Source organism: Platalea leucorodia (genome assembly GCF_965183815.1).
Source record: "Platalea leucorodia genome assembly, chromosome: 4".
Lineage (NCBI taxonomy): Eukaryota > Metazoa > Chordata > Aves > Pelecaniformes > Threskiornithidae > Platalea > Platalea leucorodia.
The window spans coordinates 79,753,597-80,041,954 of NC_138826.1; the positions used below are offsets into that span (position 1 = coordinate 79,753,597).

Sequence of the window (288,358 nt, forward strand, 5' to 3'; positions counted from 1 at the left end):
AGCCCCAGCTGGTATTACTGGAGTTGTCATAATCAGAAACAACCTATTACTTCTCATTTTGTAGCTATGTGGTCAAGACAATATAGTAAGTTTAGGAAGTTGCTTTTTGAATTTATATAAGTTATTGCAAAACCACTCTGGGAATGTTCTTCAGTGACAATGGTCCTGTGAAAGGGCTTCAAGTTATCATCCCTGCTTCCCAACAGACATAGTGTACTTTGATATGAGATAAAAACAGTGTTTTAGAAAGCTGGTTAAAGAGCTTGTAAGATTAGGACACACATGACACCTGCATGTATGTTTTTTTTAAAAAACAAAATAATTTTCGTTTAGATCAAACAGGAAAGACAAGCAAAGACTGGCTTGGAACACCTATCCAGCAAAGAAATAATCACACAGCAAAGACCTCCATCCCTAATCTGAAGAAATTTGTCCCAAATGTAACTTTTTAAAAGGACTTACGAAGTACTGTGGCTGAAAAAACAGATGCCACAAGTGTCACAAAAAAGAACTACTTATTTTAAGAGTCAATGCAATAAATAAATTTAAATAAATACATGCAAAAAGAACATCTTCAAATTTAAAACTTGATTAAAAAAGTTTAATGTAAAATTTTTATATCATCCTTGCTATTAATCCCAGACAATGTAAAAACATCCTAAATACAGATAACTAGATAGCTCTGAAGCAAATATCCACCCTCCTTCACATTAAAGTGCTTCCAATGCTAGCATAAGACAGCGTTTGTAATCGTGAAATAACATAGCTTTCATGTGACATATTTAGTTACTTTCTCAAGTGAACAACCAAAAGTATACCAAAAAAAAGAAGTCTGAAAGAAGGTTTTACACTTTACCCAATGTGCAGAATTACATGTCCCTCCCCCAGCATGTCCACACCTGAGCTGCTCTGTTTGACCACTACCATGAGCTGCTGCTCCTTCCCTGCAATGCAGCAGACCTGAAGGCTCCCTCTGGCTTGCTATGGTGTTGCTCTCCCCATGCTTTCCTTGGGGCTTCTATGAGTATGGCAGCATCCAGCACTCATCCCAGACCCTCCCGCATGTGTGTGCACCATGCATACCTCGTAATCCTCCACGCCCTCCCAAAACAGCTCTGTTTTCTCGTTCTGACACAGTTTTTCCTTTCCCTTCTCTGCCTTGTTTGCTTACAGAGGCTTTCCCTCTGTTGCCATTGCAAATTTTTAAGGTTGCTCAGCCTACACAGGTCTCCCCTGTTCTGTTTTATCAAAAAACATCTCTTGTTTGTAAGTAAGCAACTAAAATATAGCATCCCACCTACTTCTGAATTTTTTACTATTTGGTTGCCATGGTACTGAAGGCTTGTGGGGGCTGGCTAGCCTTCTGTCCCTTGGTGCTCACTGCCCAGGCTCACATATCTCTGCAATATCCTTGTTCTCCTAAGTACATGACTTGAGGGTCATATGAAATGCTCCCCAGATGCAGCAGAGCTCCTCCTTGCCCAGATCAAGGCACAAGTCAGTGGCTCTTGCAATCCATCAAGAGTGGGAAGGAGAGGTGGAAAGTATGGAGCTAAAAGCTCTCTGAATTCAAGAGAACAGTCACAATGTTTTAAAGAGCAAAAATATTTTCTTATTGCCAAATATGAAAATATTTTTCTTTTGGCAAGTAAGAGCTGTGTTGGCCCTGAAAACCAGTCCATACTTAAGAAAACTTCAAGGACTGACTGCCCTCTTGGAAAACTAACAGAAAACAACAGAGAGAATATTTACATCTAGGCCAGGCCTTCTTGCTGGCCAGGACACATTAGTCAAAGTGCAATGACAACACATCAAGAAAAGCCACCCTTTCCTATTGAGGCCATCTGGACTCTCTCAAAGCCTTTGAGATTTACGTGCCCAGAGGCCCTCTTCAGGCTATGGGCTGAGGAGATTGTTCAGAGAAAGTCATGGTATACACATAGACACAATGCTCCTGCTTGGCCTTTCAAGGCAGCTAAGGAATAAAGTTTCACCTACAACAGTAGCTTGTGGCCAAAGAGCAGTTAATAAAAATAAGGGTTATTTGTCCTCTGCCTTCATAACAATGAATTATAATTATGAGTTTTAATAAGTGGGAAGTAGAGTCTCTATGAAAGCCATCAAGAAAGATTGTCCATTGGGAGAAGACAGAAAAACCGAATGGACCTTTACTGTAATGTAGACCCATCCTGCCAGGCACCATTCCCAAACACACCCTTGTCTCTTCCTGCCTGTTATAAGAGACATTTCTTTAGGTCAGGAATCCTCTGCCAGCATCACTGCCATTCTGACTGTAAACCAAGGCCCACACAGGCATGGGCATGGGCATCTATAGAATTGCCCATTTAGTGGATCTGTGAGAATGCCTCCTGTAGATTAGAACTAGGGAGAAGAACTGCTCTGGTCTGGCTAGATTGCCAAATGTTTGGAACCTATGCAGTCCTGAAGCCCTCTAAATCCCAGTCTTAGTGCCCTTTGACAATGTGAGACAAGGTTGTCATTCTTTCACCAAGTCCTCTGGCATGATTTTTTCCATGCCCTAGTCATAAGAAATGCTGCTGGGACAATGCCAAGTTACATGCCTTTGGAAGGAGGCATCTTGCTGTTATAAGATAATGCTCCTACTCAGACTAGTGGATGTTCCAGTTGGTTTGGTGTCACAAAAATATGAGGCCTATGCCTATTGTGCTTTTCCACATCAGAGTCAGAACCTTAAGTGTTCTCCTCTTGCTTCATCCTTTCTTTGCAATAGGACAGACTTTCTTTTATCTTCCTAAACTTCTAGGAGCATAAATGCATTGCCAGAGACCTAACTTCTACGGAACTTTTACCCTCAGGACTCCTGCTATAGGTCTACCTGACCTTGTCCTGCTTGAGACAGAAGAGTTCCTTCTCTGTTCTTCCTCCACCTCTGCTCTCTCTCACCTCCAAACAGTTGTTCCCATCTTCGATCTTGCCGCAAAAGTGCTTTCACCTTCATCCACCACTGATCTCCTACCCTCATATAACACAGCTCACCATCTGATCAGAGATATAAATAGCTGTAAAGAGCCTTTCATCCATTTATGTCCTTCCTCTTCCATGGAAAGAAACATATGTGCCTCCTTGAAGATGCAGAACACATAATGTGTCCGTTTGAGACAAGTGATATTAGATTTAAGTGGGGTCATTCAAAACTGTGTATCCACCATCCAAACTGTTTCTAAAAATACTGTGGAGAGCACAATAGCTAAGTGGTCTTAATATTTTACCCTTAGTGATATTTTAGCCCTCAACATTTTACAAAAGGTATTCCAAGAGCTAGGAAGTGGGAATGGTCAAGGAGTTTAGCCTTTAGGATGACCATGCTGCCATTATATAAAACAGTGTAGCACAAGCCACTTGTGTCTGGCTGATTTTGTAAAATGAAGTATATAAATATGATGCTAATGTCAAGGGTTTAGAAGTCTGCAGCCTTCCTGTTTGTGCTACTTATTAATCTGACAACATTCATGCTGTGGCACCATTCTCAGTCTGGTAGCATGTATCTCCCTCTCTTTCACATTTGCAGCTACTCTGACACTTCCGTGAGCCAGACAGTTTGATCTGCAGGACTATGATACACAGGAGAAATCAAAGCCTTGCACTTCAGCTGAGGAATGTATCACATAGTGAATTTCTGAGCTTATAACAGCCCTGCTAGAAGATACCTGAGCAAAGCTCAGTGCCAGATCCTTCCTTCATTACATACACTAATCCAGCACATACTCCTGACAGAGTGGAGAAGTGGCAGTTCCCTATTTATGTTGCAACAGCAGCTGGTACTGCAATATATACTGTAGGTAATGGCAGACTTCTTGAATAATACATTACAAAAAGCTGCATATAGATTCTGCATGCAATCCAGTGCTTTATGTCTAACTATTGAAATCAAGGGAGGTAAATAAGATGACTGTGTTGTTTTAATTTGAAGATTAAAGATATTGTTTATAGATAAGGTCAATCCATATACTTTTAATAGGGTAAGACATTGTGAAGAGAAGTTGAAAGACCTATATGTCTTTCAGTGCATCAGTATGTCTAAACAGGAGCACTGTTTATACTGAAGGGTTATGTCTGTGCTGTTATCAGATGCATAGAAGCGAGGATTTAAAAGACTGACTTAGTAATAAGCTTAACTCCAAATGAATATAACTAATCTTCTAAAACACCATTAAAGTATGTTCCTTTCCAAAATGTGTTAGAGAAAAAATCATCTACTTTGCTTCTGTATAGAGCAGCCAACTCATTAAAATATCATATAGCACTTTATTCCACAATAGACTGGGTATGCAAATAATCTTAGGGATAACTGACAGCTTGAGTGTGTCAGGTCATATCCAGAACAATACATAATACAACTATCAGATGTCCTGTTGAGAAAGACTGGTTATAAGGGGAAGTAACTGTTATGTAGCTAATATTTACAAAAGCTATCCAAAATAATAAAATACACACTTACAGTATATGGTAAAATGTCATCTAAATGTATTTCGAGACTTTCCAGTACCTGATTAGCTGGGCTAGAAGACAAAACACTTGCTTACATTTCTGGTGATGTTAGGTACGAACCAAACAGTTGTGAATGGTAATTATGGATAATATATCAGCCAACATGTGAAATTCACAGTAGTTAGACTGATCAGAAGAGTTAGAAAGAATTTCCAGTGACTTAAATTGAAACTGAAGATAAAAGTGAGTGAAATTTTGGGTCAAAGGGGTTTAACTGAGAATGATAATGATAGTAATTAATTTTTTTAATGGGCTGCTTAGAGTAAAGAAGATAACAGTAGGACTTTTAATCTGATTAGAGTAAGTATCTTGTTAATAATCTTGTCTGATTACTCTTTGGTTAGTTAGAAACGTAAGAGTTAAAACTTTTACTAGAAATGTTGGTAAGATTATCTCCTTGTAGTGCATATGATTCACCTAGATAGAAGACTCTTTGTGTAAAACCAGAAATATTCACCTAAATTCCCTGGCAAACGTGCTATCTTTTTAGGCACAGACCTGTGACTAGATCGAACAATGAACTTATGCTCAGAGAGTGGAGGAAAATGCTTCTCCTGGAAACTGAGAGAAGTGACCTTCATCAAGTGGAAGAAAGAATTAAACCTTGACTACTCGTTTCCTCTGCAAGTATTTTAATCACATCAGAAACAAACTCTTTCCTATGATTGTATTTCTACAGGGGAAAAAAAAAAATCAATAAACTCATTTTGAGAAGAATCCAAGATTAGCAAAGCACATTAGTCACACACACCTACTACTCTGGCCCATCACTGTATTCCTTCTAACCAGTTTTTGGAAAGCCATTCTAGAAGGCATCTGCTCAGTTGCTTTAGTAAGGACCATACAATATGTTCACAACACAATTCTGTTAAATATGCCTAGGGAATTGTCAGGTCAAAATGGGAGAGAGAGCACCTATTTAGCTACTTTCATGGTTGGGTTGTTGCTGAGCATTTCAGATGATAATTTGGGACTTCGGCACCTATGGCCTTTAGTTGATCTGCCTCATGATTTTGCTACTTCCTGAAATGCTACAGTACTGAAATGGTGTGTCAATACTCTGGGTAATTTTAAAATATAATAGTAAAGGTACATGGGGAATAAACTTGATGAGACAGGCATGAATGTCCCATCCATTTGAAAAGCAGCAAGTGGGAGGAACACACCTTTAGCTGTGAGAGAAAAGCCAAATGGCCTTTATGCTTGGCGATTCCTTTGGCACACTCTCTTAACTGGGCTGTGAATCAGATTAACACCAGACAAGCCAAATTGTTACATTTCTGCCAAATCCGGTGGGGAATTCTCAGAATCCTAAGGTGCCTTGCTCTTAACAAGTGAGTTTTGTAAATGTCTTTATGAAGTGAAGGGCCTGATTCTTTGTTGCTATAACATGGCACAGTTCTACAGATTTCGAAAGAGTATAGCTGATTTACACCAGATGAGAGTGTGGACCAATGAACAATGCCACAAATATGAGACCATCTTAAAAAAAAACAGGCTTGAGTCCACAACTAGGACAGCTATTATCCCCATTATTTCTTTGACACACCTGCACTCAGGGCTTCCATAATATTTTGAAAGACCTCAGAGTGCCTGAAGCCTTCCTGCTATTTTGAGTCCTGAGAAGGATACCTCCCAGGAGCTCAAAAAGAAGACGACTACTGAAGCCAAGACTGTTGAAATTGGGAGGGACTGTATTTTAGGCTTAGCCCAGCACTGAAGGCTAGCGCAGATTGAGTGGAGGCTGTGTCCAATTGATGTAATAGGTCAACCAGTCTCAAGTCATAGCATCCTACTTATGGCTGAGACTACCTAGATGCTGTATTTGGAGAAGGGATGTGGTGCTGGGCTTCAGCCTTAAGCAACTGGATGAGATTTGTCTGCTGGGTTGTATTCTGTAGGAATACAACTTTGTCTTCTCAGATACTGCTACCTCGACATGCCAGGCTTTCAACTGGATATTCTTCCTAAATTAAGAGGAGGAGATAATAGCAGTGCATCAATGATAACCCCATTCATCCCCATAATGTGACAAAGAATAGATGTTATGTTATGCTATGCTACCAGGGATGTTATATTTCCACTAGCACTTCATTGATAAATCTGTTTTTGCTGGCTCAATAGGTGAAAACATTAAACCAAGGAACCATACCTTCACTTCAGCAACCATGAGCTAAGCCCAGAAGGAAAAGTATTGCCAGAGGGAGACATTTACCTGCCAGCTTCCCACGTCAGCCCACTAGTTTCTGCTCAGTTGCTCCCTACAGAGCTCCAACAGAAAGGCTGCAAAACTGTGCATGTTTCCCACATGGGATCCTATAGCAGGCTGAAAGTGCACTTGCAATTTTGGCAATCTGTAAGCAACTCTGATTATATTTTGGAAGGGCAGTATTGTTTGAAGGAGAATCTGAATATTTCTCTAAAATACTTTTTTTTCTGATGTTTTTGGCCTAGAAAGTGAATATAAAGTAAATCCCATCTTCTTCCTATAAAAACTTGGATCATTTTGAATGTGTCATGGGTTCCAGAAGTGAGAGAGACTGTGTACAAATGTGTTCATTACTGCACCACACAGCAGTGCTGGGTGACTGTACGCAGAGGTTAGTTTCAGACAAGTCTCACTACATTTTTTCTCTAGTTAATGGAAAGAGATGAGCTACTCCAGGGGGCAATTCAAATCATCTTAGAGTTTCTGAACTGTCATCTGAAATAACCTCTTCCTATTAACCTCTTCCTATTCTTGTTTCTAAGAGCCTCCTATATGCTGTAGGGAGAAACCACAAAAATATAATTAGTCTTTGGGTCTGTTCCCTTTCTCCCTCAAAAAAAACCCATCCACATGTAGATTCTTCCCTAGTCACCCCACTTAGGAAACAAAATTTCAGCTTTCTGAAATTCTTCCTTCCTTTCTTCCTTTCTTCCTTCCTTGTCTTAGACTGTCACGTAACTTTGCCCAAACTTGCATAAACATCTTGTAGCTTATTATCCTACAGATAATCAGGGGCAGAATTTGAAACTCTACCAAACATATTGACTTATTTCACTTAGTCAACCAAAAAAGTATCATATCTTAGCAGACTTAATCTGTCATAAATAAAATTGATACAGGAATTTTCCTGTGAAATAACTTTTGTTGAAAGAAGCTGATCAACTGAAGCCAAAATTTTTATTACTCAGTTACTCAGTTCTGGGATGAGATAGCTGATGACAACTAGTCCAACAAGGATGGATCAGGCCTGTAGCAGCCCTATAGGGACTATAGCAGCTCAGCATATATCTATGAAACTGTATAGTCTCTAGCAGCTCCTACATTCAGTCATTTGTTCTATCTGCATTTTCTACAAATTAAAACTGATAATTAGATCTGCTCTACTTTCATGACTGGTTGTTTCATATACACAAAATAAAAAGTTTCATTAGCTAGTGGCAAGGCTAGTGGGAGTCTGTGGGAGACTTCAGTCTGTGGGAGACCCAGCTTCAAGTTCTACCTCTAAATTAGACGGAGACGGGAATTAAACTTGGCCATAACACAGTTTATATGAATGGTCTGGCTACCTAGTTTTTTCCCTTCTTGCAGAGGTGTGAGAAATTTCAGAAACATCTGTCTCAGCTATACAGAATACAACCAAATTCCCTTAAGCCACATTTAAATATGACACAGCCTGACTTTCACCAAGTGACTTAAAATTGTAGGTTCCGATGCTCCAAAACCTCTACTGCATTTTCTCTTATGGAAAACAAGGATCATATGTGCTTCCAGTCCTTACTGGCCCTTTTCCCAAAGTAGGTGATGAGAGGCAGGCCTACAAGGAAAGAGAGATTGGGGCAAATTATTTCACATTGCTCCTATTTCTAAATTGTTATAAGCAAAAATTGTTGCCAACTGGCCCTCAAGTTAATAAGAAACTTTTGCACCTTTATTTTTTTACATGTACTTTCACTTTATAACATAAGTGTTTTGGAGACAAAAAAGAAGTTTCTTTATGGAGTAACGGTGTGTGTCTTATCAAAGCTATGCAAAATATTATGGTTCCTAATGATATTCAGTATGATCAGCACATGTCAGAACACAACTGTGTCAAAGCAAGTGATGTGTCCCTTTTTGGTATAACAATAATTTTTTTTTGAAAGATTTTCAAGTTTCTGAATTTTCTACCCTGTAATTATAACAACAAAATAATTATGTAACAAGCTGGATATGTTTCTTGTTTTCATTGTACTTTTGTCTTACAAATGGTTTAATTAAATGCCATTTATCAAAAGCCTTCACAAGCAGGGTGTTTCAAAGCAGTTCACATTTGGTGCTCCTCTTGAAAATATGTTACAGACAGAGCTGTTGGTTCTCATGAGCTGAAGCAAAGGAAAACACACTTACAGCATAGCCCCAGGATTATATCCACAAAAGATGTAAATGGCAAAAGTTGGAAGTAAACACTCAGGTCAAACCCTCTAAATCACTTTTCAGTTATTGCCCAATTCTCAAGGCACTAAAATATGGAGGACACTTAGTTTTTGCAAATAAGAAACCTGAAGTTCAGCCTCTGGATATCACCAGGAGTGATTTATCTTACCTTCTGCTAGACGTCTGTCTCGTGTCTAAGCCTAGTCAGAATTCAGAGACTGGACATTTGTCTTCTCCCTTGTGCATCCTATGGGCAGTCTCCCTACACCCCAAGAGTTCCAATGGGAGAAAGTACATCCAGTAGCTTCAGTATTGCTTGGAATGCAAGAGATTAAAAGTCTGCTCCTTTCTCTGTTACATGTCAATCACTATCTCCCAGAGACATCACCAAACATGTAATTCTCAAGCCTTTTATAGCCAAGCATCACATGAGAAAACTGGTGTTGCTCTATGTTCCATGCACTATCATCCCAGAGTGACTATCTCTGCTTCCTTACTTTCTTGTACCCTGCCCAGGGCTGCATCCTACTCCTTTCCCTCACTGCTCTGTAGATTTAACTATTAAAATTTACATTTTCATCTTCTGCACTTTCAGAACACCCATTTCTGAGAGAACTCATTTGCTTGAATTGTGTCTATCATCTTGGGTGAAAATCGTGGTTATTATATGTTCAGGAATTAGATTTCTCATTATCAACCATTTAAGCTGCTCCACTGTACATAGTAGAATTAAATATTCATGAGACAAGAGAATGTAAGAAAGAGTGAGATCCTGAGGGCCTTCATCTGGGAAGGAGAAGAACTGGACTCCAACATCTGCTCCAATTAATATTTTAATTTTTTTTTCTTAAATTTTCTCTGGTTCAATGAATATTTCCCTGCAAAGCTGAACAGCTCCCTCAAATGTGTTTGAGAAAATCACAGCCAAGAGTACTTCCTAGCAAAGATGAGAAACCATTCAGCCAAGGTGTGCCATGTCATTTCCTATGTAGGAAATGAACAGCTGTTTCTGTTGCCCTACCCCTCTTCCCTTTTGTGACTGTGAGTGCACATGCCACAAGGCCAAAACCCACATAACAGTAAAAGAGACTATACAGAGGGAATAGACAGTAGGTCAAAAGAATTTCTCTCTCACCTTTGGTTTCCAAGGTATCCTGATTGCAGGATATCCTGGGTTTTGATGATACTGTCAAATAAAATCCCCAACTATTTTTATTTTCAGGAAACAGAACATAGGGATTGATCAAAAATATTAGCATGAAAAACAAGATGAAGAGATAGAACAGAACAGAAAAGTAAGGTATGAGATGTTATAAGGCTGTTTGTGTTAGTGATTTTGACTACTCTCAGTGAAACAGGTCAGGAAGCCTTTGCTTCCCAATCTGTGACTGTAGTGGCATGCTAAAGCCACTCATACTCTTCCTAACTTCTGCTGCAAAATGAATTATTTCAAAATTGTATCAGACATGGGAACATAACTAAGGCCTAAGACTTGTCTCCACAAAGAATATTTGCTTTCCAGTGGAAACAAAAGGGTAATTGTCTCTACTGGGAATCCAGTATGATGAATGCCTAGTAATATATTATTATTTAACAATCCCCAAGTGTGCTTTTAAGTAGAAGAATGGTACATAGATTGCTTCGTAAGCAGTGTTCTTTTATTGCTTCCCTGATGTTACAAGAAGCTGTTCTATAAAATTTATGTTAAATATCACTTTTTCAGTTCTTATTGCACCTTAGAGAAGTTAAAGTTTAATCATTAATACACAAGGGAATTTTTAGAATGAAACTGAATCTTGTTTTTAGGGAAAGATGAGATCAAAAGATATTCACTAGAGACATGTATGATATAATTAGCAATAAAAAAGTGATACTTGTGTCATATTGGCTTAATTAATTATATTCTCCAGTAAAATTATTTACAAAAATAAATATTAATAACAAATTACTAGGCTGTGAAGGGCTTCAATGTGATATTATAAAGTGGGAAACTTTCTGGAATATGAGTCACTGTTCAACAGAAAATATTTTTTATTACAAAGGTATTTATTAGCATGGCCAAAACTCATAAATGGAAGACAGCAGAACCAGGCCTGAATGTATGACCAATAACAGTACATCCTTGATTCCCCCTGTTATGTTAAAAGCCTTGTTTTCTAAAATCCAGTCTTCTCCATATATGTTCATTATTTTCCCCCTATAAAATTATTATATCCTTGTCCTGGTTGCAGCTAGGATAGAGTTAATTTTCTTCCTAGTAGCTGATATAGCGCCGCAGTTTCGATTTAGTATGAGAATAATGTTGTTAACACACTGATGTTTTAACTGCTGCTAATCAGTGCCTACACTAGTCAAGGATTTTTCAGCTCCTCATGCCCTACCAGTGAGAAGCTGGGAGGGGGCACAGCCGAGACAGCTGACCCAAATTGGCCAAAGGGATATTCCATACCATATGATGTCATGCTCACTATATAAACTAGGAGGAGTTTGCTGGGGGGTGGCGACCACTGCTTGCGAACTGGTTGGGCATCGGTTGGCAGGTGGTGAGCAATTGCATTGTGCATCACTTACTTTGTCTATTCTTTCTTCATTATTATTATTTTCCCTTCTATTTCTGTCCTATTAAACCATCTTTATCTCAACCCACAAATTTTACTTTTTTTTTTCCCCCAATTCTCTCCCTCATCCAACTGTCAGGGGGAGTGAGCAAATGGCCATGTAGTGTTTAGTTGCCTGCTGGGTTAAATCACAGCAACTCTTTTCATTGCTAGATATTTTTTTGTTCTGCTTTAGCTGGCTTACAGCACATGAGATTTTGAATAAAATCAAAAATAGTAACTTGCATTTTTTGGTTGACCAGTTCCAGCTGATCTAGCTGTTTGGAAATCTGCTTATCAAGTTAATTTAATTAACTGCATCTAATTTATGTTTAGGGCAACTGGGGTTATAACAGCCAAAAGTGGTTAGCCTGGAGCCCAGCGACTTCAGAAAGTCTCCTTTGAGACTGACTTCCCATTTATTCCATTTTTATCTAGAAACATCCTTTAAGTAGTCTAATCAGAGCTCTGAGATCAAGTATCAATTATCACAAATTTGTAATTAGACATTATAATCTATTCTGTATATAAATCCTTCCAGATAGTAGGTGATACTTTGTACTTAGAGAACTGCTTCTTCTTTCAATCTTCAAATCACCTGCAGAGTATTTCAACATAAGTTCTCAGGGGCAGAGGGAGACCTGAAATATTATTGCAGAAAATGGATTCAATTAGTAAGAAGCCACGTGTCGAGGTTTAACCCCAGCCAGCAACTCAGCACCACGCAGCCGCTCGCTCACTCCCCACCAGCGGGATGGGGGGAGAATCAGAAGGGTAAAAGGGAGAAAACTCGTGGGTTGAGATAAGAACCGTTTAATAATTGAAGTAAAATAAATTAGAACAGTTAAACAGGCAAAGCAAAAACCGTGCACACAAACAAAACAGAACAAGGAATTCATTCACTACTTCCCATCGGCAGGCAGGTGTTCAGCCAGCTCCAGGAAAGCAGGGCTCCATCACGCATAACGGTTACTCAGGAAGACAAACGCCATCATGCCCAATGTCCCCCTTCCTTCTTCTTCCCCCAGCTTATATACTGAGCATGACGTCATATGGTATGGAATAGCCCTTTGGCCAGTCTGGGCCAGCACTCCCCCTGGCTGTGCTCCCTCCCAGCTTCTTGTGCCCCCGGCAGAGCAGGGGAAGCTGAAAAGTCCTTGACCAGTGTGAGCGCCACTTAGCACCTATTTAGAGACAGCTTAGCCCTACTTAGCAAGAACTAAAGCATCAGTGTATCATCGACATTGTTCTCATCCTAAACCCAAAACACAGCCCCATACCGGCTACCAAGACGAAAATTAACTCTATCCCAGCTGAAACCAGGACACCACGATATTTACAAACGTTCTTCCAACCCAACTTTTTATTGACGGAGTGGGTGCGAAAAGAAAAAAGTGCAGTTCTCCAATTATTCCTCACCTTCATGTAAGTCTTCTTCCCCAGCCAAAGATAAAATCAACTATGTTAAACACTTGGCCAACCTTTCTTTAGTATCTTCCAGCCATGGAAAACTAACAGCCCGAGATGAACTTTCCAGCACCTCACTCTATTTTTTTTTTAATTGGAGACTTTTTCTTGGTGTCTACTCTTATTGTAGTTTACATTAAAAGAACAATTCTTTTTATTTTATTTATTTTTTACTGCTTCCTTCTACATATTTTTCTCTGGATTAAATACACCGTTTTCTTTCAAGAATTCACTGCAGATCATTTCAAAATTTCAATCATACAGCACCAGATAGCACAGACCTGCTTCATGCATTTCACAGAAAATACTTTGGTTAATTTATTAATATATGACTTTTGTCTTTTTTATAACAATATGAGAGATTTACCTCATTTTCAGCATGCGATTTACTATAACTGTACATGCTGCTCTGAAGTATTTGTGCATCCTCCCTCAAGCTATATTTGTACAACAAAATATTTCTATGTAAAGATATATTTTTGCATTTATCCTACTGAATTGCAGCATGTTTTTATCAGACCATTTCTTTGATTTGTCAAGATGATCTTGAATTCTAAATTTTCCTCAAAAAATGCATGGCAGCCATTCATCCAAGGCACTAACAGAAGTGTTGAACAGTCATAGATGCAGGAGAGATTCCCATAGAAACCTACTTTATTTAGCTGCTAGTCTGACAGCAAAACATGAATGACTGTTCCTCTGGATATATGTTTCCAATCAGTTGTGCAACTGCTTCATCCAGTCATCATTGCCCTAGCTTCCTCATGAGAATGCCTTCTAAGTAGTACTGGACAAGACAGATAATATCTGCCAATTCCCCGCTTCCAAAAAAGTTTGCTGCCTAGTCAAAGTACAGGAGTACTTTTTTTTAAAAAGTAGCATATTTGGATAAGTCCATCTTGATTGTTACTTATCTCCTTGTTATGTTCTATTTGGTTAGAAAATATTTGCGGTTTTTTGTTTAAGCAGGTTTGTTTGCTTGTTTTGGAACTGAAATTAAATGGACTGGCCTAGAGATCACTAGTTCCTTGCTTTTATTAGACACATTTTGGATGACTCTGTTAGGCCTTCAAAGTATTTGCAATTCATCCAGGCAACCCATTCTTCCCTTACTGAAGCAGTACAAACACTTTTTTCTCTGCTGCACCTGTACCAATTGGCTGACTACAGTTGACTTTTTAAGTGAAAAAAAGAGAACATGAAGCACATGGTCAAATCAAGTTAACAGCTCTCTGTCCTGCCTCAGAAACAGTGTTTCTTCTCTAAGTCAATATTAACCCTTGTCTCTTGTTTATTTTGCACCTTGGACTTTTTGACCGTGTCCCTTTTTGTCTGTGCTCCCATTTTATATTAATCTTTAGCAATATCAGTTAGAATTTACTTTCTGTGCTCTCCCTTCTTGTTTTCAGGGTAACTGAAACCTGATCCAACCACGATGATCTTTCAGCCTGTGTGTGACAACTGATGCAACCCTGTACCACACACACGCAAATTGTGTGTTTTGTAACAAGACTGTGGCTGGGCAACAGAGAGAGAGGCTCCTTGACCTGGCTGCCATGCTTTTGGTGCCACCTCCTCTAGAAAGGAAGAGGGAAAAGGAGTTTGTTCTTCCCCTGAGAGCAGCTGAGAATATGCAAGTGCAGAGAAGCATAGGGCAAGCAGCCAAGGACAGAGAGTAGAATGGGAACATGAAGCATTGAGATAAACAGTTTTGCTCCTGAAAGGAGCAAGGGGCCTTTCTGAAGCAAGAAGTAAGTCCAAAGCTAAGACTCAGAAGCAAAGAAAGCAGGGGACCCAGAGGGAACTGTGTGGAGTTTGTGGAAACCCAGGAAGCTACTGAAAGTTGCTGGAATGGACACCAAGGCTGAAGAAAAGGTTGTGTCCTTACAAGGGCACGACTGGCAGGGTACTGGTTTGTTTCAAACTTTTAATTTCAGTCTCCTTTGCCCAGGAGATTCGAGGTTCTCCTTTGTAAATAACTACCTTGTGGAGGTTTCATATTTTGTGTTATAATAAAACCAAACTTAAGACACTGCTTATATTTTTTTTCTGTTCTTGTGTAAGAAAAAGGGCTAGGCAACTCTACCTCAAAGTTTTGTCAAATTTAGGATTTTCTCATACCATATGTAGGTACCAAGTCCAAAAAAGAAAAGCATAAGGATTCATCATCTGAATTCTTGCAGAATCCTAGAGCTGATTAAAACCACAAGACAGTAACTTCTCTTAAACAAGTTCTTTTTACTGCAAGAGGGAAGGAAAGGGAGGAATCATCAAAGACTTGAGACATGTTTTGGTGCCCTACTTGCACCAAAAGGAAAATAGAAAACCTCCAGGTACAACTTAGGAGTCAGACAGACACAAAACAACATTGGAGTCTAAGTGCTGCTGAGTCAGTCCCTTAGTTCCCACAGATGAAGTACAATCATAACTGTCTCTAAACCAATGACCTGCCAAGCAAATAAACTCTGGAACAATGAAACAAAGAACTGCAGGGAGAAGAACTGGCTATCAAGCAAGTTCCTTCATTTATTGTCTGTGACTCTGCATTAAGTGGTGTTTCTCTGGAACAAAGAGGGGAAGGCTAGATTGGGCATCATTATGAAATTCTTTGGCTTGTCTCCATTAATGATGCCATACATTAGAATAAATACTATATGAAATTATCTAAGTCTAAAGGTCAACTTGAAAGAAAAAGTCAATAAAATTTTTCTGGACTTCCCCCTACTCTCTCCACCAGATGAAACGTAAAAAGCAGAAAGCGCTGGAGATGAGCCAGCAGTTTCATCATTGGTGAGAAAGAAGTTTCCTGTTAGGTGGAACACTGAGCCATATGTCTACAGAATCATAGAATTGTTTAGGTTGGAAAAGACCCTTAAGATCATCGAGTCCAACCGTTAACCTAGCACTGCCAAGTCCACCACTAAACCATGTCCCTAAGCACTACATCTACCCATCTTTTAAATACCTCCAGGGATGGAAAATCAACCACTTCCCTAGGAAGCCTGTTCCAGTGCCTGACTACCCTTTTGGTGAAGAAGTTTTTCCTCATATCCAACCTAAACCTTCCCTGGCACAACTTGAGGCCATTTTCTCTCGTCCTATCACTTGTTACTTGGGAGAAGAGACCAACCCCCACCTCGCTACAACCTCCTTTCAGGTAGTTGTAGAGAGCAATAAGGTCTCCCCTCAGCCTCCTCTTCTCCAGACTAAACAACCCCAGTTCCCTCAGCCGCTCCTCATAAGACTTGTTCTCTAGACCCTTCACCAGCTTCGTTGCCCTTCTTTGGACATGCTCTAGTACCTCAATGTCTTCCTTGTAGTGAGGGGCCCAAAACTGAACACAGTATTCAAGGTGTGGCCTCACCAGTGCCGAGTACAGGGAGGCCATCACTTCCCTAGTCCTGCTGGCCACACTATTTCTGATGCAACCCAGGATGCTATTGGCCTTTTGGCCACCTGGGCACACTGCTGGCTCATATTCAGCTGGCTGTCGATCAACAGCTCCAGGTCCTTTTCTGCCAGGGAGCTTTCCAGCCACTCTTCCCCAAGACTGTAGCGTTGCATGGGGTTGCTGTGACCCAAGTGCAGTACCCGGCACTTAGCCTTGTTGAACCTCATACACCTGGCCTCAGCCCATTAATCCAGCCGTCCAGATAAACCTTATGGGATGGGTTGGGATGCTACATAAACAGCTTTGCCTGCATTTGTAGGTTCTGAGAAACAATGTTTGGGGATGGGGTGATGGGTGAGTTGATAGTTGATACACCTGTGACAGGTTTAGACTTAGAAAAAGCTACATATTACAGTAATCTTTTCTGTTGCCTGGAAAAACAGATTCAAATAACTATTGGATCTTTTCTAAAAAAAATCAGCCAAAGTATCACAGTTACTTTTCCAACTATAAGCTTAAGATTAATCAGAGCTGTTCTAGGTGATGCACTTGCTAGTCTCAATTGTATCTGTTCCTCTTGGAAACATAGCTTCCTGAAAACTTGTGAATCTCATTTTCAAGATTTTTTGTTTTCACTGGTCGTTTCAGGTCTGTTGATGGTCAAGAAAATCTCTTTCTGTTGAGAGTCCCCCTTCCCCAGCCAATTCCATCCAGATATCAAAGCCTCAGGGTTCTACAGCATTCCCTGTGAGCTTTAGCTCTGTAAGAACTCTATTGTTACACCTCCTGTCTCAGTCCCAACAGTTATCTTTTCTGGTCCTCGCTTTTTTCTCCAATTGTCATTTTTCATACTGTACAGCATTCAGGTTACCTACTTATAGGTTTATTAACATTGAATTTTGGAAAAAAGGTGGAGACTATGTAACAGAAGTGATTATTCTGCCAAGTCTTTCTGTGTGACAGACAGGCTTTGCCTGATTATTGCTGCTCATCTCTGAAAGACACTGTTACATCCTTCACACTGTTATGAACTCCTTGTGATGGTTAAAGACTAATTCTTGAACTGCGGCTTGTGCTGTAAGAAAAAAGTCATCATGAATTGACTTGCCTTCAATATAGCAAAACAGAAGCATCTCAACAAGTAATGCATACACTTAGTTCTTCAAAAAGGTTAATTCCCCAAAGGTAAGAGAATTTGCAGATTAAATTGTCTTGAAGAAAAATTAAACAACAAGTTGTGAATTCTTTAGAGGTACTTTAGTAGTAGACAAACCCAGAGTTCATGTGATAGCAGTAATGAAACAGGATATACCAGAGCAGATTTGGGATTATAGCAATTATATTCTGCCCTCTAATTCCTGAAAGTCAGTCAGTACACTTTCACGGAAAATATGTCTTTATCATGCATTCCACCATAGCACAAATAAAGTGCATTTTACATCTGTATATATCCTTATTGAGGTGCTGAGATACTCTTTCTAGTTTTAGTCTGTACTTTTTTAAGAGTTGTTAAAACACCTCTTTTAGGGAAGATGCAGACATAAAAACAATCCAAGTACTGAAAAAAAGTATAATGGGAAGGGTAATAAAAAGATCAGTCTGTCCAGTTTTTCAAAAGAAGGTTAAGAGGTAACTGTGTACAAATACCTTTAGGGAGAGGGAAACAACTGCTGGTGTTTTGTATTTTAATGAAGAAGACATAACAAAAGACAGTGTTTGAAAGCCCAAGTCAGAAATCCAAATGAGAAACAAGACACACTTTCAGCAGTTTCAGTAAAACTTATACAAGAAGTGTCTTCAAATCAACATTGCATGACTTTCTGAAAAATCACTTTTACTGTATACTGGTATGGCTTAGTGAAATACAATTTACTGCATCAAAAGGGGGATAACTAAGTAAAATGTAACTTCATATGACATTCAAGTTAGATTAAGAATGTTTTTCTTTTAGCCTTTAATTCAGTGAACTATAAAGGGGTTATTTGTTGAAAGCTATGTAGTTGAGCATCTTCTCTACTATTTGCATGTTCTTACAGAAATGTGTGAAAATAGATGATAATAGAAAGAAAGACCCATTGGAAAATCTCTACCCAAAAATCGATCAACTTTGGAAGCAGTTGGGACTTCAGCTACAGTTTACCCATCAAGGTAAAGTGTCTTACAAACCAATGATTCATATTATCACATTTTACAAAAATAAACTTAATTAAAGCATCAAAAAATATCTCCCACTTCTGAATGGCTTTGCATCTTTTCTGTGGTAACAGTCTAGACTCTCCCATTCCACAGTATTCTACCGAGGGAGAAGCTTAGAATGGTGTTAGTAGACTAAAATTATTGGTAGAGCACATATGCTATTGCTCCTTTGAAGAAATTGCCGTTTTAATGTATATAAGTAATAGGACCTTTTTGCTCTCCAGCAAAAACCTACTTTAATTATTTGGCAGTGGTATTACTGTAGGTTTTTTGCCATTGATTGCAAGATTATTTAATGATTTTTTTTCTTCCTGTGCACCAAACAGCAAAAATCGCTAATCATGCTATTTGTTTTTATAGTTATGTTACACAATTCCCGTAGTAATGACTTATCAGCTTGTTGGTATCATGCAGATATCTGTAGGTTGCTCAAACCATAAACTAACCTTTCAAGTACTGCTATCATCATATTTTCCCCTGTATCTTAGTTTTATTTTTTATTGTCTGAAAAGAGTCATATTTCAACTTTCTCACTGCTGCTTTTAAACAAAAAGATAAACCTCCCCTCATCACTGGCCTAGATGCAACTTCCTGTTGTGTTGCAAAATGTAACCTTAACTATTTATAAATATTTATAGGCATTAAAATACACATGATATTCAGTTTCTCATTTTTTGTTATGAAGCATATACATGCACACACAGATAGATATATACAGATATGTAAATAGACTTTATTTTTGGCCTTTCAGTACTTAAAGGGGGCTTATAAGAAAGATGGGGACAGACTTTTTAGCAGGGCCAGTAGCAATAGGACAAGGGGTAATGGTTTTAAACTAAAAGAGGGTAGATTCAGGCTAGATATAAGGAAGAAATTTTTTACAATGAGGGTAGTGAAACACTGGAACGGGTTGCCCAGAGAGGTGGTAGATGCCCCATCCTTGGAAACATTCAAGGACAGGATGGATGGGGCTCTGAGCAATTTGATCTAGTTGTAGATGTCCCTGCCCATTGCAGGGGGGATGGACTAGATGACCTTTAAAGGTCCCCTCCATCCCAAAGCATTCTATGATTCTGTGATTCTATGATTCATTTTTCAACTCTCTATACTTGAATTCACCATACATCCAGAGAACATGCTGATACATGGTTTGAATAAATGTCGTGCATATCCAAAATCTTTCTAGCACAAATTGAACAAATCCTCCCTGGAAAACTAGAAATCATAAGCAACTTTAGATAAAGATATGCGTATATATTTAGCATTTAAAACCTATTCATGTAGTCCTCATAGATGTATTTTAACCACTTTTTCCAATATTCCTATAGGCATACTGGGGTCAAAGGAGAACTTAGTAAACATTTGCAATCTAAATACACCAAATTGCAATTTTTTTTGTCTCCCAAGCTAGAAATTATAAAGAAAGGGAGAAAATAAACAAAATACTAGCTAGTATAAACAAACAAATGAAGGCTGCTGCCAGAACATTTTTCCTGTTTTAAACTTCCTACCACGCCAGTCATAATGCCAGAAGGCATTTTACAAAGAATTTTAAACACTGTTGAAAAAAACTCAAAGATTAAGATAGTTTTGACATATAGGATCAGAGAATCACAGAATGACAGAATAGCTGAGGTTGGAAAGGACCTCTGGAGATCATCTAGTCCAATCCCCCTGCTCAAGCAGGGTCAGCTAGAGCAGGTTGCCCAGGACCATGCCCAGTCCAGTTTTGAGTATCACCAAGGATGGAGATTCCTCTGGGACACCTGGTCCAACATTCGACCACCTGCACGGTAAAAAAGTGTTTTCTTGTGTTCAGATGGAATTTCATGTATCTTAGCCTGTGCCTATATGTCAGATGCTCTAATCCCTTGGTCATCTTCCTGGCCCTGCACCAGCCTCACTCTAGTAAGTCCATATCTTTCTTGTACTGGGGAACCCAGCACTGGACCCAGGTCTCCAGATGTGGCCTTGCCAGTGCTGAGTAGAGGGGAAGGATCACCTCCCTTGACCTGCTGGCAACACTCATCCTAATGCAGCCCAGGAGGCTTTTGGCATTCTTTCCTGCAAGCTTGCATTGCTGGCTCATGGTTTGCTTGTTTTCCACAAAGACACAAAATTCCTTCTCTGTAGAGCTGCCTTCTGGCTCATCAGTCCCAGTTTGTACTGGTGGCTGGGGTTATTCCTCCCAAGGTGCAGGACTTTGCACTTGCCCTTATTGAACTGCATGGGTTTCCTGTTGGCCCATTTCTCCAGCCTGTCCAGGTCCTGCTGCATGGCAACATGACCCGCTGGTGTATTAGCCACTGCTCCCAGTTCTGTGCCGTCTGCAAATCTGCTGAGGGTGCACTCTATTCCATCATCCAGGTCATCATGAATGAAGCTGTTAAACACAATTTGTCCCAGTATTGATCCCTGGGTTACACCCTAAATGACTGTCTTCCAACTGTACTTTGTGCTGCTGATAAAAATCCTATAATCCCAGCAGTTCAGCCAGTTTTCAGCCCACCTCACCGACCATTTCTCTAGCCTGTATTTTATCAGTTTTTCTATAAGGATACTAATGGAAATAGTGTCAAAAGCCTTGCTAAAGTTGAGATAAACAACATCCACTTCCTTTGCCTCATCCACCAAGCCAGTCATCTCATCACAAAAGTCTGTCATCAGATTGGTCAGGCATGATTTCCCCTTCATAACTGTATGATGGCTAGTCCCTATTACCTTTCTGTCCTTCAGGTTTGGAAATGGTTTCCAGGAGGATTTAGCTCCATTACCTTCCTGGGTAGGTATTGAGGTGAGGCTGACCAGCTTATGGTTCCCTGAATCTTCCTTCTTGCCCTTTCTAAAGATCAAAGTGATCTAAATTGATCAAGAACAACATCACAGTGACGTTGGCCATATCCCTTAGAACTTATGGGTACATGTCATCAGGTGCCACAGGCTTGTGTATGTCTAGTTTGTTTTATGTTCCCTAATCCGAACCTCCTCTAGGAAGAGTATGTCTTCCTTGCTCCAGGTTTTCCTATCAGTCTCAGAGACCCAGGATTGCTGAAGACAAGTCTAACCAGTGAAGACGGAGGCAAAGAAGACATTGTGTACATCAGCTTTTTCCATGTCTTTTGCCACCAGGTCCCCTACCCCCATGTAGCAGTGGGTGCACATTCTCCTTACTTTTAATTCTTTTTGTCTTCTGTATACTTTAAGTACATATAACCCCTATCTTCTTCCTAATGGAGACATTAAAGCTATTATTTGTTTAGAACAACTTAGAACAATGAAACTTGACTTATTATACCAAGATCTAGTATCCAACCAGTGTCAAAGCCTTAGAATTTGGTTGAATTGGGCTGTTTTTATCCTGAATTCTACAAAATCACACTTTCATTCTGTTCAATTTAGCCAAAAGTTGAAATGAGTTTTTATATGATTAATTGATTTGTAAAGCAATCTAGCTATTGTTTTCAGCTGAAAAGAAACATTAGGGAAAAATGAAGTATCAGGGAAAAAGTACTTAAATTTGGCCACTGTGGCAGCTAGCAGTACTAAATGAAGCTCAGAGTTAAACTACTGTCTTCTGGGAGTTTCCCTTTTTTGCTTTAAGGGTGTGTGGAAAAAAGTGCAAGAAGGCTTTCAATTTCATAACAAGATACAAGAAAAGATGTGCTAACTGAAATTTGCACACAGATTTCAACCAAATTATTATCCTTACAAAAATTTAATATTTACCAGTCATTCTTTTTCATATTCAGTCTTCATAGTACTTCGTAGGGTTAAATTTCTGTCAGCATTCAAGCTCTGATGAAATGACATTATATAACAAAGAAATAATGTTTTTTAAATTAATCTGTCAAATGAGTCTCATTAACACAGGGTCTCATCATAATAATTGCTTTAGAACCAGGCATTAGAACATCTAACAGCTTTAACAGAGTTCACTGTATTCAAGTTGATGTTGCATAAGTGTCTTTGAGTATCATTTTTATCTCCATATTTATTTCTGACAAGGTAGAAATAGTAGAAGTAGAACACAGTATAGAATAAAGATCAACAAGAAAATAGTGGAAATACAAAATTAACAAATGGGATTTCTAGCATTTAATTATCTTTCTCAGCAGAAGGTTCTAATACCAAATGTAAATCACCTGATTGTTAGATTTTGTCCTTTTGAAATGCCTTGAAGAATTATAATTATGTGGACCAGACTGATGGATATCTCTTGCAATATCCCTGTGGTGACATCTGATAATAGAATGCCTCTGATCATGTCCTTGTCATGTGCATACACTTGTTGCAGTAGGTCCATGTAAGTTGTGCCAGAAAAATTGTGCCAGCTGTGCCTTTCAAAAAATGAAAGAAGCAAATAGACAATGAATGGAAAATATATTAAAGCTATTTTACAACCTGCAACTCCATTGATGTCAGAATAGGCTACAAATATTTATAAGGATGCAAACCAAGTCTGGGGGAAATCCAGACACCTGTTGATCAGACTAAAAAGTGGACTTCCTAATATCAAGAAAATGTAATGTAAATTCTCTTGTTAACAAAACTAGTTAGTTACAATATAGAAAACAACTGATTTGGCTAAATATGAGATTTATTATTTAAAGCAGTCATCAATACTGGTAGTATATGTCAATACAAACCACTCTTCAGATGAGCTGATGTATATGATAAAGGTTTTTTTAATAGCAATGCCCGTCATGACTGTGTTTATGCCATTAGTCACTCCTATCCTGTAGTAAAAATTATGAGGTGATGCTGAGATTTCTCTTAGTCCTTTTCCAAAGTAGAGCTGGAAGTAAGTTACAGGATGCACCTCAATTCATTCAGCTAGGTATGGAAAAATAACTGTTCTTCATTCTTCATTGACTGTGGGAAGGTGGCTTTTCAGAAGCACCAGTCAAATGGAAACTGAAGTTTCTCTTTCCCAGTGTCAGCATTTGAAACACATGCCTACTGTTTAAGTAAATTCAATGGATTACTTCAAGTCACACACAACATATGTCTAGAGGAAAGACAAAATATTGCTTCAACCTGTAAGATCCTGCTGCTGGCTGGAAAATTACCCAGTGAGATACAGGCTATTGTGAATTATGATACTTTTAGCAGGTGGATGAATTGACTTTTACTATATTTGAGAGATGTAGTGTTCTTAACATTCATACTGAAAAAACATGGTTCAGAAAATGGTTTGCAGAAGATGCCCCACATGACATCCTATTTACTTAGGAAGTCTTCCCCATAGAACAAAATAAAATTCAAAAAACATTGACTGCTCCCACTAACAACATGAAGCTGTTAGGAAGACAGGAAGGCTAACTGACTGAGTTATGGAAAAAAGTGAAATTAGTGACTAATGTGAGGAGATGTCTCTGTAATATTTGATGACAAAACAAAATATTTGATATACAAAATAAAATGTTTGGTATACAAAATGTATTGCGTGTCTCAACTGGGACTGGGAAACTAAGAATACTGCTACAAAGATCCTGTTGTTAAAGCCACTGGGATGTAAGTTTGTAGGTAGAAGCAGAAGTTTCTACTTAAGAAGTCTCATATTTTGTATGACATTCTGTTTTCAGGATAGCTTGATGAAAGCATCGTCATTATTGTTTAAAAAACTGAGGTATGAAAGTGCTTTTTATCTTTCCTATATTTTTATATCTACTAAGACAGAGATAGGGAGAGAGAGAAATACTTGTATATGCTGCCTAAAGTAAGAAGTTATATTTAAAATCTTTTAAAACTATCAATTTCCTTTTACATTCATATGCCTTTGTAGGGTTAATCCTGTGATCAGATGGTTTACTTAACAGGATGTCTAGAAGAAGTGTGATTAAGCTAACACTGTCCTAGAGAGACCCTTTTTTTGAGAAGGAGTATCAGACAGAGTATTTCCAGAGATGTTAGTAGGAACTTAGCAAATGACCCAAAGAAATTCAGGGACATACACTAAGGATACACTTGGGTGAAGAATGCCATTTTTAGTCATCTCAATGGCCTGTTCTTTGTCCATGACAAGCACAGTCTTGTGTTGCTCAAAAGGAAAGAAGCAAAATGCTGATTCAAAGATAATTTTCTTAGTCTGTTTCTCTGTTCTTTTCACATCTGTTTGTATCCTTCTACCTGCTCCCTCTCCTTTTTCTCATGAAAGGTAGCTATTTATATAACAATATAAAAACTTATGTCAAGACCATGATTGCCTATACCCTTCCTCTTATCTTGTCTCATAGAATCATAGAATACCAGGTTGGAAGGGACCTCAGGGATCAGCTGGTCCAACCTTTCTAGCACAATCTAGACGAGATAGCCCAGCACCATGTCCAGCTGAGTCTTAAACATGTTCAGCATAGCGGAGTCAACCACTTCCCTGGGGAGATTATTCCAATGATTGACTGTTCTCATTGTGAAAAATTTTCCTCTCGTGTCCCATCGGAATCTCCCTGGGAGTAACTTGTACCCGTTACCCCTTGTCCTCACCATGTGACTCCTTGTAAAAAGGGAGTCTCCATCTTCTTCGTAGCTCCCCTTTAAGTATTGGTACATGGTGATGAGATCACCTCTAAGCCTCCTTTTCTCAAGGCTAAACTAGCCCAGCTCTCTCAGCCTATCCCCATACGGCAGGCTTCCCAGACCCTTGATCATCTTGATGGCCCTTCTCTGGACCCCCTCCAGCCTGTCCACATCTTTTTTGTATAACAGGGACCAGAACTGTACACAGTATTCCAGGTGTGGCCTGACAAGCGCGGAGTAGAGAGGGATAATGACTTCTTTATCTCTGCTGGTGATGCCCTTTTTGATGGAACCCAGCATCCTATTGGCCTTCTTGGCCGCAGCAGCACACTGTTCACTCATATTGAGCTTCCTGTCCACTAGGACCCCCAAGTCCCTTTCCATGAAGCTGCTCTCTGGCGAGGTAGATCCCAGTCTGAGCTGCACTCCTGGATTATGATTTCCCAGGTGCAAGACCTTACACTTGTCTTTGTTAAACTTCATAAGGTTCCTGTTAGCCCACTCTTCCAGCCTATCCAGGTCTTCCTGCAGGGTGGCTCTCCCTTCCAGAGTGTCTACTTCCCCACTCAGTTTCGTGTCATCTGCAAACTTCATCAGGCTACACTTGACCCTGTTATTCACATCACTTACGAAGATATTGAATAGCATTGGGCCCAATATTGATCCCTGGGGGACCCCACTTGTGACGGGTTGCCAGTTTGGAAAAGAGCTATTTACCACCACCCTTTGGGTGCAGCCACCAGCCAATTCCTCACCCACTGCACAGACCACTTGTCTAGGCCATAACGCATCAATTTCCCCAGGAGGAGGCCATGGGGAACCGTATCGAAGGCCTCGGAGAAGTCCAAGTAGACAACGTCCACCACTCACCCCTTCTCAACTGATCACATCACTTCATCATAGAAGGCCACCAGATTTGTCAGGCACAGTCTGGCTTTTGTGAAGCCGTGTTGGCTTTTCCCAATCATGTGCTTCATCTGACATGTGATGGCCCCCAGGAGGATTCGTTCCATGACTTTCCCGGGGATTGATGTAAGACTGATGGGCCTATAATTACTCGGATTCTTCCTTGAGCCCTTCTTGTAGATAGGGGTAACATTTGCCTTCCTCCAGTCCTCTGGGACATCCCCCCGATCTCCACGACTTCTCAAAGATTATGGAGAGTGGCCCCAGAATGACATCAGCCAGCTCTCTCAACACCCTTGTGTGGATGGCGTCAGGGCCCATCGACTTGTGGAGGTCAAGCTCCTGTAATAATTCACCTACTAACTCCTTCTTCACTGATGGTGGGTCTATGTTTGGATCATCCTGGATTTTCGTTCTCAGTGCTTGGGATCCAACAATGTTGGTAAAGACAGAGGTGAAGAAACTGTTGAGAACCTCTGCCTTTTCAGCATTGTTGGTGACTGATTTACCTCTACTGTTTAACAGTGGGCCTATGTTTTCCCTCTGTTTCTGCTTGCAATTTACATACCTGAAGAACCCTTTCTTGTTTTTTTTTAACATCTCTGGCCTGTTCCAATTCAAGCTGAGCTTTTGCTTTTCTAACTGCATCTCTGCACACTCTGGCAATGCCCTTGTAGTTCTTAGTGGATAATCTTCCACTTCTCCACCTCTGGTATGCATCTCTTTTTGTTTTAAGCAGACCCAGGAGCTCGTGGTTGAGCCAAGGGGGCCTCTTGCTCCACTTACTTCCCTTTCTTTTATAGGGGATAAACTGGTTTTGTGCTTCCAAGAGAGCATTCTTGAAGAACTCCCAGCACTCACTGGCTCCTTTATCCTCCATGGAAGCTTCCCACAGAATCCTTTCCAACTGAGCTCTGAGCGAGCTGAAGTTTGCTCTTCTAAAATCTAGAACCCTTGTCTTGGTGCTAACCTTCAGCACGCTCAGCCGGATCCTGAACTCCACAATATTGTAATCACTGCAGCCAAGGTTGTTACTGACAGAGATATTACAAAGCAGGTTTTCTTGGTTTGTGAATAGCAGGTCCAGCAGTGCCTCTTTCCTGGTTGGCACATCTCACATTTGTAAGAGGAAGCAGTCCTCTACGCATTCCAGGAAATTGATGGATGACATGCGAGCTGCTGTATTGTTCTTCCAGCAAATGTCTGGGTAGTTGAAGTCACCCATGAGAACCAGGTTCTGTTGACCAGATGCTTGCCTTAGTGTCCCGAATATTGCTTCATCGGCTTTATCATCATGGTTTGGATCTTCGTCTCCTTTAATCTTAGAAGATAATTCTTATCTTCATTCAGCACACTAAGGCCAGCTTGGGATCTCTGTAAACACGCACAAAACTACTCTCTTGTTCCCCTTTAAATTTCTCTTTAAAACTCTCCTTTGCATTGATGCCAACATCACCACTCATTTGTCAATGTTGATCTCACATCTCTACTTCTGTGTTTAGAGGCACTGCCTTCAGAAGTTGCCAATATTTTTTTCTCTATTTATACAGTATTTAAACAGTCAGTACTGATCAGTTACTAGTGTTCCTCAGCTGTATGCTATGAAAGTAATCAGTAATAAATTTCTTAGTGTAGTTCCAGAAGTTTGGAGAAGGGTCAGCATTTGACAGGATTTGAGGATTTGAGCAGGCTGATGATGCACAGCTGAGAGAAGACCACCTGAACTTGATGTGTTATAATATCCAGCAGAGAGAACAGCAAATATGGCTGAAGAGGTTGGTGACAATCAGAAATTGCTAGAAGAGAGCTATTGCCTTCTAGCCTATTATTTCTGTTATTTATGAGTGCCATTATCTAAGACAGTAAGGGGCAGAGCCTGCCAAAATAGAGTGGCATACAAGCAGTCCCAACATCAAATATCTTAGTTAGTTATGTTAAAATACACCAAAAAAGGAAAACAATTATGTTCATGCAATCAAAATGTCCCTTTCATATGCACTTAGAATTGTTTTATTTCTCAATTATTAGAAAACAAAAGTAAATAGAAAGAAATGACAGCAACTTACTTACAGGTTAATTTATCATCTAATGATTGCTGGGCACATCCTCATGTTATGCTCCAGATGGGTTTTGTCTTAAGTGAGAGCTCAGAAGATAAACACAGAAAAGTACACTTAACACGAAGAATATTTAGCTGTGGTTGTGTATCTGACCCACAGCATTTGCCATTCCAGGCAATGAAATTTTATGGATCAGATTCTCATAAAGCTGTTTTAAATACCTTGTTCACTTTTGATGACAATCAATTTATTCTTTCAAAGACAAAGTCTTGATATACTAATGAACAACATGTGACTTTAATAAAATACTGAATTTTTCTTATCACAGCTAATTAGGTTGGCAGAACCTTGCACTGATGTGTCCAAGCAGTTTTGAACTTCATCCCACTGCAATGGAACATCTGTTTGCATTTGACCATGTCAGGTTGCCAGAAGTGCAATCAAGCTAACTGTGGAACCAGGAACCAGTGTCAGACCCTTTAAGATGCTGTAAGCAGCAGATTTTTTCTAATTGCTAAGAAATGTAGAATACATATGCTAGAAATAACCCAAACTTACATCTTTAGAGGGGATTCATATTTATTTGAAAAACTGAAAACAATCTCAGATTAATACCACCTTCACTTGGTTCTCCTATGGCTCAGCACTATACAATTTTACATGTCTTTCAAGTGTTATTTGTCTGTGATCATGCTAACCCAGCACTGAAACATTTTTTTTTCCTAATTAATTCCCTTCCTATTGAAAAAAATCCTCCCTCTAGGCTTGATATCAGTAATACAGGTGATTATCCACCATTATTACCAAGATATATTGCTGTCCAATACAGTCCGAGACAGAATATGATCATATCCTGACAGCTAAACAATTTTAGGCAGGCAAAAAGTAAAAATAAAAAAGTTTCTTCCTAGGAATAGGAGATATTTAATTAGCATATTGCCTGTTTATCATTTAACTTTTTACCATTACTTCTGAAAATGACGATAAAATTATTCCTTTTCATTAATCAAATAATTTAGTTATAATTAAGTTCAACAATTCAAGTTAATCTGTCTATGCTTTTGTACTCAAATTTTCTACATGACCAGCAGGTGAAGTGGGCATATTCAAAACTAGGAACAATCGTTTAACCAGGGTCTACTGATACAAATATTATTTTGGATATATTAGACAGAATTTCTGGCCACAATATCCCAGCTGACAACTAACTGTAACTAATGAATTAGGGACATCCGCTAAAGAAGAGAAAATAATCCAGTTTTGTTGATATTGTTAAATTTAAAAATTGCTTACCACAAGAAGTGCGGGAGTGATAATCAGAAGACTTCTTAAATACCGTAAGGCATTCCAAATTCATTTAACAGAACTTGTTATATATCCTTTAAAAAGGACAGAAGAGGAAGAGTGGGCCTTTAAGTATGTACACATATCTGCTCTGAACATTCATCTTGGTGCTGCAACAAGCAGTCATGCTTGTATGCCACGTTCAAGGCATACCAAGTAAGAACCCATTATGGGAAATACACAAACGCTATTGTGACTTGCTTGTGTTGCACCGTCACTTCTTGTAGTGAGATCTGAGAGGTCTCTGCAATGAGTCAGTAACCTAAGGGTGTGAAATCCATGCCATTGGAAGCAGTGAATTAGCTCGCTTCAACACAGAAGAGTTTACAAAACAAGTAAAGCTTTGCTCCCTTTCAGATCCAGATCCTGTGTCCTCTGCTTCCAGAGACAGGATGTTAGATATTGGTTTTAATTTAATATCCTCCAAAAATTGTTCTTAAATCAGTGTGATTTTAAATCTTAAATCTTCTGTGCTCCTGAAATCTATTACGTAAATGTTTTTGCAATAATTTTTCTTTCTTTCAGTAGAGTAGGGATCCTGTAAATCTTATTTCACATCTAATTCTTAAGAATAAAATCTTGGCAATATAAACCATAAGTTCCCTTTTAATGTATTCTCACTTTTACAGGGAAGTTTCATCTTTTTAAATGTTGCCTTTGTGTATAAATACAGGTCTATTTTACTAAATACGTCCATTTAGTAGAACCCTGCATTGACATGTTCTTTCTTTTTACAATAAAATATTTTGGATTACCTCTTTGCATTTATAAATTTTGAGTACTCTGCAAAGGAACATGGGAACTTTTAGAGGGAGAATCTACTGAATAGCTCACTAGGGTAATTTGCAGTTGACAGATGTCTGATGTTTTACAATAAAGTGCAATATTATTCCTTACCTTCTGAGAAATACAGCCCTGCTTTGGGCAGACCACTATTTTCATGTTGTAAAGATCTAGGCCTTTACTGGGAGCATGGGATTTGTTATTCAGAGTTTTCTGTGACCACTCTGGTTAATCTCATTCTCTAAACACAACAGCTTCCCTATATAAACACTAAAATGAACATTTAATTTATGACTACTTGCAGATTTGGAATTTATTGGATTTACAGAAGAGAAGAATAAAGCCTGTTGTCATCTCTGTGGATCAAAACATTTCTTTGTTAGTAGGATGTGCACAAAGACCACTGCTAGTGACAAAATGGTAACTTCAGAGCAAGCCCGGTAAAGATTTAAGGCTGGAGTAGTATTCAGAGGTGATGAAAAAGGACATGGCAGACATAAAAACCAATAAAGTGGTTTAACTTTTTAAGTATAGAATACAATGAATTAGAAGAGATTCTGTTTTCTTTTATAGCATTTTCATACTGACAGCTGTACTTGTTTTCTTGTTTCCTGAATATACAGTCCATGTTGCCAAGAGGTCTATGATATCCAAAACAAATTAAAGGTGAGATATTTCTGTATTAGATTTTGCTCAAGACACACATATGAGTGCAATAAAATAATACATACAGCAGGTATTGAGGTTTCATTTATTTCAATGGGATTTGTACCTGGACCTCAGTGAAATTAGTTCTTTAATATCTGTTTCTACTTTTTTTGGTATGCAGTGCAACTCACTGCAAAATAGCTAGTGGACTCTAAAATACCACGAATATGCAGCTGTTGTGCAACATGTAAATACAGTGTCTAAATGTGACACTGTCACTCTTGCCTAGAGGACTAATTTTGGTGGGATTTTCTTTAAAATCTACCCCTATCTTTTCAAAGTAACAGGAGAATTCAGGGCTCTGCTTTTCAAGGTATTATTAGTACTAATAGTACTAAAGGTATTTTCAAAAGAATAACTGAAAATCACAAGAATATCAAGAAAAGAGTTGCAAGTTTTTTCTCCTCATGAAAACCTTACTACAGCATGTTCCCTGTATACTTATGCAACCCCGACAAATGTCTACATTTTATAATTATGGTGGGTTGACCTAGGCTGGATACTAGGTGCCCACCAAAGCTGCTCTATCACTCCCCTCCTCAGCTGGACAGGGGAGAGAAAATATAACAAAAAGCTTGTGGGTCGAGATAAGGACAGGGAGAGATCATTCACCATTTACCGTCATGGGCAAAACAGACTCAACTTGGGGAAATTAGCTTAATTTATTACCAATAAAATCAGAGTAAGGTAATGAGAAAATAAAAAATAAATCTTAAAACACCCTCCACCCATCCCTCCCTTCTTTCTGGGCTTAACTTTGCTCCCTGTTTTTCTGCCTCCTCCCTCTGAGTGGCAGGAGGACAGGGAATGGGAGTTGCAGTCAGTTCATCACACGTGGTCTATGCCACTCCTTCCTCCTCAGGGGGAGGACTCCTCACACTCTTCTCCTGCACTCCTGTGGGTCCCTCCCACAGGAGACAGCTCTCCACCAACTTCTCCAATGTGAGTCCTTCCTACAAGCTACAATTCTTCACAAACTGCTCCAGCGTGCGTCCCTTCCACAGGGTGCAGTTCCTCAGGAACAGACTGCTCTAGTGTGGGTCCCCCACGAGGTCACAAGTCCTGCCAGAAAACCTGCTCTAGTGTGGGCTCCTCGGTCTCCATGGGTCCAAGGGTCCTGCCAGGAGCCTGCTCCAGCGCAGGCTCTCCATAAGGTCACAGCCTCCTTTTGGCATCCACCTGCTCTGGCATGGGGTCCTCCACGGTGGAGGTGGATATCTGCTCCACCATGGACCTCCATGGGCTGCAGGGGGACAGCCTGCCTCACCATGGTCTTCAACATGGATTGCAGGGTAATCTCTGCTCTGGCGCCTGGACCATCTCTTCCCCCTCCTTCACTGACCTTGGTGTCTGCAGAGCTGTTCCTCTCACATATTCTCACTCCTCTCTCCAGCTGCTGTTGCCCAGCAGCCTTTTCCCCTTCTTACATACGTTATCACAGAGGCGCTACCACCGTCACTGACGGGCTCAGCCTTGGCCAGTGGTGGGTCTGTCTTGGAGCTGGCTGGCATTAGCTCTATGGGACATGGGGGAAGCTTCTAGCAGCTTCTCACAGAAACCACACCTATAGCTCACCCTCTACCAAAACCTTGTCATGCAAACCCAATACAATAATACAGAGATATTTTTAGCCAATCCATCATCCGTGCCTTACTGCAAAGTAGCTCGACACAGGCTACCACTTGCATGAAACCTTTAAGAAATCTAACATCTCAGTCATTAATGTTTACATTCACAATCTCGTTTGCCTTCAGGGCTTTGTAGCTGCAACTGCTAAAATGTAGGATAGCCAAAGATGACACATTAGCACCTGAAAAATAGTTACACAAAGCAAAGACACTATTTGTGAAGTTATTTATTAGAGGATATGTTTAAGTACTGCAAGATGGAACTTCATGAAGACATCTAAGCTAACTCTAAAAACACATTGCCATTAAGAGGAAATGGCATAGTCATTCTAATGTGATACTCTGCCTTGGCCATGGCACTTTATTTCTCAGCCAAACTAATATCCTTGGATGCAATTCCATACAGATGTGCACAACTCTCTAGCACTGACTGAATGACACTGCTCTGCACTAGTCTGGATATCTCTGTGATGTTCTGCTTTGCTGTGTAGACTGACACACAAGACGAATTTTGAAGGTTTGGTCCACTGTTCGTCTTTTCATGGGACATGACAATTCACAGCTCTTCCATGAACTAGCAAGGACTCTAATTATGCAACTCTGAAAATTAAGAACTTGACAGCCCTAAGGTCACAAAGAGGATGAGAATGCCAGAGGGGTTTTGTGGTAACATTTTTCAGATCCTTTCTGAACCGCCCTGAGTGTATGATGAATACTAAATTTATATATTTCTGAGGAACTAAACAGAACCAGGCAGATTAATTTGAGAGCCTCTGTCATGGGATTAAGAGATGATTCATATGCCAAGCTGAAAAGCTGAGTGAAGGTTTTATTTCATTTCCTTTAATTGGTCTAGCTGCATTTGAACAGAGGAGAAATTAGACGCTTACATGATTCAAAGGTGGATGACAAATGCTAATCCTTACCAAACAGTTGATCTGTCATGGATTTGTTTTACATAAGGGCTCTCCTCCCTGTAAAGGATGCTTAGTGAACTACTCAGATATCTAGGGAGGGTGAAAATTGTCCTAGAATTACTACAAGGGTCAATTTTTATATGAGGCTTGTGGTATGCTAAAAGAGTCACTGCAGTTTTCTTTCTTTACTAAAAGTATATGAATGCAAAACCAGATGAGAGAGATCATTTCTAACAGCTTTTAAACCCAAAGTTTATGTAGGGATATGGCTTAGACCCATTTCCTCTTAGCAGTGATTTAAAGGACTTAAAAATGCACAAGATGTGCAGACACCCTAAAGAACTGCAAAGATTGAGGTGTGGATAAAGAGGATCCCACAAGAAAATCTAGGACTGGGGAGAAGTTAATTTATCCTATCTAACCAAGCTGCTAAAAGAGAAAATGTGTTTTGGCCTGAGATTCTGCCTTAGGGGCGGGGAGGAGAAGTTATGTTTTAGGAAATAGTTTTGGCTAGTAGGTAACTTGAAAAATATAAGGTTCTGCTTCTGTGATTCCCAAAAGGAAATAAGGAGTTTTGGAGGGCCAAGAAAGGAAGACAGTGTCCTCTTTTCAGTTCACTTTCTCTAATATCCCGATCATGATGAGATATGATGTTGAGGACATAATTTTCTGTCTTTTCAGCCTGCACTTACTAGATCCTCCTTTAACCCTTGTGATGGGTTGACCTTGGCTGGCCACCAGGTGATCACCAAGCTGCTCTGTAACTCCCTCTCCTCAGCAGGACAGGGGGAGAGAAAGTAAGATGAAAAAGAACTTGTGGGTTGAGATAAAGGCAGTTTAATAAAGAAAAAGCAAAGGCCGTGCATGGAAGCAAAATAAAACAAAAAGATTTTATTCTCTACTTCCCATTAGCAGGCCATGTCCAGCCACTTCCTAGGAACTAGGGCAGTTTTTATTGCTGAACATGAAGTCATATGGTATGGAATATCCCTTTGGTCAGTTTGAGTGAGCTCTTCTGGCTATGTCCCCCTCCCAACCTCTTGCTCATCCCCAGCCTACTGGCCTTTGGAGGGGGCGTGGTTTGGAGAGACAGCCTCGATGTTGTGCAAGCACTGCTCAGCAGTAACCGAAACACTGGTGTATTATCAACACCTTTCTAGCTACCAATACAAACCACAGCACTATGAGGGCTGTTATGGGGAAAGTTAACTCTATCCCAACCAGAACCAGTACACCCGTGCATAATTTGAAGGGTGTTCAAAATTTACTTCCAGAAGACTATCTTAGCCATAAATCCTTAAAAGTGAAGGAAGCAACATGCCACTGTCTTCTGGAGGGGGGGGGGGGAGGCGGTCCTAGCTCTGAGAAGTATTTATTTGAGTGTTGCTTGTCCGAATGTAAAAACAAATCTGACATGGTTCAAATTTGCTGTATTTTGCAACAGATCTCTGATTTCTTTAGAGGGTTGTAAAAGCTAATTTCCATGCATGAGAACCAACACATATATGTGCAAACATGTTCAAGTGCACAGAATGAAAAATGAAGTATAATATCACCTCAAGCAAAATGCCAGTTCCTTCTTCTCCAGATTAGGTAAATTTTTAATTTCAGCTACTATTTCAGCTATTCACTTTTTATTTCTTCATTTTTTTAAGGCTAAGAGACATCAAAATTTTCTCAGATGCAAAATGGTTCGATAAATCTGCTGATGAATCTGTGGCAACTGCTATTCCCAAATACACATCCAGCCCTCAAGAGGGCCCTATAATCCCCAACAGAAGTGCATTTCTTCAGTCCTGACAGCTGAAACCAGGGTCTAAAATCATCATCCTTTTGGAGGACTAGAAGAGAACAGTGGATTAATCTCTTCCATAATTCTTAAAAGGGCTGGGGATAAAATGCATGTATCCTTTCTTGCTGGCAATCCCAGTAAAATAAATTCTCAAGTTTTTCAAACTGTGAATGCTTATGGGGAGCCTATTAGTATATAAAGCCCGTGTAATTTAATGCATGCCATGTCTATGGTGTTTAACTGCATATTATCCACGTAGACAAGCTATTAAACAAGTATGAGTGTATCCACAAAAGCTTATCATCCCAAAGTTGGACTAGTTACACAGGCAACAGGATAAATAATGTACCTTTTTCTAATATGGTTTTAGGAAATATTAATCTGCCTGAACAAACACAAAAGGCAGATTTATGATGAAATCCTTAAAATATCGGTCAGAATTCAGGCTTCTGGAAGAGTCACATATCCTGCCATAGAAAACAAAAGAAAATGTTGATGAACACAAAGAGTGTCTCATTACAAACTAATGTACATATATAAATATGAAACAAAACTTATATTGCATTACTTAAACTATCTTAAACTACTAAACATTTGCATCGGATTGCAAAAGTACTCTGGAATGACACGACAATGGATGGTGAATACAACTCAAGGAAACTGCACAGTGCAAACCTTCCTGCATTTTTTACATTTGTTGCACAGCCTGTTGAAATGCATGCTACCACATCCATCAGCCATTATCAAACCACAGCCACCACATGTTCCCTAACCTCTGGCAGTGGGCATCATTCCCTGCACATCTTTCCTTCACAGTCTGTCCCTTCTGACCCACAAGTTCCACAAACTCAGGTTTTCTTTGTCTGCTCTGATTTTATCAGGCTTAACTGCTGTTATGGCAAATGTGGGCAATTTTCTTCTCATTAGCCATATCTAAGACATGGGTAACATGCGGTAGTCTCTCACAATATTCCAGTGTGAAAACAATGGCTTCTTAATATCTCAGCTTTTTCAATATGCAAGTTTCACAAGCAAACAGTAAAACATTTCACATGGAAGTAAAACATTCATTGTTTACACTATTCAGAAGTCTAATTGCTGATTAAATTGCTGAGTTGAATGAAAGTTAAATTATTCTGTGTAATATTTTACCCACTGACTTCAATTCTCAGTTGTCTCTTTGGGCTAGGACAGAAATGGCAAGAAAATGTTCTGGTATTTTAGATGTCAGAAACAACTTTTGACATTGTGTGGCTTTAGACCTAACTTGTTTGTTTTTCCTGCTGTTCTTCCTCAAGTTCTCCACATCTTGTTGCAATAACCCAAAACATTCAATACCTCAAAGTATATATCTCTATTTTTTTTGGCTCTCCCTATGCAAATTCCATCCCATAGGTTTCTATTAGTGCTGGTTTTTGTGAGGTCTTCTAGGCTACAAATAAAAAGGATTTGGTAATACTACAGGACTCTGTCTAATCCCTGTCTTCAGGTCAAAACAATTAATCTTATTTTAGCCTTATATGATTTTGACCAACTCTTAAATAAGGCATGAATAGTAAATACTTGTTTTTATAAACTTTTCTGGAACTAAATAGAGCTGCTTCATCAGCCAGAGGTTTTCTGCCTTGGATGCAACGCTCAAAAAGACAATCCATACAAATATTTTGCAAGGGTGTTGATAATGTGTTTACACAGTAATTTTTACAGGGAACAAAGCAATCATCAGGGACCATGGACGTGTATCTTGTCTTTGGCCATTTTCCAGACTTCCTAGTCACATTAGAAACTTACGAAATATCTGGATGACTGCCCTTTAATTTTATTTCATTTGTATGTTATTCATTTAGACTTATGATTTATCTCCTCACTTTATCTTCAGCTAGATCTCTTATGCTTTCCTTATTTCCCACAAAAAGTTTTGCAATTACTGGAACACAGCCAGGTTTCACCTTTCTTTATGGATAGTTGAAGGATGCTCTAAGTGTAAATTCTGTATGATATCCTTTTATCCTTACTTTGATAGAATAAAAAAAGATCATGTTTTCACAGATGTTCCCACAGTTTCTCTCAGGCTAAATGAATTGACAAAAATAAGTAGGAATTAGCAATGCTGATCTTTGCTGCAAGTAACGTTTGTACTCAGTTCAAATACAACAGTTTGTCCTTTAGTTGTACATATCCAAAAATGCTGTATTTCAGAATATGGGAAAACATCTAAGTCTTCAAGTTTCCATTTTTGTGTTTCAGCCTGGCTGCATAATGATTTAGGGAAGTCATGTTCAACAGTTCTCGAAAATATTCTGTATTTGACAGTATCTCTCCATATTGTTAAGTGGGAAAGAAATGTTTGATTGAATAGCATAACAAGTCTGTATCTCAGATGAAAATTCTTCATTTTGTTCTATGATAGCTCTCAAAAAACAGACATCCTTGAGTTCAAGCATTTTTCACTGGGCTGCTCTGTTAGTACATCACTAAGCCATAATATAGTCTTCTCATCAGACAGAGGCTTATTAAAGGTCTGCTGCATATCTTTTTCTACTGACAGAAGAAGATCCCAGCAGGGAGGAGGCTATAGTCAAATGCTTAATTTGGTTATAAATAAAGGATTCAAAAACCAGTTCTCCATTCTTGACAGATCCATTGATTTCCTGAATTTTTGGCAGGTTTGCTATGGCAGATGTGCTCAGTAGAACTGTAGGGTATGCTTATAGCTATTTGCAGATTTTTGGAAGCTGCTGTTTCTGCTAAGTTATTCAGTTTAGAACTGGAAACTCACATTTTATAATAAAACTTGATGACATCTGTCACAGCTTGATTACTTATGTTGAGGTAGTACCTTAAGTCCCTTAGTATGAATAAATAATGGTGTGATAGGTTATGTGTAATGCTGCCACCTATCCAAAGGCCAAAATCAGTTTTCTATCAAATCTTGAAACATAAAAGGCTCCAAATAGGTATAAGGACAAATCTTTTCACCATAAAGACAGTCAAGCATTGGAACAGGTTTCCCAGAGAAGTTTGTGCAGTCTCATTATTGGAGATTTTCAACCTAGACTGGATAAAGACATGAACAATGTGGTATGACCCTGCTTTGAGAAGGACCTCTTGAGGTCCCTTCCAACCTGAATTTTCCTATGATTCTGTAAGAACTATTTTATTCCTGATTTAGAAGAACTGATGTGTTATTTTTGTTCCATGCAAGTTCTAAGTTAACTGCACACCATCTTAATTAGATATTAGTTAATATGGCATAACCAATGAACATTTCTATAATTGTAACTATCAAAGTCCTATTTTTTAGATTTAATATCAGAAGAAATTTAAAAATTCAAATAAAAAATTGGGATTACTTTCCCTCCTAATCTGTAATTCTTGAAATTTGGCAATAGATACACCAGCAAAACCTAAATTGCTTGAGATATGATGAGGAAACACACTGAAATACCAGAGTTTTACTGATAATCTAGTTTCAGTCTACAATTTTATGGATTTTCCAATGCTAATCCAAAAGGAACAATTACTTGTTATTCTCTTTATCATAGTTAGTAATACAATGTACTAAGAAGATACATTAATCACAGAAAGACAAGATCAAAGTGTAAGAGCAGCCATGACTACAAAACACCATCACGTGACTTGAGATGTTTCCAGAAAAAAGACTGATATGCAGACACAGTGGAATAACAGAGAAGGGAGACGAAATTTTGTTTTTCTTGAATAACATTTTTAGTAGCAGCAGTGGTAGAAAAGCACTACTGAAATTCCAAAACATATTGCATTATTGTGTAATCTAAAGGGAAGGGGATAAAAATACATTTGTGGCAGTTCTTCAGAGAGCGAAACTGCAGAGCACTACATATGCCATAATTTGTAACAGTTCTGCCTTCATCTACCAGCTCTACCTTTAAATTGCCCAAAGCTGTTATCTACCTGAGAATAAAATAGGATATTTATATAACTGGCACTGAAGACCTAGGACTTAGGGTGGATTGTAGTTCAAAAGACTTTGTAGTGTCAGGGAATCAAATATTGGGTTTGTATTCACCATGTGACCAAAAGTTCTCTCTAGAGACTGAATTTCTCAAATAATGATGGAGTCTGTTAAAACTTACTGGAATATGAAAAGACTAGACTAGGGCTTTAGGAGGAAGTTACTTCAGTCCATGTGAAAAGTAAATTGGACTTATCCAAGGTTTTTGTTTCTAATTAAGACAGAAAAAAAAAGACATAAAAACCAAGCATTCACAATGTTAATCTGTTTCATTTTCATAGTTTAACTATGAAATAAAGAGGAATAAGGCAGTGATCATTATCTTTGGCTAGCTTGAGGTGAATTGTCTTTGTAATCCTAAAATTGGTTAACTTCTGAGTACCTAATGTAGAACTAAAATTGTTCTGCTGAGTTAAAAAATGATACTTTTAACGACAGTAGTAATTTAGGATCTATTTTATGGAAGCTATGTCATGTGGCCAATGCAGATAACTATCTAGTAGATTTTATAGGAGTCCTCAGGCACCTAATGTTCATTGCAAACTCCATCTGTGGGTACCTCTTTGTTGTACTTAGCTGCCAGCAGATGCATCTAACATTAACATCTAACAGTAACTTTCAGAAGTGCCTCCACACAAAAAATAAAGACAAAAAGAAAAAGAAGAGAATGTCCAGATTATATCAAATATACATCCAGGTACACTAGGCTTGAACATTTCAGTATAACACAACTAAATAAACTACTAATTCTTCTCCTGAAAGGTGGTTAGCTGAGATGGAGCTGGAAACAAGGGCTAAAGCTTTCAACAGCCAAAGTCCCTACAAACTGCTTCATGCAACAGATGTATTCTAAATGTGTAGGTGCGAAAAGTTTATTTCTGGTATCCTTTAAAAGAAAGCAGACAGCTTAACACAAACACCCCATATAGGAATGATTCAAATGAGAAGTCTTGCTTCTCTTAAAGCCCATAATGATCTTTGAGGGGCAACAGCCAGTAAGGTAATGGATGCTATGAACATAATTGCCTACAATCACTCTGAGAGAAATTGTAAGATGGGGCAAAGACATTGACTACAGTGTGCAGGTGAACTAATCCATTTGCACTTCATCACCCCAACTGTACATTCATAAAGGACAGGTCATATTTTAAACTCTTCTTTTGTCTTAGGGAATGCTATACACCAACAAGTCAATGATTGTTGTATGGAAGTAGGTCATTTCCAGAGAGTATAAAAGGTGTTCTTAGTCTGTGGGTTTATGATGACTGCCTGCACTGTGGGCTGCTGTGCCTCATGCTGCACTCTCAGTGCTGATGTCAGGGGGTCCTCTTGGAGTACACTGTGACTCCTCCCCTGCCAGATACAGGGGCACTAGAACTACCAGGTTCTATACCTCAACCTGCATGTCTCTATAGACTTGCTGTGAATTCAACTGGTACCAAGGCAGAAGGAAACATATCAGTCTGCAGCAAGAATGACAGAATAAAACATCCTGTGAGGGCATGGCTGGTTAGAAAACTAACTAGCTTCTCAGTAGGGTGGGCCTGAATTTATGTGGTTTTAGGGAAACTGATGCTTGTCCCCTGGTTCTTCCCCTCTCTTTCCCCAGCAAGCTGGCTTTCTCTTTCTGGTGCAGGACTGGCCTCTGTTCTGCTTAGACAAGTCAGAATGCTGAGGCTGCTCTAAAAACATTCCTGATGCTAGTACTCCAACAAGAGAAAGCTATGAGTGGACCCCTTTTCCTAAGTCATTGGATGAGTTGTATATGAACTGGGCTAGACTGTGCTTCCCTACTGCTGCCTTTGGAGCTGCTGGATCTGTGCCAAGTGTACTGTTCCCCCACTGGGAAAGGTCAGGTGGAGTAAAAGATTCAGTGCAGAACCTAGACCACAGGCATCACTGTATCCGCTGGATCCAGGGATCATATTTGACACTCTCATTCGCTGGAGGTAGATGTGCAGGGTAGGATTCAGCGTAGAGGTTAAGACATCTACATTTATGTGTATATGTACGTGACGTAGGATTCTACTGATCTGAGCTCTTCTTGCCAGTGCAGAGCTACTCACCCCAAAGGAAACACGAAGCAACTATCAGCTGTTTCACTGTATAAGCTTCACTGGCTGTATGCCAAGATCTCCAGTCACTGTAATTGGAATTTAGAAGAGTAGTGTACATCTGGATGTGTATATGTAAGTGTCTCAAATCTGGACAGAATCCCACACTCAGTTCTTGCAGATGAGCTTTTCTTCCAAAGCTGTTAAAGGTATAAAGGACATTTTCTAAAGAAATCACGCAAGCCCAACAAATTATTGAACTATCCTGCACAACATCCTACAAGATGGCCTGGTAGGTTTCTTTGTTCATTAGACGGCAATCATAAAATAGATTCATCTAGTATGAAGATTTATACACGGAACAGAAATCAGAAGTGCTGCACTTCTGCTGGTATTTTAACAACGTACTTTCTGTACAGAAAAGTTGCTGTTACAGCCAATCCCTGTTGAAGATGCTGTTGTTCTGAATGGACCAGAGCTCCATGTTTTTTCATGTGAGGTAGGTTAGAATGTCTCTAAGGGAAAAGGATCAAAAAACTAGCACAATGGTGGCCAACAAGGAAAGTCTATGACAGGCAGGTAAACAACAAGTTGTTTCCTATTCACTGTGTCTACTATTTTTAAAATGTGGGGGTTTTTTTATAGTAAAGGTCAAAGAACTATGGTCAGGTTCAATATGTAGGGGCTTTCATAATTTTTCTCCAGATCTAATACAAGGCAGAGAGGAAGCAATCCTCTTTTAAACAGAAAAAGAGATCTCACAATCTCACAATGACTTGAAAATTTCGAGATCTCTGTATAACTGTTGGAGATGATCCCACTATGAAAATAACTACATCAATGTAGAAATCTTCCTTGAGGAAGATCATAAGGGGGTTATCTAAATTCTCTGGCACTCCATATGTCATCATCACCCATGATGTATCAGAAGTAGCAGGTTTGAGACTATGCTTATCAGGACAAACAATTCTAGTATGCTTATAATTAAAAGAGCTGTCATCAGGGAAGAAAAACTTGAGACTAACTTGCTGTTACTACTCCCAGATGATTCAGTTCAAAGTTGCTGTCAGCGAGCCCAGAATCTGTATGTCAGCTCTAACAGAGTCATCAACTCCCGGGTCCCAGCAGAGGCTCTTAGGTTACATCTGTATCACAACATCAAATAGCACCAAGCCATGGGCTTTAGCCCAGGTGGAAATCACTCATGCAGCACATCTCCTGGCATACTTTTCCCCATGCTAACTAGCACTCCATAGTTCAGGTACTGTTCTCAGCTGGCAGCACAGATGAGGGCAAACTATTTTGCAGGAGGAGATGGGTATGAACCCTTTCATGATACTTATTCCCCAGGAAAAAGAAAACACCCTGTCAGGGCCCTGAGGGCGCTAATGGCTCTGACCAACCTCACCTGAGGCCTCCACCCACAGTCATGGGCCCAGAAGTTCTATTTAAGCTCAGACCTGGGCCTGAGTTAGAGGAATGCTGGTCTCTAGTTCAGCCACAGTTATGGCTGGTGGTGGACCTTGTTGATCCAGATACCAATCTGCAGGCTGACTTCGTGGTTTTACCTTGGCCTTGCCTCATCACCATGGGTCTGCCAAGTGATTGCTGGACCTGATCCTGACCTGCAAGTTGACTCCCAGGTTTGACTTTGGAACCACCTCATTGCTGTGCTACAGATCTGGACTGATGGTTGGACCTGGCTGCCACCTATGAGTCTGATCTGCTCCCTGTCTGCCCCACAGGAGCCCCTGCTGCTCCCAGCCCTCATCTCAGAGGGAGCAGCTGGTCTGTGCTGCTTCCTAACAGCCCAGGCATATTTTATTTGCTAGTGTGTTACTTACCAGTACTGCTAGTAGGTCTGCAGTGCCTGTGCTGCCAGGGTGTCAGATGCCCAACTCTAGCGCTGCTGTTCAGAGGGGTTCCTCAGGGGAGTGTTCCCTGAGGAGGGATCCTTGGGCAGTTCCTGTGGAGTGCCATTAAACCACATGGGGACATCAGCAGTTCTGATTCTGGGCCAGCAATGATTTGGGAAAAGTATTTTCAGAAATAGTTTAACAGATTAGGTTTTTTTGTGAGGACTTCTGTCAACCTGTTCTGGATCAAAACTAAATTTTAAAAAAAGAGCTCATGACACTTCTGATGGATTTGGCCAATGTCAAGGCTGGATATGCAGTCTTCCCTTGACCAGACTGTTTTTGACTCAATGCTACAAGGGTTTAGTATACCTTATTCCTATAGTCACGTTTAAGAAAATACTTCTGTGGCATAAGCAGAAACGTGGGTAAAAAAAGGTACACTACAGTATAGAGGCATCAGCTGGAGCTTGCAGTAGGTATGAATATGTGCTCTCAGCCACTGCCACTATGTTTGACTAAAACTTTAACAGGTGATTTTTTATTACATTTCTGTAAAACAGTGCAAGTTTGTTTGCCTGACAGTTGCATTAAAAAATAAGCTTACAAATGCAAGTGTTGGCATGAATATGCAGTGTTAATTTATCTTCATTATGTAACCCTACCATATATAACTTGCAGATGTGTCCAGACAAAACTTTTCTTTGTATAATAGGACTCTGCTTCAAGACTGGCCCATGACAAAGCCCTCTGGGATTACTTGGTAATTACACTAAAGGCTTCAGCATTAAACACATCCTAAAATGCCAAGCAAGATTTTGTATCACTTAAGGTACTCTCTTCTAGTAACTACTTTTGCAATTCATAAGCAAATAACTTCTTTGATAATTCATCTGTAAACCTTTAGTGTAACTGGCTATTTGAAAAGTGATGGATTTTACTGGAGGCTGTAATTTGTGGAGTTAAGCAGCCTGATTTCGTGTGCCAAATTATGAAAATTGCAAACTTAATGTCTGGTGCCTGTAAGATGAACTATTGTCTCTCCAGGAAACCAGAGGACTGCAAATCCTCATGCTGTGGGGAAGCCAGTATGGGTTAATCTATTTATGTTCTGTTGTCCTTTTCCCCTTAAACAAAGTGCTGTCTTTTAAGCCAATTTGTATTCCTGAGCGAGATGCGTTAATTCAATGGGTGTTAGGCTACCTCCTTTCTTTTTCCCTGATGACTAGATAGGACTTGAGATTGTTTATTAGTGACCCTAAAATTTGAACTCAGTCCTTGTTCCTATGAAACAAAGCCTAGCAGCAGGTCTTCCATGATGAAGTGAAAGCCAAAGAAGTATTAATATGACTAGGGAGCCCTTTACTACCTTCAAAACAGTCGTACATTAAAAAAAGGTAATCTTTTGTCACCAAGGGCTTTTATTTGGTAGGCCTGGACACCTCTGCCCTTTGGGTACTTAATTATCTTCACGTTGCTCTCCTAATTAAGAATGCAGAAAGAAAGTGGCATTCCTTACTAGACTTGCTCTGTAGTGTGAAAATGGATTTTTTCCATAGTGCTCACACTTTTGAGGTCAAGGAGTGAGTTTAAAATTTTTTTAAGATATTTATAAATGAAAACACAATTGTGATGGTATTGTCTTAACAGCAGTGATTTTAGAGAAGTATCTTCTAAATTATTAGCTTTTGTTCCCAGTTTGAGAATCTTAATGAAAACCACTGTAAATATGCATAGTATAAGTGCTTTAGGGGTATTGTAGGAGGCCACCTGTGTACTGGGCAAGGAAGATGTTAAAAAAAAATTAATAAGATTCAAGTATTAAGCCTCAGTCTCTTGCTGCAGATGGTAAATGGTATCACCTGGAGCTTTGTGTCCTTTTCTTTTTACCTCTGCTTTTTCCACACTAGGTTTATTAAGACCATTTTTTGCCTAGCGTTTTAGTATCTAACAATAACTTATACATCATGTTATTTACTAGTCAATAAGTAGTTCCATTTGAATCACTGACCAGCCATATAAATGTCTGTTTTGAGCTTTGGTCAATATAAAAATACAAGAAAATACCCTCCATAGCAGTTTTTCTTGCAAACAAATAAAAAGATATTGTAGACATAGCCTTAGGTTGCAAATTCTTCAAAGCAAGGATTATGGGTTACTTTGTTTGCATACCTCCTACAGCCCAATAATATATCTAAACACTAAGAGGTTTTGAAAAAGTTGGAAACTAGTGCTAAGAGACACCTGCAGAAAGCCATGGTAAAAAAAGAGGGCTATTGTTCTGTAACTAAGTAATAACAAAATGATCTTCATCTGTTTAAGTAGATAGCGCAAGTTTAATTTCTAGTGAATGTTACAAAAAATTCTGACAAGCATATTTTCATTTTCTTTTTTAGTACTTCTCTCGTGGAGGCAAAAAATAGTGTCTATCATCTGGAAAATAAAAGAAATGAGTCTTCATGTGATGAGATGTAATTATGCAAAATAGAGAGGGACACCTTAGATAAATTCCAATATTGTAAATACTGAGAAACAAGAAAAAAAAATACTGTTTATTACAACATAAATAGTAGTTACAGCATGTGAGCATCGAATCCCTTCTTCTTTTTGATCCCATTACTCCCAGGGTATTTAGCCACTATTGTACATGGGGTCATAAAATACTGTTGCAAAACCCTGTTAGAATGTGTTAATGAAACATACACACTAAGTGCTGGGTCCAGTTCTGGGTTCCCCAGTACAAGAAAGATATGGACTTACTAGAGTGAGGCTGGTGCAGGACCAGGAAGATGACCAAGGGATTGGAGCATCTGACATATGAGGAGAGGCTGATATTGCTGGGAGTAGTCAGCCTCGGGAAGAGAAGGCTCAGGGGGGTCTTATCCATGTGTACAAATATGAGAGGAGGGAATGAAGAAGAGGGAACCACTGACTTCTCTCAGTGGTGCCCACGGACAGGGCAAGAGGCAATGGGCCCAGATTAAAATACACAAAATTCCATCCAAAGACAGGAAAATGCTTTTTTTACTGTGCAGGTGGTCAAATGCTGGACCAGGTGTCCCAGAGAGGTTACAGAGTCTCCATCCCTGGAGATACTCAAAACTGGACTAGGCATGGTCCTGGGCAACCTGCTCTAGCTGACGCTGCTTGAGCAGGGGGATTGAACTAGATGATCTCCAGACGTCCTTTCCAACCTCAGCCACTCTGTGATTTCCAAAGCTAAACAATGTATGAGGATGAGCAAAGGCAAGTACCTAAGTAATGTCCTACTAGTGTTTTGTAGGACCAGTTCCCACCAGGGCCTGCTTTAAGCCACCAAAGTCCTCACCATACTCTAGTGGAACTCTAACTGCAGCATGGTGTTTCAATGCATAACTACCCTTGCACTGAGAGTTCAGTTCCTGGAACCATAACAATAAGAACGAAGAAAATTTAAATTTAAGTCTCATCCTTGTGCCTTTTCCTCATCTTTGTACCTCTCCCTTAAATTCACACACACACATGCATGTCTTTGTGTCCTGTTTCTTCCCCGTTGCATCTGCCAAGGTCATTATTCCCACATGCAGTACATTGAGGAAGGTGGTAGCAGCCACTTCTCCTCTAGTGAGTCAGGAGGAGACAGCTGGCAGGTCCTTGGAGAGCTTCAGTGCCTGAGAACAAGACACCGCATTTTTCATGACCATGGTATGCTATGTGTGTGCTATTCAGCTGCTGAACCCAAAGAAATAAAACAACATGGCAGTTGACTGAACACAACATTGGCTTTGGGAAATTACAGCTCAAGTACAGTGGAAACTCTGATACTCCCCTACGGCAAATACTCTTGAAAAATTGAGAGAGTGAAAACAGTCCTTGAAAGCATTTAACAGCTGCAGACAGGCTCAGAGCACAATAGCTTTTTGATCTTGTGTATGATGGGAAGAGTGCCACTGGGAGCTTAATGCCATCATCTTATGCAGATGTCATGGAAGGAGACTCCATGTAGTTAAATTGTTCTGTCTCAAGTACAACATTTATGAAAATCATCACTTCTTCGTTATCATCCAGATGGATACAATAGTTCATTATATAATAGAAATTAAGTCTAAATGTTATCTTTGAGTTCGGAGAACTAGAAGACAGTTTGACGAGAGAGAACTGCTTGTGATATTTATAAGCCTGTTTGCAAAAAGCTACAGTTGAGAAACACCAACTGTAACTGATAATGCAAACCCTACCATATCATAAGCAAAACCCCATATAAACTGGCAACTGAAAATGTAGAAAGACAAAAACTAGTCATTTTAACAAAAAGAAAAATCTGGGATACAATTTCCATTTTCTTTGTGCAATCCTATTGTGACTGAGATTTTTTTCAAAAATGGGCTCTGCAAAGAAAAGATCTTTGAAAATATGGTTAGCAATCTTTTCAGACATTGCCTTTAAATTAAAGAATAGGATTTCTCCTACCTTATCCTGAAAAAAAAAAAAAAATTGAAGTACTGACTTCTGACTCTGCTGTAAATTCAGTCATTTTCTCAGGGGCTTCAAGGATGTTTTTATCTTATTTATCTAAATAAAAAGGTGTTTGTTTGATTTTAACTTTCTGGTCTTTCATGGGGTGAGTTGATTTTAAAACCCCATGAAACCAAACATGATCATCTGTGAATACTCTGCATATTTAACTTGCAGCAAATGTTTCTAAAGTACAGCTGAATGGTTTTTTTACCGCACAAGAAAAAAGTATAGGAACAATATGCAGAACCTTTAATGAAAAGAATGCATCCAAAAATCACAGAACTAAGTGATACATTTCTGTATAAACTATTTATTCAAAAGAATTCCAAGTCAGAAGGAAAAATTGAAATTAACTAGAGAGAAAGACGGATATGCTATAAATTGCATCATGAGAAATTCTAGGAGAAAAGTTTAGAGGAAATTTACTCTAAATTGTTTGCTAGTAAAAATAAATAAATAAAGCAAATCAACTTCTGCATAAGACCTCTTGGTTAAAAACAACTGAGATCATAACATTTCTGATTCAGTGTAACACAGCCAAAAAACAAAGCCAATTAAAATATAAAAGTTAAGGGTCAATCCTTATCCTGGACTCAAGAAGGTTACTAGATTTTTTTTTTCTCTTGCTCTCATTGTTACAAGTTACTGGCTTTGACTTAAATTTAAAAAGTAAAGTGCATATCATTGAAATGTAAGATTTCCATTTTAAATGTAAGGATTTGGCAGTTATAGATGGTAACTAACAGTTACTTCCAATATGGATTGATCCTGCAGTTTTAATGACAGGCAGCATAGCGAATACAGGCAATTCAAAGAGTAGGATCCACTTGTTACAGTAACAGCAGAGCTTTAGATCATATTGCAGTTAACTAGTATTACCACTTCAGAAATAAAGTATCATTAGATTTGTTATGCTGCTTTCTGTGGGGAGTCTACAGTTTTTATTTATTTACTCACTTATTTTTGTAGTAGCAGTAGTAGAATTAGCAGTAGTAGTAAATTTTCCCTTTTGCGGTTATCTTACATTAACAAATATAGAAATGAGGAACTGAAGTAGGAAACAAGAATTTGTAAACTGAACTCTGCTCCAGTGGGTCTATTAATGACCTACAAAGCCTTATTCCTATATGAGTTATGATATATACATCAGTGTTCCCCCCACCACAAGAAGTAACCAGCTCTACACATGAGCCATTCTGCAGGACGGCTCCTTTGCTGTGTTTCCCTCTTATGCTTTGAATCACCGCATGCTATTACTGGTGACACACATCCAGTTAGGCTGGTTGCTGTATGAACGCTGGTGTGCTGCAGTGATCTCTTGTCTCATGTGCCAGAGCACATCAGAGCACAGTAAAACCATTCCTTGGCTCTCCTTCAGAAACCTTTCCTAAAAAGGACAGAAAAATAAATCTCTCATCTACCCAGCTTTAAATTTTTACAAAGCTTATAGGAACCTGGTATAATTTTGATACCTCTGTCCCTTTGACAAATTTAGTTGCAGTTAGACAGCAAGTTCAAGAACTACTGAGAAAGTATTAGTAAGAAAAAAATGTGCCATTTCCATAATTTTTAGCCCCATGTTCTGTGGGCTTTTTTTGGCTTTTTTAAAATTACTTTGATTTCATGAATATTAATTGAAATTATGTCGGCCAAATTGAATGTATTGGGGAAAAAATAGGCTGTATTGGGGGGAAAAAATCATTGAATCATTTTTCAGTTTTTAAAAATTTGTACTAGGAAACATAATTGTTTAATCAATAATAGCAAGATTAAAAAAGATAGATGAAAGACCAAGCAGGCTTCTCATAGAATAAGTAACAGGCAGCACACCTTTTTAATATTTACTACCTACTATTAGAAATGTTTGTAAAAAACGTATGATTGTTTTTGCAGGAATATCTACTTAGGAGAAAGTTTTTTTCAATTTTTCCCAATATAAAAGACTTATCTATTACAGAAAGACTGACACGATTCCCTTTTTACATAATGCTGACAAGCACAGTATGTTTGCTAAGGTAGTGCCTAATAAAAATTCAGTTTGAGAGCCAATCCCTGGCAATGCTGGCACACTGCTACAGCAGATGTTTCTTAGTTTAAGATAGCTGAAATGGCTCTTAACTATATCCTAGAACTGAAGAACACAAGGGGCAGAACTTGGCAAGAATAAGGTATTGTGATTCATAAAAATTGGGCTTCATATAAAGACTCCCGAGAAAATGGAATTCTCTCTTTAGCTCAGGGAAGTCTATTGTCATGGACTGACTTTGTTCTCTTGCTCTCATGTGAAAAAGCATTGTAGTGGGATTTATAGTAATTTTTCCTGCATCTTCTTTTAAATATTTAATCTTAATGTTATTTCATAAACCAAGAATCTCTATTTCATGTTCTGCTGTCAAAACCATACAACTTGGTATCATTTTTGACCCTGAACCCTGCTCCAACAATAGGTTGAAACATTCACTGAGCCATAGATCAAGATTCAGATTTTTGCCGTAGGTAATCCTGCTATCCATAGGTGCAGCTTCTATCACTGTTGAGGCTTGAGCTAGTAGTTCTGCATAGTGCCTCCCTTTATCAGGAGGACATATCCTACAGCTTTGTGCAGCTCTAAGGTCTGATCTGGTGCTCCATTCAGCCCTGTACAGTTTTAGCTATCCCCTCTGAATCCCCATCTTTGAGGAATTCCTGGCATCCCTGTCAGTGCAGATGATGTCAGTTACTCCCTTTCTATACTGCTTAGCACAATGAAGCGCTGTTCTTGGATGTCCCCAGGATGCCACCCTAATACAAACAATAGTATCCTTTTCTGCTCTCTGACTATCTGAATTTCTCTTAGAAATCCAGCAGAGCAGGATACCAATGGCCTTACAGACAGAAAAGTCAAAACTTTCTTTGTATTTTACTTCTTGACATCCTTCTCAAAATTAAATTACTATCTTAAATGGCATGGGCCATGTCTACAAGTCATGCATCGTATTGATTTTCACAGGTTTTTTTCGCAGATCCACCAAGAATGAAAGTATAGAGAAGATTGATTATAGCTTGCACTTTGTTTCTCTTTCAGTAAAGGGAGTCATATGAGTAACTGCTGGTAAATACTAGCTTACCTTTCTCACATTAAAATACTTTTCACCTACATCCTGAACAAGGTATGTCAAATTGCTGCATAGTAAATAATCGTTTTCCACTCAGCCCTCAAAGTGATGCTTCCTCTATTAGTCAATTATTTTCCTCCTAAAATGAATAATTAACTGCCCAAGATGAAATACAGAGGCTATTGCAAGTTCTGAGCCATTGCAAGTTCTGAGCTTTATGTGAACTCAGTGTGTCCTCAAAACTCAGTAGGATTTCCTCTGTTTTTCCTCTTAATTTTCCTAACTTGAGTAGAAGTCCCTGCCACATGTTCTTTCAAAAAAAAAAAGCCATAGAATCAAAGGAAGGTGACTGCTGTGGACATAAGGTATGGCTGGATGTGACCGTGCCAATCTGCTGTATCTACAAAGTGGAAAGAAGCAAGAAACTGCCACTGGGCCAAGAGGCCTGAGATGCTTAACCTTTCACAGAAAAAAAGTAGCTTGGGAAATAAAAAGCATGAATTAGAAATTAATTCTAGTTTTCTGTATCCACAGCAGAATTCATAGCTCTATTTATCCTCATGAACCAAGAATTTTATGCAGTGTTCCATCTGCTTAACAGAATTGATAACACCCACTGCTGCGGGAGGAGATGGCCATCTCTAATTGCAAAAGCACCTGCCAGGTAGAATTGCACTGGCAGAGAAAGCTCAGGAGGTTTCAGGCAGAAAGTAAATTGTAGGCAAGATGCTTGCTCATGGTCTCTTCAGCCGCACCATACTCATCAGAGTCCTGACACGTTTCTGTTGGTGCTCTCTGAGCACTGGGACAGACAAGTGCTACAGGAGCTTCAGGAGATAAGTCCTGAGGTGGTAGCCAATCTTCTAGTCCCTATGAGGTCATCAACAACATTTTCCCAGGGATGACCATCTGAAGACGTGCACTGCATGCTGTGTGGAGCCCAGAATGATCAAGAGCTTCCTGAGCTGGAGAGACCTGGGGGGAGAAGCTATGAGCGAGGTAGAGCTGTTTTAGTCCAGTAAGCATGTTTTTTTTTTTACCATTATGACTAAAAGTCCACAGGCTTGGTGTTAACCTGGCAGTGTAGGAGCTCCAGACTTTACTGGCCTAGCCTATGGCCTAAGCTGATTTTAGCTTGTTTTAGCTACAATAGCTATTACCTAGTAGTCAGGTTTGGTTTAAGTTAGCTTTAGTTTATAGTGAGAAAAAGTAATTATTTCTTGTATATTGAACTATCTATGATCATAAAATAAAATATGGCTTGCAAGAGCATAAACACAGAGTGGTACCAGAGATCCTGAACTAAACAAAAATCAAAATGATCAGTCAGCGATCACTACAGGAATACAATCTTGTTAAACAAATTTAGATGTACAAAGAGAACAGAAAACTAAGAAACTGAAATAATATGAAAATAACTGAGAACAAATTAGGAAAATGTTCATATACACATTAAGAAAATGGATAAACATAAACACAAGTGGACCCCAAGGCAAGGAGGAGGAAACCCTTTTGCTTTTCCCCCGAAGCATCAAACTCCTGCTGGTATAGAAGTGGGGATATAGACAACTCGCTGGCACTCTTTCCTGTCTCTTCTGCTTGAAAAAGACTGGTGAACAACCTTAAGAACCTGGAGGGACACTGGAAAGTGAGCATAACACCAGAGAAAACAAGTAGAGACTTAGAAATTTCTTCTGTGTAATTAGCTGTATTACAGAGACTTTCCCATATTAATTTGGACTGTGAATGGTAGTATTATTATTAAATGGTAGTATCGTGTTAGTATTATTATAACTCTTTGCTTTATTTTGATTAGACTACCAAATTAGACTTAGAAAAAAATCATAGCTCCACATAGATAGAATGAGTTTCCTTCTGGCAAAAATAAGATTTGGAGTGTTACACTGTGCATGCAGTTTCCAAGTTCATGCATTACTAATAGCTATCTCCTTTCTATTCACTCGGAATTTAGAAAACCTCCACACCAGCAGAGCCCCACCACCAATCACCAGGAAAGCGGAATATTATGTGCCCGCATAGCAGCTTGAGCCAACACAAGAGGGGAAGAGGGAGCATGCAGCCAAGGGCAGAGAGAGGTAAACCGTTGTTATTTTCCAGTCCTTTATCATATTTTACCCTCATTGAACTTTTGCTTTCCTAAAGTATGGTACAATACACGCATTCAAGTAATTTTCTGTAATTGTGAAAAACGTTTACATCTGCCATTGCACAAATTTTTAATTCCTTAACAAATGTTGTAGGCCTATGATTATTATATCTAAAAGTCATATCTCCTCTCAGTTTACCTGATTCATCAGACAGACAACCCAGAAAAACATAAAAATTCAGTGGAAGAAACCTTGACTACACCTAAAATCGAACAGATCAGAAAACAATAAAGGTTACTTATCATATGTAGTGCTCGAATGAGACCTTTTTATGTTCAATTGAATTATGGTAGCTTGATGTGTCCAAGTCTTGAATGTGAATGCAATGTGTCTCATAGTCAGAGAGTTTCTCAAATAACAGAAAAAGTATCATATTTACTGAAAAAAGATGCGCTGCAAGTTCTACCTCTCAGTTCCTCTCCCTTAAAATCTATTAGTGGCTCCAAAAGCCACTGATGCTTAGCTTCAAACCCACCTCTCCATGACCTAATGTAAAGCACTCTAGCACACCAGCTTTTCCACTTCACATGCTGTACCTCATCTCTCTTCCTTGGTGATCAAATTGCCAACACAGCATCAATGGCATTTGGTCAGATCACAGATATTGCACCTGCCTAATGAGAATTCTGGATTTAGGTTCTTTCTACATCTGCTGTGCTGGCACACCTCAGGGCTTTAATGAAACAAAATAATGAATACCTATAACCACTAATTACATGCACACATTAAAAAAATAGTCTTTTGAAGCAGATCCTTGCCTTTGTTTATTGTTTTGGAATCTCCAAGGGGTCTGGCTTCTTCCTTTCAGGCTCTATCACCAGTTCACATATCTAAAACACTATTTAGAGCTTAAATTAGGCTTGTTAAGGAAGCAGTAAGGTTAGTATGACTTCTGTGCTAGAACAAACTCTATAGTCTCTCAGCACTTTTGTTGAGCATGTGGCAGGCTCTTGCCTCACAACAAGACAATTTTCTTAATTATTTATCCCTTGACACTAGAAAGTAATTTTGGGTTTTTTGTTTTCTTTTTATAATAGACAAAATAAAGATGGCAGTTATAGATGTTTATAAAAGACCCATGTGAATATAAAAAGTAATGTCATATTCATCTAGTTCCAACCCTGCTGCCACGGGCAGGGACACCTTCCGCTAGACAGGGTTGCTCAAAGCCCCATCCAACCTGGCCTTGAATTCTGAATACAGAAGTGCTATAATCATTTGTTATGAACTAAAACAGCTCTCAGACACATATAGCTGTTGTTGCAAATATAGTCTGTGACTCTTCCACTTTTTAGGCAAGGTTTAAATGCCCATGTAGTTAAATACCCACAGCTGACTTACGGTGTTTGTAAACCCTGGCAGTTAAAGCAGTTTGTCAGTCTGTTTTCTCTGCTATTCAGTCAGGTCTATTAGCTAATCTGGTATCCCTCTAAATATGTGCTCTTGCCGTTCTATTATGTGCGTTCTCTAGACTAAAGAAGCATTCAGTATGTTGGCCATAGTCAAACATGCCTCAGTTACTCCTTTCCAAAGATAACAGCACACAGTATGGACAGGAGATAAAAGATTTACAGAAAAAACAAGTGCAGTACGCTGTCAGGTAAAGTACACAGTATAGAACCAAACACACTGCCACAAGCTGCGTAAGGCACCAAGCTCCTACCATTTACACTCAGAGAGATATGCTGAAATACGAAGTATTGAACTGCAGACTGCAAAAGATATTACCATGAATATCAGTGGACTTTTCCAGGAGTCTGAAACACGGGTAATAGCTGTGTTTTTGTTAGTCTTCATTCTTGCTTACATGGTCAGGAATCTATGGTGATATGAAACTGTGATTTCTGGAGACAGTAGACCCTTAACATGTATGAAAAGTCAGCCAGGTATGAGTAGCACATTGATATTCATGATCTACCTCATTTCTTGGACAATGGCTTTTCCTCAGTTAAGTACAAAGCAGATTAGAGGCTTAGGAGGTAGAAGAGGAATTGAACTGTGCTGCAGGAGCAGAAATAAATGGCCTAAGATAGGGAGAGGAAGGAACTCCATAACCTGGAGTTACTATTGGCACTGGTGTACTAGGGAAGCACCCTGTTGCTTTCATTTCCCTTACCTTCCACACCTCCCAAGTGATCTACAACTCACTGAGTTCCTGTGGCTCTGCACACATCCAATTATTTTCAAATAACATCTTCATTTTTAGCCAAAAGTGGAAATGCTTTTGGATTTACTTATTTCAAAAGAATCAATTCTTTATATATTTATTTATATGTATGTATGTATGCATGTATGTATACATTTATATATATTTATATAGTCAATATCCAGTCAATGCATTATGGGTGTTGCATATATATTTGTGTGTGTGTGTGTAGGAATACTATAAATGCACACATATACATAATATATACATATATAAAAATGTTATAGTTTTTTTGTATATATAGATATGTAATGTCTATAGTGCGTTGTCTTTTCCTTTTTTCACTTTGCCAGGAATCTTGCAAATAAAATAATCTACCCTTTCTGCCACAGGTTCCCTTGATTTATTGAAAAGTACTAGAATTTCTAGCTGAAGGACTAGCTAGTCTACAAACTTTCAAGCTAAATAAAAAACTAGTAGCACTTATTTAGCACTGCCTTTCTTTCCTGCCAGAAATAAATGCTTATAACTTTCAGATTTATTAGTTTAATTCTGAAACAGCTCAGAGGGGATGGGGGGTAGTGAACTCCTTTCATAAGCTAGAATTACTATGGAAAAGCTCATTACTGCTAATGTTTTCTAAACCACACACTATTAAAGTCTTTTGAAACCACTGTGAGATGCTGAATTTGACAAGATGTTGCCTAGGTACATCTAGACAATCTAGATTGACTGAAAACTGTGTTGTCAATATAACATTTACACTTACATACCCTGTCAAACAAGAGTGTTTATTCAACAAAATTTACAAATATTTCAAAGAAACCAAACAAATTCAAAGTGAATGCCAAAAGTATAAATTTAAGACAATCAATGAAATAATATTCCACTATCAGAATTCGTATATCCTCTATCTTTGGAAGAGTTTTTCTATTTACTACTTAAAAATATTTGTCACAAGTTTTGCTAACTAAATTTTAGCATCCATTATTTCAAAGTAGCTACTCGGTCACTTTGACATTTCAGATCCCCAGTCTGCAATTTATCCACGTGTTCTCTAACACAGAAGGAGAAGAGCTCATGTGGACAGAAAATATTATTATGGGAAATGAAAATAGTTAGTTCTGCCTAAAAAAGTAAGCCAGAGTGAGTAGTCACTCTGACAGATGATCCCTGAGGGCATACACAGAAAGAAAAATATTATGTAGTTAGAAATACTTTCTGGAATGTCATATACGTGCATATCTTACTGTCATGGCTGACTTTTCTGCCCTAAAATAAACCTGTTAATGAACACTTCCTTTATCCATAGTTTCCCGATGTGAATGCACCAGAAGCTTTTTCCTGCTTCTGTGCAAATGAAGAGATAAGAGAAGCAGCATCATACCAAAACCAGTTTGCAATGAACATTTATAAAAGCATTCTTCATTGCTCTCCTTTGCAAAATTACATAATTACAGTCTTTTTCCTATAATGTTTTCTCTACAGATTAATGAGAGACAAATTCAGGTGACTGTGTAAGTAGTTTTAGCGGGGCTGGGGACGGGGGACATGGTACTTCTAATGTGTAAGCCCTAGTGATGTGCCTGAAATGTCCAAGGAGTTTAAATGTTTCTAGTTTATGCATTATGTACATACATAATTTAAGCCAAAAGACAAAAGAATATTATATAAAGATCTAACAGTATAAAAGTTGGCCTCTTCCCTCCAAGTAACCATGTAAAACACTACTTATTTGAATTTTTCAAGTAATAGGCAATATATGACCAAAAAGCAACATATGACCGAGAGCAATCTATGCTCAGATTGTGCAGTCACTATATTCTTGTGACATTTTCTTTACATTATGGATCACCTACTTAGAAGAAACAATTGTCAGGCAAAAAATCTTCTTCCTAATGAATAATACAACATACACCATTAATTTTTCATAGCAGGAATTCAATTTTAACACAGACAATATGGAAGCACATATTTATCCACAAAAACACATTGCTGAAGTCTCACAGTGCTCGTACCAGCGATTCTTTGAATGGCAGGGCTGGCCCGCTGTAAAACACCTGCAACCAAGCCCAAAGATCTATCACATGGGAAGGAGGAGCTGTCTGGCTTAGTTAAATTTGATAAAGTTCTGCTTCATTTACTCTCTGACAATTGCAACTTTTTAACAAAAAACTAATGTCTGCAACCCTGTCCTTGACATCCTGTCTCCAAAGCTAAGTTGCTTTAAAGATAGATTCCAATAGTATATCTTTGCTTGCCAGGCTAGCGTAGCACCAATAACAGTGAGCAGTTCAGTAATACAGAGCTTTAAATACTTCTAAACTTCTTCAGTTAGCCTCCGAGATACCTTATTCTGCCATTTGGACTTGAAAAACTCCCTCGGTTATGAGTATTGCTGAGAGACGGCAAGGTCATTCGTTCTAACAGTACCATGTCCTGGGCCTTACATGTCTTAAATTGATGTTTCTTCCCAGGAAAAAGTGCAGAATAAATGTTCCTTGTCCTCACCAACTGAACACACAAAACATGTCAATGACTCCTTTTCATTATGTGTCCAACTAGGGTGGATGTATAACAGCTCCCTTAACGTTTCACAGTGTCTGGCAATCACTGAGTCGTACCATATGTATCACCTGCACCATTCTTCTGAAATACAATACTTACATAGGTTTTTTTGAAGTTTTATCTGTCCATTTCTATTTTTTCAAATTCCCACTTCTTCTTGAATAACATGTCAGCGGTTGATAGCATGTTAATCTGTGCTATTCCATAGCAACCATGCTAAATATGGATCAGTGTCGGACTGCACTCCTTTCCAGTATGCACTTTATTAGGCCGATTATTTTTTTTTCCCACCAGCCAATGTCACAGGGTTATAAGGACTAACAGTTACATATCTAAATCCATATTTCACTGTAAACTGCCTAAATCATGTCCAGATTTCTCAACAAATAGACCCCTGTGGATATACTGTGGCTGAAAAAAAAACAGAACTGAAACACATTATCTGCTGTTTATCCAATAGAAGGAAAATCATCAAATGTAAACGAGTAATTTGTCTGGTGAACACAAACCTGTTTATATATATTTGCTTTATTTACTCACAGTTTGGTGTATACATAAAGCACAAAGTTTCCTCAACATTGCTGGTTTTAGGGATGAATATAGTACGGGGGGGTGGGTGGGATAGGAATATGAACATGGCATGCAGAGAGACTGTACAAGCTTGCAACCTCTCTCCACCACTAACGAAGAAGGCTTAGCGCTGTATGGTATTAACTGGGGTGCAGGGAAAGCCAGTTTTTCTCAAATAATTTAGGGATTGCTATCTGGAGGCTGTCAAGCGAACCACTCCAGAGAACTTTTGCATTCTTCTGGCCTGCACAGGGATCTGCTTGGAAGACTCCTATGGGACACGGTCTTGCAGAGAAGAGGGTTCCAGAAGAGGGAGGTGATTTTCAAGGATCACCTCCTACAAGCTCCAGAACGGTTCATCTTGATGAGTAAGAAATCAAGCAAGGGTGGCAGGAGGGCCTCATAGATAAGCAAGGAGGTCCTGAAAAAATCCAAACTTGAAAAGGAAACACACAAGAAGTGGAAGCAAGGTCAGGTCACACAGAAGGAATATGAAGACACTGTCCAATGGTGCATGGATGGTGTTAGGAAATGCCCACCAGCAGCTGAACCTGATAAGGGGCATGAAGAACAACATGAAAGGCTTCTACAGATAGATAAGCAGCCAAAGTAAGGGGAAACACAGGCCCGCTGCTGAAAGGAGTGGGAGACCCAGTGACAGAGGACATAGAAAAGGCTGTTATGCAATGTCTTCTTTGGCTCAGTCTTTACTGCTTAGAGCAGCCTTTGGTAATCCCAGCTCCCTGAGACAAGGGAGAAAATCAGGAGCAAAGATGACTTCCCCTTGGTGGAGGAACAACAGTTTAGGGAGCACTTAAACAAACTGCACATACTTAAGTCAATGGGGCCTGATGGGATGCACCCATGAGTCCTGTAGGAGCAGGCAGATGTCACTCTCCATTATCTTCAAAAAGTCATGGCAACTGGGAGAGGTTCCTGAAGACTGGAAAAAAACAAATGTTACTTCAGGAAGGGCAAGAAGGGAGACTCAGGGATCTGTAGGCTGGTCAGCCTACCTCAATGCCTAGGAGCATGATGGAGGTAAATCATCCTGGAAACCATTTCCAGGCACATGAAGGACAAGAGGATGGGGAGTATTCAGTACAGATTTATGAACCAGAAATCGTGCCTTACCTACCTGGTAGCCTTCTACAATGAGATGACTGACTTGGTAGATGTGGAGAGAGCAGCTGATGTTGTTTATCATGACTTCAGTAAGGCTTCTGGCACTCTCCTATAGTATCATTAATGACAAACTGATGAAGTATGGGCTAGGTAAATGTACAGTGAAGTGGACTGAAAACTAGCTGAACTGCTGGGCTCAAAGCTTTGGGATCAGCAACATGAAGTGCAGTTGGAGGTAAGTCACTAGTGGTTCACCCCAGGGGCCAATACTGGGACAAATTCTGTTTAACATCTTGATTAATGTCCTGGACAATGAGACAGCGTGTACCCTCAGCAAGTTTGCTGATGATACAAATCTGAGAGCAGTGGCTGATTCACCAGAATGTTGTGCTGTCATCCAGAGGGACCTGGACAGGCTGGAGAAATGGGCCCACAGGAACCTTGTGAAGTTCAACAAAAGCAAATACCAAATCCTGCACCTTGGGAGGAATAATGCCAGACACCAGTACAAGCCGGGGGACAGCTAGCTAGAAAGTAGCTTTGCAGAGAAGACTAAGGGTGTCCTGATGGACAAGAAATTGAACATGACCCAGCAATGCACCTTTGCAGGAAAAGATGCCAAAAGCCTCCTGTGCTGCATTAAGCAAAGCATTGCCAGAGGGTCAAGGGAGGTGATCCTTCCCCTCTACTCAACACTGGTGAGGCCATACCTGGAGTGTTGTGTCCAGTTCTGGGTTCCCCAGTACAAGAGACATGGACTTGTTGGAGTGTCTTGTGCAGGGCCGTGAAGGTAATCAAGGGATTGGAGCATCTGACATATGAAGAGAGTCTGAGAAAGCTGTGACTCTTCAGCCTGGGGAAGAGAAGGCTCAGGTGGATCTTACCAATGTGTACAAATGTCTGATGGCAGGGAGTGGACAATGAAGTCATACTTTTAGCCATGGTGCTCAGTTAAAGCGCACAAAGTGAGATACTGGAATTTCCACTTCAACAGAAGGAGAAATTTGTCCACTGTGAGGGTGGCCAAACACTGGACCAGGTTACCCAGGCAGGTTGTGGAGTCCATCCTTGGAGATGTTCAAAACCCAACTGGACACAACCCTGAGCAACCTGCTTTAGCTGACCTTTCTTTGAACCAGTGTGGCTGTACTGGATGATCTCAAGAGGTCCTTTCCAACCTCAACCATTCTGTGATTTTGTGATTATTTGGTGTTAGGCGCTGGAAGCATGCCATCCTATTCAAACTGTTCTGGTAGTTTTGGTCATTCCCCAGAGTATCTTAAATTGAGCAGTAGATCGGGCAGTTAATGTCCTATTTCATCTGATACTGGCTATATTTTTTGTTTGGTTTGGGTTAAAACATGCTGCTGTAAAAATTAACTTTGTATTTTGCTTAATTCCACTTTTTGTAAATTTTCTAAAGGTTGTGTCTGCAACCTACATTCATAATGGACAAAAAAAAGCAACTCTTGTAAATGGAGAGATTTCTAGGCTATTTTAAACAACAGCAGCAAGTGGTTTATAACCAGTTTCATCCAGCCTTAGTTAAAGACATGAAACTTTCTTATATGCATCATTATCTGTTCAAATTGATTATATACACCTTGCTGTATTTGGAGGTACTGAAACAGTATAGGAGTAATATGACCAAATCAAATAGAGGTATCCTAACAAGCAAAAAGTAAAGCAAAGCAGATGAATCAGGCCTGTTCTCCATTTTCTCAGAGGCCAGATTGTCCAACATAGATACAGCCATTTTCAGTGTAAATGTCAAAGTAGATATCTTGGGATGAATTATACTTCCAATTTTCATTATTGTTCAAAATACCTAAATCTCTAAATTTGATCTTACTTCTTTAGAATAGAACTGTATGCCTCCCTGGAAGTACCTGTGGAGAATTAAATTTTGTACTTCAGTCTGACTGAGAACTTTTGTAAGTAAGTTCTCATTTTCTCAGGGTCTTTATCTGCATTGCACGTCCATAGGGAAACACTGCTCAACAGCATTCACAAAATGCTGGGTTAAGGAACAAAACTGAGTAAAAATTTCCAAGCATAATCCGTTGTTCCCATAGACACTCTCCTTGCCAGTTAGGGCAGACACCTTGGTGTGATCTCAGCTGTGCTGTGATCTACATATACATATCCTGTGTTAATTTCTTCTGGCTCCCTTTTGTTCTCTATTAAGGGTTTCTCTGTTCTCTGGAAGACATTTTTAAACTGCTTAATTGTTCTGGACCTCTGAACCATTAAAGAGGATATCCTCCTGACAATAGCACAAACCTTGGTGCATGGCCAGTCCAGTAACAGCAGCTCTTTTCCTTTGCATTAAAATATATCACGTTAAATTTATTATTCACCAATGTATGTCTTTCACATGGTCCTTTAGGAGGAATGTGCATCCTCCAGCTTCTTTTGTTTTAATTTTTGAATATATCAAGAGATCAAGCCGCTGTCTCTCCTGTATTCATTCACTCATTATGCTTTCCATAGTTTGAAAACTTCTAATTTTTTTTTTTTTATTTTAGGGATTAATTCTGAATCTTCCAGTAATCCACCCCTCTTTAAACTTGTCTACAGTACCAGGTGTCAAGAATAACAAAACCAGAAGAAAGGAAGCCTCTCTGAGAGAGACCGTGTATATAAAGGTGTGGTGGGTTGATATCTGCTCCACCGTGGACCTCCATGGGCTGCAGGGGGACAACCTGCGTCACCATGGTCTTCTCAATGGGCTGCAGGGAAATCTCTGCTCCAGTGCCTGGAGCACGTCCTCCCCCTCCTTCTTCACTGACCTTGGTGTCTGCAGAGTTGTTTCCCTGACATATTCTCACTCCTCTGTCCAGCTGCAGCTGTGTGGGTTTTTTTTCCCCCTTCTTAAATATGTTATCACAGAGGCACTACCACTGTTGCTGATGGGCTTGGCCTTGGCCAGCAGTGGGTCTGTCTTGGAGCCGGCTGGCATTGTTTCTGTCCGACACGGGAGCAGCTCCTACTGTCCTCACAGAAGCAACACTTGCAGCTCCTCCCGGCTACCACAACCTTGCCATGTAAACTCAACAGATTTCTGCACAATCCAACACCTACATGTCTAGACAGTCACTTCAGACTTCAGCTAGCACGTGCCCTGTTAATTCACAAATAGAGGGTTCTACTTTGAAAATGTCTGTACTTGGTCAGATCCAAGTGACAATTTTTTCTTCTGTAAGCCTTGGCCATTACTCCTTGTGTTTGCCAAACCTATCATATTCAAACACATTAGTCTTTGCCTGAGTTAAGTGAAACATTGTGAACTCAGTGAGTGTTTCAAGATATATGACAGTCAAAAATAAGTCTGCTTTTTTCCCCTTAATTGGCCAGCCATGACCTTAAAGCCATCTCTTAAAACTTCCAATAAAACCAGTGCCGGTTTAAGTCAGGTCTTAGTGTGCCATGATTCATATAAACTGCTCCCCTCTTTGTTCTTAAAAAAGTTTCTATATCTATTTTTGCAGTTCACAAACACACACATACACACACACACACATAAATATGCACACATACATATTTATATATAACCGGATTATGCTTCATGAGGAGAAAAGCTTTTACTCAGAGAATTATATATACTCAAGAGAATTATATAGGCTTTCTTTCTTGAATTAGTCCTTTTTTAGCCTCAAGGTCTTTAGAAATGGAATAATGTTCTAGAGGAATAGTTAAAGTATATGGTTAAAGTATGAAATGTGTGTGAGTTAACGTGAACATTCCAGACAAATTCTAACTCAGTCAATTACACCTTCTACTACACCTTCTGTTTTAGCTCCATCTTTTTTTTTGCTTGAGTGAATGATTATGGAAAGTGTAAAGAAATATTTGTAAAGTTAATTTTAAGTACATCTTTGGATTAAAAGTTAAAAATGTAACTAAAAACTGAAAAGTACACAAGGGGGCTGGCATAACATTGCAGAGGCAAGTTTATTTCTGCTATTTCCTAAATTTTAAGAGCATTCCTTTGCAATCTAATAATGATATATGAACAGAGGTGCATATTTGATGGAGTCAGACATGAAAGTCCTACTTGTCCTAGAATTCAAAATATTTTAATTCTCAGACCAGCTAAAATTGAAATTGGAAGTGACAACAGGGACATGTTTTGTGTTTAAACAACAAAGGCAATGTTAACTTTTAGAACAGAGAACAAGGTACAGACTAAACTAACTGTGTCTTTAAAGATGCCAGATACAATTCTAGGAAGTTTATCAAAAGTATTCATTTTTTAAAACAATTAGGTATAGAATATCAAAGAAAAAAATCTTGCCAAGGTTTTAATTAACTTCTGCAAATAATGAAACCTGTATTTCATTTAGGCATTTTTATTTTTCCTATTGCCATGCTATTACACCCAACAAATATATTCACATACATATACTCATTTATGTAACCTGCTTTGTGCATAAGCAATGTAGCTGTGGCATGTCTATGTATTTTCAAAATATAAGTTATAGCATCTAAATGATTTGGATTGATTTCCACATGAAAACTATACTTTCATTTCAGTTCTCCATGTACTGCTACTACGTTCCTCATGTAGTCCCATATGAAGAAATTTGTTCTTTAAAGAGGAAACCATTAGACATTCTTCAATTTCTGCAGTGACTCCATTCTCCATTCGCTAAAAATATCTGTCTTCTCACATTGACATGGGACCATGCTAAGACAGCTTCTAGACAACTTTCTGAAAGGAAATTACTGTTATATTTGAAATAATAGCACTACTACTTACTACTGGTATCGTTATACTAAAAATGGCTAGGCTGTTAAGTTCTTTTATTTTTTCTGAGTGAAACACAGCCTTAGTTCCATTTACAGCCAGTCCAAATAACCAAATTATAAACCAGTATAACAACTAACTACAGGTTAATTAAAAAAATATTAAATTATTCAATATTTAATTAAATATTCAATTTAATTAAGTAAGAGGCAGCTCAAATTGTAATGCTTAGGTAAGGGTCATTAAATGAAATATTTTTTGAAAGAGAAAAGATAAAGCATTCATTAACACAGAAACAGGGCTTTGCAATCTACCTTTGACTCAGCACTGGCTACGTGACTTCATCCATCTGTTCTTCTGTATGATCTCTCACAATAACACATAAATGAAAAAACAAAGAAGAATCTTTCAGCTTAAAAATTCTTTGTTTCCTATAATCATATTGCCTTTGGTCTTCAATAATCCTTTTTTAAAAAAAAATCTTAATTAAATATTCTTCTCCTAGAAAACAGACCAACAACAACAAAAAAAAAACCAAAACCAAAACTGTGATGTTTCTTCATTCTGAAACATTTATTATTGTAAAGAAAATGTCATGTTTTGCCACAGAGCTTAATAAAGACCAGTAAGTGCAATAGATAAGAATTAAGCAATGTCAAGAATAATAATTAGTGTCCTTCCTTACAAAATTAACCAATAATAAATAAAGTGGGTTTGGATTTTTAAATGATTTGGTTTTGATAATAATCAGCCAAAATCCTGAAAATAATTGTCCTCATATCTCTTCCTTCGTATTTCCATCCCAACTTCTTTTATTCTGTTCTCATAATATTCAGTAAGCCAGCATTTGAATGTGAAAAGATGATTTAAAGTCTTTCTCTTCCCCTCATCTGCGCTGGTATCTATGATTCTTTTTGTGTCATTTTGCTAACTAAAAACGATTATGTCAGTGTATCTCTCCTTGTAAACATCATATAGCATATATGTCCAAGAGAATGGAGTCCATGCTATATGCAGTTCTAGCATTTTATTTAGATTAAAATACTTTTCATAAAAACATATATTCTCAGCTTTTAAAAAAAAGTATTATTGATTTACAGCACAGGATTTTTTTGAACAAGATCTTCAGACACAATTCTTGTGAAATCCCTCCTATTTCATGTGATTACTTCTTTTCCCAACACATCCAGTCATCAACATTTACAAGTTGGAGCATCAGGTAAGAAGAAGATGAAATACATAGAAAATAAAAGGAAAAATAAAATCCCAGCGTCCCAAAACAAGAATTTTTGTAGATGTATTTAGTAAAGTACAATGTTTAAGACCAGAAATTTGAAATTCATTTTTGTTCCAAAACTTGGACAAGAAAAATTTATTTTTCATTCACTAAAAACAAAAAAACAGAAACCGCCATCTACAGCATAATTAAAATGTAATGCAAAACAGCCTCAGCTCTGTTGCCAATCTGCTCATCTCTGGAAGGTCATTGTCTGCAAACACAATACAGTCCCCTGTAAGAATTTAGAGACTCAACATACTGGAAGTATTGAAGTCCCCACATTTTCTTAGTAAAGGAAATTATTAATCTTAAGTATCATTATGCAGCCACAGTGCCAGCCATTGGCCTAGGTGGCTTGCACTGTAGTTGTGGCTATATCCCTAGAGGAGCTGAGACCCGGCTGCCATTTCAAACGACACCGAGCTCAGCGCTTGGCTGTCTGGCACCAGCCAGGGAGCCTGGGGCTCAGGTCCTCACCTCCAGCCTCCCACAGGTGCGCTCGTAACAGTCATCTGCTTCCCGCCTGGAGGCACCCTCCTTCTTTCCTTCAGACACCAAGAAAATGTAGGAGACTCAGCTGCTCGCTCTGTCCACTCCAAACTACTCTGAAGTGGAGCAATAAGCTAAACTGCTGCAAGATCGGCAGGCAGCTTTCCTTATGATTGACCTGTCTGCAAAGGCAATTAAGCGCCACAATGGATAACCAAGAGAGGCTCTATAACCCAACTACTGTGCATTTTTAAGCATGAATTGGAAAAACTGCTGTCAACAGTTTAGATATTATTCGTTCTGCCTTTGGAAAAAGGACTAGACTAGTTATTGTCTCAGAAGTCTTAAATTTTCTATAACTCTGTGTAACTCACCTATCCTTAATGATTTCGAATGTGGCTATTTAAGTATTCCTGAAAACTCTTGTTCATTTGAGAAGTCACACTGAATAAAGAGTTCTAACCAAATTTTTTGTTCTTCTTTTTTTTTTAATTATGATATACCTAAGATATGCAAAAATATGTAATCAAGTATGTAAAAGTATATGTGGAAATCTGGTTTTTCAGTAATTTTAATCATTAAATTCCTAGAGATGATCAACTGTGTTCAGAAAAAATAAAAGGCAGCACTGATGTAGTGATGTAATTGGAATTGACATTCTTTTGGTTGGCAAGCTATAGATTATGTTTGCAGAGTGCTAGATATTATTTTGAGACAATCAAAAAGCTTTTGACAAACAAAGTTAATAGAATTCAAATTATACTGAAGTGAATGTCATCTGACACTTCCTTCTACAGTTCCAGTAAATGTTTTGGAATTTCAGAGAGTTTCACTTTAAAATTTCAATAAAAACATAGAAAGCAAATTGGAATCTTAGAAACACGAACTTGAAATTATAATTTGCAGCCTGCCTGCAATTTTGTATCGTATTTGTCAGATGTCCCGAGCTCAGTATGTTCCCTGTATTGAGCATATTTGTAAACTTCCTGAAGTTAATATAACTGTTTACATGCTTAGTTAATGAGGGTTCCTACATACCTTCCTAAATTGTAGCCTACAAGAAGTAGCTCTCATTAGAAGTATTTGCAGTCTCCTATTTTTGTATTTATTGCAGGCCTAATTCATCATTCACTAAAATACACACTCCCCAATGACCCTTCTAAGAATCAGATAAAGTCCTGAGTCCTTTAGAATATAAAGTTTAAGAAATTAGGTAGTATTTGTAATACCATTTTCCCTTGAAAGTTCTTAGAAACTAATTTATCCTACCAGTGTTAACACAATTTGGTATTAATGCACTGCATTAATGGATTCCTCATTGAGAGGTATGAGTCAAATGTCATTTCTAACCCCTGGTCCAATGATTGCTTAATATGAAATACTGAAGCATTCCTTAGAAGCAAACATTGGCCTAATTTGTGGTAAGTGAATGTACTAACCAACTGACTCACCATGATTCAACAAATACTTTCTTGCAGGACAAGTAGAACAATGCTGGCAAGAAAGGTAGACATTTTTTTCCTCTCTCTTCTGTTCCCTCTGTTTGCAGCTCCTAATGTTTTAAATCCTGCAGGGATGAAATTTAAGTTTGGTGAAAGGGAAAAAGGCCATGACAGGTTAGAGAATAGCTTGAGTGAGGATGTCCACAGGTTGGCCATGGCACTAGAGCAGAGCAAGTCATCAAAAGAGCCTGGCTCTGTACCCAGCTGAGACTGGGGGAAATTAGAGATTTGCTCCTCTTTATAGCTTGTAGACAGACACAATCCTTGGAACATGACCTCAAAGTTAGTGTCTCAAACTAGTGTCTGAGCAATATTTAACATCGTCTGGTACTCGATAGAGGATGTGTTTGTATGCTTCACACCAGATGAATGTGGAACACTGAATCCCTCAACCCATTTAAACTTTTTTGTTTTGGGCGTTATCTTCTTACATCAGAAAATTATGCCTGCTGGCTTCTCTTCATTTATTAAGATTTTTACAAAGAATGTATTTAATTTCCCCAAGAAAAATACCTTGTATAGAATACTTGTCCTGCTTAAAAGCATGACAGAACAATGCCACGAAGAAATCAGGCAGTTTAGTTTTGTAGTAAGACTAAGTGCACAGTGGATGGCATTGAGAATGTTGCCTAAAGTCTATCTGCACTTTTTAGATCACTAAGACAGTCTTGACATATGTACATTCCACAAAAACTAAGCAGATGAAATGCACAGTTACTGTTACCAGTATTAATTTCAGGGTTGCTTTTCAGTTAAATATTCTGATCAATATTTCAGTCAGTGCACAGATTCTGTTAGCAGAACATCAGGATATGTTTTATAATAAATGTAAATACTACGTTCTGATTCCATTTAACATCAATATCCAGTACGTTGCTTGATTTCACGGTCTGTGCAGGAAGTTCACTTTATCTCAAAAGTCTACCAAATTCACTGTCTATTTTAAGCAGAAATTATTAGCTTGAGTCAACAATAGTCAATGGGCTTTAGACCTTGATGCAGAAATTTTAAAACTGTACAGAATACAGAGAACAGAGTACAAATTCAGCTGGATGACTTTTGGTGTTTGGTATATTTAATTTTTCAGTGCCCAACAACCAAATATTTTATAATAAATCAGAGTTCAAAAATTTTGAAAAGTACTTCTGGAAGAAAAATCAGACAAGAACATTTAAAACGAGGCAGAACTAAATGAAGGATACCCCATGCAGAATCCGTAGAAAAAACAACATCTGAAAACAGTGGTGTATTTGCTCAAGTAAGGTCTGGATCCACTTACAAAAAATGTTAAGAAATTATAGTTAGTTAAAAGAAAAGGTTGCTCTATCCAAAAGTTGAAATAGGATAAAAACAGCCAAAGAAATGGATATTTTTCAAATTCACATAGCATAACCCTTTGAAAAATGAAACTAATGTTCTATCATTTCTGAATTTCTACTGAGAGGGTAGATATACCTGGTCCATAGTGACTCCGAAGATAAATATTTATAAAAAAAGAGCCTCATCTACAAAACTTGGAATTTCACATCCGTTGGGAACTGAATCAAAACAAATCCTGTCATGCAATGAGTGTTTCCTGTAAAAGTACAGTATGAGCCAGGTTCTCTCTTACAAATGTCATCTATATGCACTACATATGGTTCCACCCTGCTGTCAGGGTCCGTTGTTATCAGACAGTGGCATAGAAAGAGGCATTTTGATGGTAAGTACCAGGTAATTTTGTCCCCCAAAATTAGTACAAATATATAGCCCAAAGAAAAAAAGATAAAAAAAAGACAAGCCATGCCAGAAAAAGGCAGTGCCAGCTGGTTGGCTGAAAATATTTCTGGCAAATAGTTTTGGAGTTGAGACTACTGGGAGCAGGGCAGGGAGCATTCACTCCTTACCCACACAGCTTTAAGGGCTGTAACACAAAGACAAAGTTTATTTCTCCATCACCTAAAGCAAGTCTTGCCTAACTGTAGCAATTTAAAAGCTTGCAGCATTAAAAGCTAACTTCAGTCTCATTTAAAAATTATTAATACAAAAATTAAAGTTATAGACCCTTAGCAGCAATTAGCTGAACTCTGTATCACTAATAAGTAAGACTCAGTAAAATTAGTATGTTCCAGATGCTCCATTAAACTAAAGGTTGATTTTTGGTACTGTTCATGGCTTCTTTCTTCCTTCCTTTCAGTTGTTTTGCTATGGCTTATAGCTTGCTAATGAGAGAAGGAAGAGAGGGATAATTAAATACTGGTAAATGCCACTATCTTTCTCTCTGACTCACTGCTTCGAAAGTATCACAGGATATCACGGGTTTACCTCAGAAGAAACTGAGCCATGATTTCATGTGACTACTAAAATCAAAAGAGCATAAGCACAGAACAGAACAAAAAGAGAAGTGATGCATCAGTCTGTTACCTATATTCACAGATAGGAACTTGTTTATCCGCTTAACCCTAGTTGCTGAAATGGAAATTCTTTCCAAACATTTCTTAACTCTTACCAGTTACACAATTGACTCTTGTTTGTTTTTCAGATTTGCATAATAATGCATTACTGTATTTTAATGCATATATATTTTCATAGCATACTTAAAATTGATTACTAAATAAATCTTGTCAATGGCCCAAATCAGTGTAACTTCAAGACTCCAACTTTCCACTTTGGGGTTTCTTCAGGACTAACAGGCTTTAGAAGAAGAATGTAACCCAAACTACTGAACCTGTTACAAAGACAACAAATATTTTCACCTGCAAGCAGAAGATGGGCTTGACATTACCAAGATATGTGAAATATTGTGATCGTGTTTTACTGAATAGCACTGAGAACCTAGCATGTGTGCCTTTAAACTATGCTTCAGTTAAAGTACCTCTAGATTCGGATTTATGACTAAATGCTATCTTTCAGTGAAGGTAAAAGATATTTTCTCATGATATTTCTCAAGAAGATATGAAAACCCATCTGACAAAGTCAGGATTCTGCTTTGACAGAATTGTTTACTTTTTGAAAGTACTTTCCAGTAAATTGGAGGATTTTGGCCCTGACTCTCCTCATCGAATGTTCTTGGCTAATTCACTGCTAAGAGAGTTAGCAAATCTCCCAAGAAGATCACATTTACAAGGTCATTTACAATGTTATTCACAAGGTCAATGACCAGGTCATTACAAGATTGGTGGCCACACTGCTTCCAGCAATGCAGCTTTTTTGAACCTACTGTGCATCCACCAAAATCCCTGGCAGATTTTCCCTATCCCAGTGAGACTCCTGTGTTGACATCCCCAAAAATTATTTGAATCATCAAAAGTTCATTTGAACAAAACAATAAAGCTCTATAAATTGGCTTTTCCAACAATTATTTACTTAAGAATATTTATTACCCATTCTACTGTCAAATCACTCTAAATGTGACTCTTAGGAATATCATAAATAATTTTCTTATGTCCCTTGATACAATTAACTTTCCTTTTAAACATAAATTTTCTGAAGCATGGGAGTCATTTTTAAACTATATACAACTTTGTCTTGTACAATGGGAATATTCGTTACAATTGAGATGACTTATTTTTATTCAGTGATTTCCCTAAGTGTATCACCTACCACTTGTATGACAGCAGTTCTCCAGTAAGAATGTCCGTGCCTTGGGTTCCAAACAGAATATTTTACAATCTGCCTCTAGAGGACATGCACAGCTCCTGTTCTCTGTGATATACACCTATGTCACTACCAGCAAAAAAGAAAATGTGCTGACCTGATAAGGTCAGTGAAGAAATTAAAAACATTGGTCTAAAACTGGACTAACTTGCAATAAAGAAGCAACATAGTTCGCAAAGGAAATAATTTTGAAAGGTTCCCATTGCCATTTTAATATGTTTTGGTTAACAGTGCAGTCCCATTCTCACAAATCAGACAGGTCCACAAAGACAGCAAAATGCACATGCAAGCTCAGACTTGAGCGTGCCCATGGATACATGAAGGGACTCGTGTGCCTGAACATGCCCAACAGTTCAATACCTGATGGCATGACTGGATGGATTACAAGCATGGCAGCTGCGCAGGTAGGTGTATGCCCCTTCTTTGTACAGAAGGTTGAGGAAAAAGAACTATCTTAAAGAGAAGTTTAGACAACTGTTGGCACTAAATCTCAAACAGAGTCACTGGCAATAATGTTTAGCCACCTAATTTAGCCTCAGTCAGGTGGACTGCAGGCTTTGATCACTTCTCAAATGACACCTGTCTAATACAGTTAGACTAGAAAATTTCATTGCTTAGACACATCTCACCAGCACATTCTTCACCAGTTCAACACAGATCAGATCTACCATCTACCTCCCACGGCAGCTTCCCATTAAAAAAAAAAAAAAAAAAAAAAAAACAAACAAAAAAACCCAACAAAAACCCAAACAAAAAAACCCCAAACTTCTGCAACATTCAGGGGTTCATCATTCTTTTTCTATAGCCTATAGGGGCAGAACATCTAACACCACCTAACATCCAGGACAAGTAACTCTGCTCCTGTGGCACAAGGGAATTTTCATATGGCAAGATATGTTCTCAGTCTACTCAAATAAAGGAATATACTTGTCAGCCGACCTGAAATCCTGGGACAAAGTCCTCTAGTAGGTAGGAGCTGATCTGAAGACAAGACTCACTTATACAATCACAATTCTTTTTCTTCTCTTTTTTTTTTTTTTTTTAAATACCATGTTGTTTGACATTAAAAATGAAGAGCAGTATTTCCATAGCAAGCTTCTTGACTGTGTTCTTTGTCCTGAAAAGGAAAGGGTAAGTGGCATAACTACTGTTGTCAGATTGTTTAAAGCAATACTAGCAGGCAGTAAGATACTATGAGTATATCAGAGCTCTTGTCTATAAGTAGACAAGAATACATACCCTTTTCTAAACTTAACAGAAAAGAATTATTGAATATGGGGAAATGAAAGAAAAAAATAAACCACAGATGTAGCCAAAATATTTGACGGCTTAGAAATGTCACAAGCTAACCTTTGACCCTAACACCATTAGAGAGAAAGCAGAGATTTCTAAGTCCCCTGTGAGTAGAAAAATTCTATCTCCTAAAATTCATTGAAGGCAAAATGAACAGCTTCAATTTTTGTATAAGTATTAAAGTCTTCAGTGCAAGTTACATAGGCAATATGTACATGGAATTCAGTTTTGCTAAGCATAAAAAGATAATATGGGCTTCATATAGTTCACTAGTCAGTATATCAAGGATAAGTCTACTGGAAAAGATTCCACCAAAAATTTTCTTGGAGTGCAGTATTTCATACTAACTTTTTAACATATTTGACCTTAAAAGCTAGGAATTTTTATTTTGGTCATGTAAAAGTGCAATAAGGAAGAAAACCAAAGGCCACATCTTCAGTGTTTGCTTCTGATCATCCAAAAGAAGTCTAGTGTTTATTTTAACAACGTGAGATCTTATAGGCCTACTATAAAAATGGTCTGGTATACAATCAGAAGTGCTGACCTCTACAAATGCAGAATAAAAGTTGAATCTCCAGCAGGGTCAAATAAACAGTGATTATAAAGATACTCTGAAGAGTTTAACTTTTTGCATACTGATCTAAAATATATATTATCAGCAGCATTAATTATTAACAGGCTAACTGTAACAAATTATGAATCAACATATTTTCAGGAGTTATCTTTCAGGCCTCTTTGGAAAGTATTCCCCAGATTCTCAGTATATTAGATGAATTCATTTCTGAGATGTACCTCTACATACACAGAAAACTATGTATAGTAGTATGAAAAGTTTTACAAATATCCTCCTTTTTATGTATTGCTGTCATCAAAGTTCCCATCTGCTGAAGCTTAGGTCTACAGAATTTGTGATTAGGCTTGTCAAAATTATATTCCCTCCATCACTTTATCTTCCATATATATTAAAAATACAAATATTTTTAAAATCTCGTGCCAAATTTAATCTTCAAGCAGGATTTTATTTCAAAGTTAAATTAATTCATTGCTGGCTCTAACTTACAAGTATTTGTATAGTCAGATTGTTATAAACACACATGAGCTTCTCTGGGAATAATGTGTTTTCATGTGTATGACTCATTAGAGAATAAAAAATCCAAACAAACACTGTGTTTTAACAGCAGAACAGTTTACATGCATGTGATGTAAAAAAATGTAATGGTTTACATGCATATGAGTAAAAAATGAGGTATCTATGAGAATAGCTGTGATTATGGCTTAAGAAATCTTTTTTGGAAATGCTGTTTGAATAGGGAATACAGTGAAAAATCTACATTAGCTGTACAAAAATCCACTTAATCAAAGTCACCACTTACTCTACTCAAATATTACAATGACTTTTTTGTGGTTTATTTTATTACTAATTAGAGTAACGTGGCAGGTTGAGAAATACTGCAACAAAACTTAGGACAGGTTACCCGGCTCTCATTCTCTCATTGTGAGAAAAAGGTAAGTTATGAATCTGCAATGCAGTATTTGACTGGAAACTGCCACCTTCAGCACAGTGTTAGATTCTTTTCGTTTTCTATGGAATGAAAACATGACCACAAACAATTATTGGGGTGCAGCTAGTACATTGCAAAAAAAAAAAAAAAAATCCATAACTTTCCTCACACTTAATTTCCTACTTTAGTCATACACTAGCTTATCCATGTGGCCACTAGAAATCTTTCTGAAAATTTCAAAAACCTCCTCCTACAGGATCTGTTCCAATATGTTTTTTGCCTTAAGAGAAAAGAATGCAGAAAAGGGAGAAAAAGATAATTTAACAGTGCTATGAAAAAATAACACACAGAGGCAGAGACTCTCCTGTGAAACTCATTAAAACGTATGAATAACAATGTGGTAAAACAGCCAGAAAACTTTTATATACGTATACATTATATAATATATATCTAATATCTACTAGACAATTGTATATATTATTATATAATAATATATGTGTGTGCATACAAATATTGCGTATACACATACAATATACATGTATATATATGTATAATTTCCCCTCCTCCTTATCCTCCATGGTTTTTTTTATCATGTTAATTTTGAATTTCAATCCAACAACATTTTGAGAGTGATAATGACTCAATAGATTTATGAAAAATGCTTTTGCCTGTTATTTATTTGCCCTATCATCATCATTTTATGCTGTATTACCTTTAAGTTACATTGCTGCTAAGATCTTAATAAAATATTTTCCATGACTATGGCTGCCCATATCCAATTTATGTCATACTTTTTTTATATAATTATAGAAGAATGTAAAATGTTTTTCATAAATCTGATTAATCTTCTCCTGGATTAATTTTTTGAGTGTGCATGTCTTCTACATTAAGAGATAACTTACAAGCATTTATTTGAACAGACATTTTTCCCTAAAAGAAAATTAAAGCGAAACAGCTTTCTTCACTAGATTCATATTACAGTACAAAGAAACAAAAAACCTACTCTGGAATACTAGTGACAAGAGGATGAGTAAAACATTTTTTCCACATCTAGCCTCATCTATCCCACACTTGGAATAAATCTAATCAAGATCCTTTCCTCATATGAGACATATCTGGGGTCTGAGTTCAAAACAGAATAATTAAGCACTTAGCTGTTGTAGGTCAGAACTCTGAGATATTTAAAAAGCAAAATCCTTATAGTCATCTGTTAGATTGTTTAAAAATTAATTTTTTTCTTTACCAAATAAATCAGTCCAGCCAGAAAAAAAAAAAAAAAAAAAAAGAACGTTCCACACAAACAAGCTCTTCTCTGTGAATACAGGAGAGAATTAAATAAAACCAACAAAACTGTCATTTTCAATAAAGATGAAATAAAGCAGCATGAAAGATGATGCAAGTTCTCAGATGTAATGTGAATGGGTCCAGTGTCAGGGAATTCCCCTGACTCCTAACAGCTTGGGTCCTAATGAAGATCTAAACTAAATCCCTATTGCTCTCAACAGAATATTCTCAAGAAGAGTGTATGAGAAACATGCCTTAAAATGTAGCCCCTGTGCAGTCTGAGGGCATTCTCAAATCAAGAGGCGAGCTTTAGACTCAAAACTTCTGCATACAAAGCAAACCTGTAATAACAGATTCTTAGACAAGGAAAAAAATAAAAAACAGAACACCAAAAAAGATTAAGTATCTTTTTCTTGATTTATGTTTTGTGCAAGGCTGGATCTTCCCAATGCATTTTAAGAATGAGAAAGGGAGTAAGCCTTCATAGGAACACAAGCTCAAGCGTGCCCATCTCCTGAAGGCCTGAGTACTTCGGTGCCTTAATGACTTGGGACGGCACATGCGTGTAGAGATAGAAACTTAAGTCCCATGAGATCTCGACAAGCAGAAGCTTAGGGTGCTGTGGAAATGAGTCCTGCGTATGCGAGGAAAGCCTCAGTTGAGACGACAGCTGAGCAGGGTTACTGAGGACCTGCATTTCAGCCTTGCATCCCTCACACGGCAGCCAGACATTTAAAAACCTCACAGGTCTAGCACATACGGTTCAGAAATAGGTGAAACCATACATCTTCTAGGACGCAAAAGTTTTGAAGGCAGTCAAGTCTTTCTGGAAAGACTGCAGGTGAGAGAACAAATCTCATGCTCTTTAGGCGGGGAGGGGGAGGAAAAAAGTGGGAAAAGCTATATCGTAGAAAATAGAAAAAAGTTTTGTTCTGCTTTGATTTTTAAATTAACCATCTGGTAAACTGCCTTTGTTTAAGGTAAATCTGAGATAGAGATAGATCTACTTTTAACAGATTGTTGAACAGGGATGGATGACAAACTGCCTGTATCCTTTCTTTCAAAAACAGAAGGCGAGGGCTGGGCTACCAGCACAGTGGGTAGAGGCACAGGGTGTCTGCCTGTGGCCAGTGGGAAGTAAACTCTGGAAAAGAGGTGTTTCAACACTGGGAAAGCATCGAGGGATGAGGATTAGGACACTCTCCGAGGTTTTGGATTAAACCTCTACTGCTCAGAAAGAATTATGATGTCTTAAATTAGGCACAACCCTGCAACGATTTATCCTGTTTCGGGATCATGGTTATCGTATTCAGCCACCTCAGAGCAGTAGTAGAAGTAGTCAGGGCTGCCTGCACCTATCTTCTTGTATATGTGCCAAGGCATGCTTGCGAGCAAAGTCTTTAGCATTGCAGTGTCAAACCTTTACTACAATACAAACAGGAAACACTTCAAAATACAAATTCTTACCACCAAAATTTTAATAAAGATGATAAAATATTGATTTGCTATAAATATAAAAATGTGTTTATGCCTCTTGGGTGTCGAAAATTTCAAGCTAGACCCTTACCTGGTATTTCAAATATTTGACTTCGGCTGGAAGGACCTCTTAATCGATGGGAAATAAAATGATAAATTATAATAATTAGGTTCACATTTGGATCTTTTCTGAATTACAAAATTATTATTCATTTTAACATAGTGCAAGTACATTCCTTAGATCCTTCTGCTCACAGAAACAAAAGGGAGACACACAGAAAGTTTGGATGACGATCAGACCACATTTCCCAATACGTGTTCAATAATTTTAAAAAACAAAACCGGGAAACTCCAGGACCTCATTTTATTTTTAAGTGTACATTCTCTCTGTTCTTTGGTACTGTCATTGCTTCATTGTGATCTTAGAACTTCTTTCACTGCTCTTTTTTATTTTTTAACACATAAAAGATGACTCTGAAATAATTTTTCTTTTGCTTTAAATTTAACAAATTATTTCAGCAACCAATTTTTCCATATTTCCTGAATAAAAGAATAAAGTAGGTTCTCCTTTTGTTCTGTGTTTCTTTATTACCTTAACCGGTTAAAATGTTTCTAGGAGACAATCCTGCACCTATGATTTACTTTTCACATACATATAAAGTCAGAACTATAAATCATATTCAAAACCAAGAATATAATCCAGTACAAAATAATGTATTTTCCATTTTTTTGATTTATAACCAGTTTTTCATTTTGATGGTTATTATAATGTATAACAAAATACATTTTATTATACATATGGTTGTAGCAAACTGTGTCGTCTTGGCCTACAAGCCAGAGGGCATGGAAACAAGAAAAGAAAGGGAGAGATCTGCATATTCTTCCTTAACTTCATATTACCCACAATACTGACTCACTCCAATGTTTTGTAAGGCTTTCACTACGATCTCCAATAGATATAAAAAGGCCATATTTGCATCTTCATAAAAATTGAATTCTACTGCAAACTTTCAGTTGCTTCATGTACTCCCCCATGAATTGCACCAGGAACTCAGCACATGCAACTACATGATATTTTGTACATCAAGGGATTTTACTTAACATCGAGTTGGCTCTTTAAAAGTTTCACTATTCTTTCATTTAACCTATAGTGGGAGTTTCTTAATTCAAAGGACTAAGACGGCAAAATATTTCAGGAAAAAAATAAATGCACAAGTTTAGACAACTTATATTCACTGTTGCATTAAGATTGCAGTAAGATTACAACCACTGAAAACAGGCAATTTAAATATGATCTGATTTTGCATTGTTGTGTGCAGAAAGATTTCATATGCAAAATACATCAGTTTGCAATAGGCATTGTTACTTTCACAAGAGTACCTCCAATTTAAACATACACTGTAAAATAAACAGAAGATGGGATGGAAATTCCTATAATTTCTTAGCTCAGAGTGCTTTAAGGAAACACAAAATTAGAATGAACCTCCTGGACCACAAAGTTTAGTCCTTTATGATTACAGGTAGCATTTAATGCACTCGCTTTCAAAAATGTTCATGGCCTTTGCTTAAAATAACCTTTCCCCCCACCTCCCCCCCACCGTTCTCCTTGAAAGATAGTCCCAAAATACATTGTTCCAGTAGTCTGGGCCTTTTGCCTCATTTCCAGCCCGAGTTTATTTATAATTGTTTTCTCCCTTTTTGTTCTTGTACAAACATTGGCTTTTAGCCTAAATGGTAATTTTTCTTCCAGTTTTCATCCTCCTACTGAATATCTTGATAACCGCATGCCTTTTGACTTGTTTAGCCTCAGATAACAAGCTCTAGCTCTTTGCAGAAGGTAAGCCCTCTGCTTTCCTTATTCACCCAGCAGAGATTTTGTGTATTTATTTTAGTTTGAATTTATTGATCTTGAACATAGGTAATCAAATCTGAGTATTCCAAATCAGCATCACCAGTGTCTTGTAGTAGAAACATCTCTATTTCTACTGGAGTTACCTTTTCAACAGTCACATCATTTTCTGGCTAAACTACTTCAGTAATTTATAATCCTGCTGTTATGTAGGACAGCCAAGTGCATTTCCACCTTTCTTTGCAGTTCTTTGCAGACTTCTCGCTTTCAACAGAAGTTTGATACCAGTACCAGGGTGCATCTATTATTGAATTTCATCCCATTTCTACTAATCCAGTCCTAACAAGTGATTCTTATGCAATAACCTACCCTGTATTGACAATGCTTACAGATTAATATTGTCAACAGATACAATCCACATTTTTACTGTATTTCTACCAGGACCATTAATGACAATATTACAGAAGTTCAGTGCCAAGTTCTTTTAGGAATATTGCTAGTAACTACCATGCTACTGGATATTGCAGGGCTGCCTATTGGATAGCTCCTTCCCTTTTGGATTGCTTTCATCTCTCCAATAACTCCATTAATTCTTGTCACCTGGAGTTTAACTATTAGTTTCTCCAGAGTTGAATTTCAGAAAGATGGTATCAAGTATTCTCTTCATCTGCTAAACCAACTATAAAATAGCCTCTCAATCTACACAGAGAACTTAATGGTATTTTATTTCCACCTTTCTCTATATTTAATTTATCCTTTTACTTGCCTTAGTACATCTGTGTATAAAAATCCAGCCTTTGCAAAACCAGACTTGAATAAACAGGACTACTTATTTTTTCCATTTAATTTAAAATAAATTAGTTTGTACCTTTTTTTCTGCAAAGCTGGTTTTTTACAGCTAGATTCTCTCACATACTCTTCTTCTTAACAAAACTAATTTTAATTAATGTCACCTTTTGCAGGTTCACAGCCTATCTAACTAACAATTTGCTGGCCAGCATGCACACAATATCTGGGCCTTACCATATTCTTAGTATTTGTTGTCTAGTCTGTATCTGCAGAGTTGAAGATCCCATAACATTTATCCGTCTAAAAACATTACAGACAAGATCTTCATCTATATTTGTATATCCAAAACTCGGCTTAAAATATATAATTGTTTATTCTATGTTACTTCAGTCAAAACTTTTCTACTTTTTTCTCTGATAACTTTGAAGTTAATATTTCTTTTGGTGTGGATCAGACCAAGAGTCCATTTACCTTGCTACAGAGTCTCTGTGTCTACTGCCAAATGCCTAGGGGAAAAGTTTAGGAACAAGTTTAGGAATAGGGCAAGTAAAAGGTGTTTTTTTCCCTTGATATGTTCTATCAGGTTTTGACATTTTGCAGATAAGGGTCTCTCTAAATCAGAAGTTGCATCTATTTCCTTGCGTCTAACAGTATTTCTTAGATCTTCACTTTCATCAATATAGCTGTTCGGTTCTTGGTACCTTTTATACCTCAGCAGCCACAACATGATAGAACCCGAGGGAAAGGCAGGAAGGTATGCCAGGGGAGGTTTAGGTTGGACATTAGGAAAAGGTTCTTCACCCAGAGGGTGGTGGAGCACTGGAACAGGCTCCACCAGGAGGTAGTCATGGTGCCAAGCCTGACAACATTTAAGAAGCATTTGGACAACACCCTCAGACATGTGGTGTGAATTTTGGGGTTGTCCTATGCAGGGACAGAAGCTGGACTCGATGATCTTTGTGGGTCCCTTCCCAACTCAGGACATTCTATCTTGCAACGAACAATAAAATTTAATTAGGTATTCTGTGAAGACATTCTTTTTACCAGCAAAGTCTTCATTCATTTAAGTCTCCCAGCCTGGCATTAAGAGAACTAAAGAAAAGTAATTTCCTGTTCATCTTTTCTGTAAATTGCATAATTCTTCTCTGGATCTCTTCTACCCTGGGAAACCCTTGCATAAGTAATGCGTGACCTTTGCGATGCCTTTGCATCGATTTAGTTGCTGTTATCCTTCTCTGTACCTTTTTGAATTCTACTGTGTATGCCTGGAGTCAGCCCAGATGGTATCTGGCATGGCAAAATGACTCGCTCCAGCTTTGCTGAAGTGGTTGGCCAGTACAGTCCCGTTCTCACAAGGATGTGACTGCTGAAGAGCCTGAAGCAGGCAATATGTCAAAGGGGTGATGTGCCTCTGAATAGCATAATCATCTGCAAATGGGAATGCTGAGAAGAATTATTTTCTTGCATTTAATTAGAATTTCCCCTGCTACAACTTGTGTTCATTACCTTTCGCCATGCATCACCAAGGAGAATCTGACTTCAGATTCTGTGCAAATGCCTACAGGGAGTTGAAGATCGCAGTAAGAATCTGCGATATAGTCTTTTCTTAGTCTTATAGTCTTTTCTTCAGGCAAAACAAAATCAGCTTCTTCTTCTCTTCACACATCATATGCTACAGCCCCCGACCACCTTGAGTACACAGCAGAATTCCTTCTAAGAGTGGCCACGCCAAATTAGACCATAGTCTATGTAACCCACTTTCAGTCTCTGAAAGCGAACGCTTAGAAACAGAGAAGTGAAAAGCAAGTTGGAAGTGAAATTTCGCTAGTGTGTACTCAAGCACGCAGTAATCTGTGGAGTAAACACGTCCTGACACAGTAGTTGTATCTTTGAGTTCAAAAATCTTTGATGATTTTTTTGTTTCCCCTCTTAACCCTTTCCAGTCATGTTGTACCTGCAATATTCCAAAAGTGACCTTCGCAGCACTTTCACTGTTCAGTGCAATTCTACATACAGGCTCTTCAGGATGACAGCTGTCACCCTGAATTCAAATTAAAAATTTGTGAGTATAGGATTTGACAGTAATGTTTAAAAGCAGATTACTATTTTTCCTCTAATTATGCAGTCATAGAAAAGCAATAAATTCTTGAGAAAAAACTACAGGTCTGGAGGGATATTAACAAGCAATATCATGAAGATCATCATATTTCAGTAGAATTAAGAAGCTTGGTAAGACCCTAGATCTTTTATTGCTAGTCCCCAATATATAATGGAAATGCCATTTTTATTTATTTCCTAGTTTAGATCATCACATACTTCCCTGATGATAAGCTTCTCAGGTCAGAGGCCACATCTTCCAGTGGTGTTATGCAGAGCACTGTAATTTATCCTGTCACATAGAGAACATAGGTTGGATTGCTGCTTAAGATTTATATTGTTGGCCTAAACTGTACCAAAGTTAGTATGAGGACTACAACAAAAACTATCTGCAAATAGCTAAATGCAGGACAGAAATATAGAATAATGCTAGCTAATTTCATCCTTATCCGTAGATCAGCTGGTTTTGATATAATCATGATCTGTTTGAAATCTTGTTCTAGTTTAGCTTGTTGACTCTACCCGTCTGCTCCTCCTTTTAACAAGATACTTACCAAGAGGTCAAGTACAAAGATAACAAACAGCCTTCACCTCTGAAGTGATAATGGAAAGCAGATGAACAACTGTCTGAACAGTTGCTGCCCGTGGAAGCAGAAACTACTACCTTCTCAAAACCCTGTCAGATCCCAAGCAGTAAATAAACCCAATCACAAGATAAAACAGCAAAATTCAGTTACACGGTGTTATGCGCTACATATTATACAACTCTAAAGATTTATTTATGTAAGTCTCTGCACTTAGCAGATCATTACTGTGATTTATGCAACTGCTCCATACTAGGTAATAACCTGAAGCAGTAACTTGGACGTCGCTACCTGTAGGCATTTTTCTGCATTGCTGTTCCAAATAGCAATAATAATAGTTTTCGATAATAAAGCAAAATGAGCACTGTCCCTAGCAAATGTTGAAATAATTATGTTTCAGTTCTTTAGCAAAGACATATGTGATTTATATACATATATGTTATAAATATGTATTTAAATCAGAAGAAGGGGGGGTGGACTAGATGACCCTTAAAGGTCCCTTCCAACCCAAACTACTCTATGTTTCTATGATTCTAAAAAGCAGAACACTGAAGATGCTTATTAGTAATACATATATAAAGACTTAAAAACCTTCAGTTAGCTCTTCTGCTTTTTGTTTTCCTTCTTTACAACCCTCTGTCCTGGAACACTGGCAGTGTGAGAAAGCACCACTGCCACAGAAACAAAAGAACACAAGAGAACAAAGGAAAGAGAACCCAAAAGTATTCCAGGAATACAGAGACTGTGCTACTGAAATTCAATCTCACCTTCAAGCCCTTTATACCATTTCATCTAGAGCTGAAGAAGGAACAGTATACTAATAAAAACAATCATATGAAATGGTTCTTAAACTCTGATGTTGAGATGGTCAGTAATTGACGAGTTAAAGTTTCCTGCATTTCCTCATCAGCCAGAAGGCTCTTAAGATATCCAGACACTAGACAGCCTAAGATAACAGCATTTGTTATTTTGTTATTAATTTTTAAAACAAAAAAACCCTAGATGTCTTCTTGCATTTCAGTTGCTTTCTGGTTTATGTTTTTTTCTTTTTCTACAGTCACAATATGTTTTGTGTTTGTAAGCCGAAGGATCCTCTGCTAATTTTGTACTCATAATTAAAAAAAAAAAAAAAAAGCTGTTCTTTAGGGGAGAAGGTCTTGCAGACAGTAAGATAATTAAAAGGTAAAGGAAGTCAATGGAAAGAGGGTTCCTTTTGTTATTTTTATCACAAGATAAACCAGTGCAAGTAATTGGAAAATCCGTATGCATCATTTTAGTTTCTTAATCTTTGCAGTTTCAGTGTTGCTTTTATCCTTGAGCAATGTATATATTTTTGTTCAAATACATACTTTTTCATGTATATTGATCAGAAGGAAATTAGTCCCAGAACCTAATTCTTATTTTTGCTTTTCATGAATATTCTAGTAAATTAGTTCTTTTGCAATATCTGTAAAAACAGCTGAAGCAATATCCCTTGAAAGGTAAATTTAAACCTAAATATTTGCACTAAAACCTTGACGATATTCACCGAAGTAATGGGCAGAAATATAGTATGACTCATCCAAATAATACTCATCAATAAAGCTCATACTTCAGCTTCATGCAAACCCACTCATATAGATGCATCTAAAGAAATATTACCCATTCAGCTTCTTTTATGTTTCTGCAAAGTATTTGAATTTCAAGAGTTTCAAGCTTTCACGTACCTTTCATTGTCTCTATTTATTTGTTTGTAGCTATTTATACTGGAAAAGTGATAAATGTGTATGCATAGAGCTGAAGAAAACCCAGCATTCCAGACCTGTTTAAAACTTGTTCAAGAGGGTAGAAAGGGTGTTCAGAAGCTCCTTTTAAACTTCTTTTTATCAATTGTTGTCTTTGTTTTTTTAACTGAATAAGACTTATCATATTTTTGCATAACTTCAGAGCACAGCAGTTATTGCATACCTTTTATCTTACTGATTTCAATAACATTTCTTATAATTTGGCTTCCCTCACCTGTACCCTCTACAGCTTTTAGGTGTGCCCAATATCATCATGCTATCTTTGCCCGCTAATGAGAAGGCACACATTTACAGAGAAATTACTATATCTTGCAAACTAAGATAGTCATCCATAATGTCTGATATTCCTGTAGATGAAACGAGCAGTGTGCCCAAACAAACAAGCAAGCCTCAATTATTCAGCTTCAGGCTGAGGAGAGATAACAACTAATCCCCCATTCTGTAAGCCCCAGTTGTCACAATCTCGTTTGAGCTCTCAGTCCTGGGGAATTAGCGCTACAGCATCACGCTCTAATGACAATCACGTACAACAGAAGCGTAGGACTGGGTTAACAATTGCAAATGAAATAAAGGTGAGTGCACGCTCAAGATGGTATTTTAAAAATCAAGATTTATGACTTGTACTTTTGGTAAGACATCCTGTAATTGTTGTATTTTCCTCCTCCACCTACTCTCATTGTGCATGGATGAATACACATATAATTAAAAATACCTTGCTATGTGTATTTAAAAAGACAATAGCCTGATAATTACACATAAGGAACAAACATATATGCTGAATAGGTGTAGGAAATCTGAACAACTTGCTGTATTTTAATGCTTACTTCTATTCTACCTGGAATCTTTCAGGCTTCACATTCATAACAGTTGCAGTGTAGAAAAGACACAGAGAATTCATAACCTCCTATAAAGCTTCTAAGTCATATCACCTCCAAAACTATATCAAATGCACCAATTTGTCTGCTATGTTGACCTACCAGTAACTAAAATGTTGGCAAGGATATATACGTTTTTCCACAATGCCAAGGCGTAGTCTGGAATGCAAAGCCCCGCAAACCCAAGCATTTCATTGCTTTCTCTGTTTCTGTCCACATCTGAAAAAGGCTGAGCTCACCCAAACAAGCATGTAACCTCTAAACTCACTGTAAAGCATGTTAGTGCCTCTGTATGGACATTTAACAAAACACATTTACAGTTCTGTAAGCATCAGTGAAGACACCAGCTGAACAGAGACTTTCTACTCACTTTTTTTTGATAGCGTATTTCTTATACTGGTAAAGATGTAGCACCTAATGGTTGTTTGCGTTATGCTGGAGCCTATTAACATTATATTAATATTTTGTTTTAAACAGAATTTCTTAGTTCAGAGTATATGATATCTATGAAGTCCAATTCTCTTTCTAGCAATCTTTGAAAGTATGACACTGTGCCGGGGAAGGTTAAACGTGTTTTTCTGGAACTGTTTCCTAGCCCAACAAAGTTATACAGCTTATTATGTTGTTCCCATCCCAGGATAATTATGCAGAACATTCTGCAGTGGGTTTGGTTTGGTTTGGGGGTGTTTTGGGTTGGGTTTGATTTTTTTCTTTTGCATCATTGCTTTTTGTTTGAGAGAGACTGATGTGTGTATACAAAATTTCTTCTGGCTGTTTGCAAAAGAGACATATATCCCACATGCAGGACCACTGGCTTGTAAACAGGCACTAAATAATTAGACTGCAGAAAGCAGTTTTTAAGTTTTCAAAGAATACTAGCTGCACTACCACTCACTGAATGCTATAAAAATAACTTATCTATCTAGGATTATTTTTTTAAAAAAGAATTTGTAGCATAGTAATGTATGTAAGCTATATTATTTTGATCCCAGGCAGGAATGTCTTACCTTTTTGTAAGCTATGTTGGAAGTTTGGGGGACAGATTCTTCTTGATCAGTTGAAACACTATACAAAGAGTGTTGCAGTTTTGTACAGGGAGAAAGTGAGGTGAAGGACGCGTGGAAGGAAAGGTGTCTTCCAGCCTTTCCATTCTCAAGCTTTCTGTCTAAGCAAAGCAGGATCCCTAGGCTGAAAGTCAGAGAAGCATAATTTTGGTTACAGGGCAGTGGCTGAAGCAGGGCTTTACAGGAGTAGCAGGTTCTGCTGCGGTTCCAGACATTTTGCCAGGCAGAGGTGGATTAGAGCCTCTGCAAGGAAAAGCCCAGCCACATACACTCACCCAAACTGGGACTCCTCCTGGTGCTTTTGTGGAATTAAAAGTTTGCAAGAGCCTGAGGTGGGCTGCTAACTTCCCAGAGTTGTTTTGATCTTCACTGAGTCTTTCCAAAGAAAAATTCAGGAAGGAACAAATGCCTGCATGTTCAGCCCAAAGCTCCATACCCTAGAAGGAGAGTGCTTTCTCCTCTATCAGAAAATCAACATTTTTCAGAAATCAGTGCTTTGCTCAGAAGTCCCATTAAACATGAGGCTGCCTATCCCACAGGCCTGTGGTTCAGCTAGCCTGATGTTGATGGTGATTTAAGTCTACTTAGGGGGAACTCAGTAACCATACTGTCATACCTCCTGGAAAATGAAGAACATAGACATCTTTTGCATCCCATGGGCACAGAACAAACCCGCGTCCCCTTTAGAGTCGGGGGATCTTCTGAGCCTGTCTGCTTCGTGCCAGAGAGCCAGCGGGGAATGAGGAGCTGGACAAGAACTCCCTGTAGGTTTTATAGCTACACAGCCATTATTTCACAGGTTGAAGCCAAAACACACTTACCTTTCAGCATGTAGTTTTCCTTTTAAATATACTGAAATTTCTGTTATGTTGCAAAATAAGGCACAGTTCAGTAAGTCTCCACAACTGAGCAGGATCTAAAGCTTCCTATTTCCATCAGTTAAAGGCTCTGGCAGTACAGGTGTTGCATGTTTTCTTGCTTTTGTTTATATGAAACCCTCCATTCACAGCAATCTTCCTGTATGTTTACTCCCAGCTTCACTTTACCTCTTCCAGTATTGCCTAATCAAGGTGCAAACTGCACTGCACATTGAAAAGAATTTCTGTCCCACTTACTCCTTTGTGACTCCAATCTCTGACACTTTGTACACGCCTGTTTGTAGGAAAGGGTTTCCTGTTCTTCACAATACCTGACTATTTCCCTGACAGAGCTGATAAAAAACAATACACTAAAAAAAAAAGAAATCAGATCTGGTCGATTGTGTTAACTGCAATGCAAAGAATACTACTTGGAAAATAAAGAATACTTGCAATACTTAGAAAATTAAGTCCTAGGATATTTCATGTGCAGAACAGACAAAAAAAATTTCTACAAAGATTAACCTACAATTGCACGTTGTCTTTCTGTAACTGCACTACCCATAAGCATCTAGTTGTCTCAACTATATGCATACATATCCAATTAATCCTTACGTTTACATTTATTCACCTCTGACTTTTTATGCATATATTCACCTCCAAAAGACAAAAAAATTCATCTGATAAATGCAGAATTTTGCACTGGAATTATATGCACAAATGTGTATAATACTTAATATGCTTATTGCAGCTGTACATGGAAGTTTGAACAATTTGTGTATGCATGAAAAGATGATATAAGACATCTCTTCAGGTTTCTTCAGCAACCACAGCAATTACATTGTATGAGAAAAGGGCTACAAATTATTTTAGTATGCCTGTCCCATCCTTGGAAATTCCCAGTTCTTGCGTATTAGTGAAACTGGGAGTTCTGAAAAGGGATATTTATGGCATTCTTGCACATGAGGACAGCAGGCAGAGGAGGAAAGATAGATTGAATTGAAAGGGGGAAAACACCTGTTGATTATTCTATCTGCAAGCAGACAAAGCCAAAATTATTCTCTCTTTGACAGTTTTCCTATGAGCAAATGTTATTTTGATTATTTTTCCGAAGTTATGCCACTTCAATTTACTGAATCATTTTTCTCATGAGTCTAATTTTAAAATGGTTGACACATTCTAACAGGCTAACTCGGAGCACTGACATTAGTCAAAATACTTGTTTTTATTAAAATGTCTTTAAAAGAGACAAAGGGGGCATAGTACCTGCTAACAGACTGAAAGACCTACCTTCAGCATCCTTCAGTTGACATTAGTCTGATGATTTTAGTTAGTTAAACCTGATGGCACCTCTTAGCATCAATAAATAACAATTCTTGCTAGTCCCTAAAGAACAGCTACTTGGATGGTCAAGATGAGAGCAGCATGACAGAGGCTCAATGGCAGAAATAGAGAATGTGCCTTTCCTCCCCTCTTCAATTTACAAACCAAATGAAAGCAGTGTGGCAACGGGATTCTGGGAGCTCTTGACATAAGAGAGGAAAACCCTGGCCTGCTCCATCAGAGAGAAAGTACCTTTTCTTACTACCTAGTTCCTTCCATTTTCAAATTAATGTTCCTTTGTATCACCCAGAAAAATGACTAATTCTTTAGTAGAACAAAGGTTTGGAAGGAAGACTTAATATGTAAGTTAGTGTTTCTATAAAGGTCAACATATCAGCTATTTTAGCTGCAAGTAACAGACATTCACAGACAAGATAAAACAGCAATTTTCAAGGTGTGGTCAATAGATTCCTGGGAGCACTTCGCTACACTGCACTACAGGCAGCACTTAAAACTTTTGTATGAAGAACAGCTGCACACCCCATACCTGTTCCTGTCTGCAGCTTTTAAATCATGTTTTTAAAACCCCCCTTTTTTTTCCCCTAGTTATTACCTTGCAACCAATTGCTGTGGTAACATTAAAAATGATACATAATACAGAAAAGGTCCGTGCAAGGCCTTCAACCATTTAAGATCCCCTCCCACAAAGATAAATATGACATCTTCCAGCTGGATTACTGCCCCGGGGCAGAAAGTTGAGCAGTTACAGAAAGGATTAAGTTTAAACAGTAGTGTCGCTAAGGAATACTTATACATCATGAAATAAGACAAAACATGAAGAGTAAGAGTTAGATTTAATGATTAATTAAATTATTACTGAACCCAGCTCTTACACTTCTTTTCTTTCTCATAATTAAGGAAAACATCGGCTTTAGGTAAGTGGTAGTATATTTAAACAAAATATATGCATTGCACAAGGATAAAAGCAACACTGAAATTGCAAAGATTGTCATTTCACGTAAGAAATTAAAATGATGCATTGGTGGAAAAGTGTAAATGGGAATATTTTAGTAGTAAAAATAAATATTTAATAAAAACCACACACCCATGACAAAGCATCAAAACAACAGAACTTAGTATTTGGAAGGATATCATCTACATTTCCTTGTGTTAAACATTGCTAAATTCAGTGGCTTTATTATTACACTGTCTTCAGCAATCATTGTTTGTATTAGTGTTGTAAACAGTCATGAGAATAGAAATACTGTTCCAATGACAGAAATAGTAAAGCCAGTTTGCAATAAACAAGGAAGAATTCACTACACCAAGGAGTCAACCCACAGCCATCGATAGAAAGTCAACAAGGACGACTGCATAGCATACTGGTTGCTGTACCAAAAGGGCATTTATCAGCATTCAGTGAACTGGGGAAAAGGTGAGAAAACCAGCCTTTTTTTATATAATTTTTAAAAACAACCAGATTATTGACAGTTAAAGAAGAAACCCACACATTTCCTTTAGAAGTAAAAGCATAGTCTAAAGATTCTAAGAGCACCGTAAGATTTCTACCAGGTAAAACAGTACAAACCATTAGCATTGTAAGTAAAGAACAATTAAAAGGTTATTATATCATTCCATATTTAGAACACAACTGAAAATTTTAGTGTGTTGTTGCATCCTCCTATACTACAACCAGTGGCATTTTGATGACTTTTTGTTAAGTTCTGGAAACAAATAATGCAAAGAAAAACACTTTTTCATGTATAGCAGAGGTCTAGAAAGATTTAAACTGATGATGTGTAAACTGGAATGTAGATAATGTTAATACAAACAGATTTATATGGAGGAAAGCAGCAGTGTCTCGCTTATCCCATTAATTCTCCATTCAGATCTTTCACTGATTCTTTGAAAGTAGCATTACCGAATATCCCTGACTACCAAAGATTTTTATGACTGCTATTTTCTCACTATTAGGATTCTGCATTTAAGATTATTCTCAACCCTTTATCCTTCCATTCCCACCCATCCCCCACATCATATTTAGAAGCTGCAGTCTTCTCACATAAAGCATTGTAATGCCTTCTGCTGCTTGCTAAGTAATATGCAGTCAACATTCTTTCTATTTTCAAATCACTGAGACCACTTTCCAGTTGGATCATGTATTAAACAATAATTAAAAATAGTATTCTCCCCTTATTCTATTGAGACATGGTAAAGACTATTCACCATTTAATATACGTTCAATCTCTTCTAGTCTTTTCAAAGCAGCAACTCTCTTTTTCTCAATGTCTTTGATTTCTTTTGTAGATTTTTTGGGAGTGTCTTTGTCCATATTGTTTTTCTCTGTTCGTTTCTTATTTTCTGAGTGCCCTTTATTGTTATCAACTGTTGTTTGGGTGGTTTTCTGCTCATTTTTTACTTCTTTCAAATTTTGAAATGAATTTTGTTTTTCTTCTGCAGCTGCAGTCCCATCTGCTGGAAGTGATGACTGTTCCATAGTACTGAGTGATGCAATTTTACTTCTAACTATGTTTAGATGACGCTGAATATACTCTTCATGAGGTGCCAGTGCTAGTGTTTCAACCAAACATTTTTCTGCTTTTATTAAGTCTCGTTCTTCAAAGTAAACCACACAAAGATTATGTTTTCCTTGTACATTGTTGGGATCCAGTTCCAAAATTTTTTCAAAACACATTTTTGCTCCAACAATATCCTTCTTTTGGTTCATAAGGATATCTCCTTTCAAAATCAGACCTTTGGTATGATCAGGGTAGTATCTCAGTAGATCTTCCAGGACAGGCAAAGCCATCAATTCTTTTCCTGTCTGAGAATAAAGCAGTGCCAAATTGAACAAAGCACTTCGGAAGTTTGGCTGTAACCTTATGGCTTTCTTCATCCATGCCTCTGCTTCCATATCTTTTTTGTCATCCATTGCCAGCATACCCAAATTGAAGTACCCATTTGCATCCTGTGGTTCTTCTTTCACATAATGTAACAGTCTTTGTTTAGCTTCAGGTCTAAGCCTAGCATCACCTAAATGACAGAAAATGCATTTAATTCCAAATTTATTCTGATGGATTTTTAGACCAGGCCTGTAAAATGCTAATTTTTATACAAATTAAAATGTAATTTCTTTAACACAACTGTTTAAAGGGAAAGGGTTTAAAAATGCTAGTTTTTATCATTGCTGTGTAACAGCAAAAGTAAATCACATGTACCTTCTTTATAGAATGAAACTACTTACAGTTGACTTGTAGCCAAAGTCAGCATCATTACTCTATTATCTGTTGAATTATATTTAGGTTTGGTGTAACAGATACAAAAGGTGTCTCTACAAGTTTAAGAGAAGTTATTTTCATGTATGGTTGAGTAACTGGAATGCAGAGAAGATGTCAGTTCTGACAAACTGGCTCGTACAGAGGCGAACTTGCAGTGGAAGATCTCATTTTGTTAAAGACAGATTGAAAGAGTTTAAAGACAGAAATCACATAGGGTGACTTCAATGTAGCCAGGCTAAAATATCTTCTAACACCTAAACAATACCATCTATAACTCCCATATTTTAATTTGCATCAAAGTTTGAAAAAGATATAGTAGAATTCTCTTATCTGACAATACCATGATTAGCTAGACTAGCATGTAGTCTGTACTATTTTTCTGAATACTCCAGTGAACATATTTTAGTAAGGAATAAAAAGCACAGACTTACTGAAGGATGGGGGAGCAGGGAGCTGATTTTAGCTGCTTTCTTTCACCTCCTGAAACAGTGCTGCACCTTCCAGCATGAATAATTGAATACTAGATAGCTAATGCTTCTGCTTGTTTGAAGCCCCTTGTGCTTCTACAGACAATAAACACGGTATTTCTTATACTACCTAACTTACTATGTGAGAAGAGATGGAGAATAATCCATTTGCATCAGTGCCAATCAAGTCTGTATTATCTCTTTCTTAGGGGTAGTTTACTATCCCAACAAAAGGGAAACAAACCTTATAGTCACTTGCCAAATACTCTTTGCAACAGCCTGAATTCACAAAAGACTTACACTTACCCACACAGCTAGAAGCTACACATATGAAAAAAATAAACTCATGAAAATCCAACTTCATTCATACTAATTAGCAGTATAATAGAGGAACCTATGAAAACATTCACATTTCCTAGGGCTAGATTTAAAGGTGACAGAAGTCAGCTGTATTTTTTAGTCAATGAAGAATGAAAGCAATCAATATAAATGCAAAACATAAGATATCACACATATTTTACTAAAGATAATTTTTTTTTTTAAGATTATATAGGCACAATTTTGAAGATGTTTGTGTAACTTCTTTCTATATATAAGATGTTATATTGTAAAACAGCACTTGTATTGTACACTTTGCACAAATTCCAATACACTACCAATAAATTACAGAGCTATTACAATAAACAGTTTCTTCTTTGATGATGCTACGAACTTCTGTTTTCCAAAAATAAAAGTTCATTAAAAAAACTTTAAATAGCATGGATCCTATAAATGCAAATATACAATATTTATATAAGGGACGACTAACATACCAGATTCCTGCATTAGCAGCGCCGAGTTGAATAATGCCAGTTTATGTGTTGGGTTGAGTTCTAGCGCTCGGTTGAAATTCTTCAGGGCTTCTGGTGGATCCTTCAGTTCAATGTAAACAATTGCCAAGTTGTACCACAGGTCTGCATTGGTTCTGTCTAGTTCTAGAGCTCTAAGATAAGCTTCCTTAGCTTTCAGAGGTTTGTTCATTTTTAAAAGTAATTCTCCCCTGTTGAAGAATCAGATTTAACCTTCAACTTTTATTCATACTAATATGAGAATAATTGACAGTTTTTTTAAAAGTTTGCCTTCCTATAGAGAGTAGATGTGAGATAACAGCGTCTTTTCTTTTTTGTTTGTTTGTTTGAAACACAAAACTGTACAGGACCTTCTTTACATTCCTTTCCCAAAGCTTTCAGCTCTCGAAAGTCTGTACACTACAAATGCATATGCAGGACAAAAACCAAAAAAGAAGTGGTCAAGGTTTCCTGATATTGGCTTTATAATTACACTGCAACAGCTATAGTTCAGCCATCTTTGCACCTGCTTAAGTCCCAATGGGAGTCACAACTAACAAAATAGTGAACAGAAGCGTCAATACCCACAGCAACATTACTCTTACCTATTTAGCTGACATTTATGTGCTTTTTAGTTAAGTCTTGCATCTTCTGGACCACCTTTAACTAAGTTTGAATACACAGTCTATGTGGAAACACACCATTTGAAGCAGGAATTTAAAAGAATAGGGCTTTTAATGAGTAATTGATTATTGCCCCAAATCTTCATCTTCTCATTTAGAAATGAATTAATTCCAGCAGCTAATTCAACTATATGAACTAAATACTGTTCATAGCACTGCAAATACATAAATGTTTATTCAAGAATATGTCTCTCTAAAATTAGAAAAGATACCTGCTGATGTAAGCCTGCTTGAAATCTGGCCTCATACTAATTGCTTGTCGATATAATTGATCCGCTTCTTCAAGGCGAGATTCATTCGCTCGAATTAAGTTTGCAAGATTGATATAAACATTGAGATGGTTAGGAGCAACTCTTGCTGCATACTTTTTACCTGGAATAATCTGTCAAAAAGAATGTATGTACCAAACACAGATGAGTAAAAATATGAAAGAAAATCAGTATAGGTCTCCTCTTCACTCTGCCACATTTGTTTTAGGGCATCACTGGACATTAGTGTGCAGGCTCTTAGTGACTACAAATAGCAATTCTTCTTTCCCAGAAAATTATACCAAAACATAAACAGAATTTTTTTCTTCTTTAATTCTATGAATACATAGATGACTTTAATATAATATTTAAGATATTCATTAATTAAGCTCTGCTACTACCTAATTGGGGTCAAGCAGATAGCCATTAGAAACCAACCAGACCTTGCAAAATTTTCCCCATTCAGACAAAGAATATTTCCTAAAGCCTAAACTAACATTCTATCAGAAATTTTCATTTCTTTTTTTAACCTTCCAGCCTAAGATAAGTGTAAATAGGATTTTACCAGCCACTGATATAGCAGATGAAAAGTAGTCATGAAAAATGAAAATGCTATGACATTGCAACTGTTGTACTGTTTATACTTTATCCGTCTAGAATCTTCATACTGTTTCACAATACAAACTTTTTAATGCCATACTTCTACTCAAAGGACTGCTGATTTTTATTGTCAGTCTCATTTTACCCACAGCTTTTGTTACCTTCATATGTTCTCCAAAATATTCCTCTTTTTTTCGCCTAAAGAGCTAGAATACGTAATATTTGCTAGGTATAAATATAGCTTAACAAATGATAAAGGTAACAAAGCACATGTTTTCAAATTTATGTTCAATAAAGGACTTTGTTGCTGCTGCTGCGGCTACCTTCTCCCACCTCCAATGATGCATTTAAGCCTTCTCTTGAGGGCTCAGTAACTCAGTCATCAATGTACTAGCTGTAAGTGAAAATAAACCCACCGTGACCAGAAACTGTAGGTGGACGTTTTTAACCACTGCTTTCTTTTATATCCTCAATTTCAGGGAAAAAAAAAAAAAAAAAAAAAAAAACAAAAACCAAACCCACAGCAGTATAAAAAGTACCTTAAAATAGTTTTAACAAAGAAGTTCCAAGTTAGCATTTACCAGCCATGATTGTATACAACCTACTCTTTTAACAGATAGGTTTTTAAAAAAACCTAACAACTTTAAAATATACAGCAACACAAAGCTTCAAGAAAAATATGGAAAACTTCTCATGACTATAGGTTTGAAAGAGTTCCCTCCTGTGGTGGTAGATAAAATAAAGTTACTAATTACCTGTGGCATCAATGATTTAGCAATCATATATGATTCTTCAGCTTCTTTAGTTTTGTTTAGGTTTTTGTAAGTTCTTCCTACATTCATGTGGGCACCAATATCATCTTAATAAAGAAAAGAATTAAATTTCAAATACTTTCATGCACTGAGTATCATGAAAATAAACACCTATGCCTTCAAAGTAGCGTGAAGTATAGGTACTGCATAAAGACCACCACCACCAACAAAAAAAGCAATTCTATATTATTTTTCATCTTAATTATGAAGCTAATAATTTAACCATGAACCAAAGTTGAATTATAAAGTTACTTGGGAAATGGTAAAAAATTTGAGGTCATACTCCCACGTATCTGTCTTTCATCTATTGCTACAGTAAAGACACATAAATTGAAGGTTATTTATTGGGCTTTTAAAAGGAAAAAGGAAAGGTTGTCCAGTACTACCTAGAACTTCTTTTGCAACGATATGTAAAATAGAGTAAATGTGCACTATCTTGATTTTTTAATTGTTTTATACACCTCCTTAGTTTTAAATAAGAAAAACAATAATTATGTTTCATAAGAAACTACAGTTTAAGGTAATTCAGAAAAGAATATAATCCAAATAATAGTTTTAAATTGAAAGTCTTTGCATCTTTTTATAGATAGAAACTTTTCTGGAGGACTTTTTTTCTGAAAACTATAGATCAATTAACTTAGTCTATGACAACGTTTGATGTTCAGTTGGAGAAAAACAGATCATTGAGAAGATTTTGTTAAGTAGGCTAAGCATACTGAAATACTAGGAGTATGGAGACACCATTCAATGGCAACTAGTCAAAGCTCTTACCTGGTTGCACTTGAGTGGCTTGTATGAAGAACTGCAGAGCTCTTTCAAAATTCTTTTCATTTTCTAATGCATGCCCCACGTTGTTCCATAGTTTTGCATTGTTCTTATTTACCTAAAAACAGAAAAAAAGATACCAATGCATAAGGTATTAAGTTGAAATTACATAACAACTGATCTTCTTTTAACTGTGTCTTAAAAATGTAAAAATGCATAGCAAATGACAGATTTCATCAAGCTGCTATATATGAAGAGTAACAAAACGCTACGTACAGAATGATTACATTGAACTTGTTGCTCAACATCTATTTATTCTAGTTATTTTCCCCTAGAAATACCAAATGTTGTAAAATTAATTATAATTGTTATGGGATGTTGTACAAACTATCCTATCATGCCATATGCACATTGAAGAAATTATTCTACGCATCAAACTTTCTGTAGATTTTTGTACTGAAACATATCACGCTTTCATCCAGATAAGAGAATACGTTTAACTGCTTTAACACAAGAAAAAAATTATCATCTGTTTCTTGCACATGAATTCCCATGTGTGCATCACACCGCTTTTAAAGTATTCCCAAAAGCAACTAATTAGATGTTAATACTGTCAACGTAGAAATAAAATTGGCAAAATAAGCATTGTTTCTCTCCATTTTTATCACGCTCTACTGCAGCTTTTTGAGAACAGCAGCACAAACTTTCCATTATCCTTTTCAAATAGAATACAGTACCTTTAAAGCTGACATAAACAATGTGTACTCTGACTCCCAATCCCAGTTTCTGTGCAGTGTTTTTAAGGCATGAGTGAATAGTACCGCAGCCAAACAAACCCAAGAGATTTTTCTTAGCACACTATTAAATAAAACAAAGATTTGTTATAAGCAAACAAACAATTCTAATTTATACTAGAATAAGTATCTCATATGCTAGGAGCAAATAAACTGAGGATCATATTTGTGAATGGTATATTCCAATTTATTTGCCTCATCACCAAATGGCACGCCAAAATTTGAAAGGAAATAATAACAAAATTAACTTGAAATTGGACATTTACCTGATTATTTCGTTATCGCTATGTAATTCACTTAATAAGAACAAATGCAATCCACATAATATAAACAAAAAAATATATGAGAATTATACTTCTGTTAGAGCTTATCTGTAATTTAAGGCAATGAACATGAGCATAATGTCAAACAGGTTCTTCAAAACACTGTACAAAATGTTAAAAAATGAAGAAGGCAAGTGAAACATCATCCCATCCTTTTGTTTCATATCAGACATTTCCACACAAATACTTTACCGCACACATCACTAATCTTTCCCACACTATAGAACACATCTTAATAAGAGGTCTGCTGTAGAGACTACTCAATCTTCCATAAGCAAATAAAATCCTAGTGCTACTGTAATATCTAAATAGGAGTAAGGTTTAGTGTCTTTGTAGCAATTTTATTTTTAAAGCTGCCAACTGGGGCAGAAGTCACTCTCTGTGATAAGCTTGTCAGGAACAATCTTCTAGATTTCACACAGTTTATTTTTCTGGAGTTTAAACACGACTGACTTTAACCACAACAGATATAAGACATACGCTTTAACATGCTGGTCATTTGGTCTCTGAATTCTAATTTAATTATGAAAAAACATGTTAAACACCCAGTTGCCTTCCTACAATTATAGATATCATTTAGTTTTAAAAATCTCATTCTTGAGCAGACATACGGCTGTTCACCATTGCCAGCTATTTCTTATACTTGATTTATGGAACAGCTGTTCACACCACTATGTACTTCACAGGAGTCTGCTAAAAACTGAAAGGTTTTTTTTTTTTCCCCCTCCATTTTTAAGATATACAAAATGGTGTGCAGACTTAAACTATTGTGATTGGTTTTAAAAAATATTAAAAAATAAAAAGTAGAACAGCAGAATTAAGAGAGAAATTCTAAAACATTAGTAAAGCAATCAGCGAGAACTGGCATATACAGTAATCTATATCCTCACCAGCCTCATGAGAAAGTTTTTTCTTTCCATACATTTCTAAAGCAAGGAGCCTCTTTCTCTCCTAAGACTTTTTAGAGTGCTGATTCCCAATATTTTTGTAGTAAACAACACTGCTGCCTAATTTTTCTCCCCAGCCATCCTTTCCTGGTTCCTTGCTTTCTTTCACATCGCTTCTATTTTTACTGCCTCGTAGTGGGATTTGTGGTAATACTTTCTCCTCACTCCCACAAAGTATCACTAATTTCTCATTATCCAGTGTTGTCAGCTTTGGCAGCACCAGTTTGCATAAATTATACTGCAAGGCCTCACCTCTAATGATAGCAGACATCATAGTCTGGGAATTGCTGCCTTTCCATTTGTCTGAACTAGCATTAGGATGCCATTGGGGTAACAAGGGTCAGAGGAAGGCATATGCAAATCAATGGAAAAGATAGCAGAAAAAAGAAAGGTGCGTACAAAACGTGCTTTTAGAGCAGAATTTACTAAGGAGAAATTGTTACCAAAAAAATTCTTTAGTTTAACAACTACTGAATGGCTCTGATGTCCATTCCTAGCATGGCATGTCTGAAAATGTAACCAGTAAAAGATATTTTAATATGCTACAGACTAATATACACGCATTATATAAACTTCAGTCAGTAATCACTTTTGAATAAAGTACAAATCAAATCTGGCCAAGAATTTTTTTTGCCTAATCCTTAAAAACATCTAGGATTTAAACAGGAAATATTTGTGTTTCTTTACAGAAAAGAGATGGGTGATACTACTAGGCTCATAGGTAAAGTCCATTTTGTAGCAATGTGCAATGTAAGTTACACCACATTCTAAAAAATGTTTGGTGCAGTCTCAGGCTTTTTTTATATAAACATGTATGCTTATATATATATTAAAAAAATTAAAAATATATATGTATATATGTGTGTGTGTGTGTATATATATATTTTAAATAAACATTATAATACCATCAGAATAATCCACTAGTCTCCTAAGAAATTCCTTGTTGTCATGTGTTCACATGAGTGCCAAATGGTTTCTTGGTCATTATTCTGTGTTCATTAAGAACTTGAAACAGAATAAGGGCTATAATGTAAAAAATTCATACTGGTAAAAGCTCTACTGGGAAAGCTTGCAGTTATAAATATGGTTTCCTTTTAAGAAATTAAGAGAGATGAGTTAAACCAGTCACAGGTAACACTACCTTACCTTTTATTTGACAATTTCTTCCATCCATGCGCTACTAAAATGCAGAATCCCATGCTAGGAACATACAACACTCGTTCTGCTACTACGAATCCAACAGGAAAAAAGAGGTTTGATGCAGGAATGAATGGTAGCACTATTAAGCAGAGTGCCTAGAAAAGAGATGCAAATGAATTAGTAATCAAGATTAGGCAGGGACAAACTGTACCCAAGAAACAAATTACGAAGCAATTACAAAAAAAAAAATCCCAGTAAACCAGACATACATAGTAAATCTTTGGGGTTTGGTTTATTCTTTTAAACATAAAGATCTGTTTTACATTGAGGCCACTCTGAACATGGCAAGTTTTAACCTGCAAATGACATTATTCCTTCCTTAAGGGCCTATAAGTGTATTTGTTTTTCTATATTACAGAAAAGAGAAGCTGTATGAAAAAACACTAGGATCAAAGGATGAAATTCAAAACAATGTTTTAACAGGAGTTCCACACACAAAAACATGACAGTCTGAGAACCTTGGACATTATCTTTTATAACAATTAAAAATTTATACCAGCTTATATGATGCATAAAGCAGTTATTTTTACAATACAATAAAGTCCATTTTTAGTTTCTGTAAAAAATATGAAGAAATAACATAAAAATCAGAATCAACCACTGAATAAACATCAGTGTTTAGACAACGCGCTAAGGGCACCCTGCAATTTCTAACATGACAATAAACTTAACTGTGTAATTGCAGCTCTTAGGTTGGTGACAGACATCTTAACAAAAGGTGTGTTTATTAAAAGACAAAGAAATCCATCTGCTGCAAAGGAAGTGGACATGACCATTTGCTTTAAGTCCTGGGTGATTGTTAAATAGCAGCTTTACAATCTCTGGTACTAGAACAGGCTCAAATAATTATTTCAAAAGTATCTGACCTCCAAGTTACAAAACCCAAAATCCCTAGAGAAATGGAATGTTTCTTTGAATAAAGAAAGTAAGAGAAATTTTCTAGAAGTTTTCAATACAACTGGCTGTCACCTTCTGTCTGGATTTAAGCATAACTTTAACTGCCTTTGCCATGCTAAAATAGTTAACACATCCAGTTTGAAAGTCAGTGTAGGATTTCCCATATAAAAAGGCAACACTGATTTAAGACTTCAAGTAAGGTTTTAGCTCATATTTCAAGGGGCCAAGAATATGCACATGGATCATTAACACAGCTCAGCTGATTCATTAATTTCAATTCATTAAGCTACAGGAAAATAAATACATAACCGAGCTTTGAAGAAATCACAAGCACAATATAGAGAATATATTGATTACTTGGGGATAAAATTTAATTTAATGCCATTTCACATTCCTCTCCCTTTCTCCTTTACATTTTTATAGTACATGCTCCTTATAGAGGGCCAAGAATATGCACATGGATCATTAACACAGCTCAGCTGATTCATTAATTTCAATTCATTAAGCTACAGGAAAATAAATACATAACCGAGCTTTGAAGAAATCACAAGCACAATATAGAGAATATATTGATTACTTGGAGATAAAATTTAATTTAATGCCATTTCACATTCCTCTCCCTTTCTCCTTTACATTTTTATAGTACATGCTCCTTATAGAGCACTTACCAATCTCTAAAAGTAAAACCCTCAACACAGAACTCTGTAATAGGTTTTTGTAATCCACTTTCAAATGCAGGATTCATCACACTATCCCCAAGCCAGTCCTCTGTATCAGTTTTTAATTTAGTTATAGCAAACGCCTTCACACTTCTGGGGGTGGATTATGGGAAGTGAGGGTATCATTCTGTATTTCATTCTGTTTTGAACAGTCAAATGCATTGGTGAGTACAAAAGCACGTTTGAAGTGTGCTTTAGCAAACAATGCGCTGTTTTATACATGTTTTTACTGCAATGTGAATAACCTGTATTTAGCTTTAAAATGTATGTAAGGCTTGTACATAGGCTTAAATGAATTAACTTATTTTATGAAATCTTCTGATAAAATGATTTGAAGAAATCACCTCTTAAGATTTTAAAAAATTATTGTTTTACATTATTGCTCAAGAAATGCATGTTTTTTTTGTTTGGTTTTTGTAATATAGTAAGGACATTGGTCCCACAGCCCCATGAGGTCAACACAAAAGTGAATGGTCAAGAGTGAAAGCCAATTCTTTCCAATGGGTTTGAGTGAAAAGGATGCTGCAGCTGATACAGCAAGTGTTTCGTCTCCACTGAGTGCTTATGATCTAGGCATCTAATAAAAAGGTCTTTGTATGTTCTGCTATGTGCAATTCCTCTGATGACAAACATTCCACAATGTTTTGCCGAACTTCTCTTTAGATTCTTTTGCCTCTCCTTAGTACACTGTCCTTCAAATATAATTTATTGGGTAATAGACTCAAAGCCTTAGTGCAAATAAAAATGCATTCTCTTCTGTTCATTTATTCTTTCTTTTTATCATAGTCTTTCAGCAGATGCAGAGGCTCTGTTCAAAAAATATCGTGGTCAAGGTAACTAAAAAAAAAAAAAAAACAACAAAAACACACCACCAAAAACATCCCCCCCAAAAGAAACCATTAAAGTATGCAGGAAGAAAAAAGCATATGACAAAATTCTAAAATATGACCATAAGCTATAAAGAGTATCTGAACTGCTAAGTAAACAGTCAAAAGTTCACGAGGAAACATTTCAAAGCTTGAATGATGTGTAAGCATAGGGAGTAGAGAAATAGATATTGTTAAATATAGAAGTACTGATGTCTTGGCACAACACCTAAAAGTGTGAAAAACTTACTCCAAGAAGCCTAAGGATACCTGTCTGTTCCTGACATTTGCATAGCAACAAGCCACCAAAGTTTGCGGTTGAGTAGCATGGAGTGCTGTCTTATCAGAAGGGAGGTAAAGCACCCTTGTTTGGGACACTTAGCAAATATCAAAAGAAACTAAAAAGCTTTTATTAAATTTCACCAGCCAAAAAAGGAATGTCTATACCCAAGAAATTCCATGAACAAACAAGGGCCACGATCATACTGAAAAGCCACCAAAGCAATTCTGCATCAGTACTATTCTTAGTACGCAACATTTTCAATATTTAGAGTGTAACCTGTTTATAATGGCCACTTAGTCTGACAGTTATCTCACTGTTTACAGGGATGAAGTAAACAGAAAATATAAGAGAATTTAACTGCTCATACATTGTCTCCAGGGCATGTCCTTTACTAATGTAAGAAAAATTGATTACTTCAAGCAGCATAATGACATCAACCTGCCAAAGCATGCGTTCCAATTTATAATATACAGTCCCGTTTTTTGTTAATTTAATATTGTCAGTTGGTAAAAAAAAGACAATTTATCTGTTTTGTCCTCTCCTAGTTCTGTTATTTTGAAATGACAATTTTAGAACTCATGACAAAAATTAAAATAAGACAAAATGAAACACAATGTATGCACTTACTGGAGTTATTTTTCCTGAAGATGACTGGTATCAAACAGAAGAAAACTGACTGAAAATGAGTCCTTCAACTTTTGCATCTCCCAGTAATGAGATCATCCTGTGATACTGTACTTGGGGAGAACTGTGGAATGTCCACTGGCACTTGAGGAAATGGGAGAAGGAACCCCTTCTTCTGTCTTGTCCCTCAAGCAAATCCATTTCCACATCAGCAAATACAGAAAGACATGTGCAGACATACTTGTGACCTCGCTTCTCTTTTGCATTTTAGATCCCTGTCTTTTGCATTTCTTTTTTCAAAGTCCAGATAAACATCTTTAAATCTGCAGCAGGTCTAAAGTTGTACCTTTTCTTATCTCAAACAAAAGTATCTTGAGACTTTTCCCCTAGATCAGGCTTCAGCATGACACCTCAGATTCTCATTGAGTTAGTGGAAGCGCCAAAACATGCTAGAGATTTGTAATGGCAGAAGCTCTTTACAAAGTCCTTTATTTCTGCTTTAGTGACACTCATTAGAGTGTGAAACATCAAACAGCGCAGTCAATCATGGTAACAACTGTGATGAAGCCACCATTATACTAATACCATGTGGCATCCATATGGATAGCACATACGATTCATACTTGCCAGGGCAGTAGTTTATTTTGACCAGCACAAATTCAGGCTTTTATTGGCAGAACTGAGAACCAAGCGTGGAAAAAAGTTTTTTAAAACTAGCAATTCAACATAATTATCTGGAACGTTGTCATAATCTGTGTAAATTGGTATCACTAAATAAAGATTAACTTTCTTCACTTTAAAGATGGTGCTATGATTTCTCTAGTAAGTCAGGTTGAGAAGCCATCAGAAAGAAATTGTTCTCTCCCTTGGCAGACTACCCAGTCCACATCAGGACATTAATGGCTCACTGGAAGGCAGAAATAGGCTTTGGCCTACAATGTTGTTGCATGTTATAGTACATAACCATTTTTAATATAAAATATTGCATTCTCATTTCCTAAGAAATTAGCTTCCAGGCACTTAGATATTATGTCTGAAAAAAACCCATCATCATACTGAAGGTTATATACACAACACAGGTATATATTACAAGAAAATGACTTTCATTAAACAGGTATTATAATGTGTTAAGCAACATTAAGGCTCGCATGCTGGAGTGAGTGATCTCAGAAGACCCTTCCTATAAAAAAGACTTGGAATAATAAAAACAAATATAAAACAACCACCCTTAAACAAAAACTGACTTACAACAATGTATGCTGACAATTCCATTAACCCTTTCCTCTTCTGAGCTTTACTGGGTAGGGAGTAAACAGAAATGTAGGGAAATGAAGAGCCTTAAAGTTCAAGAGCTGTCCTATGAAAAAAGTGAACCACTCCCCACACACATTTCTACTGCTATCAGTGCACTGGAAAAAAATTATTTCAGCTTATATAAGAAGGAAGATTAAACTACTCCTTTCCATTTTTTAAGTGCTGTAAAACCATAACATTTTTCTCTGGGTATGTCACTGCACATTTATTACATCAATAAGCTATCTAAGTTTTGTTTCTTCATACATGGTTTCCAAATTCAGGACAAGAGGCTTCATCAGCAATTCTACAGATCATTTTCACAGATTTTCTGGTGAAACAAATTGCCTCGCCCCAGTGACAAGATAAGAAAATCCATATGAGTCAAAACTATAATGTTAGGTCTCTTTGAAGTGAATCAAAGTTTGTCAGCTGATTAGCAAAGAAATCCTTAGTCTTAAATTGTGCATAAATATTCCCACCAATCTGAAACTTTTGTTGGCTGAGTTACATATTAAAAAAGTACATTATTGCTGAAGCAGACCAAGATCTATGCATACAGGTTTGTTGTACACACAACTGCACCACTGATTTAATAAAAAACATGGTATTGGGTAATCATTGATCTTGTGAAAATTTGCAATGGAAGCAATCAAAAAGATGACTAGGTTTGGATGAAAAAAAACTAGTTCATTTGCTCCTTTCAATTTCCTCCAAAATATTCTTTCCTGTTAATCCATTTCCATTTTAAGGTCATATAATACTGAAAACCAGGAACTGATCTTACAGGTTGACAAAATTAGTTTCTCCTTAGAATACGGAAAAAACTACAAAAGAGTGCCTTTGTTAAAAGAACAACAACAAAAGAGGAAAACTTATACTCCTAAATGCCAAAATATGTCCTTTTCTTTTGTACCTAAGAGAAAGAAAATCAAGTCAACTTGCTAAATATGCAGCATGACTACTGACATTTAAATAAGGTAGACAGTTTGCAGGATGGAAATGCATTCCGATCCTTAAAATATATTTAGTTCTACTGAAAGCTCCCATTTACTAGTTGAGTTCTGAATACCTGAGAAAGGCCGCAATACAGTTTGCAAATACATAACAAGGAGCATATTTATTCTCATCTCTTGTCTATACTTCTCCATCTCACTTCTGACAGAGTCACATACTTAATCGCAATTTAACTGTTTTGTTGCTACAACAACTTTCCTCTTTTCTTATGTGTTCATTCTAGCCCAAAAGGAGATGCATGTAATATGTCCAGATCACAGAAGATTAGACATGTGACCAAACAACCTGAGCCACTTACACTCTTAAAAAAAGGACAAAAACAATGCATCATTCATACCATCAATACAGTCTTGGAGGAATCCCCAGGATATCGGAGACTGAAGACAAGCAAAGATCCCAGAAAGCAAAAGAAGGTAAGGGTGGCAACGTTTCTAACATCTAACAAAGACTCCACGAGAGGAATAGTTCCCATTGTCCAGTCACAGCATAATTCTGAGGGGTTGAGAAGCAGCCAAGCATTTACAGGGAGGAGGTAGTTGAAAGTCAGCTGTCTTGCTGGGGAGGGACTCACAGCAGCTGGATTATCAAACCTAAAGCAAAAGAAAGGAGAAAAAGAAGCTTTTAATGAAAAAAGATATGGTCTTGATCCATTTTGTGCTCAGAAACCAGCAAACTTTAGATTCATAGCTAAAACTACCAATTACAGACATGTACAATATCCTAATCTTCCTGCATTTGTCAGGTGTGTAACTTGGGAACCGTGCACGATGATTCATCTTAGCGCGGGACGGAGCCTTCTCCAAGTTTAAGAAACTCGTTTGGGATATAAACAACGCAAGTTAGAAGAAACAGAATTATTTACACCTAAAGCTGGGTTCAGTGGTTCTTGTTCATGTTTTCAATAGTTTGCCTCATTTTTCAGGGAAAATAGTAGATTCTTGTATTTCTACATTGCTCGCACGCTTTTATGATAAATTACACTTTTTCAGTTCTGACATTATTCATGTACACTTATCTTCAAGCACTGTATCTGAAGTCAACCATGCTCTCTGCATAGTACGTACCTAAAACCAAAAAAATATTTCGTATGTAGGAAGGGAAAAACTTAAGACGTTTGGAGTATTCAACCAAGGTTCAAACACATAGCCAATAAAAAATACTTCAGTAATAAAACATTTAATTTCTGAATTACTAAGACGAACTAACAACTCCAAGTTTTTAAAAATTAATGCCTGCTCGGATACCCTGATATTTCAGACATTCTTGTCAGCACCTACTGAAATATACCATTTATCAATTTCACAAAAAAATGTAATATTGTACAGTCATATTGTACAGTTACCAATATTAAATTAAGCTAATAAACACTTACGTTGATGTATTTTTGGCCATTTCATTGAGACCTCATTAAGCCATATCTTATTTACCAGTGTCTGTAAATGAGAGACACTTTACTATTACCTTGTAAACACTGGAAGTTGAGACTGGATAACCTGGACTCTGACAACTACAAGCAGCAGTGTACTGAACATTAGGACTATGAGCTTCAACAGTGTTTGGAGCATAGAGAAAGGAATGCTGCCCTTCCCCCGAAGAATCTGTACAGCTGTGTCCAACAACACGGGCAAGGTGTACTGCAAAGGAAAAAAAGTCTTTATAATCAGTGTACTTATTTATCCCTTAGATAAACATGAGCTACCTAATCTTTTGGTTTTTTCTCCCTTGGTTTTCTCTAAATGCCTGCTCCCAATAGTTACTTAACTCGGCTTCTTAGAGCTTTCATGACAACATCCAAAAAGAAGTCCACCATTCTAATAAAAATTGCAAGAATATTTGAATAGAGTTAACACTATCATAACTGAATTTGCATGCCTGTAGTTCTGCATTTTGCACTGAGAAATTAAAAGATTTGTACCATCTTCAGAGACTTCAATATATCAAGTATGACCATGAAATAAATTTTGAAAAAGAGAAATCACTATTTTTAGAATTATCAGCCTCTCTGAAAACTTGTCCTATAAACAAAATTCCTTAGGAACAGTAGAAATACTATTCATTTCCTGATTAGCCCTGGAGTCCTATTTTACGCCTCTACTGCAGTAACCCACGTCTCCCTGCCTTATGAACATTATGATCTTGCACAGTTCCCCATTACATACCCTAATTTCTTCTCTGTGTACAGCTTTCCCTATGTCTTCATGTCTTGTGCTGGGGATGATTTATTGCTTCACATATACTGGTTGGCTGAACTACAGATATTGATAGGTTTTTGAGAACTGGTCAAGCCCTTAGTTCATGCTACACCTGTACTCTCAGAAGAAGCCTCAGTTTGGATTCTATCTTTTCTACTCACTTGACTTACAGAAACTTGTTAAACTTTCATGAAATTGAGGATCAGATCAGAAGTTACTAGAAGAAAGGAAGAGTGAATTGAAAAGTATGGTCACATACTAGTGATTTCCTCAGAAATCAAGTTTGAAAATTATATGCTTATTCATTAGACTTGCAAAGGCAATAGTTACAAACACACGTATTTCTGTAAGCATAAAAAAAATGTGATTTTGGCATTTTAGTCTTGAATATATATTCCCAAGATAGACAATCTTTCAGCTTTTACTGGTGCAGTTTTTGCAAAATATTCCTTCAAGTAATTAAGGCATAGTAAACTAGAAAATTTTCTTAGAATATGCAACCATACATTTTTAAATAGCATATGGTTTGACTATTAAAAAGTCAAGAATTATTTTATTGCAGGAACATTTTGCTTCTCTAAACAAACGAAAAGTTACTATTAACTTGAAGAGTTATCAATGCTTAAGATGAAACTTATCAGATTAGAAATTAAATTTAAAGGTATTCTTAGAACAACAAATTTCAGAAGACTATTACTGATTCAAATAAGACTACTCCAAAACATCTGGTTATTCATTAGAATGTGATGACATGCATTTGTATACAGTATGTTCTTTATTTTTACTACAGGAACTAAAAAACTAAAACTGTTACATGCTAATCTTTGCAAACCTCAGTCAATTAAAACCTTAGGTTTCTATTAAGACATGTCAATTCTTTATTCAGTATATTTGGTAACATCTCTGTATGGCATGTAAAGGACAACTTAGAAGTCACTGGATTCCCTCACCATGAGCCATGTATGTTAAACATTAGTTGAGGCAAGAAAAATCTGAAAAATGTAACAGAACTATAGAGTTAGCCTGAACGGACAAAAATCAGTGCTGAAATATGACACTTCAAAGTACTTAATGTCTCATTACAGAATTCCTGAGAAGAAATCCAATTTATTTTTCAACAGCTTACCCCTTGAGCAATAAATACTTCGTACACACAGCATATCCCCACCACCGTTATTCCTTGTTCTTTACACAGTGTTGCAACAGCTACTAGAAACACAGTCACTGCAATTGGAGTCCACACTGCAAATAAAGAAGACATATTGAAAATGTTCCATCTTAAAACAAAACCAAACATTTAATAAAGTAAATTAACCTAAAAGGTGAAGACTTTAGCTTTTCATGTTTGAACATGATATGTTCTATAAACTTATTCAGTATGCCATTTGTTATTAAAGGCAAGATTACCAGTTTTAGTCTACAGAAAATAATATAGATGTATCGGTTTTAAAACTGCCTCCCTTAAACTGAAAGAACTAAATGAAAGGCAAAAGACTCATCCATGATAGGAAAAAAACCCAATCTTTCCTAATTCACCAGAACACTTTTTAAAATGGAATGTTTTATAGGCAGTCATGAGTTTTCATGTCAATTTGATTTTGGAAAAGAGGCAAGCCTCCTACATCTGCACTGAAACTTTAGAGCTTACTTGTGACCATCTGAGGCATCTCAGCATACTTCCACTTACTTGCATTAATAGAAGACAGTGCAACAGTCACCTACTCTAGGTGTTACAAAACAACTGAGAAGTGCTTAAGTCTTTAAGGAAAAAAAAAAAAAAGGCAATTTATAATAGAAAGTACTATTACATGAGTATCTTGGGGCTGAAGGGTTTTTTGTACCCACTTGCTGAATAACCAATACATCCATATTACCATTTTAAGAGCTCTATTATCAGTGATACTGAAATTAAGTATATATTTGTCCATCATTTACCTATGGTATTATCTGGCCCTTTAGATTTTGTATATGCCAAAAAAGCAGCTAGGAAAAAGATAGATGATAAAAGCTCTGCTCTGCCCACAACTCCAGTTACCTGAAAAGAAAAAAAAAACAAAAGACAATATTATTCTTCTAGTGACTATTCTAGTACTAGAATAGTGCATGACCGACGTACTACCAGGATATGCATAAACAAGATGTGTAAACCAAGCAAAAAAGGCTAAAAAGAGTAAGGCTGCTATCAGTTCAATCAGTACTGAATTCAAGACCAGGATGATACAGGTGGCTGGTGGCCACCTGTGGCTGATGTGTATCACCATTAACAAGACAACTAAGAAATGCTGTACTTTCTTGTATCTTTAGTAACACCAGCCACAAACAGCATTTGAGGCAGAATTTGGGCATAAACAACTGCTTTCTTCCTAATATTTGGAAGAAACTGTCTTTCATCAATAGGAGCTTTAAGTGAAGCCTGACAAGAACTGTTGTACATATACATCCTGCTGACAGTGGCATACAGAAACTATGACTGTTATTTTTGTTATTTTTGTTCATACCTTTTCTGACTGACTGAACAGATCTGAATCTGAAAGAAGCATTCCCTTGACTGGTGCAATGGCAGCTCTTAGGTGAGCAGTCACGAGTTACAAATAAATTGATGGCAAGCTCTGTGCAATGGAGTTAAAGAATGACTCGGGCTTTACTACAGGCCTTGGCAAGTTTCTAAATGATAATTAGGTTGGCAATATTAGAATTGCAGGTAGTGCCCCCTTTGGTAATAAGACAGAGAGGAATGGATTTTATGAAAATCTGGAGAAGTGCTAAAATCCATAGGGCAGAAGATTGTTTCAGATCAAAAATGAAATACATTAATTTCCATTTCAGGAGCTGTTTTCAAAAAATGCTAAGGTGCAGCCAACAACCAGAGACAGAAGACAGGTCACTACATTAACGGTTACTGCAGTAGCCACTGTGCTGACCACAGTACCATTTAGGCTGCCTTTCTTCCTCATTTGTCCTCTTCTGTAATGCTTCTGATTACATCCAAATTTTTGCAAGTAAGCTGCCTGAAAAATGGCATATGATCCTGAGGCAGACGGTCATATTTAGCTAAGAAAACCTCATAGCTCACCCTTTAATTATGATGCTGCTGAAAACTGACTTTCAGCCATCCAGACCCAGCTAGAAGTTTTTACTGCTAGGTTCATTCTTGGTCAAGCATGATTGATCCAGCACAGCATAAAAAGAAAAAATAACTCAATATCCAAGGTCACAGTGTAAAGAAAAGTATTCAAATCTGAATTTGAAATCATGCTCTAGTGTTTCTGTGGGGAGTAGGGTACGTTTACCAAAGAACTCACCGAATCATGAACAGACAAAGCATGTTTCAATACTGATAGGACACCAGAGTTTGTGTTAACATTTTGGATAGTATACAGGTGTTTGTTTCCAAAATGTCTCAAGATGTTTCAAGGATTCTTGGTCTGAATCTCAAAATTGTCCAGCGTTAAGACAGAAATTAAAGACAACTTTGTCTGTAGATCGGTTGAAAGGTCCCTGCCAACACAAGAGAGATTCTATTTCTGGACACAAGGGTGACTTATGAGAGAAAATTCTAGTATTCACAAGGTTAGTTGATATCCTGTAGCTGTAAAGGTGGTCAACATGCCTCTGGCCAGAACAGTAGCAAAGTAGCTAGAAAGACTGAACTGGAATTCTAAGGACAAGGACAAATGAAACTATGATGCTGCTATTCAACCCATTTCCTCAAAAATTTTTTCTCAGAAAATGATATATTACCAGCACAAGAGCCCAGCTTCTCTCTGAAGTCAAGCAGAAAATTATTTTCTATTTATCCTGCTCTGCTAACTTCTCCAGGAAAAATCCATTTATCATGAGATAGATAAAGGTTTGAAATGTTTATGTATTGCATCTGCTGTTTCAAACTCTTGTACAGGGGAGTAATAAGTAGGAGACTAATTTGAAGGAATTCAAATCAGACCTGTTTTGGAGTTTTCACTGAAGTCTGAATAAGTTAGTCAGCACCCAAGTCCCCAGTTCTAAAATACAGCTCATTATTACCTCCTCTTTTCCAACAGAAACTTCCAGTTGTTTTGCCTTTTATACAGGTGCACAAGTCTCAACAGCCAATTCTAAGAATCCTTTCTTAGTTGTATGTTAGGCAGCATTCTCAATGCAAACACTTGAAAGGATAAAATACACTATTTCTCAAACACAGAAAACTTCAATTGAAAAAGGTGGGGGGAGGAGGAAGAAAACTCCTTGACTGATTCTTTACTGAGTACCTAAGTACAACAGCAGGGGAATTCAATTACAATTGCACTTAAATCTCAGACTCTCTAAGTGTTTTAAGTACAGGACCAAGTTCTACCAATCACATAGTCTTACAGTGCCCTCATGTGGCTAATATGGGATTACACACTTACTACAAAACTGCTTCGTAACTATACTTTGTAACTTTGTAAAACACTGCCTTACACAATAAGCTTTCATTACACAATGTTTTGTACGATACTTTTTGCTAACTCTGCTGCATAGTACTAAAAGCAACTGTGTTACTGTTATCTGGTATGGAATCTGACAGCTCAAGTATGATAATGAATCATCATATTTGGAATGAAAGTGATAAAATTACATAGGATGATCTAAGCCATGACCCACTAATGTAAGCCACTAGTAACTTGCTAATGCTCCTGTAAAGATACTATCACATTTACTACAGAGGCAAAGCCAAACTTCGAAATTTAAAGCATGCTTTTTTCAAAGAAACAGAAAACCAAATGAAATCAGCGAATTATTTTTTAACCCATCTTTTACCCAGGATTTTATGGGGGTTTGTGCTTTCAAGCACAAAAGCAAGCAAAAAGTTTTAGATGTTTATTTTTTGCATTTTTAAACATGCCACTAACAACTTCTAGCAAGGACATATTAGTACCTCAAATAGCAGCCAATTATAAACCCCATGAACTCAATTCCTATAAAGATTTGCTCAAAATACACAGATGCAGGCTACTGAATTGCTGCTGACAGTGATTTGTGTTTTTAGAGAACAGGAGAGCGATGTGAACTCTTTACCCAGACAAATCAGGACCAAAAAATACAGCATAAGGTAAGAGCAAACCCTTCTTATTTTCTTAATATCAAAAGATATCTCCCCCCCGAAAAAAACACACTAAAAAAAGTGGGATAACACCTCCATAGAAGCAGAGTTTTAAACACTTTCAGTTTTCTGAAAATCAGCTAATACTATAAGAAAACAGAGACTGTGAATGGGCTTAGGAACATGTGTGAACTGGAATCTAGGAAAGCCAATCTAAATGGTGCAGAAATAACAGCAGAGAACTCCACAGATCTGCTTTATCAGTGTTTCTGATGGAAACAAATCTAACAAGAACACAAGACTCTATTTACTCCACAACATTGCAAGCCTGGTTGACCACTAAGAAGTATATAATCAGACAGCTTGTATAAATGATGCTTTCATAGCAGTGAAAAAGTCCTTCAGAATCAAAGGCAAGGTAAATATGAGAGGCAAGAAACGTACTTCCTCTTTCTGACATCAGATATGTTAAAAAATTGAAGGTTCAAACAGAACGGCCCTAAGCTGAATGTAGCATAGCAACAACAATCCTAGAAAAAGCTCTACTGAGATAGATATATTGACATAAGAGAAAGCAAACAGAACAGACTTGGTGATTAGCTAGAGGGGAGTGCTTAGCGATTCTGGAAATTCCTTAAGAGGTACTCATAGTACTTGCAAAATACGATACTGGATGAATCATCACAGAACACAAATATCTACGTAAACTAAAGTAGCCATCATCATAAAAACCAATGTTCATAGCAGAGACCTAACTTATTTCATAACTAATGTTTCTTTAATTATTTTTCAGTAGCTGCATGGAATACCAAACAACTCTGAGCATTAAAATTTTGTCACTTCCACCACTCATTGCAAAGGGCAGAGTAAGTACTAGTAAAATCACACACCTCTTCGAGCTACAATACATAAACAGATACAAAACCCATGAAATTTAAGGTTAATCAATACAGCTTGAACAAATTAAGCACATCACAGCTATACCTACCGCTTCTGTATGTATTGGGTGCACTGCAAAGAGCAAGGATGCAACTACGCTGCTCCTGTTGTCCAGAAAGAGCTTACAGACCTTCAGGAAGACTACACAAACCACCACATGAAAGACCAGATTTAGGAAGTGGTAAGAAACTGCATTTAACTCGCTGAACAAGTAGTTTAAGCGAAACGTGAGAACTGTAAGGGGACGATAGGATTTATGACTCCTCTCCTAAAAGAAAAGAAACAATTCAATCAGTTACCATAAATGTATAAAGGGACTTTTACTCCAAAATATCTTTCTAAAAATCTATGGACACATGATTCCCCTCCTCTATTCTCAGGCATCTACCTTCAAAATAAAGACCTGAAAAATCAGTAATACTAATAAAAAAATAATCTAGTGTGTTAAATGAAAACTTGATTTAAAATTAAAATGTTAAACAGAGAAGTTATTTATGACTATTTTTCCTACTTCCACACAGTTTTAAGGTATTATTCAAGTATTTTGATTACTTTGCCATTTCATGTTTTAGATCAGTATTTTATAAAATAAAAATTTGGTGTGCTCAGCTAAATGTATTATTTATACATTTTCAGTATGTCTGCCAGTCAATATGTCTATGTTGCCAGTTACTCCACCCATAAACCCTTTTAAAAACTACACTTAACACCATCTTCCTGCTCCAATATGCATTTGTCAACCCACAGCCTGTTGATATTTTGCTGAATATGTCTGTAAAACAAAGGAAGAAAAACTAAGATGAAACTGGGGGGCAGGGACAGTGAATGAAATTGTACATACAGACAGACAAAAACACAAGATCGGAAAAATATTTTAAAAGCCATGAACGACCAAATTAATCTGACTTCATTTCGACTTTCAGTTGGTTTTAAGTGCAAAATCAATGCTGAATGAGATGGCTTTCTCCCGCTCCACGTGGTTAGGGTTTTTGTGGAGTAAAAACATGTTGAAAACTACTAGAAATTTTACTGGGAGGAGTTTAGGAATCCACTTACTCTCAATGACTACAGGACTAGATGGCATCTGAACAAGAGTCTGGAAGCTTTCATTACATGCTTGTATGAAAATTATGTGTCAAAGTCTATTTGTAGAGCTAGCAATTAGTATCTCACAAGGAACTAACCCCGTAAGTTATGGACATAAGAAAAGATAAGATTACAAGGTGGAATGCCTTGATAGGCAAAAAAACTACGACTGTCAGAGAATTTTTATGCATTTACTCAGCAATGGTACTATGTGTAACTTTCTAAACTATATGTAAATCCTTTAGCCATTGTCATTTAACGATGTTTATCAACAACTTTAATGCCAATGTGGCTTTTCAGATAAAGACATAACCACTCTACATGGGCTACCAACCAAAAACTCTGAATTCACATAAACATACTTACTCAAATAAATTTAACGGGATTCAATACCCAAACTCCTAGCTTTGTTGTTTAAGAGTGTTATCTTTCTTTCCAGACTGCAATTAGAAATAAATACCTTTGTATGTCAATGTCTAGCTTTTGCAGGAGGAGAAGGGAAAATGATCAGAGTTGTCTGATTTTGATATTGGAATTAGGTAACACGCAGCATCTTGAAGCGCGATACATGACCTTATTTTCTTACAAGTTCTTTTATTGTACAAAGGGAAAGAATATAAGCGACATCTGTTCCTGATCTTATAGTACAAAACACTAGCACCACCAAATTCCACCAGAAACAAACTATTCTGTTAAAACCTCATTAGGGGAAAAAAACGTAAAAACTCTCTTCAAGGTTTTTTTCCATTCCCTAAATGCCTCAAAGTGTTTCACAGACAGTTTACCTCAGACATTGGAGTGCCCCAGAAGTCATTCTGAAACAGATTTTTTAACGGAGTAGAAGGATGCAAATCTTTATTGTCCAAAATTGCTGAAACATCATCAAAGACAAAGCCACAAAAGAGACTGTTCCAATAGCAAGCTGCCACCACACCAACTATTAGTGCTGCTTCCTTCAGGCTTACATCAGCCATCTTCTCTAAGAGTTTTCATGGACAAAAGCTGAAATATACGGACAGAAACTTGAGTAGTTTATACTGATTAAAAACTAAACTTGATCAATAAAGTCAAATTAAGACATCCAATATTTTAGAAGTTAATGACACTACATATCTAAAAATCTAAAAACGATAGAAAGCTTTCCTCAAGTCTCATCCATCTTACACAATTTAGTGTTTAAAAGAAATAATCTCATTAAAAAGTCTCACCCCTAAAAAGCTCTCACACAAGCTGGATACACTGCTACATTTCATGTTTGACTAAAAAAAAGAAGATTGATGATAAATTGTGATGTAGGTTTTAGCAGACAGCTATGCAGTTCAAGTGAATGCTGCAAACTGGAGAACTATGAAAATTAAGTTCTCTAGAACCCTGAGTAATTTAACATACTGACACAGAATACTAAGTTATCAAAAAGGTGGACAGTGTGTTAATTATGCATGTCTTTTAGGTTTAAATGTGTTACTCAAAATATTTCAAAAGCAATGAAAAAAATGAATTTCAAACATTCTGAAGAACTTCATAAATATAGGTGTTCAAGAACAGGTAAAGAAGGACATTAGTAATAATAAAAAGTTAAACTTACCATGGAAGCTCACACTTTGTTCATCTGCATTCTTCATAGAAGTTCACGAAAAGGTCATTTTTTTCTCAACTCTGCCAATTGCTCCGATGTCACTGAATGTTCACAAGAGTCTTGTCTAAAGAAAAACAGCATGCAAAAAAGACACAACAAATGAACTTCATCTTACATTATTTTCTCTCATCTTGCATAAACTTCCTAAGCCCTAGAAATTATTAAAGAACAGTTTTATGATTATTTAAAAAATAATATATGGGTGACCTGATCAAAAGGTGAAATTAGTAGGTATCGGGATGTTTGAAAATGCTGTTCCACCTTGGAAGAACAGGAAGGAACTACAGGTCAAAGGCATTCTTTTTGACCATTGGTTGACGCAGCATGGATTACTGTCAATTGTTGGGGCCAAAGACATTGAAAAGCTACAGACAATTGGAACACTGACTTAGTTTTGAGAAAAAGGAGCGATGACTGAACAAAAGTATATAGCATTTTCCCCAAAACTAGACAGAGGTAGCATCTGTAAGGACACAGAACAGCTAATATTAGCCGGATAACGTGGATCCCTAAATATGTAAAAACACTGGCCTTATGTCTATCAGGGTTCACACATTAAAGCTGATGAGTTATTAGGAAGCTATAGTCTGTTTTGTTGTCCTAAGGCATGAAATGCTGGTGACTTTTTTTTTTTTTTTGCTTTGGTTTGTTGTTTTTTTTTTTAATTGTGTTCAGGTTTAAGTACACTATCCTCTAAAAACAAGCCATAGAGATATCTCATCCAGACAGGTAATCTCAATTGTGGTTTGCAGCCTGGGCCTGAGAACATGACAATCACCTATCACAACTAGTGGTAAGGAAAGGAATACTTGTGCAACAAGATGCAGGTGCAGTTAAACTAAAAACCAGGACAAAGATCATTTAAAAGGAATGAAACCAATCTATTCAGTGTTACTTACATAATGGCACTGAAGCTCTTTTTCTTCTTTTGTAGTACTTGGAGCACTGGCTATTGGTGTTACTTCAACCAAGAAAGAGCCTTTTTTCAAAGTTGCCACCACTTTTGTAATAAGAAAAAGGAAAAAAAAAACAATGTTAAATGTTAAAGGATGCTGCTACATCTTTTTGCCAGGCTGGAAGAGAGTACATTAAAACACTAAGCCAAGATTAAGTCTGAACATATTTACGGTCTTCTTGGCAGCCAGAGAAATCTTATTAAAAAAGAAAACAATGCATACTGCAGGAATACATTAAAAGACAGCCCACTTTTGAACTTCAACTCACCAAAGATTTTTAGTGCCCCCCCCCCCCCCCCCCCCCCGCAAAGAATGTGGAGGAGAAGAAACTGCTGTTTCTCACCCTGCTAGGAAAAGAGTTTGAAATTCCTTGTTTGCAACAGCTTCTGAACAGTGCACTTCCTACTTCTTCAAGTTCACTAGTTCTGCTGAAAAGCAGTGACATCTGAAAAGGACCTACAACAAACATGTAAGGATTTTGCAATATATAAGCCTCCATTTTTTAAATACTGTGTTCCAAAAATTAATGGGACAAGATAATACTGCCACGTAGAACTAACTGTAAGGTTTATTTAAATTTGCCCTTTAAGAAAAAGCATCTCAAGGTGAGTAGGTTTTTGGTGACTTGAGACTTCTTTATTCACGATATAATTTTACTGTATTGGTTAGTTGAAGCAGCAAGCCCTTGCAGATACTGCTTTGCATATCAAAGAGTAACTCTGAGGTAATTTTTAACAACCCTATTTCAGAAACAGCTACTGCTACCCAACTAGAAAAAAAAAGGAAAGATTCCTAAGTATAGCCTCCTATCAAAAGGAAAAGCTTAACCAACCTTAACTGCTAGCTCCTCAACTACTTTTTGTAGGTTTTTACTTTTCCCTACACAGAATACATGTCAAGACAGCTACTTTACTTATCCCTTATTCATAGGCAATTCCGATGCTTTCACAAGCCTTTCTTTTTGCTCGGAATTTCTAGTATTTCTTCCACCCAGAACTCTAATTTTACACCACTACTGACCATGCTGTTTCCTTGCAGAGCTACATTTACCTACATGCTAACTGTAGGGAAAATATTGTTTTCATTTGAATGACAGGGAACTCTTAGGTATAAAGAAATTAAGATTTTAGCTACATTCAAAGTCAAGTTTAAGTGGCTAGCCCACCATCAGAGAAACCTGTTTGAGAACTCCAGAAAAAAATTCACCTTTTCACAATTTTTTAATTTGCAATTCACCCTCTCCTTTACATGCACATTTCAATCACAGATATGATTGCAAATAGATGGCTATAATTTGGTCTTTCAAGACCAGGATTTGAGCCACAGACACTCCAGGCAATTCTGAACAGCTTACTAAATTTACTGTAAGGAATGAACATATGTAACAAAATGAATTGTTCTGGTTTTAGCAGCAAGTCACACAACACACTACTGGAACTGTGCCAAGCATCACACGATACTCCCCTCAAATTTTTGTTGTGTGCAAAAGTACTAGTAGGTCTTGGCAACAGACGGGCATAATGGAAATCTGGAAGAGTCCCCATTTTCCAGCAATCTGCTTCCAGGGCAAGCACAAAGAGAAAAATGGGAAATTCAAGGCCACGTACTATCTGTAGATTGCACAAAATTGTAGCACAGATACGTTACTGCGTCTGACTTGCATTCTGGCATTCTAAGATCTTCTTTTCCTGAAACATACTGTAAAGGTACATAAAGTTAGGAAAATTAGTTTTTCCATCTAGTCTGATTACAGGGTAGTTTAATGTTCTTGCTGAATTAAAGCATAAATATGGAAAGATGATGTTGCAGTCCTTTATGTTAGCATAACAAAGCAGATTTTGAGGAAGGTTACTACTACTTCCTATCTGCTACTACAGCTAGGTCCACCACCAAACTCCAAGCTTCAAACCTGGAATGATCATCAACGTGTTGAGAACGCAAGACTAAAACAGAGGGAGGCTTATAGAAAGCTCATCTGTACTTGGTAAGCCAGGCAAAAGTATGCCTGCCACTAACCTCAGTGGAAAACAGAAATTGCTATTTGGCAGCCAACACTCTTTTCACGCCAACTAATCTGTTTTAAGTTTGATGTTGGAAAGTAAGAAGCCATATAAGGAGTATACAAGACTGAGAATCTCATAGATCACAGATGTACAAGAGGCTGCTGAAGCCTTGGTATGATTGGGCTCCTCAGGAGACTCATGGAGAGTGGACATATTCCCCTTCTTGCCCAACAGACATGTTGAAATTTGCAACCCAAGTATGGTCTTGTAAGTGTCAGTACTTCACCACTCCCAGTGATGGGTGTATTGATAAATACCCGCCTAACAACTTGTTTGTTAATACAGGTTTGCTGTGATGGAGAACCACATCACTGACTACTCCAACGCATGTAAACAGATTGACTGTCCCTCAAGTTATGTTTTTGAGCTGACCTACCCACTACTTTCATAGCTTGTAAGACTGCCCATCAGATACCTTAACCAGCCCTTGGGCTGTATGACTGCCAGTTTGTGGTCTATAGAACAGCCACAAAGCCCCCATTTGACTAGATGAAATCAGGACAGACACTTTATTACCAAGATCTCTGCTGGATGTTTTAATTTACAACAATAGCTGAACACGTCACGAAGAATACACAGCTGAAAACAATACGCAGCAAGATAAGCCTTGTGAGACAGAAACTGCATGATCATGAGAGCTGACTGTGGAAAACAGAATGCCCAAGCTGTGCAAAACACCTGACTGTTAGCCAAACTTTCTCAAGCTGTGTGGCACAGAGATCTGTATTTTGCACTGTACAGTTTTCATGCGTATACAGAGACATTAAGTGGAAAGGACAGACAAGAACCAGAGCTCTCAAGCAGGTTTGGCTTGTAAGGTATGTAGTTTTCCTCTTCCAACTTGTTGAGAACCCTCTACGAACCCAAAACTTTTTTCTAAAAGTAGGAAAACAAAATATTTCTCTACAATCACTACCAAATCCATGACACTACAGTTTAGCACTGCATACTGCAAAATAACAGTAGTCTGTGCAAATAATTCAACACAAATAAAAAACGCATAATGATGCTCTATGTATCCTTGGTTGGGAGATTTGGGATTGTGGAAGCCATTTTCTGCCGATATGAATTTAGGAAAAATTAGGAAGTATGTATTTAGGAAGGAATACAGCTGCAATCCTTAAATATGCAACAGCTATTTAGCACTCCATAATTAGCTATCACCTAATAAACATGCTGTCTGCCACCTTATATCAACAACAGATCCTTGCAGGAACAAATATATTTGTGTTGATTAGACACATCTTACTACCTAACTTTAGAAACTTAAACATAGATTTAAAATTTTTCTTCTACTGCGTAATGGCACTTACCTCTTTTATACCCTGAAGGCCACTAATAACAACTACTGTTCTGATGAAGCCTCCTTCAAACAAAATGCTCTATGCAAGTCACTTTTTTCTTCTTTAGAAAAAAAGCCATGGCTAGTGGCAATAATACAGAATTTAAAAAATGGGGCACTTCTGTGTGGGAAAAAGCTTGTGTAATCCACCTAACCCTGCTCATGATTTCCACAGAAACTGACAGGAACAAACATGATCATTAAAATTCATCTCAAACAGATGTCCCAATTGCAAAGTTTCAACATGTTCCAGCTTTTGTATGAAAGCTCTTACTACTCCTGAAAATACTCAGCATAATTGACATATTTTTGATATTTGCAACTTTTGATACAGTCAGTATTTTGAAAGTCAGTTCAAGCTGTCAGAAAACTTCTTTAAAATTCACCTTATTCACTGTCCATAACAGAACATTAGTTACTACAATCTAAAGATTGATTTTCTTTTTTCTCCCTCATATTTGGAAAATATTTTCATTCACACTATATTAAATATTCATAGATATTAAAAACACACCTGACACTTTTCAGTCATACCAAGATCTTAACATCTGCAACCATAATCAAACTGCAACTCTAGAGATGACAATGTAAGCATCAGCGAGGCAACAGTCTTTAACTCCACCGAGTCGCTTTGATAAACAGCGCTTTGCGCGTGCCATGTGAAGCATAATTGCTACATAAATCCCAAGGAACTTAATTTTGTGTTATATTAATTAGGTTGCTGGAAAGAAAAAACAGGCAATTTGAGTACGGATAGGCAGTTTCTTGAAAAACTTTGAAAACAAGCTAATGAGCATTTATGCACATACCTAATCATAATACACGGGCTTCCCACTCTCCTGTTTGGAGTTCTAAAGCCAGTGAAGAGATAGACATACACAAAGGAGCTGCCAAAAAATAGTTGTGCATCTCATTTACTCTGGAGACATGTACTTTGAAAACCATTAAGGTCCTGAACTGTTTAAAACATATTTACAGTTCACACAGAAAAACATCAAATTATCAAAGGTGGAAGAAAACATAAGACTTGTTAAAACCACTCCCATATTTATTTTTAAACAGGTGAGCAACAAGTTGATCTAAGACCTGGTGGCTGAACTGATGAGTATCAGCAGAGATATATACAATGGGTTACCAAACCCAGTAGTACAGTCACTTAAAAGTGGCATTTTAATTCAACTTCTGAGGCTCTGCTAATGTCCTAATTTGTCTTGCCTACTTGCCACCCTTTCTGTATTTTTATTATTTGCTAACTTGAATATTCTTTCTGCTGACTTGATACGAGTGTTTAATGACAGAAAGAGATCACCCTTTTCTTTCTGTTGTCCCTTTCCAACATAGCCTTTAAATTTATCTTCTCTTAAAAATGTCACTCCAAGGTACAACTCCACTATGAAACAACTTAGATGCACAGCTGAGATTGAAATGATTGGCCTTGAATCTCATATAGGAGAAAGCTAGCAGTATTTGGGAAGACAGGAGGAAGAAGAATGCAAAACATGCCTCAATTCCCCTTTCATCTTGCTGAGATCCTAAAGCAGAACAAACATAACAAAAATTATAATGTGGCAACCTTCCTCTGCAAATACTACAGGATCAAGAGGAATGGGACTAATCTGAAGTACTCTTCACTCCCCAGCAAGGCAATGGCACCTAGCCTCCTCTTCATACAGTTCTGAAGGATCAACTAGATGAGGAATGGCAGCTCTGACATGGAGTCAGAACACGTGTTGCAGGCCAGAAGAAAGATTTCCCATGAGGAAGACTGTGCAGAGCTTGCTGGCAACCAAGCAGCTGAACTAACACTCCAGACATTTTATGGTACTCTGGTACAAACAAGGCTCAAAACATAAAACAATTTAAAAATGGGTGAGATGAAGATACTGGTTTAGCTGGTGGTTTAGCTTCAGTTTGTTCAACGCAACTGGTGCAACAGTCAGTTGAAATCCAAACCACATAGGTATGGTTTGTATTTTAAGGTATTTCATACCTTAAAATGATTAACATAATCTCACACTTCAAAGTCAAACCTTTAGGGTTTGGGGTTTTTGTTGTCCTCATAGGACACTGATGCAAATACAGTGTCTCTAAAATAATGCTGACCAAACAAATCAACACTCTTCAGTGTTCTATAAATATAACAGCAGAAACTGCATGTTTGTTAACTCCAAAGAACAAAAAAACAAAAGCTACATGGGTGGCATAAGCTGAAAAGCCAGCCTTTAGACTCTGCTATGCGTGTCCGTATTTAGTATGCTTGGTCTGTATATGACTTCTTGCGGTATTTTTAATAACATTCCATTAGATCTTTCACATTGCGTTTTTGGTATTAAGTCTTTCAAATGGCATACTGTTATCGAAACTGTGGTTTAACACGGATGCCTAACTCTTCTATCAGGGTTGGTCAAGCTGTGTACTATGGAGCTAAAACGTTCTTTGGCTCCAGAACTACAAGCATGTATTCCCACCAAAAGAAGATCCACGTATACAGTTTGTCACACAATTAGATGTGATGCAGAACAGAAGAAAAACTAATTCACTTGCTCTAAGCCATTCTGTATTTTAAACCTTTTCTCTTTTTGTGTAGGGTTAGTACTTCCATTCTTTTTGCTCTTTTTTCACTTTTGGAAGTTTTCATGCCCACCTCAAAATCCCCTTTAGTTCTGCATCTTCTTTACTAGCTGCACTATGCAACTATAACCTAGATGTGGTTTCACTAGCAGTATATGTAATGGTGTATTTTCTGTTGATTCTGTAACAGAACAACACACAAAAAATGCTGAAGCACATTAAATAGCTGTAATAGCCCTAACAACCTGACGAAGAGGATACAAAAAAAAAAAAAAAAAAAAAGAGTTCCTATTCAGAAGCATCCTGCAATCAATGGACTGTGATAACAGGGGGATCCATTTCCTGAGAGCTCATCTTGTAGCAAAGCAGTATTATTCTCTGTGGATCACCTGCTCCACCTATAAAAGCCCCTCCTGCTAAGAAATCATTGTTTTACACTGAAGCATGATGAACTTTATTTTTAGTAACGTTTCCCATTCATGAAATATAATCTAGTCTCTTTCCCTTCCCTAACTACAAAGTTTGCCTTTCCAATCCAAATAGAGAGCTGTAATTAACCAATCCCTGGCTGAAGTATAGAAGTCTCTACTTTCAATCAAGAATTAAATGTTATGCTGTGACAGGACCAAGTTACATAACTATAAAGAGTGCCAAGCATCTTGTGTATCGTCAGCCTTCATTAAATATCAACACTAAGCAACAGACAGCAAAGAAAAAGAAAACAATGAATAATCCAGAAAAAGGCCAGAGTCCATAGATGACATTATGATCACCTTTCTCTTTCCATTAAGAAATAAAAACCAAATCATCTTCAGCTATCCACAGCTGTTGAATGAATACAAAGATACACACATGCCTCAAGTGGTTGCCGGGTTTCCTTTTTTTATTTGAAAAGATGCGTTCACACCCATTTACCTAAAACACAGGATCCCAAACTTTTTGGACCACGAGATCACTACCAACGCTCAGACCTCCTCGCTGGCCACCAGTACTCAATGGATCCGCGTAGTTTACAGATGTGATCTTTTCCTGTACTGGTCTGCAAGCTGTCTTCTGGGCCCCGACTGTTACATACTTACACATAAAGCACAGGCGTACCTGGACAGTGCTGCGGCCCTCCCGCCAGCCGGTCATGCGGGGCAGAGCCTGATGCCCGCAGCCCTGGGGCGAGGCAGGAAACGCAAGGCCGGGGTGGGGGCGGAGGGGCCGGGCAAGCGGCGGCCGCCGGGAAGCCTGAGGAAGGGAGCGGGCCGAGTGGGGGCGCGGAAGCGCGGCCAAGGAAGGAGGCCGCAGCGCAGCCCGGCGCTCAGCAGGCGCGGAGGGCTCACGGATGAGGCCCGGTAGGCACGGCCAGGGGAGAGAGGACCACTCGCCGCCGCGGGAAACTACCGCGGGCAGCAGTTACGCCGGACCCAACCCTCCCGCCCCGCCAAATCCCGCCTGTGGGGGAACAGCCCCCAGCCCGCCGCTGCCCGCCCTACCTGAGGCCGCGGAGGAAGCGGCCCCACCGCAACCGGCGCCCCTCCCGCAGCTCCCTCCTCCGCCGCCGCCAGACACTGCGCACGCGCACAGCACCCCACCCTCCTGCCCGGCAAAGGCTGCCGGGAAGCCGCCCCGGGAGGGCGGGCCCCGAAGCATGCCGGGAGCTGTGGTCCCGGCGGAGCCGCGCGGCACGCTGGGACACGCAGTCCGCCGCCGGCGGCGTGGGGTTGCGGCCCAGCGCCGTTGCCCTGGTGAAACGGTTCGCCCGAGCGGGATCGCGCCCCGCCCCGCCCCGCCCGTCTCCCCTCCCGTGTGGCCGTGCAGTACCTCGGGATTGCGAGTGCCCGCCCGGCACCGTGGGGCCTGTCCTGCCGCGGGAGCGTTGTCTTTCGCTGCGCCCACGAGTAGCCGGGTCCCCGGGAGCGGAGCCGGCGGGAGAGTTTGATGGCGTCGCCTAGCAGCGGCCTCCGCCGCCACCACCGTCCCCGGGGAGCGGTGAGGCCACGGGGCGGGGGATGCTCGGCGGCCGCGGGTGGGCGCGGCGCGGCTCTGAGGAAGGAGACCAGGATCGCTGCGCTCTGCCCTGCCGCCGGCCGGGGCGGCCAGCGCTGCCCCGGGAGCGCCGCGGGCAGCCGGGCCCGGGGCGGCGGGTCCCAGGCAGAAGCGTCCGGGCTCAGGCATCGTCGCAGCGCGGTGGCCGGAGGAGGTTAGAGCCCGCTGGGTCTGCTCTCGGCTGGTGCCTCAGCTGGGCCCCGCGATGAAGATGGACGCACTTTGTTAATTCGGCAGAGTCCGGTGCAATGGAGGCAAAGTTGTCTCTCGGCAGCATCCTGGAGGGATCGCGGGCTGTCATTGTGTTATTCCCGGGGCTGGGATATACGAACTGGAAGAAAATAGGAAGGCCACACAAGATCCCATTTTGTTTGTGGCTTTGTAGTTAAGATCTAGTGCTCTGTAGAGCTAGTCTGGGTAATGTCATTTGAAAATCAGAAGTAGCGTAAGTTGGGTGAGTCCTGGTGAACTAATACGGAGTTAGCAGAGCACATCTCCCGGATGATTATGCTGCTATGCTGCTTCTTGGCATTTGGTCTTGCTTAAGTACATATGACTCTCTGGTGCACATTGTAGGCACCTTTATGGAAAAAGCACAGCTATTCCTACTGGTGCAGATAGGTATCATCTATCTGCATGGTAGCTTAGCTGCCTCTTTATGTGGTTTCCTATAGGCAGCACAGGACATTATTCTTGTTCTGACAGTACTTAAACATACCCACTGGACCTCCTTTTCTGTCTGCCCTTGCTGAACTTTGTAACATCTGGCCATTTTATGCATGTTTGATTCCTTGAGTAAGTCAAGAAAATCTTGTGGTAACTAATGTCACATGCACATGTATTTCACACTTTTTGTAGAGCCATGATCTCAGTGTCTGACCACACAGTTTATCTGTCAACTAAAAGCAGAGGTTCTAGTTGAGGGCAAGGGATCAGCTAAATTTTATGATGGAAAACTCTTCAATTAAATGAGTTCTCTCTTATTGTCCCTAAGTATGTACACACTGTGGAACATACTGTATGCTTAGGTTGTGCCCCCCCTCCACCTTACTATAGCTGGCCTCCCAACAAGTTGGATTATTTTGTTTATGTACAGATATCTCTCCTTTTGGATAAAATTTTAGGACTGGTACTTTCTTAAGACATTATTTTATAAGTTAAGAGAAAAAGAGGTTTGAAAGATGGAAAGTAGGAAAAGATTGACAGTAATAAGGTTGTGTATTTGCTTTCAGAATAGTTTTGATTGTTGGGCATTTCATACCCATAATTGCTACATCTCGTTTTTTAAGAAAAAATTAATATGTTTAAAAAAACCCAACCTTTAAACAAGCATGTTAATGAAATCAAGTGGTATTCAATTAACTGAAGAAGTAGGAGCGCCAAGATCAGTACGGACCTGCGTGTGATTTTCTTGTATTTTCCCTTGCTGTCTACAACAAAGCAGAAAAGCAAAAATGTATATATGATGTCATCCTTACAAAGTCATGGATTATATGGAATGAATGTTTTCTAAAACATTTAGCAAACACTGAAGAAATGGTAAATATAGGGGAGCTCTCGAGTAGTTCACGTGTTCGGAAAAAATGAGGAAATGTTGATTTTTATCCTCCCTTAAGCATACAGCTGGTTTTCAAATTCTTAGAGCTCTTCTTTCAGACTTCTTGGGCATATTTTTTGGGAAAGTAATACCAGGTCAGCCTTTCATTAATGGAGGAAGTTTCAGTTGTTGTGTCTTTAAACTGCTGAATGATGAACAGGGTGCACGATGGATCAGATCTCAAAATATCATGCTCAGCATAGAGCATTGTTACAGTTATGGATTGAGCTTAATTTTTTTTTTTCATAAAATATATCTCCCTGCTGTATCATTAGTTTTTTGAATAATAATGAATTTAATATTCTAGTTAATTTTATTAATTTCTTAATTTTCTTAACTATTTATGCCCTATTCATAATTTGGGGCAATAAGTAGGTTAAAAAAATGTTCTGTTTTAAACTTGGCAGAATCTAATTTTTTAAATATTGATAATAAAGGCTAGAGACAGCTCCAGAGAATAGAATAATTCAAGACTGCCCATCCCATCTGCCTTTTTCAGATACTGCATTGACTTTCAGATATATGACAAGTCACTGTGGCTCACAGCAACCAGTAGGTAAGCAGTAGAACAAAACTTTGCACCACTTTCCGATCAGTTTTTTGTCAGTTTCCAGGTTGTTTACTGTCCTTTATCAATTCAAATATTCTAATCAAAAGGAAAGGATATTTAATACAAGAGTTTGATATCTTAGAAATTAATGTCAAGAAATGGATGCTCATGGTATCAAACTAAAGCAGGTGTTGGTTGTGTTTTAAATATTAGGAATAATGATTTTGTAACTGTAAGGAGATGTTTATCCTACAAGGCTGGTTCAAATGACATCTGGTTGTGTTTGTTCATTAACATAAAAATCCCGCATTGAGAGGTGGGGATGAAAAGAAGGATATTAAAGTTAAAATAGAGGTTTCACATGTGTCCTCATCTTCACTGTTAGTGTCACAAATTCCTTGAGTATGCATGATGTAATTTTTAACTTAAAGAAAAAATGGTTTTACTATAGTCTCGTTGTATGCAGTAGACCAAGATATGAACACAATGTTAATCAGTATTACAAAATCAATACAGTTACTAGAATCATCTTGTGTGGTTCAGTGACCAGCCTCCTTTAAATCATTTGACATAAAATTGGTTGGCACTGATGATGTCTGATAATTGTTATGTTAATTTTTGTTCCAGGAAAGATTATAAATTCAATATGGCACCCACTTTAGATTGGAAGAAGCTTATGAAGGTTGATCCAGATGCTCTGCCTCGTCAAGAGGAACTAGCGGACAGATTGCTGGAGACCATGTCCAAGGTACTCCAAGGGAAAACAGAACATAAGGGTTTTGTTATACATTCTTCCCTAAACTGTTTCTGGTCCTTCACATGCATCAATGACTTATTTTGTGGATTTCATTGATATTTGTATAAAAACACCGTTGTCTCTTTCCTTAGGTTGATGGGAAGGACTTAAAAACTGAAACTCCGGAACAACTGATACACCTTTTTAAAATTACTCAGTCACTAATGAAGGTTTGTATTAATCCTTGCTTTCTACAATTTTGCAGATGCATTTTTTTATTTTTTGTTTAAATGAAAGCATCATTACTTTTTTTTTTTTTTTTCCTCCTTTTCCTGCATTGAACACACTGGCTACTCCTAAGAGCATTTATATGCTAAATGTGTGCTTGCACCAGAGTATCTGCTTGTAGCTGTTGGGATTATGGCATGTAGCAGTGGGAAGTGAGTAAGACTAACACAGTTATATAGTTAGGGAACCTTAGTTTTATAGATGGAAAATGCAAACAAATATCTCAAAAATTGGTTAGATGATGTAAGTTATTTGTAATGATTTTAACTTTAATAGAAATTTTTGCGGTAGGTTGATGTTTTAGAGTAAATAAAAATGTCACCATGAATGAAGAAACACCGCCATCCTAAAACTGATCCAACAAATCTATCATACTTTCTTGTATTTACTCATAAAAGTACTGAAAGCAAGAAATAACAGCAGCACAGGTTAGCACATTGGTTTTAGAGAGGCTTTTTTACTGTTTTTAATTCTCAGCAGTATGCTTTTGAATGTTTAGGTAGCCCTGTAGAATAAATTACTAAAGAAGATATTTCAACAATCTGAACTTCTTAATTGTCAGCATGGGGAAAAGCAGGATTGGTTTCATTTGTTTAAAAAGAGAAAATCAGTGTTCTTTGGTAAATGTTTTCATCATTTTAAACATGAGGTCTATGGAACAATCTTTTAATTTATGTTAGTAGTAAATATTTCTTCTTTGTTTACTATACTTTTTTTCCCAGATGAAAGCTCAAGAGGTAGAACTGGCACTAGAAGAAGTTGAAAAAGCTGGGGAAGAGCAAGCCAAATGTGGTAAGCAAGCCTTTTTATTATGTTCCTAAGTGATTTGTTAAATGCATTTTTAGGGTTTTTTGAGTTTAGGGAACTGAATAAAATAACAACTGCTCTCAAGTCAATTGCTTCAGCGAAGCCAATATTTAAAGATTAAGGTTAACCATTGTTGTTTTATGTATTTTTTGCCTTGTTGGGTAATTCACTATATCTGTTCTATTTTAACAGAAAATCAATTTAAAACAAAGGTGATGAAACTTCAAAATGAATTAGAGGTATGTTTTAAAATTCTGTTAATTTAAAGACTGCCGTTTGGTGGTTTTTTTTAATGAGGTTTTTTAGACTTGTGTTTTAATCTAGTAAAGAGATGTAATAGCCCTACATTTTAGCTAATACTTTTCATTGGCTTTGGATATTCATCAGCCTCAGGTTTGCAAAAGGTTGTATGTACAATGAATTTTTCAATGAATTTTTTTATACTTTAATAAATCCCATTTATTTTTAGAGATTTCTGGGTTTTGTTGAAAGAAGCTAGTGAGTCCTTTCTGTTGCTTTTCCTGAATATTAGCCACATTAGTCTTAGCATCTGCTTTGTTTTTTTAGTTCTTTCTGTTTTGAAGAACTATACTATATTTATAATGTTATTTTAATGCTCTGAAGATGGCTCAAAGATCTGCTGGTGGTCGTGATACTCGTTTTTTGCGTGATGAGATCCACCAACTGGAAAAACAATTAGAACAAAAAGAGAGACGGTTAACGGATATAGAAAAAGAATTGGAAAAAGAGAAGAAAGTGAATGAACAGGTAAGAAGGACTTCAGCTTGACATCTCTAAAAGCTGTTCTGGCACATCTTTTGAAAAGTCTATGTTCTGAAAAGAGCCTCTGAAATTAAAAAAAACACTGATGAAGTAGGACTGCTGTGCATTCGTTTTCTGTTTTGTTTCTGGAGTTCTTTGTTTTCATAGTTTGTGGTGTTAGTGATCCATATAAGGGTTTTCTGTCTTTCTCTAGCTTGCTCTTCGAAATGAAGATGCTGAAAATGAAAACATCAAATTAAGGAGAGAGGTTAGTAAAGAATTATTGCTCATTTACTGTATTTTTAACTTTATTTATAAATATATTATTAGCTTTCTGTATTTGTAATCTTTGGTGTGGTATGATGTTTTAGAACATTTCCTAGTAACTGGTACAAAGAGAATATGGAATTTTAATCACATTTAGCAAATATATAGTACGTTTGCTCCAATGAAACTTCATTAATTGAGGTCAGCAGGTGTCTACATTTGAATTTACATAGTCCTACTGTGCATTAATTTTGTCTGGATTTCATGTTTTGAATTTTTAGTATTTTTCTTAAATACTATTGACAGATTTGATAGATATTAGACAGGATTTGGTTTATGCTTGCTGCTTTTGCTAAGATTGTCTGATTGGTTAAAATAAAATTATAAAAAGTCAAATGTTAATATAACAATAAATGCAAAGTTAGAGTTAACATTCTTTATTGCTAGAATTTTTTTTTAATTGTTCTCTTGAAGCATTTTTTTCTAGCTGTTTTTGGAAAAAAATGCATGTTTTATAGCATTTAATACCTGTAATCTTGGCCTCTGAGAGAATAAAACAGAGAGCAAAAGCTAAATTAATGTCCTGAGGGGAAACCTTGAGAATTCCTCAAAATGCCCTTTTATGTATGTGTGTGTATGTATGTACGTGCATGGACAGGTATATAGAAAACCCTTATTTTATTTTTCTCTATGTTGATTCCTGTTTAGTCTTCCTAAAGCAAAGATAATTTCTAATATTTTTCATGCTTTGTTCTCTTGGTCTTGTTCTCTCCTTTTTAATCTGAAGAAAAAACGCATAAAGAAAAAGGTGAGGCTTTAAGTTTTTTAAAAGCAGGCTGTAGGAATTTGGATGGGTTTTGACTGTCTTAGCTCTTTGTGTTAGCTTGCTAGAAAAGCAATAATTTTGTCTTCAACTCTTCAAAATAGATTTAAGTTTGGATTGCTTTCTGTGCAGAATGAGCAATTGCGTCAGGATGTAGTTGACTATCAGAGGCAAATAGATTCTCAAAAAGAAACAATTCTATTACGAAGAGGAGAGGACTCTGATTACAGATCACAGTTGTCCAAAAAGAACTTTGAGCTCGTCCAGTATTTGGATGAAATTCAGGTAAAATCTATGCGTGCTATTGAGTATTTATTAGGCTGTTACTGACAATAGTGTTTTTCACAAAGCTATGTCAATTTACAGATCAAGTCATGTGGAGTAAGGGAATTTGTAATGCAGTGGGGTTCTGTGATGCATATACTCTGCATCTGTGACTCTGGCAGAGGTAATGAAGTTACTGGCAATGGGAGATCTGTCTTCTATTTGCTGTTAGGATTTGTTGAAATTGATGATCTAGAGGTGAAATACTCTCTTCCGTGCTAATTTCATGTAAGACTTTCAAGTATGTTTAAGGTGGCTATCAATTAGTGCTTATTCAGGTATTACGATGTGCACTGTTTAAAAGCAGCTTTTTCTTTAATTTTGCAGAATTTGACTGAAGCTAATGAGAAGTTAGACATTCAAAACCAAGAAATGAGGAAGAATCTTGAGGAATCAGTGCAAGAAATGGAGAAGATGACTGATGAATATAACAAAATGAAACGAATTGTGCAACAATCTGATACTGTTATGGATCAGTTAAGAAAAGAGAAAGAACAGTACAAATTTCAAGTAAGAACTGACTGTTATTGAATGTAATTTTTTTTTTAGGTTTATACTGTATTTTCATATTTTAGCTTAAATTAAAAAATGTTCAACATGTCTAGTTAAAAACACACGTACTGAAAGAACACTCTCTAAAAGTAGTGTGATCTTTAAATTTGGTGGAAATTTTAAAACTTTACTGCAGATCCCCAAATTTTTTTGTACAAAATGTTAGTCATACTCTGTTCTTAAGAGTCATGACCTTCCCTTGCTGCATGTAATGCTAATCTGTTAAATTGGATCTTCTTGATGTAGTGTGTTTGTACATACACATTGGTTAAGGAAAACATTTTTGTGACATGATGTTCATCCAAATGGCATTTCTAGGTTCAAGAGCTTTCAGACCAGCTGAAAGCAAAGAATGAAGAAGACGATCCACTCCTGGCAGCTGTAAATGCAAAAGTTGAAGAATGGAAGGTACTTTTAAATACTTTTAAACTATTTTTAGGAATTATTTCAAGTGTTCTGATGGTATTTCATCTTCTTTTCAGAAAATCTTAGCTTCAAAAGATGATGAACTCCTAGAGTATCAGCAAATGTTGTTTAACTTGAAAGAGAAAATGAAAATGGCGCAACTTGATGTAGACAGGAACAGTATACTGGCCCTTCAGCAGGTACAGTCTATGTGAGAAATTACACACATAAAAATTACCATTCACTAAATATGCTAGTGAACAAATAATTATTTAGTCTTTCATAGTTTGCAAATACCAGAATAGGTATTACTTATGTCTGAGAATTATGAGAAAGGTTGATTCATTCCACTACAAAGTTAGCTTAATAGACAATGCACAAAGGAAACTTCTCTTGCTTTATGAACTGAGCCCTTGGTAGTTGGTTCTGTTACTTTCATATTTATCTTTTCTAACTATTAGTAGAGTGATTGCTGTAGCATCTAAGCATCCATAGTTTAACGTTTTTAAATTATAGCTTGGTTTCTGTCCTCTAAATTTGTTAGTCAAGGAAGAGTCTGACCTAGAGTTTTATTTTCTGTGTTCCTTTGTTGTACCTGATGCCATACTATTAAGTCTGTGGTTCAGCCCATGATAGAGCTAGCTGAATTTAAGTATCTCTCATATTCCTGCAAAATTACATAGTTCTTTATGATTTTGAATTTCCCCACTTTCTTGAAAAACATAAGAAGAATAAATAAATAACGCGGCCCATTAGGAACCCTGAAATATACATTATGGAAAGCATACTGTATGGTACCAGGATGATTTTGTGTCTTGCTTCAAGTTTTTTAAATAAATGTGTCATGACATTTCTGTTACATGTTGGGCCCTTGTAGACTGAGCAGTATGGTGAGATACATTTATGCAGTCTTCCAAAACTAGGAACAGATAGCTTCTCAGGAGGAAAAAAAAACCTGAAGTACAAATCAGCCTCTGATGATCAGAAGAGGAAGGCAGCTGAAAGTAACTTTGAGAAGCAGGTGTAGAGTCTGGTTTTAGCTGACTAGATGGCTGTAGAGGTTGCTTTTTTGGATGACCATCATTAGCATGATGTTTTGAACAGTTTTGTGGAAATAAGCCTATTTTTAAAGCAGACACTTAAAAATTACATCAAGCTACTGCACTGTGTTTTAAATCAAAATGGACTGAGCTTGTTATGGTTCAGTGTATATTTACATTCTAAAGGGTTGTGTTTAACTCCTTAGAACTTTGCTAAGCTCTTTACCTTTAGATTTGAAATGTGGTTATATTTGTCCTCTAAGAAAGCCTGAGCTTTTGTTTTTCATATCAATGGTATAAAGTAAGGTCGGCAACTCTTTAGATTTTTACATTATAATTACTTTCTATAACTTTTTATCTTTTTCCTCTTTTTTCGTTCATCACAGAAAAAAATAACATTAATAACATCTGATATTTCTAAAGTTCACGTATAAGCACAGAAATTGTATAATATAAATAGAAGTAACTTTCACGGTCTGTGTGTACTTATGGATGTATATACGTGCAAAACAAGGTGTCATATGAATTTTTAAAAGTTGGATGACTTGCTGAAAGGCTGTCTGCAATACAGGTGTCATATATGATGGATTGTTAGTCCTCCTGATCTTGAACTTGTATCTCTCAGTTCCCACTGGCAATTGTTTATGAGGAAGCTGTAAGAAACCCCTATCGTCTGAAACTTTTGATCATACATTGGCTACTCTTCGAGAACTGTTCCATTTAAAATTGATATACTAAAATACTGCTTTTATTTTTTTGTGTTTGAATGCTTTATTTTTACTCTTTCTTTTATTTTTCCTGCTTTGCCTTTATATACCCAACTTCTAGATAATATCTGAACTCTATATTGTAAGTACAGTATATTTGATGTTCTATAAATTGTTTTGTCTTAGCTACTTTTAATGTCTTCATTTACTGTCTGGTGTTCTATATTGGTAGTTTGCCTGTCAGTAAAGAAGAATTCTTTAACAGAGTTTCTTTTTTTGTGTGTGTAGGGTGTGCAAGAGCGAGATGCTCAGATAAGATTGCTTACTGAGCAAGTTGAACAGTATACCAAAGAAATGGAACAAAATGCATTTGTAATTGAGGAATTAAAAAATGATCTCCAAAAAGATAAAGGTAACATTATCATTTAATTTTAATATCTGTGGAAAGGAAAATAAGAAACCACAAATTTACTGTTCTTTGTTCTCTAGAAATACAGAAAAAGTATTTGCAGTATTTGAGTAATATCAGTCTCTAATTTTTTGTTCATTTCCATTTATTAAAAATTCATGAAGAGTTTAAAATTATTCACAGTACTTCAGTGGGTTTTATGGGTAATACAGTGCTTAATAAAACTATACCTGCTCTGTAAAGATTAGAGCATAACATATAAGGTCTCAGCCCTATCAAGAATTGCAAATGAGTAGTAGCATGCAATTCAAAATAAATTCTGATGTCCCTTATGTGCACTGACTTCTCATAATTATTGTTTGAATGAATGATTAGGGGAATAAAAAAAGCTCTCATATAGTCTTTTGTAATGACTTAACTGAAAAGAGCAGAAAATGACGATCTCTGTTATAACATTATCTGAAGTGTTTCTTTCTTGCTTAATGCCTGTTAGCAAGAATTCCTAGTTGAATGGTAAACAGATCAAGGTTTTTTTTTCCAGGTCACTCATCTATTGCTCAGCAGAATCGTATTGGGGATATGCAAGAAAAGTTAAAAATGCTAGAAGAGAGAACTAAGGAGGCTGAGAAATCAGCAGAATTAGCAGAAGCAGATGCTAGAGAAAAGGACAAAGAGCTTGCTGAGGCCCTGAAACGAATGAGAGACTATGAACTGGTAAACAATTGAGTGGACAGGGTATTCATCATATTTTTAGGAGAACATTTTGTCCTTCCGTTTTTTTATTGACTATGTTCTAACTAGAAATTAAATTAATGACTTCTGATGCGTGTTTTTTTTTTCTTTTTCTTTCGTAATAACACTTAGTGGTCACTGACTGCATGCAATTTATTAGCCATACTTCACAATTCTTACAAGTTGTCAATTTTGACATATTCATATGGGCTTCTGAACTCCATTGAACAGTAATTGAACACTAAAGATATGATTTTTTGAAGTATCATGTAGTAAAAGGACTCAATTTTGAAATATGCAGAGACTGTAGTCAGAAGATAGATTTGTGGGATCTGCTTTTTATTCAGTAAGTTTTTTCACTAAGCATAGCACAGAAGAGTGATACAGGTTGAAAAACTTTTTTTCTTATCTGTGTAATGATGAAAGACAGATTAATAATTTATTTTCTTACACATTCTGTTGGTTGTTTTGTTTTTTACTTTCCATTTGGGTTTTTACAGGGAATATATGGTTTGGAAGAGGCTGTTGCTGAAATAAAAGATTTAAAAAAGCAAATCAAAATACGAGATCATGAAATTGAAACATTAATTAAGGAAGTCAATAAACTTGAATTTAAAATAAATGATTTTCTTGATGAAAATGAAGAACTCAGAGAGCGCTTAGGTATGCTATATCCATTATGTTTTCAATTACTTGTTGTGTAAGAATTGAAATAACATTATGCCATGGAAATCTTTTACTATACCAAGTAACTACTTGGAAATAATTTTGTATATTCCGCTAATATTTGCAAGTAGTTTTAGTTAGTTAGGACAAAATGCCTGAATGTACATGACTAAACTTGAATGTACGTGCCTAAACTTGGCTTGGAGGTTGCTTAGACTGAAAAAAGCAGGAGAATAGGTTTTGTAGTGCTTTTTTGGTTTTGTTTCCTCTTTGACTGTACACTGCTTAATTAATTGCATAATATGGTGTTTGGAAACAATAACATACTGAAGTGGTAGTGCTAGGTTGAAAAACACAGACAAAACTTTGGACAGGCTTATTTTTATATAGAAGAAGAATCTAAACCTGAATAGAGTTAATTTTAGGTGGCATTTTATTGCATTTTGATTTTTGAGTAACTGAAGTAAAATAATGCTTTCTTCTGGTGTTATTACATGGAGCGTAAGATGTGTGTACATATATAGAAATACATATATTCAACTATCAACATATTTTTTTTAATTCTACTTGACTAGTTATGTTCTGATTTAAATTAACTGCATTCTAATGATTACTAGGATTAATGTTCCTCCTTAATAAATAAATTATACAGCATATACTGTGTTTTAGGTCTTGAGCCAAAGACAATGATCAATTTAAATGAATTCAGAAACAGCAAAGCACTGAAGCAGCAGCAATATAGAGCTGAAAACCAGATTCTTTTGCAAGAGGCAAGTGATAAATCCTGGTTTTGTGTGAGAGCTACATAATAAAAATGTATTTGAACAAAACAAAGTACTGATCTGTGAATAATAATATGCAGATTGAAAGACTAGAAGAAGAAAGAATTGAACTGAAAAAACAGGTTCGTAAGTTGGCTCAGGAGAAAGGAAGAAGAGTTGCAACAACAGGTAGGATTTTTTTTTTAATTATAAACCGTCCTTTCAGAAACATGCTGTCTATACTTATTAATATAGCTATGTTATATTTACTCATTTGTTTAAATTACAAGGCTAAATACATTTCAGTGAATCTGTAGGAAGAAGTGAGTGGTTTTGTATTTGCGTAGTCTTACAGCCCAGTAGCTTTTTGACTTGTGATGGCTAGTACTGCATCACTGAGAGTTGTGTCATTGGCTTGCAGTTCTTAGATGCAGGATGATCTCGCCATGATTTCCAGTAAGTCTGTATAATATGTGTGTGTTTCAAAAATTCTAAAATTTCAATTCTTTGCCACCCAGGGAAGCATAATGTGCTCAAATGGAAAGGTTTACAGCTCCTTACTTTGCAGGTAGAAAACTAGAACTCAGGTATATATGGAATATATTCCCGTGCTTGGAGACCAATTAAAAATTCATAATCATTCATTATTTGTACATTTACTTGCAATTAGGATTGGATGCTGGTGATGTGCAGATAACTGATAGCTTTACTGAAGAGGAGGGAATGAATAAGAGGAAGTTGGATTTCTTGAACAGGCATAATATTGCTGAAGTAAAAGCAAAGGTAGGTTCATAAAGCAAGTTCATAAACATTTATTGCATTTCTCTTTCGAAATAAAAATAATGTAATTTTGTAAATATCTGTTCAAATATTTTCTAGGTGCTTTTATTAACTGCTGTTAAAAAATCCAAAAAGTAATAATTGGTAATTTTTTTAGAAGACTAATGAATATTCTGTATTTTTGTGAATATAGGCTTGCAGCTTGCATAATGTGGAAGGGAGAAACACACTTGCAGATAGAGAAGCACCAGTTAGACTTTTGAAGTCAGAGAAGGATATAGCTGAAAACAGGAAGGCTGTGGGAAATCTACCTAGAAGAACTTCTGGCATACTTGAGAATTTAGATCACCTGGAAAAAAGTAGAAATAATTCTTTAGTCCATTTAGGTTCAAAACATGTGGCAGAGTGGCAACTAGTTAATGACAACTCTAATTCTGAAACTCTTAGTATAAAAGAGCTTTTCATTTCACCAGAGCTACAATTTACACAGACATCAGGGATAACAGACTCTAGAGATGATAGAGAGATGTCAGAAGACTTAAAATCAGACTACACAGGTTCGTTTTCTGCTCATCAGCGAGTGTGTCAGACCTCAGAGGTTAATAACTGGAATTACAGAAACAAACCATCTTTTCAGAAACAAGTGTCCATAACTTCTAATTCAGACCAAACAGGTCAGGAAGATTTTTGCCAGGGACTATCTCTCAGCAAAAATTCTCTGGTTCCTTGTTCCTCTGCTCTTGGAAAGCCAGTAACGCACAAAACACAAATAATGACATTGAAGGATAAGCAAGACTATTCACAAGTAAAGTTTTCTCATTTAACTGCCTTTCAAGAAGACAGAGAAGGAAAGAAATGCTTAACAGAATTGTTGCAAGTAAAAACTTTGGAAAGTGGACTTGAAAATGGGCAATCAGAACACTCAGGTCAGGTAGATCCTGTTGAAAATCTCATAGAGCAATTGAGGAGAGAATTAGCTCTTCTTAGATCACAGGTGAGACACCTTTATAGTATGTGTATGTCTATATCTATTGCAGTTATTTAGAAGATAAATTCAAATAATAAAGATGCATTAGTTTACTTTCATCTTTATTAATTAAAGCTATAGGATAGTTCTAATAGAATTGGGCATTTTTTCTTCTAATACAAAAAGGGCCAAGTCATTAATTTGCAGTTTATTTGTTTACATAGGATTGAAAAATGTAAGCATATATTTTCATTCTGTTGGTGGAAAAAGTTTGCACAACACCTGTGCACACACATGTAGATGGGTACGAAGAGAGAACAGTTTTTATTCTAAGACCTTACACACATCTATGTAAACAAAGTACTCATCACTTTTCTTATTAGTGCATACAGCCTTTCATCTCATACAAATCAATTGTTGCAACTGTATTTTAAACAACATAGTTGGAGGATTACTTTTAAAAATTGTTTTAAATAAATACAGAGAAATACAAATGGTAATTTACAAGCGTTAGTTGAATGAAGTAGGGACTGAATCAGTCCTTCGGTATGAAAGATAGAAGATGAGATTTCTGTTAAAAGATGCAGTTGTTATTTGACTAGAGGATGTCTCCTGCCTCCAGGGAGAACAGATGGTGTAAAGTTAGACTTTTGGAATGAGAAAGGCCTTTCCTTCTGGGAAACATCTAAGAAGTTCCTGAGTTGATTCTTCTTTTTGTCCATTTCCCTGCCAACTCACAAAGATAGTGTATATCTGGTTTCAGAAAAAAAGATTTCCAATGAAAAATTCCATTATTTATTAAAATGATCACTAATGATAAAATCTTTTAGGTTCTCAAAAGGGTTTTTGAAAACTTTTTATATAATCCGTGAAAGAATGGGTTTATTTCAGGATCCTTGCTGTGGTTTCTTTTATTCACATGATAAATCATATAAAAAAATTATTCACTGGTAGCTTCCTAAATTGGTACCTTGAAATGCTGTGTTAGTTTTCTGTATAGTGGAGGACATTGCTTTGGTTGCTAGAGATACCTTTGGGGCATGGATCAAACCAATCCCTCAGAGTCTCACAGACTTTTGGTCTGTACCAGACTGTTGTTCCAACTGCTACATGACCCAAGAATACATGTTTCCCTAGACAGTGTTATATGGGATACCCCTTGTGTCATTCTTCCAGTGAATCCATCTCTGTTGCCATTGCATTTCAGGCAGGACATTGATATGTGGACTGGGAAATTTTCATGAAGGCATACTCCAAATTTGAAAAAAAGCTGGGACTAGAACATTAGATTTCTAAAATTAGGATCTGTGTATTTTTTGTCTGGGAGAAACCATCCAAGAATGCAATGAGGAAACATCACGGTTACAATGTATAAGATAAGCAAATAGGTCTTTCCTATCTTTAACTGAAATGTTTTGAAACTGATGACATTTCTGTTGAGCCTGTTGAGCTATGTAATTGATCAATGGAAAGTATAAGTCTATATACTTCAGGCTTTTTTCAATCATACAACAGTTTTTTCCATGCTACAGGAGTATGCTTTGCTGTTGTGATTTCTCTTAAAATACTGTGTTAGCCAAGCTGTGGAATTAATAATGCCTACTAATTGCATTTTCAGTAGAAAAGAAGTGGGGTTTTTTGTATTTTGGAAGATAAGTCTTGGAAATATAATTTTTTTGTATATAAATGGAGATAGGATCCTACACTAATAACTTACTGTTGTTTTTTTTTTAGAATGAGCAGATATCCAGAGATTTGTTGATCAAGAATATGCTAAATAGTTACACAGAATTAGATCTTGAAAGATGCAGAAGCCAGGCAGTGCAGGTAGTACAAGGTTTTAAAAAAAACAAAACAGGATAAATACTTATATAAAGTTTATTCATGGTTTAAATAATTTTTCCTGATAATTTTGACTGTGAAGATGAGGCTATTTCTTTGATTGTTGCCTTCTATATAACACCTCATTTTGGTTTACATACTATGTACTTTCACTGCTGAATATATGTGGATTAGCAATATTTTCAAGCATTTATTCTCATTTAACCACAGAGTCTTAATGAAAATTCTAATACTAAAATTCCTAAATTACAAATTTTGAGTCTTCTTTTTTCTTCTCTTTAGAATGAGTATCTTGCAAATGAATTAAGTGTGAGAGAGAGAGATTTGGAGAAGAACAGGACTGTAATAGCCCAATTTCAATCTAAATGTAAGTTGCAACCTGTTTTAAAACTAGGGAATATTATCAGGTACCTGCAGATTGTTTGTTTATTTAGTTGATCTGTTTCTGTGATTGTGACCACAAATAATCTGACCTTACAGGTTCTGTTTTCAATGCAGTTTACTTTGGTATCTTTCACAATGATTGAATTTGCTGCGTACATACAAGGTTATTATACAATCATTTTGATATACTTCTGAACTGTGGAAATTATGGTTGTGAATTGGTCCAGGTGTGAACACAATGATTACAAAACAATGAACGTAAATGGCATTTACCGAATTGGAATTTCTTTGATTCTTATTAAAGACTTTTTTTTTAATTTTGTGTTTATATTAGTGTATATCTTTGTGTGCTGTGGATAAATACATGGTGTTGCTAATTTTAAATTAAATTTTATCACTTAAATTAGTGATAATACATGAAGCATAGCTTATTCTTACTAACTACATTAAACTAGGATCTCTCATGTTCTTCCTTCATGAATGAGACCTAATAACGGCTTTAACTCTATGAGTGATCCCAATTATAACAATTATACAATTTACTTGTGTAATTGTAGTGCTCTTCTGGCTCCAAGGAAGTGTTGGGGAATTAAACCTACTTGCTGCTTATGTATATATGTATGTTAGCTGAAGTGCACGGCTTGCGAACTCTGAAATAAAAATAATGGTAATTTCTCTAGGCAAGAATCTTAATTTTTTCCCAGAGAATGAGGATTCTAAAAATTCTTTTTGACTTTTCAAAATAGACTCGGTGAAACTGCTCAAACTGCTCCAGATTTTGCAGTTCACTCCTGGGTCTTCAGGACAGTTAACTGTATTGTTAAGATATGTTTGAGAATGTCCTGACAGGTTTGTTGTTTTTAAAGTTTCCAGACTTCTTGCTCTGTGCTGGAAACTCTGGAATTCCACTGAGAGACTAATGGTGTCAGGAAAACTGTATGCCTTGAGAGTCCTTATTACAGCCAAATAATTTAAATGTTCTTTTTTTCCCAGTCTGCGGCAGGAATTCAGGCAATTCCTATATACTTCATTGTTACAGCCAAACATTTCCAAGATAGCCACGTTTCTGGATTTGTGAAAGCCAGTCAGACAGGCTATTAAAGTGAAAAAAGTGGCAGGAAACATTGAATACTGGAAGGTTCAATAAAGTCAAATGTGTTCCCATGAAGCATTTCATTATTGTTTTGTTGGTATTTTTCCAGCAAAATACAATCTCCAGATGTTCCTAGCAGCTCTACTTTTAACTTCCTAATTCATTACATCTATATATAATATCAACATTCTTTTTATATATCCGATCAACAAATATTATGATGAAATGTCCTAGGAAACCTTAACTCATTTTTTCAGTGCTTTTAGACACATTTACATTTTTTATTACAGTGAAAGAATTATCAGAAGAGAATAAACAACTTGAACAAGGAATGAAAGAAATATTGCAAGCTGTCAAGGAAATGCAGAAGGATCCTAGTGTGAAGGGAGGAGAAACAGCTTTAATAATCCCTAGTCTGGATCGTTTAGTTAACGTAAGCTTGCTTTCTAAAGTATTATTTAGCTTTACAGGATTAACAAGCTTTTTTCTTCCTCCTCAATTATTGGGTTATTGTATAATTAAATAATAGCTTCCTTATACATATACTTCCTTAGTTACAAGTAGGAGTACATAGTGTGATACCTTTTTAAAAATGCAAATTAAAAATATACAGCAACAAGAGATTTTCAATAAAAATAATAAAACAAAAATCTTCAGCTGGATAGTATAAAAAATGTCTCTAGCAAGTTTATTGTCCCAGTCATAAAGCTTAGGTAAAAGTTTGTTTGCATGTCTTTTATCTCTATGGGACCTGCAGGAAACGTTTAAGAAAAATTCTTTATTCAACATCTTACCAAAAATATCAGTGTTTTTACAGGAAAATTTAACCATTTAAACCACAGTCAATGGCAAATATACCATCAGGAAACTGATAAGTAGATTTTAAGACATTAAAATTTCATTGTTTTTGCTAATGTCATGTAGTCTAAACTTGAGGGCTCCAGTGTATTATGAAAAAACAAAGCTTTTCTGCACCACTTCTCTGTTTTGTTAATTAAATGTTTACTGCATTAGGCAATGGAGTTGAAGAATTCAGAGGGAATCTTTGATGCTAGTGTGCATTTGAAAGCTCAGGTTGACCAACTTACAGGACGAAATGAAGAATTAAGACAGGAACTGAAACAGACTCAGAAGGAGGCAACAAATTTCTCTAATCAGCTGGCAAATGCGAATGAAAAGGTATAAAATTTATTTTATACCATTTATTTTGTACTTGAAAAGTGGCTGCTCTGATAATTTAGAACAAAACCACACAGTCTATAAGATACTGAATTTGACTTATGTGAACAGTATAATTATACAAATCTTAATTAAATTTAGGTATTGGATCTACCAATTTGTCCATTTTTAGTTCAAATCTTACTCTTCTTAATGTTACTTTATCCTTGGAATATCCTATCATGTTAAACACCAAGCATGCCTGTGTTTTGGGGGGAGCCGTGCCCAAAAAAAGCTCACAAATGTCTTTCTTCAAAAGCCAGTAGTCTTGCATTTGTTATTTATAAATAAGTAACAGAGATTTAAGTGTTCTAAAATGATGAATCGTTCTCTAAAATCCTGTATCTTGTTTTAAGTTATACAATTGATTCTGTGGAATGCTTCTTCCAGGGCAGGAATGAGGAATGGAATATTATCTTACGAGAAGCCAAATTTAAATTTGCCTTTTAGAACAGCTTTGGTGATGCAAAAAAATTTGCCTGTAACCGATATTCTAGAATAGTGTTTTATGTACTGTTAGAGTAGAGAACCAGAGAGCTTTTAAGAAGTTAAATGAAAAGGCAAAGATTTGTTTAGAATAAACCGTCGAATAACAACTGCAATAATTCTATCCAAAACTAACATCTTTTTAAAAGGAATGGAAATGCACTGTGTTTTAAACAATTTGGAATAAAACTGTGGTGAATCCTTAGATATGTGAAGCTGCCCTGATTGCTGGAGTAATTTGATAAATTTGGCTTAAGATGTTATGCATTTAATGATTTATGGATTCACAGCATTTTTAAAAGGTTACTTTAAAGAGTGTTTGAATGCTTTAGAATATAAGTGGAAGTGAATTAAGTTGTTAACAACAACTGATGTAGTACAGGCAAACAGTATATTTTCCATCAGTGATTTTTTCTTAATTGAATAGCAAGAGCTACTTCTTTATGTTTTTGTTTCCTTTCTTTAGATTGCACAACTGAAAAATGAAATTTGCTTATTACGTCAGTCAGAAGGTGCCAATATTGTCTTCCAAACAGTGAATCTTCCAGAAGGAATGGCTCCTTCAAGTGTTAATATGATTAATTCTCTGAATGAATATTTAATACGTCTTATACAGGTAACTCATTTACTCCTTGATATCAAGAATATTTGTAACATATTTTTAATTCCTCCAAAATCTAGTATCATGGTAGAACTCTCAAATTATTTTGAAGTTCTGATCCCATAAACTCTTTGGGCTATTCTGTTTTTTAAAGTGGTAAGTATTTTGCTGTGTTGTAAACCTGGAAGGTAATACTTAATTAAATTTTTGACAACAATTCAGATTTTTTTGTTTTAAATCTGAATTTTGATCTAAATATTTGCCCACTCTTCCTTCTACTTCTGTAGTTGCACTCGTTCTGTGATAAATTCTCTCTTACTGCTGTCTGGATTCCACACCTGAGTCTGCATGTGCCAATCCTACTCTGAACAGTTTTCCTCTATACAGCAAAGGTCTCTATTTCTTTACCATATGATTTTTCATTCCATTATTTGTCAAAAATATGTCAACATTTGTAAAAAGAGGCATAAATACATTGACACTGAAGCCAGTGAAGCACAGCAAACAAGCATATGTAAAGAATAATTGACTCTTTGAGAATTGGAGTGAAAAGAACTTACCTTTTTATTATTATTTAATTATTTTGTTCTGTCTTTGATCACTTTACTATTGTTGATTAGAGAATATTTTCTGTATATGATTATAAAGTAGAAGAGTATTTGGGAACATGAGAAGAAAATACCACTTTCCAGTTAGACATTCGATTAGTATTCTTTGTGGGCTAGCAACATGTTATGATGTTTTGAACTTTGAGGGCTGTAATCCACAGTGCAGTTATGCACTATTTCACACCTATTAATGTGAATGCCAAAGTTTATTGGACTTTTTTCATCTGCTGCTTCTAAAGAAAATACACATTTCGTATCTGCAGTTCACACTGTTCATGAAAGAAGCATCTATCATGAAAAACACAAGGGAGAACTGGCATTTTGATTAATCTTTTCATGTTTAAAACCTATATTAATCACTTCAATGTTTTTATTTGGAAAATAAATATTAGGAACTGGAAAATAAAGAACAGTTACTTAAACAATTAGAAGATTCAGTAGAGGACTACAAGCGAAAATTTGCAGTAATTCGTCATCAACAAGGCTTGCTGTATAAAGAATATCAAAGGTATTGTTCTCTTTTCTGAATTACAAAAGTTCAACTATCTAAATGTTTAATAATTTTGAATACAACATTTGCTGCTGTATTGAAGTAGTTCTTTGATTAATGTCATAAATACTGCTGCTTTTGGGTATAGATTCCATATATTTTCTTTAGTCCTGTAAAGATTCAGAAAAGTCTTACAAAAACATTTTCTGCTGGACTCTTTTCATATTGCATACTTTATAGTGAGGATTGCATTGTGCTTTCTGCATCTGATATCTTGTATTTTATTAGAACCTGGTATTACGGACTCTTCCATCTCATTTTCTTTTGCTTTCAAGTATGGGTTCTAACAGTTTTCCTGCAGGGGAGGGAAAAGAAAACTGTTATCCAAATACAGTCAGAGATCTCTTTCAAAATTTCAGATTGTCAGGACTTTGTAGTTGGTTTTCTTTCAGACTCTTTGTTCCTTTATATGCTTCGTTGAATCTAATATCTGTAAAATTCTTCTTATGGTCAAAAAAAAAAGGATTTTCATCTGGTAAGAGCATAGGGATGAATATGGTGATTTGGATTCTTCAGTTAACAGACTGTTAGTTGTGTCCTCTCTGTCATGGGACTGGAATGAACAGTCACTGGATGGCTTTTGGAATAAGGGTGTTTTATCTTTTGGGTTTGTTCTTTGAATCAGTTAAGACTTCCCAGATAACATTGTGTCTGTTAGAGGCATTAAAGCTATAGGTTTTTGAAAAGATTAAAGGCTGTAATATACTGCCTCATTTTTTACTAGATTAGATCCCTTCAGTGACAGGGACAAGATGATGATTCAAGTTAGGGGAGGAGAATCTGTGACTTGGCATCCTATAAAGACTCACTTTCAGAGCATTTTCTTTCCTTTTCCTCCATTTTCTTCCATTATGGAAGAAACTAAGAGATCTTCTTTGAAGAGAAAATACTACTTCTGAAATACTCTCGATTATTTGTTTAAACTAGCCTAAACTATCCTATACACTCTATAGGAACTTCCTTATTAGACACGTATAAACGGTTCATAGCCTTTTTTGTTTCCAAATAAATAAATAAAAGTGGATAGAGGAGAGTACTTCGGGCCACAGTGAAGCTGAATCTTGTTATGTTTTGTTTTGTTTTTTTTTTTCACTGAAATACAAAAACTAGCATGGGAAACTGTGTCCTTTATGCATTTGAAATAAAATAAATGTAATAGAAGGAATGATTTGCAAAACCATTGAAAAAATTGAGTTAATATTGCAGCCATTGCCTGCCTTTTTGTTTAGAAGTCTTGCCTCTAATGCAGAATTTAATTATGGGAAACAGTTTAATTCTGTCCACTTACTGAGGTGAAACTTGAACCGATTTCTTTTAAAGAAAAAGCCAAATACTATGCTGTGGGGAATTCTCAGGGGATGAGCAAGTAGTCTTTTCCTTATGATACTGTGCCGTTCTGTATGAGTTAATTAAAAGTACTTCAAAATCAACTTAGGTATTCTGTCTCTCAGGAGCTGCAGAAGCCTTGTTCCCCTTGCAAGTTGTCTCTCTTAGCTAATGAATGTGCAAGTGCTTCATGCAAAGGAAGCAGTTATGGAAAGAGTCATTCGTTATTTGCCAAACCATTTTATCTAGCTGTAAATCTTCCCAGTGAAAGTATTAGGGACATGGTTTAGAGGTGGACCTGGCAGCTAGGTTAACGGTTGGACTCGATGATCTCAGAGGTCTTTTCCAACCTTAACGATAAATTGGGCACAATTGTGAATACCTGCTGAAATCTGCTGGGCCTAGTCTCCTTCAAAAAGACAAGGGCCATTTCCACGCTCACAACATGGTAAATGCCAGTAGTATGATTTTTGTTTCCCTTCCTATAAATGGGAGATCTGGAGTTTCCAGAGAGGTACGTAAAGTGGAAATGTTTTTATTACCAAAGTTTTAAACTTTGCATTTTTTTATAAAGACATGTGCAAGAAAGTAATTAATTTGAAATACAAGTGCTTAATTTAAAGCAGATTAAATCCCATGTGTGTGTATTTTTGGGGAGTAAGACATCTCTATCTCTGCTCTATAGTACACATGTGAAGAAGAGGTAAGACACTTTAAGAATTATTTTCATCATTAAACCAGTTGCAGCCTAAACAGAGGGGATAGTTTTTCAGTAATCCATCTACAATTTATAATGTCTTTTTCAAATTACGTTACTGCTAAAAATAAGTATCTTGGTTTGCAACATTTCAGGGCTGCTGTTCTAGTTACAATTTTAAAAATTATCAAGTCTTTCATCATTCTAAATGAAAATATTTAATTACTGTTTTAGTCAAAAGGAAAGCTGGCAGAAAGAATCAGAAGATATGAAAGAGGAAAAGAAAAAGCTAGAAGGGCAAAAAGAACAGGATGCTACAAAAATAAAGGCATATTCTGTAAGTAATTTTGTTGCTTCCATTTTTCAAAAAGGTTTTAACACATAGAGGTTTTAATACAATACTGTAATTTGTTAGATGGGGAAAACGTTGCAGGGAAAAACTGCTCAACTCAAATCAAATGAGAAGGGAGGTGGTTTATTGATTTCTTAGTGGAATTTAAATAACTAGCAATCAGTGAACTATACATTCAGAATCAGTATCAACAATATAGAAGGTAAATCACAATATTAAGGCACATACAAAATGTTACTATAGACCTAAAAATCTCTAAGCACCATTCAGGAATTAATCCCAAATATTTCTTATCCCACACATCCACATTCACACAGTTATATTCACTCCCTGGCCCCTTCAGGTTACCAGCACACACCCCCTTTCCTGAGAGTGCAAGTTCACTGCGTACACATACCTCTTGTGTGTACTCCAGGGTGCTGTGTTCATGTTGGGGTGCTCTGGTGTTAGATGTACCCATGCACCTCCCTGCAGTCTGCTAATCCATGCACTGGTGAGAAATCACCCCGGGAGGTCACATACATACAGCTGAGGTGTGGGTCCCTACTTGTTGCACTTGGTACCGCCAGTCCATCAGCTGGAGTGCTGAGGCTCATGGTGTCCAGCAGGGAGAAAGCACTCACATCTGCACAGAGGATGCAGGGACAGTAGGGAAACTTCTGAAGCTGAACTAGGTTATGAGAGCTGCATTATAACTCTCTCTGCCCCCGCTAGTAGAAGTTTTCATGCTTCTTTTATACTAATTTTCAAGCTGACTACTTCTTTGTTTCAGGTCTCTAATTTTATGGTTACTATTCAATCTGGTTGATGGTCATCTTCCTCTTTAACGTTATCAGTTTTGAGCAAATGCCCTCTCAGTCAGTCTCAGGTATTCTGTTCACACACACTATTTACATTCACACTGCTCACTGAACAGCAGTTGTTATCCAGGCTGTTGGAATGGGAGGCAGAGCAGTGCAGGCACCCCCATGGAAAACACATTAATTTATACTAAGAGTTAACATTATTACTTTGAATTACATCTTATTTATATATACCTGTTATTGTATATGTATCAGTATTTCACAAAAACAGGAAACAGACTTAATCTTTCTGTTTTGATTTATTTTCACTAAATTCAATGTTCTATTAAGAAAAGTGAAAAATAACTTTTTAAGTAGGTGACATTTAAAAGTTTCTGGAATTGATGCAGGTGCCAAATCACAGACATAGTGCAATTTTAGATGGCTTCGGGTATCTTTGGGCAGATACCAAAAGCTGCCAAATACAACAGAAGACATATGGGGGACACATGTCCCTTTAGAGAAGCAGACACAGGGCAAGGATATCACAAGGTGTTGAAAATGACTTTGGATGCCTAAGTTTAGACAGCTGAGTTCTAACCCTTTTCTTCTGCTGAGCGGTGACTGTAGTGGTATGTGGTCCTGCTTATAATCATGTTCATAAGTGTAATTGATTTGCAAAATAATTGTATCCTGAGGCAATTAAGTCTAAATATATTTCCAGAAAAGTGAAATGGAAATTGTTTTGCAGGTGTTTCTACTGTATGTTTAAAAAAACGAGGAGGGGGGTGTCATCTTACTTAATTTGTTCAGTATCTTATTCTGCATTTCTGGAGTCACAGAAGTAGATTGTAGCAGAATTGATATTTCTGGGATTGGGTTTTGTTAAGTGTCTTTAAAATACAATGGAGTTTTATGGTGTTAGTGCTGCTATCAAAGTATTGCTGAGATCTTTTCAGAAATTACTGTTTCCCAATAGCTTTTGTTTCCAGAAACACATCCTATCTGAAGATAAGAAATGCATACTATTATGAAGTATTATTTTTTGTTAGTATGTAATTTTGATTAGAATTAGGTGAACATTTTCAGATTAAACATTTCTCTGAAATTAATTCACTGTGAATGATCAATGAAAATGTGTTGCTTTCTCTTAAAATCTTAAGGAAAAGAGGCTTCTTGATCAGAAAAGCCAAATCTGTGCCAGTTGTCACAGAAATAGATTTTTTTCATGGCTTCAGGCTCAGGAGTTTTTTCTAGCTACCTGCTGACGCTTCTTCATTAGGCTCATAGGAATCTGGGATTTTACAGCTCCAATTTCTACTCCCTGTTTCCTTGGCAAGCTGATATGTGTGACAGCAAAGCTAAAGCTCACATGCCTTCTGCAACCTGAGTTGTAGTTCACTCTTCCCCCTGTCCGCCTCCCCCACCTCGGATTTATATATGCATACAAACACACTCATGATTCCATATGATGGGTCCTGTGGTTACTTTACAAATACTGGTTTGGTCCTCAAAGTAGGACATTATTAGTGTTTGCTAGGAACCACAGGAATTCTATTTGATTTAGAAAATTGTTCCAATACATTTGTTTTGATTCTAGTAAAAGAGGGGAAGACTGATGATAATATATGCAGAGAATTATTTTTGCTCTAAATTTTCAAAATGTCAGCATTAACTAAAATTCCAATTAGTCAGTCAGATGTATTTCGCTTCTATTACTCAGAAACTAATGATTTTGAGGATTTAATTTTTCTTCTTATAATAGAATATTGTATACTTATGCATGCATTGAGTGTGTGTATATGTTTTATTAGCAAAAAGAAATTATTTCAGATTAACAGAATTTTTACACCTAGATTAAAAAATGTACAAGAAAGCATGTCTATGTAGTTGAGTTTTACCATATTTCTCTACAAAGCTCTTGTTAAAAAAATTGTTTTACAGAATTTACTCAGTGCACTTCAGCTGGATCCTGATGAGACAAAAAAAGTACTTGCAGAAAATAATAGAAAAATAACTGTTTTACGAGTTAATGAAAGGTCACTAACAAGGCAGTATACCACTTTACTTGAAACGGAACGGCATCTTAGAAAAGAAAATGAGAAACTAAAAGGTGAAATAACATATATGGAGACTGCAGTTATAGGGAAGATTGGAAACTTGCAACGATTCAAGGTATAGTTTATAGTAGTAATAGTACACATCTTTATTTTTACAATTTGGCAATAAATACACTTTTTTTAAATGGAGGCAGTACTAGTTTCTTGAATGCATTACCCAAATACTTATTAAATGCTGTTGTAAATTGTGTCAAAACATTATTCGTATTTAAATAAGCATCATAATACAAAACCTGTCAGTTTTCCCCTTCTGAAGTTACTTCAGCAAGCTCTTTTTATTGAAAGTGTCATATGAAACCAAATCTTACTTTTTGGCCTTGCAGGTTGCTAGGGCCTGTATTAACTCATCTTTATAAAATATGTTTTTGACAGTGCCTTATGATTAAGAGGCAACTATTGGTAAAATTACCCAGAGAGTTGGAATACCAGAGAAATGTTGTCAATGTTTATTGCAAGCAATTTATAAAGATGGACAGTAATTTAGTAAAATAAACCAGTATCATGTTCTAAAGCATTGTATTAAGTGATATTCTTTTTCCATGGAGTAATTTTATTTTTTCTATTTAAAGGTCTAGCAGACCTTAGTAACCCATTGTGTTGATTATTTTCATAGGAAATGGCTAGCTTTAAGATTGCAGCTCTGCAAAAAGTGTTGGATGGTAGCGTGCCATTGTCTGAGCTAGAACTGGCTAATAAGCAGTATAATGCATTAACTGCTAAATACAGAGATATGTTACAAAAAGATAACTTACTCGTCCAACGGACAACAAACATGGAACACATGGAGGTAACGTTTGCATTATGTTTGAACTCTAAGGGAAAAAACCCACTTTATACATTCGTTCTACATTGGTTTTTGTTCTCACTTAATAGAAAGATAGAACAGAAGTCCCAATGCTAGAACTGCTGGTTATAACAGTTGCATAGTGGATATGAGATGTTGGAGCCAGTCTTACTGTTGCTATAGAATTTTAATTTGCTTACCTGGTATTTTCCAGTGGATTAAGAAACATATACAGAGTCCCAGATTTTATTTCAATAGATGTACATAAACACATTTTGTTAAATTGTTTTGGTGGTTTTGGTTATTTGGGTTTTTTCTTTGTTTGTTTGCTTTTTCAGTTAAGCTCTGGGTATGTTTGCTCACAAAGTTTTTTTTAGTTCTTTGATTACCAAAACAAGGCTGGCAGAAGGAATATTTGCTATTGTCTTCAGTTTTGGAGGTCATAAGGAACGTAGAATGAGTGTAAACACTTTCAAAGCTTTCTCTCAAAGTAAATGCTCTTACTAATTCCTGACTTAAAAGAATGAAATGTTCAGTTCCAAAAGTCAGTAAACCTTCAGAATTTTACTTCCATAAAAAAGTAAATAACCAAAGATTTTTCACAATGTGTTTGAAAAATGTCAGGGGGATTGCAAATACGTAACTATTCATTTTAACCTTTATTCTCAAGTAGAAGGGAGCATCTTTTCAAGAACTGTGAAGCTGGCTTCAAAGATAGTTTACGACCTCCCACTTTTCATTCATGTCAGAAATAATAGTCCAAGAAAACAGTAGTTTAACTAGTAGTTAAAACTCATGTCATGTTCTTGTCTGTTGGGTTCCTGTCGTTGACAAGGGTTAAATACATGTCGTGGGTAAACTTATTGAACTATTATATTTGTCTGCTTGGGAACAGATGGGTGCATTTGTGTTAGCTAAAGAATGAATGATTCCTTCTCTATTTTATGAAATTTTGTGTGTATGAAAAATTGCCTTGCCTATTTCAGCAATTTCACAGAGCTAGAGAATAATTTATCAGTAACAAACTAAAAATGTGTTTAGAAAATTAGAAATTGAAAATTAATATGAAGTATTAAATTTGTTTTACTGGTTAATGTGGAAATTTGTGTTTCTATTTGGAGGAGTGAAGGAATGGTTACAAAACTAATGTTTGGCATCATAGTAGATGCCTAAAAGAGCTAAAAGAAGCATATGATCTGTCTCAAACATGTATTTATGTGCAAGATGAAATATCCTGTGTGGGATGAAATATCCTCCAGAAGTACTTCTTTCTTTTCCACTGTTAATGGAGTGTTTAGTATGACGAACATAGATTTCTTCATCTAATTCTAGACACTCTGGGAATCACAGTCACTGATGATAAATATTCACAGTAATACTAGTTGACAGTAAGAAACAACATAGAGAGCAAAGACTAGCATTTTTATGCTTAGGAGGAAACTTAAGCTCTTCTGTTGCCATATATATAGATTATGGGTAGTGCATAGGTAAAATCTGTTAATTTAAAAGATTTTATAGATACTAAACACCAAGTCTGTTACAGTTAAATAGTTTGCTGTTATGTTGCAATTTTTTTTGTCATACAGCGTGAGAATGAATCCTTGAAAGCACAGATAAATTTATTGAATAAGGAACTGGAGATCACGAAAGAGAAACTTCACACTGTCGAACAGGCTTGGGAACAGATGACTAAACTGGGCAAGTATGAAAAGTTATATTGCAACATTAAAATTCAAATGGTATGTCCTGTGTAAAAGTAATATTTTAAAACATTTTAAAATCGATGTATCTCACAAAAAAAAAAAAAAGTAAAAACTATTTTGTGTCTTTCATTAACGGTCCTAATTGGTTTTGGTGGTTGGGTTTTTTTTGTTTGTTTGTTTGTTTCATTTTACTTATCTATTTGACCAAAACCAAGTTTGGTATCTTCCTCTGGAAACTGTTCCATGTTGACTTTTCTTGGGTTACTGGGTCAAGGGTTTAAAAGCTGGAACTTGTAAAGCAACATCACCTTTTTTTTTTTTTTTTAAAAATAAGGTGCAATATGTTCTAACTTGATTGTCAGTCAAAGTACTTCGTAGGTTGTCAGGAAAATGATTTCTTTTTCCTGGTTTCATGCTCTGTAACAAAGTGTTTTTTCTTGATAGCTGCGGCTTCTTTGTGTACAGCTTACATCCCCATTATTCAAGAACTCCTCATCCACATCTATTTCTTTTACAGATTTTAAATTAAAGTTTTACCAGCTGAATTAAGGATAAAGTGAAAGGCTACACTGAAAACAGTTATCAGTCTCAATAACTGTGGTTGCAGATATACCTATTTTTAATTGATAATAATATTTTAGTCAAATTAGATATCTTTCAAACATGTAATAAGGCAAGATAACCATGCCTGCAGTTTAAAAAAATAATATAGGTGTTTTGATAAAGTTTATTTGACAGAGATAAAGCAAAACTCATGTTCTGTTTCATGGTGCGAATAATTTTCATAGTTGAATCAGCTTGTGTATTCCCTAATTTAAATATTTTTGAATGTAGGGGATGACAACGCCATGGACAAGGCCACGAAAGCAATAACCAACAGTGAGATTTTGTCCATTTCTAAGAAAATCACAATGTTGGAAATGAAGGAACTCAATGAAAGACAGAGAGCAGAGCATTCACAACGAATGTATGAACATTTAAGGAACACCGTAAAGCAAATAGAAGAACGTAATTTTGAACTGGAAACAAAATTTGCTGAGGTAAATCTGTTGAGGCTTAACAACATAATCTGACACATCTTAAAAGCATATTTTTGAGCTTTTCAAAAAGGTTTAATTTATTTTGTATCATGACTGGCAAATTAGCTTCTGGTGCAAAGTATAGCTGCCTTTAAGAGCTGCAATTTTGCATGCGCAGGACATTTGTAAAAAATATAACTAATGAATCTGTGAGTAGTTTATTTCAAACATTAGTTAATCTCTGTAAAACACGTGGTGAGCATCTTGACAGATACTTTGCTAGTTCTTCAGCAGACTGCTAGAAAAATGTCTGTTGTTAACCTGTTATTTCTTGTGTCTAATTCATATGATCCCTTTTCTGCTAATTTCCCCTTAATTGCCAATGATTCAAAAAATCTTAGACCTTTGCATCCCTTTTGCAAATGATAGTGTCATGATTCTGTTACAGACTGGCTATGTCCTCTGACACATGCCAAACATTATCTATAAGACAGGAATAGAAGAGAAGTCATGTGCCATTGAAGCTGATGATCCTTAGTAGTTCTGTCATATCAGTCTTAATCTTGTTAGATTTTTTTTGTCCTCACTATTCATATTTGAAGTTTGTTCTATAAATTCACTATTTAGCAGTAGGAGACTTTATTATAATTTCCAGTCTAAATTTATTTATAGGCAGTTGTACACATTTGTTCTTGTGCCAGTATTGGCCTATAATTCGTAGAAAGAACGGAAGAAAAATAATAGTTATGTTGACAGGAATGTTGATAGATTGTATTCATTTCCCTCTCCTTGTGCTTTGCTAGACTTTAGCCTAGCTATTTTAGATTGCTGTTATCTGGACTCCCCATTTCTGTGTTGTTTTAGTAGTGTTTGTTACACTGTTTTGATTTGAATTAATTTTGGACATGGGGTAACTGAAAGTGTACAAAGCTTTTCAGCAGCAGTATTGTTAAAGCCTTTTCTGGTGGCATGACTTCATTTATTTCATTAAGAAATACCTCAGGTGATGCACCCTAGGATCACATTTCCCTTTTTCTCTTTTGCATATGTTATCTGTCTTGCGATACGTTTAGGTCTGCTGGTTTTCCTTCATTTTGAGTTGACGAACTCTTAATGCCACAATTTTCTTTTATTAGTTCCTCTGTGCATCCCTTTTTTTCCTCATTTCTGTAGCTCCAGGACATACAATTTCTGTTTCATATACTCCTGTTGTCAGTGCCTCCTAATCTGTCATCACTGCTTTTTTTTTTTTAGATGGACAGATAGATAGATAGATAGATAAAAAACAAGATTGTGCTAAGGTAATTAATGAAAGTTGTAAGTGATACCAGTTTAAGAACTGATAACTACAAGTCTACTAGACATCTCCTTCTAAACTCATGAATCTACTTCAACACGATTGTTAGTTTTCCGGATAGTACTGCCTCAAATATGTGAAGTGCAGATAATAAGATACACCACACTTTTTTTGTTTGTTTAGGAAATCAGTTATTTTATTAAGGAGTGGTATCAGATTAATCTGCCGCAACTGTATTTACTAAATTAATTCCTGAGGTTTCTCTGTGTTGCCTAATGCTTTTCAGATATCTATCTTTTCTTAATGCTCTTTGGTTTGAATTGAAACATTGGTTACTCGGTATTTAATAATCAACTTGAAAAATCAGGCTGCTTGAAAGAATATCACTTAATTATGAAAGTTCTTTTTAGAAAGAACAAAAGAACTACAGTATTGTGAGTCTTAGCACTTATAACCTGCATTTGGTTACCAATCCCGATATACTAGACAGTATATAAATATGTAAGTAAGACTGTTCATTTCCTAAAGAGTTTACAGTCTTATTCTTTTTTTTCTTTTTTTTTTTCTTATTTTAGTTTAAGGGTGAGTGATTGTGGTAATGGTTTTAAGAAAATTCACTAATAAAAATTGTGTTTAATTTAGAATACTGTTCTGTACCAACCTGTGTATCTGTTCCTATGTGTATGCAAACAAAAAGATGTTTAAGCAGAGAGGAAAGGAAACTGTTTTTTCAACACAGCTGAACAGTGTTTTGCAATGACTAAAAAAGAGAAGCTACTTTTGGCACTGCTTTTACCTTGAAGAGTTGGGAGCAGGTGTTTGCTTAAGATACCATTTTGTTTGTTTCTGGTTTTGTGGTTTTTTTTAAGCTCACCAAAATCAACCTTGAGGCACAGAAAGTGGAACAGGAATTAAGAGATGAACTGTCAAAGAGTGTAAGTAAGGCAGTAAGTGATGCAGATAGACGACAAATCATGGACCTAGAGAAGCGTGAGATGGAGCTCAAGATTGAAGTATCAAAGTAAGTGTTGAAATAACAAATTTCAAATGCAGTATGTTTGGAAGCATGCAAAAATTTAGGCTATATAGGCTTATGTAATACACTACTTATGTATTACTAACAGATAATTTTCAATCCCTAATTTTTTTGGCATTTATATATGCCAAATTTGAAATTGAAAATGAAACATTTGATTTGTGACTATAAAGAAAGTAATTTGCTTCTTTTTGATTTGAACAAGGCCTGGATAGACATGGGTAAGTGTGCACTTGGATACTTAGTAGTAGTATTTTTAAACTAATTAACGTAGGTTTATTTTGTTTCTGTGCCACAACATCCCTTAAATGTATGAAAATCTCAGGAAAGAAATTGGAAAGCAATTCTTACTTTCAAAGAGTCATAGGTACCTTGAAGATTAAACTGCGGGGGGTGGGGAGTGGGGTGCCATTTACATAAGAGAGATTAACTTTGTATGCATAAGTTGAAAAACTGACCTTTTTAGATATGTTGATATGGACATTTGTCTTTGAGTAAATAATGTAATCCTGTTGTATTCCTAAAACAGCAAGTCCGTGGGGATATTTGCAGTGATTTTTGACACTGAAAATGAGTGATTAGACTTGGGGAAGCAGCAAAAGGAATTGAGAATGAAACATTTTGAGTATTTATGTACTGAAGTAGGAGAGGAATAGAGGACAGAGGTGCTTAGTTCCGGTAAAAACCATGGCATTGTTTTTCTGGAGTAGGTTACTGCTAGCAAACTTCTGTATAACGTACAGGAAAATGTCCTGTGAAAAAGCTGAGAAGCAATACAGAAGAATTTTCATAGCAAGGACTGAGTAGTAGAGGAGATTATGCTGGAAAAAGCAAAGCCTTCAAATGTTTTGATATTAGGAAAACATACTAAGCATCTTTTCTTAGCATCTTCTATGTAGAAAAACTTAATGGGTTAGTCAGTGGTTTCAAGTGACACAATAATCTTGTTTTCCCTGCAAGGTTAAGAGAACTGTCTGATGTAGCAAAAATGCAAGTTGAAACTCTGGAGGCACGCCAGCAATACAGAGATAAAGAGGTGGAATCTCTTAGAATGCAAATTTTAGACTATCAGGTAAAATTCAACCTTTATTAACACTGCAGTTTGGATTTTTTTCCCTGGAGTGAGAAGAAACGAAGTAATTTTACAGTGAATTAGGAAACTGCAAAAGCATTTCAGAAGGATCTTGGCAAGCTGGTCCTTGTAGTAGCCATACCCTTTCAAGAGTTCTATATTACATTAATTATTCCCTTCTCCATTCTTTCTAGCTGTACAGCTATTACAGATCATGAGCTTTTTTCCATGTTATTTACATAATATTTATTCCTATATGATTAATAGCTCATGGTCAATATTTAAATATGATGTCAGGAAAGTTTGACCGTTTTTCACAAGACAAGCAATGACCTGTAAATCTTGAAAATTTGCAGTAGACTTATTATATTGCTTTGTTATTAGCTGAAACAATTTCTTGGGATTTGTTTTCGTGTTGTAGAATGGTTTGAATCCCTAAATACAACACTTTTGTCAGCTTTTACATTACCATATTATCTAAATTTAGGTACGCATTTCTTCCTCATTTCTTCCGCATTTCTTGGTATTTTGGAAAGATACAATTTTTAAGATCAATATCTGAAAAGGTGTACTTCTGAAACATGGCTGTAGAAACAATAGTGGAAAAATAAAAAGCTGGTTTTAGAGGCTAATTCTTGCTCTTATCTGTGGAATAAAATACATGCAATATATAAAATACAGAAAAATAATAGCTTGTTTATATTTACATGTACACTGCGTTAATGTATTCAAAATGAAAAATAAATTTGTTCTATATATTTTGTTCTTAGGCACAGTCAGATGAAAAAGCAGTTATTGCAAAACTGCATCAACATATCATAGCCCTTCAAGGCAGTGAATCTGTTGCTGTAGGCAAATTGGAGACGCTTAAATTGAAACTACAGAAGATGGAGATCCATAATCTCCGTTTAGAGCAGAAGCTTGATGAGAGAGAGCAAACCTTATATTTTGCCAGACTGGAAGGAAGGAATAGAGCCAAACATCTACAACAGACAGTTCAGTCTTTGCGGCGACAGTTTAGTGGTGCTCTGCCTTTAGCACAGCAAGAAAAATTCTCTAAAACAATGATTCAGCTACAGAATGACAAACTGAAGATCCTGGAAGAAGTTCAGCATGCCCAGCAGGAGCGTCGAAATGCAGAAAACAGAGCATTAGAGATGGACTTAAAACTGAAAAGTTTAGAAGAATTAGTAAGTGCATTGAAGGATACAAGAGGAGCTCAAAAGGTTTGCTATTTTACAGCTTGAATAGCTTTACAGCTTGAATAGCTAGAATGCATCTGATCTGCATTTAAGTTACGTTTCAGTTCAGCTTGTTCCCTAAATGTCTGTTTTGATGTAGAACTTAATGATTTCAAAATACACTTTGTCAGAATATGACAGCTATCATTTTTTGGTTTTCTATTTTAAAAAAGTACTACATCATTAGTTATTTTTCCTGTAAAAGTCAGCACAGTCACATTTACTAATTTTCTTTTCTGCCCAGTTAAGTGGCATAGGAAGTAAAGGCTAACTATGAATTCAGTTATATTAGATTGAATTAAATTATAAATTGAATTAAATTATGAATGAAATTAAATTAAACACAGAGTAGCATTCTGAAGTTCTGTTCCATGAGCTTGCATTGAAATCTTCACTACAAATCCATGTCTTTTTAAATAAATGCAGGGGCAATAATTTAGGCAGCATGGTCAGAAATGTTATTATACTTATGTAATTCTACTTAATCATATTTTGCTATTGTAAACAAAGTTGCCTTGAAACTTGAATAAGGCTTTCTCACTTCTCTTCCAGATCACTCTGTATTATATAATATGGTTATATCTGTCATGACTAAAGGTGTCTGCATGTAAGCAATGGTTGGAGCGTTCTTGGCATGTTTTAATTTTAAGCTAGTTTTCAAATATTTTTCTAGAGCATTTTGACATAAATATGTCTGTTATTCTTAGTACATGTGCATTTTTGAATACATACAGTTTTTAATGGTTTTGAAAATCTTTTGCTGTTTGAGAAAAGTCAACCAAACTTCTTGCATGTTTTTTTTTGTTCAGTCTAGACAGATGCATAGGGTATAACTTAGTTAGGTCATCTGAAAATTATTTGCAATGCACTTCTGTCAGTGTAGGGAAAACCTATTACCTCTCCAGTTGTCTGTTGCACTTTTCAGTCATGCCTCTTGCAGTTTCACGCTTTTGCCATGCCTCCTCGCTCAAAAGAAGTGAAGAAGCTTAAAAAGGCAGAACCTCTTTCTTCCTGTTGGTTGGATAAGTGCCATACTGCCTCAAAGTCAAAGAGTGTAACTGCATCTAGTTGGCCTGTGGGCTTGGTAAATATAACAGTCTATCATTCATTATTAGGTAATTGAATGGCATATGAAGATGGAGGAACTCCATCTGCAGGAACTTAAACTCAATCGAGAGTTAGTCAAGCAAAAGGAAGAGGTGAAGTATTTGCGTAATATAATTTCTGAATATGAACATACAATCAATAATCTGGAAGAAGAAATTGTACAGCAGAACAAGGTATGTATTTCTGCATGCTATTAAAAACCAGCCTATTCCTTATTTCACTAAGTGATTTTAAAAAGGAAAATTCTTTGTAGTAAGTTTTTAACATAGATGTTTGTGTCTCAGTTCCATAATTCTTTTTAATAGCACATTTGAGTATTTTACATTTTGGTATCTTTCTTTTCTGTTTAAGGTGGTTATAAAATTCCCTTTGCCTTCAATAGATAACACACTTTTATCAAACATTTCTTATAGTTTCATGAAGAAAGGCAAATGGCTTGGGACCAGAGGGAAGTAGAACTGCAGCGCCAGTTAGACCTGTGTGATCATCAACAGAATGAAATACTTAGTACGGCTCTAAAGGTACACGCACTGAATTAACTAAAATAGACTCATAAGCACGTTTTTCAGAGCTGTCAGATTACATGAATATGAATCTTTCCGTGCAGTTAGAAGAGGCTACAGGATCAGTTCCGGACCCTAGTTTGCCACTCCCACAACAACTTGAGTTGGCTTTGAGAAAGATTCGGGAGCATATTCGAACAATCCTAGAAACGAGGGCAACCTGCAAATCACTGGAGGAGGTAATTAAATGTATAAATTATCATATAAAGGGACAAAGTTTGTATTTCTATGTCCTTTTATTTGTTTTTATATAATAAATAACCTTTTATAAATGTCACTCATATGTGTCCAATTCCTTAGAAGTATTTAACACAGAGAAAATGTAAATAATGCAATCATACTATGACTAAAATGAAATATTTTTTCCATTGGAACAAGTTATTGGGGAAAATTTTTTAATATTTTAGAACATTCGTTTAGTAGGGTAAGATGCTCTTGCTGTACAAAATTCAGTTGACTATAGCTAGTTAAATTTAGCAAGTGTAATGTAAAATTTAACAACTAGCATAGCAAAATCCTTTTATCTTGGGTTGCTACATTGAAATTCTGTTACAGAAGATACTTTGTGGTTCTTAAGAAATCTGAAAAACACCAGCTTCTTAATTTGGTAGCACGGAATGAATTGTTTAAGTGTCTTGTGCCAAGCTAATAATACATAAAGACAATGTAATGATATTCTGGGGCTTTTTTCATTTAATAGTAATTCCATACAGCCAGAACTGAGTGCAAAACGTTTTGTGTTTATAAGTCCATTTAGATAAATCTTTCTGGTACATTTTTTAAAAAGTAAGATCTTTTTGCAGTGCTCGAATTCTGGAAATGCAACAATTGCCTTTCGTTGCAGAAATTAAAAGAAAAGGAAGCTGCTCTGTGGAAAGCTGAACAAAATGTTTTATCAAGAGACAAAGTTATAAATGAACTAAGACTGCGATTACCTGCAACATCAGAAAGAGAGAAAATAATGTCTGAATTAGGCAGACAAGAAGATGATCCAGAGTACCATCATGCCATAAAAATTGCTCATCAGACCATTGCAAATATGCAAGCAAGATTAAATCAAAAGGAGGAAGTGTTAAAAAAATACCAACGTTTGCTTGCCAAAGCAAGAGAGGTAGTTAAACTTTTTGCACAAAATTTCTTCCATTTCTAAGTTGTTTTAGTTGATTCTTTGTTGATCTCATTGCTAGTGAAATCTTAAAAAGTTTCTGACCTCAGAGCTAATGGAACAGAGACCATTAGTAATTTTTTATGTAGAAAGTTCATCTAGAATTTTTTAAGTTCTTAAAATAGGAGGCTTACTTAGTCAAGAAGTTATGTATATGATGTCTGTCTAGCAATTAAATTAGTGTGACAGGAAGAAAATTAAAATTCTGCTGTGAGAAGTGGTCTCAGTATATTGTATATTTATATGGGATTTTCCAGTACTTGCAACAATGGTCTCTGGACTGCATCTTGGAGTGAATTTGAAACGTACAGGAAAGACATACATTTATGGAAAATACGCTTCTTAAAGCATTTTTTAAATTAAAGCATATTTTAAAGCATAAACAGTATATCTAAGCATACTTTATATTATTTGAGCATACTTTATATTCTTTATTCCTTATACCTTTAAAGCATATTTTAAAGCATAAACCTTGTGTCTAAGAGGTTCTTCAAGACTAAACGTGCGTCAGTTTTAGTGTATTTGGATCAGAAGCACATTTCCAAAGCAGACTTCCTATCATCTTCACTTAGCGTGCTTTGGTTAACATGTGTAGCTATTTCTTCTGAGAGAAAGCAAGTTTTTTGGTTTGGAACTAAACCAGAAGAGGCAGTCTGAAAATGAGCCTACAGTGCTCTTTCTGCTAGCAGACATTCAATCCACAGGGTCACACTATAGTCTGAAGTAAATAGACCTGAAAAGTACAAAAAAGTATGGATATCACTATCCATATTGATCGTCATAGTTGGTGAGGACCAACACCAACTGTTTTGCCTTCTAGCTCCTGTCCTACTGCACCGTGCTACTTGCTACATAGCTTAAAACTGCAATAGTAGATTTTTTTTTTCCAGTAGTGTTAAAAAGGGAAAAAAAATCATTGATTATAGCAAGAAGAAAATAATTTTTTAAATTGCCAGAATTAGAGGAAAATTTGGGGAGCAATATTGAGCAATGAGTGAGCAATCAACGTGAAGGTACTGTAGTTTCATGCCTTTCTGGAATAGTGTGCATCAGTAGAGTTACATTTTTATTTTGAACTAACAGGAACAAGAGGAAATAGCAAAGAAGCATGAGGAAGACCTTAGAGTTCTACACCAGAAGTTAAATTTGCATACTGACAATTCCCTTAATAAATTCAAACAGACTGCTTTGGTGAGTTATGTGTATTTGTGGGATTAGTGAAGTTGTTCCCAAATTTTTTAAATTATTGCTCAACAGAACAGTTTTGCAGTCAAAAGTAAGTAGTAAATGCTGACAGGAAAAATAAATGGGTGGTTGATACAGAATTGTTGTATTATTCTTAAGAGAATTCACAAGAGATGCATTAGAAGTCAAGTGTAAAAAACCAAACTTACCACCTTAATATATATGAGCATTTTTCATATCATCCTAATTTATGGAGACTTCTAGGAGAGAGGTATATTTTGTTTTCTGTTATTTTCATTCAATCTGTGGTTATGTTAAACTAACCCATTTCAATACAAATTTTCTCTTGACACTTTATGATAAGGTGAAACCTTATCCAGAAGGTTTCACAGAAACTGGTTATTCTGTGGATCATTAGATGCATAAAGTTCTTTTCAAACCAGTGTGACTGCTTTCTCTGTGGACTAAGAATAACATCTCAGTAAATAAACATGTTAGATATTAATGCTTGGTTGTATTCAGGATTGAGTTTCAAATGCATCACTAATGCTTACCTTTGATTTAAAGCTTAAAATGTTTATCACATGTATTTGTTCTGTTTTACAGGAGTTAGTGAACAAGACTTCTTTATCACTTTCCGACAACAAACATTTTCTCCGCTTAGCTGAAATGGAGCAAACTGTAGCAGAACAGGATAATTCTGTTGCTGCACTTGTTGGAAAATTAAAGAAAACATCATCTGATTTGGAGAAACAAAAACAAATTACCGTAATGAAAATCAAAGAGTTTGAGACTATCAGAGCACAGTAAGTTTTTAGACTGTTAGCATAAGTCACAATTGGATTGGATCAAGCCAGTTATGCATTGCTGCTACAGGACCGGTTTATCAATTGAACGTGTTTTTGCTGAATTTAAAAAGAATTACTATGGTTGGTAACTGTAAGTTATTTTTAATCTGTAGCCCTTCATCGGGGCTAATATTGAAAAACTGCGGCTTGGAAAAATGCCTTTCAGTTGTTAACTTTGTGCCATTCAGTGTAAAAGAAAGTATTCAAGGAGTCTTGGTATGAGAGTTGTCTTTAAGCTACTGTGATACTTGCTGGTTTGTGTTCTGGGTTGTTTTTTCCCCTGATACATCCGTTTGGGCTTGCTGCCTAACAAGTTTAAACTCAGCAAAATTTAACCCCTGTTTAAAAGGAGAAAAGTATGATGCCTTGTTTACCTATTAGAGCCAGGAATTAGAATGAACAATGCTCTAATCTCATTTTGCTGATCTTCTTGAGTAATTTTTTTATTTAAAGGAGGCCTTCTTTGTTGAGTGAGTCTTTTTTTGCTGTTTCCAAATCTATGCGTCATTTACTTTAACAATAATAGGAAATATAACATTGTGCCCTTTGTTTTTTATTTGGGGTGCTAACTTAATTATTGCAGTATACCCTATTAATGCTTTTTTTTTCTTAGGCTTCAGGAAAAGCACACTGTTGATGTGGGACAACTCAAAGATGAAGCAAATGGATTGCGGAACGTGGTATCTCAGATGGAGAAGGAATTAGCAAATGTAAAAGCTGAACTAGAGGTCCAAAAAGAAGCAAATAATAGAGCACCCACAGCAACACTGAAAAACCTGGTGGAACAGCTGAAGAGTCAGTTAGCCATGAAGGAGAAGCAGCAGAAAGTTAGTCAACAAAAATTAATCCCTATGTCACATAAATGTTTAATGTTGCTTAATACTTAAGAATTCTATGTATAGAACAGCAGAATATAGGTAGAATATAATTGCATAATATAACACAGTAAAATATAATTGCCTTTTCTTGTTTTATAATGTTTTATAATGTTCATATTAGTGGCTTCTTCAGTCAAAAGAACTTGAATTTATTATTTTCAGGCTTTGAGTAAAGCACTTCTAGAACTCCGAGCAGAAATGACTGCTAATGCTGAACAGCAGATTATTTCTGCTGCATCACAAAAAGAGGCATATATGAATGTCCAGGAGATTGTTGACAAACAAACAAAGGGGCTTACGGTGAGTACTAGGTAATATCACTGTATTTCATTGTTGTATTGTTGATAATCCTGATTTTGGGGGTTTGCTGTTTTGTTTGTTTGTTTTCTTCTAGACACAGATAGAGGAATTAAATAATCAGATTACAAAACTTACAGATAACCTTAAAATGTGTAAAACCAGGGAAGGTTCTTTGTCTGATGAAAGGGATGAGTTGAACCAAGAACTTCAGAGGAAACAAAAAGCATTTGCTAAAATGTTGAGAGAGAAAAATGAAATGGAAAAAGAAAATGAAGAACTGAAGAAACGGATTAGGAGGCTAAGCAGTAGCATTCAGGTAGAACTGATTTTTAAAAAAATGTTCGATCTTGGTCAAGTTTCTGCATAGATGTGCTGGTTTTGGGGAGAAAGATTAAGTACTTTTGGCAGGCATGGAGACTTGATTTAAAATTTTATGTTTGCTCATCGGCTGGGTTACATGTGAGCTATTAACTTTTGCTGTTGGAAGCATGCCTCAAATAAAAGGATGAGACTGAAAAACACTTGCTCCTTGAAATATGTTTGAAAGAGTCTGAGGAGTTGAATTACCACTTTCAAAGCTTCTTTGAAAAATGGAATTTTGTGATCTTCCTAGCTGTCCTTAATTCTCCTTTCAGGAGAAAAGTGAAGGATTTACAGTAGAATTGTCTAATTTTTTTTTAATTCAGCTACTTGCTGCTGATTATTCAGTTTAGAGTGTGAAGTTACATTCCAATACTTTAATAATTTAAAGATAATTTTGAAAATATCATTTAGGTTGTAAACTAGTTCTAGCAATTGGAATTAAAGTCCTTATTTTTTGAGTGGAGAAAAATACTTCGGTAGTGGTCATTAAACTTTAAGTTTGTAAAAGTTTGTAATTTTTCAGAGCAAAGCTGATGAACAAAATCTGATAGATGAACTTCAGAAAAAAATTAAAAAGTTGGAAAGCGAACTTGAGAAGAAGTGTGAAGAAACAGAAAAAAAAGGTGTAAGAGAAGACAAGGTATGTGATATTTAGATCGTGGCTTTGAAAGACATCATCAGCCTAGGTCTAGGCAGTTCAACTCTCCCTATTGCCTCTAAAAAAAGCCCAACAAACCAAACTTGATCAGAAGAAAAGCAGTTTCATGACTGTAACTTCATGTCTCCCATGCTCTTTGTTACTGCTCTTACTGGTATAAAAGGGCAGAAAAATATTATTATACCAGTAACTAATGCTCTTACTGGTATAATAACGTTCCCTTTTTGTAGAATTAAAGATCCATTACAGATCTTAGAACACTAAGATTTTATAGGTAGCAGTGAAATGGATTACATAAGTGCTGTCAAATGTGCATTAATTATTAATTAATGCAGTGATAAAAACATGAAGTACTTAGGAGCAAAATGTGAATCCTAAAAGGGATGATGTCTCTATAAGTGAGTATTCTTCACAATAGTGATCTCCACATACAAGAGGTTCTGAGCAATTGGAGATGCGTTCATTTTACCAGTTGTTTTGTTTATTTCTTGCTTGTTATTTTACTACTTCAGTAACTAATTAGTGGTTTGTCATAGTAATCATAAAGTATACTGGAATATTATAGCATGTTTGTGTAATGACATTCAGACTATTTATGATATTAAATATTATTCTAGGACTGCAGTTATGCTTCCAGTTAATTTGAGACTTTTTAAATACCTGTTGCTTAGTGTCTAGAGATATTTTTCTCAAACTTGGCATTTTTTTCCTTTTTCCAAGACTTTGCATTCTGTCTGTCCCTTAGTAGCAGTAACTGTTTAGAATGAAGACAGAAAAGAAAGTACAGGGGCTAACTGGAGAAGGGGAAAGTCCAATTAAAAAAACCCAAAAATTGCTTACAGGAATATTGACTGTGATTTTTCAGTAGCCATTTGTGATCACATAGGTACAGGTGTTAATTGATGTCTAATTTATAGTTACTGAATTATAACTTTAAGTAGACATTCCATTTCTCATAGGAAAAAATAAACTAAAATGACGAATTGTACAGCTGTTCAGCAGGGGCATATAAACTCCTGGTGAGCTGCAGAAGACAGATCTGCTGTAAACTGGCATAGAAAAACACTTCTTTAATCTGTCTTCCTTACTAATGTGTAATTCAAAGTAAAAGGATGCATTGGACTAGCACCTCTAATTTCATTAAATGTGTCACTCCTCTTTTGTAAAATGAATATTAAAAGCTAAGAAAGAATTTCGTAATAACATTAAACTGCATCAGCTTTATACACCAGTCACTACAGCATACTTCAGGTATCCAGCTAGGCCTGCTATTTACCTTATGTTAAATAAGATAAATAATGTATGCCTGCTATGGCTTCATGTTTTAAATTGATAAATGAAGAATATATCATTCTTGGTTTTCTAACGTGTTCGCTTATTTTGCTTTAAGAAAAAAATTCAAAAAGAAATACATAATTTGTTTATGTGCTTCACAGACCTCCAAGGAGGAAATAATTAGGTGGGAGGAAGGTAAAAAATGGCAAATCAGAATGGAAGGATTGCGGCACAAACTAAGGGAAAAGGAAAAAGAAGCAGATGCTTTAGCCAAACAGTTGAATACATTGAAGGAAATTTATACCAAGTGAGTTGGTTTTAATAGATTCAGCTACAAAATGATGACGTAAGGGAAATCCAAATATGTTTGCCACATAATAATTATAACAGTTTGTTGTGTTTATAAGATTGATGTCTAGAATTTGAGATTGCTATTGAGATTTAAAAGGATTAGTTAACTTTCAAGCAACAGGCTACTCGTCTAGTTTTCTTTCCCTTGTAGTAGCCAACAACCTTTACTACAAGAAACTGTCTCTGAATAGAACTAATTTAAATGCTTTATTATGCTGCTTGTATATAGCATTCTGTTATTCCCATGAAACAAATAACAGCTTTATGAAGACAGGCTGTTCCTCACTGCTGCGTTATTTAATCAGATTGCTAGGACTGGATACTGTGCTACTGTTATATGTAATGCTACTGCAGTACTGACGGTTCTAGGATTATGACATGGAAGCCTTTTAAAAAAAACGCATGTGCAAACCCTCTGCAAATGTTACGTTTACTTCCATACAGTAATGGCAGGGGTTTATTGATAAAAGATGCAGAAGAGAAAGGAAACTGCGATGGTGATTGTAGCTGTTGTTAAATTGTGGTTTGAAACTGCTTCAAAACGGCATTTATTCTTAGCAAGTCTTGCATGAATTTCACCTAAAATATAGGCAAGACAAGCAAGGGGTTTACGACATGCCTGATACTGACTTAACGTTCATTGTTTTTTCCAGGTTTAGTTTTTGGTTTTTGTTTTTTTTAAAGCTGTACTGTCTATAAGGTAACCTTATTAAACAGAAAAGGGGGTGTGGTTCAGTGAGCAAATAAGTTGCAAATGTGGATTCTTTAAGACACAAAATATTTTCTCCTAAAGGAAGCAAGTTAGCAAATAAAGTTTTAACTGTAAATTTACTGGATGTTGCAGGACTGAAAAAGAGAAAATTTCTCTACAGAAAAAACTGAAAACTACTGGTGTCACTGTTGACCGTGTTGTCGGAGTAAGAGCCTCAGATAGTGAAAAAGAACTGGAAGAACTAAGAAAACGAAATCTAGATTTAGAAAATGAAGTTGCTCACATGAGGTGAGAGGCATTTTAAAAGAGTCCATAAAAACTGAAAAATCTAAATAAGAAAAAAATTTGTGAAAAAAGGTAATCTCTATTAGGCAAACTGATTCAATAAGGAAAAAAACAGATGGGAATTTCAAAAATCCTTCTCTGAGTCTGTGACAAGCAAACTTAAAGCTACTTGGGAGCAATTGTGCATGTTCAGAGAATATGCAGCATTGGTTCATTATTCTAAAAAGCTAAATAATATGAAAAACATCTGGGTCCTATTGTGTAAAATTATAATTACAGTTTAGGGTTGGTGAAAGTTACTGGAACTGCTAAGTTGCAGTTAGGGAGTGTATTCTTAATCAATGTATCCGCTATCACAGTGGATAGTGTACCTGAGTAATAGAAGCTGTACACATCTCAAAAGAGCAGATTCCTTTTGCCAAAGTAAGTACTTTTGATTCATGGGGATTAGTTGAAATAGTGCATATGGCTAACATTGATTTAGAATAACTACCCCAGTAATACTAGAAAATCCAGTCTAGCAATCCAGAAGTTCATAGGTTTTTTGCCTTAAGGGATGTTTTTCTGCATTAATAGTCATTTGTTTGTTTTGGCTTGGTTCATTTTTTGATGTAGAACACAGCAAGCAATCCCACGAGATTCTGTTGTAGAAGAATTACATTTTAAAAATCAATACCTCCAGGAAAAGCTTAATGCATTGCAGAGACAATATTCGAGAGAGACATATTCTAGACCCTCGGTAAGTTAATAATGTAACCATATTACCTAGAGGAATCTCACCTACTTAACAAAAATACTTGTTACGCATTTGGTATTCTGTGTCATTTAGCTGATTTTATTTCAAATGATAGTATTCTAGAAGAGGATATGAAATACTCAGCTTTTAGTGTTTTTAAAAAACGCAACAAAACAACCCCCCCCCCAAAATCTTTTAGTTTCTGTGTTCTACAGGGAGAAGCTGAAATATTCAGCATCCTAGCATATGTGGCAAAATAAGGGATATGCATTTTTAAATATGTGAGCTGCAACTGAGAGACTACTTGTATATTCCATATTGATTGAAAATTTGGGATACACAGAGTTTGGGGAAATACTGAGCTGCATTTCAGTTACATTAGGTGGTTTTGTTGTGTTTTGATTTTTACAAGGTTCATTATATTGTAAATATTGCATTATTGGGTTATCTTAATCTTTCAAGAAATAGGTTTAACAGTACATTCTAGGTTTCTTTATTTCCTGTTTTGTTTTACTGTCTTCTGCTTTTCTTTCATGCTTCATTCTGTCTTCAACTTGAATCAGAGTACATGTGACCAAACTGAACTGACCAGGTCTGTTCCTATCAGTATCAGTAAACAAAAGTATTCGAATTCCCTTCAGAAGAAATCTATTTCAAATAGGGATGAAATCAGACATCAGACTAATCATAGCATTATTGATGGCAATGAAATAGATGAGGAAGCAGACATGCAAATATGCATCATGCATAATGAAGGCCATGAAGCTACTGCGGATGCAAGCACAGAAGTGTCTCCTGAACAGCATCCTAAAGATAGTGAGAAATGCAAGGACACAGATATTTCTAGGGAAGGACTGAAAAACAAAAATATAGCTGAAGCTGATGAAGAGAACTGCTTTGAAAAAGAAGAAAATATAACCCAGCCTGGAAATGGAAAATTTAATGAAGAATTTGAAGAGGAGAGGAAGCAAGAAATACGCGAGCAATCAAATGTTGAAGAAGGAGAACGTGTAGAAGAGCCTTATACTGACAGAATGAGCTGCAGTCAGTCTGATTCAGGGGGGCCTTCTAATCAAGCTAATGACTATGAAGCAGAAAAAATAAAGGTCAATAATGAAATGAATCAACTGACTGCAGAGGATAAACATGAAACTTACCAAAGTGGTACAGAGGGGGTTGAAAAAAACAACAGAATTTTGTGAAATGCCCGAGGTTTGATACTGTAGCAGTTCTCTAGCATTTCTTCTGTATACATGATATAGAAATAGAATAGTTTGATCTTGATAATGCAGTGGTTTCCTGTGCATGATCTGCAGGGATACTGAAGTAGTCACCAAGTGGTCCATAAAGCAAACCCTATACTTTCATGATAGGCATGCATGTCACCTCACAAGTAAGCTACTGTCAATTCTAAAATTTTGATCCAGAAAGTTTACAAATAATCATGATCATACATGCAGCTAGTTGATGATCTTCATTATTTAAGAGACTTACAATGTGTTATTACTTACGCTAAGAAAAAAATATGCTTTATTGAAGCAAATACTTTATTCCTATCATTATTAGTGATGAATTAGTGGATCATATGGTTAATTCCATACTTACATAAGTACAAGCTGTTGATTATTGTATCATCATCAGGTTTTACTCTTTACTAGTCAGGCATAATAATTTACCATATACTTATGATTGGAATTGGCAATATAAGGTATGCAAAGCACTTTTTATGTAATAGAAATTACTAGCTTCTATGGATAAAGACTTAAGACTGTAGGAACTAACAGACTAAGAACAAGAGTTATATACTGCTCTTCCTGACTTGCTCTGTAATCTCCTTGACTTCAGTGAAATGCCTTATGCCATATGAACTATTTAATAAACATATCAGAATATGTCCTTAACATTAGATGCTGTTCCCAGGTACAGTGTCACAGCTTACTACATTCAGTAGCTTTTTTGTCTTTTAGGCTTTGAGATTTCTTATTTATTATTATTTATTTATTGTTATTTATTTTTATTAATATTTATTTTTGTTATTATCTTAACTACCCAATAGTTTGAGAGTGAATTTTGGTTTGATTTGTAAACTTTCCTTAAAGGTTAAGCAAGTTTAGAAAATGTAAGAGAAGGAGTTACAGTCAGAGCAGATTAGCTCAAAACTGGTGATACAACTGTCATCTGTTTTATTTTTCTGAAAAATACTAATTCTCTGTTGCTCTTTATCAGCTACAACTGATACAATGAATACTGCATTACCACTTAATAATTTTTTCCCCCTCTGTTTACTCAAGACATCAGGAATAGGATCGGATGATCAATATCGAAGAGAACAAGAGGTTTTAAAGGAAAATTTAAGATTGTCATCTGAAAATGTTGAGCTAAGATTCCAGCTAGAGCAGGCCAATAAAGATTTGCCAAGACTAAAGGTAACAACATCTTTTTACCTTTAGTTCTCTTTACCCTGACACAGGTTAAGGGATTACTTAAAAAGAAATTGATATCTTTTCTGTATGTACTCTAAGTTTTTCATGTTTTTATGGAAGATGAGAAGGTTCAATGGCTGGTAGAAATGATGAAAAATGTCATTGCAATGGGAAATTGCTTTCTCTTTACATTTTTCAAAGGAAACCAACTGTAATTTTGTTACTGTTCACCTCAATTTGAAATCTGAATAAGTTGCTTATTACTTTGGTTTTTTAGGACCAAGTAGGTGACTTAAAAGAAATGTGTGAACTTCTCAAAAAAGAGAAAGCGGATGTTGAACGAAAGCTGGGCAGCATTAGAGGGGTGAGTATTGTAACAGCATTTTTCATCATAATTAAATGAAACCGAAATATGAAAAAAAACCCAATATTTTAGTAAAGCTAAATTACAAATTATATGAAAAATGAAAATTATATTAATGTGTTTATGTAAATACATAATACAGTTACAGCTTTATGATTTAAAAGATAGGGTTTTGATTTGATGCAGATGTTAGAAAGTGTTAAGTTATTGCTAGTGAAGTTTTTTGTTTGTTGTACAATGCAGGATGACACAGTTAAATTTTACCCTAGCTACTGTCAGCTGCTTTAATAGAGCAATATTTCAGAAGTTACAGAAAAAAAAGGCTTCAGCAGTGCCCAGTATCTCTCTTGCCACTAACTTGTTGAACTATTTGTTCGACTATTTGTTTACTCCAGGGAGTAAAATGTTCCCCATTTTCCACTGTGCTGTGCTCCTTACCTCTGTAGAAAGAAAAGGAGGTAATTCATGGACCCGGAACTAGAAACAACAGCATCTTTAAATTATTATTGCTGAGGAAAACAGTCGCTACAAAGATGATGAGAAAATAAATGCATTTGAACACCCTTTAACATCTTTTCTACCTCATAAATGAACATAGTGAAAGAAGAAAAATAGAGAAATTACAAGCTTTTTCCCCTTTATTTATTTATTTATTTATCACTCTGCAAGGAGAATATATGCCTTGGGAAAGGGAGAAGATTTAATATGTAGTTCTTCTGTAACCTTAGTCCAGCAGAAGTATGGTTGCTAAAAAAGGGCCCTCTTTTTCTCCCTCAAGGTCCCAGCCCTTCTTCCCCCGCCCCGACAGTATTAGCATTCAAGCAATTGCATGGTCTGTTGGATCAGGGAATTGCTCTGCAAGAAAAGCTAAAAACCAACAGTAGTACTTTGATTTGTTTTCCTAATGTTTCAGTTTAGTTCATGAAGTACAGCAGATTTTGAGACTTAACTGCGGCTTTCTTGGGTAACACAGAAGATGAAGGAGCTGATATGTTGACTTTGGGGGTGAATATATCATTTTGGGGAGCTATGTATGCAAGAAACTTCAGGGTTCAAGTCACACCAAAATATAACGTCTTTTTTATAAATATAAATTACAATGGGAAAATAAGCGATAAAGTAAGATTTGGAGTATCTCAGAATGTTAAGATGAACTGTTTCCTTCCTTTTAGTTTTTTTTCTTCCCTCTCTATAGGCTGGTAGAAGTGGAAAGACAGTCCCAGAACTGGAAAAAACAATTGGTTTGATGAAAAAGGTTGTAGAGAGAGTCCAAAGGGAAAACGAAGATCTGAAAAAAACTCCAGCTGTGGTTTCTAATGAAAAATTACTTGGTCTTGAACAGGAAAATGAGAGGCTAAAGGTATTGATTTACTATAGTTAGATAGCACTTATCGATAACTATATTTAGATAGCAAGTTTATATGCAAGTTAGTAGGAAAATGGAGCAGCAAGCCTGTTGTTGACAGATTGGCACAGAAGTGTTTTAATAATACCAAATAGGAAACTTGTAGAACACAAAAGCAGAACTTCATTTTAGCATAATGTACTGAATGATTTATGTAAAGGTCCTCTGTACCTTAAGGATATATTTAAATATGTGATGAAATGTTATGTTCACTATGCTAGGTAGCTGTAACTATGCTGTGCTTTAAAAATGGAAATCTGAAATTTTCTACTAAGTTATGTATATGTGTTTTAACAAACTGTTTGATATTTAGTCTGAAATGGAAAAAATGAAACTGCATCTGGGGGGCCAGCTGAGTATGCATTATGAAGATAAAACCAAAGGAATGGAAAAAGTCATTACCGAAAATGAGAGGCTGCGTAAAGAACTGAAAAAGGTATGATCATTGTAATGCATCCCTTTATTTCCATTAGTTACTGGTTGTGGCAAGTATATATATTTTTTTTTTTTAAATGGTTGATATGGAATGGACACTTTTCTAAGCGCTGATATTGCTATGACAGAATTTTTAATTATATGTGAAGAGGAGATATCCAAGGAGCAGCCCAAGACAGAATTTGGAAGTTGTAGTGCTAGTGATCTTGGATGCATTGTTGTCCTCTAAATCAGCACTGACCCTATCTCACCATCATTTTAGATAATTCTGTGCTTCATGTGAGGTTAAGTATTCTATAAACCTTTGTTTTTATTGAACAATAGGAAGCTGACAGTGGAGAGAAGCTACGAATAGCGAAGAATAACTTGGAGATATTAAATGAGAAGTTAACTGTACAGCTGGAGGAAACCACTAAGAGGCTAAATTTGGCTGAGAGCCAATTTGATGGAGCTGACAGCAAAAGCTGGAAGTCTGTTGTTGTAACAAGGTAGGAAATGAGAATGAAGTAAGGAAGATAAACGCAAGTGATAATTCCTCTTTAAATATTAGCAAACAAATTAGACTTGCATTTTCATAATTTCTCTTTCCTCTTCTGAAGATAGTTTTATATTATCTGTGTTTTATTTTCTGATTCTATATTAGTATGTAGAATCAGTATACAGGTCTCTGATATGAATCCAGAAGAGATCTAGTGTGCCTAAGTACTGGCCTTGTTAGCTGCTTCTGTACAGAAGCCAGTTACTTACCTCCCTTCTTCAGATTAGCTGTAGACTTCTGGATAGTTCTGTGTTCCTTGCTGCTTAAATGTATTATATTTGTGCTTTGTGGAATAATGTCAGCATTTTTGCTGAACACAGAAAGTATTTCAATACCTTACCTCATGGATGACAATCTGAAACAAAAACTGGAAGCCAGCAACCTGCATGTTCCAGCTTGGCTGCATTTGAATCTACATTCATGTGAATGTGCAGAGGTTGTGTTAGAAAACCCACTGGGATTTCTGTACTCACTGGGACATGTAGGCATAGCTAAAGATCCTTCATGTGTGTTCTGAAGGCCCTGAAAGCTAATTGCACTCAGCCAGTTGATTCTGTTATCTGTAGAAGAAGAGAGAAAAACTCAGAGACTAGCACTGGATTATCTTTTCCAATATATAAAATGAAGTGTGGGAATTGCCATTTCATAGATTTTTAGATAAAACTCAGGCTTTGAAAGCAGCATCAAAAATCATTTTTGGTTTGGTAGTAATAGTAAATGTCTACAACTCTTTACTGGTAAGTTATCTGAAAGTTACCTATCAGTTGTTTTAAAATTCAGGTATCACTTGCATCACTCAATGTGGAACAAACTGAAGAAAACAGTTTTATGACACCGATTTCTGCTTTGCAACTTAGGCATACATTTTTAATTTACATCTGTACCTCTGCAATGAGTTCAGATGCTTTTTCTGTGACAACCTACTTACACAGGCTGGAGATCTTAACCCTACAGCCTGAACAACTTTAATTGCTTTCATGTCTTTGCTAGGAGCAAGCTGTTTAGTTCTGCGTTTTGTGGTTTGCTTACAGAAATGATTTTGGCAAACAGTCATGCCAAAACCGTTGCCAGTCCGAAAAGCGTTACTATTACACACATTTTCAATAATGAGCTAGGCACAAGGATGCTAATTATATGTCACACTAGCATGTTTAATAATGAACAGATTGATACAGAATATGAAGTTTGATATAAGATACGTTCACATTAAACATGCCTGTGATTCATCAAAGTGGACGAGGAGAATTTTGTCCCTCTTGAGGAAAGAGTTTTTAATTGGAGATCATCTCTTGTACTGCCGTATCTCAGAAACAGACAAGAAAATGAAACGATGCTTATGCTATTAAGAGAAATAAACAGCCTGTGTCCTGCATAAGGATGGAAGAGAGCAGATTTTTGGGAATACTTAGTCCTGGACTCCTGGATGACCTCAGGATGAAATAAGATGATGTGTTGCCAAAGTACTCTTTTAATAGTTGCAAACAGAGGTGGAAGATACCTACAAAAACAACCTCTGACAGCAACCTTATTAGGGCAGAAAATCAGCTGGACAGGAGAGAGACTTGTCTGATTTCATCTTAGGTCAGATCACTGTTGAACAGTTTATCTGCTGATGCCCGAGATTTTACCCTCTTCCCAGTTTTGCACTCCCACAGGATCCCCTCGGGGAGTTCTGGTGCTTCTCTGACATATTGCTGAGCCATTTCACTTCACTGAGACTTCAGAAAGCCGTTCCTTTTTTTTAACCTTCCCCCTAACTATGTAGTGAGGTAAAACGTCTTTATGCAAGGTCAGATGACGGCCATATTTAGCATAAGGAAGGAGAGCGAAACTGGCTGCCAGCCACAGGAGGAGGAGGACAGGAACATGCAGTGAAGATGGTAGGCCCTTAACAGCTAGCAGATCAGCTCACTAGGTTGAATATAGTTTTACTTTTAGTTCACCTCTTTGAAAAACATTTCTACTTAGTTCGAGTTAGCTGATATAGATAGGTAGTTGTGTATAGATAGATAGATAGACATATAAAATACATGGTTGTGCTTAATTGTACTTGCCTATTTCAACTGGTGTGAATAAAAACTTTTATTTGCATTTCCTTTAACATGATTTTAAATTAAGTGAATAACATTAAGACATTACTAACCTAAAGGAGCTCATTGGGGCACTGTAACATGCAATCCACCTCACCAGCACATCCTCCAAAGCATGTACGTGGTAATAGAAAGTATTTGATAGGGCAGACAAAGGCATCATCCAAGTGATCCTTCAGAAGGCTCCTTGGCAGGTAGCAAGTTGTTGGAGGTTGTATTGCTGTCTGAAAACTCGTTTCAGATGGGAGATTGGACTACATGACCTCCAGAGATACCTTCCAACCAACATTTCAACGATTCTACAAAAATCTTTTTGTAGCCTTGTATGGCTCAAAGCAAAATGGAATCCTCCTCAGACTGCTGTTACTCCAGGGTAAACATAATTTCTTGTAGAACATTTTTGCCCTTGGAGTCTTCATCTTCTGTATCTCTATTAGCCCTTTTCTCAGTACATTATTTTCCATAAATTATTAAATCCTAAGAAAAATACTGTCAAAGGTATGACACTGAAGTAAGACCTGACCAATGTGCACACCGCATCAATAACAGACGTGCATGTTTTTAGCAGGACGTAGTTTGGGGTTTATGTGCAATACCATAAAAAGATTCCAGTCCCTCTTTAATAAAGTGTAGACTTAAAGTAAGATCCACAAAGGTGTAACATTTGGAAAAGCCTTTATTCTAAGATTAAAAATGTATTTTTCATTGTGCTTTTTTCAGCTCACTTATTTATAAGACCAGTCATTATTTCAAGGCCAATGTCCCAAATGTATTTTAAGGTGTATTTTATGGCATTTAATCCCCTAAAGATATTTTAATCTCTATTTCTGCAAAAGTATTAGCTTTCCCTCTTATCTTTTTCTAAATAAAAATACTACCAGGATGCACGAAACTAAGATGAAGGAAATGGAAATGGATATTGCTAAAAAAACCCAAAGCATTACTGACCTTAAACGGCTGCTTCAGGAAGCAACAGAACGTGAACACAATGCTGATAAAAACTTACAAGATCTAAAAGAACAAGTGAGTAAAATTTAGCCAGATGACTCTGAGAATAGATTGCTTAATATTAATTTCTTTCTAATGTCTATATTGGCAGAGTACATTTTTTTGTCTAATCCATGCTTTTATAGGTTTCTTTACAGTCCTAGTTGCCATAATTGTACATCTACATATTTTAGCTAATTAACAAGGTTTACCACATATTATCAATACATATTCTTGACTTACAGTCTTAGGGGAAAGTTAATTTTTTTTTTCTACTGTATTCTTCTGTGTAGGGTTTTGTATTATAGTTTCATTGATCACATGAAAGCCTGTAGGTACAGATGCTTCAAATGTTCTTAAAATCTTTCTAGCTTGTTCTACAGAGTGAGTTTGCTACAGGGACTTACCTCTTTCTTCCAGGTCTTTTTTGGGGGACTGACTTTGTCATCCTAAAGGGAATCTTCATGCCTATTTCCAATATGGCCTCTTACATGCAGTCCCTAATAAGTCTTACAAATATTTCACACATGGAGAAGTTGATGAATTTTAAACTCAGGTATCTTTGAAAAGATCTATCAAATTTTGGCCTTTACTCCAGAGATGTAGCCCCAGGGCCATCCATCTAGATTAGCTTCCATCTTCTCATTTATTAATATGTGCATGGTTTTCTTCCCCAGACATCTTGTACTGGCCCTTCTCAGAGTAAGGTACGGAATATGCAACTTTCAATAGAGGAAGTTGTATACATTATGTAAGCAAGTAAATGTGTTCAATAAATAGAACTTGGAATCAAGTCCTATGAAACAATTATTTTGTTAATTTTTCCTTGTTTTCCCTTTTCTAAAGTCAGCATTATTAACATAAAGTGTATACCAGCAGCAAAATTAACAGAGATAAAATTCTTCCATTACGTGATATTTCTCTGGAACAACACATTTCCCAGTTTCTTTCATGTCTCAAATACTGATGAAGGGATGTGGTCAAGGTTAACTATATTTCAAAGAAACAGTGATTGTGAAAAAAAGACAAATCCGTACCCTTTTAGTAGTAAAAGAACAAAAGCCTATCGCTAACAGTAGCCTTATGAGAGTTCATAAATTGTCATTGCATTCAAAAACTGTATATAGTCTCATATTTAAAACAATAATTTTTTGCTCCAACATCTTCTACTGAAAGGCACTTCTAGAGGCTAACCCCCTTTCTGGTCAGGGCCCTATTCTAACTTACGACTGCAGGTCATTTCTAGTCAACATACACTCATTTGGGTTTTCGTTGCAAAATCACAGGTTTTTCATATGATGTTTACAAAGGAACTCGAACATCTAGGTATGCAAATAAGCACGTCACTAGTATTTTTAAAGCACATAAATGATTTAGGCATATCACTTCCTTAAGCATATGTATAAATTATGCTAATGTAGCTATGTGTCTAACTTTCTTTGTAAATCTAACTGTTGAATACTTTTTTCTTCACCCTTCATGAAATATGTAGCAATGATCTATACTAACTTTAGAAAGGCTGTAGATAATTAGCTTTGTGGAAACTGTCAGCAGATGACCACTTTGGTTTTTATCTCTGTGATAACGTAGTACTTGGTTACATCCTTAGTATTATTTTCATTCATTTTTTAATCCTGTATCAAAGAGAATTCCATCTGAACTGCATTATCCGTGGATACTGTTTTCAAGAGTAAAACTTCCTTGATTTTTCTTTTAAGATTGAGCTTCTCAAACACTTCCCTGAAGGTGCAAGGACAGAGCAAAGCCTCATCAGGGAGCTTCAGCTTTTAAGGTAATGTACTTTTAAATAACTAAAAAAATACCTCAGCCAATATACATGAAATAAGAATGATCAGGAAATGGCCATTGTGATTTTTAGTTAAATCTTTTATATTCTAAAATATTTTAATAATTTTTAAAAATTATTCTAAAATGGTTTTATATTCCAGATTAACTAATAAGCAATTAGAGAAAGAAAAAGCAGAACTAGCTCACCAGGTGGAGGATTATAAGCACCACATATACACACATACAAGTGAAGATCCTGCAGCAGGTAATCATTTTCAATACCTAAAATAAAGATCTTCCTGTAATTTGGGCCTAAAACTATTTTTACTTAATACGTGTGTGCAATATGACAATAAATCTACAGAATTATTTAAATTACATTAATGCCAGAGTAGTGTAAACTGGAGCAGACTAAGGTCTTGGATTTTTGAGTACTTATACAAGTTTTTTATAGAGAAGTGTTATTAAAAATCTCCATAATTAATTACCTTGAACAAGAGGCTGTAATTTTTTTAAGATTTCCCTTTCCCAGAAGATGTGTAGCTCATGCCACCATCTGCTTTATAAACCTCAAAAGACTGCTTGTAAGATGTCCGTCATTCATTGAAGCCCTCTTGCCTGCCCCATTTGCCTTGGGTTCCAAGCTACCAGAGAATGAGTGTCTATTTCCAGATACCAGCTCTGTGAATGATTTAGGACTTAGCAGGCATCCGTCCCACAGGAAAAGCAGAGCACTATAGAGCAGCACATTGCCATATGACTGGGGGGAGGGGGAATTAACCCTCTTGAAAATACCAATATAGTTAACAAGATCCTTATACTACATTATTTCCAAGTTTCCTGCATTTAATTCAGAGGAACTGTACATGTCGTATTTCTCAGAAGTATGCTAATAGACCGGCCTTTGGAGTATTGTATTCAATCACAGGAACTAGACACGACCAGCTAATTTGTACAAGAACTAAAGAAAAGACCAGATGACTGGAATTTTTGGTGGTTGTCGATCCCAATGGGGTTTACACACTTCAGCTGTTTCAGCTTTCGGGAGATGTAGAATTACTGTAACAAGATTATTCATGTCATTCATTGATTTTCATTACCTTCAATTTCATAACAAATTATCTTTATTTTTGCAGGACATAATGAAATTGTAGAGAAGGATAAACATGACAAGTTGATGACAGAAGTAGCTGACCTCCAGACACAGCTGAAAGCCTCAGAGTTGGAAAAACAGCAATTAAAGGTGAGTTGCAAGGATCATCCTAGGCAAGATAATGAGCAAAATTATGGTTAGCTAGAAAGAGCTGTTTAATAGCTAAACTAATATTTAATGACAAAGTCAATTTCTAAACATGTTTATGAAGCCTATTGTGTTGTTAGTGAATGTACTGTTCATGGGTAGATTTTTGCGTCTCTAGAGAACATGCTTATTCTCTCATAATTTAGCCTCTTAAGAAAAAGGCAAAAAAAGCTGTTGTTTACGTGTATTTCCTAAGTTTTAGATAAAGGTGGTACTCCTTCATTCTTTTCAACAGGAAGAAACAAAAAAGCTGAGGAGAGAACTAGAAAACTTTGACCCTTCCTTTTTTGAAGAAATTGAGGATCTGAAATATAACTACAATGAAGAAGTAAAAAAAAATATTATCTTAGAAGAGAGATTAAAGCAGCTTTCTGAAGAGTTTGGCATTCAAGTGGATAGTCCAGGCAATGTTTCTGTTGATTAGGCTAGTGTTTAGTATCCTCAGTATTGATACAGAAAATAAATTCCAGGGCAGTTACGTAATACTGATTTAGTTGTCTGTTTTTATCTTGGAATGATACAAGTCTATTAAAGTTACAATAGTTTGGCACATACCTGAGAGTGGAGAATTGGATTAGTCAACGGATTATGGTCAGTATTTATATACCCCAGGCAAAATAAAAGTGAGTTTTACTTCTCCCAACTCCTTTGCAATATCATATTTTAATTCATAACAGTAATTTGCTTAATACCTAGGTGTTGGGTGAAGTTGAAACCTTGGAGTTATCCTAAAAGTTGAAAAACTTAAAATGTGCTAAGTATGCTAAGTTGCAGATCAAAAATATGTAATTTGTTCTTGCTGTCTCGTGCTATCATACTTCTTAACTATGGACTCAGGGTCAGTGTGCTGGATGTCTGTTCTTACATCCCTGTTTATTTTTACCTCAATTTTAGAAAATCCAAGAACAAAGAATTGAAAATAAAATTATAGTATTTCAGCCAAACTAATGGTACTTTTGTAGATAAATGATTTGTCATTTTGTATATTTTATATACCTGGATGTATACTTTCATAGCACAGATAAAATAAAGCCAACTCAAATGATCATGCAGTCTCACCTTTATTCTTTATATCCCATCTTACTTAATATACCCTTGATGAAGTTTCCTGATTGAGATGCAGACTGAAAATGGGTATTATTAAGCCAAGTCATGTCTCTAATTACTAATGATCTCCAAAATAGAATGAGTATACTTCCTCTTATTTACTCTTTTTGTCCCAAAATAGTGGAAATACCTGTAGGATATAGCTTAATTAGGCTTTCAAGTAATAGCATAATGATGCAGCTTATCAGTTAAATAACACAGTGAGAAGTTTTTCCCCAAAAGAAATTTACAACTTTAAAAAAAAAAAAAAAAAAATCAAATTTCAGGACTAATTCTGCTCCCACCTGAAATATGTCCTTTACTGTTAAGAAACAACTAGATCCTAAATCTGAATCCTACATAGAACAGTGTCATAATAATTATATTTATAGAAATGCAACCTGTGGAACTTTTACAGTTGATTGCATTCATTATCTAAGCTATTAGGACCAGTCAGTGTCAGACAACATACTTCTTACACTTAATTATAACGGGTTCAAAGGTTAAGGATTTTTCAGAACTGAAAATAAACATGCTGAAAGCTAGATCTCTGCTCTGGATGTTGGATCGCTCATTATATAAAATTAGTCATTTAGGAAAAACTTAAAATCATACTGTACCTAGGCTGCTGCCTAAGCTAGAAGATTATTTGTACAGAGTTCTCTGGTAGACACAAGTAAGAGGAATGCAGCACATATGACAATTAACTTAAAAGAAAAAAATAATTTCAAGCATCAAACTTGATATCTTTGAGTCTGTCAAATCTTTGACCATCCAAGTTCGAAAAATGGTGAAACAAACTCTTTGGTTCAAAGTCACAGTCATATTTAGTTCTATTAAAAGCAATTACAACAGGCTGAGAATTCAGGTATGTCTCTGCAAGTGGCCACTGTAAACCCAGATGATGGCGATGGAGCTAAAATAAAAAGAAATAAAATCAGTTTAGAGATTTTGATATAGTAGCCCAACAGTTCCCAGCGTGGGGGGAGTGGGTGGGGGTTGTGTGTGCTTTAATTCTAGGATCCTCTGCATTAGGGCACTTACAATCATTAATCAGCTATCTGAATAACATGAGGAACAATGAAGCACAAAAGGCAAACCAGAACCAAGGTGTCCTCCACAGCGTCAGAAATAACATAAACTTGCTAATTAATCAAAAGTCACGTTCTTATTAACAATATTTGTTCTATAAGTCAACATCACAAGAAATGAATTTTTTAAATAAACGAATTAAGCTTTAAAGTGTTCAGTGATTCCCATACAGAGAGGCAAGAAAATATTATTTTATGTTCTCAATTACTTTAAGTTATTAGCATAATGTAGATAATGAAAAAGTTTAATATGTTGTCATTGTAGTGAATCACTGGCTTGACTAATTCTACTGTCACCTAATTTGCTAGGAGAACATTTACTACTAAAGAATTCGGAAAACAAGACAAAAAGTGAATACCTCACAATACTTCACATATTATGAATTATTACAGTGCTTTCCACATATCCATCTATATATTTACCTTGATTAAACACCCATCATGGCAGTGCCACACAATTCCTTCAACTTTACCCTCACTGCAGCCTTCAAACCAAGACAGGATGTCATTTTGTGTCAAAGTAGGTGGATTCTTTATTTCAAATGCTCCATGTGGTACAAGAAGATGTACAGGCTGCTTCTTGCTTCCTAATCCTATGTTGAAAGAAAAAATCTTTCTGCTAGTTACATATGGTAACTTGAGATTTTCCTCACTTTTGTTACTGCAGCTATCTTAAAAGCACTCTATAAAGGTAGACTTCTGTTAGATACAACAACATTGTCCTGCCTTTAAGAGAACAGTTAAATGTAAGTATCAAATGTAGCTGTCTCTTCCTCATGTAACTTTACATAAAATAAACATGACAGAGATTTATACAGTCATCTGCTTTGTCCTTGTGGTCACCTCCTCAGTAACCATAAAGCTACTAGCTAAATCCTTCATGCTTCACATCATGATCAATAGCACAAACATGTTAGTTCCTGAAAATCTGGCATATTGTCTTATGAATATGGATTAATACTTAAGCCAGGCTGTTAACAAATGCATTGCTTCTTCACTGACTGTTCAACATAAATCTTCATCTAAGAATACAGCCGTTAGAATTTTTTTGTTGCAGTTCCTTTACATTCTGAGAAAATGCTTAGACCAGGTACTACTATTTTTCCTATCCATCCTTGCAAGTTATCCTAACAGCAAAGCTCAGAAGTTAGAACTCACTTGTGCTCATACCTAATTGGTTTTTTGTTAAAAGGCTTTTAAAGAGAGAAGCCACAACCAAAATGTAGCTTAAATTACATTTCCTTAAAAAAATATTCATAATACTTCATAACTTAAAAATTGCAACTTATTACTAACTTGAGACCCAAAAAAAAAAAAAAAAAGTGGCTGAATAAAATTTTCTACTCTAATGGACTAAACAGCATCAGAAGAGCAAGTAAAAAAAAAAAGTGAAGAAAAGGTATCAACAAACAATCTTAAATATTTTAATAGTAATACTTAAAACAACTTTCCCAGTTAGAATATTTTTTGAAATACTAAAGCAAAGCATTTTTAGAATAACTGCTAAAGAACATGCAGGTAGAAAGAGGTTTAATAGACATAAATAGTCTCATGACAACTCAGCTTTCTGAGGTATTTTTGGGTGAGTGTTCTTCGAGTTAGCCCTCTCCTTTCTAAAAAGGTTACATTGCTGCCTTAGAACTTTTTTTTTAAACTTATACAAAGAAAATACATAGTTTTCACTCAAAAATATCACGAAATAAAAAAGTATTTAAGAACGGACCATGCAAACTTACCATATGGATTTGCATTAATATTAGTCCCAATAAGCTCCAATGTTTGTTCTAAAATTTCTGATAATGGCACCGGACTGATTTCCAGAAGCCCTGGGTCAGCATGGTGTTTCAATACCAGCGCTATTTCAGCCTCATAATTTACAACAGATGAGTGCCAGCAATACTGCTTACTATTTTTCTCCACAGGCACCCAACCTATGAGAAAACATTGCTTTTTACCACACTAAATATCTGAAGTTATCATATGCGTACTTGAACTGTACATGCATTAAAAAAGCCCCAGAGTTAACTACAAACAGGAAGATTAACAAGAAAAACTATGTCATATCTCAGAGAAATGCCAGAGGAATGCAAATGTGACAGCTGAAGCCCTGTAAGCCTATAGAGCAAACTGCAATTATTTTCTTTGTGGATAGTGAATAAATGACATTCCAATTGTTTGCTGAATACGTTAACTACTACTTTTAACTCCAGAACTAATTCTAATTCACTTCAAAAATGGATATCCCCCCCCCACCATTTTACCTGTGCTGCATCATAGGTACCTGGCATATGTCCGTTTTCATCGGGCAAAGGATTGCCATTAGAGAACTCTATGTCCTTTGCTGGAATCCAGGTATCTGGAACAGGCTTGAAATCCTCTTCAACATTCCAAGCAAATTCTAGACATATAATGTGACAGTTTTTGGCAAACTGTTAGCCAATTTTAGGTTTTGATCGTCTTTCAATGCACATATTAAAATACCATTGATCTAAGCCTTGTTTTTACAGACAGTAGTCCCAGTTACTTTGTACAAGCACCAACATCTTGCACACTCAAGCATTCTACAATTAGGAGGGTTTAAAGAAACATAGTAGCCTTTAAGCAGTTTAAAAGTTCAAAACCAACTAAGATTAAAAATAGCTACCTAAACAGCCAACAGCCTTCGGCTGGGGCTGCACGGCTAGAAGGCGCGTCCCCTGGGTGGTGGATAGGGGATCCCTCTCTGGAGGGTGCACCGGATAAAATTGAAGAAGGTGCCGCGAATCAACGCAGCCTAAGGGAAGGCCACCCTGACGGAAAAACCACTGGCCCTCCAAGTCATGGGGGTTGGGCAGGAGGCCAACTACCTCCTCCCGGAAAAAAAAAAAAATAAAAAAAAAAAAGTTGCAGAAACGACAAGCATCAACTCGGAGATGGAGAAAATCAGTAATGAAGTGAGGAGGAGGAGATGGAACTGGATCGGTCATGTCTTGAGGAAAAAAACAACAGAAGACTGCGCTGTGGCCCTTGGGACTCCAGAGCACGCAGCCGCAGACCGATCGAAGTGGAAGAACGATGTTCGCGCCTTGTGTGCCTCCTGGCACTGAGAGAATTCAGATCAGAAACAGCCAACATTATATTTAAACTAGAGCAAGAGAAGTGGAATAGAATAGACTATTTCAGTTAGAAGGGACCTACAACGACCATCTAGTCCAACTGCCTGACCAGTTCAGGGCTGACCAAAAGTTAAAGCATGTTATTAAGGGCATTGTCCAAATGCCTCTTAAACAATGACAGGCTTGGGGCATCGACCACCTCTCTAGGAAGCCTGGTCCAGTGTTTGACCACTCTCTCAGTAAATAAATGCTTCCTAATGTCCAGGCTAAACCTCCACTGGTGCAGCTTTGAACCATTCCCATGCATCCTGTCACTGGATACCAGGGACAAGAGATCAGCACCTTCCTCTCCACTTCCCCTCCTCAGGAACCTGGAGAGAGCAATGAGGTCACCCCTCAGCCTCCTTTTCTCCAAACTAGACAAACCCACAGTCCTTAGCCACTCCTCATAGGACATGCTTTCCAGCCCTGTCACCAGCTTTGTTGCCCTCCTCTGGATGCATTCAAGGACCTTCACATCCTTCGTAAATTGTGGGGCCCAGAACTGCACACAGTACTCCAGGTGAGGCCGCACCAATGCTGAGTACAGCAGGATGATCACCTCTTCTGACTGGCTGGTTATACTGTGTTTGATGCACCTCAGGATGCAGTTTGCCCTCTTGGCTGCCAGGGCACACTGCTGACTCATGTTGAGCCTGCTGTCAACCAGCACCCCCAGATCCCTTTCTGCAGCCACTCCTTTCCCAATTTATACTTGTGCGCAGCATCACTCCATCCTAGATGAAGAATCCAGCATTTGGACTTGTTAAATTTCATCCCATTAATCATAGCCCAATGTTCCAATCCATCTAGATCCCTCTGCCAGGCCTCTTGTCCCTCAAGAGAGTCAACAGCACCTCCTAGTTTGGTATCATCAGCAAACTTGCTAATGGCACTTTCAACTCCTGCATCCAGATTGCTGATAAATGTATTGAACAGGACTGGCCCCAGAACCGAACCCTGAGGAACACGGCTGGTGACCGGTCACCAGCCAGATGTAGCCCCATTCATTACAACCCTTTCAGCTCTGCCACTCAGCCAGTTCTTCACCCAGCGCACTGTGGGTCTGCTCATCCCACAGCTGGGCAACTTGTCCAGAAGGACACTGTGAGGGACGGTATCAAAAGCCTTAATAAAATCCAGAAAAACTACATCCACTGCCTTCCCTTCATCCACGAGGCGGGTGACCTTATTGTAGAAGGATATCGAATTAGTTAAACAGGACATTCCCTTTGTGAACCCATGTTGACTGTGCCTGATGACTGCATTATTCTCAAAATGCCTTTCAATAGTATGCAGTATAATCTTCATAATTTTTCCGGGAACTGAGGTTAGACTAACAGGTCTGTAGTTTCCTGGGTCTTCCCTCACACCCTTTTTGCAGACTGGAATAACGCTGGCTTGCTTCCAGTTAGCAGGGACCTCCCCAGGCTCCCAAGACCTTTGGTAGATGATCAAGAGGGGTCCTGCCATAACATCCGCTAACTCCTTCGGTACTCTGGGATGAATCCCATCAGGCCCCATGGACTTGTGAACATTCAGCTGGCACAGCTGGTCCCTTGCAATTTCAGTCACCACAAATGGACAGTCACTGTTCCCACACTTGTGGTCCTCCAACTCAGGGGACTGGGGCAGCCCAAAGTCTGTCAGTGTTATTAAAGACTGAGGCAAAAAAATGCATTGAATGCCCCTGCTTTTTCTTCAGCCCTATTAGTCAGATGACCTCCTTCAACAAGTATCAGTCCAATGTTTTCTTTAGACCTCCTCTTACTATTAATGTACTTAAAAAAGCCTTTCTTGTTCTCTGAAACAACACTGGCCAGTTTCAACTCTAATTGAGCTTTGGCCTTTCATGTTTTCTCCCTGCATAAAGAAACCACAGCTCTGTAATCTTTCTGCAAAGCCTGACCTTGCTTCCAGAGGTCATACAACTTCTTTTTCCTCTTGAGCTCCATGAGGAGTTCCCTGTTCAGCCAAGCTGGTCTTCTGCCCTGCTTGCTTGACGTAGGCACAGTGGAATTGCCTGCTCCTGTGCTTCTAAAAGGTGGTTCCTAAAGTCTCGCCAGCACTCATGGACTCCTAAGCCCTCAAAAGCAGATTCCCAGGGTACTCTGCTAAATAGCACCCTGAACAGCTTGAAGTTTGCTCTCCTGAAGTCCAGGGTAGCAACTCTGCTGTCTTTTTTTCTCATTACACTGAAAGTTTTAAACTCAACCATTTCATGATCACTGCGGCGAAGACAGTCACCTACCATCGCATCCCCCAGGAGTCCTTCTCTATACACAAATAGCAAGCCTAGCCTAGAAGGGCACCTTTCCTAGTTGGCACACTGAGTACTTGTGACAAGAATATATCCCCTACAAAGTTCACGAATTTCCAAGACCTGCTTGTCGCAGCAGTATGATATTCCCAGTTGATGTTTGGGAAGTTGAAATCTCCCAGAAGGACAAGGGCTACCAATCCAGAAATTTCTCCTAATTGCCTATAGAATAACTCATCAGTGCTTACATCCTGGCTGAGTGATCAGTAGTAGACACCCACTACACCATCTCCTTTGTTTTCCCCTAATCCTCAACCACATCATCACTAACTGTAAGGGCTGTGCAATCAAACCTCTCCCTCACATACAGTGCAACACCTCCACCTCGCCTGCCCTGCCTGTCCCTCCTGAACAGCCTGTAGAACCTCCATTCCACCACTCCAACCCTGGGACTCATTCCACCAACTCTGACTAATACTGATGATATAGCTCTGGGAGCTGACCAACACTTCCAGTTCATCCTGTTAGTTTCTCATACCGTGTGCGCTGGTGTACAAGCATTTCAGATACGCTCCTGAGCCCTCCGTGCTCCCAGGAGCAGTGTAAACGTTACCACTAGCACGGCCACCCTCTGGCGATGCCATGCCAACCCTTGGCTTACCTACTGCAGTCCTGCTGGTATCCCCTTCCCCCACCTATTCTAGCTTAAAGCTCTCTCGAAGTAAAGTTAAGAGTGACGTTATAAAACTTGGAGCATGATCACTGACATTTCCTGTATTAGACTAGAGGCGTTTTTCCAACCAGATAACTTCCATTGCCAAAAAGAAGGAAAGAAATCTTCACTAACCTTTGCAATCTTCCAATGAATACAAGAATCGTTTAAACCTTTTTTCAGCTTGTTTGTTGGGTTTTCGATCCAGCCTGGCCCATAGATAGGGTTGCCCTAGAGTTTCCAGAGGGATAAAAACAACAGTTTACTGAAGTAATCGTACCCTGCAGAGTACTGAAATCAACTACATAAAAAGCAAGATATGAATTCTCATTTGCCACTAGAGAAATTTTTATATCCAAAGACACCATTTAAATTCATAAATTAATTACTCTATATGAATCTAAAAATCTATTTGTAGAATCTTGCCACACTCTTCTCATTTCTTCCCAAGCTCCGTACTTCTTTTAATCCTTCCCAAGGAAGTTAGACACTCTTTATTGCGTAAATTCTAGTATGCAGGAAAGATCTACTAATAAGAAATTTTAAAACTGGAGTAGTTCCTTGGCATGTTCACTTAAACCATACTTCATGTATTTTAGAGAATAAAATATAACAACTTTATAAACACCTGCTATGTTTACAGTAACTACTATTTTGTAGTCACGATGTTTAATGAGAGTTGAATTCACAACAGCTATAATCAAATGGATCATACAAAAAAAAAAAAAAAAAAAGAAAACCAAGTAAAACAAGGCTTCTAGTAAGCATGAGAAATCTGCATATGAATCTTCCTTATTACCTTTATAGGTAGTTACATAACAGCAGGTTCCGTCCACCTTTTCAGTAGGAATTGCATTGTATATATCTGCCTCTAACGCCTTTCCAGTTATAGTTTCAGTTGCCAGAACTTTAAATGGCTGAAAAGAAGACAGGTATTTTAAACCCTCAGCATGGTTATGTTACTGCCTTGTTCTCATATGGATTCTTGCTCCTTCTTACAGCTGGCCTCTGTAAGTCCACTATTAGACGTTATATTGCTGATTTCTAATACTATCAAAATACACCCTTCTTTCTCCCAGACATGACAGTTTGGAAAATGCTCTAAAACAAAAGAACAAAGGCAATCTATTTGCAAACTCTCTCCCTCTTTTCCAGTCTTGATTAGTATTTAGAGATGACTTGGCCTTCCACTTTACATAGCGCATATAAACTAGAAGGGTTCCAGTCCAACACTACAAAATTTTGAGATGTGTCTTCCTGTATTACGACAGCAATAGAAATTCATCATAACTAGCTGCTCCGCACTTTCAGTTTGCAGCTGAAAGTCAACAGGACCATGTTAGTGCAATACACAGACCAGTGGAATGCAAGGTAGCAAAAGCATCCTGGTGTTAAATACTTAGTATCAGTGCTGCAACTAAACACTCTTCCGCTTAAAAAGAGCAAAGAAATAAGTCATCTGGGGATCTGAAACAAATATCCAGCCACAACCAGTCCACATTTCTAGAAAGACTCCTATAGGGCTTCTGTAACAGTTTCACTACAAACATGTAATCAGTTGTGTTTGGAAACAAATATTTTCCTGTAAAATCATCACCCCTCCCTCCTCTCTCCACATTCAGTTTTGACTTGTAATCTGGTCACTGTCTCTTTCTACAAGCAAAACACAAAGCAAGTCCTTGCCTTGCAAAAGTCTCGAAAGAGAATTCAGAATTCATAAAATGAGAACCTTCTACATTCTTTCGTTACATTACAATGATTACTAAAATATAAAATAGCAGATTTGTAACCATAACATACAGGATATATGAACATTTTATGAAGATTACATGGAACAGAAAGTTTTCAGGGTAGTGAGAAAACATACCCATTGGTTTTCCAGGCACGACCCCCTTCTTACCTAGCAGTCATAACCCCCTGTACTATCCTAGACTGCGTGTTGAAAAACAAACAAAAAAAAGCATATACCAGTTCCAGTTCTAATCCCATCAGCTTTTTCAATGTGAAGGATGATCACTGTAGGGAGGTACCCTTATATGACCATTATCAAGATGGTGTTGGCACTCAGAGCCCAACAATTAAGTTGCTGATGGTTTGGCAATCGTTCCCGCTCTTCCCTCCAGAAGTCAACCACCAACGGGAGAAAGTCACCCAGACGGATTCCTGTTCTCTGGGCAGCCAACAGACAGCAGCAGGTGCTGCTACTAAAACTGGGAAACGCGAGTTGGAGGAGGTCTACAGCTGGACAGGTGAATGCCACCCCAATCTGTCCCGACATCTCGGGGAGAACAAACTTTGATTGGGCTCCATTACTTTCACCTTGGCAAGTATTCCACACCTATATCCAGCCTCAAATGAATTCTTCTGTCATAAGCCTGATACACCTTCGATCACAAAAAAACCAAAACCAAACCAAAACCAAAAACCCAGAGAGAGGGAGACAAGCTTAGTTTTCCCCACAGGGCTCACAGGCGGGGGCGGCAGGATGGTTTTACACAAGCTCCCAGCACGATCCTGTTGGAGCGGCCTCATTCCTCGCCGCCACTGTTGCCCACACTTAGCAAAAGCAAACACACGGCCAGGGTGAGCACCTGGATGCACCTGGCAGGAAAAGCGTGGGACAGAGCCAAAACGGCACCCGAACGACCTTTCTGGCCCGCATTTCAGGGGGGAGCCCTAGGGACACCTCTGCTGCGCTCAAGAGCTGCACCGAAACCTCCCGGCTGTGCCCCTCCCCGCAGCTAGGCCGGGCCGAGTCTGACACGGTCGGTGCTGCTGCCCGGAACCCCGCTCCGCTCCGCCGCGCCGTGCAGCGCCGCTGCCCGCAGCCCAGCGACTCCCCAGGGAACGACCCCGGCCCCGGCCCCGGCCCCGCCGCGGGGACCCTGCGGCCCCGCCTGCCCACCGCCCGGCCCCGAGCCGCCCCGGCCACCTGGCGCTCTCGCTTGGCCGACGGCTCCTCCTTCACCTCGGTCACGAACAGGCACGGAATCTTCCGCTGCACCGCGCCACGGCGCCTCATGGCCCCGGCCGCCCCCTCCCGCCGCCGGCCCCGCGCCCAGACGGAACCGCGCCTGCGCCGCGCTGCGACCGCGCTGCGCCACGGGAATCGGAGTCCGGCGCCGGCGCCGGCCGCCCGCCAGCAGCCCCGCGACGCACCCGTGCGCCGGGGCCGGGGGGCTGGGGCGCGGTCGCCTCTCGCCAGCCGCCCTCAGCCAGGCGGCGGCTCCGCCGCCCTCCGCCGCCCGGCCCGGCCGCGGGCCTGGGGCAGCTCCGCTTCCCACAGCGGCGGCTCCCGGCCTGGCGGGGCCGGGCCGGGCCGCGCCGCCCCAGCTGTGCTCGGCGCCGGGCTGAGGCGGCCGCGAGGCGGCCCGGTCGCGCGCCCTGGCGGCGGCCGCCAGCCGTTGGCGCTGCCGTTCCCCCGGCCCGGCGGCCTTTCCTCAGGCTGCCGGTTCTGCGCTCCAGGGGGCCACACGCCCGGGCCTGGGGGCCCTGTCCCCAGCGGGTGGGGGCCTCTCTGGGTCTCCTTTTGCCTCCGTCAGGGCAGCGGCCTCCTTTTCTCACCCACGCTCTCCGCCTCGCTGCGCGGCCTCGGCGGCGGTGGTGGGCTGGCCGCGGCTGGACGCCAGGTGCCCACCAAAGCCGCTGTCACTGCCCTCCTCAGCTGGGCAGGGGAGAGGAAACACCGCGAAAGGCCCCTGGGGCCAGAGAAGGACGGGGACAGATCGCTCGCCCCTGACCGCCACGGGCAAAACACACTCGGCTGGGGAAGTTCACTGGCTTTATTACCAATCAGATCCCAGCAGGGTAATGGGAAATAAAACCTACATCTTAAAACACCTTCCCGCCACCCCTCCCTTCTTCCCGGGCCCAAGTTCACTCCTGATTCTCCTCCACCTCCTCCCCTTGGAGCAGCGCAGGGGGACGGGGAATGGGGCTGGCGGTCAGCTCATCACATGTGGTCGCTGCCGCTCCTTCCTCCTCAGGGGGAGGACTCCTCACCCTCTTCCCCTGCTCCAGCGTGGGCTCCTCGGTCTCCGTGGGTCCAAGGGTCCTGCCAGGAGCCTGCTCCAGCGCAGGCTCTCCACAGGGTCACAGCCTCCTTCAGGCATCCACCTGCTGCGGCATGGTGTCCTCCACAGGCTGCAGGTGGAGAGCGGCTCCACCATGGGCCTCCATGGGCTGCAGGGGGACAGCCCGCCTCACCATGGTCTTCACCACGGGCTGCGGGGCAATCTCTGCTCCGGTGCCTGCAGCACCTCCTCCCCCTCCTTCTTCACTGACCTTGGTGTCTGCAGAGCTGTTCCTCTCACATATTCTCACTCCTCTCTCCGGCTCCTGTTGCCCAGCAGCCTTTTCCCCTTCTTACATACGTTATCACAGAGGCGCTACCACCCTCGCTGATGGGCTCGGCCTTGGCCAGCGGCGGGTCCGTCTTGGAGCTGGCTGGCGTTGGCTCTATGGGACATGGGAGAAGCTTCCAGCAGCTTCTCACAGAAGCCACCCCTGTAGACCCCGCCGCTACCAAAACCCGGCCACGCAAGCCCAATACAGAATTCATTCTTCCTGACCGTACCTTCTTCTGTGCCTCATTTAGGCACAGCTATACAGCTGCAAAGAGCCCCTCTTTGGATAGCTCTTGGCGGTGTTCACACTTTCTTCCAAAGGCTCTCGTCTGCCCTCCTGAATTTTCCTTCCCCTGTGTGCCCCAGTCAGTCGTAGGGCTTACGGAACTGTGGGAGCCTTTTCACATCCTTTCTCTATTCACAGCTCTCGCCAGCACTCCCCACCTTCAGCCCAGCCAGCAGTTTCCTTCTGTGCTTAGGTGAAGTCCTTCCCGTAGAAATCACTTTATTCCCGGGCCAAAGCCCCAGTGGTCAGGCATGCGGTATTCTCCTTTGCCGTTAGTCTTCGGGCCATCTGCTGATAGTGGAGTTACAAAGAAATTGATAGGCCCCTAGAGAGACTAGAAGCTTTCCGGTCACTTTGTCTTCGTACCTCTCCCCCAGCTTGGGTGTAACCACCGCCGAGCCAGCCTTGTTCCATTTGTGCCCACGGAGTCAGTAGCACCTGGAGCGTTCATCTCCACGTCACTGATGTCACTCCGTATTGTACATGTGACCCCATGTCCTGGGGATAGCAGCTCGCCCCGCCATTTTCCAGGACCAAAACTTCATTTCCCCCCCTAGGTATTTTTCGTTCAGAGGCAGCCTAGGACCTGCATGAGAACAGAAGTGTTCATTAGGGACACAAGTGTACGCAGTTCTTTCTGCTTTAGCTGTGGCAGTGGGCGTCCTGGAAGCACGCAAAAGCAATGATGAACCCCAACAATGCAAGCAGTTAACACCTAAGAGTGCACTAACGGGAAGCTGCAAGTTTCCCACCCAAAGAAAGAGGTACAGTAAGAAAAACATTGGGCACAAGGGTTTTGGTTAAAAAGAGTCAAAGAATAAGGCTTGTCTTTGTGGTATCAAAGCTTTGTTTCTAAGACCACAGGTCCCACAGCAAGAAGTTGGGTATTAAGCCCCGCCAAATGGGTTTGTTCCATGTTACGTTAAGGAAACACCGGAATGGGAGACTCTTTGCAACGGTCCGATTTTCCGTACTTCACTCTGAAGCAATGGAGACAAAGGAAGATGTTCAAGCTGCACAGGCCACACAGCGCCATCATGCTGATGTCACCAGCTGGAGGAGCGGTTGGCAACCGTGGAAAGGTAACATTCTATACCGGCTAGCAACTGCCTCCGTCGGTTCAGCAAGCCTGGAGAAGGTACCACCTCCTTCGTTCAAGCGTATTTTGCTGTCTGTGGGAGTTTTGTTTCAAAAAAGCAGCAGAGCTAAGGTTCTGAAGGTCCAGTTTTTGAAAGAAAACTCCCGCTTTCAGGATAAGATTACAATTTGCCTGAACGTTGATAGCTTTAACGTTTTCATGTATGTTCTGCCAGCGTTAAGAGAGTGGAGCAGAAGCACAGGAGGTGAAAATGGCCGCAGCTGGGAGTGACAGCTATTTCCATTTTTATTCCCCCTACGCACAGGTAAATGCTGTAGATTGCAGAGTGGTTTGTGTCCTTCATTTTCCTGATATATCCGTGTTGAAAGGGAGGTTTATTATGTAAAGGTAGAAGTTGATACATCACTCTGTCTGGGTCATGGCTGCATCTGTAGATCAAATATCTGGTTTTTGGAAGTGGTGAGAAGAGCTAATGATCACCGAAACTATGGACAATTTCTCCTGTGAACTGGGCTCAGGCACTCAAGGAACACATAAGCTAAAAATCGTGCATAAAGATCACTCATCGCTTTCTTACTGAATCAACGTTACATTGATTCTGAATAAACAGACCCTGTTTATCATTTGTGCTCATTGTAACTGAGAATCAGTTATGTAAAACAAAGTCCTTCACAACGGGTTTGCCCTTCAAAGAAATACCTGTATTCCACCTGGTGAAAATCCAGGGGCGGGTGTAGGGCTCCTCGTTATGGCATGCATTCCAGCGTCGGGGATTTAGGCGTTAACGCCCGGGAGGTGGGCTTCGGCTCCGGACCCCAGCGTGTCTCGGCAGATGGTCCAGTGGTACTGGCTACAGTCCAAGAGCGGTGTGTTTTGGAGATGCTGCTCCTAGCCCCAGCTGTTAATGTCTGGAACCGGGTGAAACCCACCTTCAAATATTCCAATATTTTCACGTGTGACTTTGTCTTCCTTTAAAAAATTACACAGAAACACGTTAAAAAGTAACCGGCAACCTGGCATTTACAGCTCTCCGCTGGGATGTAGGTCATAGCCAGGCTATGAGTTCCCGAGTTCCTATTTGTCGCCGTAATACTGTTATCCGTGGACTACTGTATCATCTCCCCCGTTAACTGAAACCAAAAAGTTTTAAAAGAGGAGATTCACATTTAAAGCAGCCACTAGGGTACGGGAATCTGGTGCGACTTGCCCACAAAGTCATTCTGCGCATGAGGGTTCCAGGTGCAGATTCTGTCACTGTGAAAACCTCTTGGCTGTGATACTGTGGGCTCATTATGGAGACGGGGGAGATGTTCACATCTGTTTTGCAGACTGAGAGATGTGGAAGTAAAGGGAGAACGGAGCCAGTCCCTTCAGGCACATTTTGTAGTCTGAAAACCGAAGGGACTTGCTTCTGCCGAGTTGATGTTTCCAATGGGAACTGGAACAAAAGATTTTTTCCTTGTTTTGAAATCCAAGTCTGGCAGGCCTGTACAAGGATTACAAGTTCCCAGATTTTTAGTTTTTCACTTTTTGTTGGGAATCTTTCTGGGTTTTCTTTCTTACTCCTTGTTTTCACATAGACCCATGTCCTTTGATAGTAAGAGAGTACTAGTGTAAGATTTGCTCTTGTACAGCAGGTTTCATTTGAGATTGACCCGGTCATCCCATTGGGCAGGAAAGGGAACTCAGCCACGTGTCACTCAAGTGACTAATAGATTTTCTTTCCTCCCAGCACCTCATGAAAAGCCTGCAGTACAGTCAGTCCACTGCTTTACTCCTGTTCTTATCTAGGAACAGTCTTACGTCATAAAAGCTCCATTGACCTCACTCGAGGCAACTTTAGAGTTACCTGGAGCTTAAGATGATAACTTTAAACGTTCTAAAATATCAGAAGGTGGTTCCACAAAATCTTCACAGCAGGGCACCACGTATTAATCCAGTTGGTCCTTTTTCTGGTTCTTTTTACAATATCTGAAAACCGTTTTCTCCTGCAGCAAAAGTACAGCAACATCCGCTGTTACTGGGAAACACAACCCATAGGCTGCATGAGGATCAGCTGCGCATTCCATCACAGCAAACCTCGTAATATAAATGGACTTTTTTTGCCACCTAGCAACAGTGAGTAAAAATATTTTCTCAACAATTTGTTCCTTAGCGTAAGTAAATACACAAAAACGTCCTTCCAGTGCTGACTTCCAGCGCTTCCGTAATACATATTAAGGTCGAGAACTGTACCGTGGCAAATCAATCAGGTACGATCTGCTCTCCCAGCAAGTTCAAGGCACAGAAAGGAATTGCACTGGCATTTGAATAGGGGGGCCATATGGGGTTCTTGAGCTGTCACGTTATGGATCTTCCTTCCGCTAGTAGCAGTATCTGTTGATAGAGCACAACATGTTACGTGGATTCAAATTCAAAGTCCGCGTGCTCCACAGTAACATTGCAAATACCAAAACTGCATTTATTCATCTTAATACTTCAAAATCTTGTTAAACTAATTTAAGTTTGATTGGGCTTACACTCCGCAGAGCTAATAATATCCTATTAGGGACACTGAAAAAGGCTCTGTCAAGCTAAAGTGTTGCACCTTCCTTTCTCTTGCATGAGATACAACAAATCCGATCTGCAGGGGTGGTACTGGAATGGGTTTAAGATGATACGCATGCTGCCCATAGGCAAGCAAGAGATGCACACAACTAACAACAACTGGAATAAAAGAAAATGCCCGTGCTTCATCTTCTCGCTTTAAAACTGGAAAACATATCCAGCTTCAATACTTCTAATACAATGCACAGAATCCGGGTTGTATCTATAGCTGCCAATTGGTTGGCTTGAACAACACAAATGGACCCACCACTTTTCACCGTGTTTATTTTCAGTCCCTTGCATTTCCTGGCTCTCAGAAAATGGTATCCCAGTGCTGAAATAGTTTTGCTGCAAACATTATGGGTAGATAGAAATTCCTGAGGAAAAGACTGTCTTTTCCGATTTTCTTCTAATTAGGTGTAAATTATTTTCATGGACTTCAGATTCTTTCTCAAAATCTCCATTTTGTACTTAGTAAGGAGAGTTGTGATTCAGAACATTGATAGGGAAAAAAAAAGCCTACAAGCTAAAAATGGCTGATCCCGTGCTTAGCACTGCTGAATTCTTCAAAAGTGATGCCATGGGGAGTGATAGAGGCCTGCCTATTATTCTGCGTGTTTAAAGTATTTTCACAGGTGGGGTCCAAAAGTCATTTACTCCCTTCAGCCCAGGTACTACTAATCACATGCTTCCCTATGCTGTCACTAGCTACCTGTTTTTTCATGCTTTCTGTAGTTGGAAGATGCTCTTTTGCCACCCTCCGCAGAAGATTTTGCCTAAAAGGCACATTCTGTCTATTTAATGAGTCCTTCAATATGATAAGCGTTTCAAAACTACACCTGCTGGTCTGAACTTGGATTCGATATTCTAGTTCCCTCCGAACAAAATCAAGATCATGTTCTTTTCTGCAGATGCCCCATTACAACAGGGTGCCCAAGAAGGGATTCTGCATCCAGCCCATCGTCAAGAATCAGTCAGAAATCAAGAGAATATTTTAAGGCCAATTCACCCTCCACTGATTATAAACCTCAACGACGAAGAGGATGAAGAGGACGATACGGAGGAGGATGAAGAGACTCGTAAAGAGTTTTTTTCTTTCTTTTACAAGGCAGTAGCATGCGTTTTGATTTCAAAATTTCTCAAAATTCAGGGGCGAAATTACGAGTTTAGGAGGCACCTCTCTTCTGGAAACAAGCTTTTGAACAGGGGCTGTACACACTGGTCACTGAAGGCGAAGTCACAGGATTGTTTCGAAACGATAGTGGTGTGACTTCAGCTTAAGTCATTTGTTCAACTGATTTCCAAAACTCTGTAGGCAGTCTCGTTTTATTACAGAAAGTTATCCTTAAATCTAGCAAAGAGAATCCATACAACACTCTGCACTAGTTTAACTGCGTGTGTACACGTATAAATACTTTTTTTTTTTTTTTTTAAATGTAGTTAAACTAGTGAATGTATGTCACTTGGAGATGAGAGATTCCTAGGGAAGGAAGCAATTGCACGTTCCCGGAGAGTGAAAGTGAGAGAACGACCTACTCCCATGCGTGCACTCCGCAAATTACTCTGCTAGTTCTCAGGCAGCCCCAAGCTGCTTTTCACTTTCCCCCTGCCCTTCAGGTTGGCTGGCAGGGCTGCCTGTTAGCGCTTCCCAACTCGGTTTCAGTCTGAGGAGGCCACGTTAATGTAAAAAATAGAAACAGCAGGGCTTTGCTAATCTTAGTTAGCCTTAACTGAGGCAGATGAGGAGCACTCACTTCACCAGCTCTGCCGGCAGACGTTGCAGGACAGTAACTCTGGGCAGGGGTTTTGTGACAACCACTCCCTGGTCACATGTTTAATCGGAAGATTTCCTTTTGAGTGTAAAGGAAGGATTATTTTGAAAATGAGTACTGAAGAGGTTTTTGAATCGTTTTAAATCAACAAACCTTAGCTTCTTAATATGCGTTGTAACTGCAATTCTGTTGCACTTGGAAATACCTGATGTTAAGGAATCATTTTTCTGTCCAGAAGCAGAGGTCGCAGTCAGCAAAAAAACCCAAGTCGTGACCAAAATGAAATTCATTATGGTATTTGATTATTAAGCATTGTTGAAGGTCTTTGTACAACTATCTAGTAATCTTTTAAAAATATTTCCTACAGATGTTTCCAATTGGGTGCCTAAGACTGCTGCAGATATTGAAGAGGAAAGAGCAATAAAGGAAATATGCTACAAATCTGGTAAATATGACATTAGTCACTCTTTCCTAAACGGCAATGCTGCCAATATAGTAAACTCAATATAGTAAACTGTTGTTTTTGTTTTTTTTTTTCCCTCTTGGGGTATGTTTAGGAGAGTATTACAGGATTCAGTACCCTCACGAACACCAATCAACCAAAACTGTGTCTTCACCTCGGGAAAATGAGCCATTACCCTTGGAAGCTACCGAGCGAGACTTGCAGAAAGGCAAGTACTTTTCATCTTCTCGGACAATGTTTGCCACTTTTTAAATTACTGCTATAGGGAGAAACTATTACATAGTTTGCCCCTCCTCCCTGCTTTTTTAATTTAGTGACAATAAAGGATAGCATATTACAAATACTTCCTTAATTTTTCCCCGTAGATATATATATGTGCCACACACGTGGTGGCTACCTGTCTCGGTTGTAGATGGAAAAGGTAGAAAAGGGCTATTAACCCTATGTGTACTTTCCTGAGGTACACAACACAGGGCTTTCATGTAATTTTTCTTCACGCTAAGGATTTATGTAGTCTAATCTTAACCATCCTAAGGTTAGGAATGTAGTTGGAATTTCTCATCTACGCTCTCTGCTGTAAATGGAGAGAGACAAGCAGTCTTATGGGGCTGTTTATTGCATCAGAAGACAGTGCCAAAGAAAGGTGAGATGAGTCACCTTCCCAGAGGTGCTCTTCACTCTCTGCTGGCTGCCTTGGGTGTCTAGGTGACAAAATGTAGTAATACATCAAACTTTTACATAACTAAATGTAGGTTACATAAATACCCCCTTTAAGTGTCTTATAAAAGACAAGAACAAGAGAGTTCTATTTTGGTTTGAATGTTGGGCTTTATCCAACATAATTAAAGTCAAAGGAATAGAAATTAACCAATATTTACCTCCCTTATGTTTCTCCTGCATTCTTGACCAAGTGGCATGCCTGAAAAAAATCTGTACTAGTTGTTTTACTGAGTAAGTAATAATATAATTCCATTTTAGGAGAGAGAGAGATGTTCTGAAAATAAGACACCGGGTCATTCAAAAATTGCTGTGCAGAAATATGACCTGCTACTTTTAATTAAAAAAAAAAATTGCCTGTTTTCACAGTAGGTTAAATTTCAGGGATAAAATCTTAATAATACTGTTTTATGTAAAACAGATTTGAGTAGGATTATGGGCTAATAAAACATGGGAACGGAAGAGTTGGCTCCATGTCATGCTCTTTTGACTGACCGCTTTTGCCAGCCTAAATTGTTCAACAGAATTGGGCAAAGTTATTTTCTTCTCATTTCTACATTTACAATGTTTGTTATTAAAATAGTTTCGATAAGGTATTTCTGGCAAGTATTTAGATACATTTAGATGAGGGAATCAGTAACAAAGATATTAACATAGCTTTTAATATATGTCTTTATTTATCATTAGATTACGTTCAGAAAAAAGGATAGTGATGTTTCCCCAAGGCATTTCTGCAATTGAGTTCCCCAAGGCTTTAGGTACCAGGATGACATGCATCTTGAAAATACCATAAGTTTGATCAGATAGGATTCATAAATATCATTCATGAAAAGGAGAAGCTAAAGAATGAGCAGGTAATTTCTAGCTGGTTCTTCACTTTGGAGCCACAGTCATCTTCAACCTGTGTATTATGGTATTTTCTCAGAGAGCGTCAGAGTTATACATCAGGTACTCGAGTTGCTTGAGTTACACTAGACAGGATCCAAATAACAAACAAAAGAGAAAGAAGAATATAAAATGAGAGGTTAAAGGAAATTCCACTAAACTAATCACTAGCTCCTAGAGATGGGAGGAAGAGAATGACCGTGCCACTCCCTGTGCTTACACACAAGCAGCTAAAACATTCTTTCTGTTGCCTTTCCAGGTGATGGTAATACAATTCCTACAAAATTTAATAATACAAAAAGAGAAGGAGCGAGTTCAGGAAGGAGAGCACCAATAGAGAGTATCCCCAGAACAGATCGTACATCCTTTGAAAATGCAGGTAACATACTTTAGTATTGGCCACTCATTGCTGAACATCATGTGGTAAATAAAATGACTGAATATATTTTGATGGCGCTATCCACAAAGAACGTTTTTTTAATATCGTCTTCCAGCCTCCAGGCTCCTGCAGTATGACAAATTTTGAGTAACAGCACAACATTTTTGTTCAAGTTTCTTTTTTCACTTTTAGGAATTCACGCTTCAGAGCCCAAAGTAAAACCAAGTTACCAACAGAGGGGTCAAAGTAAGGATGATGAAGCTGCTCCTTCTATGCCTTATGTGAGAGAAACTGGAAGAAAGACTTATTTCAATTCTTCAGAACCTCGAAGATCAGCATATGTAGTCTACCGTACCGTCACCCAAGAACCAAAGTTCAATGGCTCGACAGGTGGGTTCCTGCTTACACAGGATTCTTAAAATGCCTCCAATTTACCTGTCTGTGTTGTGCTGCTTTCGATTTTGTCCCTGCAGGTGAATATTAAGTTGGTTATGCCTAAATATGGGCAAGAGTAAATTTGGTCCAGCACAATTTTCACAAGTAGATTGCAGAACTTCATCAAGAAGTTTAGTAGTAAAGCATTTAAGTAATCAGCAGTTAAGAAAGCGATTTCATCTTGCCAGTTTCAGTCATCTCTCTTAAACTGGATTCAATCTCCAGCCTGAGGTGCCTCCCTGTCTTAATTTCCAATAAAAGGAACCTCCTTCAGGCAGAGTAACCCCTACTTTCAGAGGAATAAAACTAAGTGAAATGAATCCCAACATCACTGCTTCGTCTCGGGCACGAACAGTTGTGGGTTTTTTTGTTCTGAAGAACACATCTTATCAAATTGCCAGGCCAAAAAAGGATAGATTGCTTAAAAAAAAAAAAAAAATAGGTGATCAGCATTTTTGTCATCAGAACGACCGTGACATTTTCGCTACCTTTCTTTTCAGCAGTACCTGAGCCATATGGCGGGAAATGCTCCAAACAAAAGAATCGGCTTGACACAAATAGGAGATTTTGGACCCAAACGGAAAACTATGGTAATAGTTCACACATTGTGTATAAACTGAAAATTTTAGGATTATTGTGCAACTAATAATTTGAATTTGCGGAATTAAGCTGGAATGAACAGAAAACCAGACTATTAATAATAATGACTTTGAACCAAAATTTACAGAAGGTGGTTAGTCATTAGGCAGCATACTCTGCTGCTTTCACAAGCAGAGGCAAAAAAGGAGACTGGAGTATGGATTTGTTTAATCTAAAAGCAACTGATGCCTGTGGGAAGATTTTCAACACAGGAACATTCACTTGGTTCAAGTCAAGGATGGCCGTGGCAGAATCGCCTCATTTGGAAGATCCTGGGAGCCCGACGGACACTCCACAAGATTACAAATGGTCTTTGAAGTACTAGAGAGAAAGTCTGTATTTAACACTAGCTTGTATTTCAGATGATGAGGTATGATTCACCTGCTGCATTCCTTGATACTTCCGCTAATGTAATATTGAATTCCCACGTCAGGCTCAGAGAGTCTCTCCTGAAATTGTAGCTGAAATTAAGAGACAATGTATATGTTTTTCCTATAGACAAATATACTTCAGGATCTTATAGTGCACCAACTTGGAGGAAAAGAAATCCACGTGCAAAGACGTTCTCCAGGTTTAAAACAACCATTCAGGTAACTGTCTGACAGAAATTTTTACAACTCAGTCTTTTTAGGAAGAGTGACATGTCTCTGCCCACCTAGAAAACGTAAACGTGCCCTTAAAACTTCCCCAACCAAAACCCGCAAGATTCTAAGCAACGCTGAGCAGTGTGAAAGGGCAGTTAATAGTTCCATTCGTTTGCAGACGTGTCATTTTGCCTACCTAACCCATGATTCCCCATTTTTCACAGTATTACTGATACGAAAGCAAAACATGTACCCGCCTGTAAAGCGAGGAGCTGCAAGAAGGGGGTTTTGGCTTGTAGCACTGGCCAAAGCACAGCAGGGACGATGTGAGTGTGATCTCTGCGTCTCTCTGTTGGATTGCTCGTGAAGCATCTGCCATAGCTGAACGATGATCAGCCCAGGTCCCAGTCCAGAAAAGGACCCAGGCTACAAAACATTCACAAGATACCCTAAGGACCACTAAGACATTTTACAGCTGTCTTGAAAGCAGAGATGAGAACCTCTGTCTTGTGTCTCGTCTTGAAAGCTTACTTCTTAAAATGTTTCTGAAAGAGCATATAGTTTCACTCTACTAAATTATGCACACAACCGTCTGTGTATCTATTTTGGCAGCAGAGCCAGGAAGGCACGGAAGCGAACAGAAAAGGAGAACGATATGTAGACAGGAGAAAGAGATGAAGCCAGCGCGTCAATTGACAAGAAAATTTCCTTATTTCAGTTTAGCTTTATCAAGTGGAGATCAGAAGATGATCAAATTGCATATTCCAAAACTAAGACGTAGGAAGTACGCTGTAGCATTTTGAAACTGGTAAAAATGGGCATTTGTGTTTAAAAATAGTGTTTGTATATTTGTAAGTGTACAAGAAATGTGCCTAATACAAATAAAGAGGTATTCTATTTTAACACATATGTGTATATATATATTTTAATAAGTGTACCTAATACAAATAAAGAGGTATTCTATTTTATCTACATTATTTCCCTTGCTTGTAACAGGACCGTACTTAGTTAAAATAAATTCCACTGAGCTTTGACTACATTGAATTGACAAACATAAAAGCATGCCTTCGTTGAACTCATCTTTCAACTTTAAAGATACCTGCAGAAAACTCCGCACCGCAAATCAAGAAAACATCTTCCTCTCCCCGACTCCATAACCGGCAGCGCCCTGCGCATGGAGGAGAGAGCGATCCACAGCACAGCTAGCCTGAGCAGGCACCGGCTGTGCTGGGCTGTGCCCTGCTGCGGCTGAGGGAAGGGGGGTTGTTTGGAACGGGGTTGCTGCCTGGAGAGAAGGAGGCTGAGGGGAGACCTTACCCCTCTCCACAACTACCTGCAAGGAGGTTGTAGCCCGGTGGGGGTCGGTCTCTTCTCCCAGGTAACACGTGACAGGACGAGAGGAAACGGCCTCAAGCTGCGCCAGGGGAGGTTTACATTGCATATGGGGAAAAACTTCCTCCCCAAAAGTGTTGTCGAGCCCTGGCACGGGCTGCCCAGGGAAGTGGTGGAGTCCCCGTCCCTGCAGGTATTTAAAGGACGTGTACGAGTGGCGCTTTGGGACATGGCTTAGTGGTGGACTTGGCAGTGCTAGGTTGACGGTTGGACTTGATGATCTCAAGGGTCCTATCCAACCTAAATGATTCTACGATTCGATGACTAAGCAATATATACGCGGCTCAATGAGATCTTATGAGTTCCTGTGAGGTGTTAACTACTCTTGACTGGAATCAGAGGACCGTAAGTGATCAGTGCTTTGTGCGATCAAATCCTTGTTTAAGATTTCCCTTTCACAGCTTCAAAGGCACTAAGATCCACGAAAAGAAGGAAAAATACATGCGTGTGTTCCAGATCACAGATGCAGCCCCTATTCTATTACTTAATCCCCTCCTGCCTGGTTCTCTCTGTCACCAGGGCCCCAAAGAGGCGGCAAGGGAAACGGAGGAGATTCAACATTTCGTGCGCTGAGGCCCTGAAGATTGCACTTCTGTCTTTTCACAGACTCGCTGCACGACAGATCCCCCCCACAAAACTAACAGTACTTGAAAATAAGCCCCGAGATACAAGAATCGTTTCAACCTTTTTTCAGCTTGCTTGTTGGGTTTTCGATCCAGCCTGGCCCACCTCTACGCTTGCCCTGGGGTCTCCGGAGGGGTAAAACCAGCAGTTTACTGAGGTAACCACACCCTGCAGAGTACCGAAATCAACTGCATAAAAGGCAGGACAAGAATTCTCATTTGCCACTAGAGAAATTTTAGATCCAAAGACACTATTTAAAGTCATAAATGAATTACGGTATATGAATCTAAAAACCTATTTGGAGAATCCTGCCTGCTTTAATACAGAGTTTCCTTACAGTTTCAGGTAAAGGCAAGAACCCCAGTGATGCCATGAACCACAGCCTTCTCATTTCCTCCCAGCCTCCCTACTGCTTTTAATCCTCCCCAAGGAAACCAGACACCCTTTCCCATATGAATTCTAGTACGCAGGGAAGATTTCCTAAGACGAGATTTTCGCAACAGCTGTAATCCAAGAAACGATACCATAAAAGTGAAAAGCAGGTAAAACAAGGCTTCTAGTCAGCATGAGAAATCTGCATGTGGGTCTTCCTCATTACCTTTATAGGTAGTCACGCCAACAGCAGGCTCCGTCCACCTTTTCAGCAGGAATTGCACTGTATGCCTATCTGCCACCTCCAGGAAAGCAGGGCTCCATCACGCCTGACTTGGGAAGACAAACGCCATCACTCCAGACGCCCCCCTTTCTCCTTCTGTCCCCAGCTTTTTATTGCTGAGCACGACGTCGCATGGTGCGGAACGTCCCTTCGGTCAGCTGGGGTCAGCTGTCCCGCCCGTGTCCCCTCCCAGCTTCTTGGGCACCCCCAGCCTACTCGCTGGTGGGGTGGGGTGAGAAGCAGCAAAGGCCTTGACGCTGTGTGAGCGCTGCTCAGCAGTAACAAAAGCATCCCTGTGTTAGCAACACCGTTTTCAGCACAAATCCAAAGCACAGCCCCATACCAGCCACTATGGAGACGATTAACTCTATCCCAGCCAAAACCAGCACGGGGAGGTACCCTGACACGACCACTATCAAGATGGTGTTGGCACTCAGAGCCCAACAATTAAGTTGCTGATGGTTTGGCAATCGTTCCCGCTCTTCCCTCCAGAAGTCAACCACCAACGGGAGAAAGTCACCCAGACGGATTCCTGTTCTCTGGGCAGCCAACAGACAGCAGCAGGTGCTGCTACTAAAACTGGGAAACGCGAGTTGGAGGAGGTCTACAGCTGGACAGGTGAATGCCACCCCAATCTGTCCCGACATCTCGGGGAGAACAAACTTTGATTGGGCTCCATTACTTTCACCTTGGCAAGTATTCCACACCTATATCCAGCCTCAAATGAATTCTTCTGTCATAAGCCTGATACGCCTTCGATCACAAAAAAACCAAAACCAAACCAAAACCAAAAACCCAGAGAGAGGGAGACAAGCTTAGTTTTCCCCACAGGGCTCACAGGCGGGGGCGGCAGGATGGTTTTACACAAGCTCCCAGCACGATCCTGTTGGAGCGGCCTCATTCCTCGCCGCCACTGTTGCCCACACTTAGCAAAAGCAAACACACGGCCAGGGTGAGCACCTGGATGCACCTGGCAGGAAAAGCGTGGGACAGAGCCAAAACGGCACCCGAACGACCTTTCTGGCCCGCATTTCAGGGGGGAGCCCTAGGGACACCTCTGCTGCGCTCAAGAGCTGCACCGAAACCTCCCGGCTGTGCCCCTCCCCGCGGCCCAGCGACCCCCCCGGGGACGGGGACCGGCCACGGCCACGGCCACGGCCACAGCCACGGCCCCTCTGCGGGGACTCTGCGGCCCCGCCTGCCCCCCGCCCGGCCCCGTGCCGCCCCGGCCACCTGGCGCTGCCGCTTGGCCGACGGCTCCTCCTTCACCTCGGTCACGAACAGAGCACGGAACCTGCCGCTGCGCCGCGCCACGGCGCCTCATGGCCCCGGCCGCCCGCCAGCAGCCCCGCGACGCACCCGTGCGCCGGGGACGGGGGGCCGGGGCGCGGTCGCCTCTCGCCAGCCGCCCTCAGCCAGGCGGCGGCTCCGCCGCCCTCCGCCGCCCGGCCCGGCCGCGGGCCTGGGGCAGCTCCGCTTCCCACAGCGGCGGCTCCCGGCCTGGCGGGGCCGGGCCGGGCCGCGCCGCCCCAGCTGTGCTCGGCGCCGGGCTGAGGCGGCCGCGAGGCGGCCCGGTCGCGCGCCCTGGCGGCGGCCGCCAGCCGTTGGCGCTGCCGTTCCCCCGGCCCGGCGGCCTTTCCTCAGGCTGCCGGTTCTGCGCTCCAGGGGGCCACACGCCCGGGCCTGGGGGCCCTGTCCCCAGCGGGTGGGGGCCTCTCTGGGTCTCCTTTTGCCTCCGTCAGGGCAGCGGCCTCCTTTTCTCACCCACGCTCTCCGCCTCGCTGCGCGGCCTCGGCGGCGGTGGTGGGCTGGCCGCGGCTGGACGCCAGGTGCCCACCAAAGCCGCTGTCACTGCCCTCCTCAGCTGGGCAGGGGAGAGGAAACACCGCGAAAGGCCCCTGGGGCCAGAGAAGGACGGGGACAGATCGCTCGCCCCTGACCGCCACGGGCAAAACACACTCGGCTCGGGAAGTTCACTGGCTTTATTACCAATCAGATCCCAGCAGGGTAATGGGAAATAAAACCTACATCTTAAAACACCTTCCCGCCACCCCTCCCTTCTTCCCGGGCTCAAGTTCACTCCTGATTCTCCTCCACCTCCTCCCCTTGGAGCAGCGCAGGGGGACGGGGAATGGGGCTGGCGGTCAGCTCATCACATGTGGTCGCTGCCGCTCCTTCCTCCTCAGGGGGAGGACTCCTCACCCTCTTCCCCTGCTCCAGCGTGGGCTCCTCGGTCTCCGTGGGTCCAAGGGTCCTGCCAGGAGCCTGCTCCAGCGCAGGCTCTCCACAGGGTCACAGCCTCCTTCAGGCATCCACCTGCTGCGGCATGGTGTCCTCCACAGGCTGCAGGTGGAGAGCGGCTCCACCATGGGCCTCCATGGGCTGCAGGGGGACAGCCCGCCTCACCATGGTCTTCACCACGGGCTGCGGGGCAATCTCTGCTCCGGTGCCTGCAGCACCTCCTCCCCCTCCTTCTTCACTGACCTTGGTGTCTGCAGAGCTGTTCCTCTCACATATTCTCACTCCTCTCTCCGGCTCCTGTTGCCCAGCAGCCTTTTCCCCTTCTTACATACGTTATCACAGAGGCGCTACCACCCTCGCTGATGGGCTCGGCCTTGGCCAGCGGCGGGTCCGTCTTGGAGCTGGCTGGCGTTGGCTCTATGGGACATGGGAGAAGCTTCCAGCAGCTTCTCACAGAAGCCACCCCTGTAGACCCCGCCGCTACCAAAACCCGGCCACGCAAGCCCAATACAGAATTCATTCTTCCTGACCGTACCTTCTTCTGTGCCTCATTTAGGCACAGCTATACAGCTGCAAAGAGCCCCTCTTTGGATAGCTCTTGGCGGTGTTCACACTTTCTTCCAAAGGCTCTCGTCTGCCCTCCTGAATTTTCCTTCCCCTGTGTGCCCCAGTCAGTCGTAGGGCTTACGGAACTGTGGGAGCCTTTTCACATCCTTTCTCTATTCACAGCTCTCGCCAGCACTCCCCACCTTCAGCCCAGCCAGCAGTCTCCTTCTGTGCTTAGGTGAAGTCCTTCCCGTAGAAATCACTTTATTCCCGGGCCAAAGCCCCAGTGGTCAGGCATGCGGTATTCTCCTTTGCCGTTAGTCTTCGGGCCATCTGCTGATAGTGGAGTTACAAAGAAATTGATAGGCCCCTAGAGAGACTAGAAGCTTTCCGGTCACTTTGTCTTCGTACCTCTCCCCCAGCTTGGGTGTAACCACCGCCGAGCCAGCCTTGTTCCATTTGTGCCCACGGAGTCAGTAGCACCTGGAGCGTTCATCTCCACGTCACTGATGTCACTCCGTGTTGTACATGTGACCCCATGTCCTGGGGATAGCAGCTCGCCCCGCCATTTTCCAGGACCAAAACTTCATTTCCCCCCCTAGGTATTTTTCGTTCAGAGGCAGCCTAGGACCTGCATGAGAACAGAAGTGTTCATTAGGGACACAAGTGTACGCAGTTCTTTCTGCTTTAGCTGTGGCAGTGGGCGTCCTGGAAGCACGCAAAAGCAATGATGAACCCCAACAATGCAAGCAGTTAACACCTAAGAGTGCACTAACGGGAAGGTGCAAGTTTCCCACCCAAAGAAAGAGGTACAGTAAGAAAAACATTGGGCACAAGGGTTTTGGTTAAAAAGAGTCAAAGAATAAGGCTTGTCTTTGTGGTATCAAAGCTTTGTTTCTAAGACCACAGGTCCCACAGCAAGAAGTTGGGTATTAAGCCCCGCCAAATGGGTTTGTTCCATGTTACGTTAAAGAAACACCAGAATGGGAGACTCTTTGCAACGGTCCGATTTTCCGTACTTCACTCTGAAGCAATGGAGACAAAGGAAGATGTTCAAGCTGCACAGGCCACACAGCGCCATCATGTTGATGTCACAAGCTGGAGGAGCGGTTGGCAACCGTGGAAAGGTAACATTCTATACCGGCTAGCAACTGCCTCCGTCGGTTCAGCAAGCCTGGAGAAGGTACCACCTCCTTCGTTCAAGCGTATTTTGCTGTCTGTGGGAGTTTTGTTTCAAAAAAGCAGCAGAGCTAAGGTTCTGAAGGTCCAGTTTTTGAAAGAAAACTCCCGCTTTCAGGATAAGATTACAATTTGCCTGAACGTTGATAGCTTTAACGTTTTCATGTATGTTCTGCCAGCGTTAAGAGAGTGGAGCAGAAGCACGGGAGGTGAAAATGGCCGCAGCTGGGAGTGACAGCTATTTCCATTTTTATTCCCCCTACGCACAGGTAAATGCTGTAGATTGCAGAGTGGTTTGTGTCCTTCATTTTCCTGATATATCCGTGTTGAAAGGGAGGTTTATTATGTAAAGGTAGAAGTTGATACATCACTCTGTCTGGGTCATGGCTGCATCTGTAGATCAAATATCTGGTTTTTGGAAGTGGTGAGAAGAGCTAATGATCACCGAAACTATGGACAATTTCTCCTGTGAACTGGGCTCAGGCACTCAAGGAACACATAAGCTAAAAATCGTGCATAAAGATCACTCATCGCTCTCTTACTGAATCAACGTTACATTGATTCTGAATAAACAGACCCTGTTTATCATTTGTGCTCATTGTAACTGAGAATCAGTTATGTAAAACAAAGTCCTTCACAATGGGTTTGCCCTTCAAAGAAATACCTGTATTCCACCTGGTGAAAATCCAGGGGCGGGTGTAGGGCTCCTCGTTATGGCATGCATTCCAGCGTCGGGGATTTAGGCGTTAACGCCCGGGAGGTGGGCTTCGGCTCCGGACCCCAGCGTGTCTCGGCAGATGGTCCAGTGGTACTGGCTACAGTCCAAGAGCGGTGTGTTTTGGAGATGCTGCTCCTAGCCCCAGCTGTTAATGTCTGGAACCGGGTGAAACCCACCTTCAAATATTCCAATATTTTCACGTGTGACTTTGTCTTCCTTTAAAAAATTACACAGAAACACGTTAAAAAGTAACCGGCAACCTGGCATTTACAGCTCTCCGCTGGGATGTAGGTCATAGCCAGGCTATGAGTTCCCGAGTTCCTATTTGTCGCCGTAATACTGTTATCCGTGGACTACTGTATCATCTCCCCCGTTAACTGAAACCAAAAAGTTTTAAAAGAGGAGATTCACATTTAAAGCAGCCACTAGGGTACGGGAATCTGGTGCGACTTGCCCACAAAGTCATTCTGCGCATGAGGGTTCCAGGTGCAGATTCTGTCACTGTGAAAACCTCATGGCTGTGATACTGTGGGCTCATTATGGAGACGGGGGAGATGTTCACATCTGTTTTGCAGACTGAGAGATGTGGAAGTAAAGGGAGAACGGAGCCAGTCCCTTCAGGCACATTTTGTAGTCTGAAAACCGAAGGGACTTGCTTCTGCCGAGTTGATGTTTCCAATGGGAACTGGAACAAAAGATTTTTTCCTTGTTTTGAAATCCAAGTCTGGCAGGCCTGTACAAGGATTACAAGTTCCCAGATTTTTAGTTTTTCACTTTTTGTTGGGAATCTTTCTGGGTTTTCTTTCTTACTCCTTGTTTTCACATAGACCCATGTCCTTTGATAGTAAGAGAGTACTAGTGTAAGATTTGCTCTTGTACAGCAGGTTTCATTTGAGATTGACCCGGTCATCCCATTGGGCAGGAAAGGGAACTCAGCCACGTGTCACTCAAGTGACTAATAGATTTTCTTTCCTCCCAGCACCTCATGAAAAGCCTGCAGTACAGTCAGTCCACTGCTTTACTCCTGTTCTTATCTAGGAACAGTCTTACGTCATAAAAGCTCCATTGACCTCACTCGAGGCAACTTTAGAGTTACCTGGAGCTTAAGATGATAACTTTAAACGTTCTAAAATATCAGAAGGTGGTTCCACAAAATCTTCACAGCAGGGCACCACGTATTAATCCAGTTGGTCCTTTTTCTGGTTCTTTTTACAATATCTGAAAACCGTTTTCTCCTGCAGCAAAAGTACAGCAACATCCGCTGTTACTGGGAAACACAACCCATAGGCTGCATGAGGATCAGCTGCGCATTCCATCACAGCAAACCTCGTAATATAAATGGACTTTTTTTGCCACCTAGCAACAGTGAGTAAAAATATTTTCTCAACAATTTGTTCCTTAGCGTAAGTAAATACACAAAAACGTCCTTCCAGTGCTGACTTCCAGCGCTTCCGTAATACATATTAAGGTCGAGAACTGTACCGTGGCAAATCAATCAGGTACGATCTGCTCTCCCAGCAAGTTCAAGGCACAGAAAGGAATTGCACTGGCATTTGAATAGGGGGGCCATATGGGGTTCTTGAGCTGTCACGTTATGGATCTTCCTTCCGCTAGTAGCAGTATCTGTTGATAGAGCACAACATGTTACGTGGATTCAAATTCAAAGTCCGCGTGCTCCACAGTAACATTGCAAATACCAAAACTGCATTTATTCATCTTAATACTTCAAAATCTTGTTAAACTAATTTAAGTTTGATTGGGCTTACACTCCGCAGAGCTAATAATATCCTATTAGGGACACTGAAAAAGGCTCTGTCAAGCTAAAGTGTTGCACCTTCCTTTCTCTTGCATGAGATACAACAAATCCGATCTGCAGGGGTGGTACTGGAATGGGTTTAAGATGATACGCATGCTGCCCATAGGCAAGCAAGAGATGCACACAACTAACAACAACTGGAATAAAAGAAAATGCCCGTGCTTCATCTTCTCGCTTTAAAACTGGAAAACATATCCAGCTTCAATACTTCTAATACAATGCACAGAATCCGGGTTGTATCTATAGCTGCCAATTGGTTGGCTTGAACAACACAAATGGACCCACCACTTTTCACCGTGTTTATTTTCAGTCCCTTGCATTTCCTGGCTCTCAGAAAATGGTATCCCAGTGCTGAAATAGTTTTGCTGCAAACATTATGGGTAGATAGAAATTCCTGAGGAAAAGACTGTCTTTTCCGATTTTCTTCTAATTAGGTGTAAATTATTTTCATGGACTTCAGATTCTTTCTCAAAATCTCCATTTTGTACTTAGTAAGGAGAGTTGTGATGCAGAACATTGATAGGGAAAAAAAAAGCCTACAAGCTAAAAATGGCTGATCCCGTGCTTAGCACTGCTGAATTCTTCAAAAGTGATGCCATGGGGAGTGATAGAGGCCTGCCTATTATTCAGCGTGTTTAAAGTATTTTCACAGGTGGGGTCCAAAAGTCATTTACTCCCTTCAGCCCAGGTACTACTAATCACATGCTTCCCTATGCTGTCACTAGCTACCTGTTTTTTCATGCTTTCTGTAGTTGGAAGATGCTCTTTTGCCACCCTCCGCAGAAGATTTTGCCTAAAAGGCACATTCTGTCTATTTAATGAGTCCTTCAATATGATAAGCGTTTCAAAACTACATCTGCTGGTCTGAACTTGGATTCGATATTCTAGTTCCCTCCGAACAAAATCAAGATCATGTTCTTTTCTGCAGATGCCCCATTACAACAGGGTGCCCAAGAAGGGATTCTGCATCCAGCCCATCGTCAAGAATCAGTCAGAAATCAAGAGAATATTTTAAGGCCAATTCACCCTCCACTGATTATAAACCTCAACGACGAAGAGGATGAAGAGGACGATACGGAGGACGATGAAGAGACTCGTAAAGAGTGTTTTTCTTTCTTTTACAAGGCAGTAGCATGCGTTTTGATTTCAAAATTTCTCAAAATTCGGGGGCGAAATTACGAGTTTAGGAGGCGCCTCTCTTCTGGAAACAAGCTTTTGAACAGGGGCTGTACACACTGGTCACTGAAGGCGAAGTCACAGGATTGTTTCGAAACGATAGTGGTGTGACTTCAGCTTAAGTCATTTGTTCAACTGATTTCCAAAACTCTGTAGGCAGTCTCGTTTTATTACAGAAAGTTATCCTTAAATCTAGCAAAGAGAATCCATACAACACTCTGCACTAGTTTAACTGCGTGTGTACACGTATAAATACTTTTTTTTTTTTTTTTTTAAATGTAGTTAAACTAGTGAATGTACGTCACTTGGAGATGAGAGATTCCTAGGGAAGGAAGCAATTGCACGTTCCCGGAGAGTGAAAGTGAGAGAACGACCTACTCCCATGCGTGCACTCCGCAAATTACTCTGCTAGTTCTCAGGCAGCCCCAAGCTGCTTTTCACTTTCCCCCTGCCCTTCAGGTTGGCTGGCAGGGCTGCCTGTTAGCGCTTCCCAACTCGGTTTCAGTCTGAGGAGGCCACATTAATGTAAAAAATAGAAACAGCAGGGCTTTGCTAATCTTAGTTAGCCTTAACTGAGGCAGATGAGGAGCATTCACTTCACCAGCTCTGCCGGCAGACGTTGCAGGACAGTAACTCTGGGCAGGGGTTTTGTGACAACCACTCCCTGGTCACATGTTTAATCGGAAGATTTCCTTTTGAGTGTAAAGGAAGGATTATTTTGAAAATGAGTACTGAAGAGGTTTTTGAATCGTTTTAAATCAACAAACCTTAGCTTCTTAATATGCGTTGTAACTGCAATTCTGTTGCACTTGGAAATACCTGATGTTAAGGAATCATTTTTCTGTCCAGAAGCAGAGGTCGCAGTCAGCAAAAAAACCCAAGTCGTGACCAAAATGAAATTCATTATGGTATTTGATTATTAAGCATTGTTGAAGGTCTTTGTACAACTATCTAGTAATCTTTTAAAAATATTTCCTACAGATGTTTCCAATTGGGTGCCTAAGACTGCTGCAGATATTGAAGAGGAAAGAGCAATAAAGGAAATATGCTACAAATCTGGTAAATATGACATTAGTCACTCTTTCCTAAACGGCAATGCTGCCAATATAGTAAACTCAATATAGTAAACTGTTGTTTTTGTTTTTTTTTTTCCCTCTTGGGGTATGTTTAGGAGAGTATTACAGGATTCAGTACCCTCACGAACACCAATCAACCAAAACTGTGTCTTCACCTCGGGAAAATGAGCCGTTACCCTTGGAAGCTACCGAGCGAGACTTGCAGAAAGGCAAGTACTTTTCATCTTCTCGGACAATGTTTGCCACTTTTTAAATTACTGCTATAGGGAGAAACTATTACATAGTTTGCCCCTCCTCCCTGCTTTTTTAATTTAGTGACAATAAAGGATAGCATATTACAAATACTTCCTTAATTTTTCCCCGTAGATATATATATGTGCCACACACGTGGTGGCTACCTGTCTCGGTTGTAGATGGAAAAGGTAGAAAAGGGCTATTAACCCTATGTGTACTTTCCTGAGGTACACAACACAGGGCTTTCATGTAATTTTTCTTCACGCTAAGGATTTATGTAGTCTAATCTTAACCATCCTAAGGTTAGGAATGTAGTTGGAATTTCTCATCTACGCTCTAGATCTGCTATTTTTAAGTAAAAAAAAAAAAAATCCCTGTTTTCACAGTAGGGTAAATTTCTGGGATAAAGTCTTGATAATACTGTTTTATGTAAAACAGATTTGAGTAGGATTATGGGCTAATAAAACATGGGAACGGAAAAATTGTCTCCATGTCATGCTCTTTTGACTGACCGCTTTTGCCAGCCTAAATTGTTCAACAGAATTGGGCAAAGTTATTTTCTTCTCATTTCTACATTTACAATGTTTGTTATTAAAATAGTTTCGATAAGGTATTTCTGGCAAGTATTTAGATACATTTAGATGAGGGAATCAGTAAGAAAGATATTAACATAGCTTTTAAGATATGTCTTTATTTATCATTAGATTATATGAGATTAGAAAAAAGGATAGTGGTGTTTCCCTAAAGCATTTCTTCAATTGAGTTCCCCAAGGCTTTAGGTACTAGGATGACATGCATCTTGAAAATACCATAAGTTCGGTCAGATGGGATTCATAAATATCATTCATGAAAAGTGAGAAGCTAAAGAACGAGCAGATAATTTCTAGCTGGTTCTTCACTTTGGAGCCAGAGTCATCTTCAACCTGTGTATTATGGTATTTTCTTTGAGAGCATGAGAGTTATACATCAGTTACACTGGAGAGGACCCAAATAACTAACAAAAGAGAAAGAAGAAAAAAAGAATTAAAGGGAATTGCACTGAACTAATCACTTCAGAGACTCTTTCTCATGCTGCACCATTAATTATAACAATGGAAAGCACTGTTTAGGATTCTCCTTGTTTTAGGATTATAGTAAAAAAAAAAATCCTCTATGCTGATTACAATTGATTTTTTCCGTGCTTAATTTTGGAAAACAAGTGGTTCTGCAGAGTTATAAAAAAGCAATTGTAGAAATATGTACAAGTTAAAATGCTTTCAAAACCTGTTATGTTTGTGAGACTATCCCTAGTCAGGATGAATAGGCTTTGTGTTTTTCAGTTAACATATAGAGAAATAGCAAAGCTGCAATCCTGCATCTTGTATAATGGGAGCTGATCCCTCTGCACAAACATGGTTAATCTTAATGAAGACATAGTGTTTTGCCCCATTGAGTTCAGTATAGAATCATGTCAATAAGGCTGAAGCAGGCACTGTTCTCCTTGAATTGACTTACTACTTAGTGGTATTTAATAATTTTTCTTCATAAATATTTATTAGTGGTAAGAATAATAATAATTGCTGTAGTATTCTTTTTTGCCCCTTAATTTGTCAATGCAAAATAACACAGTACCACGCTAGTGATGCTTGCTCTAGCTTTGAGCGAACCGGTACGCACCTCCTAGCTCCAGAACTATATTGCACAGTACAAATGCACCTTACATGGTTCTTCTTTTCCTACGACCTTTATGTACAAAATGTATCTTTCTTTTAGATGTTCTTTACTCTCAGTAATAAACAGTTACCACTGAGAAACAATTCTATAATTAAATCTCTGTTCATAGCTATATGTATTTAAAGCCTTTTAAATGGACTGTTGCTCTAATTTTTTGTGAGCCTTAATGAATCAGCTATTTGGTTTCCTTATATTCTTTGCATTTTTTTTATTCATTTCAGTTAAAAACTTAATGTAATCATAAGAAGAGCAGACTCTTTGCATTGTTAACATTTCTCAGGGTGCTCCTGAGTATAGATAACTTCGTGAGACTCCTTTCCTCTAGGAGGTGATTGTTCTGTGGCTCAGAGGAACACATTTGTTGAAGGGAAAAGACAGGAGGCGCTACCTCGGGAAAAAGAACCAATTGCATCAAAGTATTCCAGTGTGAAAGGTACTTAATTATTATATATTTCCTAATTTTTAGGTGAGATTATTTTTGTTCCTCTGCAAGTGCGGTGGACGTTATATACTTTGCGTGAAACCAATCTGAAGTAAAATTTTCCATTAACAGTGTGATTTCTTTCACTGCAAGATGACAGCAGTTGTTGTATGTATGTTATGGTCCAGTTCTGCTTCTTTTAGCCAGTTTGCATCCTCTGTTAGATTCAACGTGAGCAGGTTCAGTCCCTGAGTTACCAACATCTTTGACACGCCCGTATTTGATCATGTGACATGCTGCGCACTTTCCACTTCCATCAAGTAAAACAGATTTGAATGTAGGTGGTATCTCACAGAACATGAGCCTTAAATAGAACCAGTAAAAATATGGTCAAGTAAAGAGCGTAACACTTGACAGAGTGTACTTAAAAACTAGCCACATATAGCAAATTAAAATACCCAAGTACCTCGATGGATAGGCTTCATCCTTTTCACAAGAGAATTCTTGAATATATTTGGCAGACATCGATGTGATTATTGTAAGTACGTAAATTGTTCCCCAGTTATTACTTTGTGGTTTTGGAGTAAAAAGGAAAAAAGGACAGATACTGGCTTTAAACTACCCCATAAACTGAAGCAGAAGTACAGAATTTCTGTTGCATTCTGGCCTGATCTGAGAGGAACCAAAAGAGCTTATTTACCAAAAGCGCAGGAGAAGAGGAAGAACAGGCAAAGCCACGTCTTCCTGCGGAGTCGCAGGGGCCAGGTGGAGAGCACTGTGGCGACTTTATGCTGCAGCCTTCCCTTTAAAGTTCTGTTTGTAGTTTGAAGTGGGCTTGCCTACGCAACCAACGCTATTAAAATTTTAGCCTCATCGTTGGTAGTGTTTTGTTCTGTTCACGAACTGCCCATGTCCAGGATGTATCTAGATGCTACAGACAGAAGAAGCAATTCATGGTTCAGCCAGGTGGTCTCCTTTGGAGGGCACTGGTCTCCATGGGCTCAAGCATGGATGTTCCAGAGGTCCACACACCACCTATGCAGTGGAGAGAAAGGATGTATCCGGTCTTTGTGTTTATAGTCAGTCTCTGAGTTTGCTTTCAAGATTTCCTCTGCTAGAGGAAATATAGCCACTTTTGCTTTCCTTTTAAGGAATGATACTTTTAGAATAATTAACATGTAAAACCATGTTCCACCCAAGAAGACCTGTGTATGAAGCGGGAGATTAGGTTTTCAAAACACCACTGCATTTTTGGATCAGAAAATTCTGCGAGCTTTTATAAAACAGTAAATATGTGCTATTTTAATCCCTCAGAAACAAACCACACCGAGCTGGTAAAGAACCATCACAGTAAAGAAGCAAAGGAAAAGAAGTGGATTTCTGAGAAGCCAAGAAATTCACCTAATACAGTAACAGGCAAAGGTATTTTGAGAAAACAGTTGGCTTATTCACTTTTATTTACTAAACTGCTAGATGATTTAGCACCACCTAGTTGGTTTCTGTTCTTAGTGGCAAATATGGACAATCCCTATCTGGATGGGGCTATCCACAAAGAATATTTTTTTAACCTTGTCTTCCAGCCTCCAGGCTCCTGCAGTATGACAAATTGTGAGTAACAGCACAACATTTTTGTTTGTTTTTTCACTTTTAGGAATTCACACTTCGGAGCCCAAAGTAAAACCAAGTTACCAACAGAGGGGTCAAAGTAAGGATGATGAAGCTGCTCCTTCTATGCCTTATGTGAGAGAAACTGGAAGAAAGACTTATTTCGATTCTTCAGAACCTCGAAGATCAGCATATGTAGTCTACCGTACCGTCACCCAAGAACCAAAGTTCAATGGCTCGACAGGTGGGTTCCTGCTTACACAGGATTCTTAAAATGCCTCCAATTTACCTGTCTGTGTTGCGCTGCTTTCGATTTTGTCCCTGCAGGTGAATATTAAGTTGGTTATGCCTAAATATGGGCAAGAGTAAATTTGATCCAACATAGTTTTCACAAGTAGATTGCAGCAGTATACACAGAGAGAAACATAAAGCTTTATGAAGCTTTACAATTAGTCAGATAGAATATTCATGAACAATAATTTAGCCACCTTGATAGCAAGAATTCCTTTCTCTACCCATCTAAGAGGGACAAATGCAAAGATCCGCAGATGTGCACGAATATTCTGATCCCTGTTTTTTGCAGAATCTTTTATGTGATTTATTATTTTGAAAGTATTTAATAAAGCTCAAAATAGTGCACCTTTAACTTCTCATTTTTCTCTGGATAGGGAAAGTGGTAGAAACAGTTTTGCAGTAGAATTTCAGTTTCCTCTCAAGAAGCATTCAACTTTTTTCCTCCCAGCAGTGGACGAAAGAATGAGCCTGCTTTGCATGGTATTTTTCTACAACTGGGATTTCCCTGGAGTTTTGATTGTAATGGATTTATGATTCTTTTGGCTTTAAACTACCCCATAAACTGAAGCAGAAGTACAGAATTTCTGCTGCATTCTGGCCTGATCTGAGAGGAACCAAGAGAGCTTATTTACCAAAAGCGCAGGAGAAGAGGAAGAACAGGCAAAGCCACGTCTTCCTGCGGAGTCGCAGGGGCCAGGTGGAGAGCACTGTGGCGACTTTATGCTGCAGCCTTCCCTTTAAAGTTCTGTTTGTAGTTTGAAGTGGGCTTGCCTACGCAACCAACGCTATTAAAATTTTAGCCTCATCGTTGGTAGTGTTTTGTTCTGTTCACGAACTGCCCATGTCCAGGATGTATCTAGATGCTACAGACAGAAGAAGCAATTCGTGGTTCAGCTGGAGGGCATTGGTCTCCATAGGCTTAACCCTAGATGTTCCAGAGGTCCACTCACCACCTATGCAGTGTAGAGAACTGTATCTGGGCAGGTAGTCAGCCCTTAGAGGAGAATAGTGGATGAGGGGGCTGTGTTCACAGCTGCGCTTGAGACAGTCTGAAAATACAGATAGATCCATTCAGAGAAAAGGATAGAGATGTTTCCCCAAGGCATTTCTGCAATTGAGTTCCCCAAGGCTTTAGGTACCAGGATGACATGCATCTTGAAAATACCATAAGTTTGATCAGATAGGATTCATAAATATCATTCATGAAAAGGAGAAGCTAAAGAATGAGCAGGTAATTTCTAGCTGGTTCTTCACTTTGGAGCCACAGTCATCTTCAACCTGTGTATTATGGTATTTTCTCAGAGAGCGTCAGAGTTATACATCAGGTACTCGAGTTGCTTGAGTTACACTAGACAGGATCCAAATAACAAACAAAAGAGAAAGAAGAATATAAAATGAGAGGTTAAAGGAAATTCCACTAAACTAATCACTAGCTCCTAGAGATGGGAGGAAGAGAATGACCGTGCCACTCCCTGTGCTTACACACAAGCAGCTAAAACATTCTTTCTGTTGCCTTTCCAGGTGATGGTAATACAATTCCTACAAAATTTAATAATACAAAAAGAGAAGGAGCGAGTTCAGGAAGGAGAGCACCAATAGAGAGTATCCCCAGAACAGATCGTACATCCTTTGAAAATGCAGGTAACATACTTTAGTATTGGCCACTCATTGCTGAACATCATGTGGTAAATAAAATGACTGAATATATTTTGATGGCGCTATCCACAAAGAACGTTTTTTTAATATCGTCTTCCAGCCTCCAGGCTCCTGCAGTATGACAAATTTTGAGTAACAGCACAACATTTTTGTTCAAGTTTCTTTTTTCACTTTTAGGAATTCACGCTTCAGAGCCCAAAGTAAAACCAAGTTACCAACAGAGGGGTCAAAGTAAGGATGATGAAGCTGCTCCTTCTATGCCTTATGTGAGAGAAACTGGAAGAAAGACTTATTTCAATTCTTCAGAACCTCGAAGATCAGCATATGTAGTCTACCGTACCGTCACCCAAGAACCAAAGTTCAATGGCTCGACAGGTGGGTTCCTGCTTACACAGGATTCTTAAAATGCCTCCAATTTACCTGTCTGTGTTGTGCTGCTTTCGATTTTGTCCCTGCAGGTGAATATTAAGTTGGTTATGCCTAAATATGGGCAAGAGTAAATTTGGTCCAGCACAATTTTCACAAGTAGATTGCAGAACTTCATCAAGAAGTTTAGTAGTAAAGCATTTAAGTAATCAGCAGTTAAGAAAGCGATTTCATCTTGCCAGTTTCAGTCATCTCTCTTAAACTGGATTCAATCTCCAGCCTGAGGTGCCTCCCTGTCTTAATTTCCAATAAAAGGAACCTCCTTCAGGCAGAGTAACCCCTACTTTCAGAGGAATAAAACTAAGTGAAATGAATCCCAACATCACTGCTTCGTCTCGGGCACGAACAGTTGTGGGTTTTTTTGTTCTGAAGAACACATCTTATCAAATTGCCAGGCCAAAAAAGGATAGATTGCTTAAAAAAAAAAAAAAAATAGGTGATCAGCATTTTTGTCATCAGAACGACCGTGACATTTTCGCTACCTTTCTTTTCAGCAGTACCTGAGCCATATGGCGGGAAATGCTCCAAACAAAAGAATCGGCTTGACACAAATAGGAGATTTTGGACCCAAACGGAAAACTATGGTAATAGTTCACACATTGTGTATAAACTGAAAATTTTAGGATTATTGTGCAACTAATAATTTGAATTTGCGGAATTAAGCTGGAATGAACAGAAAACCAGACTATTAATAATAATGACTTTGAACCAAAATTTACAGAAGGTGGTTAGTCATTAGGCAGCATACTCTGCTGCTTTCACAAGCAGAGGCAAAAAAGGAGACTGGAGTATGGATTTGTTTAATCTAAAAGCAACTGATGCCTGTGGGAAGATTTTCAACACAGGAACATTCACTTGGTTCAAGTCAAGGATGGCCGTGGCAGAATCGCCTCATTTGGAAGATCCTGGGAGCCCGACGGACACTCCACAAGATTACAAATGGTCTTTGAAGTCCTAGAGAGAAAGTCTGTATTTAACACTAGCTTGTATTTCAGATGATGAGGTATGATTCACCTGCTGCATTCCTTGATACTTCCGCTAATGTAATATTGAATTCCCACGTCAGGCTCAGAGAGTCTCTCCTGAAATTGTAGCTGAAATTAAGAGACAATGTATATGTTTTTCCTATAGACAAATATACTTCAGGATCTTATAGTGCACCAACTTGGAGGAAAAGAAATCCACGTGCAAAGACGTTCTCCAGGTTTAAAACAACCATTCAGGTAACTGTCTGACAGAAATTTTTACAACTCAGTCTTTTTAGGAAGAGTGACATGTCTCTGCCCACCTAGAAAACGTAAACGTGCCCTTAAAACTTCCCCAACCAAAACCCGCAAGATTCTAAGCAACGCTGAGCAGTGTGAAAGGGCAGTTAATAGTTCCATTCGTTTGCAGACGTGTCATTTTGCCTACCTAACCCATGATTCCCCATTTTTCACAGTATTACTGATACGAAAGCAAAACATGTACCCGCCTGTAAAGCGAGGAGCTGCAAGAAGGGGGTTTTGGCTTGTAGCACTGGCCAAAGCACAGCAGGGACGATGTGAGTGTGATCTCTGCGTCTCTCTGTTGGATTGCTCGTGAAGCATCTGCCATAGCTGAACGATGATCAGCCCAGGTCCCAGTCCAGAAAAGGACCCAGGCTACAAAACATTCACAAGATACCCTAAGGACCACTAAGACATTTTACAGCTGTCTTGAAAGCAGAGATGAGAACCTCTGTCTTGTGTCTCGTCTTGAAAGCTTACTTCTTAAAATGTTTCTGAAAGAGCATATAGTTTCACTCTACTAAATTATGCACACAACCGTCTGTGTATCTATTTTGGCAGCAGAGCCAGGAAGGCACGGAAGCGAACAGAAAAGGAGAACGATATGTAGACAGGAGAAAGAGATGAAGCCAGCGCGTCAATTGACAAGAAAATTTCCTTATTTCAGTTTAGCTTTATCAAGTGGAGATCAGAAGATGATCAAATTGCGTATTCCAAAACTAAGACGTAGGAAGTACGCTGTAGCATTTTGAAACTGGTAAAAATGGGCATTTGTGTTTAAAAATAGTGTTTGTATATTCGTAAGTGTACAAGAAATGTGCCTAATACAAATAAAGAGGTATTCTATTTTAACACATATGTGTATATATATATTTTAATAAGTGTACCTAATACAAATAAAGAGGTATTCTATTTTATCTACATTATTTCCCTTGCTTGTAACAGGACCGTACTTAGTTAAAATAAATTCCACTGAGCTTTGACTACATTGAATTGACAAACATAAAAGCATGCCTTCGTTGAACTCATCTTTCAACTTTAAAGATACCTGCAGAAAACTCCGCACCGCAAATCAAGAAAACATCTTCCTCTCCCCGACTCCATAACCGGCAGCGCCCTGCGCATGGAGGAGAGAGCGATCCACAGCACAGCTAGCCTGAGCAGGCACCGGCTGTGCTGGGCTGTGCCCTGCTGCGGCTGAGGGAAGGGGGGTTATTTGGAACGGGGTTGCTGCCTGGAGAGAAGGAGGCTGAGGGGAGACCTTACCCCTCTCCACAACTACCTGCAAGGAGGTTGTAGCCCGGTGGGGGTCGGTCTCTTCTCCCAGGTAACACGTGACAGGACGAGAGGAAACGGCCTCAAGCTGCGCCAGGGGAGGTTTACATTGCATATGGGGAAAAACTTCCTCCCCAAAAGTGTTGTCGAGCCCTGGCACGGGCTGCCCAGGGAAGTGGTGGAGTCCCCGTCCCTGCAGGTATTTAAAGGACGTGTACGAGTGGCGCTTTGGGACATGGCTTAGTGGTGGACTTGGCAGTGCTAGGTTGACGGTTGGACTTGATGATCTCAAGGGTCCTATCCAACCTAAATGATTCTACGATTCGATGACTAAGCAATATATACGCGGCTCAATGAGATCTTATGAGTTCCTGTGAGGTGTTAACTACTCTTGACTGGAATCAGAGGACCGTAAGTGATCAGTGCTTTGTGCGATCAAATCCTTGTTTAAGATTTCCCTTTCACAGCTTCAAAGGCACTAAGATCCACGAAAAGAAGGAAAAATACATGCGTGTGTTCCAGATCACAGATGCAGCCCCTATTCTATTACTTAATCCCCTCCTGCCTGGTTCTCTCTGTCACCAGGGCCCCAAAGAGGCGGCAAGGGAAACGGAGGAGATTCAACATTTCGTGCGCTGAGGCCCTGAAGATTGCACTTCTGTCTTTTCACAGACTCGCTGCACGACAGATCCCCCCCACAAAACTAACAGTACTTGAAAATAAGCCCCGAGATACAAGAATCGTTTCAACCTTTTTTCAGCTTGCTTGTTGGGTTTTCGATCCAGCCTGGCCCACCTCTACGCTTGCCCTGGGGTCTCCGGAGGGGTAAAACCAGCAGTTTACTGAGGTAACCACACCCTGCAGAGTACCGAAATCAACTGCATAAAAGGCAGGACAAGAATTCTCATTTGCCACTAGAGAAATTTTAGATCCAAAGACACTATTTAAAGTCATAAATGAATTACGGTATATGAATCTAAAAACCTATTTGGAGAATCCTGCCTGCTTTAATACAGAGTTTCCTTACAGTTTCAGGTAAAGGCAAGAACCCCAGTGATGCCATGAACCACAGCCTTCTCATTTCCTCCCAGCCTCCCTACTGCTTTTAATCCTCCCCAAGGAAACCAGACACCCTTTCCCATATGAATTCTAGTACGCAGGGAAGATTTCCTAAGACGAGATTTTCGCAACAGCTGTAATCCAAGAAACGATACCATAAAAGTGAAAAGCAGGTAAAACAAGGCTTCTAGTCAGCATGAGAAATCTGCATGTGGGTCTTCCTCATTACCTTTATAGGTAGTCACGCCAACAGCAGGCTCCGTCCACCTTTTCAGCAGGAATTGCACTGTATGCCTATCTGCCACCTCCAGGAAAGCAGGGCTCCATCACGCCTGACTTGGGAAGACAAACGCCATCACTCCAAACGCCCCCCTTCCTCCTTCTGTCCCCAGCTTTTTATTGCTGAGCACGACGTCGCATGGTGCGGAACGTCCCTTCGGTCAGCTGGGGTCAGCTGTCCCGCCCGTGTCCCCTCCCAGCTTCTTGGGCACCCCCAGCCTACTCGCTGGTGGGGTGGGGTGAGAAGCAGCAAAGGCCTTGACGCTGTGTGAGCGCTGCTCAGCAGTAACAAAAGCATCCCTGTGTTAGCAACACCGTTTTCAGCACAAATCCAAAGCACAGCCCCATACCAGCCACTATGGAGACGATTAACTCTATCCCAGCCAAAACCAGCACGGGGAGGTACCCTGACACGACCACTATCAAGATGGTGTTGGCACTCAGAGCCCAACAATTAAGTTGCTGATGGTTTGGCAATCGTTCCCGCTCTTCCCTCCAGAAGTCAACCACCAACGGGAGAAAGTCACCCAGACGGATTCCTGTTCTCTGGGCAGCCAACAGACAGCAGCAGGTGCTGCTACTAAAACTGGGAAACGCGAGTTGGAGGAGGTCTACAGCTGGACAGGTGAATGCCACCCCAATCTGTCCCGACATCTCGGGGAGAACAAACTTTGATTGGGCTCCATTACTTTCACCTTGGCAAGTATTCCACACCTATATCCAGCCTCAAATGAATTCTTCTGTCATAAGCCTGATACGCCTTCGATCACAAAAAAACCAAAACCAAACCAAAACCAAAAACCCAGAGAGAGGGAGACAAGCTTAGTTTTCCCCACAGGGCTCACAGGCGGGGGCGGCAGGATGGTTTTACACAAGCTCCCAGCACGATCCTGTTGGAGCGGCCTCATTCCTCGCCGCCACTGTTGCCCACACTTAGCAAAAGCAAACACACGGCCAGGGTGAGCACCTGGATGCACCTGGCAGGAAAAGCGTGGGACAGAGCCAAAACGGCACCCGAACGACCTTTCTGGCCCGCATTTCAGGGGGGAGCCCTAGGGACACCTCTGCTGCGCTCAAGAGCTGCACCGAAACCTCCCGGCTGTGCCCCTCCCCGCGGCCCAGCGACCCCCCCGGGGACGGGGACCGGCCACGGCCACGGCCACGGCCACAGCCACGGCCCCTCTGCGGGGACTCTGCGGCCCCGCCTGCCCCCCGCCCGGCCCCGTGCCGCCCCGGCCACCTGGCGCTGCCGCTTGGCCGACGGCTCCTCCTTCACCTCGGTCACGAACAGAGCACGGAACCTGCCGCTGCGCCGCGCCACGGCGCCTCATGGCCCCGGCCGCCCGCCAGCAGCCCCGCGACGCACCCGTGCGCCGGGGACGGGGGGCCGGGGCGCGGTCGCCTCTCGCCAGCCGCCCTCAGCCAGGCGGCGGCTCCGCCGCCCTCCGCCGCCCGGCCCGGCCGCGGGCCTGGGGCAGCTCCGCTTCCCACAGCGGCGGCTCCCGGCCTGGCGGGGCCGGGCCGGGCCGCGCCGCCCCAGCTGTGCTCGGCGCCGGGCTGAGGCGGCCGCGAGGCGGCCCGGTCGCGCGCCCTGGCGGCGGCCGCCAGCCGTTGGCGCTGCCGTTCCCCCGGCCCGGCGGCCTTTCCTCAGGCTGCCGGTTCTGCGCTCCAGGGGGCCACACGCCCGGGCCTGGGGGCCCTGTCCCCAGCGGGTGGGGGCCTCTCTGGGTCTCCTTTTGCCTCCGTCAGGGCAGCGGCCTCCTTTTCTCACCCACGCTCTCCGCCTCGCTGCGCGGCCTCGGCGTCGGTGGTGGGCTGGCCGCGGCTGGACGCCAGGTGCCCACCAAAGCCGCTGTCACTGCCCTCCTCAGCTGGGCAGGGGAGAGGAAACACCGCGAAAGGCCCCTGGGGCCAGAGAAGGACGGGGACAGATCGCTCGCCCCTGACCGCCACGGGCAAAACACACTCGGCTCGGGAAGTTCACTGGCTTTATTACCAATCAGATCCCAGCAGGGTAATGGGAAATAAAACCTACATCTTAAAACACCTTCCCGCCACCCCTCCCTTCTTCCCGGGCTCAAGTTCACTCCTGATTCTCCTCCACCTCCTCCCCTTGGAGCAGCGCAGGGGGACGGGGAATGGGGCTGGCGGTCAGCTCATCACATGTGGTCGCTGCCGCTCCTTCCTCCTCAGGGGGAGGACTCCTCACCCTCTTCCCCTGCTCCAGCGTGGGCTCCTCGGTCTCCGTGGGTCCAAGGGTCCTGCCAGGAGCCTGCTCCAGCGCAGGCTCTCCACAGGGTCACAGCCTCCTTCAGGCATCCACCTGCTGCGGCATGGTGTCCTCCACAGGCTGCAGGTGGAGAGCGGCTCCACCATGGGCCTCCATGGGCTGCAGGGGGACAGCCCGCCTCACCATGGTCTTCACCACGGGCTGCGGGGCAATCTCTGCTCCGGTGCCTGCAGCACCTCCTCCCCCTCCTTCTTCACTGACCTTGGTGTCTGCAGAGCTGTTCCTCTCACATATTCTCACTCCTCTCTCCGGCTCCTGTTGCCCAGCAGCCTTTTCCCCTTCTTACATACGTTATCACAGAGGCGCTACCACCCTCGCTGATGGGCTCGGCCTTGGCCAGCGGCGGGTCCGTCTTGGAGCTGGCTGGCGTTGGCTCTATGGGACATGGGAGAAGCTTCCAGCAGCTTCTCACAGAAGCCACCCCTGTAGACCCCGCCGCTACCAAAACCCGGCCACGCAAGCCCAATACAGAATTCATTCTTCCTGACCGCACCTTCTTCTGTGCCTCATTTAGGCACAGCTATACAGCTGCAAAGAGCCCCTCTTTGGATAGCTCTTGGCGGTGTTCACACTTTCTTCCAAAGGCTCTCGTCTGCCCTCCTGAATTTTCCTTCCCCTGTGTGCCCCAGTCAGTCGTAGGGCTTACGGAACTGTGGGAGCCTTTTCACATCCTTTCTCTATTCACAGCTCTCGCCAGCACTCCCCACCTTCAGCCCAGCCAGCAGTCTCCTTCTGTGCTTAGGTGAAGTCCTTCCCGTAGAAATCACTTTATTCCCGGGCCAAAGCCCCAGTGGTCAGGCATGCGGTATTCTCCTTTGCCGTTAGTCTTCGGGCCATCTGCTGATAGTGGAGTTACAAAGAAATTGATAGGCCCCTAGAGAGACTAGAAGCTTTCCGGTCACTTTGTCTTCGTACCTCTCCCCCAGCTTGGGTGTAACCACCGCCGAGCCAGCCTTGTTCCATTTGTGCCCACGGAGTCAGTAGCACCTGGAGCGTTCATCTCCACGTCACTGATGTCACTCCGTGTTGTACATGTGACCCCATGTCCTGGGGATAGCAGCTCGCCCCGCCATTTTCCAGGACCAAAACTTCATTTCCCCCCCTAGGTATTTTTCGTTCAGAGGCAGCCTAGGACCTGCATGAGAACAGAAGTGTTCATTAGGGACACAAGTGTACGCAGTTCTTTCTGCTTTAGCTGTGGCAGTGGGCGTCCTGGAAGCACGCAAAAGCAATGATGAACCCCAACAATGCAAGCAGTTAACACCTAAGAGTGCACTAACGGGAAGGTGCAAGTTTCCCACCCAAAGAAAGAGGTACAGTAAGAAAAACATTGGGCACAAGGGTTTTGGTTAAAAAGAGTCAAAGAATAAGGCTTGTCTTTGTGGTATCAAAGCTTTGTTTCTAAGACCACAGGTCCCACAGCAAGAAGTTGGGTATTAAGCCCCGCCAAATGGGTTTGTTCCATGTTACGTTAAAGAAACACCAGAATGGGAGACTCTTTGCAACGGTCCGATTTTCCGTACTTCACTCTGAAGCAATGGAGACAAAGGAAGATGTTCAAGCTGCACAGGCCACACAGCGCCATCATGTTGATGTCACAAGCTGGAGGAGCGGTTGGCAACCGTGGAAAGGTAACATTCTATACCGGCTAGCAACTGCCTCCGTCGGTTCAGCAAGCCTGGAGAAGGTACCACCTCCTTCGTTCAAGCGTATTTTGCTGTCTGTGGGAGTTTTGTTTCAAAAAAGCAGCAGAGCTAAGGTTCTGAAGGTCCAGTTTTTGAAAGAAAACTCCCGCTTTCAGGATAAGATTACAATTTGCCTGAACGTTGATAGCTTTAACGTTTTCATGTATGTTCTGCCAGCGTTAAGAGAGTGGAGCAGAAGCACGGGAGGTGAAAATGGCCGCAGCTGGGAGTGACAGCTATTTCCATTTTTATTCCCCCTACGCACAGGTAAATGCTGTAGATTGCAGAGTGGTTTGTGTCCTTCATTTTCCTGATATATCCGTGTTGAAAGGGAGGTTTATTATGTAAAGGTAGAAGTTGATACATCACTCTGTCTGGGTCATGGCTGCATCTGTAGATCAAATATCTGGTTTTTGGAAGTGGTGAGAAGAGCTAATGATCACCGAAACTATGGACAATTTCTCCTGTGAACTGGGCTCAGGCACTCAAGGAACACATAAGCTAAAAATCGTGCATAAAGATCACTCATCGCTCTCTTACTGAATCAACGTTACATTGATTCTGAATAAACAGACCCTGTTTATCATTTGTGCTCATTGTAACTGAGAATCAGTTATGTAAAACAAAGTCCTTCACAATGGGTTTGCCCTTCAAAGAAATACCTGTATTCCACCTGGTGAAAATCCAGGGGCGGGTGTAGGGCTCCTCGTTATGGCATGCATTCCAGCGTCGGGGATTTAGGCGTTAACGCCCGGGAGGTGGGCTTCGGCTCCGGACCCCAGCGTGTCTCGGCAGATGGTCCAGTGGTACTGGCTACAGTCCAAGAGCGGTGTGTTTTGGAGATGCTGCTCCTAGCCCCAGCTGTTAATGTCTGGAACCGGGTGAAACCCACCTTCAAATATTCCAATATTTTCACGTGTGACTTTGTCTTCCTTTAAAAAATTACACAGAAACACGTTAAAAAGTAACCGGCAACCTGGCATTTACAGCTCTCCGCTGGGATGTAGGTCATAGCCAGGCTATGAGTTCCCGAGTTCCTATTTGTCGCCGTAATACTGTTATCCGTGGACTACTGTATCATCTCCCCCGTTAACTGAAACCAAAAAGTTTTAAAAGAGGAGATTCACATTTAAAGCAGCCACTAGGGTACGGGAATCTGGTGCGACTTGCCCACAAAGTCATTCTGCGCATGAGGGTTCCAGGTGCAGATTCTGTCACTGTGAAAACCTCATGGCTGTGATACTGTGGGCTCATTATGGAGACGGGGGAGATGTTCACATCTGTTTTGCAGACTGAGAGATGTGGAAGTAAAGGGAGAACGGAGCCAGTCCCTTCAGGCACATTTTGTAGTCTGAAAACCGAAGGGACTTGCTTCTGCCGAGTTGATGTTTCCAATGGGAACTGGAACAAAAGATTTTTTCCTTGTTTTGAAATCCAAGTCTGGCAGGCCTGTACAAGGATTACAAGTTCCCAGATTTTTAGTTTTTCACTTTTTGTTGGGAATCTTTCTGGGTTTTCTTTCTTACTCCTTGTTTTCACATAGACCCATGTCCTTTGATAGTAAGAGAGTACTAGTGTAAGATTTGCTCTTGTACAGCAGGTTTCATTTGAGATTGACCCGGTCATCCCATTGGGCAGGAAAGGGAACTCAGCCACGTGTCACTCAAGTGACTAATAGATTTTCTTTCCTCCCAGCACCTCATGAAAAGCCTGCAGTACAGTCAGTCCACTGCTTTACTCCTGTTCTTATCTAGGAACAGTCTTACGTCATAAAAGCTCCATTGACCTCACTCGAGGCAACTTTAGAGTTACCTGGAGCTTAAGATGATAACTTTAAACGTTCTAAAATATCAGAAGGTGGTTCCACAAAATCTTCACAGCAGGGCACCACGTATTAATCCAGTTGGTCCTTTTTCTGGTTCTTTTTACAATATCTGAAAACCGTTTTCTCCTGCAGCAAAAGTACAGCAACATCCGCTGTTACTGGGAAACACAACCCATAGGCTGCATGAGGATCAGCTGCGCATTCCATCACAGCAAACCTCGTAATATAAATGGACTTTTTTTGCCACCTAGCAACAGTGAGTAAAAATATTTTCTCAACAATTTGTTCCTTAGCGTAAGTAAATACACAAAAACGTCCTTCCAGTGCTGACTTCCAGCGCTTCCGTAATACATATTAAGGTCGAGAACTGTACCGTGGCAAATCAATCAGGTACGATCTGCTCTCCCAGCAAGTTCAAGGCACAGAAAGGAATTGCACTGGCATTTGAATAGGGGGGCCATATGGGGTTCTTGAGCTGTCACGTTATGGATCTTCCTTCCGCTAGTAGCAGTATCTGTTGATAGAGCACAACATGTTACGTGGATTCAAATTCAAAGTCCGCGTGCTCCACAGTAACATTGCAAATACCAAAACTGCATTTATTCATCTTAATACTTCAAAATCTTGTTAAACTAATTTAAGTTTGATTGGGCTTACACTCCGCAGAGCTAATAATATCCTATTAGGGACACTGAAAAAGGCTCTGTCAAGCTAAAGTGTTGCACCTTCCTTTCTCTTGCATGAGATACAACAAATCCGATCTGCAGGGGTGGTACTGGAATGGGTTTAAGATGATACGCATGCTGCCCATAGGCAAGCAAGAGATGCACACAACTAACAACAACTGGAATAAAAGAAAATGCCCGTGCTTCATCTTCTCGCTTTAAAACTGGAAAACATATCCAGCTTCAATACTTCTAATACAATGCACAGAATCCGGGTTGTATCTATAGCTGCCAATTGGTTGGCTTGAACAACACAAATGGACCCACCACTTTTCACCGTGTTTATTTTCAGTCCCTTGCATTTCCTGGCTCTCAGAAAATGGTATCCCAGTGCTGAAATAGTTTTGCTGCAAACATTATGGGTAGATAGAAATTCCTGAGGAAAAGACTGTCTTTTCCGATTTTCTTCTAATTAGGTGTAAATTATTTTCATGGACTTCAGATTCTTTCTCAAAATCTCCATTTTGTACTTAGTAAGGAGAGTTGTGATGCAGAACATTGATAGGGAAAAAAAAAGCCTACAAGCTAAAAATGGCTGATCCCGTGCTTAGCACTGCTGAATTCTTCAAAAGTGATGCCATGGGGAGTGATAGAGGCCTGCCTATTATTCAGCGTGTTTAAAGTATTTTCACAGGTGGGGTCCAAAAGTCATTTACTCCCTTCAGCCCAGGTACTACTAATCACATGCTTCCCTATGCTGTCACTAGCTACCTGTTTTTTCATGCTTTCTGTAGTTGGAAGATGCTCTTTTGCCACCCTCCGCAGAAGATTTTGCCTAAAAGGCACATTCTGTCTATTTAATGAGTCCTTCAATATGATAAGCGTTTCAAAACTACATCTGCTGGTCTGAACTTGGATTCGATATTCTAGTTCCCTCCGAACAAAATCAAGATCATGTTCTTTTCTGCAGATGCCCCATTACAACAGGGTGCCCAAGAAGGGATTCTGCATCCAGCCCATCGTCAAGAATCAGTCAGAAATCAAGAGAATATTTTAAGGCCAATTCACCCTCCACTGATTATAAACCTCAACGACGAAGAGGATGAAGAGGACGATACGGAGGACGATGAAGAGACTCGTAAAGAGTGTTTTTCTTTCTTTTACAAGGCAGTAGCATGCGTTTTGATTTCAAAATTTCTCAAAATTCGGGGGCGAAATTACGAGTTTAGGAGGCGCCTCTCTTCTGGAAACAAGCTTTTGAACAGGGGCTGTACACACTGGTCACTGAAGGCGAAGTCACAGGATTGTTTCGAAACGATAGTGGTGTGACTTCAGCTTAAGTCATTTGTTCAACTGATTTCCAAAACTCTGTAGGCAGTCTCGTTTTATTACAGAAAGTTATCCTTAAATCTAGCAAAGAGAATCCATACAACACTCTGCACTAGTTTAACTGCGTGTGTACACGTATAAATACTTTTTTTTTTTTTTTTTTAAATGTAGTTAAACTAGTGAATGTACGTCACTTGGAGATGAGAGATTCCTAGGGAAGGAAGCAATTGCACGTTCCCGGAGAGTGAAAGTGAGAGAACGACCTACTCCCATGCGTGCACTCCGCAAATTACTCTGCTAGTTCTCAGGCAGCCCCAAGCTGCTTTTCACTTTCCCCCTGCCCTTCAGGTTGGCTGGCAGGGCTGCCTGTTAGCGCTTCCCAACTCGGTTTCAGTCTGAGGAGGCCACATTAATGTAAAAAATAGAAACAGCAGGGCTTTGCTAATCTTAGTTAGCCTTAACTGAGGCAGATGAGGAGCATTCACTTCACCAGCTCTGCCGGCAGACGTTGCAGGACAGTAACTCTGGGCAGGGGTTTTGTGACAACCACTCCCTGGTCACATGTTTAATCGGAAGATTTCCTTTTGAGTGTAAAGGAAGGATTATTTTGAAAATGAGTACTGAAGAGGTTTTTGAATCGTTTTAAATCAACAAACCTTAGCTTCTTAATATGCGTTGTAACTGCAATTCTGTTGCACTTGGAAATACCTGATGTTAAGGAATCATTTTTCTGTCCAGAAGCAGAGGTCGCAGTCAGCAAAAAAACCCAAGTCGTGACCAAAATGAAATTCATTATGGTATTTGATTATTAAGCATTGTTGAAGGTCTTTGTACAACTATCTAGTAATCTTTTAAAAATATTTCCTACAGATGTTTCCAATTGGGTGCCTAAGACTGCTGCAGATATTGAAGAGGAAAGAGCAATAAAGGAAATATGCTACAAATCTGGTAAATATGACATTAGTCACTCTTTCCTAAACGGCAATGCTGCCAATATAGTAAACTCAATATAGTAAACTGTTGTTTTTGTTTTTTTTTTTCCCTCTTGGGGTATGTTTAGGAGAGTATTACAGGATTCAGTACCCTCACGAACACCAATCAACCAAAACTGTGTCTTCACCTCGGGAAAATGAGCCGTTACCCTTGGAAGCTACCGAGCGAGACTTGCAGAAAGGCAAGTACTTTTCATCTTCTCGGACAATGTTTGCCACTTTTTAAATTACTGCTATAGGGAGAAACTATTACATAGTTTGCCCCTCCTCCCTGCTTTTTTAATTTAGTGACAATAAAGGATAGCATATTACAAATACTTCCTTAATTTTTCCCCGTAGATATATATATGTGCCACACACGTGGTGGCTACCTGTCTCGGTTGTAGATGGAAAAGGTAGAAAAGGGCTATTAACCCTATGTGTACTTTCCTGAGGTACACAACACAGGGCTTTCATGTAATTTTTCTTCACGCTAAGGATTTATGTAGTCTAATCTTAACCATCCTAAGGTTAGGAATGTAGTTGGAATTTCTCATCTACGCTCTAGATCTGCTATTTTTAAGTAAAAAAAAAAAAAATCCCTGTTTTCACAGTAGGGTAAATTTCTGGGATAAAGTCTTGATAATACTGTTTTATGTAAAACAGATTTGAGTAGGATTATGGGCTAATAAAACATGGGAACGGAAAAATTGTCTCCATGTCATGCTCTTTTGACTGACCGCTTTTGCCAGCCTAAATTGTTCAACAGAATTGGGCAAAGTTATTTTCTTCTCATTTCTACATTTACAATGTTTGTTATTAAAATAGTTTCGATAAGGTATTTCTGGCAAGTATTTAGATACATTTAGATGAGGGAATCAGTAAGAAAGATATTAACATAGCTTTTAAGATATGTCTTTATTTATCATTAGATTATATGAGATTAGAAAAAAGGATAGTGGTGTTTCCCTAAAGCATTTCTTCAATTGAGTTCCCCAAGGCTTTAGGTACTAGGATGACATGCATCTTGAAAATACCATAAGTTCGGTCAGATGGGATTCATAAATATCATTCATGAAAAGTGAGAAGCTAAAGAACGAGCAGATAATTTCTAGCTGGTTCTTCACTTTGGAGCCAGAGTCATCTTCAACCTGTGTATTATGGTATTTTCTTTGAGAGCATGAGAGTTATACATCAGTTACACTGGAGAGGACCCAAATAACTAACAAAAGAGAAAGAAGAAAAAAAGAATTAAAGGGAATTGCACTGAACTAATCACTTCAGAGACTCTTTCTCATGCTGCACCATTAATTATAACAATGGAAAGCACTGTTTAGGATTCTCCTTGTTTTAGGATTATAGTAAAAAAAAAAATCCTCTATGCTGATTACAATTGATTTTTTCCGTGCTTAATTTTGGAAAACAAGTGGTTCTGCAGAGTTATAAAAAAGCAATTGTAGAAATATGTACAAGTTAAAATGCTTTCAAAACCTGTTATGTTTGTGAGACTATCCCTAGTCAGGATGAATAGGCTTTGTGTTTTTCAGTTAACATATAGAGAAATAGCAAAGCTGCAATCCTGCATCTTGTATAATGGGAGCTGATCCCTCTGCACAAACATGGTTAATCTTAATGAAGACATAGTGTTTTGCCCCATTGAGTTCAGTATAGAATCATGTCAATAAGGCTGAAGCAGGCACTGTTCTCCTTGAATTGACTTACTACTTAGTGGTATTTAATAATTTTTCTTCATAAATATTTATTAGTGGTAAGAATAATAATAATTGCTGTAGTATTCTTTTTTGCCCCTTAATTTGTCAATGCAAAATAACACAGTACCACGCTAGTGATGCTTGCTCTAGCTTTGAGCGAACCGGTACGCACCTCCTAGCTCCAGAACTATATTGCACAGTACAAATGCACCTTACATGGTTCTTCTTTTCCTACGACCTTTATGTACAAAATGTATCTTTCTTTTAGATGTTCTTTACTCTCAGTAATAAACAGTTACCACTGAGAAACAATTCTATAATTAAATCTCTGTTCATAGCTATATGTATTTAAAGCCTTTTAAATGGACTGTTGCTCTAATTTTTTGTGAGCCTTAATGAATCAGCTATTTGGTTTCCTTATATTCTTTGCATTTTTTTTATTCATTTCAGTTAAAAACTTAATGTAATCATAAGAAGAGCAGACTCTTTGCATTGTTAACATTTCTCAGGGTGCTCCTGAGTATAGATAACTTCGTGAGACTCCTTTCCTCTAGGAGGTGATTGTTCTGTGGCTCAGAGGAACACATTTGTTGAAGGGAAAAGACAGGAGGCGCTACCTCGGGAAAAAGAACCAATTGCATCAAAGTATTCCAGTGTGAAAGGTACTTAATTATTATATATTTCCTAATTTTTAGGTGAGATTATTTTTGTTCCTCTGCAAGTGCGGTGGACGTTATATACTTTGCGTGAAACCAATCTGAAGTAAAATTTTCCATTAACAGTGTGATTTCTTTCACTGCAAGATGACAGCAGTTGTTGTATGTATGTTATGGTCCAGTTCTGCTTCTTTTAGCCAGTTTGCATCCTCTGTTAGATTCAACGTGAGCAGGTTCAGTCCCTGAGTTACCAACATCTTTGACACGCCCGTATTTGATCATGTGACATGCTGCGCACTTTCCACTTCCATCAAGTAAAACAGATTTGAATGTAGGTGGTATCTCACAGAACATGAGCCTTAAATAGAACCAGTAAAAATATGGTCAAGTAAAGAGCGTAACACTTGACAGAGTGTACTTAAAAACTAGCCACATATAGCAAATTAAAATACCCAAGTACCTCGATGGATAGGCTTCATCCTTTTCACAAGAGAATTCTTGAATATATTTGGCAGACATCGATGTGATTATTGTAAGTACGTAAATTGTTCCCCAGTTATTACTTTGTGGTTTTGGAGTAAAAAGGAAAAAAGGACAGATACTGGCTTTAAACTACCCCATAAACTGAAGCAGAAGTACAGAATTTCTGTTGCATTCTGGCCTGATCTGAGAGGAACCAAAAGAGCTTATTTACCAAAAGCGCAGGAGAAGAGGAAGAACAGGCAAAGCCACGTCTTCCTGCGGAGTCGCAGGGGCCAGGTGGAGAGCACTGTGGCGACTTTATGCTGCAGCCTTCCCTTTAAAGTTCTGTTTGTAGTTTGAAGTGGGCTTGCCTACGCAACCAACGCTATTAAAATTTTAGCCTCATCGTTGGTAGTGTTTTGTTCTGTTCACGAACTGCCCATGTCCAGGATGTATCTAGATGCTACAGACAGAAGAAGCAATTCATGGTTCAGCCAGGTGGTCTCCTTTGGAGGGCACTGGTCTCCATGGGCTCAAGCATGGATGTTCCAGAGGTCCACACACCACCTATGCAGTGGAGAGAAAGGATGTATCCGGTCTTTGTGTTTATAGTCAGTCTCTGAGTTTGCTTTCAAGATTTCCTCTGCTAGAGGAAATATAGCCACTTTTGCTTTCCTTTTAAGGAATGATACTTTTAGAATAATTAACATGTAAAACCATGTTCCACCCAAGAAGACCTGTGTATGAAGCGGGAGATTAGGTTTTCAAAACACCACTGCATTTTTGGATCAGAAAATTCTGCGAGCTTTTATAAAACAGTAAATATGTGCTATTTTAATCCCTCAGAAACAAACCACACCGAGCTGGTAAAGAACCATCACAGTAAAGAAGCAAAGGAAAAGAAGTGGATTTCTGAGAAGCCAAGAAATTCACCTAATACAGTAACAGGCAAAGGTATTTTGAGAAAACAGTTGGCTTATTCACTTTTATTTACTAAACTGCTAGATGATTTAGCACCACCTAGTTGGTTTCTGTTCTTAGTGGCAAATATGGACAATCCCTATCTGGATGGGGCTATCCACAAAGAATATTTTTTTAACCTTGTCTTCCAGCCTCCAGGCTCCTGCAGTATGACAAATTGTGAGTAACAGCACAACATTTTTGTTTGTTTTTTCACTTTTAGGAATTCACACTTCGGAGCCCAAAGTAAAACCAAGTTACCAACAGAGGGGTCAAAGTAAGGATGATGAAGCTGCTCCTTCTATGCCTTATGTGAGAGAAACTGGAAGAAAGACTTATTTCGATTCTTCAGAACCTCGAAGATCAGCATATGTAGTCTACCGTACCGTCACCCAAGAACCAAAGTTCAATGGCTCGACAGGTGGGTTCCTGCTTACACAGGATTCTTAAAATGCCTCCAATTTACCTGTCTGTGTTGCGCTGCTTTCGATTTTGTCCCTGCAGGTGAATATTAAGTTGGTTATGCCTAAATATGGGCAAGAGTAAATTTGATCCAACATAGTTTTCACAAGTAGATTGCAGCAGTATACACAGAGAGAAACATAAAGCTTTATGAAGCTTTACAATTAGTCAGATAGAATATTCATGAACAATAATTTAGCCACCTTGATAGCAAGAATTCCTTTCTCTACCCATCTAAGAGGGACAAATGCAAAGATCCGCAGATGTGCACGAATATTCTGATCCCTGTTTTTTGCAGAATCTTTTATGTGATTTATTATTTTGAAAGTATTTAATAAAGCTCAAAATAGTGCACCTTTAACTTCTCATTTTTCTCTGGATAGGGAAAGTGGTAGAAACAGTTTTGCAGTAGAATTTCAGTTTCCTCTCAAGAAGCATTCAACTTTTTTCCTCCCAGCAGTGGACGAAAGAATGAGCCTGCTTTGCATGGTATTTTTCTACAACTGGGATTTCCCTGGAGTTTTGATTGTAATGGATTTATGATTCTTTTGGCTTTAAACTACCCCATAAACTGAAGCAGAAGTACAGAATTTCTGCTGCATTCTGGCCTGATCTGAGAGGAACCAAGAGAGCTTATTTACCAAAAGCGCAGGAGAAGAGGAAGAACAGGCAAAGCCACGTCTTCCTGCGGAGTCGCAGGGGCCAGGTGGAGAGCACTGTGGCGACTTTATGCTGCAGCCTTCCCTTTAAAGTTCTGTTTGTAGTTTGAAGTGGGCTTGCCTACGCAACCAACGCTATTAAAATTTTAGCCTCATCGTTGGTAGTGTTTTGTTCTGTTCACGAACTGCCCATGTCCAGGATGTATCTAGATGCTACAGACAGAAGAAGCAATTCGTGGTTCAGCTGGAGGGCATTGGTCTCCATAGGCTTAACCCTAGATGTTCCAGAGGTCCACTCACCACCTATGCAGTGTAGAGAACTGTATCTGGGCAGGTAGTCAGCCCTTAGAGGAGAATAGTGGATGAGGGGGCTGTGTTCACAGCTGCGCTTGAGACAGTCTGAAAATACAGATAGATCCATTCAGAGAAAAGGATAGAGATGTTTCCCCAAGGCATTTCTGCAATTGAGTTCCCCAAGGCTTTAGGTACCAGGATGACATGCATCTTGAAAATACCATAAGTTTGATCAGATAGGATTCATAAATATCATTCATGAAAAGGAGAAGCTAAAGAATGAGCAGGTAATTTCTAGCTGGTTCTTCACTTTGGAGCCACAGTCATCTTCAACCTGTGTATTATGGTATTTTCTCAGAGAGCGTCAGAGTTATACATCAGGTACTCGAGTTGCTTGAGTTACACTAGACAGGATCCAAATAACAAACAAAAGAGAAAGAAGAATATAAAATGAGAGGTTAAAGGAAATTCCACTAAACTAATCACTAGCTCCTAGAGATGGGAGGAAGAGAATGACCGTGCCACTCCCTGTGCTTACACACAAGCAGCTAAAACATTCTTTCTGTTGCCTTTCCAGGTGATGGTAATACAATTCCTACAAAATTTAATAATACAAAAAGAGAAGGAGCGAGTTCAGGAAGGAGAGCACCAATAGAGAGTATCCCCAGAACAGATCGTACATCCTTTGAAAATGCAGGTAACATACTTTAGTATTGGCCACTCATTGCTGAACATCATGTGGTAAATAAAATGACTGAATATATTTTGATGGCGCTATCCACAAAGAACGTTTTTTTAATATCGTCTTCCAGCCTCCAGGCTCCTGCAGTATGACAAATTTTGAGTAACAGCACAACATTTTTGTTCAAGTTTCTTTTTTCACTTTTAGGAATTCACGCTTCAGAGCCCAAAGTAAAACCAAGTTACCAACAGAGGGGTCAAAGTAAGGATGATGAAGCTGCTCCTTCTATGCCTTATGTGAGAGAAACTGGAAGAAAGACTTATTTCAATTCTTCAGAACCTCGAAGATCAGCATATGTAGTCTACCGTACCGTCACCCAAGAACCAAAGTTCAATGGCTCGACAGGTGGGTTCCTGCTTACACAGGATTCTTAAAATGCCTCCAATTTACCTGTCTGTGTTGTGCTGCTTTCGATTTTGTCCCTGCAGGTGAATATTAAGTTGGTTATGCCTAAATATGGGCAAGAGTAAATTTGGTCCAGCACAATTTTCACAAGTAGATTGCAGAACTTCATCAAGAAGTTTAGTAGTAAAGCATTTAAGTAATCAGCAGTTAAGAAAGCGATTTCATCTTGCCAGTTTCAGTCATCTCTCTTAAACTGGATTCAATCTCCAGCCTGAGGTGCCTCCCTGTCTTAATTTCCAATAAAAGGAACCTCCTTCAGGCAGAGTAACCCCTACTTTCAGAGGAATAAAACTAAGTGAAATGAATCCCAACATCACTGCTTCGTCTCGGGCACGAACAGTTGTGGGTTTTTTTGTTCTGAAGAACACATCTTATCAAATTGCCAGGCCAAAAAAGGATAGATTGCTTAAAAAAAAAAAAAAAATAGGTGATCAGCATTTTTGTCATCAGAACGACCGTGACATTTTCGCTACCTTTCTTTTCAGCAGTACCTGAGCCATATGGCGGGAAATGCTCCAAACAAAAGAATCGGCTTGACACAAATAGGAGATTTTGGACCCAAACGGAAAACTATGGTAATAGTTCACACATTGTGTATAAACTGAAAATTTTAGGATTATTGTGCAACTAATAATTTGAATTTGCGGAATTAAGCTGGAATGAACAGAAAACCAGACTATTAATAATAATGACTTTGAACCAAAATTTACAGAAGGTGGTTAGTCATTAGGCAGCATACTCTGCTGCTTTCACAAGCAGAGGCAAAAAAGGAGACTGGAGTATGGATTTGTTTAATCTAAAAGCAACTGATGCCTGTGGGAAGATTTTCAACACAGGAACATTCACTTGGTTCAAGTCAAGGATGGCCGTGGCAGAATCGCCTCATTTGGAAGATCCTGGGAGCCCGACGGACACTCCACAAGATTACAAATGGTCTTTGAAGTCCTAGAGAGAAAGTCTGTATTTAACACTAGCTTGTATTTCAGATGATGAGGTATGATTCACCTGCTGCATTCCTTGATACTTCCGCTAATGTAATATTGAATTCCCACGTCAGGCTCAGAGAGTCTCTCCTGAAATTGTAGCTGAAATTAAGAGACAATGTATATGTTTTTCCTATAGACAAATATACTTCAGGATCTTATAGTGCACCAACTTGGAGGAAAAGAAATCCACGTGCAAAGACGTTCTCCAGGTTTAAAACAACCATTCAGGTAACTGTCTGACAGAAATTTTTACAACTCAGTCTTTTTAGGAAGAGTGACATGTCTCTGCCCACCTAGAAAACGTAAACGTGCCCTTAAAACTTCCCCAACCAAAACCCGCAAGATTCTAAGCAACGCTGAGCAGTGTGAAAGGGCAGTTAATAGTTCCATTCGTTTGCAGACGTGTCATTTTGCCTACCTAACCCATGATTCCCCATTTTTCACAGTATTACTGATACGAAAGCAAAACATGTACCCGCCTGTAAAGCGAGGAGCTGCAAGAAGGGGGTTTTGGCTTGTAGCACTGGCCAAAGCACAGCAGGGACGATGTGAGTGTGATCTCTGCGTCTCTCTGTTGGATTGCTCGTGAAGCATCTGCCATAGCTGAACGATGATCAGCCCAGGTCCCAGTCCAGAAAAGGACCCAGGCTACAAAACATTCACAAGATACCCTAAGGACCACTAAGACATTTTACAGCTGTCTTGAAAGCAGAGATGAGAACCTCTGTCTTGTGTCTCGTCTTGAAAGCTTACTTCTTAAAATGTTTCTGAAAGAGCATATAGTTTCACTCTACTAAATTATGCACACAACCGTCTGTGTATCTATTTTGGCAGCAGAGCCAGGAAGGCACGGAAGCGAACAGAAAAGGAGAACGATATGTAGACAGGAGAAAGAGATGAAGCCAGCGCGTCAATTGACAAGAAAATTTCCTTATTTCAGTTTAGCTTTATCAAGTGGAGATCAGAAGATGATCAAATTGCGTATTCCAAAACTAAGACGTAGGAAGTACGCTGTAGCATTTTGAAACTGGTAAAAATGGGCATTTGTGTTTAAAAATAGTGTTTGTATATTCGTAAGTGTACAAGAAATGTGCCTAATACAAATAAAGAGGTATTCTATTTTAACACATATGTGTATATATATATTTTAATAAGTGTACCTAATACAAATAAAGAGGTATTCTATTTTATCTACATTATTTCCCTTGCTTGTAACAGGACCGTACTTAGTTAAAATAAATTCCACTGAGCTTTGACTACATTGAATTGACAAACATAAAAGCATGCCTTCGTTGAACTCATCTTTCAACTTTAAAGATACCTGCAGAAAACTCCGCACCGCAAATCAAGAAAACATCTTCCTCTCCCCGACTCCATAACCGGCAGCGCCCTGCGCATGGAGGAGAGAGCGATCCACAGCACAGCTAGCCTGAGCAGGCACCGGCTGTGCTGGGCTGTGCCCTGCTGCGGCTGAGGGAAGGGGGGTTATTTGGAACGGGGTTGCTGCCTGGAGAGAAGGAGGCTGAGGGGAGACCTTACCCCTCTCCACAACTACCTGCAAGGAGGTTGTAGCCCGGTGGGGGTCGGTCTCTTCTCCCAGGTAACACGTGACAGGACGAGAGGAAACGGCCTCAAGCTGCGCCAGGGGAGGTTTACATTGCATATGGGGAAAAACTTCCTCCCCAAAAGTGTTGTCGAGCCCTGGCACGGGCTGCCCAGGGAAGTGGTGGAGTCCCCGTCCCTGCAGGTATTTAAAGGACGTGTACGAGTGGCGCTTTGGGACATGGCTTAGTGGTGGACTTGGCAGTGCTAGGTTGACGGTTGGACTTGATGATCTCAAGGGTCCTATCCAACCTAAATGATTCTACGATTCGATGACTAAGCAATATATACGCGGCTCAATGAGATCTTATGAGTTCCTGTGAGGTGTTAACTACTCTTGACTGGAATCAGAGGACCGTAAGTGATCAGTGCTTTGTGCGATCAAATCCTTGTTTAAGATTTCCCTTTCACAGCTTCAAAGGCACTAAGATCCACGAAAAGAAGGAAAAATACATGCGTGTGTTCCAGATCACAGATGCAGCCCCTATTCTATTACTTAATCCCCTCCTGCCTGGTTCTCTCTGTCACCAGGGCCCCAAAGAGGCGGCAAGGGAAACGGAGGAGATTCAACATTTCGTGCGCTGAGGCCCTGAAGATTGCACTTCTGTCTTTTCACAGACTCGCTGCACGACAGATCCCCCCCACAAAACTAACAGTACTTGAAAATAAGCCCCGAGATACAAGAATCGTTTCAACCTTTTTTCAGCTTGCTTGTTGGGTTTTCGATCCAGCCTGGCCCACCTCTACGCTTGCCCTGGGGTCTCCGGAGGGGTAAAACCAGCAGTTTACTGAGGTAACCACACCCTGCAGAGTACCGAAATCAACTGCATAAAAGGCAGGACAAGAATTCTCATTTGCCACTAGAGAAATTTTAGATCCAAAGACACTATTTAAAGTCATAAATGAATTACGGTATATGAATCTAAAAACCTATTTGGAGAATCCTGCCTGCTTTAATACAGAGTTTCCTTACAGTTTCAGGTAAAGGCAAGAACCCCAGTGATGCCATGAACCACAGCCTTCTCATTTCCTCCCAGCCTCCCTACTGCTTTTAATCCTCCCCAAGGAAACCAGACACCCTTTCCCATATGAATTCTAGTACGCAGGGAAGATTTCCTAAGACGAGATTTTCGCAACAGCTGTAATCCAAGAAACGATACCATAAAAGTGAAAAGCAGGTAAAACAAGGCTTCTAGTCAGCATGAGAAATCTGCATGTGGGTCTTCCTCATTACCTTTATAGGTAGTCACGCCAACAGCAGGCTCCGTCCACCTTTTCAGCAGGAATTGCACTGTATGCCTATCTGCCACCTCCAGGAAAGCAGGGCTCCATCACGCCTGACTTGGGAAGACAAACGCCATCACTCCAAACGCCCCCCTTCCTCCTTCTGTCCCCAGCTTTTTATTGCTGAGCACGACGTCGCATGGTGCGGAACGTCCCTTCGGTCAGCTGGGGTCAGCTGTCCCGCCCGTGTCCCCTCCCAGCTTCTTGGGCACCCCCAGCCTACTCGCTGGTGGGGTGGGGTGAGAAGCAGCAAAGGCCTTGACGCTGTGTGAGCGCTGCTCAGCAGTAACAAAAGCATCCCTGTGTTAGCAACACCGTTTTCAGCACAAATCCAAAGCACAGCCCCATACCAGCCACTATGGAGACGATTAACTCTATCCCAGCCAAAACCAGCACGGGGAGGTACCCTGACACGACCACTATCAAGATGGTGTTGGCACTCAGAGCCCAACAATTAAGTTGCTGATGGTTTGGCAATCGTTCCCGCTCTTCCCTCCAGAAGTCAACCACCAACGGGAGAAAGTCACCCAGACGGATTCCTGTTCTCTGGGCAGCCAACAGACAGCAGCAGGTGCTGCTACTAAAACTGGGAAACGCGAGTTGGAGGAGGTCTACAGCTGGACAGGTGAATGCCACCCCAATCTGTCCCGACATCTCGGGGAGAACAAACTTTGATTGGGCTCCATTACTTTCACCTTGGCAAGTATTCCACACCTATATCCAGCCTCAAATGAATTCTTCTGTCATAAGCCTGATACGCCTTCGATCACAAAAAAACCAAAACCAAACCAAAACCAAAAACCCAGAGAGAGGGAGACAAGCTTAGTTTTCCCCACAGGGCTCACAGGCGGGGGCGGCAGGATGGTTTTACACAAGCTCCCAGCACGATCCTGTTGGAGCGGCCTCATTCCTCGCCGCCACTGTTGCCCACACTTAGCAAAAGCAAACACACGGCCAGGGTGAGCACCTGGATGCACCTGGCAGGAAAAGCGTGGGACAGAGCCAAAACGGCACCCGAACGACCTTTCTGGCCCGCATTTCAGGGGGGAGCCCTAGGGACACCTCTGCTGCGCTCAAGAGCTGCACCGAAACCTCCCGGCTGTGCCCCTCCCCGCAGCTAGGCCGGGCCGAGTCTGACACGGTCGGTGCTGCTGCCCGGAACCCCGCTCCGCTCCGCCGCGCCGTGCAGCGCCGCTGCCCGCAGCCCAGCGACTCCCCAGGGAACGACCCCGGCCCCGGCCCCGGCCCCGCCGCGGGGACCCTGCGGCCCCGCCTGCCCACCGCCCGGCCCCGAGCCGCCCCGGCCACCTGGCGCTCCCGCTTGGCCGACGGCTCCTCCTTCACCTCGGTCACGAACAGGCACGGAATCTTCCGCTGCACCGCGCCACGGCGCCTCATGGCCCCGGCCGCCCCCTCCCGCCCCAGGGTAATGGGAAATAAAACCTACATCTTAAAACACCTTCCCGCCACCCCTCCCTTCTTCCCGGGCTCAAGTTCACTCCTGATTCTCCTCCACCTCCTCCCCTTGGAGCAGCGCAGGGGGACGGGGAATGGGGCTGGCGGTCAGCTCATCACATGTGGTCGCTGCCGCTCCTTCCTCCTCAGGGGGAGGACTCCTCACCCTCTTCCCCTGCTCCAGCGTGGGCTCCTCGGTCTCCGTGGGTCCAAGGGTCCTGCCAGGAGCCTGCTCCAGCGCAGGCTCTCCACAGGGTCACAGCCTCCTTCAGGCATCCACCTGCTGCGGCATGGTGTCCTCCACAGGCTGCAGGTGGAGAGCGGCTCCACCATGGGCCTCCATGGGCTGCAGGGGGACAGCCCGCCTCACCATGGTCTTCACCACGGGCTGCGGGGCAATCTCTGCTCCGGTGCCTGCAGCACCTCCTCCCCCTCCTTCTTCACTGACCTTGGTGTCTGCAGAGCTGTTCCTCTCACATATTCTCACTCCTCTCTCCGGCTCCTGTTGCCCAGCAGCCTTTTCCCCTTCTTACATACGTTATCACAGAGGCGCTACCACCCTCGCTGATGGGCTCGGCCTTGGCCAGCGGCGGGTCCGTCTTGGAGCTGGCTGGCGTTGGCTCTATGGGACATGGGAGAAGCTTCCAGCAGCTTCTCACAGAAGCCACCCCTGTAGACCCCGCCGCTACCAAAACCCGGCCACGCAAGCCCAATACAGAATTCATTCTTCCTGACCGTACCTTCTTCTGTGCCTCATTTAGGCACAGCTATACAGCTGCAAAGAGCCCCTCTTTGGATAGCTCTTGGCGGTGTTCACACTTTCTTCCAAAGGCTCTCGTCTGCCCTCCTGAATTTTCCTTCCCCTGTGTGCCCCAGTCAGTCGTAGGGCTTACGGAACTGTGGGAGCCTTTTCACATCCTTTCTCTATTCACAGCTCTCGCCAGCACTCCCCACCTTCAGCCCAGCCAGCAGTTTCCTTCTGTGCTTAGGTGAAGTCCTTCCCGTAGAAATCACTTTATTCCCGGGCCAAAGCCCCAGTGGTCAGGCATGCGGTATTCTCCTTTGCCGTTAGTCTTCGGGCCATCTGCTGATAGTGGAGTTACAAAGAAATTGATAGGCCCCTAGAGAGACTAGAAGCTTTCCGGTCACTTTGTCTTCGTACCTCTCCCCCAGCTTGGGTGTAACCACCGCCGAGCCAGCCTTGTTCCATTTGTGCCCACGGAGTCAGTAGCACCTGGAGCGTTCATCTCCACGTCACTGATGTCACTCCGTGTTGTACATGTGACCCCATGTCCTGGGGATAGCAGCTCGCCCCGCCATTTTCCAGGACCAAAACTTCATTTCCCCCCCTAGGTATTTTTCGTTCAGAGGCAGCCTAGGACCTGCATGAGAACAGAAGTGTTCATTAGGGACACAAGTGTACGCAGTTCTTTCTGCTTTAGCTGTGGCAGTGGGCGTCCTGGAAGCACGCAAAAGCAATGATGAACCCCAACAATGCAAGCAGTTAACACCTAAGAGTGCACTAACGGGAAGCTGCAAGTTTCCCACCCAAAGAAAGAGGTACAGTAAGAAAAACATTGGGCACAAGGGTTTTGGTTAAAAAGAGTCAAAGAATAAGGCTTGTCTTTGTGGTATCAAAGCTTTGTTTCTAAGACCACAGGTCCCACAGCAAGAAGTTGGGTATTAAGCCCCGCCAAATGGGTTTGTTCCATGTTACGTTAAAGAAACACCAGAATGGGAGACTCTTTGCAACGGTCCGATTTTCCGTACTTCACTCTGAAGCAATGGAGACAAAGGAAGATGTTCAAGCTGCACAGGCCACACAGCGCCATCATGTTGATGTCACAAGCTGGAGGAGCGGTTGGCAACCGTGGAAAGGTAACATTCTATACCGGCTAGCAACTGCCTCCGTCGGTTCAGCAAGCCTGGAGAAGGTACCACCTCCTTCGTTCAAGCGTATTTTGCTGTCTGTGGGAGTTTTGTTTCAAAAAAGCAGCAGAGCTAAGGTTCTGAAGGTCCAGTTTTTGAAAGAAAACTCCCGCTTTCAGGATAAGATTACAATTTGCCTGAACGTTGATAGCTTTAACGTTTTCATGTATGTTCTGCCAGCGTTAAGAGAGTGGAGCAGAAGCACGGGAGGTGAAAATGGCCGCAGCTGGGAGTGACAGCTATTTCCATTTTTATTCCCCCTACGCACAGGTAAATGCTGTAGATTGCAGAGTGGTTTGTGTCCTTCATTTTCCTGATATATCCGTGTTGAAAGGGAGGTTTATTATGTAAAGGTAGAAGTTGATACATCACTCTGTCTGGGTCATGGCTGCATCTGTAGATCAAATATCTGGTTTTTGGAAGTGGTGAGAAGAGCTAATGATCACCGAAACTATGGACAATTTCTCCTGTGAACTGGGCTCAGGCACTCAAGGAACACATAAGCTAAAAATCGTGCATAAAGATCACTCATCGCTCTCTTACTGAATCAACGTTACATTGATTCTGAATAAACAGACCCTGTTTATCATTTGTGCTCATTGTAACTGAGAATCAGTTATGTAAAACAAAGTCCTTCACAATGGGTTTGCCCTTCAAAGAAATACCTGTATTCCACCTGGTGAAAATCCAGGGGCGGGTGTAGGGCTCCTCGTTATGGCATGCATTCCAGCGTCGGGGATTTAGGCGTTAACGCCCGGGAGGTGGGCTTCGGCTCCGGACCCCAGCGTGTCTCGGCAGATGGTCCAGTGGTACTGGCTACAGTCCAAGAGCGGTGTGTTTTGGAGATGCTGCTCCTAGCCCCAGCTGTTAATGTCTGGAACCGGGTGAAACCCACCTTCAAATATTCCAATATTTTCACGTGTGACTTTGTCTTCCTTTAAAAAATTACACAGAAACACGTTAAAAAGTAACCGGCAACCTGGCATTTACAGCTCTCCGCTGGGATGTAGGTCATAGCCAGGCTATGAGTTCCCGAGTTCCTATTTGTCGCCGTAATACTGTTATCCGTGGACTACTGTATCATCTCCCCCGTTAACTGAAACCAAAAAGTTTTAAAAGAGGAGATTCACATTTAAAGCAGCCACTAGGGTACGGGAATCTGGTGCGACTTGCCCACAAAGTCATTCTGCGCATGAGGGTTCCAGGTGCAGATTCTGTCACTGTGAAAACCTCTTGGCTGTGATACTGTGGGCTCATTATGGAGACGGGGGAGATGTTCACATCTGTTTTGCAGACTGAGAGATGTGGAAGTAAAGGGAGAACGGAGCCAGTCCCTTCAGGCACATTTTGTAGTCTGAAAACCGAAGGGACTTGCTTCTGCCGAGTTGATGTTTCCAATGGGAACTGGAACAAAAGATTTTTTCCTTGTTTTGAAATCCAAGTCTGGCAGGCCTGTACAAGGATTACAAGTTCCCAGATTTTTAGTTTTTCACTTTTTGTTGGGAATCTTTCTGGGTTTTCTTTCTTACTCCTTGTTTTCACATAGACCCATGTCCTTTGATAGTAAGAGAGTACTAGTGTAAGATTTGCTCTTGTACAGCAGGTTTCATTTGAGATTGACCCGGTCATCCCATTGGGCAGGAAAGGGAACTCAGCCACGTGTCACTCAAGTGACTAATAGATTTTCTTTCCTCCCAGCACCTCATGAAAAGCCTGCAGTACAGTCAGTCCACTGCTTTACTCCTGTTCTTATCTAGGAACAGTCTTACGTCATAAAAGCTCCATTGACCTCACTCGAGGCAACTTTAGAGTTACCTGGAGCTTAAGATGATAACTTTAAACGTTCTAAAATATCAGAAGGTGGTTCCACAAAATCTTCACAGCAGGGCACCACGTATTAATCCAGTTGGTCCTTTTTCTGGTTCTTTTTACAATATCTGAAAACCGTTTTCTCCTGCAGCAAAAGTACAGCAACATCCGCTGTTACTGGGAAACACAACCCATAGGCTGCATGAGGATCAGCTGCGCATTCCATCACAGCAAACCTCGTAATATAAATGGACTTTTTTTGCCACCTAGCAACAGTGAGTAAAAATATTTTCTCAACAATTTGTTCCTTAGCGTAAGTAAATACACAAAAACGTCCTTCCAGTGCTGACTTCCAGCGCTTCCGTAATACATATTAAGGTCGAGAACTGTACCGTGGCAAATCAATCAGGTACGATCTGCTCTCCCAGCAAGTTCAAGGCACAGAAAGGAATTGCACTGGCATTTGAATAGGGGGGCCATATGGGGTTCTTGAGCTGTCACGTTATGGATCTTCCTTCCGCTAGTAGCAGTATCTGTTGATAGAGCACAACATGTTACGTGGATTCAAATTCAAAGTCCGCGTGCTCCACAGTAACATTGCAAATACCAAAACTGCATTTATTCATCTTAATACTTCAAAATCTTGTTAAACTAATTTAAGTTTGATTGGGCTTACACTCCGCAGAGCTAATAATATCCTATTAGGGACACTGAAAAAGGCTCTGTCAAGCTAAAGTGTTGCACCTTCCTTTCTCTTGCATGAGATACAACAAATCCGATCTGCAGGGGTGGTACTGGAATGGGTTTAAGATGATACGCATGCTGCCCATAGGCAAGCAAGAGATGCACACAACTAACAACAACTGGAATAAAAGAAAATGCCCGTGCTTCATCTTCTCGCTTTAAAACTGGAAAACATATCCAGCTTCAATACTTCTAATACAATGCACAGAATCCGGGTTGTATCTATAGCTGCCAATTGGTTGGCTTGAACAACACAAATGGACCCACCACTTTTCACCGTGTTTATTTTCAGTCCCTTGCATTTCCTGGCTCTCAGAAAATGGTATCCCAGTGCTGAAATAGTTTTGCTGCAAACATTATGGGTAGATAGAAATTCCTGAGGAAAAGACTGTCTTTTCCGATTTTCTTCTAATTAGGTGTAAATTATTTTCATGGACTTCAGATTCTTTCTCAAAATCTCCATTTTGTACTTAGTAAGGAGAGTTGTGATTCAGAACATTGATAGGGAAAAAAAAAGCCTACAAGCTAAAAATGGCTGATCCCGTGCTTAGCACTGCTGAATTCTTCAAAAGTGATGCCATGGGGAGTGATAGAGGCCTGCCTATTATTCAGCGTGTTTAAAGTATTTTCACAGGTGGGGTCCAAAAGTCATTTACTCCCTTCAGCCCAGGTACTACTAATCACATGCTTCCCTATGCTGTCACTAGCTACCTGTTTTTTCATGCTTTCTGTAGTTGGAAGATGCTCTTTTGCCACCCTCCGCAGAAGATTTTGCCTAAAAGGCACATTCTGTCTATTTAATGAGTCCTTCAATATGATAAGCGTTTCAAAACTACATCTGCTGGTCTGAACTTGGATTCGATATTCTAGTTCCCTCCGAACAAAATCAAGATCATGTTCTTTTCTGCAGATGCCCCATTACAACAGGGTGCCCAAGAAGGGATTCTGCATCCAGCCCATCGTCAAGAATCAGTCAGAAATCAAGAGAATATTTTAAGGCCAATTCACCCTCCACTGATTATAAACCTCAACGACGAAGAGGATGAAGAGGACGATACGGAGGACGATGAAGAGACTCGTAAAGAGTGTTTTTCTTTCTTTTACAAGGCAGTAGCATGCGTTTTGATTTCAAAATTTCTCAAAATTCGGGGGCGAAATTACGAGTTTAGGAGGCGCCTCTCTTCTGGAAACAAGCTTTTGAACAGGGGCTGTACACACTGGTCACTGAAGGCGAAGTCACAGGATTGTTTCGAAACGATAGTGGTGTGACTTCAGCTTAAGTCATTTGTTCAACTGATTTCCAAAACTCTGTAGGCAGTCTCGTTTTATTACAGAAAGTTATCCTTAAATCTAGCAAAGAGAATCCATACAACACTCTGCACTAGTTTAACTGCGTGTGTACACGTATAAATACTTTTTTTTTTTTTTTTTTAAATGTAGTTAAACTAGTGAATGTACGTCACTTGGAGATGAGAGATTCCTAGGGAAGGAAGCAATTGCACGTTCCCGGAGAGTGAAAGTGAGAGAACGACCTACTCCCATGCGTGCACTCCGCAAATTACTCTGCTAGTTCTCAGGCAGCCCCAAGCTGCTTTTCACTTTCCCCCTGCCCTTCAGGTTGGCTGGCAGGGCTGCCTGTTAGCGCTTCCCAACTCGGTTTCAGTCTGAGGAGGCCACATTAATGTAAAAAATAGAAACAGCAGGGCTTTGCTAATCTTAGTTAGCCTTAACTGAGGCAGATGAGGAGCATTCACTTCACCAGCTCTGCCGGCAGACGTTGCAGGACAGTAACTCTGGGCAGGGGTTTTGTGACAACCACTCCCTGGTCACATGTTTAATCGGAAGATTTCCTTTTGAGTGTAAAGGAAGGATTATTTTGAAAATGAGTACTGAAGAGGTTTTTGAATCGTTTTAAATCAACAAACCTTAGCTTCTTAATATGCGTTGTAACTGCAATTCTGTTGCACTTGGAAATACCTGATGTTAAGGAATCATTTTTCTGTCCAGAAGCAGAGGTCGCAGTCAGCAAAAAAACCCAAGTCGTGACCAAAATGAAATTCATTATGGTATTTGATTATTAAGCATTGTTGAAGGTCTTTGTACAACTATCTAGTAATCTTTTAAAAATATTTCCTACAGATGTTTCCAATTGGGTGCCTAAGACTGCTGCAGATATTGAAGAGGAAAGAGCAATAAAGGAAATATGCTACAAATCTGGTAAATATGACATTAGTCACTCTTTCCTAAACGGCAATGCTGCCAATATAGTAAACTCAATATAGTAAACTGTTGTTTTTGTTTTTTTTTTCCCCTCTTGGGGTATGTTTAGGAGAGTATTACAGGATTCAGTACCCTCACGAACACCAATCAACCAAAACTGTGTCTTCACCTCGGGAAAATGAGCCGTTACCCTTGGAAGCTACCGAGCGAGACTTGCAGAAAGGCAAGTACTTTTCATCTTCTCGGACAATGTTTGCCACTTTTTAAATTACTGCTATAGGGAGAAACTATTACATAGTTTGCCCCTCCTCCCTGCTTTTTTAATTTAGTGACAATAAAGGATAGCATATTACAAATACTTCCTTAATTTTTCCCCGTAGATATATATATGTGCCACACACGTGGTGGCTACCTGTCTCGGTTGTAGATGGAAAAGGTAGAAAAGGGCTATTAACCCTATGTGTACTTTCCTGAGGTACACAACACAGGGCTTTCATGTAATTTTTCTTCACGCTAAGGATTTATGTAGTCTAATCTTAACCATCCTAAGGTTAGGAATGTAGTTGGAATTTCTCATCTACGCTCTAGATCTGCTATTTTTAAGTAAAAAAAAAAAAAATCCCTGTTTTCACAGTAGGGTAAATTTCTGGGATAAAGTCTTGATAATACTGTTTTATGTAAAACAGATTTGAGTAGGATTATGGGCTAATAAAACATGGGAACGGAAAAATTGTCTCCATGTCATGCTCTTTTGACTGACCGCTTTTGCCAGCCTAAATTGTTCAACAGAATTGGGCAAAGTTATTTTCTTCTCATTTCTACATTTACAATGTTTGTTATTAAAATAGTTTCGATAAGGTATTTCTGGCAAGTATTTAGATACATTTAGATGAGGGAATCAGTAAGAAAGATATTAACATAGCTTTTAAGATATGTCTTTATTTATCATTAGATTATATGAGATTAGAAAAAAGGATAGTGGTGTTTCCCTAAAGCATTTCTTCAATTGAGTTCCCCAAGGCTTTAGGTACTAGGATGACATGCATCTTGAAAATACCATAAGTTCGGTCAGATGGGATTCATAAATATCATTCATGAAAAGTGAGAAGCTAAAGAACGAGCAGATAATTTCTAGCTGGTTCTTCACTTTGGAGCCAGAGTCATCTTCAACCTGTGTATTATGGTATTTTCTTTGAGAGCATGAGAGTTATACATCAGTTACACTGGAGAGGACCCAAATAACTAACAAAAGAGAAAGAAGAAAAAAAGAATTAAAGGGAATTGCACTGAACTAATCACTTCAGAGACTCTTTCTCATGCTGCACCATTAATTATAACAATGGAAAGCACTGTTTAGGATTCTCCTTGTTTTAGGATTATAGTAAAAAAAAAAATCCTCTATGCTGATTACAATTGATTTTTTCCGTGCTTAATTTTGGAAAACAAGTGGTTCTGCAGAGTTATAAAAAAGCAATTGTAGAAATATGTACAAGTTAAAATGCTTTCAAAACCTGTTATGTTTGTGAGACTATCCCTAGTCAGGATGAATAGGCTTTGTGTTTTTCAGTTAACATATAGAGAAATAGCAAAGCTGCAATCCTGCATCTTGTATAATGGGAGCTGATCCCTCTGCACAAACATGGTTAATCTTAATGAAGACATAGTGTTTTGCCCCATTGAGTTCAGTATAGAATCATGTCAATAAGGCTGAAGCAGGCACTGTTCTCCTTGAATTGACTTACTACTTAGTGGTATTTAATAATTTTTCTTCATAAATATTTATTAGTGGTAAGAATAATAATAATTGCTGTAGTATTCTTTTTTGCCCCTTAATTTGTCAATGCAAAATAACACAGTACCACGCTAGTGATGCTTGCTCTAGCTTTGAGCGAACCGGTACGCACCTCCTAGCTCCAGAACTATATTGCACAGTACAAATGCACCTTACATGGTTCTTCTTTTCCTACGACCTTTATGTACAAAATGTATCTTTCTTTTAGATGTTCTTTACTCTCAGTAATAAACAGTTACCACTGAGAAACAATTCTATAATTAAATCTCTGTTCATAGCTATATGTATTTAAAGCCTTTTAAATGGACTGTTGCTCTAATTTTTTGTGAGCCTTAATGAATCAGCTATTTGGTTTCCTTATATTCTTTGCATTTTTTTTATTCATTTCAGTTAAAAACTTAATGTAATCATAAGAAGAGCAGACTCTTTGCATTGTTAACATTTCTCAGGGTGCTCCTGAGTATAGATAACTTCGTGAGACTCCTTTCCTCTAGGAGGTGATTGTTCTGTGGCTCAGAGGAACACATTTGTTGAAGGGAAAAGACAGGAGGCGCTACCTCGGGAAAAAGAACCAATTGCATCAAAGTATTCCAGTGTGAAAGGTACTTAATTATTATATATTTCCTAATTTTTAGGTGAGATTATTTTTGTTCCTCTGCAAGTGCGGTGGACGTTATATACTTTGCGTGAAACCAATCTGAAGTAAAATTTTCCATTAACAGTGTGATTTCTTTCACTGCAAGATGACAGCAGTTGTTGTATGTATGTTATGGTCCAGTTCTGCTTCTTTTAGCCAGTTTGCATCCTCTGTTAGATTCAACGTGAGCAGGTTCAGTCCCTGAGTTACCAACATCTTTGACACGCCCGTATTTGATCATGTGACATGCTGCGCACTTTCCACTTCCATCAAGTAAAACAGATTTGAATGTAGGTGGTATCTCACAGAACATGAGCCTTAAATAGAACCAGTAAAAATATGGTCAAGTAAAGAGCGTAACACTTGACAGAGTGTACTTAAAAACTAGCCACATATAGCAAATTAAAATACCCAAGTACCTCGATGGATAGGCTTCATCCTTTTCACAAGAGAATTCTTGAATATATTTGGCAGACATCGATGTGATTATTGTAAGTACGTAAATTGTTCCCCAGTTATTACTTTGTGGTTTTGGAGTAAAAAGGAAAAAAGGACAGATACTGGCTTTAAACTACCCCATAAACTGAAGCAGAAGTACAGAATTTCTGTTGCATTCTGGCCTGATCTGAGAGGAACCAAAAGAGCTTATTTACCAAAAGCGCAGGAGAAGAGGAAGAACAGGCAAAGCCACGTCTTCCTGCGGAGTCGCAGGGGCCAGGTGGAGAGCACTGTGGCGACTTTATGCTGCAGCCTTCCCTTTAAAGTTCTGTTTGTAGTTTGAAGTGGGCTTGCCTACGCAACCAACGCTATTAAAATTTTAGCCTCATCGTTGGTAGTGTTTTGTTCTGTTCACGAACTGCCCATGTCCAGGATGTATCTAGATGCTACAGACAGAAGAAGCAATTCATGGTTCAGCCAGGTGGTCTCCTTTGGAGGGCACTGGTCTCCATGGGCTCAAGCATGGATGTTCCAGAGGTCCACACACCACCTATGCAGTGGAGAGAAAGGATGTATCCGGTCTTTGTGTTTATAGTCAGTCTCTGAGTTTGCTTTCAAGATTTCCTCTGCTAGAGGAAATATAGCCACTTTTGCTTTCCTTTTAAGGAATGATACTTTTAGAATAATTAACATGTAAAACCATGTTCCACCCAAGAAGACCTGTGTATGAAGCGGGAGATTAGGTTTTCAAAACACCACTGCATTTTTGGATCAGAAAATTCTGCGAGCTTTTATAAAACAGTAAATATGTGCTATTTTAATCCCTCAGAAACAAACCACACCGAGCTGGTAAAGAACCATCACAGTAAAGAAGCAAAGGAAAAGAAGTGGATTTCTGAGAAGCCAAGAAATTCACCTAATACAGTAACAGGCAAAGGTATTTTGAGAAAACAGTTGGCTTATTCACTTTTATTTACTAAACTGCTAGATGATTTAGCACCACCTAGTTGGTTTCTGTTCTTAGTGGCAAATATGGACAATCCCTATCTGGATGGGGCTATCCACAAAGAATATTTTTTTAACCTTGTCTTCCAGCCTCCAGGCTCCTGCAGTATGACAAATTGTGAGTAACAGCACAACATTTTTGTTTGTTTTTTCACTTTTAGGAATTCACACTTCGGAGCCCAAAGTAAAACCAAGTTACCAACAGAGGGGTCAAAGTAAGGATGATGAAGCTGCTCCTTCTATGCCTTATGTGAGAGAAACTGGAAGAAAGACTTATTTCGATTCTTCAGAACCTCGAAGATCAGCATATGTAGTCTACCGTACCGTCACCCAAGAACCAAAGTTCAATGGCTCGACAGGTGGGTTCCTGCTTACACAGGATTCTTAAAATGCCTCCAATTTACCTGTCTGTGTTGCGCTGCTTTCGATTTTGTCCCTGCAGGTGAATATTAAGTTGGTTATGCCTAAATATGGGCAAGAGTAAATTTGATCCAACATAGTTTTCACAAGTAGATTGCAGCAGTATACACAGAGAGAAACATAAAGCTTTATGAAGCTTTACAATTAGTCAGATAGAATATTCATGAACAATAATTTAGCCACCTTGATAGCAAGAATTCCTTTCTCTACCCATCTAAGAGGGACAAATGCAAAGATCCGCAGATGTGCACGAATATTCTGATCCCTGTTTTTTGCAGAATCTTTTATGTGATTTATTATTTTGAAAGTATTTAATAAAGCTCAAAATAGTGCACCTTTAACTTCTCATTTTTCTCTGGATAGGGAAAGTGGTAGAAACAGTTTTGCAGTAGAATTTCAGTTTCCTCTCAAGAAGCATTCAACTTTTTTCCCCCCAGCAGTGGACGAAAGAATGAGCCTGCTTTGCATGGTATTTTTCTACAACTGGGATTTCCCTGGAGTTTTGATTGTAATGGATTTATGATTCTTTTGGCTTTAAACTACCCCATAAACTGAAGCAGAAGTACAGAATTTCTGCTGCATTCTGGCCTGATCTGAGAGGAACCAAGAGAGCTTATTTACCAAAAGCGCAGGAGAAGAGGAAGAACAGGCAAAGCCACGTCTTCCTGCGGAGTCGCAGGGGCCAGGTGGAGAGCACTGTGGCTACTTTATGCTGCAGCCTTCCCTTTAAAGTTCTGTTTGTAGTTTGAAGTGGGCTTGCCTACGCAACCAACGCTATTAAAATTTTAGCCTCATCGTTGGTAGTGTTTTGTTCTGTTCACGAACTGCCCATGTCCAGGATGTATCTAGATGCTACAGACAGAAGAAGCAATTCGTGGTTCAGCTGGAGGGCATTGGTCTCCATAGGCTTAACCCTAGATGTTCCAGAGGTCCACTCACCACCTATGCAGTGTAGAGAACTGTATCTGGGCAGGTAGTCAGCCCTTAGAGGAGAATAGTGGATGAGGGGGCTGTGTTCACAGCTGCGCTTGAGACAGTCTGAAAATACAGATAGATCCATTCAGAGAAAAGGATAGAGATGTTTCCCCAAGGCATTTCTGCAATTGAGTTCCCCAAGGCTTTAGGTACCAGGATGACATGCATCTTGAAAATACCATAAGTTTGATCAGATAGGATTCATAAATATCATTCATGAAAAGGAGAAGCTAAAGAATGAGCAGGTAATTTCTAGCTGGTTCTTCACTTTGGAGCCACAGTCATCTTCAACCTGTGTATTATGGTATTTTCTCAGAGAGCGTCAGAGTTATACATCAGGTACTCGAGTTGCTTGAGTTACACTAGACAGGATCCAAATAACAAACAAAAGAGAAAGAAGAATATAAAATGAGAGGTTAAAGGAAATTCCACTAAACTAATCACTAGCTCCTAGAGATGGGAGGAAGAGAATGACCGTGCCACTCCCTGTGCTTACACGCAAGCAGCTAAAACATTCTTTCTGTTGCCTTTCCAGGTGATGGTAATACAATTCCTACAAAATTTAATAATACAAAAAGAGAAGGAGCGAGTTCAGGAAGGAGAGCACCAATAGAGAGTATCCCCAGAACAGATCGTACATCCTTTGAAAATGCAGGTAACATACTTTAGTATTGGCCACTCATTGCTGAACATCATGTGGTAAATAAAATGACTGAATATATTTTGATGGGGCTATCCACAAAGAACGTTTTTTTAATATCGTCTTCCAGCCTCCAGGCTCCTGCAGTATGACAAATTTTGAGTAACAGCACAACATTTTTGTTCAAGTTTCTTTTTTCACTTTTAGGAATTCACGCTTCAGAGCCCAAAGTAAAACCAAGTTACCAACAGAGGGGTCAAAGTAAGGATGATGAAGCTGCTCCTTCTATGCCTTATGTGAGAGAAACTGGAAGAAAGACTTATTTCAATTCTTCAGAACCTCGAAGATCAGCATATGTAGTCTACCGTACCGTCACCCAAGAACCAAAGTTCAATGGCTCGACAGGTGGGTTCCTGCTTACACAGGATTCTTAAAATGCCTCCAATTTACCTGTCTGTGTTGTGCTGCTTTCGATTTTGTCCCTGCAGGTGAATATTAAGTTGGTTATGCCTAAATATGGGCAAGAGTAAATTTGGTCCAGCACAATTTTCACAAGTAGATTGCAGAACTTCATCAAGAAGTTTAGTAGTAAAGCATTTAAGTAATCAGCAGTTAAGAAAGCGATTTCATCTTGCCAGTTTCAGTCATCTCTCTTAAACTGGACTCAATCTCCAGCCTGAGGTGCCTCCCTGTCTTAATTTCCAATAAAAGGAACCTCCTTCAGGCAGAGTAACCCCTACTTTCAGAGGAATAAAACTAAGTGAAATGAATCCCAACATCACTGCTTCGTCTCGGGCACGAACAGTTGTGGGTTTTTTTGTTCTGAAGAACACATCTTATCAAATTGCCAGGCCAAAAAAGGATAGATTGCTTAAAAAAAAAAAAAAAATAGGTGATCAGCATTTTTGTCATCAGAACGACCGTGACATTTTCGCTACCTTTCTTTTCAGCAGTACCTGAGCCATATGGCGGGAAATGCTCCAAACAAAAGAATCGGCTTGACACAAATAGGAGATTTTGGACCCAAACGGAAAACTATGGTAATAGTTCACACATTGTGTATAAACTGAAAATTTTAGGATTATTGTGCAACTAATAATTTGAATTTGCGGAATTAAGCTGGAATGAACAGAAAACCAGACTATTAATAATAATGACTTTGAACCAAAATTTACAGAAGGTGGTTAGTCATTAGGCAGCATACTCTGCTGCTTTCACAAGCAGAGGCAAAAAAGGAGACTGGAGTATGGATTTGTTTAATCTAAAAGCAACTGATGCCTGTGGGAAGATTTTCAACACAGGAACATTCACTTGGTTCAAGTCAAGGATGGCCGTGGCAGAATCGCCTCATTTGGAAGATCCTGGGAGCCCGACGGACACTCCACAAGATTACAAATGGTCTTTGAAGTCCTAGAGAGAAAGTCTGTATTTAACACTAGCTTGTATTTCAGATGATGAGGTATGATTCACCTGCTGCATTCCTTGATACTTCCGCTAATGTAATATTGAATTCCCACGTCAGGCTCCGAGAGTCTCTCCTGAAATTGTAGCTGAAATTAAGAGACAATGTATATGTTTTTCCTATAGACAAATATACTTCAGGATCTTATAGTGCACCAACTTGGAGGAAAAGAAATCCACGTGCAAAGACGTTCTCCAGGTTTAAAACAACCATTCAGGTAACTGTCTGACAGAAATTTTTACAACTCAGTCTTTTTAGGAAGAGTGACATGTCTCTGCCCACCTAGAAAACGTAAACGTGCCCTTAAAACTTCCCCAACCAAAACCCGCAAGATTCTAAGCAACGCTGAGCAGTGTGAAAGGGCAGTTAATAGTTCCATTCGTTTGCAGACGTGTCATTTTGCCTACCTAACCCATGATTCCCCATTTTTCACAGTATTACTGATACGAAAGCAAAACATGTACCCGCCTGTAAAGCGAGGAGCTGCAAGAAGGGGGTTTTGGCTTGTAGCACTGGCCAAAGCACAGCAGGGACGATGTGAGTGTGATCTCTGCGTCTCTCTGTTGGATTGCTCGTGAAGCATCTGCCATAGCTGAACGATGATCAGCCCAGGTCCCAGTCCAGAAAAGGACCCAGGCTACAAAACATTCACAAGATACCCTAAGGACCACTAAGACATTTTACAGCTGTCTTGAAAGCAGAGATGAGAACCTCTGTCTTGTGTCTCGTCTTGAAAGCTTACTTCTTAAAATGTTTCTGAAAGAGCATATAGTTTCACTCTACTAAATTATGCACACAACCGTCTGTGTATCTATTTTGGCAGCAGAGCCAGGAAGGCACGGAAGCGAACAGAAAAGGAGAACGATATGTAGACAGGAGAAAGAGATGAAGCCAGCGCGTCAATTGACAAGAAAATTTCCTTATTTCAGTTTAGCTTTATCAAGTGGAGATCAGAAGATGATCAAATTGCATATTCCAAAACTAAGACGTAGGAAGTACGCTGTAGCATTTTGAAACTGGTAAAAATGGGCATTTGTGTTTAAAAATAGTGTTTGTATATTCGTAAGTGTACAAGAAATGTGCCTAATACAAATAAAGAGGTATTCTATTTTAACACATATGTGTATATATATATTTTAATAAGTGTACCTAATACAAATAAAGAGGTATTCTATTTTATCTACATTATTTCCCTTGCTTGTAACAGGACCGTACTTAGTTAAAATAAATTCCACTGAGCTTTGACTACATTGAATTGACAAACATAAAAGCATGCCTTCGTTGAACTCATCTTTCAACTTTAAAGATACCTGCAGAAAACTCCGCACCGCAAATCAAGAAAACATCTTCCTCTCCCCGACTCCATAACCGGCAGCGCCCTGCGCATGGAGGAGAGAGCGATCCACAGCACAGCTAGCCTGAGCAGGCACCGGCTGTGCTGGGCTGTGCCCTGCTGCGGCTGAGGGAAGGGGGGTTATTTGGAACGGGGTTGCTGCCTGGAGAGAAGGAGGCTGAGGGGAGACCTTACCCCTCTCCACAACTACCTGCAAGGAGGTTGTAGCCCGGTGGGGGTCGGTCTCTTCTCCCAGGTAACACGTGACAGGACGAGAGGAAACGGCCTCAAGCTGCGCCAGGGGAGGTTTACATTGCATATGGGGAAAAACTTCCTCCCCAAAAGTGTTGTCGAGCCCTGGCACGGGCTGCCCAGGGAAGTGGTGGAGTCCCCGTCCCTGCAGGTATTTAAAGGACGTGTACGAGTGGCGCTTTGGGACATGGCTTAGTGGTGGACTTGGCAGTGCTAGGTTGACGGTTGGACTTGATGATCTCAAGGGTCCTATCCAACCTAAATGATTCTACGATTCGATGACTAAGCAATATATACGCGGCTCAATGAGATCTTATGAGTTCCTGTGAGGTGTTAACTACTCTTGACTGGAATCAGAGGACCGTAAGTGATCAGTGCTTTGTGCGATCAAATCCTTGTTTAAGATTTCCCTTTCACAGCTTCAAAGGCACTAAGATCCACGAAAAGAAGGAAAAATACATGCGTGTGTTCCAGATCACAGATGCAGCCCCTATTCTATTACTTAATCCCCTCCTGCCTGGTTCTCTCTGTCACCAGGGCCCCAAAGAGGCGGCAAGGGAAACGGAGGAGATTCAACATTTCGTGCGCTGAGGCCCTGAAGATTGCACTTCTGTCTTTTCACAGACTCGCTGCACGACAGATCCCCCCCACAAAACTAACAGTACTTGAAAATAAGCCCCGAGATACAAGAATCGTTTCAACCTTTTTTCAGCTTGCTTGTTGGGTTTTCGATCCAGCCTGGCCCACCTCTACGCTTGCCCTGGGGTCTCCGGAGGGGTAAAACCAGCAGTTTACTGAGGTAACCACACCCTGCAGAGTACCGAAATCAACTGCATAAAAGGCAGGACAAGAATTCTCATTTGCCACTAGAGAAATTTTAGATCCAAAGACACTATTTAAAGTCATAAATGAATTACGGTATATGAATCTAAAAACCTATTTGGAGAATCCTGCCTGCTTTAATACAGAGTTTCCTTACAGTTTCAGGTAAAGGCAAGAACCCCAGTGATGCCATGAACCACAGCCTTCTCATTTCCTCCCAGCCTCCCTACTGCTTTTAATCCTCCCCAAGGAAACCAGACACCCTTTCCCATATGAATTCTAGTACGCAGGGAAGATTTCCTAAGACGAGATTTTCGCAACAGCTGTAATCCAAGAAACGATACCATAAAAGTGAAAAGCAGGTAAAACAAGGCTTCTAGTCAGCATGAGAAATCTGCATGTGGGTCTTCCTCATTACCTTTATAGGTAGTCACGCCAACAGCAGGCTCCGTCCACCTTTTCAGCAGGAATTGCACTGTATGCCTATCTGCCACCTCCAGGAAAGCAGGGCTCCATCACGCCTGACTTGGGAAGACAAACGCCATCACTCCAAACGCCCCCCTTCCTCCTTCTGTCCCCAGCTTTTTATTGCTGAGCACGACGTCGCATGGTGCGGAACGTCCCTTCGGTCAGCTGGGGTCAGCTGTCCCGCCCGTGTCCCCTCCCAGCTTCTTGGGCACCCCCAGCCTACTCGCTGGTGGGGTGGGGTGAGAAGCAGCAAAGGCCTTGACGCTGTGTGAGCGCTGCTCAGCAGTAACAAAAGCATCCCTGTGTTAGCAACACCGTTTTCAGCACAAATCCAAAGCACAGCCCCATACCAGCCACTATGGAGACGATTAACTCTATCCCAGCCAAAACCAGCACGGGGAGGTACCCTGACACGACCACTATCAAGATGGTGTTGGCACTCAGAGCCCAACAATTAAGTTGCTGATGGTTTGGCAATCGTTCCCGCTCTTCCCTCCAGAAGTCAACCACCAACGGGAGAAAGTCACCCAGACGGATTCCTGTTCTCTGGGCAGCCAACAGACAGCAGCAGGTGCTGCTACTAAAACTGGGAAACGCGAGTTGGAGGAGGTCTACAGCTGGACAGGTGAATGCCACCCCAATCTGTCCCGACATCTCGGGGAGAACAAACTTTGATTGGGCTCCATTACTTTCACCTTGGCAAGTATTCCACACCTATATCCAGCCTCAAATGAATTCTTCTGTCATAAGCCTGATACGCCTTCGATCACAAAAAAACCAAAACCAAACCAAAACCAAAAACCCAGAGAGAGGGAGACAAGCTTAGTTTTCCCCACAGGGCTCACAGGCGGGGGCGGCAGGATGGTTTTACACAAGCTCCCAGCACGATCCTGTTGGAGCGGCCTCATTCCTCGCCGCCACTGTTGCCCACACTTAGCAAAAGCAAACACACGGCCAGGGTGAGCACCTGGATGCACCTGGCAGGAAAAGCGTGGGACAGAGCCAAAACGGCACCCGAACGACCTTTCTGGCCCGCATTTCAGGGGGGAGCCCTAGGGACACCTCTGCTGCGCTCAAGAGCTGCACCGAAACCTCCCGGCTGTGCCCCTCCCCGCGGCCCAGCGACCCCCCCGGGGACGGGGACCGGCCACGGCCACGGCCACGGCCACAGCCACGGCCCCTCTGCGGGGACTCTGCGGCCCCGCCTGCCCCCCGCCCGGCCCCGTGCCGCCCCGGCCACCTGGCGCTGCCGCTTGGCCGACGGCTCCTCCTTCACCTCGGTCACGAACAGAGCACGGAACCTGCCGCTGCGCCGCGCCACGGCGCCTCATGGCCCCGGCCGCCCGCCAGCAGCCCCGCGACGCACCCGTGCGCCGGGGACGGGGGGCCGGGGCGCGGTCGCCTCTCGCCAGCCGCCCTCAGCCAGGCGGCGGCTCCGCCGCCCTCCGCCGCCCGGCCCGGCCGCGGGCCTGGGGCAGCTCCGCTTCCCACAGCGGCGGCTCCCGGCCTGGCGGGGCCGGGCCGGGCCGCGCCGCCCCAGCTGTGCTCGGCGCCGGGCTGAGGCGGCCGCGAGGCGGCCCGGTCGCGCGCCCTGGCGGCGGCCGCCAGCCGTTGGCGCTGCCGTTCCCCCGGCCCGGCGGCCTTTCCTCAGGCTGCCGGTTCTGCGCTCCAGGGGGCCACACGCCCGGGCCTGGGGGCCCTGTCCCCAGCGGGTGGGGGCCTCTCTGGGTCTCCTTTTGCCTCCGTCAGGGCAGCGGCCTCCTTTTCTCACCCACGCTCTCCGCCTCGCTGCGCGGCCTCGGCGTCGGTGGTGGGCTGGCCGCGGCTGGACGCCAGGTGCCCACCAAAGCCGCTGTCACTGCCCTCCTCAGCTGGGCAGGGGAGAGGAAACACCGCGAAAGGCCCCTGGGGCCAGAGAAGGACGGGGACAGATCGCTCGCCCCTGACCGCCACGGGCAAAACACACTCGGCTGGGGAAGTTCACTGGCTTTATTACCAATCAGATCCCAGCAGGGTAATGGGAAATAAAACCTACATCTTAAAACACCTTCCCGCCACCCCTCCCTTCTTCCCGGGCTCAAGTTCACTCCTGATTCTCCTCCACCTCCTCCCCTTGGAGCAGCGCAGGGGGACGGGGAATGGGGCTGGCGGTCAGCTCATCACATGTGGTCGCTGCCGCTCCTTCCTCCTCAGGGGGAGGACTCCTCACCCTCTTCCCCTGCTCCAGCGTGGGCTCCTCGGTCTCCGTGGGTCCAAGGGTCCTGCCAGGAGCCTGCTCCAGCGCAGGCTCTCCACAGGGTCACAGCCTCCTTCAGGCATCCACCTGCTGCGGCATGGTGTCCTCCACAGGCTGCAGGTGGAGAGCGGCTCCACCATGGGCCTCCATGGGCTGCAGGGGGACAGCCCGCCTCACCATGGTCTTCACCACGGGCTGCGGGGCAATCTCTGCTCCGGTGCCTGCAGCACCTCCTCCCCCTCCTTCTTCACTGACCTTGGTGTCTGCAGAGCTGTTCCTCTCACATATTCTCACTCCTCTCTCCGGCTCCTGTTGCCCAGCAGCCTTTTCCCCTTCTTACATACGTTATCACAGAGGCGCTACCACCCTCGCTGATGGGCTCGGCCTTGGCCAGCGGCGGGTCCGTCTTGGAGCTGGCTGGCGTTGGCTCTATGGGACATGGGAGAAGCTTCCAGCAGCTTCTCACAGAAGCCACCCCTGTAGACCCCGCCGCTACCAAAACCCGGCCACGCAAGCCCAATACAGAATTCATTCTTCCTGACCGTACCTTCTTCTGTGCCTCATTTAGGCACAGCTATACAGCTGCAAAGAGCCCCTCTTTGGATAGCTCTTGGCGGTGTTCACACTTTCTTCCAAAGGCTCTCGTCTGCCCTCCTGAATTTTCCTTCCCCTGTGTGCCCCAGTCAGTCGTAGGGCTTACGGAACTGTGGGAGCCTTTTCACATCCTTTCTCTATTCACAGCTCTCGCCAGCACTCCCCACCTTCAGCCCAGCCAGCAGTTTCCTTCTGTGCTTAGGTGAAGTCCTTCCCGTAGAAATCACTTTATTCCCGGGCCAAAGCCCCAGTGGTCAGGCATGCGGTATTCTCCTTTGCCGTTAGTCTTCGGGCCATCTGCTGATAGTGGAGTTACAAAGAAATTGATAGGCCCCTAGAGAGACTAGAAGCTTTCCGGTCACTTTGTCTTCGTACCTCTCCCCCAGCTTGGGTGTAACCACCGCCGAGCCAGCCTTGTTCCATTTGTGCCCACGGAGTCAGTAGCACCTGGAGCGTTCATCTCCACGTCACTGATGTCACTCCGTGTTGTACATGTGACCCCATGTCCTGGGGATAGCAGCTCGCCCCGCCATTTTCCAGGACCAAAACTTCATTTCCCCCCCTAGGTATTTTTCGTTCAGAGGCAGCCTAGGACCTGCATGAGAACAGAAGTGTTCATTAGGGACACAAGTGTACGCAGTTCTTTCTGCTTTAGCTGTGGCAGTGGGCGTCCTGGAAGCACGCAAAAGCAATGATGAACCCCAACAATGCAAGCAGTTAACACCTAAGAGTGCACTAACGGGAAGGTGCAAGTTTCCCACCCAAAGAAAGAGGTACAGTAAGAAAAACATTGGGCACAAGGGTTTTGGTTAAAAAGAGTCAAAGAATAAGGCTTGTCTTTGTGGTATCAAAGCTTTGTTTCTAAGACCACAGGTCCCACGGCAAGAAGTTGGGTATTAAGCCCCGCCAAATGGGTTTGTTCCATGTTACGTTAAGGAAACACCGGAATGGGAGACTCTTTGCAACGGTCCGATTTTCCGTACTTCACTCTGAAGCAATGGAGACAAAGGAAGATGTTCAAGCTGCACAGGCCACACAGCGCCATCATGCTGATGTCACCAGCTGGAGGAGCGGTTGGCAACCGTGGAAAGGTAACATTCTATACCGGCTAGCAACTGCCTCCGTCGGTTCAGCAAGCCTGGAGAAGGTACCACCTCCTTCGTTCAAGCGTATTTTGCTGTCTGTGGGAGTTTTGTTTCAAAAAAGCAGCAGAGCTAAGGTTCTGAAGGTCCAGTTTTTGAAAGAAAACTCCCGCTTTCAGGATAAGATTACAATTTGCCTGAACGTTGATAGCTTTAACGTTTTCATGTATGTTCTGCCAGCGTTAAGAGAGTGGAGCAGAAGCACGGGAGGTGAAAATGGCCGCAGCTGGGAGTGACAGCTATTTCCATTTTTATTCCCCCTACGCACAGGTAAATGCTGTAGATTGCAGAGTGGTTTGTGTCCTTCATTTTCCTGATATATCCGTGTTGAAAGGGAGGTTTATTATGTAAAGGTAGAAGTTGATACATCACTCTGTCTGGGTCATGGCTGCATCTGTAGATCAAATATCTGGTTTTTGGAAGTGGTGAGAAGAGCTAATGATCACCGAAACTATGGACAATTTCTCCTGTGAACTGGGCTCAGGCACTCAAGGAACACATAAGCTAAAAATCGTGCATAAAGATCACTCATCGCTCTCTTACTGAATCAACGTTACATTGATTCTGAATAAACAGACCCTGTTTATCATTTGTGCTCATTGTAACTGAGAATCAGTTATGTAAAACAAAGTCCTTCACAATGGGTTTGCCCTTCAAAGAAATACCTGTATTCCACCTGGTGAAAATCCAGGGGCGGGTGTAGGGCTCCTCGTTATGGCATGCATTCCAGCGTCGGGGATTTAGGCGTTAACGCCCGGGAGGTGGGCTTCGGCTCCGGACCCCAGCGTGTCTCGGCAGATGGTCCAGTGGTACTGGCTACAGTCCAAGAGCGGTGTGTTTTGGAGATGCTGCTCCTAGCCCCAGCTGTTAATGTCTGGAACCGGGTGAAACCCACCTTCAAATATTCCAATATTTTCACGTGTGACTTTGTCTTCCTTTAAAAAATTACACAGAAACACGTTAAAAAGTAACCGGCAACCTGGCATTTACAGCTCTCCGCTGGGATGTAGGTCATAGCCAGGCTATGAGTTCCCGAGTTCCTATTTGTCGCCGTAATACTGTTATCCGTGGACTACTGTATCATCTCCCCCGTTAACTGAAACCAAAAAGTTTTAAAAGAGGAGATTCACATTTAAAGCAGCCACTAGGGTACGGGAATCTGGTGCGACTTGCCCACAAAGTCATTCTGCGCATGAGGGTTCCAGGTGCAGATTCTGTCACTGTGAAAACCTCTTGGCTGTGATACTGTGGGCTCATTATGGAGACGGGGGAGATGTTCACATCTGTTTTGCAGACTGAGAGATGTGGAAGTAAAGGGAGAACGGAGCCAGTCCCTTCAGGCACATTTTGTAGTCTGAAAACCGAAGGGACTTGCTTCTGCCGAGTTGATGTTTCCAATGGGAACTGGAACAAAAGATTTTTTCCTTGTTTTGAAATCCAAGTCTGGCAGGCCTGTACAAGGATTACAAGTTCCCAGATTTTTAGTTTTTCACTTTTTGTTGGGAATCTTTCTGGGTTTTCTTTCTTACTCCTTGTTTTCACATAGACCCATGTCCTTTGATAGTAAGAGAGTACTAGTGTAAGATTTGCTCTTGTACAGCAGGTTTCATTTGAGATTGACCCGGTCATCCCATTGGGCAGGAAAGGGAACTCAGCCACGTGTCACTCAAGTGACTAATAGATTTTCTTTCCTCCCAGCACCTCATGAAAAGCCTGCAGTACAGTCAGTCCACTGCTTTACTCCTGTTCTTATCTAGGAACAGTCTTACGTCATAAAAGCTCCATTGACCTCACTCGAGGCAACTTTAGAGTTACCTGGAGCTTAAGATGATAACTTTAAACGTTCTAAAATATCAGAAGGTGGTTCCACAAAATCTTCACAGCAGGGCACCACGTATTAATCCAGTTGGTCCTTTTTCTGGTTCTTTTTACAATATCTGAAAACCGTTTTCTCCTGCAGCAAAAGTACAGCAACATCCGCTGTTACTGGGAAACACAACCCATAGGCTGCATGAGGATCAGCTGCGCATTCCATCACAGCAAACCTCGTAATATAAATGGACTTTTTTTGCCACCTAGCAACAGTGAGTAAAAATATTTTCTCAACAATTTGTTCCTTAGCGTAAGTAAATACACAAAAACGTCCTTCCAGTGCTGACTTCCAGCGCTTCCGTAATACATATTAAGGTCGAGAACTGTACCGTGGCAAATCAATCAGGTACGATCTGCTCTCCCAGCAAGTTCAAGGCACAGAAAGGAATTGCACTGGCATTTGAATAGGGGGGCCATATGGGGTTCTTGAGCTGTCACGTTATGGATCTTCCTTCCGCTAGTAGCAGTATCTGTTGATAGAGCACAACATGTTACGTGGATTCAAATTCAAAGTCCGCGTGCTCCACAGTAACATTGCAAATACCAAAACTGCATTTATTCATCTTAATACTTCAAAATCTTGTTAAACTAATTTAAGTTTGATTGGGCTTACACTCCGCAGAGCTAATAATATCCTATTAGGGACACTGAAAAAGGCTCTGTCAAGCTAAAGTGTTGCACCTTCCTTTCTCTTGCATGAGATACAACAAATCCGATCTGCAGGGGTGGTACTGGAATGGGTTTAAGATGATACGCATGCTGCCCATAGGCAAGCAAGAGATGCACACAACTAACAACAACTGGAATAAAAGAAAATGCCCGTGCTTCATCTTCTCGCTTTAAAACTGGAAAACATATCCAGCTTCAATACTTCTAATACAATGCACAGAATCCGGGTTGTATCTATAGCTGCCAATTGGTTGGCTTGAACAACACAAATGGACCCACCACTTTTCACCGTGTTTATTTTCAGTCCCTTGCATTTCCTGGCTCTCAGAAAATGGTATCCCAGTGCTGAAATAGTTTTGCTGCAAACATTATGGGTAGATAGAAATTCCTGAGGAAAAGACTGTCTTTTCCGATTTTCTTCTAATTAGGTGTAAATTATTTTCATGGACTTCAGATTCTTTCTCAAAATCTCCATTTTGTACTTAGTAAGGAGAGTTGTGATTCAGAACATTGATAGGGAAAAAAAAAGCCTACAAGCTAAAAATGGCTGATCCCGTGCTTAGCACTGCTGAATTCTTCAAAAGTGATGCCATGGGGAGTGATAGAGGCCTGCCTATTATTCAGCGTGTTTAAAGTATTTTCACAGGTGGGGTCCAAAAGTCATTTACTCCCTTCAGCCCAGGTACTACTAATCACATGCTTCCCTATGCTGTCACTAGCTACCTGTTTTTTCATGCTTTCTGTAGTTGGAAGATGCTCTTTTGCCACCCTCCGCAGAAGATTTTGCCTAAAAGGCACATTCTGTCTATTTAATGAGTCCTTCAATATGATAAGCGTTTCAAAACTACATCTGCTGGTCTGAACTTGGATTCGATATTCTAGTTCCCTCCGAACAAAATCAAGATCATGTTCTTTTCTGCAGATGCCCCATTACAACAGGGTGCCCAAGAAGGGATTCTGCATCCAGCCCATCGTCAAGAATCAGTCAGAAATCAAGAGAATATTTTAAGGCCAATTCACCCTCCACTGATTATAAACCTCAACGACGAAGAGGATGAAGAGGACGATACGGAGGACGATGAAGAGACTCGTAAAGAGTGTTTTTCTTTCTTTTACAAGGCAGTAGCATGCGTTTTGATTTCAAAATTTCTCAAAATTCGGGGGCGAAATTACGAGTTTAGGAGGCGCCTCTCTTCTGGAAACAAGCTTTTGAACAGGGGCTGTACACACTGGTCACTGAAGGCGAAGTCACAGGATTGTTTCGAAACGATAGTGGTGTGACTTCAGCTTAAGTCATTTGTTCAACTGATTTCCAAAACTCTGTAGGCAGTCTCGTTTTATTACAGAAAGTTATCCTTAAATCTAGCAAAGAGAATCCATACAACACTCTGCACTAGTTTAACTGCGTGTGTACACGTATAAATACTTTTTTTTTTTTTTTTTTAAATGTAGTTAAACTAGTGAATGTACGTCACTTGGAGATGAGAGATTCCTAGGGAAGGAAGCAATTGCACGTTCCCGGAGAGTGAAAGTGAGAGAACGACCTACTCCCATGCGTGCACTCCGCAAATTACTCTGCTAGTTCTCAGGCAGCCCCAAGCTGCTTTTCACTTTCCCCCTGCCCTTCAGGTTGGCTGGCAGGGCTGCCTGTTAGCGCTTCCCAACTCGGTTTCAGTCTGAGGAGGCCACATTAATGTAAAAAATAGAAACAGCAGGGCTTTGCTAATCTTAGTTAGCCTTAACTGAGGCAGATGAGGAGCATTCACTTCACCAGCTCTGCCGGCAGACGTTGCAGGACAGTAACTCTGGGCAGGGGTTTTGTGACAACCACTCCCTGGTCACATGTTTAATCGGAAGATTTCCTTTTGAGTGTAAAGGAAGGATTATTTTGAAAATGAGTACTGAAGAGGTTTTTGAATCGTTTTAAATCAACAAACCTTAGCTTCTTAATATGCGTTGTAACTGCAATTCTGTTGCACTTGGAAATACCTGATGTTAAGGAATCATTTTTCTGTCCAGAAGCAGAGGTCGCAGTCAGCAAAAAAACCCAAGTCGTGACCAAAATGAAATTCATTATGGTATTTGATTATTAAGCATTGTTGAAGGTCTTTGTACAACTATCTAGTAATCTTTTAAAAATATTTCCTACAGATGTTTCCAATTGGGTGCCTAAGACTGCTGCAGATATTGAAGAGGAAAGAGCAATAAAGGAAATATGCTACAAATCTGGTAAATATGACATTAGTCACTCTTTCCTAAACGGCAATGCTGCCAATATAGTAAACTCAATATAGTAAACTGTTGTTTTTGTTTTTTTTTTCCCCTCTTGGGGTATGTTTAGGAGAGTATTACAGGATTCAGTACCCTCACGAACACCAATCAACCAAAACTGTGTCTTCACCTCGGGAAAATGAGCCGTTACCCTTGGAAGCTACCGAGCGAGACTTGCAGAAAGGCAAGTACTTTTCATCTTCTCGGACAATGTTTGCCACTTTTTAAATTACTGCTATAGGGAGAAACTATTACATAGTTTGCCCCTCCTCCCTGCTTTTTTAATTTAGTGACAATAAAGGATAGCATATTACAAATACTTCCTTAATTTTTCCCCGTAGATATATATATGTGCCACACACGTGGTGGCTACCTGTCTCGGTTGTAGATGGAAAAGGTAGAAAAGGGCTATTAACCCTATGTGTACTTTCCTGAGGTACACAACACAGGGCTTTCATGTAATTTTTCTTCACGCTAAGGATTTATGTAGTCTAATCTTAACCATCCTAAGGTTAGGAATGTAGTTGGAATTTCTCATCTACGCTCTAGATCTGCTATTTTTAAGTAAAAAAAAAAAAAATCCCTGTTTTCACAGTAGGGTAAATTTCTGGGATAAAGTCTTGATAATACTGTTTTATGTAAAACAGATTTGAGTAGGATTATGGGCTAATAAAACATGGGAACGGAAAAATTGTCTCCATGTCATGCTCTTTTGACTGACCGCTTTTGCCAGCCTAAATTGTTCAACAGAATTGGGCAAAGTTATTTTCTTCTCATTTCTACATTTACAATGTTTGTTATTAAAATAGTTTCGATAAGGTATTTCTGGCAAGTATTTAGATACATTTAGATGAGGGAATCAGTAAGAAAGATATTAACATAGCTTTTAAGATATGTCTTTATTTATCATTAGATTATATGAGATTAGAAAAAAGGATAGTGGTGTTTCCCTAAAGCATTTCTTCAATTGAGTTCCCCAAGGCTTTAGGTACTAGGATGACATGCATCTTGAAAATACCATAAGTTCGGTCAGATGGGATTCATAAATATCATTCATGAAAAGTGAGAAGCTAAAGAACGAGCAGATAATTTCTAGCTGGTTCTTCACTTTGGAGCCAGAGTCATCTTCAACCTGTGTATTATGGTATTTTCTTTGAGAGCATGAGAGTTATACATCAGTTACACTGGAGAGGACCCAAATAACTAACAAAAGAGAAAGAAGAAAAAAAGAATTAAAGGGAATTGCACTGAACTAATCACTTCAGAGACTCTTTCTCATGCTGCACCATTAATTATAACAATGGAAAGCACTGTTTAGGATTCTCCTTGTTTTAGGATTATAGTAAAAAAAAAAATCCTCTATGCTGATTACAATTGATTTTTTCCGTGCTTAATTTTGGAAAACAAGTGGTTCTGCAGAGTTATAAAAAAGCAATTGTAGAAATATGTACAAGTTAAAATGCTTTCAAAACCTGTTATGTTTGTGAGACTATCCCTAGTCAGGATGAATAGGCTTTGTGTTTTTCAGTTAACATATAGAGAAATAGCAAAGCTGCAATCCTGCATCTTGTATAATGGGAGCTGATCCCTCTGCACAAACATGGTTAATCTTAATGAAGACATAGTGTTTTGCCCCATTGAGTTCAGTATAGAATCATGTCAATAAGGCTGAAGCAGGCACTGTTCTCCTTGAATTGACTTACTACTTAGTGGTATTTAATAATTTTTCTTCATAAATATTTATTAGTGGTAAGAATAATAATAATTGCTGTAGTATTCTTTTTTGCCCCTTAATTTGTCAATGCAAAATAACACAGTACCACGCTAGTGATGCTTGCTCTAGCTTTGAGCGAACCGGTACGCACCTCCTAGCTCCAGAACTATATTGCACAGTACAAATGCACCTTACATGGTTCTTCTTTTCCTACGACCTTTATGTACAAAATGTATCTTTCTTTTAGATGTTCTTTACTCTCAGTAATAAACAGTTACCACTGAGAAACAATTCTATAATTAAATCTCTGTTCATAGCTATATGTATTTAAAGCCTTTTAAATGGACTGTTGCTCTAATTTTTTGTGAGCCTTAATGAATCAGCTATTTGGTTTCCTTATATTCTTTGCATTTTTTTTATTCATTTCAGTTAAAAACTTAATGTAATCATAAGAAGAGCAGACTCTTTGCATTGTTAACATTTCTCAGGGTGCTCCTGAGTATAGATAACTTCGTGAGACTCCTTTCCTCTAGGAGGTGATTGTTCTGTGGCTCAGAGGAACACATTTGTTGAAGGGAAAAGACAGGAGGCGCTACCTCGGGAAAAAGAACCAATTGCATCAAAGTATTCCAGTGTGAAAGGTACTTAATTATTATATATTTCCTAATTTTTAGGTGAGATTATTTTTGTTCCTCTGCAAGTGCGGTGGACGTTATATACTTTGCGTGAAACCAATCTGAAGTAAAATTTTCCATTAACAGTGTGATTTCTTTCACTGCAAGATGACAGCAGTTGTTGTATGTATGTTATGGTCCAGTTCTGCTTCTTTTAGCCAGTTTGCATCCTCTGTTAGATTCAACGTGAGCAGGTTCAGTCCCTGAGTTACCAACATCTTTGACACGCCCGTATTTGATCATGTGACATGCTGCGCACTTTCCACTTCCATCAAGTAAAACAGATTTGAATGTAGGTGGTATCTCACAGAACATGAGCCTTAAATAGAACCAGTAAAAATATGGTCAAGTAAAGAGCGTAACACTTGACAGAGTGTACTTAAAAACTAGCCACATATAGCAAATTAAAATACCCAAGTACCTCGATGGATAGGCTTCATCCTTTTCACAAGAGAATTCTTGAATATATTTGGCAGACATCGATGTGATTATTGTAAGTACGTAAATTGTTCCCCAGTTATTACTTTGTGGTTTTGGAGTAAAAAGGAAAAAAGGACAGATACTGGCTTTAAACTACCCCATAAACTGAAGCAGAAGTACAGAATTTCTGTTGCATTCTGGCCTGATCTGAGAGGAACCAAAAGAGCTTATTTACCAAAAGCGCAGGAGAAGAGGAAGAACAGGCAAAGCCACGTCTTCCTGCGGAGTCGCAGGGGCCAGGTGGAGAGCACTGTGGCGACTTTATGCTGCAGCCTTCCCTTTAAAGTTCTGTTTGTAGTTTGAAGTGGGCTTGCCTACGCAACCAACGCTATTAAAATTTTAGCCTCATCGTTGGTAGTGTTTTGTTCTGTTCACGAACTGCCCATGTCCAGGATGTATCTAGATGCTACAGACAGAAGAAGCAATTCATGGTTCAGCCAGGTGGTCTCCTTTGGAGGGCACTGGTCTCCATGGGCTCAAGCATGGATGTTCCAGAGGTCCACACACCACCTATGCAGTGGAGAGAAAGGATGTATCCGGTCTTTGTGTTTATAGTCAGTCTCTGAGTTTGCTTTCAAGATTTCCTCTGCTAGAGGAAATATAGCCACTTTTGCTTTCCTTTTAAGGAATGATACTTTTAGAATAATTAACATGTAAAACCATGTTCCACCCAAGAAGACCTGTGTATGAAGCGGGAGATTAGGTTTTCAAAACACCACTGCATTTTTGGATCAGAAAATTCTGCGAGCTTTTATAAAACAGTAAATATGTGCTATTTTAATCCCTCAGAAACAAACCACACCGAGCTGGTAAAGAACCATCACAGTAAAGAAGCAAAGGAAAAGAAGTGGATTTCTGAGAAGCCAAGAAATTCACCTAATACAGTAACAGGCAAAGGTATTTTGAGAAAACAGTTGGCTTATTCACTTTTATTTACTAAACTGCTAGATGATTTAGCACCACCTAGTTGGTTTCTGTTCTTAGTGGCAAATATGGACAATCCCTATCTGGATGGGGCTATCCACAAAGAATATTTTTTTAACCTTGTCTTCCAGCCTCCAGGCTCCTGCAGTATGACAAATTGTGAGTAACAGCACAACATTTTTGTTTGTTTTTTCACTTTTAGGAATTCACACTTCGGAGCCCAAAGTAAAACCAAGTTACCAACAGAGGGGTCAAAGTAAGGATGATGAAGCTGCTCCTTCTATGCCTTATGTGAGAGAAACTGGAAGAAAGACTTATTTCGATTCTTCAGAACCTCGAAGATCAGCATATGTAGTCTACCGTACCGTCACCCAAGAACCAAAGTTCAATGGCTCGACAGGTGGGTTCCTGCTTACACAGGATTCTTAAAATGCCTCCAATTTACCTGTCTGTGTTGCGCTGCTTTCGATTTTGTCCCTGCAGGTGAATATTAAGTTGGTTATGCCTAAATATGGGCAAGAGTAAATTTGATCCAACATAGTTTTCACAAGTAGATTGCAGCAGTATACACAGAGAGAAACATAAAGCTTTATGAAGCTTTACAATTAGTCAGATAGAATATTCATGAACAATAATTTAGCCACCTTGATAGCAAGAATTCCTTTCTCTACCCATCTAAGAGGGACAAATGCAAAGATCCGCAGATGTGCACGAATATTCTGATCCCTGTTTTTTGCAGAATCTTTTATGTGATTTATTATTTTGAAAGTATTTAATAAAGCTCAAAATAGTGCACCTTTAACTTCTCATTTTTCTCTGGATAGGGAAAGTGGTAGAAACAGTTTTGCAGTAGAATTTCAGTTTCCTCTCAAGAAGCATTCAACTTTTTTCCCCCCAGCAGTGGACGAAAGAATGAGCCTGCTTTGCATGGTATTTTTCTACAACTGGGATTTCCCTGGAGTTTTGATTGTAATGGATTTATGATTCTTTTGGCTTTAAACTACCCCATAAACTGAAGCAGAAGTACAGAATTTCTGCTGCATTCTGGCCTGATCTGAGAGGAACCAAAAGAGCTTATTTACCAAAAGCGCAGGAGAAGAGGAAGAACAGGCAAAGCCACGTCTTCCTGCGGAGTCGCAGGGGCCAGGTGGAGAGCACTGTGGCTACTTTATGCTGCAGCCTTCCCTTTAAAGTTCTGTTTGTAGTTTGAAGTGGGCTTGCCTACGCAACCAACGCTATTAAAATTTTAGCCTCATCGTTGGTAGTGTTTTGTTCTGTTCACGAACTGCCCATGTCCAGGATGTATCTAGATGCTACAGACAGAAGAAGCAATTCGTGGTTCAGCTGGAGGGCATTGGTCTCCATAGGCTTAACCCTAGATGTTCCAGAGGTCCACTCACCACCTATGCAGTGTAGAGAACTGTATCTGGGCAGGTAGTCAGCCCTTAGAGGAGAATAGTGGATGAGGGGGCTGTGTTCACAGCTGCGCTTGAGACAGTCTGAAAATACAGATAGATCCATTCAGAGAAAAGGATAGAGATGTTTCCCCAAGGCATTTCTGCAATTGAGTTCCCCAAGGCTTTAGGTACCAGGATGACATGCATCTTGAAAATACCATAAGTTTGATCAGATAGGATTCATAAATATCATTCATGAAAAGGAGAAGCTAAAGAATGAGCAGGTAATTTCTAGCTGGTTCTTCACTTTGGAGCCACAGTCATCTTCAACCTGTGTATTATGGTATTTTCTCAGAGAGCGTCAGAGTTATACATCAGGTACTCGAGTTGCTTGAGTTACACTAGACAGGATCCAAATAACAAACAAAAGAGAAAGAAGAATATAAAATGAGAGGTTAAAGGAAATTCCACTAAACTAATCACTAGCTCCTAGAGATGGGAGGAAGAGAATGACCGTGCCACTCCCTGTGCTTACACGCAAGCAGCTAAAACATTCTTTCTGTTGCCTTTCCAGGTGATGGTAATACAATTCCTACAAAATTTAATAATACAAAAAGAGAAGGAGCGAGTTCAGGAAGGAGAGCACCAATAGAGAGTATCCCCAGAACAGATCGTACATCCTTTGAAAATGCAGGTAACATACTTTAGTATTGGCCACTCATTGCTGAACATCATGTGGTAAATAAAATGACTGAATATATTTTGATGGGGCTATCCACAAAGAACGTTTTTTTAATATCGTCTTCCAGCCTCCAGGCTCCTGCAGTATGACAAATTTTGAGTAACAGCACAACATTTTTGTTCAAGTTTCTTTTTTCACTTTTAGGAATTCACGCTTCAGAGCCCAAAGTAAAACCAAGTTACCAACAGAGGGGTCAAAGTAAGGATGATGAAGCTGCTCCTTCTATGCCTTATGTGAGAGAAACTGGAAGAAAGACTTATTTCAATTCTTCAGAACCTCGAAGATCAGCATATGTAGTCTACCGTACCGTCACCCAAGAACCAAAGTTCAATGGCTCGACAGGTGGGTTCCTGCTTACACAGGATTCTTAAAATGCCTCCAATTTACCTGTCTGTGTTGTGCTGCTTTCGATTTTGTCCCTGCAGGTGAATATTAAGTTGGTTATGCCTAAATATGGGCAAGAGTAAATTTGGTCCAGCACAATTTTCACAAGTAGATTGCAGAACTTCATCAAGAAGTTTAGTAGTAAAGCATTTAAGTAATCAGCAGTTAAGAAAGCGATTTCATCTTGCCAGTTTCAGTCATCTCTCTTAAACTGGACTCAATCTCCAGCCTGAGGTGCCTCCCTGTCTTAATTTCCAATAAAAGGAACCTCCTTCAGGCAGAGTAACCCCTACTTTCAGAGGAATAAAACTAAGTGAAATGAATCCCAACATCACTGCTTCGTCTCGGGCACGAACAGTTGTGGGTTTTTTTGTTCTGAAGAACACATCTTATCAAATTGCCAGGCCAAAAAAGGATAGATTGCTTAAAAAAAAAAAAAAAATAGGTGATCAGCATTTTTGTCATCAGAACGACCGTGACATTTTCGCTACCTTTCTTTTCAGCAGTACCTGAGCCATATGGCGGGAAATGCTCCAAACAAAAGAATCGGCTTGACACAAATAGGAGATTTTGGACCCAAACGGAAAACTATGGTAATAGTTCACACATTGTGTATAAACTGAAAATTTTAGGATTATTGTGCAACTAATAATTTGAATTTGCGGAATTAAGCTGGAATGAACAGAAAACCAGACTATTAATAATAATGACTTTGAACCAAAATTTACAGAAGGTGGTTAGTCATTAGGCAGCATACTCTGCTGCTTTCACAAGCAGAGGCAAAAAAGGAGACTGGAGTATGGATTTGTTTAATCTAAAAGCAACTGATGCCTGTGGGAAGATTTTCAACACAGGAACATTCACTTGGTTCAAGTCAAGGATGGCCGTGGCAGAATCGCCTCATTTGGAAGATCCTGGGAGCCCGACGGACACTCCACAAGATTACAAATGGTCTTTGAAGTACTAGAGAGAAAGTCTGTATTTAACACTAGCTTGTATTTCAGATGATGAGGTATGATTCACCTGCTGCATTCCTTGATACTTCCGCTAATGTAATATTGAATTCCCACGTCAGGCTCCGAGAGTCTCTCCTGAAATTGTAGCTGAAATTAAGAGACAATGTATATGTTTTTCCTATAGACAAATATACTTCAGGATCTTATAGTGCACCAACTTGGAGGAAAAGAAATCCACGTGCAAAGACGTTCTCCAGGTTTAAAACAACCATTCAGGTAACTGTCTGACAGAAATTTTTACAACTCAGTCTTTTTAGGAAGAGTGACATGTCTCTGCCCACCTAGAAAACGTAAACGTGCCCTTAAAACTTCCCCAACCAAAACCCGCAAGATTCTAAGCAACGCTGAGCAGTGTGAAAGGGCAGTTAATAGTTCCATTCGTTTGCAGACGTGTCATTTTGCCTACCTAACCCATGATTCCCCATTTTTCACAGTATTACTGATACGAAAGCAAAACATGTACCCGCCTGTAAAGCGAGGAGCTGCAAGAAGGGGGTTTTGGCTTGTAGCACTGGCCAAAGCACAGCAGGGACGATGTGAGTGTGATCTCTGCGTCTCTCTGTTGGATTGCTCGTGAAGCATCTGCCATAGCTGAACGATGATCAGCCCAGGTCCCAGTCCAGAAAAGGACCCAGGCTACAAAACATTCACAAGATACCCTAAGGACCACTAAGACATTTTACAGCTGTCTTGAAAGCAGAGATGAGAACCTCTGTCTTGTGTCTCGTCTTGAAAGCTTACTTCTTAAAATGTTTCTGAAAGAGCATATAGTTTCACTCTACTAAATTATGCACACAACCGTCTGTGTATCTATTTTGGCAGCAGAGCCAGGAAGGCACGGAAGCGAACAGAAAAGGAGAACGATATGTAGACAGGAGAAAGAGATGAAGCCAGCGCGTCAATTGACAAGAAAATTTCCTTATTTCAGTTTAGCTTTATCAAGTGGAGATCAGAAGATGATCAAATTGCATATTCCAAAACTAAGACGTAGGAAGTACGCTGTAGCATTTTGAAACTGGTAAAAATGGGCATTTGTGTTTAAAAATAGTGTTTGTATATTCGTAAGTGTACAAGAAATGTGCCTAATACAAATAAAGAGGTATTCTATTTTAACACATATGTGTATATATATATTTTAATAAGTGTACCTAATACAAATAAAGAGGTATTCTATTTTATCTACATTATTTCCCTTGCTTGTAACAGGACCGTACTTAGTTAAAATAAATTCCACTGAGCTTTGACTACATTGAATTGACAAACATAAAAGCATGCCTTCGTTGAACTCATCTTTCAACTTTAAAGATACCTGCAGAAAACTCCGCACCGCAAATCAAGAAAACATCTTCCTCTCCCCGACTCCATAACCGGCAGCGCCCTGCGCATGGAGGAGAGAGCGATCCACAGCACAGCTAGCCTGAGCAGGCACCGGCTGTGCTGGGCTGTGCCCTGCTGCGGCTGAGGGAAGGGGGGTTATTTGGAACGGGGTTGCTGCCTGGAGAGAAGGAGGCTGAGGGGAGACCTTACCCCTCTCCACAACTACCTGCAAGGAGGTTGTAGCCCGGTGGGGGTCGGTCTCTTCTCCCAGGTAACACGTGACAGGACGAGAGGAAACGGCCTCAAGCTGCGCCAGGGGAGGTTTACATTGCATATGGGGAAAAACTTCCTCCCCAAAAGTGTTGTCGAGCCCTGGCACGGGCTGCCCAGGGAAGTGGTGGAGTCCCCGTCCCTGCAGGTATTTAAAGGACGTGTACGAGTGGCGCTTTGGGACATGGCTTAGTGGTGGACTTGGCAGTGCTAGGTTGACGGTTGGACTTGATGATCTCAAGGGTCCTATCCAACCTAAATGATTCTACGATTCGATGACTAAGCAATATATACGCGGCTCAATGAGATCTTATGAGTTCCTGTGAGGTGTTAACTACTCTTGACTGGAATCAGAGGACCGTAAGTGATCAGTGCTTTGTGCGATCAAATCCTTGTTTAAGATTTCCCTTTCACAGCTTCAAAGGCACTAAGATCCACGAAAAGAAGGAAAAATACATGCGTGTGTTCCAGATCACAGATGCAGCCCCTATTCTATTACTTAATCCCCTCCTGCCTGGTTCTCTCTGTCACCAGGGCCCCAAAGAGGCGGCAAGGGAAACGGAGGAGATTCAACATTTCGTGCGCTGAGGCCCTGAAGATTGCACTTCTGTCTTTTCACAGACTCGCTGCACGACAGATCCCCCCCACAAAACTAACAGTACTTGAAAATAAGCCCCGAGATACAAGAATCGTTTCAACCTTTTTTCAGCTTGCTTGTTGGGTTTTCGATCCAGCCTGGCCCACCTCTACGCTTGCCCTGGGGTCTCCGGAGGGGTAAAACCAGCAGTTTACTGAGGTAACCACACCCTGCAGAGTACCGAAATCAACTGCATAAAAGGCAGGACAAGAATTCTCATTTGCCACTAGAGAAATTTTAGATCCAAAGACACTATTTAAAGTCATAAATGAATTACGGTATATGAATCTAAAAACCTATTTGGAGAATCCTGCCTGCTTTAATACAGAGTTTCCTTACAGTTTCAGGTAAAGGCAAGAACCCCAGTGATGCCATGAACCACAGCCTTCTCATTTCCTCCCAGCCTCCCTACTGCTTTTAATCCTCCCCAAGGAAACCAGACACCCTTTCCCATATGAATTCTAGTACGCAGGGAAGATTTCCTAAGACGAGATTTTCGCAACAGCTGTAATCCAAGAAACGATACCATAAAAGTGAAAAGCAGGTAAAACAAGGCTTCTAGTCAGCATGAGAAATCTGCATGTGGGTCTTCCTCATTACCTTTATAGGTAGTCACGCCAACAGCAGGCTCCGTCCACCTTTTCAGCAGGAATTGCACTGTATGCCTATCTGCCACCTCCAGGAAAGCAGGGCTCCATCACGCCTGACTTGGGAAGACAAACGCCATCACTCCAAACGCCCCCCTTCCTCCTTCTGTCCCCAGCTTTTTATTGCTGAGCACGACGTCGCATGGTGCGGAACGTCCCTTCGGTCAGCTGGGGTCAGCTGTCCCGCCCGTGTCCCCTCCCAGCTTCTTGGGCACCCCCAGCCTACTCGCTGGTGGGGTGGGGTGAGAAGCAGCAAAGGCCTTGACGCTGTGTGAGCGCTGCTCAGCAGTAACAAAAGCATCCCTGTGTTAGCAACACCGTTTTCAGCACAAATCCAAAGCACAGCCCCATACCAGCCACTATGGAGACGATTAACTCTATCCCAGCCAAAACCAGCACGGGGAGGTACCCTGACACGACCACTATCAAGATGGTGTTGGCACTCAGAGCCCAACAATTAAGTTGCTGATGGTTTGGCAATCGTTCCCGCTCTTCCCTCCAGAAGTCAACCACCAACGGGAGAAAGTCACCCAGACGGATTCCTGTTCTCTGGGCAGCCAACAGACAGCAGCAGGTGCTGCTACTAAAACTGGGAAACGCGAGTTGGAGGAGGTCTACAGCTGGACAGGTGAATGCCACCCCAATCTGTCCCGACATCTCGGGGAGAACAAACTTTGATTGGGCTCCATTACTTTCACCTTGGCAAGTATTCCACACCTATATCCAGCCTCAAATGAATTCTTCTGTCATAAGCCTGATACGCCTTCGATCACAAAAAAACCAAAACCAAACCAAAACCAAAAACCCAGAGAGAGGGAGACAAGCTTAGTTTTCCCCACAGGGCTCACAGGCGGGGGCGGCAGGATGGTTTTACACAAGCTCCCAGCACGATCCTGTTGGAGCGGCCTCATTCCTCGCCGCCACTGTTGCCCACACTTAGCAAAAGCAAACACACGGCCAGGGTGAGCACCTGGATGCACCTGGCAGGAAAAGCGTGGGACAGAGCCAAAACGGCACCCGAACGACCTTTCTGGCCCGCATTTCAGGGGGGAGCCCTAGGGACACCTCTGCTGCGCTCAAGAGCTGCACCGAAACCTCCCGGCTGTGCCCCTCCCCGCGGCCCAGCGACCCCCCCGGGGACGGGGACCGGCCACGGCCACGGCCACGGCCACAGCCACGGCCCCTCTGCGGGGACTCTGCGGCCCCGCCTGCCCCCCGCCCGGCCCCGTGCCGCCCCGGCCACCTGGCGCTGCCGCTTGGCCGACGGCTCCTCCTTCACCTCGGTCACGAACAGAGCACGGAACCTGCCGCTGCGCCGCGCCACGGCGCCTCATGGCCCCGGCCGCCCGCCAGCAGCCCCGCGACGCACCCGTGCGCCGGGGACGGGGGGCCGGGGCGCGGTCGCCTCTCGCCAGCCGCCCTCAGCCAGGCGGCGGCTCCGCCGCCCTCCGCCGCCCGGCCCGGCCGCGGGCCTGGGGCAGCTCCGCTTCCCACAGCGGCGGCTCCCGGCCTGGCGGGGCCGGGCCGGGCCGCGCCGCCCCAGCTGTGCTCGGCGCCGGGCTGAGGCGGCCGCGAGGCGGCCCGGTCGCGCGCCCTGGCGGCGGCCGCCAGCCGTTGGCGCTGCCGTTCCCCCGGCCCGGCGGCCTTTCCTCAGGCTGCCGGTTCTGCGCTCCAGGGGGCCACACGCCCGGGCCTGGGGGCCCTGTCCCCAGCGGGTGGGGGCCTCTCTGGGTCTCCTTTTGCCTCCGTCAGGGCAGCGGCCTCCTTTTCTCACCCACGCTCTCCGCCTCGCTGCGCGGCCTCGGCGTCGGTGGTGGGCTGGCCGCGGCTGGACGCCAGGTGCCCACCAAAGCCGCTGTCACTGCCCTCCTCAGCTGGGCAGGGGAGAGGAAACACCGCGAAAGGCCCCTGGGGCCAGAGAAGGACGGGGACAGATCGCTCGCCCCTGACCGCCACGGGCAAAACACACTCGGCTGGGGAAGTTCACTGGCTTTATTACCAATCAGATCCCAGCAGGGTAATGGGAAATAAAACCTACATCTTAAAACACCTTCCCGCCACCCCTCCCTTCTTCCCGGGCTCAAGTTCACTCCTGATTCTCCTCCACCTCCTCCCCTTGGAGCAGCGCAGGGGGACGGGGAATGGGGCTGGCGGTCAGCTCATCACATGTGGTCGCTGCCGCTCCTTCCTCCTCAGGGGGAGGACTCCTCACCCTCTTCCCCTGCTCCAGCGTGGGCTCCTCGGTCTCCGTGGGTCCAAGGGTCCTGCCAGGAGCCTGCTCCAGCGCAGGCTCTCCACAGGGTCACAGCCTCCTTCAGGCATCCACCTGCTGCGGCATGGTGTCCTCCACAGGCTGCAGGTGGAGAGCGGCTCCACCATGGGCCTCCATGGGCTGCAGGGGGACAGCCCGCCTCACCATGGTCTTCACCACGGGCTGCGGGGCAATCTCTGCTCCGGTGCCTGCAGCACCTCCTCCCCCTCCTTCTTCACTGACCTTGGTGTCTGCAGAGCTGTTCCTCTCACATATTCTCACTCCTCTCTCCGGCTCCTGTTGCCCAGCAGCCTTTTCCCCTTCTTACATACGTTATCACAGAGGCGCTACCACCCTCGCTGATGGGCTCGGCCTTGGCCAGCGGCGGGTCCGTCTTGGAGCTGGCTGGCGTTGGCTCTATGGGACATGGGAGAAGCTTCCAGCAGCTTCTCACAGAAGCCACCCCTGTAGACCCCGCCGCTACCAAAACCCGGCCACGCAAGCCCAATACAGAATTCATTCTTCCTGACCGTACCTTCTTCTGTGCCTCATTTAGGCACAGCTATACAGCTGCAAAGAGCCCCTCTTTGGATAGCTCTTGGCGGTGTTCACACTTTCTTCCAAAGGCTCTCGTCTGCCCTCCTGAATTTTCCTTCCCCTGTGTGCCCCAGTCAGTCGTAGGGCTTACGGAACTGTGGGAGCCTTTTCACATCCTTTCTCTATTCACAGCTCTCGCCAGCACTCCCCACCTTCAGCCCAGCCAGCAGTTTCCTTCTGTGCTTAGGTGAAGTCCTTCCCGTAGAAATCACTTTATTCCCGGGCCAAAGCCCCAGTGGTCAGGCATGCGGTATTCTCCTTTGCCGTTAGTCTTCGGGCCATCTGCTGATAGTGGAGTTACAAAGAAATTGATAGGCCCCTAGAGAGACTAGAAGCTTTCCGGTCACTTTGTCTTCGTACCTCTCCCCCAGCTTGGGTGTAACCACCGCCGAGCCAGCCTTGTTCCATTTGTGCCCACGGAGTCAGTAGCACCTGGAGCGTTCATCTCCACGTCACTGATGTCACTCCGTGTTGTACATGTGACCCCATGTCCTGGGGATAGCAGCTCGCCCCGCCATTTTCCAGGACCAAAACTTCATTTCCCCCCCTAGGTATTTTTCGTTCAGAGGCAGCCTAGGACCTGCATGAGAACAGAAGTGTTCATTAGGGACACAAGTGTACGCAGTTCTTTCTGCTTTAGCTGTGGCAGTGGGCGTCCTGGAAGCACGCAAAAGCAATGATGAACCCCAACAATGCAAGCAGTTAACACCTAAGAGTGCACTAACGGGAAGGTGCAAGTTTCCCACCCAAAGAAAGAGGTACAGTAAGAAAAACATTGGGCACAAGGGTTTTGGTTAAAAAGAGTCAAAGAATAAGGCTTGTCTTTGTGGTATCAAAGCTTTGTTTCTAAGACCACAGGTCCCACGGCAAGAAGTTGGGTATTAAGCCCCGCCAAATGGGTTTGTTCCATGTTACGTTAAGGAAACACCGGAATGGGAGACTCTTTGCAACGGTCCGATTTTCCGTACTTCACTCTGAAGCAATGGAGACAAAGGAAGATGTTCAAGCTGCACAGGCCACACAGCGCCATCATGCTGATGTCACCAGCTGGAGGAGCGGTTGGCAACCGTGGAAAGGTAACATTCTATACCGGCTAGCAACTGCCTCCGTCGGTTCAGCAAGCCTGGAGAAGGTACCACCTCCTTCGTTCAAGCGTATTTTGCTGTCTGTGGGAGTTTTGTTTCAAAAAAGCAGCAGAGCTAAGGTTCTGAAGGTCCAGTTTTTGAAAGAAAACTCCCGCTTTCAGGATAAGATTACAATTTGCCTGAACGTTGATAGCTTTAACGTTTTCATGTATGTTCTGCCAGCGTTAAGAGAGTGGAGCAGAAGCACAGGAGGTGAAAATGGCCGCAGCTGGGAGTGACAGCTATTTCCATTTTTATTCCCCCTACGCACAGGTAAATGCTGTAGATTGCAGAGTGGTTTGTGTCCTTCATTTTCCTGATATATCCGTGTTGAAAGGGAGGTTTATTATGTAAAGGTAGAAGTTGATACATCACTCTGTCTGGGTCATGGCTGCATCTGTAGATCAAATATCTGGTTTTTGGAAGTGGTGAGAAGAGCTAATGATCACCGAAACTATGGACAATTTCTCCTGTGAACTGGGCTCAGGCACTCAAGGAACACATAAGCTAAAAATCGTGCATAAAGATCACTCATCGCTCTCTTACTGAATCAACGTTACATTGATTCTGAATAAACAGACCCTGTTTATCATTTGTGCTCATTGTAACTGAGAATCAGTTATGTAAAACAAAGTCCTTCACAACGGGTTTGCCCTTCAAAGAAATACCTGTATTCCACCTGGTGAAAATCCAGGGGCGGGTGTAGGGCTCCTCGTTATGGCATGCATTCCAGCGTCGGGGATTTAGGCGTTAACGCCCGGGAGGTGGGCTTCGGCTCCGGACCCCAGCGTGTCTCGGCAGATGGTCCAGTGGTACTGGCTACAGTCCAAGAGCGGTGTGTTTTGGAGATGCTGCTCCTAGCCCCAGCTGTTAATGTCTGGAACCGGGTGAAACCCACCTTCAAATATTCCAATATTTTCACGTGTGACTTTGTCTTCCTTTAAAAAATTACACAGAAACACGTTAAAAAGTAACCGGCAACCTGGCATTTACAGCTCTCCGCTGGGATGTAGGTCATAGCCAGGCTATGAGTTCCCGAGTTCCTATTTGTCGCCGTAATACTGTTATCCGTGGACTACTGTATCATCTCCCCCGTTAACTGAAACCAAAAAGTTTTAAAAGAGGAGATTCACATTTAAAGCAGCCACTAGGGTATGGGAATCTGGTGCGACTTGCCCACAAAGTCATTCTGCGCATGAGGGTTCCAGGTGCAGATTCTGTCACTGTGAAAACCTCTTGGCTGTGATACTGTGGGCTCATTATGGAGACGGGGGAGATGTTCACATCTGTTTTGCAGACTGAGAGATGTGGAAGTAAAGGGAGAACGGAGCCAGTCCCTTCAGGCACATTTTGTAGTCTGAAAACCGAAGGGACTTGCTTCTGCCGAGTTGATGTTTCCAATGGGAACTGGAACAAAAGATTTTTTCCTTGTTTTGAAATCCAAGTCTGGCAGGCCTGTACAAGGATTACAAGTTCCCAGATTTTTAGTTTTTCACTTTTTGTTGGGAATCTTTCTGGGTTTTCTTTCTTACTCCTTGTTTTCACATAGACCCATGTCCTTTGATAGTAAGAGAGTACTAGTGTAAGATTTGCTCTTGTACAGCAGGTTTCATTTGAGATTGACCCGGTCATCCCATTGGGCAGGAAAGGGAACTCAGCCACGTGTCACTCAAGTGACTAATAGATTTTCTTTCCTCCCAGCACCTCATGAAAAGCCTGCAGTACAGTCAGTCCACTGCTTTACTCCTGTTCTTATCTAGGAACAGTCTTACGTCATAAAAGCTCCATTGACCTCACTCGAGGCAACTTTAGAGTTACCTGGAGCTTAAGATGATAACTTTAAACGTTCTAAAATATCAGAAGGTGGTTCCACAAAATCTTCACAGCAGGGCACCACGTATTAATCCAGTTGGTCCTTTTTCTGGTTCTTTTTACAATATCTGAAAACCGTTTTCTCCTGCAGCAAAAGTACAGCAACATCCGCTGTTACTGGGAAACACAACCCATAGGCTGCATGAGGATCAGCTGCGCATTCCATCACAGCAAACCTCGTAATATAAATGGACTTTTTTTGCCACCTAGCAACAGTGAGTAAAAATATTTTCTCAACAATTTGTTCCTTAGCGTAAGTAAATACACAAAAACGTCCTTCCAGTGCTGACTTCCAGCGCTTCCGTAATACATATTAAGGTCGAGAACTGTACCGTGGCAAATCAATCAGGTACGATCTGCTCTCCCAGCAAGTTCAAGGCACAGAAAGGAATTGCACTGGCATTTGAATAGGGGGGCCATATGGGGTTCTTGAGCTGTCACGTTATGGATCTTCCTTCCGCTAGTAGCAGTATCTGTTGATAGAGCACAACATGTTACGTGGATTCAAATTCAAAGTCCGCGTGCTCCACAGTAACATTGCAAATACCAAAACTGCATTTATTCATCTTAATACTTCAAAATCTTGTTAAACTAATTTAAGTTTGATTGGGCTTACACTCCGCAGAGCTAATAATATCCTATTAGGGACACTGAAAAAGGCTCTGTCAAGCTAAAGTGTTGCACCTTCCTTTCTCTTGCATGAGATACAACAAATCCGATCTGCAGGGGTGGTACTGGAATGGGTTTAAGATGATACGCATGCTGCCCATAGGCAAGCAAGAGATGCACACAACTAACAACAACTGGAATAAAAGAAAATGCCCGTGCTTCATCTTCTCGCTTTAAAACTGGAAAACATATCCAGCTTCAATACTTCTAATACAATGCACAGAATCCGGGTTGTATCTATAGCTGCCAATTGGTTGGCTTGAACAACACAAATGGACCCACCACTTTTCACCGTGTTTATTTTCAGTCCCTTGCATTTCCTGGCTCTCAGAAAATGGTATCCCAGTGCTGAAATAGTTTTGCTGCAAACATTATGGGTAGATAGAAATTCCTGAGGAAAAGACTGTCTTTTCCGATTTTCTTCTAATTAGGTGTAAATTATTTTCATGGACTTCAGATTCTTTCTCAAAATCTCCATTTTGTACTTAGTAAGGAGAGTTGTGATTCAGAACATTGATAGGGAAAAAAAAAGCCTACAAGCTAAAAATGGCTGATCCCGTGCTTAGCACTGCTGAATTCTTCAAAAGTGATGCCATGGGGAGTGATAGAGGCCTGCCTATTATTCAGCGTGTTTAAAGTATTTTCACAGGTGGGGTCCAAAAGTCATTTACTCCCTTCAGCCCAGGTACTACTAATCACATGCTTCCCTATGCTGTCACTAGCTACCTGTTTTTTCATGCTTTCTGTAGTTGGAAGATGCTCTTTTGCCACCCTCCGCAGAAGATTTTGCCTAAAAGGCACATTCTGTCTATTTAATGAGTCCTTCAATATGATAAGCGTTTCAAAACTACATCTGCTGGTCTGAACTTGGATTCGATATTCTAGTTCCCTCCGAACAAAATCAAGATCATGTTCTTTTCTGCAGATGCCCCATTACAACAGGGTGCCCAAGAAGGGATTCTGCATCCAGCCCATCGTCAAGAATCAGTCAGAAATCAAGAGAATATTTTAAGGCCAATTCACCCTCCACTGATTATAAACCTCAACGACGAAGAGGATGAAGAGGACGATACGGAGGACGATGAAGAGACTCGTAAAGAGTGTTTTTCTTTCTTTTACAAGGCAGTAGCATGCGTTTTGATTTCAAAATTTCTCAAAATTCGGGGGCGAAATTACGAGTTTAGGAGGCGCCTCTCTTCTGGAAACAAGCTTTTGAACAGGGGCTGTACACACTGGTCACTGAAGGCGAAGTCACAGGATTGTTTCGAAACGATAGTGGTGTGACTTCAGCTTAAGTCATTTGTTCAACTGATTTCCAAAACTCTGTAGGCAGTCTCGTTTTATTACAGAAAGTTATCCTTAAATCTAGCAAAGAGAATCCATACAACACTCTGCACTAGTTTAACTGCGTGTGTACACGTATAAATACTTTTTTTTTTTTTTTTTTTAAATGTAGTTAAACTAGTGAATGTACGTCACTTGGAGATGAGAGATTCCTAGGGAAGGAAGCAATTGCACGTTCCCGGAGAGTGAAAGTGAGAGAACGACCTACTCCCATGCGTGCACTCCGCAAATTACTCTGCTAGTTCTCAGGCAGCCCCAAGCTGCTTTTCACTTTCCCCCTGCCCTTCAGGTTGGCTGGCAGGGCTGCCTGTTAGCGCTTCCCAACTCGGTTTCAGTCTGAGGAGGCCACATTAATGTAAAAAATAGAAACAGCAGGGCTTTGCTAATCTTAGTTAGCCTTAACTGAGGCAGATGAGGAGCATTCACTTCACCAGCTCTGCCGGCAGACGTTGCAGGACAGTAACTCTGGGCAGGGGTTTTGTGACAACCACTCCCTGGTCACATGTTTAATCGGAAGATTTCCTTTTGAGTGTAAAGGAAGGATTATTTTGAAAATGAGTACTGAAGAGGTTTTTGAATCGTTTTAAATCA

General features: G+C 39.8%; 7 protein-coding genes across 28 annotated transcripts; 5 read left to right on the forward strand and 2 right to left on the reverse strand.

Moving 5' to 3' along the window:
* Positions 1 to 81,313: 81,313 nt before the first annotated feature.
* On the reverse strand, positions 81,314 to 123,792 carry TMTC3 (transmembrane O-mannosyltransferase targeting cadherins 3). 9 transcript variants are annotated; one of them, XM_082308286.1, is made up of 19 exons: positions 123,715 to 123,786; positions 117,865 to 117,955; positions 116,601 to 116,713; positions 116,201 to 116,301; positions 115,251 to 115,365; positions 114,451 to 114,667; positions 112,629 to 112,847; positions 108,514 to 108,613; positions 107,705 to 107,820; positions 105,848 to 106,020; positions 104,724 to 104,976; positions 98,634 to 98,782; positions 96,161 to 96,281; positions 95,430 to 95,541; positions 94,602 to 94,705; positions 93,211 to 93,380; positions 92,301 to 92,527; positions 89,970 to 90,776; positions 81,314 to 81,548 (listed from the first exon to the last, which is right to left on the reverse strand). In XM_082308286.1, the coding sequence occupies exons 6-19, from the start codon at positions 114,637 to 114,639 to the stop codon at positions 81,544 to 81,546; spliced, it is 2,745 nt and encodes a 914-aa protein (XP_082164412.1). In that variant the 5' UTR covers positions 114,640 to 114,667; positions 115,251 to 115,365; positions 116,201 to 116,301; positions 116,601 to 116,713; positions 117,865 to 117,955; positions 123,715 to 123,786; the 3' UTR covers positions 81,314 to 81,543. The 9 variants fall into 9 exon arrangements, with proteins under 9 accessions (XP_082164412.1, XP_082164404.1, XP_082164408.1 ...); XM_082308278.1 differs by lacking the exon at positions 81,314 to 81,548 and having other exon boundaries at positions 88,478 to 90,776; XM_082308282.1 differs by lacking the exons at positions 81,314 to 81,548; positions 117,865 to 117,955 and adding an exon at positions 123,332 to 123,466 and having other exon boundaries at positions 88,478 to 90,776; positions 123,715 to 123,778.
* Positions 123,793 to 123,936: 144 nt separating this feature from the next.
* CEP290 (centrosomal protein 290) lies at positions 123,937 to 180,453 on the forward strand. 13 transcript variants are annotated; one of them, XM_082310432.1, is made up of 56 exons: positions 123,937 to 124,210; positions 126,364 to 126,420; positions 127,042 to 127,162; positions 127,303 to 127,380; positions 128,161 to 128,230; positions 128,438 to 128,484; positions 128,870 to 129,013; positions 129,222 to 129,275; positions 130,062 to 130,082; positions 130,230 to 130,382; positions 130,749 to 130,931; positions 131,292 to 131,381; positions 131,456 to 131,578; positions 133,414 to 133,537; positions 134,076 to 134,248; positions 134,767 to 134,929; positions 135,602 to 135,702; positions 135,795 to 135,882; positions 136,364 to 136,476; positions 139,565 to 139,649; positions 141,050 to 141,192; positions 141,774 to 141,938; positions 142,930 to 143,079; positions 144,065 to 144,180; positions 146,480 to 146,582; positions 149,324 to 149,554; positions 150,113 to 150,286; positions 151,870 to 151,981; positions 152,821 to 153,026; positions 155,172 to 155,323; positions 156,299 to 156,410; positions 157,181 to 157,636; positions 158,767 to 158,931; positions 159,172 to 159,279; positions 159,366 to 159,500; positions 160,166 to 160,432; positions 161,570 to 161,677; positions 162,278 to 162,477; positions 163,133 to 163,346; positions 163,560 to 163,697; positions 163,792 to 164,013; positions 164,584 to 164,700; positions 166,155 to 166,300; positions 167,189 to 167,344; positions 167,957 to 168,080; positions 168,641 to 169,183; positions 170,369 to 170,503; positions 170,778 to 170,864; positions 172,060 to 172,224; positions 172,583 to 172,705; positions 173,029 to 173,192; positions 176,214 to 176,355; positions 178,038 to 178,111; positions 178,269 to 178,372; positions 179,244 to 179,350; positions 179,643 to 180,453. In XM_082310432.1, exons 3-56 carry the CDS (start codon positions 127,061 to 127,063, stop codon positions 179,829 to 179,831), a joined length of 7,965 nt encoding a protein of 2,654 aa, XP_082166558.1. In that variant the 5' UTR covers positions 123,937 to 124,210; positions 126,364 to 126,420; positions 127,042 to 127,060; the 3' UTR covers positions 179,832 to 180,453. The 13 variants fall into 13 exon arrangements, with proteins under 13 accessions (XP_082166558.1, XP_082166563.1, XP_082166559.1 ...); XM_082310437.1 differs by having other exon boundaries at positions 163,798 to 164,013; XM_082310433.1 differs by lacking the exon at positions 168,641 to 169,183.
* On the reverse strand, positions 179,854 to 190,757 carry RLIG1 (RNA 5'-phosphate and 3'-OH ligase 1). Of its 2 annotated transcripts, none has more exons than XM_082310448.1 (7): positions 190,659 to 190,757; positions 188,490 to 188,607; positions 187,826 to 187,921; positions 183,866 to 183,982; positions 183,321 to 183,515; positions 182,008 to 182,177; positions 179,854 to 181,409 (listed from the first exon to the last, which is right to left on the reverse strand). In XM_082310448.1, exons 1-7 carry the CDS (start codon positions 190,710 to 190,712, stop codon positions 181,221 to 181,223), a joined length of 939 nt encoding a protein of 312 aa, XP_082166574.1. In that variant the 5' UTR covers positions 190,713 to 190,757; the 3' UTR covers positions 179,854 to 181,220. The 2 variants fall into 2 exon arrangements, with proteins under 2 accessions (XP_082166574.1, XP_082166573.1); XM_082310447.1 differs by having other exon boundaries at positions 179,855 to 181,409; positions 190,623 to 190,757.
* A 2,914-nt stretch (positions 190,758 to 193,671) lies between these two features.
* Positions 193,672 to 205,220, forward strand: LOC309589730 (uncharacterized protein C12orf50 homolog; the record flags this gene model as incomplete). Its single annotated transcript, XM_082310207.1, has 9 exons — positions 193,672 to 193,725; positions 195,416 to 195,539; positions 196,919 to 197,086; positions 198,147 to 198,224; positions 198,337 to 198,450; positions 200,104 to 200,223; positions 200,416 to 200,613; positions 201,796 to 201,887; positions 204,990 to 205,220. The coding sequence occupies 9 exons, from the start codon at positions 193,672 to 193,674 to the stop codon at positions 205,218 to 205,220; spliced, it is 1,179 nt and encodes a 392-aa protein (XP_082166333.1).
* A 6,744-nt stretch (positions 205,221 to 211,964) lies between these two features.
* LOC309589731 (uncharacterized protein C12orf50 homolog) lies at positions 211,965 to 217,550 on the forward strand (the record flags this gene model as incomplete). Its single annotated transcript, XM_082310208.1, has 5 exons — positions 211,965 to 212,148; positions 213,400 to 213,513; positions 215,577 to 215,684; positions 216,987 to 217,094; positions 217,324 to 217,550. The coding sequence occupies 5 exons, from the start codon at positions 211,965 to 211,967 to the stop codon at positions 217,548 to 217,550; spliced, it is 741 nt and encodes a 246-aa protein (XP_082166334.1).
* A 31,804-nt stretch (positions 217,551 to 249,354) lies between these two features.
* On the forward strand, positions 249,355 to 254,940 carry LOC309589732 (uncharacterized protein C12orf50 homolog; the record flags this gene model as incomplete). Its single annotated transcript, XM_082310209.1, has 5 exons — positions 249,355 to 249,538; positions 250,790 to 250,903; positions 252,967 to 253,074; positions 254,377 to 254,484; positions 254,714 to 254,940. 5 exons carry the CDS (start codon positions 249,355 to 249,357, stop codon positions 254,938 to 254,940), a joined length of 741 nt encoding a protein of 246 aa, XP_082166335.1.
* Positions 254,941 to 268,343: 13,403 nt separating this feature from the next.
* Positions 268,344 to 273,929, forward strand: LOC309589733 (uncharacterized protein C12orf50 homolog; the record flags this gene model as incomplete). Its single annotated transcript, XM_082310210.1, has 5 exons — positions 268,344 to 268,527; positions 269,779 to 269,892; positions 271,956 to 272,063; positions 273,366 to 273,473; positions 273,703 to 273,929. The coding sequence occupies 5 exons, from the start codon at positions 268,344 to 268,346 to the stop codon at positions 273,927 to 273,929; spliced, it is 741 nt and encodes a 246-aa protein (XP_082166336.1).
* Positions 273,930 to 288,358: the final 14,429 nt, after the last annotated feature.

Coding starts and splice junctions, on each gene's coding strand:
- RLIG1 (XM_082310447.1), bottom strand. CDS start 190,712: ATGAGGCGCCGTGGCGCGGTGCAGCGGAAGATTCCGTGCCTGTTCGTG. Junction 188,608..190,622: donor CGGCCAAGCGAGAGCGCCAG/GTGGCCGGGGCG, acceptor TCTTCTTTTCAG/CCATTTAAAGTTCTGGCAAC. Junction 181,410..182,007: donor ATGATGGGTGTTTAATCAAG/GTAAATATATAG, acceptor TTTTTATTTTAG/CTCCATCGCCATCATCTGGG.
- CEP290 (XM_082310432.1), top strand. CDS start 127,061: ATGGCACCCACTTTAGATTGGAAGAAGCTTATGAAGGTTGATCCAGAT. Junction 130,932..131,291: donor AAGAACAGTACAAATTTCAA/GTAAGAACTGAC, acceptor TGGCATTTCTAG/GTTCAAGAGCTTTCAGACCA. Junction 173,193..176,213: donor AAGTCTGTTGTTGTAACAAG/GTAGGAAATGAG, acceptor AAATACTACCAG/GATGCACGAAACTAAGATGA.
- TMTC3 (XM_082308283.1), bottom strand. CDS start 114,639: ATGGCTGATGTAAGCCTGAAGGAAGCAGCACTAATAGTTGGTGTGGTG. Junction 104,977..105,847: donor CAACTTCCAGTGTTTACAAG/GTAATAGTAAAG, acceptor CTTTTGCTTTAG/GTTTGATAATCCAGCTGCTG. Junction 96,282..98,633: donor AAGAAATTGTCAAATAAAAG/GTAAGGTAGTGT, acceptor TTTATTTAATAG/TGTGCTAAGAAAAATCTCTT.